This window comes from Ciconia boyciana, chromosome 1 (assembly GCF_034638445.1).
Source record: "Ciconia boyciana chromosome 1, ASM3463844v1, whole genome shotgun sequence".
NCBI lineage: Eukaryota > Metazoa > Chordata > Aves > Ciconiiformes > Ciconiidae > Ciconia > Ciconia boyciana.
The window spans coordinates 61,179,217-61,467,574 of record NC_132934.1 but is presented as its reverse complement, the minus strand read 5'-3'; the positions used below and the strand labels follow the sequence as shown (position 1 = coordinate 61,467,574).

General features: G+C 41.0%; 5 protein-coding genes across 12 annotated transcripts in view; 4 read left to right on the top strand and 1 right to left on the bottom strand.

The window, feature by feature from the left end:
- Window positions 1-2,376, bottom strand: part of CKAP4 (cytoskeleton associated protein 4) — an 8,248-nt gene extending 5,872 nt beyond the window's left edge. Inside the window, exon 1 of the mRNA XM_072870649.1 lies at window positions 1,918-2,376. Coding sequence (XP_072726750.1) covers window positions 1,918-2,274 — 357 coding nt within the window. The 5' untranslated portion in view covers window positions 2,275-2,376. The remainder of the gene's footprint in view (window positions 1-1,917) is intronic.
- An 8,308-nt stretch (window positions 2,377-10,684) lies between these two features.
- Window positions 10,685-28,588, top strand: TCP11L2 (t-complex 11 like 2). Of its 7 annotated transcripts, none has more exons than XM_072870622.1 (11): window positions 10,685-11,017; window positions 13,896-14,026; window positions 16,019-16,188; window positions 17,465-17,597; window positions 18,560-18,680; window positions 19,410-19,630; window positions 20,593-20,729; window positions 21,772-21,959; window positions 23,361-23,542; window positions 24,305-24,477; window positions 25,046-28,585. In XM_072870622.1, exons 3-11 carry the CDS (start codon window positions 16,053-16,055, stop codon window positions 25,288-25,290), a joined length of 1,536 nt encoding a protein of 511 aa, XP_072726723.1. In that variant the 5' UTR covers window positions 10,685-11,017; window positions 13,896-14,026; window positions 16,019-16,052; the 3' UTR covers window positions 25,291-28,585. The 7 variants fall into 7 exon arrangements, with proteins under 7 accessions (XP_072726723.1, XP_072726694.1, XP_072726686.1 ...); XM_072870593.1 differs by having other exon boundaries at window positions 10,686-10,931; window positions 17,462-17,597; window positions 25,046-28,584; XM_072870585.1 differs by having other exon boundaries at window positions 10,686-11,017; window positions 17,462-17,597; window positions 25,046-28,584.
- A 2,699-nt stretch (window positions 28,589-31,287) lies between these two features.
- On the top strand, window positions 31,288-114,102 carry POLR3B (RNA polymerase III subunit B). The gene is made up of 28 exons (XM_072870572.1): window positions 31,288-31,426; window positions 32,788-32,820; window positions 35,252-35,308; window positions 35,393-35,457; window positions 35,981-36,056; window positions 39,295-39,395; window positions 43,031-43,122; window positions 44,343-44,460; window positions 45,487-45,595; window positions 53,738-53,860; window positions 55,413-55,529; window positions 56,020-56,154; window positions 61,768-61,929; window positions 65,266-65,466; window positions 66,546-66,708; window positions 68,688-68,841; window positions 70,888-70,962; window positions 71,737-71,835; window positions 75,440-75,567; window positions 82,556-82,765; window positions 84,632-84,790; window positions 86,229-86,346; window positions 88,068-88,210; window positions 99,208-99,311; window positions 100,200-100,366; window positions 102,668-102,781; window positions 108,483-108,656; window positions 113,540-114,102. The coding sequence occupies exons 1-28, from the start codon at window positions 31,355-31,357 to the stop codon at window positions 113,667-113,669; spliced, it is 3,399 nt and encodes a 1,132-aa protein (XP_072726673.1). The 5' UTR covers window positions 31,288-31,354; the 3' UTR covers window positions 113,670-114,102.
- Window positions 114,103-124,736: 10,634 nt separating this feature from the next.
- Window positions 124,737-223,126, top strand: RFX4 (regulatory factor X4). The gene is made up of 18 exons (XM_072866636.1): window positions 124,737-124,749; window positions 145,095-145,181; window positions 153,435-153,495; window positions 159,004-159,127; window positions 171,212-171,273; window positions 176,243-176,456; window positions 177,292-177,369; window positions 179,192-179,355; window positions 181,756-181,856; window positions 183,674-183,732; window positions 185,319-185,463; window positions 188,795-188,889; window positions 190,403-190,520; window positions 197,384-197,503; window positions 198,831-198,992; window positions 205,803-205,965; window positions 211,986-212,124; window positions 222,854-223,126. The coding sequence occupies exons 1-18, from the start codon at window positions 124,737-124,739 to the stop codon at window positions 223,124-223,126; spliced, it is 2,178 nt and encodes a 725-aa protein (XP_072722737.1).
- A 5,704-nt stretch (window positions 223,127-228,830) lies between these two features.
- RIC8B (RIC8 guanine nucleotide exchange factor B) lies at window positions 228,831-268,174 on the top strand. 2 transcript variants are annotated; one of them, XM_072870552.1, is made up of 10 exons: window positions 228,831-228,983; window positions 232,427-232,474; window positions 244,786-245,394; window positions 248,474-248,568; window positions 253,240-253,393; window positions 253,734-253,829; window positions 256,386-256,530; window positions 256,684-256,828; window positions 259,101-259,220; window positions 267,057-268,174. In XM_072870552.1, the coding sequence occupies exons 1-10, from the start codon at window positions 228,897-228,899 to the stop codon at window positions 267,166-267,168; spliced, it is 1,611 nt and encodes a 536-aa protein (XP_072726653.1). In that variant the 5' UTR covers window positions 228,831-228,896; the 3' UTR covers window positions 267,169-268,174. The 2 variants fall into 2 exon arrangements, with proteins under 2 accessions (XP_072726653.1, XP_072726659.1); XM_072870558.1 differs by lacking the exon at window positions 228,831-228,983 and adding an exon at window positions 236,769-236,825 and having other exon boundaries at window positions 232,448-232,474.
- Window positions 268,175-288,358: the final 20,184 nt, after the last annotated feature.

The window sequence follows — 288,358 nt, the reverse complement described above, 5'->3', positions numbered from 1 at the left end:
CAAACCACAGCAAGTAAAGCTTTCAAGGGTTACATCGAAACTCTGCGTGATCTCTTCCCCTGAATTTTATTCTTGCACTACTGTATGTCTAACATCAGCCATCTGCTATATGCAGGCAAATAGTTTCAGTTCTCTTTGAAACAAACTATTTATAAACTTCTGGTATACACCTCTCTCCTAGAACATGTAACATACACCTAGGATTTTCTGCAACAACACAGAGATGGAGGCAGCAAATTGTACCCATTCCTATGCTTGGGAGGGCTTATATATTACACATACATCTGGGTTCTATACTCATGTATTGTAATCTTATGTCCTGTATGTCCTGCCATTGCAATGTCTTCCTTCATACAAAGAGTCTGTAAAAGTGCCTTAAAAGCCAAGAAAAAACAACAACCCTTGCTAGTTCAAATCACAGCCCAGTTATCAGTGAGTAAAAACCCCAGGATTTAAAATTAGCTTCAGAAATGACACTATAGTTCTGCATTTTACAACCCTTTTCTCCCCTCATACGAGTTTTCCTCCTGCTTGTCAGGGAGAGGAAACACCAAGACTGACCCTACAAACTCCATGTGTGCAGGCCGCCACGCTGCCGGGAGCACCACGGAACAGGCGGAGGATCTCTGCCAGCACCTGTCCCACCGCCCTGTCCCCCCGCCACCGGCCAGGGCCCAAGCTTGCAGGGAATACAGGGAATCTGCACAGCTCACTGTGCGGAAAGCAGTCAAGCTGGGACAAGAATTTCCTTTTCTTTGATCTGACTCAGTTGTAACTTTACATACTGCTTTCCAACCAATTTACCTACTCCCTAGACAGGAGCTTGATTATGTGTTGATGGTATGCCTTCACATATGCCACTTTTTAAAGGTTTTAGGCACCCTAAGACATACCCAGATGGACAGTGCCACTTGTGAAACTCTAGCTTGGGGGCCAATAAGGCCTGAGTGAAAAAAATGAGGAGGGAAATGAGTATTTCTTTCGCTTTGTTTGAGCCACACCCTTTGCCAACAACTTCACAGTGCTTCCGCGGTCCTGGACTGCCACCAACATGGCAAGTCTCACTCCCTCAGACAGAGGCAGGAACGTGGAAGGCAGAGTACGGCAGGAGCGGCGTTTCTGGCACAGCCTCTGCTGTTCGGCGATGCTGGCACAGGTTTTCTTTACTAGAGCGCACAGGGATGTCGAGGCAGGATCCTGCCACGTCCAACCGCGCTGCCGCACCATCTCCCTTGGCGCGCCCACCTGCCCGCTCGACGCGGCGACAAAGAGCAGCCCATCTGCCACGTTCGGTTTTAAATGATTTGCGAGAGTCGAAGATATAAAATTACCGCCAGCAGGCTCTCGAAACGGCAGGTCTGCGCTTCTGCCAACACGTAAGCGTGCTGACTGCATTACATAAAATGGCTTCACGCCCAAGCCCTGGAAGAGCAAGCCGGGCAAAGAGCCGGCTGCGGCCGCCGCTGCGGGCTGTCCCGGGCGCCGCCCGCCCGCCGCGGGGTCCCGCCCCGCCCCGCCCCGGCCGCGCTCTGCGCTGCCTGCCAGGGATTTCTCGCTTTACCGAGGCCACGTTTGCAGGCGCGGGGAAGACCGCGGCGCAGGCTCGATTTGTCCCTCTAATGCTACGAAAGCATCTTTACGGGGGGAGCACGGAGGGGGAGAGGCGGAGGGGGGGGGAATGGGACACACTTGCTTTCCCGGAAGCCGGGCTACCGAGCGCTGCGCGGCTGCTGATTTAAGGACTGAACCCCCCCGGCCTCCCTCCAGCAGGGGCGGCTGCTGCCCCCCGCCCCGCCGAGTAATGCCGAGCGCCCCGACGGTCCCCGCGCCCCAGCCCGCCCCTTCCCGGCGCCGCCACCGCGGAGCGGCCCCGGAGGCACTCCGCCCGCCCCCCGACGGTGCCCGGCGCCGCGCTACCTTCTGCACTACGGCGTCCAGGGTGGCGGCCAGCTCCTGCCGCTGCCGGCCGGAGGCCTCCCTCTCCCGGGCGCTCCGCCCGACCTCCTCCCGCAGCTGCCGCACGTACCAGCCGGCGGGCAGCGCGGCGCCCAGCACCACCGCGGCGCCCAGCAGCAGCGCCCAGCCGCGGCGGGGGCCAGCGCCCGAGCGGCCCCCCCCGCCCCCCGCGGCGGCCCTGCCGCCCCGGCCGTGAGCCGCCGCCGCCGGCTTCTTCGCCGCCGCCTCCTCGGCGCCGCCGGGCTGCGCGCCCCGATCGTTGGCGGCGGCGGCGGGCGGGCTGCCCCCCTTAGGGCCCCGGTGCTTGGCGGCCGACATGGCGGGACGCCGCCGCCGTCGTGCGCGGAGCGGGAGCAGCGGGAGCGGGCGAGGGAGGGAGGGATGGAGGGAGGGCGGGGGCGCCGGCCCGGGCAGCGCCGCGCTCCCCGCCCCGCCCCGGCCCCCGCCCCGGGGAGCCGCCACGCACACGGGGACGGCCCCCGTCCCTCCCGGGGGGAGCCGCCACGCACGCGGGTTCGGCCCCGTCCCGAGGGAGGCAGCGGGACGGGGCAGCGGCGGCCAGGGCGGAGCGGCAGCCCCCGCCCAGCCCCGGGGTGACAGACCCTCTCTCCCCCGAGCGGGGCCGCCTCGGCCACGCCTGCCCGCGGGACCCAGCCCGGGGGTGTCAGAGCGGGGTGCGCCGGGGCTTCCCCCCCTCGCAGTCCCCCGCCCCCAGGCGTCCCCAAGCCCAGCTCCCTGCCGCTGCCGGTTTTTAGTCCTGCATGTAGTTTTGGTGGCAGAGCGCAGAAGGCTCCCGCCTCCTGCAACTTCTGTTTTGCTTGACTGTGATTTCGGCTGATAGGATTGCAGCAAGCTCCGAGAGCAAGGCGTGGAGAAAAAGTTGTGTTCTCCGTACGCAACGCACCCCCCTGTCTCTAGTGCCTCTAGAGCAGAGACTTGGCATCAGGCTGGTCCCTCGGGCACACAACAGCTGCCTTGACTGGCAGGAGTGCTTCTGGACCGACACAAACTCCCCCCCGGTTTCACGGACTCCTTTGTCTGAGCGCACTCGGTAGAGGCTGGGAGCTCAGCACCGAAATTCCCCGCGGAGCTTTTGCACTCCGAGCATGCTCTTTCGCCTCACCACGTCGGCATGAACCCGCTGCGTTCATCTTCCCAACAGAGCATGTCCCGGCACAGGACAGAAAGGCCGAGCAGGCCATCCCCTGCGCCGCTGGCTCCAGCCAGGGCCTGCACAGTCCCGCCATTTCATCGTCTTCGTGCTCTCAATTTTTCTCCTGCTTGTAAGGAGGCAGATTGTATGGAGGTGGGAGCTGATTGATTTGGATATGCCGGCAAGGAAAGGAGAGTGGGGAAGAGGAGAGCAAGGCAGAGCAAAGGGATAAGGCGTTGGTGGAGGAATCAGTCTGCTGTGCATTGAATTAATTAGCGGTCATATCGGGGGGAAAAAATGCATCTGACTGTCATAGAGGATCCTTATGCAAGGGAACTGGGTGGGCTTGACGCTGCAATCTTAGGGCACTGGTAATAGAGGGCTGGGGGTGGGTACTCTACATGGTGGAAGGGGGAGGAGAACGTGCGCTGCACCTGTGTTTGGGTGGGAGGGAGATATCATACGGGAATAACTTTAAAACTTCTTTTGAAAATCCCTCAAATTTTCCAGCATCACAAAGAGCTGTTTAAACCCGTTTCAGAAACTGAGTAGTTGTATCTTGAATTGTTATCATATACCAGCTTGATTGTGGAAACTTGAAAAAGTACAACGTTAAGTCCCCTTCTACTGTCTGCCTACTGCTTTGGGCCAGGCTATAGGACAGATGATAGCGCAGAAACACTTAACTGTTTCAAAAATACACCTTGAATTCATCAGTATTGTACCTCTTTTTATGCCCTTTAGCCCTAACTGAACAGGTTGATGTAGTGAGTGTTGTCTGACATACATCTAACTGCTCTGCCAGGTCACTAAAGAATTTTATCATGTTTTGGGTCTAGACCCTTAATCACAGATGGCTTACAGGGAAGTGGTTTTTGTAACTTTTTATGTAAAGTTGTCCACACATGCACAGTGCAAGGTGAAGGTGTGTCACCGCATCTGATTTTTGTAACTATGGATTACAATTCTGGAAGTGAGTCCTAATTTTTACAAGAAAGGACTGGGGCATATTTTCTTTTAGCCTCGAGGTACAGGCAACCTCAGTTGCAGGCAACAGCGATACAGACTTTTTCATGTACTAGCTGATGGAGTACATTGTACTTGTATTGGCTTGGCCTTCTTCCGTTCTTGAGTCCCTTGTGCTGATGTCCTGTTTACTGCTCCCTTTGAAATTGGAAGCAAGACTTATATTCTCCTGTCCAGGAACTCTGTTTCATGAGTTGCCTGAAGATTCAAAGCAAGATGCATATTGGAAGTTGCTATTTCAGAGTTAGTAGAAGAGAGCTTGCAATCTGGTGGTGTCTGTATGTTGCTGGCAGCTTCCATGAGGCACTTGGACCCAGGATTCTGGACCTAGGACAGTGCTGTAACAAAGTGTCCAATGGGACAGAGTTTGTACTGGAGAATCCTAAAAACAAAAACATGCTAAAAAATCTTCTTCACTGCTTCATCCCCACACTTACCCATGTTTCAGACAGATATAGAATAGCGTAGCATAGCATAGCATAGCATAGCATAGCATAGCATAGAATAGAATAGAATAGAATAGAATAGAATAGAATAGAATAGAATAGAATAATTCCAGTTGGAAGGAACCTGCAAAGCTCCAGTCCAACTGCCGGACCAATGAGGCTACTCAGTTTCTAACACCTCCTTCCTCCTACCCGATAGATATGCTGAGTATCTAGGGTATCAGGATGGACTCTCAAGTGTTTTTGAAAACTGCCTTTCATTTCATCACAAGACGATCAATGAACAAAGTAAGCTGATCCTGTTTTGCCCCTTTCTTTCACAATTATTAAGACCAGAGATGCTTACGTGGTAGACTTATATTACAGCCTCTGTCTCACATTCTCTCAGGGGGTTCATGACTAGGATCATGCAAAGCAATTATGTATTTAGACCTGGGTAGACAACCAGTAGTAATGGTAGTAGTTTCAAAAGGATTTGTTGTTTGTTTTTTTAAGAACAATGCAATGAAAAGTTCTTGGCAGTTGGTTTCTCCCTCAGACATGTTACTCTTCTTCTGTATGTTAATGTGTATCTTTCTATCTAAAGCTAACTTTAAAAAAGCCTGTATTCATGTTTGTATCTGTTAATATTTGCCCGTATTAAAGATCTGTGTGGGATGAAAGAAAATTCTGTTCAAGACACAGAGTCAATGAATGAAAATAATGCTTTAAAGCTCTACTGGGGCTTCTGGGCAAAGATCTTACACATGTAGCTTCAGTGTCTCTAAGACATAAAAAAATGTTAGTAGCAACAAGCTCTTTCTAGTTCTACACCTAGGCTGCTGAACTGCTAGTGCAAATTCAATTTATTTCTTTTTCATGCTTTTATGTTATACTGAAATGCATTGGTTGCCAAGATTTATTCCACGAGTGGAAGTTCATTACATTAATGTGCAAGCCATAACTCCTTGCAAGATAAAAGCTTGAGGTGCTAATGTATCTGTTTCTCTGTTTGCTTACAGCAAGAAATCCAATCAAGTTTTGTCTTGGAAGACATTTTCTTTTGTTGGTCTTTCCTTTGATCCCCAGTACCTTCTTTTTTTTTTTTAATAACTTTCGGGTTAGGTATTCTTCAGAGACAGTGAATCTTAAACCCAAGCAGGATTACAGCCCCTGGCGTCAGCCCGGCAAATCCAGCTCCATTCAATACTTCTGCCAAGGTTTATGATGAACTGAACTGTTTGGTCTGTGCGTGGTGTTCTAGTCAGTAACTACTAGCATGGGTGATAGAAGGAGAATTTACAGTTGATTGTCTCAGGCATTCTGTCAGCACAATTCTGTCAAATGCGCAGACCTGAGGCCAAAAGTCACTAGCTGAAGAGGATGCTGGAGTGACTACAGGTTATGGACACCACAACAGAACTTGGTTAGCTGATTGCCCTGACCCTAACAAGTAGCGGAGAGGTTGCAACGGGGTCAGAAGGTTGTCTTAAATACATCCCAGAGGTGGCTGGAGCTGATACGGGGTGGGGGGAGGAGGGCTTGCACTGAAACGGATAAGGAACCCTCAGAATACTCTGTCCTCCTCAATACCGTGGGAGTAGAAATCTTCAGCAATAAACAATGCACCCTGGGAAGGCCAGAATAGCAGAGTTTCCCCAGTGAACATCTAGCCACAGCCTTAGCTGTCTCACACGTTATGATAAGGGGGATCTCAGATTTCTATTTGGGAAGGGCCTAGAAAGGCCAGGATTTGTAGCAGTACCCTAAGACCCAGGATTTTAGCTCTGAAGCCGTTTATTTCAGAGAGTTTGCCGTAAGAACTGAGCCATATGGATGTTACCAGAGACAATAATCAAGAGGATCATCAATGTTAAGCATCAAGGGATGTAAATCTGTTTCAGGTAGTAAGGCAGTGTAGGTAACTGTCATGCCATTTCTCCTTCTCCAGCTTGGCACTGACAAGGAAAATGTTAGCGATGTACTAGCTAAGGCTTTTTCTCACCAAGGAATCAATACAAACTATTCCTGACCAGGAGTACCACTCTACAAACAGCTTCTCATTGTATTTGACACCGTGGGTCAAACCCTTTATTTCCTGTGTACAGAAAGACAGACCACTAGTGCTGAAGGGAGTGTGCATTAGGAATTTGCTGAGGTGGTAAAGTAGCTAGATACTGCAGACTGGTGCGGTTAGGGAGTTTACTGATGTACCATTTTCTCTCAGAAGTTTCAATATTCTGTTTTGCCTCTGTGTGAATTTGAAGCCCAGTACTTCGGTGGGGAGAAGTAGCAGTCCTGTTTCCCTCTCACAAGACTTATTTCTCCTTGGAATACAGGAAACTCCACAGAAGAGCAAGCTGAGAAAGCATCCTTACACCTGCCTCGTAGACTTTTTGTCTGACCCTTGAGCCTATTATCAAATCTGGGCCTAATGGTCTCAGTCAACCCAGAGTCTTAACATCCATCTGTTAGTGCTAAAGCCAGTCTGCCTGGCTCAGTTATTAGGATTAGGGCAAAATATCTTGTGACTTAAAGTTATGTTCTCAACTTAGTTGTCATGGGCCCTGGTGTAAACAATAACATGCCTTGCCCTTTCCCTCTCCTCCCACTGTAACCATCGGTTGGCCACAAACTGGGACATTTCTGACCTCCAGGGGCAAATGCAGCTGCACGTCTTACCCACTCAGTAGCTGTGTTGCTGTTTGCTGGATAAAGCAGTGCATTAATTGTAGGCTTTATTGTCTTTGCCAGTTTTACTGGTAACAGTAAGGAAAGGGTATGAACTAACTTGCTGCAAAGGCTGAGCACAAACTAGTCCTTCATTTCAATTAACAGTGCTTCTGTTGTGAAAGGCCAAGAATTAAGGCCAACTTGAGACACTAGTCAAAATTTCAAATTTGTACCGAATTTGTACCTTCTCATGGTTTAACCCCAGCTGGCAACTAAGCACCACACAGCCGCTCGCTCACTCCCCCCAGCGGGATGGGGGGAGAGAATTGGAAGGGTAAAAGGGAGAAAACTTGTGGGTTGAGATAAAACCAGTTTAATAATGGAAATAACATAAAATAATAATAAATTGTGATGCAAAGGAAAATAACAAAGAGAGAGACATAAAACCCAAGAAAGACAAGTGATGCAAATGAAAACAACTGCTCACCACCAACTGACCGATGCCCAGCCAGTCCCTGAGCCGTGACCCCCCGCCAACCTCCCCCGTAGTTTTATTGCTGAGCATGACGTCGTATGGTATGGAATAGCCCTTTGGTCAGTTGGGGTCAGCTGTCCCAGCTGTGTCCCCTCCCAACTTCTTGTGCACCCCCAGCCTACTCGCTGGTGAGGTGGGGTGAGGAGCAGAAAAGGCCTTGACTCTGTGTCAGCACTGCTCAGCAGTAACTGAAACATCTCTGTATTATCAACACTGCTTTCAGCACAAATCCAAAACATAGCCTCATACCAGCTACTATGGAAAACAATTACCTCTATCCCAGCCAAAACCAGGACATACCTGCATGTAATACAGAAGACACAAGGACATTGATCTTCTTAATTGAGCAGAACAAATTTAAAGGCTATACAATTATTTTCCTGGCTGACATTGCAGAAGATACAGATGAGAAATGAGTGACATTGCTCTGTGGAGAAAATCTCCACAGTAGGTAATCTACTTCAAGATCCATATAATGGCCTATAGCTTCAATGTCTCTGGATCAGGAAGGAATTGAAACCAAAAAGGAGGTTAAGTGTTGAGTACTGCAGTGTCTAATTTATTCTTGGCTTTTGGACTGGAATCTTGAAGATGTCTTTGGTGCCTCAGCTATATATACGGATGCACATTTCAGATAGATAGATCACAGAATCACAGAATCACAGAATCATATAGGTTGGAAAAGACCTTTAAGATCCATCGAGATAGAGAGATAGAGCAAGCTAGGTACTTAAGAATCGGCTCCAAAACAGGTGGTGTGCTGTGGGAGAAGGGCACTGCTACAGCTGAAAAAAAAGTTGTTTTAAAGCCATCCCTTTCTGGAATTCCACCTCTTACTCCATGATGTATGGTGATACCCCTGAGATACTTTTGCCTGTAAAGTTGATCTTTCATATAAATATTTAGAAGCTAGTTTACTTGGTGAGGCTGGGGCTTCCCTTTCCCTCCCTGTGCAAGCTAGGCCACTGAGCACCACAGGTTTCCACAATTGCTGGTCCACACAGCACACAAAATGGACCCTGAGTCACTGGCCCTGGTGTTTGCTGCAAGCACTCTTCATGCAGTTTTAGATGATATAGCTGGTTAATTAATAAAAAGCATCAGCAGCCATCACAGCAAAGACCAGAACTCAGGTTTCCCCCATCTTTCAGATGGCATTTAAGCCAAAATGCATGTAAAAAATAATAATAAATAATGTCCTTGGAAGTGAAAACAGTCCTGTACAAGGTAGTCCATCTGTATGCCATCACAGACAGTCTTCTCCAAAGCTCTTTTGAGCTTCTCTCAGATTGTCGTTGCCATGTGACATGCACAAACTGGGGCAAAGTAGTGCAAACACAGTTATTTAAAACATCGTCTTCTTTATGGAAGCTATTGGATTAGGCTGTTGGACTTAATCCCATTTAATGTCTCTGATGGCTGGGCTCAGAGCGGCAGGGCTGACAGGTGCTCTGCATCGCTGGGAGCAAGCGCTCCCACTCGAGCAGGGCACTGGGCACTTGCATAGCTGTCCTGGTTTCGGCTGGGATAGAGTTAATGTTCTTTATAGTAGCTGGTACAGTGCTGTGTTTTGGATTTAGTATGAGAATAATGTTGGTAACACACTGATGTTTCAGTTACTGCTGAGCAGTGCTGACACAGAGTCGAGGCCTTGTCTGCTCCTCACCCCACCCCACCAGCGAGTAGGCTGGGGGTGCACAAGAAGTTGGGAGGGGACACGGCTGGGACAGCTGACCCCAACTGACCAAAGGGCCATTCCATACCATACGACGTCATGCTCAGCGATAAAACTAGGGGAAGAGCTGGCCGGGGGTCACTGCTCAGGAACTGGCTGGGCATCGGTCAGCGGGTGGTGAGCAATTGCATTGTGTATCGCTTGTTTTGTATATTCTTTTATCATTATTTTCCCTTTCTTTTCTGTCCTATTAAACTGTCTTTATCCCAACCCATGAGTTTTACCTTTTTTTTTTTCTATTCTCTCCTCCATCCCACTGGGGGGGAGTGAGTGAATGGCTGTGTGGTGTTTAGCTGCCTGTCGGGTTAAACCACAACAGTAGCCAAACTCTGTTCCCTGCTTTGAGCCCTTGCTTTTATAGCAGAGGTTGATAGTTCCTACAGCAGGCTTTAGTCTATGCAAATACAACATCTATCCCATATTGTCACGCATGCTAAAGATTATTTGCAGGACGGGGAGCTCTGTGTCTTCATGATGAGCAAGGCTTGATTTAGTTAGCTCCTGCCTCAGACATGACTGCGAGTGTTTTGCCCTTCATGCTTCCTGGTAGGTGAGGCAATGGTGGCACGTAGCTCCTGTGACAGGAAGAGATGATGACCCTGAGAGGTACTGCTGGCCCAGTGGGTGCATGAAGCTGCCCGGTGGATGAGGTCAATACAGCAATAAGCAAAGCATTTATAATAATAGTGCTGTACTGCTTCATGTTGCGTTCCTCAGTGGGCGCTCAGCAGGCCTCCTAACACCACAGCCATGAGCAAGGCAGATGACTAAACTCGGCACAGTCCTGAGTGGCTCCCCTGAGGCTAAGATGGCGTGGGTGGCAGTGGGGGGGCCAAGATGGCGGGGTGGAGGGGGCGTCTCACCCCTCCCCGTCGAGACACTGAGGAAACCAGCGCAGGAAAACTCGTGGGAGTATATTTAAAGCTTCCTTGGCAGCGCAGTGAACGGAGACAGGCAAATACGCCCTGAGGTGCTGCCTCTTCCCCTGACGAGAAGACCCCCTTTCCCCCTCCCCCTCCCCGCCTCTGTGGGGCCGGCATGTCGGCCCATCCCCTGAAGCGGCTCCGGGGCGGGGCTAACGCCGAGGCCCCGCCCCACGCTGGGGAAGGGGCGGGGTCCGTCCGGATGGACGCGGCTCTTCCGTAAACACCACCCAGCCCTTCCTCCGGCCTTCCCCCCCCAGGAAGGGCCCATTCAGCGCGGGGGAGCCTGCAGAACCGTCTTCCCCTGTCAGCTCATATTTCTCCCCACTTAGTGCTCGGCCTCGGGCAGAATGAGGAGACACGGGCTGTTTCTACGGGGATAGGCGCGGGCTGACCCAAGTCCCTCGGGCTAACTCGCCGTTGGCAGGCAGGAAAAACTTACGCGTCCCCCCCGTCACCGGCAGAGATGGACGCGCCCAAGGAAGACATTAATAGTCCGGGCTGGGTATGTAAGTCTGGGGGGGCTGTTTAAAGCCCTGGCGAGCGCTGCACAGGAGGGCGAGCTGCTGCTGCTGCCGCCGCCGGGCCGCGGTGAGTGACCGGGGCGAGCAGGGGCAGGGCTGCGGCTGAGCCGCGCCGTCTGATGGCGGTACTGTACCGCACGGCACACGCCTGCGTGTCTGGGCACGTACAGGCGATGAGCTACGGGGTGAGTCCGGGTCAGAGCTGGCCCGGGCTGCTGCCCCTCCGTGCGGTGGGGTGGCTGGGAGGTGGCGGACTGGAGCTCCGCTCTGTTGCCCCGACGGGGCTCCCGCTGCAGCAGGTGTTTTTTGCAGCCTCTGCTCTGGGTCTGCAGCGCACCCCTTGCCCCGTGTCTCCTGGTCTGTCTCCGTCCCTTAATGCCCGCTCTCTGCCGGGACGATCCGTCCCGACGGGCGCAGCCGCGGGGGTTCCCCCCTGCAGCCCCCCTCCAGCAGAGCAAGGGCGCCCCGGCTCCCTCCCCGGGGGACGTGAGGCCGGGACACTTGGAGGCGGGCAGCCGGGCTCGCCTTCCCCGCGGCTGGCAGAGGGAGGGTTCCCCCTTCTCTTCTCCTCCTCCCTTCCTCCCCCCGGGCCTGTCCTTGGAAACGCTGTTTGTTTTCGTCGGCGAGTGCCAAACTCCTGCCTCTGGTAACTGTTAAAAACATGGGGCCGGGGGAGGAGACAGACAGCGAAACAGATGGAGGAAGAGGAGGAGCCGCCGGCGGCGGTGCCGCTCCCCCCGCGCCCCGCTGAGGGGAGCTGGCGGGGGGGGGGGGGGCGGGAAGGGGGTCCCCGGCCTCCCCTCAGGGGGCCTGTGGCCTCCCGTCACGGCGCTGGGGGAGCGCGTTGCCGAAATATCTGAGGTGAGGGCAGCTCCCGTGGCTGTCCCACGCGCAGAGCTTGGGGGACACGTACTCATCTCGCTCTTACTGACATATTTTTAAACCTTCATCAAGAGAATCCTATGTGTAAAGGGAAGAGCTGCGGAACTAGAAAGCTAAAGGAGAGAAATGTCGGCTATAAGCTGTGAAAGATGAGGCATGAGGAAGTGCCGTAACTCTTAACAAAGGCTCTTTTCTGCTCCTGTGCCGTGAGTGCTTACAAAGGTGGAGTCAGTGAAAGGGAAACTCGAGCCCAAATGAGATTCAGTCTGTGCCAGCTTGGAGATAGTAAGGATGTAAGCCCAGTAGAATAAACAAAGTTTAGACATTTATAGTGGTAAAACTGGACAGAGCACTTAAAGTGTGCATGGATGGAGGGACTTATTTGAACAAAGCAGGGCTGTGGAAAAACTCTTCTTGTAGATGGTATCTGAAGAAAAAAAAACCCTTCCAAACTGTCTTTTTTTCCCAGGTGCTTCATAAAATAACTTCTAAAGGAAGCCTTCAGGAATAAAAAGCGTGTTTGTGTTCTCTAAAACGAATCTGATCTTGCAGTCTTGATCAGTTCTAAGTGAATGATCGGGTTGGGTGATGCGGTGACCGTATAAGAGCAAGATGCCTTTAGGCATCTACAGTGTTGTATTCATTGCATCTTTACTAAAAAGAATAATCCAAAACTGTCTAAATAGCAGCAGAAACCATGATAATTTAGTTCTTCCTTGTTAAATTAACTGTAAACTTGGGGTTTGTAAATTTAGAAGATATTTTTAGCTTGGTCTTCTGTTTAGAGTTTATCCTTAAAAAAAAAATTGCAAAATAGTACTGATTGAAAGAAAGCAAACAGTGTAATGAAGCCCACTCTGAAGGTATCCAACCTAATATAAAAGTAAACATCAGTTATTTTTAATGCAGAAAGAGTAAAGCAGGTTGTAACCACAGGCTGACTCTTTAATAGAATAGGTAGGATATTAAGCTGTGTATTAAAACAACAGCCTAATATGTAGTACCTAATGAACAACTCAAAAATAAGAAGGTGGTATTGTCTATTCAAGATGGTGAGTTACAAAGAGATTTTGGAAGGCTAAAGGGCTTTCTGAAATATTTTCATTTGGGAATTATATTAATCTAAACTTAAAATTACATATGAACTTGTGCTTTAGTAATTTATGAGAAGGTCTATGCTGTCTACAAAAGCATAAGGAAAAGCAGCTCTTCCAGTGTATGCTGTGAAGAAAGGACTAAGTAACTGAGTTGTTAATTGTTGTAACTAATTAGAAAAGTCTTTTTTTTTTTGTTTGTACTTTCCTTTGATATGCTCAATGAATGTACTTTTCTTTAAGCTTTTTAGCTGTTGGGCAGCATGTTTAAAAACTGTAGATGGCATATCCAGATTCTGCTTGTGTATTCATGTATGTTTACTTTGATGTGCATGCTGCCTTGTTTACCTTTTAAACTTACAATTTAGCAATAATGTTCTGAATCTGCAGAATGCACCCATTCTTCCTTACTATTCCATTTGAGACATCCTACTAGGAAATATATTTACTGTGGCAAAGATTGCAGTGTTTTTTCAGTGTGTTGTTATCTGTTGCGTTGTTGAAACTTACTAATTTAAATTAAGTCTTCTGAAGCACTCTACTGGCAACTCTACTATTCGTATGTGCGCATGTATTGTAGGAACAGATATGGTCTCGGTACCTCAAAATATGTCATGGGCCTCTTTGAAATGCAAGTATTTTGTTGCCGAAAGATCCTTTGCTGGGGCTAGTATGTAAAGACTTAGTGTATATATATAATTTTAATTTCTACCTTAACAACTTGGTGGTCTTGGGAATCAAGATTGGGGTAGAAAATGGCAATGCTGACTTGCCTTCATAGCTGGTTTAGTACTTGCTGTCAGGAGCACCCTGCAAATCTGAATATTTGAATATTTATTAATTTGAATATTTATTAGAATTATCATACTGACAGTTAAGAGGAACTACTTGAATTGATGATGTATAAATTGTGTGAGAATTTTGTTTTTTTAATGGTCACTTAATTTCTTCCATGTTCTTAACACCTAGACTGAGGCAGTAGACGCATCTTGAGGTGCTCATACTAGGCGACTGATTTACAAGACCTTTTGGGCCAGTACACTGTTAACAACGTTAATCAATTCTTTCGATGGACCACATGCAACATTAACCTTTTGGAGGTTAGTTATTTATATATGAAGGGGTTTTATACATGATTAAAGCCTGGAAATAGGGTTCTGATGCTGATGCAGAAACAATAGTGGGAGAGTAATACAAGCTTTGCAGGCTCTGTAGGGTTACTGTATTTAAGTGAGCGGTTCTAGATCAAGAACCTGGAGCGCGTTCTGTAGGTAGGTTACTCATCACAACTAGTTTCTAGTCAGCGTCAGCTTTGAGATCTGTTACACAAATCTTAATCGAAGAAATAGTTTTAGTCTCTTGCGTAACATTAACTAGTCATTAATTTCTAATTGTAACTTAGACAAATATAACTTCCAAGTAAAAAATATCTCAGCCTTTTGGTTTTCTAGATTCTCTTGCAACTCTGTCTTGTTTAGTCGATACTATTTTAAATACCTACTTGTTTTAATTTGCTTGTTAGAAATTGTAAAATTGCTGTTCTAATAAAAGAGTTATGATGTCAAGGATCACAACTAATGCCGTAAGTCTTGAACCCATGACCTCTATATCCTGATCAAAAGTATCTCTTACCGGCTTCTCCAGTAAGGCAATAAACTGTCAGCTGTGTTCTTGCTGATGTGATTAATTCTTTTCACAAAACCCAGCATAAAACATTACAAAAGGCACTCAAATGCATCCTCTTTCCTCTTGGGAGAGGAGGAGGAGGAAACATACACTTAACAAATGTTAATCATCTCAATTAACAGGGGAGTACTCATCAGTTAATACCTCATCAAGTTATAAAGGCCTATTCAGGATGAGCTGGTACCTGAAAAATCAAATGCTCTAAGCTTTAACTAGGTGCCAGCGTAAAGAAATCTTCATTCTTACTCCCTCTTGTGTATCTCTTGACCCCACAGTACGTTGATTCACATAAGTACACACAAAGATCATCCTTTTGCTGCCAAAAGTGGCTTTTTCCAAGTTCAGCAGTTGCAAAGTGCAGTATTCCTTGCCTGCTGAAGTTGATGCAATTTAATCATAAATTAAGTCATATTACTTAAATTTGCTGATGGAAAGCATTGTTGGATATGTCTCTTCATAAAGTGTACTACAGAATTCCTCATGGCCATATGCAAAGATGGACAGCTACTTTTGGTATCTAGGCCAAATTCCTCTGGTAGTAATTACCGCTGACTTCTAGTTTCTCATTTAAATATGATTATGAATATATTTTTCACTTCCTGTCATACAACTATTAATCTATACGCTATGCAACTATTAAACTATTGCACTATGCAGCTGTCCAAGTTCTCTGCAGTTGCAGATTATCTGCCTGGGAGGCAGTTTCTTCATGTAGACAGAAGCACTACGAAGCATGAGACTTCTCAGTGCTATTTGTCATATGTGCTGAACGTAGTGTTAGAGGCTCAGAGCTACCATTTGACTTAAAACAGAAAACCCATCCACCCTCACCCCTAGGAAGGGTCAATCCAATTCTGAGCAAAGACCCACCTAAAGCAGCAGGCCAGACTTTTAGCTACACCCTGTCAGAAATGTAGTATTCTGAATTATTTGCCTGTTCTCCCCCAGTAACTTCTATATTTGCTTCAGAATTGTTACACTCAGTGCAGTCCATTTGTGGAAGGAAGCTAATTGCTAAACATCACTCCTTGGTGAAGTCAGGTGGGGGATGATAACATCATGAGATGCCTTTATGGATGTTGAACTTCCAAAATTCTGACAACAAGCAACTTCAGGGGTTACTGTGGGTAGTCTTCTATTTCTTAAATATAACCAGTTTACAGACTGTCTCTAACATAACCATTAAGGTATAAAACAGCAGAAGGTACAAAACTTTCTTGCAGAACAGGTGTAGCTTATTAATAACTATGATTCTGCATGTCAAGCCAGATGCTTTCTGTAATGCCTTTTTAAGAAAGGCAACTATTGTTCTTCATTCACAATATAATGATCAGTATCTGACTTTTGAGCAACGAACAAAAAAATAGTAAGTGCTGGTTTTATGGGAAGTGTATTTGTCTTTCCAGGTCTTGTTTACTATAGCAGCTAAAGTGAATCAGAATGCCTCTCAATGATGACCAGAACAGTGATTCAGATTCTTCACGCCTCTCTGAAAGCACAGCTTCTTCTAGCGACTCTGAATATTCGAGACAGAGCTTTAACAGTGATTCTTCAAGCAAACCCAGTTCCCCAGCCTGTAAGCCTATTTTAACCTTACCTGCATTGTACGTAGGCAGATAAGGCTAACGTATCTCATTTCTCTTTGCTGTCGTGGGTAGAAGCTGGGATTCTGAATCTCTGTTTAAGAGTATTAAGAGAAAGGAATGGCTTTCTCTGTGCTATGAAGCAGCACATCTCCTTGTGTGTGGAACACCACCAGCAGCTGTATCCGTGGGGGTCTCCCTGTGCACTTCTTCCCTTCGGAAAGTGTAAGAAAAGTGTGCCACCGTGGACATCCTAATCTTGAGCTAATCTTGATGTTGGTAGCAGTCTCTTACTCAACCAGATACAACTTTGTGCAAAGGGTGGGTTTCTTCTGTTTGCTCCATACACTTAAAAATTAAATCTGTAACTTACAGATTTATAGTATTTATAGTATAACATCGTTACATGAAATTAGTCTTGAATTCACATTTTTTTCTTCCATAAATATTAGGATCAAACAGAAAACACACATTTGCACAAGGAAGGTATTTTGAGTAATGATAAATAAAACCTTGGTTAAGATGTGCTTCGTGTTCATGTCTGTAAGCATTCTCAGATCATGCATACTTTCTAGCATCTATGTAAGTGAAGTGTTACATTAAAACAAGCTTGTTAGTGGAGCTGCAATTGGCAGCTGGCTCTTTGTCTTTATTACCAGTCTTCAGAGGCTTAATTCCAAATACTGAATTAAATGACAGAATTTGGGGGTTTAGAAACTTTGGGAACTTACTCTTCCTTTCCAATGTAGAGTTTCTGTTATGTTGTTAATACTTACTTGTAAAAAGGGAGTGTAACTTATGATGCATCTGCTATGGAACATAAGTGGGGGGTTCTTCAGAACATTCCCTACAAGCAATAAAGCTACAATATAGCCATTACGTACTCAAAATTATAATGGACATCTGGTATCTGTTATTGCCTGTGCTTTTGGTCTGGTGGATTTTACGGAACAGTCGATAGGAAATCTGGAATGCAAGATCCTGTTTTAAAGGAAAAAAGATATCTTAGTTAAGATGCAGAAATATGAAATTGCTCTTCAAAATGTTAGGAGGCTTATGTGGTATTACCCACACATACACACCCCTGATAAGCTGGGAGTTTCCTGAGTTAATGTTTTAAGAAGATATAAAGACCTGGTAATCCTAGGTTGTTTCTTCTAGAGTACTAGAGTCCACTTAGCAAGCAGTAAAATTTCTAAATTTTAATATTTTCAATTGCACATACCAACTGTAGATATCTGGCCTGAATTGATCTTGTTTTTCCAGCAGCAAGCCCTCCCAAGATTATTACATTTGATGAACTGATGGCAGCTGCCAGAAATTTGACACACTTGACTCTAGCTCATGAAATTGCTGTAAATGCAAATTTTTGCATAAAAGATGAAGACTTCCCACGGAACAGGTAAGAGCCTGAATTTTGTGAAAAGCAGCACTGGGGTTAGGAAGAGAGGAGAAATGAATGGAGCAGCAAATTAAAAAAACAAACAAACAAAACACCAAACCAAAACGTCTTGGAGGGCTACAGATTTTTATCCTGCACCTCCAGGAGTCACTGTCAAAGCTGTCTTGCTTGGAACAAGTGTTGCAGTCCAGCTGAGTTGATACGCTGTCTTGGAGCATATTTCTCCGTCTTAAGTGTCATATGGAGGGTAAAAGGCTAATGCAATATGAATGCCCATAGTGAAGATGAGCAGCGGTCTGTTCTGTGCAGTTCCAAGCCCTGTGGAAACGATGAAATGGTGGCCTTCTATGCAGTTGTATGTAGTATCTCATTGGTGACATAGTGATAAGAAGATAGAGCTCATCATGAACATAGCTCTAATATTAGCCCCAGAAGAGATGCAGAAATACCTGGAGATCCAGAGGAAGTGAGAAGTAACTTCTCTAATGTAGGTAGCTAAAATGTTCTTGCTTACAGACATGTCTAACTTAAAAATGACCCTGGTCTTTACTTTGAGAAAACTTATGTAAAAAAACAAACAGATTTTTAATTGCACAAGTCCCTTAACTGATAATTGGTTATATGACAGAGAATGGTTTTCAAGAAAGCTTAGTACATAACGTACCAGGTTAGGACAATGAATACAAATTCAATAAGGAAAAAGGAAAGGTAATATCTCTTTACCTACATCTGAATTGCCAGCACTGCTTTAAAAGATACAGGTGTGCTAGGAAAGGCTTGTTAGTCTAGGACATGTTTTGGGAGCTGATGATCCACAGCCCAAGAAAGATACGGTTGCAGGGCACAATAGCTGGTGAGGTGTTGTGTGTTTCCCAACAAGTGATTAGGCTAATCTAAAACACTTTTCCAAGGATGAAAGCTAGTTGGGAGTCTTTTCTGTATCTAATCGACTTATTCCACAGTTTTGCAGGCACAGTGAAACGAATTGTACACAAGGCGTTTTGGGATCATTTGGAATCGGAACTGAATGAAGATCCTCCAGAATATGAACATGCTATCAAGCTCTTTGAGGAAATTAAGGAGGTAACGTTCCTCCCCCGCAGTACTGTTTTGTCAGCTTAGGTCTGAGAGTCTCTCACTTCACTGAAGGGTCTGCTAACTCAGTCAAGCCAACACCTTCAGGTTTTCTTTTAAGATGAAACCATGATTATTCAGAACTGCAATAGGTGTCTATTTATAGTATATTTATATTAACCATGAATATGGCCACACATGCACAGTGGCATGTCCACTCAGCTTTCATTGCATGATGGTTAGTTGCAAGTCAGCTCTTTTCTCAGAGCTTCACATCTCTACCAGCCTCTTTCCAGCAACATACTGTGAGCTTAGGGCATGAATAGGAGTATAAACATGACCGCACCTGCCCAAATAGACTTTATTGTTTATGATCATCACACAAGGGAACAAACAAACCCTTAATCCTGGCACAATACTAATTCTTTCAAAATTTTAAGTTAGTAAATGTTTGTTTTACAGGGCAGCCTCCTAGTTTTTGAAAGAGTCTCATTATTGACATGCTTTCTGGTTTATTGGCTTTGAGCATTTTTGCAGAACTGTACTGTGATCCTTTTAACAGTCCTTTTTTCCTGCTACCTTAGATAATGTCCAGTCTTAATGTGTCCTGTTATAGTCAGTCAGCTAAATGCACTTGACACATTAATATTAAAATCTTACTTTGGTGTGTTTACGAAGTGGTTTGGTTTTTATTGATAAGCTTTTCCTTTTTTTTTTTTTTTTCCCCTCCTACTTTAGATTCTTCTTTCCTTCCTGACTCCTGGAGCAAACAGGATGCAAAATCAAATTTGTGAAGTTCTAGATACAGATCTTATAAGACAGCAGGCAGAACATAATGCTGTTGATATTCATGGGCTAGCTAACTATATCATCAACACTATGGGAAAGTTATGTGCTCCAATAAGAGACAACGATATAAAACAGTTAAAAGCAACTGACAATATCGTAGAATTACTGAGGTTGGTATTTGGGTGGTTTTTTTAGAGGAAAAACCTCTTCTCTGAAAGAGTACTGGGAAATGAGGAGGGGGGTGAAGTCTTAAAAAGAAGTCTTAAATTGTGTCAGTTTGCATAACACCTGTTTTCAAACCATAGGAAAACTTTTTCTATACAGAAGAATTAAAGGGAAGGAGCTATGACACACTGTGACCAGAATATTATGTGTATCTTACTTTTGAATTAAATGGGTAGAATGCCTAGATCAAACACTACCAGCTCTGAATATCTAAGCCACCGAACAACCAAAAAAAGCACTCTTGCAATAATCTGTGTTTTGGAGACTGCTTTTTCAGTCTTGTTCATCCTTACAAAATTTAAGCAGCACACTTGTACTGTTCCTTCTTGAACTGTTTATTGCATGCTTCCTCTAGAAGGACAAACTTTGGATTTAAAATCTCTTTAGTAAAGATCTTATTACTTGAACTTGAGTAACACACTTGCATAATAGGGCAGAAACCAGTTTACTGCTCCTTAGGTACACAGAAGTATTAAGAGTAAATGATGGTTCTTGTTTTACTGTTTTGTTGCAACTTGGATCAGATACTGGGACCAAAGCAACTGGGTCAGAAGGATTGTTTCTATTGGTGCAATTAGAGTGACTAAATAGTTACAGTCTGTTAATTTAGGCTGAAACGTACCAATTGATATAGTTCTTGAAAACCCTTCTCTTTCTGTTACAGGGTTGTAGCATTTAGTGATGCTACATATTTGTGCTGTTCTCTGTAATTTACACCAAGCCTTATGCACAATACTCCTTCAAATATCCTGGAAGATAGGTAACATATCTGTTACACTGAAATACCAATGAAGGAGTTTACTTCTCCCAGAGTTGAAATTAAAGTGCTAATGTAGGTGTACCTCACATGTGTTGGTTAAAATCAATAGACTATTGTAATTGTCAAATTTTAAACTCCTCCTTTCAGACAAATATTCCGTGTTTTGGACCTGATGAAAGTGGATATGGCTAATTACACAATTCAAAACCTGAGGCCATACCTTCAGCGTCATTTGGTGGACTACGAAAGAACAAAATTCCAGGAAATTCTTGAAGAAACACCAAGTAGGTATCATGCTATATTTAATTTAAATCTTTCTTTAAAAAGGGGACTATTTAAAGACATGCTATAAAATCTATCAATTGCAGTTAATTTGGAGGAAAACTTCAGTTTCTTGTCTGGATCTAACTAATGTAAAAATTCTTTGATAAGCAAGCTACCAATGGGCAATTGCTTAACTTGCTATAAAGTATGTTTATCTGTAACCTGGGGTGCTTTCAGACAAATTTGTATTTACTTAAATTGGTTGGTATCTGAAAAACAAACAAACAATGGCTCTTACTGTCTGGAGGCAGAAGCCCTACATACTGAAAGATGAGACTTTTATCTCTTGTACGCAGCAAGTCTGTTGTTAGTCTGAAGTAAACATGTAAAACCAGTTAGTGTTCCTGAAAGTTGGAAGGGACAGGATCAATTTTTTTAAGAAACAAAAGGCAGGCTCTGAGGAAAACTTAGGTGATGCAAAGTCAACTTGATCCACTATTACAGGTTTTGTGTAATATGGCTAAACAGTGTTCAGGAAAATATCTTTTCCAAGAAGAAGAAGAAGTAAACTTACTAACATCTGGGCCAGGGGCTTAAAAAATGGGAACCCTGAGCCACTGATAGGGCCTGCAGTGTTTATATATGCAGCCTGAGAAAGAACTCTTTAAAAGCATTTCATTTGCTGTTACTACTGTTTATTTCCCTTCACCTCTACTTTCCAGTCCTGTGCCCCAACTACTAAGTGGCCTCCCTGAAAAAGGGGAAAAACTGCTTTGGGAACTCAGACTTTGAGGCTTTTTTTACCCAAAAATCTTGGCTGAAGTCTAACAATTTGTTGTGGGTTTGTACAAGCTAGCTAGAATATTAAGGTGAACAATGGAAGATGATCAGTGGAAAAAAGCGAGGGAGAGAATTTATGTGTGTGAAGACTCAGTTGTCCACTATGTTTGCTTAGTCTTCAGAAGTTCAATACTCTTGTTTATGCGTACAACTCTTCTCCTCAAGCTGGTGCTTATTTTGATGAAAGCATGCCGTAAATCTGTGCTGATTTGCAATGCTTAGGTGCCCTGGATCTCACAACAGAATGGATAAAGGAATCAATGGAAGATGAGTTGTCATCTATTTCTGATGAATCTTCATCATCCCCTGGTGCTGATAGTAGTTCTAAACCAATTATTAGTCCTACACTGGTGCTAAACAACGGCTACTTGAAACTGTTACAATGGGATTATCACAAAACAATTCCAGAGGTAAGAAGTGTATTTCAGTGTCTTCAGATTTCTGGCTATATGAAAACATTGGTGTAGTATAATAATCCTGCTATTGAATACAATAGGTGAAGTATTCTTTTGCACTTCTTAAATTACTGAATAGTAAATTTGGAGAGTATATGCTAGTCTAGCTTCTGAAATATGAGATGGGCAAGTCAATAACTAGAAAAGAAGAATGTAAAGGTTGTTTTCCATCTATCCAGTCATAGCTCACCAGCTCCACCCTAAGCGCAGTCTTGGCCATGGTCAAAGACTGGGCCTTGTACTGACAGCACTTGGCTTTCTGTGTCTTTGAGAGAGCTAACTGTAGCATCCTGTTTTCCTAACAGCAGCAGGAATTGGTGGGATTACTCTTTCTTTAGAACAGAATCGGTAAAAACTCAAAGCCCTCTAAAGTAGACATTCACCCTTTCTCAGTGCATATAAACTGTTGCTTCAAGAATCACTGTTCAGTTTTTCCCTCCAACTCCTGATTACTGACCTCTGCAACTTTCCGTAAAGCCAATTTGAAATTGGCCATCAGTCAGGGCTAAAATTAGCATCTGCAGTGAGCGCCTTAGCTATACTTAGGGTGGCCTGGCAGAGAATTTGCTAAATACATGGGGATGCTTTTAGTGTTCTTGGTCAGTGGACAGAAGGGAGACCACCTTATTCTTACCTTCCTTCAAACAGTTTTGAATAAGAGCTACACGTAGGTATCCTCTGGTGGATCTAGCTTGTCATACTATGAAATTACTACCAAACAATTGAATGTTAACACCCCTGTGCTTCTCAGCAGAGGGATTTGGTTAGGATGAACTCTTTCTAGCCTAAAATAAGTCACTCCAGCTACATCTTGCTGTAGGAATTACTTACATTCTTGGTATGATCATCTGGCTTTTTTGCCTGTAGCAGGTTATGTATTGCTTGCAGAACCTGCTCCGGTGGTTGAACTGGTGGCTGTCATGCACAGTTGTTCATCACTGTCCATCAGTTACAGATTATGGCATTTTTCAAAGGACAGCTGAATCCAGAAGACTATTCTGTCTGTAACCTTGATCACTACAATGTCCTCTGGATCCCCTGAGCATTCCACATCATGGGCTGAATTGTTGGTCGCAGATTTCTGTCAGCAGTGATGAGGAATAAGATGCAATGTCCTCAGTTTCCTTTGCACTGAAGGCACTACCTTTCTTCCTGCCACAGACTTACTTCTGGTACTCATACATAATGCCACTTTGTGCAATACTACATGTTCAGGGTATTTCAGCTGCTGTCTCTTCTGACTTTGCATATTTGTGATGAAAAATATTAATGCTTCATGACTACATCCTATATCTGTCCTTTTCCCTGCCTCTCTCCCTCCATATTCCTAAATTAGTATTATTGTTTCAATTCTAGACTCTAATAACAGATGAAGTTCGTCTTCAGGAGTTGAGAGAAAAGCTCAATCAATTAAAAATCATAGCTTGTGTTTGTCTCATAACAAACAATACGGTGGGTGCAGCAATTGTAGATGTGCCTGATTTTGCTGACCAACTGAAAAGGATCTCTGTTCCTCTTCTTGAAGGCATGAACAAGAAGTAAGGCCTTGTTTTTATCACTCTTTGTATTTATTTTTTTTAACAGGAAATACCAGGTGATCTGAAAACCCTTGAAAACAATACAAATGTCATAGCCAGTGCTTGTTAATAATAGATAATTAAAATTTGGTATCTTCCTATATCTATGGTCCCTTTACGGTGTAAGTCTACTGTATGTTAGGTGCATGTTTTCAAAGTTATATTTTAATGAAATCTTAATCTTGATGTTAGTCTACAGAATTTGGAGCCTAGTACTAAAGTTCATTCATATGCTCCTAATACTGGAGAGACTGTGGCAATACACGCACTGAATTGTCTTGCCAGTTGCTTCAAACTTGTAGTAGGTAGTTTAAGCTATTTGGCTGCCTCTTTCTGCTGCCACTTGCACTACAAGCAAGTCTGATGTGATCTGAAAGAGTGTCATAAAATAGTTTTCCACTCTGCTTTTTCTCATGAAATGTTATGCATGTGGCCCAGCAAAACACCTAAGCATAAGGGCAAAATGAACTGGTGTCACTGCTGCACACTTGAAATGATTTTTTTCCTGTTTGAATCACAATGAGGTCCTTATTTTATCGTCCACAGGGAGATTTGTCCTGTATCTGTAGATGTACATAAATCTGCAAAAGCAAAAGATAACTTTTCTAAATTCTCTCATTGCAGAGTTGAAAATAAAAGGGAAAGGAGACAAGTGAGGGGTCACCCTACAACCTATGCTGCAGGAACTGCAAAAGTTAATGCTTTTCTATTTCTTTCTTCCAGAACTTTTGATTTGAAGGAGGCTCTGAATGCTATTGGTGTCCAGATTTGCAGCAAAGTGAACAGGTCTCTAACTGAAAGAGGTCTTCCTGCTCTTAATGAAGAAATGCAGAGTAATTTAATGGGTCAAATTGCTCATATTGTTGAGGAGAATAATCCTGTCAGTTCCTTGATTGGTTAGTAAGATAATACATAATTGTCTTATTGTATGTGTCTGTACACAAACTTACTCCCAGCAAGCTTAATCAGCTGTCTAATTTTTAAAAGCACTTTCTTACTGCAGTAAAATACTGGGTCAATGAGAAGTAAGGAAATGTTGTTTACCTATAGATGGTGTTCTTGGTATGCTGCAGAGCATGGTTAGTCGCAGCTAGAAATAATTTAGAAAGTGTCTGTACAAACAAGCTTAGAGATGCTAGTATTTTGGAGAAGAATTTAGAAAAATGAGTGCTATGCAGTCTCCCTTCTGTCAGTTCTGGGTTTAAAATCTAGTGGTTTTTCTTTTGGGTCTACTTCATATCAGGTAATATAACTTCTTGCAGCAGGTTTATGCTGTGTCCACCTTGCAAGGAGCCAACTTTAAGAAGCTTTCAGTATTGTTTCCCACTGCAGCACAGGCTTGGGAAAGAGTTGTTACCTACACTTGGATTTTTTGCTGTGCTGATGTGCAGGGTGCTTACAAAATGAGTATGGCTTCATCTTGGGTTTACATTTGTTCTGAGCATGCTTTATATTCCATTTCAGACAAACGAATCCAGTTCTTCATGAGAAGCTTCCTTGCTCTTCCGAGTTTTCAGAAGTGTTTGCCTACTATGCCAGGAGGCCTTTCTGTGATTCAGACGGAGATGGAGTTTGTTGGATCTCAGTATGCGAGCATTGTGAACTTCAATAAACAAGTGTATGGACCATTCTATGCAAACATACTTAGAAAACTACTTTTTCCTGAGGCACCAGTGGGGAAAGCAGAAACAGAAACACCTGCCAATTAAAAAAAAAAAGACCTATTTCTGTATCCCTTTTTTTAACTTCCAAGACAGTGATCTGACTTCCCTACTAAGAATAGTCCACTCCAGTGACTATTAATGAGAGAGATCTTGTAAAATTTATGCAGATAGTTTCTGAAATTCACTGGAAAGAAATTGATTTCAAGGACATACATATATTTTAATAGACTAAATTTGTTTAATGCATTGTCACTTGTAATAGCCAGTGAATTATTAGTTTTCAAGGCAAGCATTGATTATGATTTGCGGTGGGAAAGAGCTGGCAAAGTACTTAACTGTTTTGCCACCATTAAAACATAATGTTATTTTTCAACTTAAATATATTTACATATAGCAATGCAATTACAAAATGAAAAAACAATTGTAGATAAAATGTTCTATGCTTACATTGTATTTTTGTAGAGGAACATCTAATAAAACAATTATGTTTCTGAAAAGACTTTGAAGCAAAAAAGTATAGCATTAACTGCTTTTGTAACCAAAACCAGGTTCATACTAGGCTAAGTTCTGGTAGTCCTGCAATTACTGGAACTAGAACTTAGCCTCTGTTACATTAAGGAATGCCAGTATTATAAGCTGTTTGGAGTATAGCAGTTACAGAAGAAGCATTCACCACTTAAAGTAGGAATCATTCAGAACTTCTCAACTCTAATTGAGATTAATGATAAACATCTAAGAAACATGATGTTGGCAGGGGGTGGGTGTGGAGCAAATTTCTGTATATAATGTTTATAAGCATTTTGTTTATCCAGTGGAGGTCATACAGATCTTAAATCTAATCTCTAATATTGTATGTACTGATCTTTGATCTTAATGGGTATTAAGTATTTTTAAGTTAGGTCTTTCTGACCTTTATTCCCAAAAGCACTTGAGAGTGACCTTAGAGAGTACCTTAGCAACTTCCCCTTCTACATTCTGTTGGATGAGGGCATGAGCTTTTCAAAACATATTCTTGGGTCTGAAAGCAAGAACCCAAATAATTAGTCATTCTTGAAAATGTGATTAGATTCACTTTCACTGAGTCTGAGAGAAATACTGCCGCTTTCTTCAAATTCCTTTGGAGTAGGCCCCAATACTTAGTTCCCATTTAAGGCATCAGGAATCTTCCATACAGAAAATGAATAGGCTTGAAACTGAGAAATGTGGAAGTAAACTTCTGTAAGTTTATACAGGCTTTGTTTTGCATAGTTCAGATTACTGGGAATAGATACTGCTGGAATACGTATTATAGACATGTTCTTGTCTATGAAATTGAATCATAATTTACTTGAAAATGATCTTTTAATATATTGCCATATAATAGTCCTTTTAAAATGTCATATATATATATATAAACTCCATGTGGTACAAGTTATATAGCTTGTTTTTAATATTTTATATTAACAATCTATTTTTATGAGGAGACAAAAAATAGCCCATAAAAGCTTAATGTGTCACACAAATTGTGTATGTACATTACTATGTCTATCATAAAGGTCTAAAAAAACTGGGCATTATTAGCACTGTGGCTTTGTAGTCCATTTTTACAGAACTGTGTACTCTTTTTAGTAAGGGAAATGACTTCTAGTCAGTTGTTCCTCAGTGTCCAAGGACTTTGGCCACATGTACATGATAAGAAAAACTTTCTTCAAAATGCCTTTTTAGAAAAGAAATTTCTTTAGTGCACTTCTGCTCTATCCCTTGTAAAAACATCGCACAAAATGAATACATATTTTAAAGGGAACTGTTTCCTGAAGCCTGAAAAACCTGAGAGAAAGGAACTCTTAGAATATAGTAGTTGTGCCACTAGGTAAAACAGGCTTGCTCAGATTAATATGAAATTTTAATATGCAATTCAAAATCATCAAGAGAATAACGCATTTCAAAAGCAATTATAGGGAATTAAATCTTAGTGATTTGCTGCATCTTTAGAAATACCTGAACTATTTTGAGCTTCAGCCAAAAGAGGATTTTATGAGCATTTGAAGATGATTTATAACATCATTATGAACATTTTATAATACTTTATATGCATTCTATTGTAAAAATAAACATCAAACTATAGATCTTCAATGTACTTGGGAAACTGTCATACTAGTTTCTACCAGTAAATACTCAAAAAATTAGGTTCATTGGGTTTTTTTGGTGATTAAGGTGACTTGCAAAGGGCATTTTACAGCATGGCCTATGTTTCAAGTGATTGTTTCATGTATCTTAATTTTTATTTAATGTTTCAAACATGGACATTGCATCTGTTTAATGTCATGTGTTGCATGCTGTTTATGCTACCGTGGCTGAAACGCACTTGCTTCTACTCTGAAGTTGTCCTTGTGAAACAAGATACCATTCTGTAGCAGCTTTCTCTGTTGAAGTACAAATATTTGAGGTTTTGTATGCATTAAATTTTGTTTGTGATACCACTGGTGGTGAAAAGTCATTTATGCAAGCTTTCTTAAATGTAATGGATTGTTAAATGCCGAAGATAAATGACTGCACTAATAATATGTTGTGACTCTCTTCTTTTTTCTGTAACTTCTCAGTTGCAGCTGGAGTGTAGAGTAGTGACTTTAATTCAGCTGCACAAATAACATTCAAAACAGTTGCTTGCTTAAATCTGACTCCTTGGAAGAAGGTTGTATTGGGTTTGTGGGGCTAGCTTTTGGTAGCAGGGGGGCTACAGGAGTGCCTTCCATGAGAAGCTGCTAGCAGCTTCCCCTATGTCCAACATAGCCAATGCCAGCTGGCTCCAAGACAGACCTGCTGCTGGCCAAAGCTGAGCCCATCAGCAACTGTGATAACTGTGATAACATATTTAAGAAGGGGAAAAAACTGCTGCACAACAGCAGCCAGAAGAGAGGAGTGAGAATATATGAGAGGAACAACTCTGCACATACCAGGGGCAGTGAAGAAGGAGGGGGAGGAGGTGCTCCAGGTGCCAGAGTAGAGATTTCCCTGCAGCCTGTGGTGAAGACCACGGTGAGGCAGGCTGTCCTCCTGCAGCCCATGGAGGTCTACAGTGGAGCAGATATCCACCTGCAGCCCGTGTGTTGTCCCAAATCTGGGTTCTTTACCTGGTGTGCAAGAAGCCAAAAAACACACAGAGCCGAGATACTTGTTTGTTTTGTGTCTGCGCAGAGATGGGTGCTACGTGCTAGCTCCACAAATCTAGTACACCCTCCTTGCAAAGTTACAACATTTATATATTTTTAGAAAACAAGGTAATGTTATACATTACATTCTGATTGGTTCATTGTGCTACATACTAATCTTAAAGTTGTACTACTTTTTTATCCAACTACGTGTGGTCGCTAACTGGGGGGGGGGGGGAGCCAAACTTAGATTTCTTCTCCCTAGGGGTATGTATTTTAACACTATAATTGTATTAAGATGGGGATACGTTACTTTTGGGTAGTTTGCTTCAGTGACTGGTGGGTTAGCAGATGCTTCCCTTATCTTAGATTTACAATGTTGTCTCTTCAGGGTTGCTGTATTAACTTTTACTAGCTCCTTATCAGTTCCTTGCATTCTTTCTCAATCCTCCTTTGGTCATTTGTCATCACATGGAGGACCCCATGCTGGAGCAGGTGGATGTACCCAAAGGAGGCTGTGACCCTGTGGAGAGCCTGTGCTGGAGCAGGCTCCTGGCAGGACCCGTGGAGAGAGGAGGCCACGCTGGAGCAGGTTTGCTGGCAGGACTTGTGACCGCGCAGGGGACCCACACTGGAACAGTCTGTTCCTGCAGGACTGCACCCCGTGGAAAGGACCCATGTTGGAGCAGTTTGTGAAGAACTGCAGCCTGTGGGAAGGACTCATGTTGGAGAAGTTTGTGGAGGACTGTCTCCCATGGGAGGGACCCGACACTGGAGCAGGGGAAGAGCATGAGGAGTCCTTCCGCTGGGGAGGCAGGAGTGGCAGAGACAACCTGTGATGAACTGGCTGCAACCCCCATTCCCCGTCTCCCTGTGCCGCTCAAGCAAGAAGGGGTAGAAAAATTGGCAATAAAGTTGAGCCTGGGAAGAAGGGAGGGGTGGGTGTTTTAAGATTTGGGTTTATTTCTCATTACCCTACTCTGATTTGATTGGTAATAAATTAAATTTATTTCCCTGAGTTGAGTCTGTTTTGCTTGTGATGGTAATTGCTGAGTGACCTCCCTGTCCATACCTCGACCCACGAGCCTTTCGTTGTATTTTCTCTCCCCTGTCTATCTGAGGAGGGGAAGGGATAGAGCGGCTTTGGTGGGCACCTGGCATCCAGCCAGGGTCAACCCACCACAAAGGTGATTTGTATACTTGATCATAGCTCCGCTCTTGGGAATGATTAAATAGATAGGAGTCTCCAGACTGGAAGATGTTGGCGGGGGGAGAGCTATGCCAGATCTCCAGAGTGGTGAGTGGCAATAAAGACAGGAGAGTAAGAGTTGTTTGCTGTCTTTTTGGCTGCAAGAACAAGGAGCATTGAAGAAAGGTGGTCAGTTTAAAACAACTGAACGGTTTTATTCACAACAATGTGTAGATAAGCTGTGGAACACCTTGCCCAGAATCCGGCACTATTAAAAGTTTTTTGGTTGCAGGAGAATTGGACAACATGTAGCTGATGGATATTCTTTTTTCCTTCTGTGATTTTTAATTAAAGGTGACCGATGGCTCCATATTCCTCCCCTTTTAGTAGCATTATGCAGAATAACTGCACAATTCAGCCAGTCTTGAAGTGCTAGCTGCACTGCATGTGTCTGGGTGAAATGCACTGAGAAAATGCTGAAAACATGATGTTTCTTGAACTTTTGGTATTTCTAAAATGACTACCACTCAGTCATGCCTGGATTTTGATCTTTTTTAATCCCTGACTTTTTTAAATCCCTCTGTGAACAATTTACAATAGCCCCAAGGCAAAGTTACACTAAAGAATACCTGAAAAACACACAGTACTGAATTTTCAAATCTGTAAAATCAGAAAAATTTGCTTCTAATAAACACCTTTTTTTCTTTTTTTTCCCCCAGTTTGGAGTAAACATATAGCTGAAAGCTTGTGCTGTCTGATAGAGCTTAGGTTTCCTGTAAATGATAATTAAAAAAAATGGGCAAAGAACTTAACCAACTCTAATAGGTGCTTGGTTTAGAAAGGTAAGAAGGAACTCCTAATCCTCTAACTCCTGCTTTTAATTTATGATAGTTTTCTATTGTGGAAGTAACCATGATTTCCGATTACATACTAACCATGGCTAACAGACCAGGTCGCAGGGTAATGGGTCATCAGACTGAAATAGTTGCTTGGTGAGCATGTAGCTAGTTAGATGGAAGGCCGTGCAGGATGTTGTAGGATTGCCATGTATTAAACAAACTCTCCAGGCTGACTGTCTGCTTTAGGCAGGAAACTAAATGGAAGTGGTCTGAAATGTTGCTACTCTCATGTTTAACCTGGGCCTTCACGTCCGAGATGCATGGAGCCCAGACCAAACTCAGTGAACTTTATTCATGCAGAATCTGAGCCAGAACAGATGTGCATAAGTACTGTTTTCACACTCTGCTTTTAAAACATACTTAGCAATTATTACGTGTGAACTGGCAAAAACTTACTGCCACAGGAATTTGCAAAGATCACTAACGTTTCTTGTTTAATCTTAAACTGGGGAAGATGAATAGTCCCCTATTTGGGATTTTGGTGTCTCTATAGCACCGACGCTTGCAAAGAAAAAAAAAAAAGTCAGTTTGTAGGTGATCCAGCTACAGCATTCAACACTAAGATCGGAAAAAGACAATAATAATGCTAAAAGCTTATGCTCCACGTTGCTTTGCATGCTAAAAATTGTAAAAAATCAGTTTGTATCCTCATTGCTCTGTGCCCTCCTCTGTCACCTCCGCTTGCCTGCTCCTGGGCCTTCAGCTGCCGGCGGGGGGTGGCTGGGTGGGTCTGTCTGTCTGTGTCTGTGTGTCTCTGCACTCACCCCCCACCAGGGCTCCAGGGCCCCGGAACCTTCAGGCGCCGCGCCGGTGCGGCGGGAGGACGCGTTTGGCTGCTACACCGCAGGTCCCTCGCCGTCAGCCTCCGCTGTGGCTTCTCTGCCGGGCTGGTGATGGAGGCGCTGGCCACGGAGCTGGGGGCCCTAACTCCGGAGCAAGCGGCGGCTCCTGTGAATACGGTGGAGGTCAGCGGGCGGCAGCGGGGACCGGCCGGCTGTTGGGGAAGGGGCGGCACGCCTCGGGCCCTCCCGGAGGGAGCTGGGCTGGGCTGGGCTGGGCTGGGCTGGGGTGAGGTGAAGTGGAAGGAGACCACCTCTGCGCGCATGCGCAGAGTTCCCTACCTGCCTGCGCCGGTGGGCGCCGGGGGGGTCTACAGCGCATGCGCAGCATCTCGGCGAGGGGGTCTCTGCCCCGGGCTGCCCGCGGGCAGTTCCTCATGAACCCGAGCGCGGCCTGCTGAGGTGCGGTCTCCGTCCCTTGCGTTTGCCCGGCCTGTATCCTGCAAACACGAGCAAAGAGGTTTCTGCCCTCAGCGGCAGTTCCTTTAAAGTTTGCTAATTGCCTCGCGTGGGGAGAGGGAGGAGATGAAGGCCGTGTTTCAGGTCTCTTTGGGTGGACTGGCCTTTTTGTGTAGAAAGAGCACATCAGAAATGGAGCCCAAGAGCCTTGTGCTGTGTTTTGCCATGAATTGCTCTACGTGCTCCTGCACCGTGAGGCGCAACGTTACACCAGAACTACAGCATTGTCATGTACTTCTAAATGCTGAATGTCAAACTAAAATTATGAGGTGCTGATGCTCTGTGAATATTATAGTATACTCTCTTCTGGAAGTGAGTGATGCCGCCTCATTCTGTGCTGTCTGGTCCTACTCACCTTTGCCCGCCACCTGCATCTCATCCCAAATCTTGTGTGGGCTCCCCATGCCATGGGGGGGAAGGTGGGGCTGATGTAAGGTGATGTTCCCTGTGATCATCGAAGAATAGCAATGAGGAAAAGTTTGTAGGAACTTTGATATACTTACATTTGTCAGTACCTTGTTTACATAGTTTTGCTAAATCTTTGTAGGAGTTAGGGTACTGGTAGGTTTTACAAGACTCATGTCTGCAAGTGCTGCTCCCAGGACTGAGATTCTTGCTATAAAGTAAAAGTTTTAGCAAGTCTTCCCTTGCCAGGAATATAATTTACAGTGTTAACAGGACAAAAAAAAAAAGTTAGTTGTTCTTAAATGAGGACATGGTAGTAAGGAATCTTCTAAGAAATATATATTCTCCCATAAGTTGCTTTTCTAAAAGACAATGTCCCATTGCGTCCTGAATAAATATTGCATAGCACATATGGCTTATTAAGATGATCCAAGTAATCTCCCTGTTTTGCTTTTACTCATCTAGGTTGGCTTTGGACAGTCTTTTTTTTCTAAATGGGTCTGATTTTAAATAATATTACTGTTTAATAATAATAATAATTTAAAAAACCCCAAAAAAGCTCAAGCATCTTAGATGTTTGGTCACTCTTTGGAAAGGTATTTCAAACTGTTTTTTGTTTTCAGGAAAAATGGAGACTTCTTCCAGCATTTCTAAAGGTTAGTGTTATGCACTTATTTCATGGCATGAATGCTTGGTCTCCTTTCTAACTGTACATTCCCCTCTTCTAGCTTTTGCTGTTTTCCAGAATACCTGTCCTCACCTTCTGTGTGGATTTTGCAAATTTTTTTTTTTTTAGTTCCATGCAATTACAGATAAACTGGTTACATAGATTGGTTTCTTGATTAATTTACAGATTTAATTTGTGGAGGCATCCTTTCAGAGGTTTGGATATTTGTATGGCTGTTCTCATTGAACAATGTGTATGTGTAATGTGTCCAGATTATTTTACTCTTTACTGGCACTCGGAGACCCTATTCACTCAGAGACCCATTCACCCTATATAAGACTGATGTTAGGTTTGTAGTTGTGTTTGTCACAGGAAGCATAATCACAGATCTGGATTCTGCAAAGGCTTGAATATATATATCTTCCCTCATGAAGTCTGAGCTTGACTGAACTCAAAGACTACGAGTGTCTTAGTTTCAGTGCTACTCATATAATCTGGTATTAGTTGAAGGCACAGTTCTATATAAAATGCCATTGGATATAATAACAGGACTAACAAACAGTTGGAAGCGAAGAAGGAGAAAGGCAGTAATGAAAATTGTATCATAAAGATGGCAGGTAAAGTCTGTGACGTGCATAGGTACCTTCAGGGAATTGCAGCTACCTCTTATCAGTCTTCGGAAACGTTGCCCACTTCAGCAAGGTTCTTTTCAGCCTCACTTTGTTAATTCTTTTCCTTCCCAGTTTCAATACCCACACTTCTCTTTTTGTTGCACCCTTGAGTGTTTGATCCTGGCAGGAAAACAAAGTTCAGAAGTCAGTTAGGGATGGTGTATGTTTTCACTTTGGTTCAGGGCTGTGAAGATGCTTCAGGGCCCCAATGAATCCTGTTTCTGCGTCTCTCCTAGCAACCACATGAACTTCCATTACAAGCTTGAGCTAGTGATATTGTCTGAATTCTTGAGACTGTGAAAAAGGGAGGGCTGCTGATTGTGAGGTGCAGTTTACTGTGTGCTTTGTGCCAAGTGTATCCATCCCACATTATTTCCAGCCAGTAAGCCCTTTACTCTAGGGCTGCTGATGGTGGTCTGGCCTTTCTATTGCATGTTGGTTTGTTTATGCCAGCAGTGATACAGTTACACAAAGCCATGTGCATTGTAGTGTCCATAGTGTTTTCTTTCAATAAAGCTGTTGATATTGCCTCATAAAAAAATGGAAAGAACAAGCAGCCTGATTTCTAGGCACTAATAAATCCATAAGATTTTCTTGCCTGTATCGTGTAATGTGCAATGTTTTTGTAAATTAGGGAAACTCTTATCTAAAGACTTTTGCTCTGGAGTCATTCCTCCTTTGTCTTAATGCATGGAGGCTTCACTGAGCGGCTGGATTTGTCATTCTAAGCTTCCCATTTCTTTCTAATAATTTCAGAATGAACTGTTGCCTATCATGCAAACTATGTAAATGCATCTGTTTTCTGTATGAAGTTTTAAGTCTTGTAACATGTTAGTTGTCATGGGATGTTTCAAAGCTTAAAGCCCTCTGTGAGCATGTAAGCATAAGTGTGTCTATAAGCTAGCACTCTTTCCTTTTCAAGGCTGGATTTTGCACTGTAGTTAGGATAGTTACACCTTTTATTTCTGCAAATGCCAATCTATTAGCAAAATGAATTCTTCTCTTAGTATTCCTTCAAGCCAAAACCTTTTTTTCTTTGATCATTTTACTTAGTATAATCCCCCTTCTTTTGATTGCTCAAAATGCCTTAAACTTAACTCCTTGAAATGTACTGTATCAACTCATTACCTGGGGGAACGGGATACTGTTTATTCTGTGTGATATTACCCCTGGGCATGTTCTCTCTCTTCCTGCCTACAAATCAAACTCAGATTTCTTATGAGTGCCTTGCCCTCCTGTGACTGTTTCCTTGCTTATTGACTTCTCTCATTCACACCCCACTTCTGTTCCGTCTCCCCTGTCTCATTGGCCCTCCCTCTCATTCTTCTTTATGTCAGCTGCTCTTGTTAGGGTGCAGACAACTTCTTTCTCAAGTAGTACACATCGTTAGTTATACTATAAATGATTAAAATAATTTCAAAATAATGGCAAACTGATCAAATATTTTGACTTGCAATGGCTCTTGTTTGTCTATGTTAATTTCTATTATATGAAAGTCTATTGGGTGTTTACTTTGTACAGTTACCGAACTACTTTTCTGACTCAAAGAACAATGGCAGCTCTGTTGTAAACCTGGAAATGTACAGTGTAGAACCAGACCAATCGTCCAGGCACTTCTCAGAAGTTTGTCAACTGAAAGAATTTAGCACTGATCCAAAAGCACTTATAAATGCTTATATCTTAATTTCTGCCTTTTATGATTAATGTTATTGAAGCTAATTTTATTTGCTGCATGCATGTATTTTCCAGGTGAAAGGACTTGTCAAGCAGCACATAGACTCATTCAACTATTTCATCAATGTAGAGGTATGCTTTCTTGGTGGGAAGAGAGCAGCTCTTAGTACTCAGAAAAGGCACATGATTCTATTTTATTTCTTTTTTCCTCTCTAGATAAAGAAAATCATGAAGGCTAATGAAAAAGTTACAAGTGATGCTGACCCAATGTGGTACTTGAAGTAAGCATGAAATGATTTCCATATCAGTAGTAACATGGGTTTCCATATCAGTTGTAGCATGCGTAGTATCTCATGGGTTTGTTATTGGCTATAAAATGTTTATAGGCATCTGTGTAGGTATAAATCAAGAGAGTATTTTCCATGACTTATCTCTTATTTGGAACATTGAAAGATGGGAAGATTTAAAGAATAATCATGTGAAGCAGACTTAATAGCCAGCTGTTAACAATACCTTATGTCACCATTTTTCTGTAATTTAGTGGTCTCGGATGACAGATAGAAGTTTCTTTTTGTCTATTTGCAAAGGTAACTTGGGGTTTATTGCAGGTGCAGTTTAAATTTTAACTAATTAGGACGCAGCTCAAATACAATGAGTTATTGTGAGAAGAATCATTGCTCATTATTAATCAACCTACGTTCATCAGAGTAACTTCATTTTTCAGTATATGTAGGGTTCTGCTTCCTTCATGTCGCCTGAAAAATATTTGGCTCATTCCTCATTTTGGAACTGGTTGTATTACAGATACCTCAATATTTATGTGGGTACTCCAGATGTGGAAGAAAGCTTCAATGTGACACGACCTGTATCACCTCATGAGGTATTAATGTTTGCATCTGTCTTGTTTGTTTGTTTGATCTTGGGAATGTCTTGGGTAGTAGCTGCATATAACTTTACTTTGAGTACGTGCGTGCTACGTTAGGTGATACAATGCATGCCACCATCACTGTAGAAAGAAGCCTCAGATTTAAAAATCGTGTAATAAATTTTTTTAATTTGATTTTTAATTTTTTTTTTTCCTGACGTGTGTGAATAGCTGTATTCAGTGTTCCATGGTAGCTGTATTTGAGTGGGTTTCCATGAAAGTAGTGAAAAGTACTTCTCTTGATTAATCTTGTGGCTCTCCTTATGACAGAGCTGAAGTCCTCACACTACAATGTAGTGTTCTTGGATGTTTTTATGAACTCCTTTTTAATATTAGCCTTGCTACTGTCTGCACCATAGGTCACTTCAGTCTCCCTTTCCCTCCCAGTCTTCTTAGGGAACGTACCTCTGATTTTTTGCTCATAGTTTTTAAGTCTGAGTCAGAGAACAAACATGGAAACTTTGAGCAGAAACAGATAGAAGTTGATAAAATTATAAGAAACTGCAAAAGAACATTAGTCTTATGGGGAGTATATTTAACTTCTTTGCACTGCTGTGAGCATGGAGGTTAACAAATGGATTGTGTACTTCTGGAATAAAGATGCATGTTGGAGAGCAAATGCTGCTGTGACTGAAATCAGAGAGTCTGTTGCTTTTGGCAGGATATAAGGTAGCTTCTATACATATAAGCAAGCCATAAACTAAGATAAGGTTTGGACCTTTTAGGATTGCTTCCAGCTATCTAAAGCCGTTCAGTTCCCTTCAGAGATTGCTCAGGAACAAAGTATTCCTCTTCTGCTGCTGTGCTTTGAGATTTATACCACTGCGACAGAGGTACTGACAACCTCTTTTTGGCCTCAGAACGGGAACTGAGCTTGGAACTTGCACTCATTTACCTCCACACAACCTGTTGTCAACCTAATAAATCAGTTCACATATCAGATGCTTTTTTCCTTGCTATATACACTTGATACTTGAAGTTGGATTGTTTTTTTTTCATGTAGTATATGTGGCACACTTTATCATAAAATACATTCTGTGCTTTGGAGAAATTCTGTAAAAAATAAAAAATAAAAAATAAAAAAAATCTAGTGGTTGCCTCTTGTGCATAGCCACGTTTCTGTCTCCAGTGACCTGACTCAAATCTCATTTAGTTTGATGGAAAGATTTTAAGAAAGGCAAATAACTCAGCCATCAACAGTGCAATTAGATGTAATACAGGACAGCTCATGCATCTCACAAATGTGTAGCTAACGTTAGATCAGTAGATATGAACGTGCACAAAATGCAACGGAAAAGATTTTTTATATATAAATGAAATTGCATGTAAAAAATTGTTCATGGCCAACAACTCATATCCAGGAATCCAGGTATTGGAATGCTTGCTTACTTTATAACTAAAGTGACTGTACATGCAGAAGAGCGCAAAATAAATGCTTCATAGAGCATATTGACCTTGAATTTAGAATAACCTACTCTTGCATCTCAGATATATCCTCCTTGATGCTTAATGCTAGTGCATCATTTCTCTTTTTTTTTTCAGTGTGTTATACACATGTGAAGGCCATAGTTATTTCTTAAATAGGTTGCTGATCAGGTTAAACCAGGGGTGCAATTTAAAAAAAACAAACAAACAAAACAAAAAGATTGGATACTTAGGAGTATGTCATTACATTTCTCTGTTAGAGGCTTATAAAATTCCTTCCCAAAGACACCTAAAATGATCAGATTTTCATAAGGGTCTGAGTATTTTACCTATTTTCAACCAAATTTGGGAGTTTTTGTCCTTGAAGATCAAGTCATGCCTGTCTTACCTCTAGGTGTCTACTGTAAGGAGAAGTTACCTCAAGGAAGGTGATATAAAAATACAAGTGCTGGAATATTGCACTGTGTAATTCTTATTTTATATCTGTGTCTTGTGTGGACAAAGCACACTCAAAGAATCCCAAAGCCTTTTTTTCTCCAAGTAATACCAATGAAGTTGTCTAACTCTCCTTCACATGCAGTTCTTACAGGAGTTTCATGAACTATTGTTATAGATAAATTTAAAGTAATTAGAAAATTGAAATATTTGCAGTTACTTTTAAATTCTATGAAATTGCTGGGAGCACAAGGGGACCTAGTTTCCTACAAGTCACAGCTTGAAAACTGCTGGTGCACATCAGTATTTTATTACTAGAGAAGTGGTTAACTTTTTAATGTGAAGAGAAGGAGCATCCAGTTTGCAATGATTCTTGAAGCATATTTTTCCATACAGTTGCATCTTCAATGCACAGTGCAATCTTAATTGCCTTTTATTAATGTATAATCAATACACTGAAAGACTATAGAACCATAAATGTACAAGTCTGAATACTGATAAACCTATAATCCTGGAGCTCAAAGGTATAGATGCTCAGTGAGGTCACGAATGACCTGCTGTGAGTTGCTCTGTTGTATTCAGCAAATGCAGTAAACCTTGTCGTGCATGAAGATACGCAATACCTTAAGGGCTGGCAACATAGTCATAGAGTGAGGTTGGGAAGAGCAGACCAGAAAGACCGGATTAGAAATTAATGAGCCTTGAGCTATATAATGTCCTAGATATGTATATGCTGCTTCTCTTGCTGTCTGAGGAATTTGCAAACAAATTCTGGGAATCTTTACAGGAAGTGATACTGTAGTGAGCCTTCTGGAAGTCATCTTTAGAAATGGTACCATACAGTGAGATTTGCTCATTCTATTAATAAGGTTGCACAGTGTCTCTCTTACTCTCTTGTGTTTCCCTTCTATCAAACTTCATATAACAGCACAACTCTTCAGCTGTTGAGAGTCTTCATATAGAAATGTGCCTGAGCTGAGCACTGCTCTCAGAGCCTATGGCATAGTATGGTCTTTGTGTCAGCTCTGCTGATGAGGCTTGTTTGTTTAATTAAACAGTTTAGAAGTTATGCTCTGCAGTGCTGTCCTGTGAAGACAGATCCTCTGGCTGCTTTTGAAACATCACAATAATTATATTTGGGGTTTTTTTTGTTTTGTTTTAAACAGGAGGCTCTGTCAAACATAGTCCAGGTACCATGAAGACCTTGGTCAAGCTTTGCTTTGCTTGATTCCTTTGTGCGGACTTACAGGAGACAGGGCAAACACGGGATGTTTTAAGAGAGACATTTCAGCTTCTAAGCCAACATCTAACCACGTGACTGTTCTCCTTTTAGTGCCGCCTGAGAGACATGACTTATTCTGCCCCGATAACAGTGGATATTGAATATACACGAGGTAGCCAGAGGATCATACGCAATGCATTACCCATTGGCAGGTAAGATACCGTATGTCAAGCTTCTGGTATTAGTTTTCATTTGCTGCTGCGTTGGGAAGAGTTTTTACTGCAAAATAAATATCGGCTAACCTTGCTTCTTTGTTAAAAGAAACAGTGAGCAGGCAACTCTTGATGAACAGCTGTACAGGATGTGATTGTTAGGTTCTAAGATTTTGTTTTGCAAAAGCTTCTGGAAATCTGTCTCCTTCCAAAGAAGGACGGATATAAGGATGGATGTTGTCTATGTTTGTATTGATATAAAACCAAAGAAGGAAATATGTGAAAGAATACTGGAGCTGCAAGTCGCTTTATTGCAAAATGAAAATAATCATGTTTGCTTTGTAGCCAAATTACTCAGTCTTTCATACATAATATGTAGAGATATGTCTGTGGAAGGTGGATGGTAAAACCAGTAAAGTGAGCATTAGTCCTGCTGTACAAGGTTAACCTCTCCTTTAAAATTGGTTTTGTAGAGACAAGGTTGAGCTTCGTGCAGAAATGTTGAGGATTTTTTAATGGTTTTGTTTTTCTAAAGGCTGTCAAATGACTTGAAGTTATTAGCATTGTGAAGGACATCTTATTTATTAAAGAAAAAATAATGTGCCTTAGGGAGAAAAACAAGCTCTTAACCATACCAAAAAGGCAAAATACCTGGCAGTTCTAGCATTTATTGAAAGCAAAATTCCATTTTAAAGGCAGTAAAGATGTCTGTCTTTGGTAGACAAGGTTTCTTAAAGACCAACCCTGCTGGCTTTAAAGGTCAGTGCCTTACAGAGATTTACTGTGTGACTGTGCATCTTACCAAAGGTGGAATACTGGCAGGAAAGAGAAGGTAGATACTTAAGGAGCTACACTTTTTGTAGTGAAATTTTAAGCTTTCATATAAAAAAAAAAAAATACTCTAACTCTGTCAATAGAACATGATACACAGTAATGCATTTACAAAACCAAGCTTCTGTAGCTGTAATAACAATTTATTGTTCTAAGTAATTTCTTAAGAAAAGAAAAGTTTTTAAAAGACCGTCTAAATTTGAGTCCTTTGAATTATTTCATGGTGTGTGCTATAGGCAAAGGAAAAAGTTCAAGTAAATGTGCATTTTCACCAAAATATGTTATCAATTTGTATACAGAAGACAGTACTTTAAAGGATAAGTTACAGCTAAAAGAAGCACAACAAAAACTAGTCTAGGCATTTGTCTACATCTCTCTTAAAAAAAAAATAATGGGGTGAAGGAGACTTGTAAAGCATTCGTAATATACTGGAAGAGACTAAATTACAGCACAGCAGTAGTATGTTGCATCTTACGTTAAGGCCTGTTCCTGTAAATTCTTCTCTTTCTCCTATGAAGTAAGGTCACAGCAAAAAAAGTAAATATTCTTTATTAAAAAATAAAGTTATGTCATCTGACTGGTTCTAAGGGCATACATGCAAAAAGTCTTTTTGCTGTTAAAAACCATTAATATCCAGTTATTATTTCCATGGAAAATAATTTTCCTCATCCATCCCTAGTATTATGCTGCTTACCTTTTGCCAGTTGAGTATATACAATGCTCTTGTTTGACATGCGGTTCAGACTGCGACAGGAAAGCTGTATGTTCTTTCCTCTCGAATTTCTGTTGTTTGGCAGAGTCACTGATAACCTGTGTGTGTTAGAAACAAAAAAACCCAGGGCAATATTTTTGTGTCTTTAAAAAGGAAAATTTCCTTTGAATGTTTAATAGCATTCTAAATTAGTGTACCCATTTTCTGTGTCTTTATGCACAGAAATTCAATACCTTTATTTTCCCTTTTTCTTTTTTTTATTTTCTTCCCGTTCTTCCTGATAACTTCAGATATTTAAAAAATTAGGTTCTGTCCTCAAAAGGAGGATGTGTTAGCTGCAAAATATTTTATTGTTTGCAAGTGAAATAACAAATAGATACTTGGTGACATCTGTTTCACTGGAGTTTTCAGTGATGGCATTTACGTGCTCCATTTTGACTTTCCTTATGCCAAATGGTTACTGTTTCTGATATAAATAACCAATGCATTAGGCTTATCGCATGTGTGATACAAGATTATGATTGTCATATGAAGCTTCTTATCTCTAGGCAACACTTTCTCAGTGAAATGACTGAAGCAAGTAGGTTATCTGTATAGAGCACAGTAGTGACAAGATAGCTTTTTATCCTCTTGAAAAATACAGAATTTTCAGTTCATCAGTTTCCTTTTAAGATGTAAAAATATGAAAATGGCCAAGAAATTCAAATAATTGATAAGATTTGAATAAAGAAATATAACTTTGTTAGCAAAAGCTGCCTAATCTTAATTTTTGTTGGAGTAATTTTGAATGAAATATCTCTGAGGTTGCAAATAGTTGCAGAGTAAACTCATGTATAAATTTTGTCAAAATATGTCTTAGCAAAAACCTGGAACATTGACCTTACAAAGGCTATCCACCAAAGAGTGAAATTCTGTAAACTGGATCGAAAGTCCACTTTTTTGTAGAAGAGACTAAAGGGCATGGAGGTCTTTTGGTAGATGTAGTGATAAGCTGTTTTTATTTTGTGCAAAATGCAGCTTTTTCTTCAGAAGTAAAACATGCTGTCTTTCAAAAGTTTTAATGAAAAATCTGAGAGTGAAAAGGTACATTATGAAGCTGACTATAAAAGTACTCTTTTTAATAACAACTGCAAAATCATTGCTAGTTAGTTGTTGAATAAGCCAAATTCCTAGTAAGACTGCAGTGTAAACACACAAAACCAAATGAATGTGAACATTTCCTATCTTCATCACAGGATGATAGAATAATTCAAGTTGGAAGAGACCTCAGGAGGTGTCTAGTACAACCTCCTGCTCAAAATGGGGTCAGCTCTGTGGTCAGACTGGGTTGCTCAGTGCTTTATCATGTCAGGTCCTGAAGGACCTCCATGGATGGAGACTGCCCAGCTTCTCCGTGCAGCTTGTTCCACTGCTTGACTGTCCTCATGGTGAAGAAGTTTAGCCTTATAGCCAGTCTGTGCATCTTAGTTTCGCTTTTTTCCCCTCCCTAAGCATATAATTTGTTTTTATTTTCTTGGCATATTTTTCCACCACTTCATGTTGCTTCACAGAATGCTTGCTGCAGGCTTCTGTGCTAAGACACCAGAGAAATGAGAGCCACTGCTGGGGAAACGTCATGCCTAGGTTATATATTAGAGGCACTGTCTCTCTGCAGCCATAAGGTGTGATTGCTTTGTGGGAAATCAAATCTGAACTAGCTTTTTCTAATTAAAACTGGTAACAGTGGATCTGCAATGGCATGCTCTTCAGTGCAGACTGTACTGTTTTTGGGGACCAGGAGTCTTTGCACTGGTAATTATTGGCCTTGGTGACTGTGCTTGTCATGGATGCCTGTAGTAGCTGCATAAAAATCAAATCAGAAGTCTACAGTTTCTGCCAGTAGATGTCCAATTTCAGGTCTCTCTTTTCAAACTACATGTTCAATGAAATAAGGTGGGATTAAAGGAAAAACCTGTTGTTCATAGCTTGCATGTGTTTTAATTACCATAAACATGTTTTGTCCAGTTTGTTCAGCATGTTTTTTGTTCTGAATTTGACTATTCATATTTTTCTATCTGAACCTCAAGTAAAAGTGTAACTGGTTTTCTTGCAGAATGCCTATAATGCTTCGTAGTTCCAATTGTGTCCTTACTGGGAAAACTCCAGCAGAATTTGCCAAACTTAACGAATGTCCTTTAGATCCAGGTACATTTGCACTCATGTTCTTTTTTCCCATCTGTGCTTTTAGTTTTAAATCTTTTTTGCAAAGAAATACCCCATTGGTATGTTTCCTGCCACTGTGAAGTCGTTGTGGGAAGTTCTCAAGTGTATGCTTGTAACTAAAAGAAATCAGTAGGCTTTTGAAAATAGCAAATGGTTGACAGCATGGACTTTTTGTATTTGCAGATAGAGTTTTCAACCACAAAAACAATACACCAACATTTTGAAAAAGTTGAGAGGTGTATATAGTATTGTGCTATAGAGAAGTGTATATAGTAATGTTATATGGGAACAGAGGTGGAGTTCGTTCATGAAAATGAAGTGGGTCAGGGGAGAGCAGAGTATAATGGTGTCCTCCAGAGTGGGAACTCTCATTTGTTGCCTTTTGTAAAGCAAGAATAAAGTGTTACATGATAATATTTGACACATAGAGAGGAGATGAAGGGTTATAACAAGCAACTTCTTTGGTTTTTATCTGCTGCCTTTGAAGCACACACTGGATCTGCGCTGTGCTTGCTTGTGATGGCAAGATACAGTGACATGACGTGCTGCGCTGGAGGAGCATTAATAGATAGCTACAATTTAAGAGAGGAATCTAACATGGCTCATGTGAAGATTCCTAATATTGTCTTAGACACAGCAGGGGTATTAAAAATACATTTTTAAAAGTAATACAAAAGAAATTCCTCCCTGGAGTGCTGGAGAGAGCAAGTTGGTAATTACAGAAGACTTAACTCTCTTTATTTGGTACCAAGCATCTGAAATGGCCAGTTCTTTTTTGATGTCCTTATGATATACCCTTCTGACAGGCAGTATTTTTATCTAATTTGTAGAACTAACAATTCCATAACATCTTTTAATAAGTATGGTTATCTTACAGGTTTAGGGTTTTTTACAGCTTTGCAGTTTTTGGTCTGCCTGTGAGTTCTTGCTGTCCGAGTACTTCCCAATTAAAGTCTTAGATCCCAAATACTATGTGTAAGCCTAGTAAAACTTCTGTTTAGTCTAGTGGAACATTTTCATAGTTATTATAGATTCCACACAGAGTTTGTTCTTTACTCTTTTAAGGGAGAATTTACTCTCCTGTTTTGCCCTTTGTGTACTTACTGTTTACTTTCTAATAATTTATATTCAAAGACATATTGAAGGAGGTCAGTAAGGTGCAAGGGTATTGACATGCAAAATCTTTCTTTTCTATTGAATAGGTGGCTATTTCATTGTTAAAGGTGTAGAGAAAGTCATTCTTATTCAAGAGCAGTTATCCAAAAACAGAATCATTGTGGAAGCTGATAGAAAAGGCACAGTTGGCGCTTCTGTTACCAGGTATGGTAAATGCCTGCGATTACATAAAGGAGATAAAACCAAAGCTTTAAAAGGTCACTGTTGTAGTTGAAGTAGCTGTGTAGTCTTCTTCCTAGTATAGTTTAATGAGAAAAAGCTGTAGACATCCAATGCCCATCTCTTGGTACTGTCATTTTTCACGCTAAAACATCAATCCCAAAATCAGTTAGTACAGTATTCCCACAAAAATTAGTGGGAGTGCTCATATGCTTCAGGATTCATCCCAGACTAGGAAAAGCACGTTCTAATTTTTAACATAACAAAGTGCACTTCCTAATTGATAGTGTTTGGTCTCATTTTGCAGCAAGTAACATGAAGTTACTGCAGTGGAAATTGGATGTAACCTTTTGTCTGACTCTCTAAATCAAATTGGTGTAAAAGCTTTTAAAGGCATTGAGAAGGAAACAAAAATAAAATATTTTTGTACTACACAAATTACTGAAAATGGCAAGGTAGTCTAAATTTGGCCTTTCCTCCTCGACTGAATTTATTTATATTTTGTTTGCCTTTTGGCTTTGTTTTTAAGCTGCATGCTGGTATAATATGGTGCTTGTCACTGTTCAGCGTGAGGGCTGTTTTTTCTTCTCCAGGGGCACCTCACACATCTCTCCTAGCTCCTTTACTGTTCCACAGTAAGCTTAGATGAGGTTAAACGTACAACACAAAGTACTGTTATCTCATTACTGTTGTTGCCGCAATACTTGTGCACAGTTTGACCTAGCTGGTTACATCCAAGTCGATGACAAAAGCATGCAAAGATGATTTTGAAAAGTACAGACTTCTACTTGCTTAAGTTGAATATTGACCTTCCCCATCACAGGTGATAATACCCTATTACCTTGGAGTTACGGGGTGATGTCTGACTGTTTTAATGTAATTTTTACAAGAGGAGAAAGTGGCATTAATTCAGCTGAAAGATTGCTCAAGCTTGATAAGTTTTGTACAGAAGATTCTGGGAGTGTCAGTGCAAACTTTCTGTTGGACATAACATATTTTTTTTAACTTCAGTTCCACTCATGAGAAGAAGAGCAGAACAAATATGGTTGTGAAACAAGGAAGATTCTACCTGAGGCACAACACTCTGTCCGAAGATATTCCCATTGCTATCATATTTAAGGTAATACAACTGTTGGTTTGGAAAAAAAAGAAAAAAAAAAGCTATGCTGTAGCTCAAGAATGAAGATCGGCAGCAGCTCTCAGAAGTTAATACATACAGAAGGACTTGGCAGGGCTTAGAGAATGCAAGCTTTTTTCCCCTGGGAAATCATCCTTATTCTACAGCAAAAAGGAGAAAAAGCGCTGCATTTTTCTGCAAGGAGAGCATTGCTGTACCAAGACAAATGCCTGCTACCCCCTTACTGCTTTGTAAGGTCCCTCTGCACTGCTGCCTGTGCTCCTGTTGCTACAGAAAGTCAGAAGGATTTTGATTTCTTTTGTTTTGAGCTATATTACAAACTTGTGTTTAAGGGTCTTTGTTTCTGGTTTTGGTCCCCACCGCCCCCACCTCCACCTTCTGGACTGCTGAGTAGCTCAATACCCTTTGTTTCATATCCGGGGCCTCAGTCAGAATACTTCAGAATCCCTGCCTGATTCAGGAACACTCACCAGTATATTCAGTGCAGTGAATGCATGGACAGGCATCATAGCTTTGAAGCAATCTCTGGTGGGACTGATGAAGGGCTGTGAGAGGCATCCACCCCTGATTCTGGACAAGAACTGGGGAGTATTTGCCCAGCCAGCTGAGCTGGTGACAGTTGTGCCTTGTCCGTCATTGCCTGTGAAACTGCCAGAACTGCTTTCTTTCGTCCTCTGCTTCTCTCTTTCATTTTAATTCACTCAAGGGTGCACACAACTGAAGGCGTAACGATGACTACTCCCTAGCTGCGCAACAGGACTGGAAGCAGGCTGGCAGCCCATCTGTGATATTGAGCACATGGGCTACAGCCAGTAAAGGTGGTGGGTGGACATGCATTGTCCATCTGCTGGAGAAGACAGCAGGGCATGGCCAGGCCTTAGACTAGGACCTGTCTTCCCAACAGCTGGTAGCTCCTTCCTGTCCTGTAGGCTTCGCTGCTGCCTGTAGGTTTGCAGCCTGGTGCAGTGCATGTGCTGAAGGAAACTGGGCGGCAGTCTTGGAGGCACTGTTCACAGGGAACGTGGCTTGGGGCACAAAAATGCCTCTGACTGGATCTAGCAACCAATAGAAGTAAATCCTATAGCTCCCTTTTCATCTTCACTGTGATGGTTTACAATACAGAAGGTTTGGGGAGAGGATAATCGCTCGAGGAAAGAAATTGCCAGGAGAGGGCAGCACTTGCTCACAGCATCCAAACAGTTTCTGCCAGTAGTGCTGATTTGTTGGCGATGGCAACTACAGACTTTTCTCTGATTGAGAGCTGTAAGAATCGGTTTTCTTGTAGGAATTGCTTTGGGTTTGGTACTCGAAAATAGTTTAATAATTGGAGTTAGACTCGAGAAACAAATGCCTGTTATCTCTGATTAAGCTAATCTCTTCAAGTAGTTGGGGGAGATCATCTGTTTTTAGTGACCAATGTTAAAGGAGGCTGAGAAATTATTTGTGGACAGAAATGCACATAAAAGTGTCAGGATTGAGGTCACAACTTCTCTGTTGCAGGAAAGTGTTAATGTGGTGCTTAACCAAACAGCTGGATTCCACCTTCACTTACAGACCTTTATTACATTTTGTCACCCCCTGCTGGTGTAGATAAATACCTGCTCACAGAAGAGTAACTGCTCTGGGTTATTAAGTCTGAGGAGGTGGTTGTTGGGGGTTTTTTAAACAGGATTGTACTGACTATTTGATCATCTTCTGACAATGCTTGCTATAATTATTCCCCTGCCTGTATGTATCTTTTATATTCTAGATAAGGTTGCATAATTTTTCATTTATCTATTGAATAAGGGGTAACAGTTGTTAGAAGCTCTTGGCCGTAGTGCTTTTCAAAGATTTATATTGATTTAATCCGGTAGCAAATCAGCTGCACCAACTTGAACTATTCTGAATGTTCCATTCTTGACCAGCACTTAACTGTACTCAGGAGTGGTAATTTTCCTTACCTTTCCTTTAATGACATGTGAACTTCAGGGATCTTCTGTCCACTTTAGATGAGTCTCCAGCTGGAAACTAAAAATCCCAGCTAGTCTTTTCAATGGATTCTTAGGCAGGCACCAGCCTCTGATCTTTCTTTCTCAGGCATTGCTGTAATGTGGTATTTGTTGTATTTAACTACTAGAAGCAAGGTTACAAACGCTATAGCCCTGAAACTGGAAAATCCCTAACTTAGGGATCCCCGTGTAGCCTCAGCTCTCTCTCATGGCAGTATTATACATAGGAGATTTGTTGGAAAAGCAAGGAGAATAATTCTTTCCTGCTGAGACCCAAGCCTTGGGCATGGCGCATGGGTCTTCCTCATTACTAGTAAGTGTTCTGCTTCTTGTAATGTAGAGATGCATGTCTGCAAGGGGCAAAGTTAAGCGGTACAGACAATCTAAGGTCTGAAGTTTTGGTTGCCTTTGCATCCTTAACTTTTACTGTAGCAACTGCTTGTATAATTTCCAATTAAAAAATAAACTGAGAAAACAATGAAAAAAAATCTATTGCTCTGCATTTCCTCCCAGACCAGCATCTAGGCTGTAACCAAGTTCCACAGACCTCTGTGTTTTGACTAAGAAAATGACTAGTAGTTGGTAGAGGGCTGCTATCCAGTGCATGGGCCAGCTAGAGCGGTCAGTTTTGTCAGGGGCTATCTGAAAGTCAGTGGGAGAAGGTTGGGCAATTTTGGATTGTCTGTCTAGTCCCAGTAGCTTTAAATGGCCCAGTGTTCCTGCGAATGACTTAAAATGTAGATCAGGTACAGAAAATCATTGTAATTTTATAGAAAAGAAAACAAGTATTGGAGATCTATGATCTAATGTGGATTTAAAGCTACCACAACTGTAAAGTGGATGTGTACTAATAGCCCTTAGACATCTTTGTCAAAAACAAGGGCTGTGAAGTAGAGAGCATTACAAATACCACCTGCTGACAGAGCTGAGGCCTAAAATTCATAAAGAGCTCCCTTTCACTAGAATCTAAGAGCACTTTGGCATTTCAGGTATGAGTCATGGACACAGCTGCATGCTGGGGCAAGACCTGAACATACAGTATTCCCATCCTTTCTTTTCTTTCATGGTGAGGAAGGAAACCCAGGCACATGGGCTGTGGGAAGGGGTGGAAGTAGTGTGGATCTGAAGGTCCCTTGATCTGGATAGGTGCAGGGACTGGACTGTGTGGGGTCACCCTAAAGGAGGCATCTGCCTTGCAGTTCATCCTTATCCATAGTCTCTTCTAAACTGAAAGCCTGAATGACCTTGTTCTGCTGCTTTGCTTTTCTGCCATCCAGAACTGTAAGGATCTTTGTGATTGGCATATTTGGAGATTTAACAGCTAGTTGTGCTGAACACATGTAAGTTTTGGTTTTGTGAAGTTTAGCATGTTGACCACAGCTAACTGAAATTTGATAGGCTACAAAAGGCATGGTCCTGGCACTGTTCTAGGACAGACTTGAAGTGTCTGCTCTTCAAATGTGGGGGAGTTAGTGCTCTGTTGCTGTGCTAGCCTAAACACTTTTCCCCAACCTTCTTTCTTGAAAGTGACAGAAGCATTTGTGCAGCCCCTATATATGTAAATGCAGTTTTTGCCTTGAAGTAGTGATATAAATTGTACAATTTTGCCCCCAAAGTATGTATTTGTTGAGGTTTTTAAAGGACTGTTAACTGCCTTGTAATGGGAAACAGGCACAACTAATTTGCTTCCTGCTTGCTGTGTAACATTGCTTCATTAGTTAATATACACATGCAACCAGAATGGTATTTAGGATGTCCTGAGTTGACTTGCAACCCCAAGAGACCTTTATTTTAGCTGTGTGTCAGTTGTGCACAGATGATAGGGCTGTGTGACCCCTGCATAGCGGGGTCAGGCTATGAGCTATACCTGGGGGGGCTTGAACAGTTTTAGGTAGCAGTGAGCATTAGAGGAGGTGTGGAATATTTGTATAGTACTTAAGGGTGTTTCTATCCTGAAAAACATCAGGGTTACAGGTGAGGTGGTGCTGCTGCTTTTGCAGGGAGCTCCCTACCTTGCAGGGAGTTAGAGCTGTTTTAAGGTAAGGGCTGTTTTTCTTTTGGGTTTGTGATCTTGATTCGGTAGACTTGAGTGAGTCCTGGGAGCTGAAGTAAATTAAGGTTGCAGGCTGCACCAAAACTGGTTGGGAAAGGAAGAGAATTATAACCTAGGGGGACCGTGCTGGTTTTGGCTGAGATAGAGTTAATTTTCTTCACAGTAGCTAGTATGGGGCTATGGTTTGGATTTGTGCCAAAAACAGTGTTGATAATACAAGGATGTTTCAGTTACTGCTGAGCAGTGCTGACACAGAGTCAAGGCCTTTTCTGCTTCTCACCCCACCCCACCAGCGAGTAGGCTGGGGGTGCACAAGAAGTTGGGAGGGGGCACAGCCGGGACAGCTGACCCCAACTGACCAAAGGGCTATTCCATACCATATGACGTCATGCTCAGTATATAAAGCTGGGGGAAGAAGAAGGAAGGGAGGGACATTCGGAGTGATGGCGTTTGTCTTCCCAAGTAACTGTTACGTGTGATGGAGCCCTGCTTTCCTGGAGATGGCTGAACATCTGCCTGCCCATGGGAAATAGTGAATGAATTCTTTGTTTTGCTTTGCTTGCACACGTGGCTTTTGCTTTCCCTGTTAAACTGTTTTTATCTCAATCCATGAGTTTTCTCACTTTTAGTCTTCTGATTCTCTCCCCCTTACCACTGAGGGGGGAGTGAGCTAGGGGCTATGTGGTGCTTAGTTGCTGGCTGGGGTTAAACCATGACAGGGACTTAAAAGTTTAATTTTATGACCTGAATCGGTAGGTGAAGTATCTTTAGTTTATGTGGGAGCTGTAAGGAGCTGCTCTAGGACCTGCGGCAAAAGATTTGAACAGCAGGTCGAGTTTCATTTTTACAAACCTGTGTTAGTCTTAGAGCTGTTAAGATGCAACTCTAGAGGAACAGCTGAATGGTGGTCTTACTGGATCTGCAGAATTATGGGTTCCCATGGTTGCAGTTTCATAGCTCGTATCTTTTGAATTATGAAAGCTCCAGACCAATTCTGTCTGTGATGTCAACCTTGAACTTCCCTGACATCTTTTTAATCCAGTCATCTGCCTGTCTCCATTCTGTAATTTAGCCTGATGGACTGCAGAACTACATTCTAGTGAAGTGCCATGGAAACGCCTAGACATCATCATTAAGACATGAGCTGGGGGAGGAAGAGTTGGGCTCGCACTCTGTCATGCACACTCTCTCGTGTACATGTGTGTGCACACACATGTGTGGACACACACCCACGTTTTGGGCAGCAGGAACCTCCCCAGTCCAAGGAAGCGGTTGACTTTCTCCCAGTTGAACTCAGGATGATCTGAATATTCTGAATGTTTGCTTTGACTTGTCTGTCTTATGTCCATTGACTGCTAGCCTTCCAACCATGGTCTTCAACAGCCTGCTACTGTCTCTGTCCTCATGCTTTCATTGCTACTGTGAAGTTACTCCTTTGCAATGTCTCCTTCCCTTCCACCCCCTCGTAAAATTCTCTCTTTGTGATATTGCCTTCCAATCAAAAATAAACAAGACATCTTGTCTCTTGCTTTGCTTTTATGTTAATTCCTTTTCCCTCGGCTTTGTCCTGGGATTGTGAGCACTTTAAGGACCCGTTCCCACTTTGCATGTCCTCAGTGCTTCTGTAACACAAGCAACAACCCAGGAGTATTTTGTTACTATGCTAGTGGTGTTACAGGCTAATTCTGGGGTACATTTTTGGTTTTGGTTTTGGTGGGGTTTTTTTGTACAAGTGCAACATCAGGGCCAAATTTACTAAAAAAGAACGTGTTAAGATTACAAATCTGTCAGATACCAGGATGGGCCTATTGCTTGCCCTGTTAGTGTTGCATATAGGTGGATTTGTGTGTGCAGCTCTGCCCATGATTGTTGAGAGTACAGAGGAGAATAAATGGATTTACTTTTAGGCTATTGTATCAGCACATCTTTTTCAGTAATTTGCCTAAGTTTTTAGTCATTACTCATAAATTAATTTCCCCCAATTTGCACTTATCTAACAATACAACATATATGTTTGGTGGCAGATCCCAGCCTTTCCCACACACAAATTCAGAATTCTCAAGTGAGTTTGCTGTTACAAACTTCAACTAGAAAATCTATATGGGCATAATGATATGTCCTATTCTCATCTTGTTGTTGTCAGACTTCTGATCAGAGAATTCATCAAGTTAGAAGAAATCATCATCCCTCTTCAATTTACTGTGGCTTTCTGTTTTTTAATGGACAAAAGAGCATAGTAAAACTACATGTTGACTTTTTTCCCCACTTGTATTGTTCACTTTTTACATGACTCTTACAATCTGGTTGCCGTCCTAAAATTAACCTGGTGGACAGAAATAGGGTGATATCTTTTCAGCTTGCATTTGATGTTCTTTAGATAAATGTATTCCTAGTATACGTGCCTAGAATGGCACAAAGATTCCCTTAATAAAATTTTGTTCTTCTGTAGGCTAAGTGCAATAATGAATATGAATCCAGTTGTGGTTCCTAAACTGTTTTGCTGGTCAGCTATTAAGTCCTAGACACATGGAAAATTACTATTGTGAAGCTTTCATGCTTTTGTAGACTTTCTTATGAGTCTGGCTCTCAGGTCATGAGGGATTTTGTTAACTTCTCTGCTGAGGTTTTTTAACTACTGTGTGACCTTATTTAAAAGGGTGAGGAAGCATAATAATATTTGAAAAACAGAGATCTGAACTACAGTAATATCACATGGGCAAACTCTGGTTCTGAAAAGAGCCTTGAGATCAGAGGGGTGACTACTTAGTGGGAGCAAACTATGGTGAAACACTCTTGTCTGGTGAAGTAACTGTGTCTTGATTTGTCACTAAGTCTGTCCGAGATGGTGGAATTGTGATCTGTGCTTTGCACTAAAACAGGAATGTTCTCACACTGTTAAGTATGTGTGCTGCTTTTGCACTGCCTTTAATTTCTAATAAAACACAAGGTGAAGAGACAACGTTTTAAGTTAAAGGAACTTCAACCAACCACTTCTTTGTTGAAAAAGAAAGAAGAAATGAAAGAAAAAAGAAAAAAAAAAGCTGGATACTTCACAATTAGAGCAACAGTTTTGCAAGGGGATAGCGTTAGCTAGGTGTTAAGCAAAGTGACACCCAATGAAGGCAATAAGAAGGGAAGGTATTTGTGCATTTTTGAGGAAAATGTGACTTTTTGGGACACTGCCAGTTTTTAATGAGAACCAGAATACTAGGGTCTACATAGGCTATTATTTACAATGGTCTTTGTGGCAGGCAGTTTGAAGAATAATATGAATGCAAACGTAACTTCCTCACAAAGTTCTGAGAAACATATTATAACTCAGCCAGAAGAGGTTTAGTGAGATTATTCCATTTCTTGATATGGCAGAGCTCCAGGCAAATGTGTGAAGGGGGGAGCTTTAGCACCATCTGGAATCCACAAAGGCCTTCACTGCTGGCTGCCACCTTGAAACACTTACTGATAGAGAGATTTTTCTAAACCTGTTAAGCGCTTTCTTAGTTTATTAAGCTTTTTCCGCAGTATAAAGTCTAACAAGGTGTCCAAGGATCAGTGAAATAATAGAATGGCTTTCAAGTGGAATTGTGTAGTGAAGTCATCTTCTAAATGCGGAGAGCTGCAAAGGAGGTAAATTGTAAACGTTTCTCAAATAGGACATGCTGTATCACAGTCAACTGAGTTTGTGAAATTGCTTGTGGTAAGAGACCATGTGTAATCTTTTAAGAAATTTCACCTTCCTTTATTTATTATAGATTCTGACTTGGTTTTCATTGTTACATGCGTAGGATTGTTATTACCTGGTGTTTTTTTTTTTTCTTAAGAAAAACCATAGAATTTAACTCTTGTCAGTGAAGGAAAAAAGGCTCTCCAAAAAGTGTGTGTTCCTGCTGCTTATCAAGATTTCCATTTAACGTTCTTCCATAGCTAGAATATGTGCTGCCAGTGCCAGATGGCACAGTTTCTTAGAGAAGAACTAGCTCTTGCTTAGTAGTAATGCAGACAAACAATACCAAATTAGCATAAGCAAATGTCAGTGAGTTAACATAAAGCCTGTGCTATTTCTGTCTTTTCTTCTTTTCCTAGGCCATGGGTGTTGAGAGTGACCAAGAGATTGTACAAATGATTGGCACAGAGGAACATGTGATGGCTGCATTTGCTCCTAGTCTGGAAGAATGCCAAAAAGCTCAGATTTTTACACAGATGCAGGTGTGTCTTTTCACATGGCCAGAGGCCATAAAAATCTGAAGACAGTGGGTATTGACCACTTTGCTGTGTCAGCAGTCGACATACACTTAGTGTTTTGAGGTTTGTTTTTTGGGAGTTATTTTAAGCTGAGAGTTTTTAAGGGGGCAGGACTTGTCAAAAGTGAGGCTTTGCTCATTGCCTAACTGAAAAGAAAACAAACTCGAGAAATGCTTTGTTTCAGAAGGCCAGGGTTATGTTCTAATGTATGTGACAAGTACTCATGTCCATAAGATTAGGGGTTTTTGTTGAGGATGATTCCTGTTTTTTAAAAAGGAATTGCATGCCCCATTTTGCAGAAGCCCCATTGATGTGGACGTGACCATTTCATTGTGAGTAGATGTTCTCCTCCAATTCTGATCTCTTGTATAAAGCCCACAATAATAGCCACCCTCCATCCTGCTAAAGACTCGCCAGAATTCTCTTCAGTTCATGTATACTTTTTTAATTAGCCAGAACACAGGCCATTTTGCTGTCAGCATTTCCATCATGCACATATTAATCTGCTAGAAGAAGCTTTTGAAGATTAGTCTTATTTCTGCTATTTCATTGTAAACTTTATCGGATCTTTCCATGTGTGATGTTGAGTGCTGTAAAGTCTTTGCAGCACTCAAGTCTAGTGCAAACTAAAGTCTAGTTTGCATCTTTTGGGGCTTTTCAGGGTTAGAGGTAGCATGAAGGCCTTCCTAATTCAGAGTCAGAAGAGTAAAATGGTGATGCTGGAGGAACATAGAGAAATTTGAAGCATCCAGGAAAGTAGAAAAAGAGAAATGCAGAAGTTACTCTGTCTGAGAAATGTCAAATGAAATGAAAAGAAAGTGAGCTATTTGCGGAAGCAGGTAACAGATGGAAAGGATAGTCTGTCATGTAGTGGAGAGGGTAATTCTTTGGCACAGGGGGCATGGCTTCATTTCCAGGCAGGAACTTCCTGTATGGACCTGGATAGTTTCTTTGGCTCATCTGACCCGGAATTCTGCAGGTTGATTCCATTTCTTGGACAACTGGTAAGAGAGTAAGAATCCAGTAATCATTGCAAGGTGCTCTTGGAGACAGATGTGGATGCTACACAGTAGCATTTGTGCCTATTAAACAGTGAGTGCCACCTCGCAGATTAATATCTGAATGAAACTTAGCACGTACACAAAAGAACTGGAGGTGAAAAGTCAAATTAAACAAACTAGGTATCTTTGGAATTTATATAATCGTTTTTCCTATATCTCTGCAATCTCCTTTCTTTTAGTATTGTAGTAAGCATGCTCTTTCACCACTTTCCATTCCAAATGTTATCAATGTATGATAAACAACATGTTGTATGTTTAATTATAATCAATTGTGTCAATTTTCAAGAATTTTTTTTTATTAGCATCACTTACGTGTTTGGTATTTTGCACTGTGCTTGGAGTTTGTATCATCTGTGGCTAGTGGGATTGCACTGACTGAGGAATACATACAGATCTCTGTGTGTATGCATATTTGTATAGGTTACAATTCTGATGTTAATTCTCCCCCTTGACAGGCATTGAAGTACATTGGAAACAAAGTACGAAGGCAAAGGATGTGGGGAGGCCCAAAGAAAACAAAGATGGAAGAAGCACGAGAGCTGCTAGCATCAACTATTCTGACCCATGTTCTTGTATGTAATGGTTTTGGTTTTTTTTTTAAACTGGAGTAAATATGTGTGGTTGTTCATGGTGTGAGCTTTGTTGGCAAATGTCCTCGCTTGTTTTGTAGCTGAGATAAAGTAAATCATCCTCAAAATAAAGGCCAAGATTTGGATTGAGTAAAAAGTAATCTTTACGTTTATGAAATGCTGTACCATTGAACTACTTATCATACTATGCATTTTTTCTGCATAGCCAGGCAGTATCAGCTCTTAGTTCAGGACCTTATTCTCATGGCCTATACCTTTATTCTGATTTATTTTCATTTACTATCTGTTTCAATGTCGCTAATGTATATTACTTTTAGCATTTTTTAAGAAGGTAAAGTGCACAAATCCCTTTTGTGACTCCTCAGTCAGCTCAGATTACCCATTGATTTAAGTGGATGTGTTTGTCTGAATAAGAACTGAGGAACTGATACTGAAACATCAGTATGTTTTACTTTTGTTTGTTTGTTTACAGGTGAAGGAATTCAATTTTCGTGCCAAGTGCATATACACAGCAGTGATGGTGCGCAGAGTAATTTTGGCTCAAGGAGAAAATAAAGTAGACGACAGAGACTACTATGGAAATAAACGTTTGGAGTTGGCAGGGCAGGTGAGTTTTTACTTCAGAGCGAAGTGCTCTTTTGGGGTTTGTTACTGTCTGCTTTTAAAAGATGCAGAATGAGGAGCATCCCTGTCTTCTCAACTGAAGTGTTTTTCCTTTAATTTTATTTTTGTTGGCTTTTCTGTGTTGACTCATAGATATGCTTCCCTGATTGAGACTAATATATTATAATAAATTATATCCTCACTTCTGTATTGTGTCTTTATACCAGATAAAAGGACAGAGCAGTGTAAGTACAGCATCAGTTCTAGTTCCATTATAACACTGTTAGTGCCAAGAAGGCAGCAGTAAGATCCATCTTCCAGTGTCCCCCTCTAAGCAACTGGGTGAAGGAATAAACTGGGACCAAGTAGGTGCCTGCATGTCAGGTCCACTCTGTCCCCCTATGGAGAATCCAGCTTGTGTAGCAGCTCACAGAACAGCCGCTCAAGCCTCCTGTAATCTGGAGAAGCCCATGAGATTGCTTATTTGTTGTCAACTGCCTTTAGCCTCTAGAGTAGCATGAATTAACAAAGTAAGTGGTTTAAAGTTAACTTGAGCAACTAATGGAAGTGGATTGCATGGACTTCTCTGCTTGCAGAATTTTGGCACTGGAGGTAGAGCAGTAACAAAGGGCTGTGAAGGAGGGAATGGTTTGAGTTGTCTGACTGGCACTGTTCCTTTGCAGAGAAGGTGGCAGTTCACAGCTGTTGGCCAAACTACATTTTCCTAACGCAGTGGGAATTTGCCTATCAGGTGAAGGAACTGCTTAGTTACCATGGCATGGATTTTTCCTTGCCATGTGTGGTTATTTGATTAACCAATTTAGATTAGGATTGGACTTCTTTGCTGTGCTCTGTATTAACTTAAATTGGAGTTTTGACAGTCAGTATCATCTCTGGTTATTGATCAGGCATCAGAAATTCTAAGAAGTATACATAATGCACCAGGTTGGAGAAACTGTGCATCTCTGCTCCCCACACCATTTGTATTGGGATTTCTGTTGCAGCACAAGTAACAAAGTCCATTCCTTTTTGTTCATATCCAGTAGGAATTCTCACCTTGTTGTACTTTTTAAGATGTGTGCTTGCATATTATCTCATACTCCTATTCTCCTTCCCACCCTGCCCTGTCCTCCATGCACACACGTGAACACACACACAGAGCGCACAATCATTTCAGAGTAAAAACATGTGCTTTGCTTCCTAGTTTCCTGAAGAAACTAAGATGACGCTCTTGAACACGCTCTAAGCACAAATACAAGGAAAAAAACCCTCTTAACCTGTTTGGGAAAAAAAAAATCTTTTCTTCAAATTAATATGATGACTGTTCATCAAACTTCTGTGCTGAAGCAGAATGTATTTCTAAAGTGTAAGGAGTAGTAAGAGGACATTAGTGCAATATTTTAATGGGGCAAATATTTGAAGCTGTAATGGATTTAGTTGGTTTCTGCTATAATGTTGTTGCTGTAGTTCAGCATGACTGTAATCAGTAAAATTAGTTGTTGCTTTGTCATTATATTGTTCTTATTTAACTGGATTGAAGGAGTAGTTTGTTTTTTCCTAATATTTTTAGAGGCAGAAAGTAGAGCAGGTAGAAAGTTTTCTACAAGCTGTAAGAAAAAGGCCTCTGCTCACACAGATGTTAACAACCAAAGTCATTTTAAATTAACTGGGGAGAGGTTTTAAATGTAGAGGATCATCATAACAAAGCCAATGCGTATTTTTTCTACATCAAGGAGAACTATGCAGGGGGTGTTGTAACACTTGATTAAGAGTAGTTCTGGCTCTCTTGTGATATTTTAAAAGCACATTTCAAGCTGAACACTTGAGTTCCTCTCTGCAACATTACTGGTGTAATATTAATTTGATTGGATTACAGACTAAAAAGTGTAGAGATTTTTTTGCCAGTTTTGAAATGTTTGTGTTTAGCTAAAGTTTGCATGGATAAAATGGTTGGTGGTTTGTTTTTTTTTTTTTAATGCCAGCGTGTTCCTGGAATAAAAATCCTGTTGATTTAACATTTGAATAAAGAAAAAAAAAGAAAAGATTCCCATGTGAGGAGAAAAACATAGCGGTCTAAACAATGTAAAGACATAAAAGGCATTGTGTTTATAAAAATGTGTGAAAACAATAGCTGCTAATTTCACACCCCGTGGGACAAGAGAGTACGAAATGTGCTTTAGCTTTAGATAACAGAGTTGTATCCACTAGCCAAGCTGGTTTACAGAGCTTTCTCTTAGTCTTTCTGCCACTAGAGGCTTGGTAGGCCAGGTGCCAGCTGAGGTGTTAGCAAAACCTACTGATTTCAGGCTTAATCTTTTCACCTACCTTTTCTCTTTCCTTAATGTGTTCATTATTTGCTAAGCATTACTCTGTTCTTTGTCCTCATTTTTTTTTTGTTTCTAATGCAGCTTGCTTTGTATGGGTGAGATATGGAACAGCACCAAAATCCGGCACCCTGGAAAGCAAGGGATTTCTACCCTGTGACAAAAGAATACCGCCTTGACTTCAGAGATTGCCTAATCCCAGCTGTTCTGATAATATAATTAAGGCTGCCTAATGTCTTTAATTTTGCAACCAGTTTGTGTGAAAGGGAGAATTTGGCACTCTAAAGGCTTAAACGCTAAATAGCAATCTCAAGGCACCTAATTAGAATTCTCTGACATTAAGCTAATTGGTGAAACTGTATTTCAGCAGCTTAACTTCTTTATTAATTTTTCTTAGGATTTTCAATGAAAATCAATTGATGAGCTGTCAGGTTTTTTTTTTTCTTAAATATAATTTGCTCTTTAGTGCTCCTGTCTGAAGCGGGCTGAAAGGCCCCGGACTAACTATGAAATCCGTTGAATATTATCACTGGCATTCCATCCTTTTTCTTTAATCTCTTGCTCTTGACCTAAATAATGTGGTTATTGTGAGATTCTGCTTTGCCAGGTAGTCAGAGCTCTTACAGACCGAGAGTCTGTGAGTGAAATTAGCAAAGTATAATGCTTTTCAGACTGGCAAATAGTAGCAAGTTGGTGTACTTGAGGTGTAACTTACTTTATTAGTTCAGAGAGGAGGAAGGATGGTGTGGCTTTATAATCCCTATGGCATGTGGAATTAGGAGATTTTTGCAATTTTATGATCAAGAAATCAAATATGAAAACATTCAGAAAACATTTTCTGAGTGAATTTTTTCAAATGTTCTGTTAAATGTTTTGTTAAATGTTTAAGTCCTGCTCAAACTTATTGAGATCAAATGTATACCATGATTGATTTCAAAAGAGTCTAGTTCTTTTTTGACAAGACTGTCAGACATCTTAAAACTGTGCACATTCCTTCATTTTACTTTTCCCTACTTTTGAAATACTTCCCTCATAATCTAGTTTTTGGAGACTCCAGTGGGTTCTCCTTCCTAATACGATGCTTCATAAAAGATGCTTTTATTTCTGATGGAAATCTGATTTAAATGAGCTGTGACATCGCAGGTGAGTTGCAGGTGACTGAATTTCTTTTGACAGTGGTGAGAGGGTATCACCTTGTAAATGTTAACGGTACTACAAGCATCAGGAAGGGAAAGAGGGTCTACAACACCTTCCTCTCATGCCAAGACCAGGTCTAAAAACAACCACTTAACCAGTTTTCAACAAAAACTCTCTGTCCAGAGTGAAAATAGGATTCCATTTTTGTCAAGGGTTAGCATACAGTGTGTGTTATTGCTGGTTTTACAATTTAGTGACTGAACACTAAGAGTTCCTTATGTCTTGTAGAGTAGACTGTCAAAGATAATCCAGTCTTGCTCTCCATGAAGGCCAGTGGGAGCGTTTTATTGCAAATCGGATGTCTGTCTTGAGTTTCCAGGTGTTATTTGTTTGGGTTTTTTTAATTCTTAAATGCATTTGTGATGCCAGTGAAAAGGGTAGCTTATAAGTTAGTTAGCTGCTTTGCAGTGTCATTTGCCAAATGCTTTGGTCAGCCCAACTGGGGCATGTAGGTAGAGGAAAGCAAATGAAAGCTAGTGGCCCATCCTAGTGATAGAGGAATGAGTGGTTTGCTTTCTTGTTTCCAGAAGGTGAGGAAAAGTTGGGACTATATCTGATGGAGACAGTTAAAATTGAGTTTAATTCTGCACATACAGAAATAAAATTGTACCACTGACTCCAGAATGTCTTAGCTTGTGCTGGCTGAATACCTAGCTTGTTCAGCTGTACAATGCTTTGTACACTGGGAACTGCCATTTCTGGCATTGGTAGCTGCTGCATTTTTAGTTCTTCTGACACTTGGAGCTGCTGTAAAATAGAGTCCCAGGACAGGACTGCCAGGCTATAGAATTTACACTGCTTGCTTGCAAAGCTAATCATTGTGAACAGTTAAAATATATCACGTAATGCAGATTTAAGTGTTTTGGGAAGCTATTAGTGTCTGCAAGGAGAGGTTGAGCAAACTGCAGAAGCAAAGCAGATTGGAGAGCAGAAAAAGTCAGATAACAAACTTTGGTAGCCTTTCCTTTTATGGCTATTTTAAGAACTAGAAGTAATTAGTATACATATACAGGAAATAATTGGCTTGAATTGCAGCACTTTTGAAGGGTTGTATTGTGGGGGTTTTTTTCAACTCAGCTGTGTTACATAGCTTCTTTGCTTAAACTGTAGACTTTTCTTTTTTTTTTTTTTTTAAAGGGAGAGATGTGGAAGAACATTGCACTTTCCAGATAGTAGCACTTCTAGAAGAGCATGGCAGGTGTTGAACCAGGTGGACTCTCTGTGGGTGTAATTGGTTTTCCATGGATTGTGATTGGCAGAAAGTAGCAGGATAAAAGTGTATTTGAGTGAGGAAGCTGCCTACGTAACCTGAGATATGTCGTGGCATCTGTCAAGACCAGAGGTTGCTTTTGAGCCCCTAAAAGTTTCTTTTAGTTCTGCTTGTCCAGAAGCAATGGTAACTGTGCACCTTTTGTGCTTTGGTCTGGTCTTGCAGACTCTGCACTGCTTCCAAACTCTGTGCTGCTGAGTTGCTTCCCCTGACGGCCCTTTACAGTCACTTGGGTGTCTGTCTTGTCCGTTTTAAGTAGCTCCTGGGAAGGGGCACTTTAAACAGCCTTTTTCACTTTTAATAATAGAATATCTCAAAGTGACTCTTCACTTACTGCTTTACTGCAGTTATTCCATCCAGTATTAGAATAGAAGCTGCTCTTGCCTCCAAATCTTGTGTGTAATTCAGGGTTGTACATTTAGGGTATTAAATCTTTAAAAGAGTTTGTGACTTTAGGACGGAAGAAGTAGATCAACTGAATTAGTGTAGCAGATCAGGGAAAAAAGTTAGTAAATGGATAGTGTAGAGATGGACGGGTATGCTAAGATATTGTGAAGGAAGGATTAAAGCAAACCAAACAGGGATAAATGCATAGGCTTAGACCACTCTTCTACTTAATTTGCCTTCTGTTATGAGATAATTTATCTAATATTGCAATTTAACAAGGCAAAGAACTTGTGAGAAAAGTATCATTTGAGAAACAGAGAGGCTATTTTTTAACTGACAAGAAGTATAAAGGTAGAAATATTAAATGTGTTCCCCCCCCCGTTTCCCAGACCTGGACAAGTATAATTTTTCTCTTAATCCAATTGTTTTGTATTTCCAGCTTCTTTCTCTTCTATTTGAAGATTTGTTCAAGAAATTTAACTCTGAACTGAAAAAGATTGCTGACCAGGTAATCCCCAAGCAACGTGCAGCTCAGTTTGATGTAGTGAAGCATATGCGTCAAGACCAAATCACCAATGGCATGGTCAATGCCATCTCCACAGTAAGTATTTTTGTTTTCATCCTAGTATGTAAAGTTTTTCCACCGTAGTGAATGATGGAAATGTGTAAATTATGTTTTGATGATGCTACTATCTTTGGTCGTAAAAGCAAATCTATTTAACATTCTTTATAGATTAAAATTGCAAAACTCTGTCATGGGCAGGGCTTTTGAAATTCACTGAAGAATCATTAATCATCAAACCCCTTTTTGTTTCACCATTTATTTCAAAGTGATGTTTTAGTGTTTGTGAAGGAATAGTAGAAACAAACACATTTAAAATAGCTATAATGTTTGTATTTATCCAACTTGATGTCTTCTACGTTCTACTTGACTATGTAGTTCATGTTATTTTTTATTATCTGGATTTAGCTAGGGTCAGGTTACATCGTATGTCCAAAAGGTCGTTGAAAAACAGCAGGAAAACATCATGAACAGAAGACAACTGTGAAGCGGGGGGGAAGGTAGCCAAAAAAAAAAAAGTAAAGCTGAATTTTGAGCTCTTTGAGGGCAGTGCCTTTTTATTCATATGAAGTTGCTAGTATGAGCAAATTTGCAGCATAGAAATTAGTAGTTCTCTGCTAATGATACTGAACTATTTAACAGGGAAAACTGCTACATGCCGAATTATTGCAAAAACTCCCCACAATTAAACCTTTAAATATTTTTCTTGGCTAGATTTTAGCCTGTGTCTGCCTTCTACTAGAACGGATTTTTTCATTCGTGCCAGTGGAAAAGAGCAAAAGTACAATTACTAATTTGTCTAATTTGTACAACTAATTTGTCTAATTTGTACAACTTTGTCTCTTACCTCACACATCTGCAAGAGCAATTTGTGAGATGGTTCCTGAAATCGAGCTACTAGCTTGTAAATTACTTTGAAATCCATGATTTTTTAAGAAATTAGATTAGTCTTAAGTATTTTAGTAGCTGGTAAAAATTGTGCAACTTAATTTTTAATCTTTGGAACTCTTGAGAGGGCTTTTCTGCCTAGCATGAAACTGAGGTTTTTCTTCAGTTCTTGTAAACAAAATTAACTCCACAAATTGCATCCAAAACCAGCAACAGTCTGTTACTTACAAATCCCAGTGTTAAAGCTTATCACTATTTAATTTTATGAGTGCCCCAAATGTAGTTAAATCTCTACAGTGCACGTAACCAAAACAATTGACAGATTTGTTTCTCTAAATGCTAGTGCTTTCTTCTAGCCGGTGCCAGTTTTTCCATTTGGACTGACAGAGATAAATCTGCAAACTATTCAGTACATATTGTAAAGTCTTCCTTCTTCCACTATCTTTGGACTTTTTTTTACTGCCACATAAGCAGTTAAACACCATCTGCTCTTAAGCATTGAAAATAATTTCTCAGGAACAATGCCCAGTGCCTACTATTCAAGAGATTAAGCAAATACCATAAAAATCATTCTTGGAAACGACAATCTCCAATCTCACCAGAATGCTTCAATGATAGTCTCAAAGAGAATGAAATAACTCAGTGGATTCATAATTACACCAGTAGCATGCAAAAGAATTCGTAGCACTACTGCATCAAATGTACAGTGGTGTTCAGTGGTATTTGCTATAGGTCTTCTTTTTACCCTGGAAAATACCAGAAGAGAGGGTGGGTCAGGCAGTAATGCCACAGGCCTAATAGACATTTCAGCATCTGCAGAATCATCTGATGCCACTGAGGGAGCAACTTTCAGTTCATAGGAGTTTTCAGTAGGAGGTTCTCCACTGGGGATGGTCTCACAACAGCCTGGGCCCCATTTTGGTTGTTTGGACAACTTTTGAAGGAGTTATTTCCAAAGCACAAAGAATTTTTCATATTATTTATTCAAGCAGCATTTTTACCTCCCATTTTTTTCCAGTCTTTCAGATTTCACAGTCTTTTCAGTGGTGAAGAAGAAACCACATGCTAGTTTAGACTACAGATGCGATCATTTCTAGCGTGAGGAAAAACTACTCATTTATTGTATCCTTCCACTTATATTCTGATAACTCCCAGTCCCTAAAGAATGAAATGGTCAATGAGTGAACCCTTCCCGGGAAGGTTGAGCAAGTGGACAGCTTTCTTTTTACTGACTGATCGTTGGGCATTATGTCTTCCCACTTTCTGTAACAAGGAAAAAAAGGAAGTTCTGCAGACTATTTGATAGTGTCTCCAGTGGAAGCAAATAGCAAAATCATTTGGATGGGTGGTGGTTTCTTGCTGTTCATTGTGATTGTGCTGTTAATGTATAAATAAAGAAGCCAAGCAAATCACCCTCTAAAAGGATTTCAGGGTAGTACAGCAAGCGAGCTTCAAGTTATTTGTTAGCATTAGTGAGCTGAGTTTATCAAAAAGGCTACAGGAATTAGCAGAAGGCAGTCCTTGGGAAAGCATTACCTTTGAGATCTTCATTGCCTTTGAACTGACCAGTAACATGGTGACTGGGGTAAATAGTAGTAATTGGGACAGAAACTTGCTGTATCCTCTGACTCAGGTGCTGGGAACTGTCTATGGAGTAGATGTCATGAAGTCAAAAATTGTAGCACCAAATTTCAAGATCTTACAGTAGAGATTATTAAATCTGCTTGGCATGGAAACATAATTGTGTCCTGGAACATTCTCTGAACTCCTCTGTTCTCCTAATCAAAACCACAAGTGATACTGCCTGTGACAGTCCTGAAACATGAAACCTCTGACATATGCATGGATCTTGCATTTCATATTTGGTGAAATCCTACCAGAGAAGTTGGATAGACTTAAACCCCCCCCACACTCTTATTCTGTGAGAAGATACATCAGTGAGTCTTTCTCCTCTGGATTCTAAAAACAGAAGGCTTCAAGAAAGTACAGACGACTTTGCTGTCAGAATTCTCCAGCATAAATGCCTGTTTCTCCTACAAAAATAACAAATCACACAAAAGGCAGAACTGAAAGTTTGTGGGATCTAATGTAAAAGTGTATTTCACTCAAAATACCTTGTTTTTAAATACTTGAAAAAATCTATGAAGGGAGAACAGAAAATAATTTAATTTGGCTGAATTTGAGTATTGATTTACCTGTGAGGGACAGATGATGAAGAATCTTTGTGTGATTGAATATATAATAGCAAAAGTATCCTCTTATCTGAAAGAGCAGTTCTTTTGTTTCAACTTTTTTTAATACTTAGTATGTTATAACTAGTCATTTATATGCAGACAGGTAATTAGGAAGTTGTTTTATATAAATGGGCAACATTTGCTGTGCAAAGCTCCTCACATATCATTCTGTCTAGATACTGAAAAAGATGTGTAGTGTCAAGATAGGGATAAACTGCAGTAACTTTTTTTAAATGTTCATTTTATTCTACAGGGAAATTGGTCTCTGAAGAGATTCAAAATGGACCGCCAAGGCGTGACGCAAGTATTGTCCCGCTTGTCTTATATATCTGCTCTGGGGATGATGACTAGAATCTCTTCTCAGTTTGAAAAGACAAGGAAAGTGAGTGGTCCTCGGTCACTGCAGCCATCTCAGTGGGGGATGCTCTGCCCATCTGACACTCCTGAAGGAGAGGTGAGGAACTTCTGTTTTTCTTTCAGTATTTCTTGACCTGAGGAATGGAGACACTGTTTATTTCGAAGCAGGTGATCCTCCATCAGAGGAAGAATTCTGATGAGGAGGTTTCTAGAGAGATAAATTATCCTCAGCCTGACAACACAACTTGTGGGTCTTTTCACACCCCATCTGTTTACATCCTGGTCCTCCTTACTATATTGCCTTTTTTCTCCTGCCTGAGTGGACTGGCTGGAAACTGTTCAGAAATCATTTAGCTGTATGAGAATGACATGAGGCCTGCCATTTTTGCAGCAGAGCTACTTGCTCTCTTTTGATAAGAGCAGAAAGAGAGGAGTCCTAAACTCTTATCCCTCTGTTCTGTAATAAATGTTCTGTTTTGAAGTTGCAGCATCAACCTGCAATTTTTCTAGAAACATATATTATTATAGAAACAGCTTTAGCCTTTAGCTTGAGGAAGAAAAACACCTTTGTATGTTTTACTTTAAAGACATAATCCACCTATTTCAACCAAAGGATTGATGCCGAGAGTCTTTTTTTTTTTTTCTTGTTTGTTTTTTTTTTCCTGAATAGAAAGTACTGAGGGAACTCTGAACTTTCTGGCATAAATATGTAGTCAATATGAGCTAGTCTCATTAAGCAGCTGAAATAAAATTGCACTGTATAAGATACTTGGATATTTTTCATTTTAAAATGTTAAAGTTTGTGTTAGAACATACAGGATATCTGGAAAATTGAAAAATAGACTGATTTTGTATGTGCATTATGCTTCTAAGTAGCTGTTGCTTTGAAGAGAGAAATATAGGGTTATACATGGTTGGATAACTTAAGAACTACAACTTCATCACCTATACTTTTTTTATTAGTTTGTAAATGCTAAAACATTACATTTCAGTATGATATAGAAAATTCTTCCTTTCTTCCCTCCTAATTTTCAGTGTAGTTAATTTGTTTCCTTTCTTTCACTTTATACTTTGACTTTTTTGTTGTTGTTCATAAGTACAGTTTTGGAAGAAAAGATATGTATAGTATTAATACCTTGGAATAAAATGGACAAAAGATATATTTTTTTATTTTAGGCTTGTGGTTTGGTTAAAAACCTTGCCCTCATGACTCACATTACTACGGATATGGAAGATGGCCCAATTATTAAATTAGCCAGTAATCTTGGAGTTGAAGATGTCAACTTGCTCTGCGGTGAAGAACTTTCATATCCAAATGTGTTCCTTGTTTTCCTTAATGGTATGTAACTTTTCAGCAGTCTGACTCTGATCTGTTGCTGATGGAGAGTTAGGCTTCGGAAACCCTCCAACAATTTTTGGAGCACAGTCAACCGCAGATGCCGTTTTCCACGTGTAGATCATTTCATCTGTAAATATTTTGATAGGGTTAGGCAGAGTAGACAGGCCAGATGATGGCACTTAGTTGTCTGAAGTTGTGTCCTCAGAACTTTGACTGCAGGTGTGTGTAGCTGGGAAATTGACGCTTTTTTGAATTTCAGTACTGTTTTTAAGCACACTTGCATAAATAGGCACAAAAATATGTACATTCTGTTACAGATTTGTTTGTTTTTTCAGGCATTCACCAAATGAGGTGCCATTCATAAAGTACTTTTAAAAGAGAATAACACTGCTAAATTTGTATTAACTTAAATTTACAAATTCAGAGCTTCATTCACAGAAAGTATTTAATTTTACTGTAATCTGTATGTATTTTTATATATATTCATGCAAGTGCCTTTAAAAACAGAAAGGAAACATCAATTGTTTGCAACATTTAGCAATGTTATTCTCTTTAAAACTACTTTTTAAAGGGAAATTTGCTTTGTGAATGCTTAGAAAAAATTAGGCCTTGGAAAACAGGCCTCTCGGTTAAAGGGATGGTTTGGTGTATGTGCTTTGCATCTATACGCTTATGTTCCCTTTACAACTGATCTTTTAGTGTTTCTAAATCAACAGGTACTATGATACCAGATTTCAAAATACTGACATTTTTAAAACTATGGCTGTGATTTAAAAATAGCCTTTTGTCAACAGCATCCACTTCCAGGGACTAGTATTTAATGTCTGTCACCATGAATAAGTTCTCCATTTACCTCTGAATTAAACAGCAGTTGTTCTTCAATCCTCTCTTTTCCCAGTAACATAAAAGCAACACTTGACCAAACTGCATTCCTTTGCTCTGCTTTCCTGTAGCAGTATGTTAAAGATAAGATTCAGTGAAACCACGTGCACCCTTTTCTGTCTTGTTTTATGGTCCAAAAGGGAGTGCAGAGCAGAAATACTGGACTCTTCCTTCAGAGGCTCAGTCTGTGGTATGGAACAAGATAGTTAAGTTCCCAAATGTATATGATTTAGTACTAAGTGAGGCAAAACAATTTACTGTTCAATCTACTAGTTTGTGGGTTTAATCTATAAAAAATTTCAGGCTTGTGGATGGCTGACTTGGTTCTAATTTAAACTTGTGACCTAAGAGGGCAGAAAATCTGTTAAGTACAAATCCTTTAAGCTATGAAGACCTTTGTATTGTCTTATAAACTCCCTAAACTATCATGCTTTGTCTCCTTTAAAGTTTTGTTTAAAATGACACCATACTTATTTTTATTTTATATATTAAGATGACTTTGGTCAGGTGACTCTTTAAATGAATTTTACTCTCTTGTTTGTTCATCGTGTATCAGAATACTTAAGTATATGCTAAAGTGTCCTGCTAAGATAGCAATAGCTTGTTGAGCTAAGTTCCTGAAGGAGGAATTCTGGTGCTGTTGTGAGTGATCACGTATATCAAAAATATCAGATCTTTCTAAAATTTCTGACAAGGCAGCAGGACAGTTCCTTGGTCTGTTCTTGGAAACCTTGGATCCATTTCAGTACAGGTGAAATTGCAGGCTTCAGAAGTGTTGTTTGCTTGTACATTAATTGCTGAATGCGCACCTGAGCAGAAACATATTTGAAGAAAGCTGGATGAAGCATACCATTTGGTTTCTGAAGCTATTTGGAGGCAAACAGATGACCTGTGAAATTCTGACACTTTTTTTTATGTTTACTGAGAGAAAAAACGAGCCAATTCTTATTCATGTCAGAAAAGGGAAGTTTTATGACAACTCCTATTATTTGCAAGAATAGGAAGTACTTCTACGCATGCTAGACGTGATCAGAATTCGTAAGTAGAGTTTTGGATATGCAAAGGATGCACCATGAATTTATTCCCTTTCTGAATAGGTAACATCCTCGGTGTCATACGTGATCATCAGAAATTAGTCAAAACGTTTCGGATAATGCGTCGAGCGGGTTATATCAATGAATTCGTTTCCATCTCTACAAATCTTTCTGACAGATGTGTCTACATTTCCTCTGATGGAGGGAGATTGTGCAGGTAAACATCTCATCAGAATTATCTCACTAGTGAACTTACTATAAGCACTGTTTTATCCACTGGTAAATACACTGGGCTAAGACTTCCACGAGTACAGATTTAAGCAAGTTCAGTAGGACTTGAGCATCTCTTTTCTCCTTAAATAGCCCTCATTCAAACCAGACAGATCTGAGAAACATACTATATAGTCAAGCAACTTAAAAAAAAAAAAAAAAAGCCCAAATAAATCTGTTTTATCTGTAAACAAAAGTAAAAACAAAATGTTTCTTCTATCTTCTTTCTAAAAAAAAAAAGGGGGGGGGGAGGGGGGATTAAAATCAACCTGATTGGCAACTCTAGTAATGTCCACCGTCCCTGGAGGGGTGTTTTACTTTCTGTGAAGTGAGAAACAAGCAGCCACTTGCCTGTTATCCCATGGGTGTGATATCACATTTTAGAATGAGAAGCTACTCTTTGTATTCAAGGGCCTTTACTTCTGGTGCAAAACTTCCTCAGGTGTGTATTCCTCTTTGCTATAATACCAAGAATTATGTCTCACAATTTTGATTTATTTCATTGCTTACCCTTAAGTAGGTAGGGAATTCAATAAACCCATAAGGAAGGTCTCTGCCTTGAGATGCTTATGCTCTTTATTAGACGAAAAGAGTACCTGAATGTCACAGAGGAAAGCAAAAAGGAATTGGGTGGTTAAAATGAGAAAGAGTGGAACAGGACAATATTTTGAGGCAGAAAGTCAGGATGATTTATAGTAGAGGCTAGAAACTCCAGTCAGATTATGGCAGCACTGTGCTAGGTTATTTACAAGTAAAACATCTCCAGGCCCAAGCAATTAGCCTAAAGAACAAGGCATAAAAGATGAACAAAGCAGAGATTGGGAGAGGCAGAATGAATTAATAAATACATGCATATTTTAGCATTGACTAGCTGTGCGCATATTTTGTGCGTACTTTAAAGAAGCAGCAGTCACAACTACAGTTGGCATTCCACCTTATTCATTAATTGAATCTCAGAGCATGTTGAATGCAGTCTGAGGCACGCTAGACGCTCCAACATAGTGCATGTACAAACCATCACTTAATCATACCTGGCCAAGAGATCCAGAGTAGGGGCATAGTCAGTGGCAGACAAAGCACTTTTCCAGTCAAGGCTAATATCAGACATTCTGCAGGTTTGGAGATGCAGCAAAACTTCCAATTTGTAAAATAAAGACAAGTGAAATCATGTGGATTTCCAGGAGTTTACAAAGTTTGCTTTGTGGCACCCCCCACCCTGCAATTGTTCAGATACCCCTATTAACCATTTAAAAGTGCTCATTAGTCTCCAAACAGTTATTTAGACTTCAGAGTGGACTCCACAAGTATCTTGTAGCTATTTGCTGCTCTTTATAAGAGCAACTTGTCCAAATAGCAACAGCCCTTGGCGTTTCATTCTTGCATGCCATCCTTTGTGTCAGTGTTTTCTTGTGGTAAGGAAGCCTTCAGAGATCCATGTGCTGTTGAAATTTATGGATTCATCTGAGGTCCCCCATAGTAAATGTCTGTACTTTACATCATGTAAGTAACAGCAAAATACATTCTTGCGTGTGGACACTTGAGCACAAACTGTTCACTTAGTGTTGTATGAAGACCCTGCAATATCCATATAACTTGATGCTGTTCTTAGCTTTGTAGATTGGGAAATCTTAAATCTTTTAAAGCCATCAACAAAATGTGTAGGTACAACTTATAAAATGTTAGTTTAAAGATTTAGAGGGGGGAAAAGAAGGCTTCCTCCTCAAAATTGAAATCTTAATTTTTCTTGTACACTTTTTGGGTACTTCATAGACAATATGTCAGGTCAGGATATCTGTGTATCAAACCAAGGTCTGAATAATTACTGATTGTATTTATGTGGCTATATCAGTTAAAGGTGGATAAATTTTAAAAGTGGTTTATAAAATAGGTTGTGAGTAGGCAGGGTTCTTGCTGTAAGTATAAATTAAGTTACCTGCCTAAGTATTTGCTATGAAAATCTTTTTTTTTTTAATTTTTTTTTATTTAATTGTAGACCCTACATAATTGTCAAGAAGCAAAAACCTGCAGTTACAAACAAGCATATGGAAGAACTGGCTCAGGGATACAGGTACACAATTCAAGTAGACCGTATTCATCTTCACTAAGCAAATACTGTGTGGAAATACTTCAGTCAGGCAGTATTTCACAATCACGGGGTTAGCTATGTAGAGGAAAAGTCTACTCTCGTATATAAATTAATAAAAGGTGTATTGGAGGTTTTCTGTTTGAAGTCAAATTAAGTCTGGTCATCTTATTTTGTTACTGCTATGAAATTTGGTCATTATACAGAATAAATACATCTCACAGCCTCATCTTTCTGCAAGTGGAAAGTCTGAGGCAGTATCATCTTTCTCCTGATTGAAAAATCAAACACGTCAAAGGAATATCAACTTGACCACCCTAAACTAGGCACATTCAGAATTAGTTTTGAAACTCCTTGCAAATTCTTAGTTTGGGTGTTTAAAAAAACACACATACACAAAAGAGTTTAAATTTAGCTTTAACTAAATTTTGCAAAACCATCACAGAAACGTACTAGATTACCCTTATATTTGCCTGCATTTATGGTGATGATGAGTACATACAGGAAGATTTTATTTAGTTATTCAAATAAGTAACATTGGTCAGTCAGACTGTGTGAAGCATAGGGCAAGGGGATTAATTTAAAAAAATACAGTTTTCTTTAAATATGTAAAATGAACAGAACTTTTAATGTAAAAGTATTTCTCTAGTTTAACTTCTACACATTACATTCCTTCAATATATGTATTATGTAGTTTTATTTTTGCAGAAATATAAGAAAAAACAGTACTTCTACTATAATTTTTTAATTTAACTGTAGGAATTTTGAAGACTTCTTGCACGAAGGCCTCGTTGAATATTTGGATGTGAATGAAGAAAATGACTGTAACATTGCACTATATGAACATACAATTAATAAGTAAGTATGCATTCAGACTAAACACTGGTACAGGAAAAACTTTTATAGGGTGACTCTCGGAAATGCAAGCATGTTAATAATAATGTTACTGTTTTCACACATACACACTGCTCCCTTGCTAATGGTTGAAACAACTCCAGAGGAAAGCTTAAGAAAGAAATCTGTTTACGCACATCCTAAATTATCCATGGGATAGTTACAAAAATTGGTTTAGCTTTTGGGTTTTGGGAGATCTGTTCCTGCTTCTAACTGTCAAAAATATGAAATACTTAAAGGTATATCCTTTGTTTCTCTGGGTATGGCATGTTTTTTTTTTTTTCCTAATCGTTGGGCTGCTCATTGTAAGTCATTTTATAGAATAGGAATCCAGAAGGCAAATGGTTCCACATGTTAAATGATGATCTTAGCATGTCATGATTGTCATTTGGAAAAATTTATCTCTTATAGCTGTAGAGGGACCCTAGACAACCAGCTTACACTAAATGTCTGAAGTATTGGAATGAGACCTCCCCTTTGACTTTTGGATGTATAATAGGCCCTGATAAAAATGTCTGTATCATTCTGTGTATTCTTTACCACATACGTTGAACCCATTCCTGGTATGTGATTTTCATTTAGAAAGATTTCCAGATTTGTTGTGTTTTCCACATATATGAAGGACCTGGTGCTTTGGGTTTTTTCCTCTGTCTTGTGACTGTGATTAAAGAGTGACATTAAAGAAAGGATTCTTTTAAATTTTTAAGTCCTCCTATCTCTTTGCTTTTTTAAATATTTCTCTGACAATATCCTGTCAAGTGAAGGCTGCATATAAGATGTTAGAAGTTATCTCCATGACATGTTTGCTTAGTAGATTCATGCAGAAAATGCATTTTCTAAATGTTCTGTCCTGGTCAAGTACTCATGGAAGCCAATAGAAATACATCATTGATTTCAGTGGAGCTGGATGAGACCTTTAGTTATCTTTAACCTTTGCCAGATGAAATGCATTAACTCTGCTAATTAAATTGTGTTGCTCCTGCCCAGGCTTTTTAAGACTTTATCACTTTAAGAAATTACTCTTGCATGCTCTTGGCTGGCTTCTGTATACATGAGCAAAGAAGAGCACACACAATTGCTGTAATCTGTGCCAAAATTGAGTAACTTCCACAAAGCACCAGAGCTGAAGAGTTTAAGTTACAGTACGCCTGACTCAGCTAGGAAGATTAATGGGAGCGTATCACATGAAATCACTGTTTAGCCAAAAATAGGAGAGGACAGTGAACTTCCAGTGGACTAGTGTGAGGAAATGACTCCACCATAACTGCCAAAAAGTTTGGGAGATTCTTGTGTTGTCCATCAACTTGTTTTGAGTTTAGCTTCAATGCTTGTAGCTAATAGTGCCGTAAGTATCTGAGCTTGGACCGTATGAGCACATTGCTCCTTGTGTTTAGTAATGATATTCCCTACATCCTGAATAGTTGATTTGTGTACCCCCTTCCCCCAGCTGATCATCTTGCATTTTAAATGGTGCGACCATGTTGGTACAACTTGTTCTGGTAATACAACTGATACAATCCACTATTGTGAAGTATCCCATTAACATTCCTGCTTTTGTAATGTAGGCTTCTTTTAGCTACAGTATCCTCTCTTTACCTTTCCAATCCAATTAGGGGGTTTTTCTTTGGAGGATTTGACTCTATTTAATGTGTTCGATTTCTTCCTTACCCATTTGTAACTCTGATTTTCAAACTCAGTGAGGTTGCCTTCCTTTCTTGGGCCCATTTCTGCCAGTGGCATTTTGACTTGCAGAAATTGAACTGCTCTGTAAAGTTTGAAGGTTTCTCATTAGCACTGTGAAATACTTCATAAGATACTAGGATCCCTGTATGTTGCATCTTCTTTGGTTGAAATAGGATTGACCTCAATGGAAAAATACTTGTGTTGAATAGCCTATCTGAAAATGTATATGTAGTTCCATGCACTAGTACTTTCTGAAGAAATTTGCTAACTTCACTATCAGTAAGTCTTAAGCCTCTTGTTTTATTGTTTGCGAAGTGTCAGCAGTTCTGTGAAGTTCTACAGAATGGGGGAGCAGTCTGTGCTTTAAGTTTGCTACTGGCTCTTGAGACCATTTTGCAATTGCTTGACTGCAATTAGGATTCTATCATTCGTATTTTCTTAAGACAGGCTTCAATTAACATAGCTGCTTTTTATCAAGTGGAGAAAAATAGTGGCTATCCTCTGGCCAGCAGGTGATTTTTAGGTTGCTCAAGCATATTTGTGATTTATAAAGATTTCTGGGACTGATAGATAATTTCACTAGTCTTGTGCTCAGAGTTTCCAGATTTTTTTCAGTTTTCAGATTTCATTTTTTCCGGTAGTATATACGTTGTTTATCTAAGTTCCTGCTGGTCCTTTTCTTCAGTTTGTCTGTACTTGTGGGTAATTCCTCAGCCTTTTTGAGCTTGTGATGCTTTGCCATCTTTTGAGTGTTGTCATAATGAAGATTTTTTCAGTTATTTCCTTTGCAAGGTCTTAAAGTTTAGTAATCAAATTAATTTGTTTAATTATTTTTAAAAGGTCTTCCAAAAGATTTCCAAGAGAATTCAAACATTAAAGATGGGATTTTCAGAATGCAGTGGGTTTAGGTGTCTGTGAGAAGCCATGTATGCCTAAACCCAGGCTCTGTGTAGTAACTCCAGAACATTGTGAAAGAGATGCTTTGGATAGGTTTAGTTATAATTATCTTTATTTCAAAATTCCCCATTTCCTAGTTACTTATCTTGATTTAAAAAGCAGATCTGCTCCAGCCAAGCTTTATTGTACACTCCATCCTTAGTTATTAGTCACTCCACTTGCATCCCAACGCATGCTATGATTTAATTGTCTTTATTGAGCATGGACTTTCTCCTCTGAAGCTCATGCCAGGTAGAACAAATTTTGTTATCTCTCAGTCTTTACTCCTTGTCCCCGTCTTTTTACTTCTCATCAGTACTGCCGTTTAACAACATAATCACTTCCAAAATGTTTGCAGAGCTTTTCAAACAGTGTTTTATTATGCCATATCACCCATGGCACTGGATCTGGTTTGGACACAGATGTTTTCCCTCTAACTGATATTATATAATGGACCTTGGAAAACTAAAACTACACTTTTTTTTTTTTTTCAATACTGGAATCTGTTGTGCTCTTCCTTCCTCCACCTCCCCAGTGGATTTCTAGATCTCTGAGATTGGTAATTTGATGCAGAGCACTCTCTTTACATGAGAAGACATTCCTTAAGGCATTTTAGGTCTTACTGTATAAACTGATGTTTTATTGTCTGAGCTCCCTCAGGTTGTCATTATCTGGAGGCTTTTCCTCCATGATGGAAATTCATAAACCCTCCTTATTTCTCCTTCATTTATTTTCATGTGGAAACACTTAAAGCCAAAAGAAGGTTGTGTTTGTTTTTTTGTGAAAAATAAAAATCCCATAGTGAATCCATATTTTGAGGTCCTACTGACTTACGTTTTTCTGAACAGAATTGAATTGAAGTATTATGAGATACTACTGAATTAAATAAATTCTAGTTAAGATGTTTGTTCACAGGGCTGCTATAATTTGGTACTCTCTTTCTTTTAAGAGATACAACGCATTTGGAGATTGAGCCTTTCACGCTTCTTGGTGTCTGTGCTGGGCTGATTCCATATCCTCACCACAACCAGTCCCCAAGAAACACTTACCAGTGTGCCATGGGGAAACAAGCAATGGGTAAGACTTTTTTTATTCCTTTTTGGAGTGGTATGTAGTTTTTGAAGCTATGTAGCAAAAGTGACAAAACAGAGAAGTTCTTTCTTTCCTAATTCACATAAAAGCTTTGCTAAGAGGAGGAAAAGAGCACTTATTTAGCTTTGAGGAAGAAAGAATTTACCTCTGAAAGTTGAAAAATTAAAAGGAAAAAAATACCAGTCAGTTTTACTTAATGGAGACCATATCTGCAGGTCTTAATACTTAAAAGAAAAATCGGAGAAACTGGGGCTTTTTTGTTGGGTTTTTTTCATAATCATCATGACTTTCAAGTTTTCAGCATAGCTGCAGGATTGACAGTGTTGTTTGTTTTTTTTTTTCTCTCTTTATGCTGCAATGTGCTGTGGGTTTCCAGACAAAAAGAGTTAAAAAGTGTTCTCACAAAGAGAGACAGAGCATGGAGAGAGGAGAATTTCCCTGAATAGTTGAGTAGGTGCCCTAAAAATAAATAAATAAATAGTTACATTGACATTAGAAAATAAGAGGAATAAAAATGTGAGAGTGCTTAGTTACTTGAACACTTCCTGCAAACATAGTTTAGATTTTGGGCTTTTTCTGGTTTGGATGAAGACGGCAAGTAACGGCCTCTCAGCAAAATGACTGAAACAAAATTAATTTCCTGATCACTTAATAATTATTTTTACAAATGTGATTGCTGGTCATTAAAACCCAGCCATTTTGTAAATTTGCTGTTGCTTGTAATTGACACTAGGTAAGTTCTAATCCTTCCTTTAATACACAGCTAAACTAGCATTAAAGCATCCAAGTCCTGTGGCCCGTGATCAAGCCAGAGTGAGTCCCAAGAAGAACCTGACCAGTAGTACATCAATTCAGACAGCTGTATTCAGAATTGTGCTGTACATGCCAGTTTTATGTCTTGTATTGATGGCTTGCTCGCAAGTTGAGAGCTACAGTAGAACAACTCTGTGTCATGAAAAAACTACCACTTCTGTTAGGTTTACTAAACCATTTGTTTTGTGCAGTGTGTTCGAAACTGAAACACTGCACCTTTTGTGAGACTTCTCCAGCAGAATTAATAGCAAAGTAACTGCCTTGTACTGAACTGTTATGTTCAGTGCACCAAAATAGCAGAAAATAGCAACAGATGCATGTCCTCCCTTTTTAAATTTAAAAAAAAAAAAAAAGGGAAAAAATAAAAGAAGAGGAGCGTTGCAATCTTTTTCCTTACAGTTCTCCCCCATCCCATTATCTTTCCCCACCCCCGAGTCTCTATTTTATGACTATTAGTCTCAGAAGGTTTGGTTAGTTACCACACACAGTTAAGCAGGATCAGTGTGTACAGAAAGCCAATTCAGTATCTGTGGAGTTCTTTTGTAGTTTTCTGTGTGAAGGTTTTTTTCCGGTTTTGTTTTGAGTGTCATTTGCAATTCATTGTCTGTGTTTTCTGAGGTTGGTGTATTCAGCTGCTTTGACCCTAGGTCTTGCACATTTAGCTCCTTGGATACAATCCTCTGACGTTCCTGCTGACGCTAAGAACACAAAAGCCATTGAATATCTTGAGCAATAAAAAAAGCCTTTGTTTCGGTTTGTTATGACAAAACACCTGACTGAAAGAATAAGCAGCTAGATAAAAGTACATTTTAAAAGTTGGCACATGACCTGAGCTATATTTTGCTCTGGCTGAAGTATCTGCAAGCACCTGAAGCTTTTTGTAATAACTGCTTAAAAAAAAGCCACTGTAAGTGGCAATATGTAGAGGCAGAAGAGATTTTTTTATACACTTATTCATCAAATGAGACCTAGAGGATATTCCTGAAACATTACACATACTTTTTTCTGTTTGTATTTATGAAGAGATGTGATGTAGTGCTTCAAACCCCCACCTTTAAGTAACCATCCACCCTTCTTTCTTTCTTTCCCCATCCTGAAATTGCACAGCAGCTCCTGGTCCAACATTGCCATGTGGAAAGTCTCATGTCCAAGTCCACTGTGTCACTCCCTGTCAAAACCTGGGGGCATGGAGGGAGCCCCGGGACTCTGGGAAAGGAGACCCTTGTGCTACTCAACACTGACCCCATCTGACATGTCACAGGGCTGTGCCAGCAGCTTTGGACAGTCTTTGCTCTTTTTTAAGCAACATCAAGCTAGGGAAAGGTGTGAAAGCACAAGTAAATGGAAGGTGGACATCAGAGCTTGCAATGGGGTCTGTAATCCAGTATCCCTGACAGGGGTTAGGTATTAAAATATTAATGTTTCTGCAGTGTAACATTGAATGTCCTGAAAAATACCTCCCTTTCATGGGCAGAATGAGTCATCTTGTTGGAGGACTAGGGCTGCGCTTAGTGAGCAAACTGGATTTCAGTGAAATGAAATTGAAATGAAATCCCTCTGTTTTGGCATAGATAATTTACCATATGTTGCAGGTTGAACTGTAAGACTGAGGGGAAGTTATGATTAGGTGGCAAATACAACAGCAGCTGCAAGGACCTCAGTTGAACATTGACATTTCAGTGCAAAGTTAAGTTGTAGCTTAAAATCTGAGAAGTATTTAAGATTAAAATACAACAGTCTGCACTGTTTGCCTTCCATGTGTTGCTAAAATAATGTTTAAGAGGATCAAAGGCTCCTACAATTATAGAAATAATTTTAAATGGAGCTTTTCATTTCCATTAAGACATAGAAGATCAGTCAGTTTTACACACTGTACCCCTGTGACTGTGAAGCGTTGTATAAAAGCCTAATGTAAGAAATGAAAACATACACATTTTCCTGCCAATAATCCACCATATTGCACATGCACATGCGCATCTGTGAAAGCAGCGGTGTGGGTACACAAAGCAAGCTGTACGCTCTCACAGCCCAACTGTGCACTGCAGTTTCAACCTAAATGTCATAACGCAAGTCTTGAGTAAGGAAAGGAGGGTTTGGATTTTAATTATTACTTTAATCTGTGAAAGAGCAGAAAGTATTTGAAGGGAGGGTAGTAGGTGGGTGACAGCTTTGTTGCAGAGGTTTATGTTGCAGCAACTTCTTTGATACTACAAAAAAACCCCTCTTACTCTATCATGTACATTCTGCTTTGGTTCTGTGAAATAGCAAAGCCCTTTATATACTGCTTTGCTTTGTGCTATAACCAGCTGAATGTGTTAAAATTTAGTTGAGAAGACAAATGTGCCTCAAGGAACCGAGTGCTGGGGGTTGTTGGTTTTTGACAGTTGTGAAAGGCTTGTTGGTGGGCTGAGAGCTAAAATGCTCCCAAATTTTGTATGGCTAGCCTATTGTCAGAGAGTCGAAACAAACGTCAAAGCAAAACCGGCTGTTGCTGGTCATCACAGCTGGACCTGGGTGCTTTGTGGCCAGGGCTCAGTTCTGCCACTGCTCTTTGAGGAGCAGCGTTTGCGCTCTGCGACATGGTCTCTTTTTGCCAGCTCTTCTTTCCGTGGTAGCAGGCACAGAAGTGCTGAGGCAGAAATGAGCCAGACTACTTCCCCAGGTTTACCAATAATCTTTTTAACTGACTTCTTAATCTTTCTACGATAAAAAGAATATTTCAAATGCTGAACATCCAGATCACTTAATATATGTACTGTGAAAATCTCTCTGAGCTGAGTTGGAGCCCCCTCCACAAGGTTCAGTGCAGCATTTAAAAACTGTACTCCTTTCTCTGTTGGTTTGTGCTCATATAAAAGGACAGAATAGTAGAAAATCCATGGTGAAATCAGGGGAAATACAGAAGTACAGCAATTCTTTTCTTGGCCTGTACAATAATAGCCCTTTTGGCTCATATCTTAAGTAGATTGATTTCTATATCCTTGTAAATTTTGATTGTACAGTTTATTGGTAAGTAATACACCAGAGAATTGGATAAATGCTTATTTTAGCTGGCTGATTGTTCTCGTGAGTTCTCAAAACTTTCTGCATCAGAATACCAATATCCCATTTATGCTAAATATCAGTAGATAGCATTTTTATAGTGATTACTTCATACTGAGGAATGATCAAATGATACTCTAAAAGGAAAAAAAACTTGTCAGGAAATGGGAAAAAAAGGAAAGAATGCACACGTGCATTCACAATATAGCAAGCGCTGAGAAAAGCAAGAAAATGATCTTCGTTGTATCCAGGTCAGCCTTGTGTGTTTTGCTTTAAACAGGGCTAATTACCAATGAAAAAAATTGGTTCTTGCTGCTGGGATAATTATAAATGTGGGTCATTGTGAGCAGGGTTTGTTATAGTGAACTTTAATTATACTTTACTTTTGCTTGGCTGTTTGGCTGAAGCAAACAAGGGCTCTGTTCTTTCAGAGAGAAAACAGAAATAAAGCTAGTGACTTCCTTCATTTCAGCGCCCACACAGAGATCTTGTCCCAACACACCGGTGCTCAGAAGATGAAAGCTGCTTCTTGATTTTAAATAAGCAGGTTGTGGTTTAAGGCTGTGGTTTGTCAGACCAGTCTAGAGGAGGCATTATTTGTATAACCATTAAATCGTAGCAATTAGCACAAATATAGCTGATGTACGGCATGCTTTTTGGCTAATTTATTTCACTTGTGCTCTTGAATCATTCTCTAACCAGTTTCTTTCCTGTTAGGATACCCATCATTGATATATATGGATATGTTTTCCATTTGATATGATACAGCATTCAACTCCGGAAGAATTGCCTGAATACAGTTTTGAGATTTTGAGCCTCAATAATAATGTCAGTTGCTCATGGCTCGTGGTCTGATCCAAACAGTAACAATTCCATTAAGCTTATCTGAACCTCTGATAAAAATGCCAACTTTGAAATACGTGAAGCATCTGACAGAGAAAATATTTGCATTACCTGAAACATGTAAAAGTGTCATCTGTAATCCTTGATAAATAGGGGACTTCCACAGATTGTTACTGGGGTATAAAGGACAAGTTTATCTATGATCAGGTGCTCCAGACTTCACCCCATCTTAGCATCCCTAACCAGTGAACCATAGCAGGTACAGCATATAAGCATCACAGAGGAGAAAAAAATTGCAAGCGTTTCAAAAGTGAAAGTTGGTGTGGCTTACTCAGGAGAAGATTTCTCTCAACAACAGGAAAATGTAACTATCCATTAAACTTTTAAGATGAGCTCTACAGCAGACAACCTATCCTGAAAGCACACAGATCATTCATTCTAGGTGCAGAGGGAAAAAATGGTCTAAATCTCTAAGGTTTTAATTTGGAAGCAGATTTTCCTATCTGTATAGTGGGAAAACCATATTTTAAATCAAAGTACAATGAAGAGAACATCTAATACTTAGGCTAAGAGAATATCAGAAGTAAGAGGACCTTCAGATGGTGGGCCTTGCAGGGGATGACTGGGAAGGTCTTCAGTGTTGATGAATCCAGGCCCTACCAGCTTGCTTCTTACTGCAGACAGAAAGTACTGCTCAGGGATGATGAATTTCCTTCTCCAAGAAAAAGACAGAAAAGCAACTGCTCAAAAGCAAGAGACAAGTAAAGCCTGTCAACTCTACCAAATCTTCCTCGCCATTTGAAAATGCTGTGCCTGTGGCTTCAAATCCACTTTCTAGAACCAAGGAAAGTCCAGGCGTGCAAGAGCCGGTTATAACGGTTTATTGTCAGACAGTGTCTGTTGAGCTGTCTCCCCATTCTTGTCCTTGGGAAGGGTAGACCCGTGGTGGTTTAGGGGAGAGAGCTTAGTGCCAAGGACAGGATAGGTCTTTGGAAATGCTTGTGATGCAGCCTGGTTTTAGATAATTGACTTTCTAGACATTTTATTTAAATGCAGGCATTGGAAATTGCAAGTAGATGCATATAAAATGTGAAGCTGGCCTCCCCTAAGAGCAGATTTGTGTTCAGCTGTACTATATTCTGTCTGTGTGAAGTCTTCATTATACGCTGGCTGCTTTGACCTTTCCTTGAAAGCAGCCAGCCTCTGAAATTGCAGGAGAAAATGGAAAAGTTTTGAAAGACTTACCTCCTAAGCACAAGTACTGCAGAATATTTACCACTTAAAACTTTAAAACTTTAAGTTTTCAGACTATAATTTCTTAATTGCTTAGAGACATAGCAGAGTCCTGGTACAGCAAACTCTAACGTACGATTGCCTTAACTTTTGTTCTGCTACACAACGGTTTATGTTTCCCTGCTGGGTGTTAATTATTTTTTCCTCAGATTTCAGAAGACACTTTGGCAGTCTGATGGGACAGGGCCAAAAATTTCAGTCTCAAGCTGGGAGGTCTATACAAAGGATTTAATTCTGAACTGTAAATTTAAAATTAATTTCATGTAAAAAGACAAATATATTGTGAGTGAACTTCTACTGTAGTCTTTCTAGCAATGATGCCTCTAATTTCAGAAAGTAAATCAGTCTTGGCTGCTGCTAACTGTATGCTTTGTTCATGCGTTGTGACATTCTAACACAGGCTGCTGTTGAACTAATTATTGCCCAAAAAGGAAGGAAATACGATGTGGAAGACGCAGAGCTTGATCCACGGTTCCTCTTGAACTCAATGGGAGTCTTGCTATTGATTCTCATGAAATTTTGGATCAGGTCTATGGAACACAAGTTCAGCTCTCCAAAAAAACCCTATGGCTATTAGAACAATAAAAGCAAACTTCATACTTGCAGTTTTATTCAGTGTCATGATTAAAAAAGAAATTGTATTTGCATTCAGTCATATAGGACCTGACTTTGATTTCTTTAGTTGTTGTTCTTTTTGTCTTGATGCTTAGGTTTTCCCTGTTTAAGAAAAAATAAATAATTATTTCTGGAAGCTTAAATTAAGAAGCCATTTACATCTTTATTTAAATATAACAATGTAAAGTTGTTTTGGTTCAGTCTCTTTTTATGATTTTTTTTCCCTTCTTTTCTTGAAGAATTTCTATTATTAGATGAAATTCCTCAGTTTGTGGTTTTAGTTAATTTGCATTTTGGTAATTTTTTAGCCAAAACATTTCTAGGAAGCTCACTAATGTTCACACACTTGTTTTTCTTTTACATACAGGTACTATTGGATACAATCAAAGAAACAGGATAGATACTCTTATGTATCTTCTAGCCTATCCGCAAAAGCCAATGGTAAAAACAAAAACAATTGAACTGATAGATTTTGAGAAACTGCCTGCAGGACAGAATGCCACTGTTGCTGTGATGAGCTACAGTGGTTATGATATTGAAGATGCTCTTGTCTTAAACAAGGCCTCTTTGGACAGAGGTAAGAACCATCAATTCTTTCCCACTTCTCTAGTGTGTGTTCTAATACATGTTTTATTAAGCTTGATGTCTCATGGTGTTATCCTATAATAACTCTTATTGTGGTTTTGAACAGTACATCTCCAATTAAGAAACTGAATTCCAGAACTGCTTTGAATGTTTTGTTTGTTTTCTGCATGAATAGTGATTGTAATTCCATGCTTGCAATAGTGCGCTGAAGTTGCTAACATGTGAATAAACTTCTGAGTATGGATATTATAAGAAAAATGGCTAACTTTTGACCTCAAATAAAAAAGTGTAAATGGTCCCTTTTTGAAAATACTTAGTTTACAAAAAAATGTAAGGTATTAGATAATCTGTTCTGTTGGGCTTGCTTTGTAGATGGTTACCTAAACCTTTGTTCATTGCTAACAGAGGGGTCTCATTATTTTCACCAGTAACAAAAGCAATAGATGAAATTAGACTTCTGAATGTATTTGGGAAAGGAATGGAATGCGTGGCAGTTTGTGTCATTGTGAACTTGATGCTCTGAGGGAGCAATAACACTATTGCCTACTTTATGAGAGAAAATAATAGTATTGTCTAAAGCAAAATAATTTTGTAATTATTCAGAGATAAACTAATGACACGCTTCCTTAAAAAAAAAAATCTATGCAGTGCAGTATGTTTTAAGTAAAAGTACATAAGCACCAAATAGAAGGTAACTAAGTGAAACCTGCGTTTGTGCCGGTCTGGCTTGTCTTGCTCTCTCCACAGTTCTTCAGCCTTTATGTTAATGCTGCTGGGGGTTGGAGGAGAGTTGCCTGAAAACTTAGACTCTCTTCTCTCTCTTTTCTAAATAAATTCCCTTGAGAGAAGACATAGTGCAGTGTGATCAAATTGGTTTTAGTTTCGGGTGGCCAAAATCAGATTCTTCCATGACTTTATTCCCCCACTCACTCCCTTCCTCCTAGTTGCTAGGCAGCAATAATAGTATTCCTAGACATGTATCTTTGGCATTAATGCCTGGCGCATTTAATTTATGCCTCCTTTTCTAAAACAACAACAGGCATGATCTAAAACTGAATGTTTTCTTTTCTGGTAGACTGGTAACATTTACAGGGAGAGCTGTGGTGCTTGTCAGGAGTTACTTGACATAATCTGAAGATACAGATCTACTGTATGTGGCCGCAGCCATCTTTCAAATGAGCTAAAATAACATAGGATTATTAGAAACCCTTGCTCTTGCCTGTCTGTAATTCTAAATGTGATGAAAATGTTTAGTATTGTGGCTATTGCTGTACTTGGAGAGAAATTCCAGAGATGCTACTTGTCTCATCTAAAACCCAAACCAAACCTATTTTATAACAATATATGTAATTCAGAATTCTTTCAGCTGGGGAAAAAGTGACTAATGGGGTGATTATATGAAATACCCAATCAGTACTTTCCTGGTAGGCTAGCTTGTGTCAACCACAAACATGAGTAAAAGTTCAGGTTTCTTAGAACTCCCGAAAGGAAGAGGTGCTGTTCTCGTCCTGTTACAGTCTCTTCTCCTATGTTATGTCTCCCTGTGGACCACCAAAGGTAAGAGAAATGATGCGTGCGCGTGTGTGCAGAAGTATAGAAGGGGATTAGCACAACTTCAGAAATGGACCGTAGTTCAATGTCTAAAAAAAGTAGCATGCATGATCTGATTTTTAAATTGTGAGCTACTAGGTATCCATGTACAATGTTAGGCATATTCAAGACAGTGAATAATCTAACTAATAAAAAAATGTTTATATTCTGTAGCTCAACAGGTGGTTCAGCATTCTTGTTTTATTCTGATAATGTGTTATAAAGAATCTTTGAACTCCTAGGCAGATTACTTTGTGTTACATTTTAGGGTTTGGAAGGTGTCTTGTATATAAGAATGCCAAGTGTACACTGAAGCGTTACACAAACCAGACATTTGATAAAGTTATGGGTCCGATGTTGGATGCAGCTACCCGTAAACCAATCTGGCGCCATGAAATTTTAGATGCTGATGGTATCTGCTCTCCAGGTATGTCAAACTACACGTTAGTCATGGCACGTTCATAATCTGAGGTAGAAATTAATGTTCTGTTAATGTTTCTTGTGCACCTTGTTTTATACTTAGTGTAATGAATTTTTTTTCTTGAAGGTGACAGTATTGTAATCGAAAATTTAAAAATGTTAGTTTCTGAAAGCAGCGTGGTACCAGTCATTGGGGGTATTTTTGTGCATGGGAAAATGGAGCTTTATGTTTGAGTAGAAGAGTTGAGTCTTTAACAGTGTGAATCTATTGAAGCATTAGAACTTGTATTCTTCTTTATATCTCCAAACTGGCAAACTTTTAGTACTGTAGTTTTTTACTGTTTGTCTCTCATATGTTCTGCCGTTGTTGTTTTTTAAGGATAGATTCCTTATTATTTTGATTTCATATGTCAAAACCTCCTAGCATGTCAGTTAATGCAATTGTTTGAGGAAGTAAAACCTTGTGTTTTTAACACTTTAGAAATATGTTTGGAGAGAAGTAAGAAAATAAATATAACTACATTTAATTATGAGAGTAGGTGTATAACTTTCCAGTGGAAATAAATTTGAGAAAGAATCCTCCCATACTGTCATCCTTCAGTTGGGAAACGGCTTAATAGGTCTGCTGAGATGTAATAAGAAAGGTGCTGTAAAAGGCACTAAACTTAATTCTATTATAGCAACACAATTGGGTCACTTTTGCTCTTTAGCACATCACAATGGAGCTTTCAAAGTTAATGAAAAAAAAGGCAAGGATCTTCTGAAGTATTAGGATAGATAGGACTGGGGCGGACTCCAGACTGAGGCTGTTCTCAGCGTGTACATAAAAATCTCTTTGAAATAGTTCATTTGGACAGAAAAGAGACATAGACTGAAGTTCAGTGTAATTTTGTGGAGGAGGTGGGAGGCAGGTACTTGGTGTGCATTAGTATCATTGGGCTACTGATCTGGTTTTCTATGTGAAGGGCAGGATAAGGGAATGGAGGGGAAAATAGCAGATGCATGAGACCAGAAGCAATAGGAAAAAGTAATTGCAAGGAGAGGCTGAAAGTAGTCTTGCACAACTCATTGTGGAAATGATGTGAAGTCCTGAATTTAAGTGTGAATTTCTAAAATTTGTCAGTTACAGTGTTGCTTGTTAATGTTCTCCTTACTTACGGCAGATGACTTCAGATGCTTTTGTGTATTCTTTAGACCTAGGGTGTATTTAATAGCTGTTCTCATAGTGCACCCAGCACACAAGCTATTCTGTTTTGGTTTACAAGAAAAAAGCTAGTTTAATGATTCCCTTACCATGCAATATTTAATAAAATAACATGGCCTACTTCCTGGACATGTTCCTCCCAGTTTGTCTTCCAGCTTACCTTTTTTTAAAGCTTGAAATGTATTTCTAACATAGGTAGCCAGGTATGTTTTCATGGTGCTTTTTTTCTTGTTTTTTGAAGGTGAAAAAGTAGAAAATAAACAAGTCCTTGTGAACAAGTCTATGCCAACTGTGACCCAGACGCCTCTGGAAGGAAGTAGTGTGCCTCAGCAGCCACAGTATAAAGATGTGCCAGTAACGTATGTCGCATCATAACTTTATACTTGGGGAAGGTACATGGAGGAAAGGTATCTGAGAAATATTCAATTCTAGAAAAGTCAAAGGAATAAACTTCCCTCTGCAAATTAGACCTAGTTCTCTACGTCTTGATTTTTCACAGGATTTTTCAGAGCCTAGGTTATTTTCAGAAGTGCCTAGCCAGTTAATCACTAATAAGTTAGATTCTGTCACCTGAAAAGCTGGCATTGCAAAGAGAGGGAGGAACCCTCCTGTATGTATGTATAGAGAGGAATCACTGAGTACGTTCCCAGGAGAAACCGAGAGAGCTAAGACAGTGGTAGAGGGAAGAGGAGTCACTCATGGATGAAGTGATGGAGAAACAGGAGAAAAGCAGGATGAGTGGGAGGACAGAGAATATGTGTGTACTTAGTGAGGGGGCCAATCTACTCCATACTGGCTCCCACAGAAAATGGCCAGTGCTGACTGGTGCTCGGCCTTCGCCTTGCCTGGCAGGAGGCCAGGAGAGGGAGGCCTTCCTATCTCAGAGGTTGACAGTCAGCTCATTCTGGCCACTCCAATTAGACGTCCTTTACCAAGGCACCAGTGAATGGGAAAGGACAGTCAATAAGAGTTTTTCCCATCGTGTCCTTAAAGAACAGGAGAAGGCTTCCAAGGTGTGATATTAAAATTTTGCATTAAATTTAAAAATAAATAGATAAATAATGAAGGGGTTTTCACTGTTTTGTCAGGAATAGCCTTGACAGTTCGATAAATTAGCAGAGAACAAGGCAAGCAATTGGTGCCCAGATCAGAAAGGCAGAATTAGCTTTGCTCCACTTCTGTGTGTTTCATAACCAAGAGAAAGCTCTAGGTTTACTCCTACAAGATACTAATAAAGAAGTGAGGCAACAGTGTAATTATCAAGAGGAAAGAAGTATCCTGCCAGGTAAAGACATGGATCTGAGTTTAGGTGTCATAGTTTGACCGTCTCAGCTACCTGGACAACGAGACAAAATAATCTCCTAAACAAGGTATTAAAATCTGCTCTAGCCTCAATCTGCAATATCTAGAAAAAAGCTGATACCAGAATAATTTCCTTTTGCTTCCTGCTCTGTCATGCCTACCTTTTTTTCTCTTTTGTTTTCCTCTCTTTCCAAAATCTCTGCATCTTAGACTCTTAGAGTTCATCTCTTTCTGTACCTCATACTATGTTCTGCCCTTGGTTCATTTCCATACCTGCACCTGATGCATAGTTTCAGTCAGGATATTATGCCTTAATTTTGTTCTTAAATTCTGATGGTATATTCTTTAAACTCCTTTCTTCAACTGTAACTCTCTATTTGACTTTTGTTTGTTTAACTGAAGATCCAGAAATTTGCAATATAATGGGAAGCTTTTTTCTCTCAAGAAGAGCCCACGTGACAAAAAAATATACCTTGTTCTTTACAAGTTCAGCTTAATTCTGCCTTTGTTTCTATTGTATCTCTTAAGTCTTTTCTTTTCCAGAAACATACCGTACTCTGGAACTTTATTTTTTTATATATATACACACGCACACACACATATACATATATATATACATATATATATATGTATATATAATCTTTGCTCCATTGGCCTCCCATATATAAGTTCCATGAAGACTACAGTTTAGCCAGAAGCTTACCAATACACACATACCTGTTTGTAACTTGTGTTTGGTTCATAGATGTAAAACTCATGTTTTGTCTTCTTGTACTAGCTACAAAGGTGCGACTGATTCTTATATTGAAAAAGTAATGATTTCATCAAATGCAGAGGATGCTTTCTTGATCAAAATGTTGTTGAGGCAAACTAGACGTCCAGAAATTGGAGATAAATTTAGCAGTCGTCATGGGCAGAAAGGTAAGTACACATTTAATAAAAATAAATGCATGTTGGGTATGCCTACTGTACATACGTAATATCGTCATGCCTGTTTCCATTGATTGGTTCACATCTTTTATGAATGCAACAGTAGAAGACAGTATCCCTTTTTTTGGTTAAGTTAACCTAATTTAGCAATGATGTTTCTGGAACTGAGGAGAGAAATTGGCAAACACAACTCTGTGTTGACTTATGAATCTGGAAAATACAGTAGTTGCCCATTTTAAACAAGAACAGGGTTTTGAGTTTTGTTTGGGCTTTTTTTTCCTGGTGTGAATTTGGTTTTAGGTGATAGCTTTGTCAATGGGTTATCACAAGAGAGATTGGAGGAAAGAGTGAAAGGGCCTATTCTGAATGGACAGAAAAGACCAGAGATGGAATGGGATGTCTGCAAGTCATCTGTGCAGACATATTGCTCTAAAGACAAGACTGCAGACAGATAGCTCAGAGCCATGGTGTAAAAGGGAAGCGAATCAGGAGTGCAACTAGGAGTGCACCAGCAGAGACTGGAAAGAAAGGGAAAATGTTTTGAAAAATACCCCTGGGACATGATCTGGGGCACCTCTGGATCTTCAAACTGAGAGTTGAAAATGGCTACCTACTAGGAAGCTGCATGGTGGCATGTAGCTCTCTAGTGTTAATGCTGTAAGCAAGATGAAAATCAGGAGCCTGTTTCCATATCTGTTGAAAAAAGCAGTGGACTCCCTTTGACCTTAATGTCAAAAAAAGGTGGCTCAGAACATCCTCTCTGAATCTCAAAGGGCTGGGAGTTGTGGGAGGCGTGTTAAGAAAGAAGTGACTGAAAACAGTCTGACTGTAACTGACTTAAAAGCATATTTTGATCCCATTGGTCCCAATGTGGAACAGGTTTTGACATGCTTTCATCTGTCTGTACACTTGGAAAGTCTAGATTTTTAGTACTTTCAGCATGACCTTCTGCCTTACTGTATGTGCTGTGCTAAATCTATTGCCCGAATGTTGTAATCTTGTTACATTTTTAGGTCTTTCTTTGGTTTGAGAACATTTCTCGGTCTCTTGTCAGATGTGGTGGGGAGGCAAGGAGTTTGATATTACCAAATCCTTTCCATTGCAGCACATACACGCCTTTCCTGTTACTGGGCAAATGTGATACTGTCTTAATAACTACTGGAATAAAAAAATCCTTACTTCCTTGCTTTGATTTCTGAGGAACTGGAACCAGAGCATTGAGTTTAAAGCACACCAACCTCTTACATCTGGTAACACAAGCATCCGCTAGGTCTGTGTGGAGGGCAGAGGGAGGGAACTGAGGAAATAAAGGAGGACAGTGTTTAGATTTGAAACATTAATACTTAAAACTAGTTGTAGTCAATGAACTTTGCAGTAGTACATCAAATTATGATACTAGCTGAGGGATGTTGCCTTGCAAACAAACTGGCCTTTCGTGAGCAGTGTTTCTTTGTCAGAAGATGCATGGAAGAGAGAGTGCTTTTTGTTAGGAGAAGCACCCTGAAAGCAACCCTTTCAGCAGTTTGTGACACGGTCCCACTCTATTCCCAGCATCATGTTGGGTTTGACCTTGTTGTGCTGATTCACATCCTGTATTCTTGGAGCAGAACCAGAGAACTCTGTAGGCAAATATGCCCTGGAGTTGTCCTGCACAGTACTTATAACAGTACTGCACAGTATTGTACTGCACAGGACAAATATGCTGGTACTTGCACAACATCCATATGTAGATCTGAGCCAGTGAAAAGAGATGAAACTGCAACAAATGTCACCAGTACACAGGCAGTATCCACGTCTAGAGCTCTCTTAAATGAAGGTTAAATAGAATCAGCTCCAGCATATTCAATGCCTGCATGATTGGAAAAGGTATGAAGAGTGGTTGCTTACAGGTGGACCCCAGGCCACAAGTAAGAAGTCACTTTTATAATGCTCCATGCCACTATATACTTCTTTACTCACATGTGTAGCTTGAAGTCAAACTTGAGGTCATTTATGACTTTCTGGGGCTATGGAAGTACATAAGCATCAGTGGCAATGAGGTGGCCAGGTGTAACTGAAGTGAAAGATGTTGTGAGATGCAGGGCTAGCCACAGTAATCCTCGTTTCTGTAGTCTCCAGGTTTAGTGATCAGGACATCTACCTAGCGCAAACCTATCAATCAAAAGAGGTGAAATGGTTACAAAAGGCAGTAATGCCATCTGTTGTCATCAAACATCATAATGTCAGCTGTTACCAGATGTTGACTCAAGTTCTTTGTGTGTGTTTTCTATGGAGTACAGTCAACGCAGGCTTTCTCAGTACATCCAGCTCTCTCCAAGATCACCCTTACTTCCACAGTATCTTTCCATAGACCCGTAAAACTGGTTCTTGAAACTCTGTATTCTAAAGAAATCCTTCCATTGTTTCTGCTGTCATTAAGAAATAGAAACTCTTCTGATAAGCATTGGAACATTTTTCCTGATTGTATTTTCAAGATGGCTTTTGATCTAAAAATAGGAAGTGATTCTCACTGAGTCCCCAAGTGATTTGGAAACCAGTACCTATTGAAGGCTTCAAAAAAGTAAAGAAGCAGCAGTACATTCTTGACTTTCCTTTTAAAATCCAGTCTAATTCTTGCACTACAGCCATATAGGGTAGTTTTGGTAAGTGAGAGGGAAGATCATTAGTTTCAGAGGCAAATAGAAAGAGTTGAGCAGTTGGAATGGTTCAACTGCCCCATTCCTTCTTTCTCTTCAGGAAGATTCTCCTTCAGGAAGATTTTGTATAAAGTCTCTTTCAAATACTTTTTTCATCTCATACACAATGAAGATGTGCAGTACTTTCAAGCCTATAACCACTTTTAGAGCAAAGCCCATTTCTTCATATATTTTGAGCTTCGTCTAATTAGTCCTTTCTCCTTATAAGTGGCATGCAGCATTTTAGCTGCAAGTTATTATATAACAATATCATGCAGTACTGTTATAAGTACTGTGCAGGACAAATTTTCTTACTAGAATTAAAAAAAAAAAAGGCTATAAATTATATTAAAGAAGCTACTCAGTTAATCATGATAAATATTTATGGACATTTGCATGAAAAATTTAAGCAGGTAAGGTTTTTCTCCTGGCTTGGGCTATTGATATGCACCTATTGAAATAGTTAGTTGAACAGGATTTAAATGGAACTGATTTTCATACCTCTCCAAAAATCAAGAAAAAGGGTGCTCCGCAAATCTAAAACCATCAGAGGAGAAAGGTAGAAGTGGAAGAATGACAGAAGGAAACAGAATTGTGCCAGGCAGGCTGTAATATGGCTTTAGGGAGCAGAGGGCCTTCTGTACCACTAAATGCACGTAAGGCATCTCACAGTCCATAGCAAGCTCATTTTAGAGGTCTTGAAGGACAGACTTCTCATGAGTACTTTTGCTACTCATCAAACCCTGATATTCATGGTCAAATGCACAAACAACTAATACACACTGTATTGGAATCTGGTAGTATTTTCTTTAATATTCCAAAAGCCATAGAAAGTTAGTAATATTTTATTTTCTGAAGTAAAATACCTGTTTAAATCCCATGGTAATTAAAAACAACATCCTAAATGCTGTCGGGAACTTTGAGGGCTCCCGTAGTTATGCCTGGCATTGCATCAGGTTAGAATTACTGATCCCCCATGTATCTGTGCTTTGGACCTATAACAATAATAAGCCAAAACCATCAATTGTTCAGAATAGCAAATGTCCCTTTCAGCTTGGTTTTGGAGCTATGAGTGGGAACATTGCAACAGTTGTGTTACAGAGTTCGCAGGCGTGTGCTTGTTACGTGTCCAGTACATCAATCTGTAGTAATCTCTTGTGATTGGGGGAGTGATCATATTCTAAATTATTACATTCTACTAGGATACACATCCTTCCTGGTAGTAGACCTTGCAGTTCACTGGCTTGTAGTACATTATGTGAAAAGGTGTTACAATAAATGGGAGAATGGAGAAATGTGCTTAGTGGAGAAGATACATGGGCTAGATACCAAGAAAAAAAATACTGACAAGAACAGTGGAGTTTACTGTTTTGCAACTTCTGTATACAGTGAAGAAGCAGATATTGACATTAGTCTTCGATTACAGGCAATGATAGAACTGGAGAAAAGGCATGAAAAGGAAAGGGAAAATCTCCTTTGCTAGCTATTTAAAAATATAGCTAGTATCATCCTTCTCTGACATCAAATCAGGGGAGGATCAGTCATAACAGGAATATAGACAACTGTGAAACAGAAGTCATAATACTAACAATTTAACATTTTCCATTGAGAGAATTTTTAATTAGCCCTGAATTTGTTTTCTGATCTTCATCTGAACACAGGTGATTACCACTTCAAGTTTAATTTGTGAATGTTAGCTTTAAGCCCATCATAGGGCCATTTAAACCTATGATGAGCTTAAACTAACAAGTACCTTGATTCAGTGAGAAGGAGAGAAACATGCTTTCTCTCCTTTTTGTATTGTCAATCTTTTCTGTGAAGTATTTTTATTTTCTGGAAGGAATCCATGAAGATGAGATTTGATTTCCTGGAATTGTAGTAGTAGTTTTAAAATAATTAAATATGTGCAAAATAAGAGCTTGCACAAACCACATTTCTCAAGGTTTTTTCATGGGCTTTTTTCTTGTATCCCAAATTGATTTGTATTCCAAAGCTATACTTTGTCACTGGGGCAGAAAGAAGCGGAGTAACAGAACTGGAAAGTGTCCAGGATATGACAGATTAAATCTCTTTAATCTTTCAGATTAAAACAAACCTTTAGCCTTTTGTTACATAAGAGCCTTTCGTTAAATATGTAGGTAGATTTTTGTAGGCCTCTATAATAATACAGATCTATGCCGCTGCCTCTGTATTTGCTACGTTCTTTGTGTCCTCTCACATGTGAACACTGTATTGGCAAGGGTCACCACTTCTGGCCTGTCCACCACACCCTCTTTTCACTCAAGTCTACGTTTTAAGTACACTTCTTCCAAACTGCCTGTAAAAGCTAGCCTTTCCTTCAAGACCTGTCACCAAAGAAGTGTATGAGGAGGAGAAGAAACCCAAATGACGCCATCACATTGTGTTGGGAAACGCACCAGCAAATATTTTGCTCTATCTCAATATTCATCTTCAAACTGGATGTTGCAGTAAGATCTTTGGGAGTGGGACTGTCACTTTAGTCTATAAGCCCTTTTAGCTTCTAATGTTTCACAAAAAACCATATACCTACCAGGGAGGACTTATCTTGAGCTGTAGCACTTTGTTTTAACTATATTGCATCGTATTTTTTCTGGAAGGATAAAGAAACTTTTTTGGTTAATTATTTTGTTTTTTAATCTTGCATTCTTGAAGCAAAGTCACATTTCAAAGCACAGAAGGCTAAAGGATTGTTAAGCTAAAGAAGCTTCATCTGAGTTCTATACAAACTAAATTATTATATTTCCAGATTTCCTCTTGGTTTGCTACAAGTCACAATGAGGAAAAAGTTGGGCTCCTTTGATGTGAAAAAAAGCAATATATCACTTCTCTGAAAGAACATTTCTCAGTCTCTCATGTGAAAAAGGATTAACACCTCCAACAAAGGTCCTGTAGATCACAGAACTAAGCAGCAATACTGAACAGTATTCCTGAGGAGTGGAAAAACTGTATTTAAGCAAGAGATTGTTTGAACTGGCAAACAGAAGCTTTTTAATAGCTGAAGATCTAAGATAAAGGATTAAACCTTTCTGAAGTATCTGCACTTAAACAACTCTAAAGACAAGGAAGCAAGTTTAAATTCATGAAAGATGGTCTTTGTTTTCCTAAATGAACCATGTTCTTTAGTGTCAAAACAAAATCCATTCACAGCATTGTCAACTACATAAACTTCATGACAATACCGCTTATCTCCAAAGTCTGACCTTGCTTAATTTTAAAAATTTTTACTAGTTTGAGCACCTGCCTTCTGCTTGCCTAACTTCATAGTTGAGAACAACTTATCTTTCTCCTTTTAATGGGCACTTGTATAGTACGTATAAGCAGAACATGTAAAGTAAGATGTTAAATAGCTACTTGTGTCATACTCCCCCATGCTACAAGTCAGACTTAGTACTTTATCTCTAATAAAACATCAGTGGGTTTATAGGACTTAAATGGTTGAAGTGGCATTAAAAAGCATAAGCATCCACTGCAGGAATGTGGGATGATTAGTAGTTATTAGGCATCAGGAAAAGTAGGAATTTCTTACCTTATTTTTATCTTCAGAAGTCGAATATGAGAAAATGAGATGTCAGAATGCCATTAAAATTTCTCATACCATTTTTTCTATTTAACAAAACTGCTGCTTAGCTTGCTGTCTTAAGAAGAAAATTACAGCATTTTTTATCTCAAGCAGCAAACAGGTAACCTTCTGACCTTTTCAGTAAATCCTCAACTGAACCTCTGAAATTAGGGTGATTTAGCATTTTATGGCACAGAATAAAAATCTCTAATTCTGTTTCCAAATAGTGTATCCTGAACACACATTTTATTAAGCTCTTGACTCATTCAGCCATGTGTATTTTGTAAAGTTCCTATGGTTATTGTTTTACAATAGCTGCTTCCAGAAGCATTGTAAGGGTTTCAATTAATCAGCTCTTTGTGTGCTTCAGACTATGCAAATTTATCACATCAGACCATTCAGCAGCTCATGGGAAAGCAGTGTACAAACTGTATTGTCTTTTAGCACCTCCTCTCATTTAGAGTGATGTTTTTAATAAGAAAACTAATCAAGTTTACTTATGCATTATTTATCTGTTAATTTTAATTCTGTTCTCTTTACCTCTTATGTCAAATGGGATGTAGAAAGTGATATGATTGATCAGTGAATGATTCAATATTGAACAAAGCTTATGTGATGCAGCACTTTTTTTCTCCTGGTCTTGTTTTATGCTTAGTTAGCCAACACAGTATGTAATTAGAGAGTTTTGAAGCAGATGTACATTTTTGTTTAACGTCACTAATTTTTGCAAATACCCTTGTCACTTGTTCACAGTATAAGGCGCTGTGTTACAGCTACAACTCCTCTTAATTATGTGACGTAGTCTTATTTCTCAGGAGTATTTCAAAATTCTGGCAAATCTGGTAAATCTAAAATAGATGCCTTTCAAGTTAGTTTTAGCTCTTTTACCTCCCGTATCATTAGAATAAGTAAACAAGCACATTTAGTAATGCGCTTCTTTTTATCTTCCTGATAGAAACTGGTATTACTGCTGCTCCTATTCACTTAGTCTCCTTTGCTCTCTAATGTCCCTCCTGCTGGTAGTAATTAGTTTTCTATATTAGGTTGTTTTGACTTATTTGATGATTTTTTTTTTCATTTGGCATGTGTGTGTATAGAAGGCATCTTATCGTAGCTGGTGAAAAACTTTCCCATACTGTTGTGTTTTGTCCCTGCCCCCCCCCGCCCCCCTTTCCCCTCTCTGCTGAACTGCTGTTTTACAAGTCTGTGTATGTTCGCGTTTGTCAGCAAACTCTAAAAGCAACCACATAAAACATATCAATTCTGGAAACCTGAATTTCTCCTGATGAGAAAAAGAAACTCTTAAAAGACAAAGGGGTGAGAGGATCTTTATGCTCTGGCAGGGCCTTGTGGAGGTACTAGGGTGTTGAGATGATGCAGATAGCGTGTGAGGATGGGGGCCATCGTGCATAGTCAGAGGGCTGTCATTTATTGGCTGGCATACAATAGCATCGAAAAACACTGTTATCCTTGCAGTAAACTGCCGTGCTTATTAATCCACTTTTTTTTTTTTTTTTTTTTGAGAGGTATATCTTAAAAGACTTTGTTAGCATTTTCACTAATTTTTCATCTAAGCTGACATTATGAAATTGATATACAAAGTTTTTTTTCTAGAATTCAATTTGTTTTTCAATTTAAAAGAAATGAGATATAACAAGCTGCCGGATGCTTTCTTGCTCAAACATACAACTCTCTTGTTAGGCCACACCTTAAAAAAAAAATTGTTTTTTGTTTTGTCTGGAAAAATAATTGCAGCCTTTTCTGGTGGTTAATGTTTGATTCTGGTCCTCGATGAGAACTCCAGAATGTATAGGTGAGAGCAGATTCAGGCCCATCGCAGTGTAGCATTTAGTCTGAAATTGTATTGCTAAATTTCAGATGTAGCATATAAAAATTGAGAGGGGAAGAGAAATGAATTAAATCAAATTATTTTGTATGTCCTGTGTGAATGCTTGGGAACAATTTTCATGTGATGTCTAAATCAGTGACAATTAGGAAATCTTAATAACCTGTAGTAAGAGCCACAGAGCAAAGTTACCTACTAGTTTGACTGTGTCCTATTTATGAATATTGGGTGGGGAGTAGTTGAGCAGCTCAGTTGTGAAATGCAGTTTATACTTGGACAAGGCAACATTTGGAACTTGAGGCTGTCTTAAATCCAGCCTCTTCTTTTCTCCTGTACTGTTTTATTAACCAGTTGCAAGTGATAATTGCACTTACATGGATTAATTCACTTGATCACTTTTTTGCAGCTGCTCGGCAATGCAGAACTGCTAGGCTTGTCTTTTACTGCCCTGCTGCAAACCCTGGCTCAGCAACTGGGGCTGAAAGAGTAGAAAATTAAGGAGCTTACGGTGCAGACCTGCAAGCATTAGTCTCTGAAGAGTTTCTGAAGGCAAGAGGCTGCAAAATGAAATCAAGTTTACGTTTTTAAATGAATTGCAGTTACTTGCTTTTAGAAGTAGTGTTGTATATAGGAAAGATATCTTTCAGCTTTTTAAACAGGTTTTTATGAGAAAGAATGAACTTTCATAAAACAAAGGGTAGGAAGAAGCTTCTCTCTGTCCTGTTCTCTAAATACAGATGGGCATGCTATAGATCTGTTATAAACTCAGTGGCTTCTTAAAATACAGAAGCTTAGAATTGAGGTTTTATAGCTTTCTCTCTCCCCCCCCCCCCCTTCTGTAAAATAGAAACTTTATAAATGGCCCAGTGAGCTTCACATTGCTGGATTCTGTCTAAATATTTTGTTTTTAACTTCTAAGCTCATTATGCTGTCTTTGTGTTAACTTGTATTAAAATCTGTCAGCTATGACTGGTCTCATAACCACAGTCAGCGGACCAGAATAAGTTAATTATTTACTTGTGTCACTAGTGCTCTTCATCTAATGAAATGCACAGCTGTGTTAGATCTGCAGTTGGGTGTGTAGGTCCCATTGTTATACAAGTCAGCGGAGGGTAGAAGCCGCTATGATGGAGAGCCCTCAGTTCTTTCTGCTGTTCTGCCTTTCTGTGTCGATTTCATGGATCTTTTATCATTCACTTTCACACAAAACAAACAACACAGTGGCTGTCTGCTATGGGAACCAGCTTGGCATATAAAAGGTTTTCAGAGCCTAAAGTAATTTTAAGTTAGCTAAGATTTAATTTTTGGCTTACAGGTGCCATGAAGTCCAGATGCAACCTAAAGCTTTCTTAGAAGTAAATGCGAATAAGGCAAAATGTACATGCCATAATACATATATAATCAAGTATTTATGTATACAATTTTAGGATAAAAAAAGCTGTGCGCACAAGACAGTGGGTTGGTTGGGGTTTTTTTCATTTTCAGCAAATGATTGCTGCTTGTTGGGGAGGGGTAGAAGGATGTTATTGATTTATCATAACAGAACAATGAAAATTAGTTTCAATAGGTTTAAAAACTAAATATAACACCACCACCCCTTGCCCCAGATGCTCCAATCCTTTTTTTTTTTTTTTTTTCCCCTGCTCCCTTCCCCCATACTTGCCATTCTCATTCTGTTAGCTACTGTCCCATACACCTATCCCTGTCTTGCTTGGACAGTGGAAGAGGAGCTCCCTCCTGAGCAGACGCCAATATCCCTCTGTGAACTGGCTGGTTGGGGGATGCCTTTTTAGGGATGTAACCAGCACCCTCAGTCTTCCAGGAGCCCCCTCCGCTCCAGGACTGTTCCCAAAGCGTGCTCTGGCAGTTGCAGCAGGCTGATCTCAAATAGCTTGCAGACTTTTTCAGCTCTAAGAGCTTCTGGAAGAAATTGTCCAACTGAAACAGTAGCTTTGGTTCAAAGGAGTATGGGCTTAAGTAGCTGCATTTTAGCACCTGAATTTGAATGTTAGACCTCTTGGTCATTTATAGCTGCAGTATTTTGATCTGCAGAATTCACTGTAGAAACAGTTGTGAGGGTTGGAAGGAAAATTTTGGGATGTATGATAGACCATTTTAAATGAGTTTTCATGTTTCTGTTTAATCTTTCCTAGTTTTAGAGTTTGGGGGGGTTTGTTTGTTTTACATCCAATACTGATGGAGACTGAAAAAAGCTTCCAAAACTTTTTAAAGGTACAGTTTGTGTTCATGAACTGGCGAAGTATAAGCAGTCTGGGGAGGGGATTGTACTTTGTAATTCGTCAAAAGTAGTCTTTGCTTAGCAAATGAATGCTACCTGAAAAGATCTTTGTGTGGGGTTTTTTTTTTTAAATTTTCCTCTACTCATCTCCTCTCAGTCCCTGTCAAAGTCCTCTCTTGATTTGTTTTTATTCATGGTATTTAGCAAAGATACATATGATAAATAAATTTCAAATCAATAATAATTTTGTATGTCCAAAGAGATACTGTAAGAGGCCCAATTTCTTCATTTTTTTGCAGGAAATTATAGCATCAGCTTTAAAAGCTAGGTCTCCCTTGAGATGTTTCAGTCTGACTGGTCAGAAGTTTCTGGTTGCCTCTGAAAACTGTATCTAAAGCTTTCTTCCCTAATTTGCTAACTCACAAATCACTGGGAGCATTATGTAAGGATATGCTAATTTTGCCAGTCCTGTCACAAGGGCTCTCTTCTAGCCTGCAGGTTGTGAGCAGTGGTCATGGTAATGAATCTGGGTAAAAAGTGATCCATGAGAAAGAGAGGAGGAGGAAAACACTAAAGAAAATCTGGTGATGAGCGTCAGCCCTGCTGGTGGTTTGCTGTTTGTGAATTGAAATGTTTTCTCTTCTGCAGGGGTGTGTGGACTGATTGTTCCTCAGGAGGACATGCCATTTTGCGATACAGGAATCTGCCCAGATATCATAATGAACCCTCATGGCTTCCCATCGCGTATGACGGTTAGTGGTTATGTTACGATTAAAGAGACAGTGTCCCCTGGTAGGGAAAGTGAAGTAGATTAGCCGGAAGAAACAAAAAAAAGTTTGAAACATGGTTTCACTGAGAATATTCTCCAGTCGTCATGCCACGTGCTTGCTCTCCTATAAGTATTCAGCCCTCTGTTTTGCATGCTTTGAAACATCCTACTGTAAAAAGGAGTAGGGATGCAGGCTGTTTGTGCATCATTCTCGTTTTGTTCTGTATCAAGCTAATAGGAAAGCAACTGCACCCTTTCTGTTTGAAAATTTCTTGCTCTCCCTCTTCCTTCCCTGTTGCCTATGCCCACTAAGCTGGCTGGGGCAGACTGTGAGGTGAAGGTTGGAGAGGAGTTTCAATAACAGTTCGAGACCTATGTAACTTCTTACATAACACATGCCTCCCTGGAACTGATGCAAGTCTTGCACCTGTGCTGCAGGGTCACACTAAATACCTCACAGCGTGGCCTTTATATGGGACCTCTACTGATTACTTTGTACAGCCTCTGATCTTTTTTTCTTTGTCAGCTTCTTCCCTTCTGTTCCCCCTGCTGCACCGTAGCGTGTCAGTCTGTGAGGCTGTTTCCTAGAGCAGCAGGCCACACTGGATCCTGCTCATTTTCCAGACGACTGGAAAAAATGGAGCTGCCTGACTCTGGAACTTAAAGATGTTTCCAGACCCTGCGATGAGTCCAGTTTTCCCCCTTCACACAGGAGTACTCCCTGTTCTTGGGCTTCTTCCACTCCTCCCATTGTATGCAATAACCCAGGCTGCCATCTGGGACACTTTGCCTGGCTAACTTATCCTGTGACCAATCCAGCAATGTGCCTGCGCTAGTGAGCAGGCTGTTAACTCTGCTTTTCTTTGCACAGGTAGGAAAGTTAATTGAACTCCTGGCGGGAAAGGCTGGGGTCCTCGATGGCAGATTTCACTATGGAACAGCTTTTGGAGGCAGTAAAGTTAAGGATGTGTGTGAAGATCTTATTCGCCATGGTTATAACTACCTAGGGAAGGACTATGTAACATCTGGTATCACTGGGTAAGAATCTGCTGTATAGATTTAGATGTTTCAGGAGAGTGGGAAAGTCCCATTGAGACACATCTGAAAAATACTCTTACGTCTCAGAGCTCAGAAACTTTCTCTTATTTGCAGACTGCTCTGTGAGATGGAGGGAAGGGGCTGAAGAAAGGTGCACTTCTTTTTCTTTTTTTTTTTCTTACAAGTATTTTGTGGTTCCACATTTTAAGAATTACTAGTATTTGCGTGGCTGTAATGTGAATGGGCCTTGTAGTACATATGAAAATTTCCCAACTTCTACTGCATGACAAAAAAGGTAAAATCAAGGTTTTCTTTCTGAGAGATTGTAAGAAATTTCAAGTTTCTGTTGGCAGTAAATCTTACATATGCTTGGAATCAGATAAGCATTTTCATGTTGACTTTAATAGTACTGTAAAATACGGATTTGGAGGCAGGTGTCTGTTCCTTGGGAATATTTTGTGTGTGCTCTTTTTTCTTTTTTTTTTTCTTCTTCTTCTTTCGATTACACAATGATTCAGTCTGGCATAATACTCTAATCTGCAAACTTCCTGCTGTGTTGATCGGACTGGCTTCTGAGACACAGAGTTCAAAGAACATGAGATAGTTTAGGAACAGGAAAAGGCCATATGGCTTCACATGCCTGCCCTCCAAAATGTATCTTAATCCTACCTTCCTGCTATTTTTATTATCCTCCCAGTCCCCTTCTTCTCAAGGAACAAGGTCTTTAGGTCTCTTTTGTAAGTTGTTTTTTTTTTTAAATACTTTTAATTTCTTTTCCTACCAACTTATTCCATATGTTGTTTCTCTTTTTGTTTCAGACAGATGATTTTGTTTTTCTTACTCCATATTCCATAAATTGTATATCAAGTATCCTGGTGTTTGAAACACTTTCTGTTGATACATCATGGTAACTTTTAACAAATCTGACTAATCTTGTCTCCTAGGGAGAATAAAATCATCTAGTTCTAAAAATCCCCTGTCCGCAAACTTCAGCTTTGTAGTACCCTATTTAGAGACTTTGCTTTAGGGTACTGATATTCTTCCAAGCAAATTTCACATGCTTAATCTATTTGTTATGAAATGTGAAGGCAAATTTCATAACAATGTGGAAGTTTGCAAATTGAAAATGTCTAGTTTTATTATTTTCTTCAATAGGCAGCTTTTGGAATGACACTGCATCATGTCAGTAATGACTCTGAATGGGAGGTGCAATACTGTTGTCTCCTGCTTGTTTTTACATTGCACATACTTTTTTTTTTTTTTTTTTTAAAAGAAATCAGTGGCAGTGCTGAGTTTGTCTGTGTTAAATCTGGTTGTTCTTAGTTCTGAAGGTGGTAGCTGGGAAATGACTGAGTGCTTTCAACTGTTGCTTTCTGATCTTTAGGTGCATATGCTGTTCTTACAGTTGGGGGTGTTTTAAACACAGAAATCTTTAGCCATTACTGCAGCTCATAGAATGGAGTAACACCCTCCGTACAGCTTACAGATGTTCCCAAGCTGATGCTAGTGCCTAAACATGGTTCTCAAGAGCCCAGCTTGTCTGAGCCCCCAGTGCCAGCTAGGGCAACAATTTTTGTCCTATGGATACAGCTGCTGAGCAGTGCTGCAGGGGCAGCTGTGCTGGTGCACAGCCACTCAGGGAGGGCTTTCAACCATCTGGGTATTGGGTTGTCCTTCAAAGTGGTGTGCAGGGAGAGTTAGTGGATGGGAAGATTGTCAAGCCCATAGTGTGCCAGTGCTAAGCTATCCTTGCAAATGCAAATTCCTTAAAGTGCTTCTATAAAAATGATGTTTTGAGCATTTATGCTGCATGTATTTGTTTACATATATGCTTACCTTTGTTTTGTGTGTGAATGATGTAAAGTGAAGGAATGTAAATAGAAATATCTTAAGTCAGTCTTCAGGGTCTGACACATTTACAGTCTTTATCGGTTAGTGATGACACTATTGAAACACTCCTGCAGAGACAGAAGAAGGACTTAACATGTTACAGCTGAAACCAGTACCTGCAGCTACAGCAGCATGTCTGCACGGCATATGGCCAGAGTTCAGGAGCTTGTTCCTTGCTAGGGTGGATACAGCAGTATGTGATGCTGGAAGTGTGCTGCTCTTGTGTCCAAAAGGGTTCCCTGTGGGGTTTTCAGACTGATTGCCCTGAAAGCCTAAACACATTTTTCTAAGGCTCATGATTCCCAAATTGTTTCAGATTCCTCCTATACACGACACTCTTGTGTCTCTTAAGGCAACTATGTGCTAACTGTGAATATTGGTTTTGTTTTGTTTTGTTTTTTATTCCTTCAGGGAACCTTTGGAAGCATATATCTATTTTGGCCCTGTGTATTACCAGAAACTAAAGCACATGGTGTTGGATAAAATGCATGCAAGAGCTCGAGGACCCAGAGCAGTGCTCACCAGGTATTGTTACAGGCTAAGCACAAAATTCTTGTGTACATTCAGAAGTGTGCCCAGCTGACTGACGGATATAAAACGAAGTTTGTTTACCTTTTGATACTTGACACAAAATGCTATTACCTGTTAATACACTTGTTACAGACTAAAAGCTCTCACAGTAGACCGTGGCAGGACGTTGTTCTGAATGTCCAGGTGTGCTCTATGTGGTCCGAAACTGAGTTTGCTTCTCAGATTTCTGTTAGCAGTTGGTAAAAATACCATCTGCTGATTCACAGTGCACACTGTGGCCCTTTCCTGTCAGATTGCTCATATCGTAGGTATCTTAGGAGGATTTTTCTTTTCTTTAATATTTGTACTTTTACAAAATCAGGTATGAGTAGAAGGAAGAAATTTATTTTAATTTTTCAGCATCCTTTGGTATTCAGCAGGCTAATATTGATGTGGCCCATGTCTTCCCCTGTCAAGGCAAACTAAATGCATTTGCCTTAGTATAGGGCAAACAAGCATTAGAATAATGTGTGTCCCTGGTCTACTGCACTTTGCCTTGCAGACTCTTCCATTCAACTCTAAAACTGAATTTAGGGTTGTATGTCCTGGTCTACAGTTATCATTTGATACCATGCAGGAGAACAGCACTTTCTCGCTAATAAATTGCAAAAGTTACAGAGATGCCACCAGTAAATCTCCATTTCTATTTGCCCAGTTAAAGATATGTCCTCAGTTCCTTTGGAGTCATGATCGTTGCACTAAGCCTGAACTTGGCTTGCTCTCCAACAAAAAGGTTGATTACCATGTTGATGTCTTCTGGTGTCAAATTTAGAAGTCAAGCAGATGTGCTGTGAGTAATAGGTAATATAAACCCCTGGAGGTGGGCTTATATTATCTGGACCTTTAGGGAATTTGAAACATCCTGCTTTCACTGATGTTACCTTTTATCCTTAAAGCCAAGCTTTATGGCTGCTTGCACTCATGTTCTAAATTGCTGATATTCCTGGCTCTCAAGAAACAGTTTAGTGGCACAGGCTTTGCTCTGAGGAGGCTTCTAGTGGATCCTTCAGTTCACCTCTCTCCATCACAGTAGGATTATTTGCTAAATCTTGCCAGGAAGTTAGTTGCCAGCTAGTCTTGAATATTCTAGCAAAGATTATTCCAAATGTCCTTTGCCAGTCTTTCTGGACTATCATGTATGCCATTTATACCTCACCTGCTGCATGATGGTACTCTTCTTTTTGACCAGTCCCTTTTGTAGTGTTTTCGAGATGTAAGCACAAAGTCATGTCTATCCTGCCCTTACTCTTCCCTATAACAAGCATGATTCATATTATTTAATTCTTAATTTATTTTTATGCCTCCTGTCATGTGCTGATCCACTTCTCTTGCCTTGCCTGACTGCACGACAAGTTAGCAAGTCTGTCCTCTTAATAGGTGCAGCTTCTACCTGTTGATGTGCTATTAGAGAATGGAGGGGCAGGTCTCTGCTGTACCTGATACAGAAGTATCTTTCTCTTTTGCTTTTCATTTCATATTTCCTGTGCCTTTTGGCTTTCCAACCTCATGTTGTCCCTAGGACAAATTGAAGTTGTCTCACACTTTCCATAGAAGTAAATACCAGTGGTTGAACTGGGAGAGAAATCATAAAAAGTTTTTGTAATTATTGGCTGAACTTTTCCACCAACCACATTAAGAAAAGCAAGTGTAGCACAACCATTATTACCTACCACAGCTGCTTGCCTATATGAACATAAGTGATATTCCCAGATAAGGGCTGTCTGCCCCATTTTCTGTTCTTCAATGTGTTAGTCATAGTACTGGTGCTTCACACAATAATGAAAACTCGCTGCCTTAGCTAACAGTGCACACAGTTGGTTTACTGGAGCTCCTAGCTTACCCAGATCCCTTGGTCTGCTTTTGTATTGTCTCCCCAGCTTCTTAGCTGTTTACAGATATTGAATTTAAATGAAACCTAAATCCCAAGTCAAGGTAATGTTTACATGTAAAGATGAAGGTGGTGTGATTTCCCCCACCCCTTACTTTCTTTGAATTCTTTGTTCCAGTCAGTAGCATCATACTATGTAGCTAGCGCTCTTTATTTGACTTTCAGGAAAGCTAGTGGATGTTCAATTTATGCTGCTTCTTGACTAGTCTTTTAGCAATTTTCTTTTTTTCTCCTCAACTAATTAAACTTTTGTTATTGCCATCGCCTCTGCTGAGAGAGTCTGCCTTGCCAGCTTTCATACTCACTATTGTTTTATTATCCATTGCACTTCCTGGAGAGTAGATTGCCTCTAACATTGTTTTTTGCTTTTAAAAGTAAGCCTGTAACAGCTTCCAACATGGAATTCGGCTGTCGTTGTCTTGAAATACATTTTATTATATACCAAATGTACCTTAACTGACAGAGCAAAGCTATATTTCCATCTGGAATAAGGCAGAAGACTTGTGTTTCTTGAGCATCATTGATTCTAGATATTGTTCTGATTAAAACAAGACTTTGTAGAATTGCAAAGCAGCACTCTTTGTCAGCACAGTCAAAAACCTCCAGGATGTTGCCCTCTGAATTGGTATTTGTTAAATGAAATGCAATACTTAATTTATTTTGCCATAAGTAGTTGACAATTAATTTAAAACATAGTTCTGTATATGGTGTTGCCTAGATACCCAGTCCTGCTAAATCTTTTTAATAGATAAACTGCTTTTAGTTTTCCTTACAAGAGATCAATATAAGCTTTCTGCATGCATAGTTGTTTTGATGGACATTGTCAGAGCTGCCATCTGCGTGTCTTTTGAACTTATCAGATATGCCAGTTCCTATTATACTGCAAGGGAGCAATGTGATGACACTGGTCAGGGCTCCTCTCTGTGCTCGGGCGCTGTGGGAGCATGGTACAGCCTCCTCCTTCAGGCAGTGTTTTTCTAGGTAATACTCCACTTCTTGGAGATCAGTGCTTCAGCCAGCAACTCCATTTTGAGTTAGCCACTGGTTTTCCGTAACAGACACAAGGGAAATCTGCTGAGACCTACAAGGCCTGCTCTTATTCATGGTGGTAGACTTACTTCTTCCCACTGGCCAATGAAACAAGGAACAGGGCCATAAAGCTGAACCCACTGTTCTTCCAGAAAATGCAGAATTAGTGCCAGTAAATTCTTAATGTGCTTAAAAACACTGAAGTTCATTTGTTTTATGCTTTTTTCTAAATGCAGCAGTTAAATAGTATGAAGACCACTTGGCCTTATTTTTTTATTTAAAGAATCACTGTGTTTTATTTAGCATTTAAGAATTTTTAGAATTTTTTTTAAAATATTAAAAATATCTCTTTTTAATGATATTCCCAATCTTATTTTCAAGAGTCTGCTTTGTTTTCACAATGTTATATTTAGAATAAAGAATGGAAGTAGTTGCCCAGGGCAACAGCTGCAGTGTACGTGTGTATAGTAGGAAAGGGGAAGCACAAATGCTTTATAAATACTGTTTAAATGTTTTAAACAACCTCTGGTGTGAGGAATTTTCAAGCTGATGTGAGCCGGAAGAAAAATCTGATAGGGAGCATTAAGATAGACTCTTTTCAAAGTCCCAATCTCAATATTGAAATTTTTAGTACTTCAGAAAACTACTTTTTAGGGAGGGAGGATTTTGTTTGTTTTGTTTTTTTAATGAGGTCATTTTGACAGTGGGAGTGAAACACTTAAGAGCTTAAGACTCAGGTTGGGGGTTTTTGTTTTGGAGGGCTTTTTGTGGTTTTTTTAATGGGATTTCAACTGCCTTAGAAATCTTCATCCTGTATCTGTTGGAAGACCATGGCATATCAACTCTTAGAGCTGGAGTTGAGACCCCATCATTTTTAAAGAGGTTTTATCCTCCCTTAATTTGATTGAGACTTCATTGGGGCTGACATTTATAAAGCTATTTTGTCATTTTATCCTGTGGAACAGCACCTGGTGAAACTTTTGAAAGTAGGCTTGTGCATTAACTAATATTACAGAAGTCAGTTGGTAAAAGCAACTCGGGCACTTCTAGCACCGCAGCAAATGCCTGTATCTTTGGAGGCCCCAACTGCTTTTAAAATCTGCCTCTTGGGACTTCAGAAGAGGAACCGCATTCACCACAGGGTTAGTCCTTTAAAACAGCGTCTGAACAGTGATGGTGCCATCATCCGGGGAGGGGGCCCTAGGGAGTTTAATCAGGATGTAAACAACTTCTATCCATTCTCCCAACAGTGGGAAAAAATAGAATGTTATATGAATGAAAAGGACGATTTGAATTACAAGCAGATTAGTTTTAAGGTTTTAGGGAAACCATTTCCCTCCCCCCCTCCCCCCCCCCAAACAAATACAACTTGCATCTGTAGAAGATAATTTGGTCCAGTATTTAGGTATATTTTTTTTGCACTTGTTACAAAAGGTTATTAGATATTGAAGGCTTTTATAAATCCTTTTCTCTGAGTTGCAATAAGTTGGCAAAAACTTATTTTTAATATATTTACTATGCTTAACACGTTTGGTTGTTTGAAATAATATAAACAAAATATACTGAAAAAGTTGTGGGTCAGATCTGTCATTGGATATTCTAGGTGGATTACACTGCTGCAGGTATCAGAAACAGCACCAAAACATGGGGTTTCACTGAGCAGTGAAGCCTCTTATGATTGCCAGTAATACTTTTTTAATTCCTTCTCCTTTCTGTCATGTTTCAGGGAATTATACTAAGATGGAAATATTTAATAAAATGCATGCAATGTGTTAGTGCTTCAGGAATTTAAGATTGTTTTTGCTTCATAGTTCACTCTAATATTTGCAACCTAAGTACTACAGCATTGTGCTAGTACATGAGAGTAGAACTGATACTATATGAAATTGCAGAATGACAAATGAGATTAAAAGTTCTGACCGTGTCCAACAAAAAAAAATTGTCTTAAACAGTCATAATGTTAAGTAATATATTGTGCCTTGCCTTGTTACCTCAAAATCCTTAGCGTATACTTAACATTGCTTTGTTAAAACTTTCCTCTAGCACCATGAGGACAGGAAGTCTTTCCAGAGAAAAAATGAGAGTTTGATTTGAGTTGAGGAACTAGAAAACCAGGAGCCTATACAATATGAAAATTAGTATATTAACTGTCTGACATGAAAAAAATGAACTAGATAAATGTTACTTAAAAAAAAAAAAAAAGGAAGGTTTCAATAATGAGTTAGTAATATACATACTACTTGTTTGCTGCTTTGTTTTGGTATTCTCTCCCAGATCAAAAATGTTTTTATTTTAAGAATTTAGTCTTAGCTGTAGTTCAGCTGAAACATTAGCTTGATGATTCATTCATTAGCTGCTGAATATTGTTTCATTTAGTTAGCTACAAACTATAATGACTGTCTCATCAAAAAAGAATCCCAAGTCTGTGTCCAGATTGTCTTGGATAGGCTTTGGTCTCGTTTTGTTTTCACTTATGCAGTTATATTCTGTGAGGTAAAGAGTTGTGGCCTGATGCTGCAGTTGCCAATCTCAGAACTACATCATATTGCTAGTGCAAGAGCAAAGATGAATTGCTTCAACTTGAATAACACATTTGCAAGATCAGCATCTCTGGTTTGTAGAACACTGTTGTCCATTGATCCTGTACTGTTCCTACAGTTTGAAGACAGGCTTTCCTAGAGCTGTAGAATGTATGTCCTTGGAATACTTACTACATTTTTTCAAATATTTATTTCAAAGGCAACCCACTGAAGGTCGATCCCGTGATGGTGGTTTACGTCTTGGAGAGATGGAACGGGATTGTTTGATAGGTTATGGAGCCAGCATGCTTTTATTGGAGAGGCTGATGATTTCAAGTGATGCCTTTGAAGTGGATGTTTGTGGACAGTGTGGCTTGCTGGGGTACTCTGGCTGGTAAGTTGTCTAACTGTAATGCTTTTCGTAAATCATGGTGTCCCCTCCTCACTTTGTGCATGTGACATGTTTCATATTCTCAAAAAAACCCTTGACCTCAGGTGCATAAAGCAAAGTGGTACGGGGTAAACATGCCTCTATGTGACAGAACCTTGCCCTTGGTTATAGTGCTTCTCAGTTTTAAAGTGCTCACGGACACCAATTAACAGTCCCATGCATCTTAATCAAAACCAGTATCAACATTGAAAATTGGTATTTGGAAAATTGGTGACAAGGGATGGTTCTTTGTTATGGTCTGATTGAAGTTAGGACTAAAGTGAGTGTGTAGTCAATGGGCCAGGGGTCTCTCCTGTTGTGGGAGCACAGGTATTGTCTTCTACAGCCAGCTGTGCTTGTGGGAAAGGTTACCTTCGCCCTGTCTGCTGCCTTCCTTCACCCCCTTGCAGGGGATTAGCAAATGCCCAATCCTGTATATCATCTATTTTTTGAAAAGCGGAAAATAGCTGTGTCAATGTACTTGACTCTACTGACATCAGAAATGAGGTTACTAGCTAGGCTAGTCACAGATCTTCCTGGTACAATCACATGTTGAACCTCACAAGGCTGAAGAGAGAGTGGGCACAGAAGAATGGGAGAAGAAAGCAACACCTCCTGCTTTCTTTTCTCTAGCTATGGAGTTCATAATCATGTGCATACCGCTTTCTTTGACTGTGCCCCTCCCAAATGCCTTTTGCTTTGTCATCTAGTAAAACAAGATCCTCTTCGAAGCATCAGACAAATGAACCGGTCTCATGTTGGAGCCTGAGAGACAAGCAGCAGTCTGATTGGAAATTCAGCTGGTTTCTGCCCAGCTGCCTTGTCCCTGAGAAATTTATCTCTAGACTAGCTAATGGTCTTGCTGTCTTACTCTGAGTCCTAAGCCAGTACTGAGTTTGTCTCCTGCAAACAAACTGGTTTTCCATGTAAGGGAAGCATAAAACTGGATGTCAAAGCTATGTGGAGCTCACCACGTGTAACACTATGGGCTTTGCTCTAGCCATCTTTTCTCTACAGTAATTTTGAGATGCTACATTTAAAGTTGCCCTGTAGCATGCTGGAAATACACCGCTATTATTCGAAGATAGGGAAACTTCTTTTTATGTTCTTAAAAGGTGAGGGAAATGTTTTGCTTTAGCTTGGTTTTGTTTTTGCTGGGCAGAAAAACAGACTTGTGAGACCAATAGGAATTCATGAGATACAATGTTTCACAAGCTTTGTGAAAACAGGTGACCTGGAATCCCATGACTAAGGGAGGAAAAAGTAAACAGTTCGAGTTCAAGTTATAAGTTACTCTAAAATTTGTGTTGGGGAAAGATGGGGAGTTGGAAGGAGGAGGAGAACGATTCATTTCTAAATACCTCAAAACAACATTGTTGGAAACTTGCTACATCTTGGATATCAATATCAATCTATTGGGAGAGGCAGGAAATTGGACTTTATTCACTTCAATGCTTCAAGAGTGATTTTTCCATGATATAATGAAGTAGGAAAGACAGGTGTGTTCTCAGTTTGTAAATGTGTAAAAGTGGCAGCTACCGTTTCTGTTCTTGGTCAGACCTTTCTTCTGAAGCGTGTGGCTTCTGGCCAGAAACCAAGTATCACGTTTGTCTGCTAATAGCAGCAGCAGTTCTGCTCCGTGTGGAGCAGAAGTTCAGACAGAGGTAGGTAAACACATGTGAAATCCAGAGGAGAGACAAGGCCTACTCTGTGCATCCTATTGTGGTTGGTGATTTTTAGTTGGGCAGTGTCCTACTGGCTTTTGTGCAGTAAGTATTTTTGAGAGTCCTGTTTTTCTTGTGTGTGTACACTGTATGTAACAAGTGAGACCTTTTTCTGATCCAGGTCTCTTAAAACTACTGCAATGCAAATAACAGTTGAAGGAAGTCGTCTGAAAGGAAGGGCATGCCATAAGTCAAACAACCATCCACTTTTAATATGTAAACCACTGCCTTAAAAAACCTCACGTGCAGATGTAGCTCAATTATTTTTTTCATAAGACCTTGGCTTTCAGAGCAGTCCTTGAAGATTTTCAGAGACCACAGGAAGTGAGGGTGCCTTGAAGAAAATTAGGAATTTGAACTTTAGAAATAGAATTACATTTTATTTTTAAGGTGGTGTTAATATATTTCATATTTTGAAGTTTGTAACAAAGTTTAGTAACTCTTTTTAAATAACTCTGAAATAAACCACTCTTTCAGACAGAGCCAGACATTCTTGCAGTCTGATTCTGTGAAAAGCTGTCTGATGTGTGAGAGTAATCAATAAGAGGTAGTTTCTGCTAAATCATATGCTGTGTCTGCCAGTAGCTGAAGCAAGTGGCCCTATAATGAGCAACACAGTACAGACCAAGTCATTAAGAGAAACTTCCAAACGGGCCTTTTCAGTGATTCAGGCATTAATAAGACATTGCTGCAAGAAACCTTTTAGAAACATGTTGTTTGGTGGCTAGCATTAAGGGCACTTGTCTTAAGGAAGATGAGCTCTCCCTCCCAGATGAGGGCTAGCCACTGAGTATGTTGCTCTGCGAGATGGTAACAGCAGATGAGTGTTGGGGCCTCAGCTGGTGCTTTTGCAGGGGAAGTGGACTGTTGTGGCAGTGACAGAATTTGTCTCTGTAAAAAATACAGTAGAAACTTACTGTGACGTACCAGTTTTATGCAAATTTTCCAACTTTGCTGTTGTACAGGTGCTCAGGGGCAGGACTCCACTGAATGCAATGAGCAGAATTTGGTCCTTTTTTGATGATAAGATGAGAAGTTATTCCGATCTATAGAGTCTGAGCATTTTAAAATATACATGAAGAAAAATTTTGTTTCTGGTCCAGATTCAGCCTTGGCACAGTTGCCTTTTCCTGTCCAATTTAGTATCACTTCTAGTACCAAATGGTACTCCCTCAAGTACTTCAGTTTCTGTGATCTCTGTTTGACAGAGCTTTGTGCTTTGTGCTTACTGCACCTTAATCTTTCTGGGTGATCGCCATGCAAGTACAAAGCAGGCCCAGAATGGTATAGCTTTTAGCCTGGGTGTAGTGAGTAGTCTCTGCTCCTCAGTTGCCAGTAGCTGTAGTCAGATGCCAGGCATCTGCTCATAGCAGAAAAGTTGTGCCTCACCAGCCTTCCAGGGCTTGCAGGGCTGCTTCTGTTGAGAGCAATTGCTTCCTATGTTATCATCGGAAAATGGGTTCTGTTTAGGTCACTTCCTCCCACCATAAAAATGGACCTATCCCTATAAATTTGGACTAGGGGAGGAGTTATAAACCTGCAATTGAGGTCCACTCTATTTTAAAGGCATGCTAGCTGTGGCATTTCCCCTATGTAACAGTGTCTACAGGAGAAGCCTGTTCCAGGGAAACACCTAGTTCAGCCTATTACTTTCTTACTGCCTATAGTCAGATTTAGAGCAAGCCAAAGCAATTACTGGGAATAAGTGAAGCTTCATTCCTCATGAGCTGCAGAAATGTAATTAAGGCTTCTGTACCATTGGTTGAAAGCTTTCCTGCTTTTAAAAAAAAAAATAAATACCCCAAGTATGGAGCTTGTGGAGGCCAAGGCAACCACAGTTTTCTTGGAAAATAAGCAGCTCTTCGACATGCTCTTTAAGTATGTCTGTAAAAGAGAAGTAGCAGAGTCTGAAAAAGTAACTGGAAGACTAATGCCACCTCTCATAACCAAGAACCTTATTAACACTTACTAACTTTATTGGACCTGTCCCCATTGACTTCCACGTGCTCTAGGTCAAGTTCACTGGTAACAGAAACAAGTGACTAAGCATTGGGCTTTATTGTAGGTGTTGACTCTCAGCCTCATTCTGTACCACAGAAGGATGTAGGAATTTTGCTAATTCTTCCTTAATTGGATCTTCAGACTATTATGACTTTATGCCAGAAATATACATTTGAAACACAGAAGCAAAAAAAAAGCTTTGTTAGACCATTAGGAAGTGCTGAGTTACTCAAAAGGCCTGGCTTTCTCAACTCTCCAAAATCAGAAGATGGAATATACAGGAGAATAGGAAATAGGGAGGTTGGAAACTGATATTTATAGGAAAGATTTTTAATTTCCTTTGTGTGTACACAGAGTATGAAATGAAATAACTTAAACAGTTGCTACCACCACTGAATTTGAGTCCCGATACTGGAAAGATGGCTGAGTGACCAGCCTATATATTCCTTATATGGTCAAGGTTATATATAAATGACAAAAAATCCCTTTCCCCCAGGATTTTACGATCATTACTTGAGTAAGGAGCACAAAGAATATGTGTTAAAGCAGTTTTACTGGTTTCCTGTCTTGACTAAAGCTTTGGCTGTTCACACAGAGAGATGTAAGACGAGAGATGCCTCTTTTCTGGAATATGAACTGATTTGAGACATTAAAGGGTGAAATTGCGTATAAGGAAAAAACCTAAGTGTCAACCTTCTTTCTTCCTCCCTCTTTTTTGTGACATATGTATAAGACAGAAACTGGACCATTAACCATGTTTTCAGAAATACTTAGCTTTGTTCACCTCCTTTCTCTCATTATGCAATGCTGAATTTGTGTTGGCAGTTATGTGAGTGGTGAAGAAGTAGAAGTCAGTCCTGATAGCTACTGAGCGTTGTGATTCTCCTCCAAGAAAAGTGCAGGTTTAACATTTAGCTCCTATTGACTTCAGCCAGATTATTTAAGGGCTTAAAGTTATGACTTAAGTGCTAAAATGTGTCTCAAGTACTTGGCTCTTTCTAGGACTGAGCCCAGTGTTTAAATGCAGGTAGGCAAGGAAACCAGTAGATATGGCAACTGTTTTTTTTCTGCAGAGCTTCATTCATGCACCAACTCTGACTTTCTTTTTGTTTGTTTCCCTAGGTGCCACTACTGCAAATCATCATGTCATGTGTCTTCTCTGCGCATACCTTATGCCTGTAAACTCTTATTCCAAGAACTGCAGTCAATGAACATCATACCTAGGCTAAAACTAGCTAAGTACAATGAATGAACAAGATGAAAAAGATGGAAAAAAGTACTTTACAGAAATTGAAATCCAGCATATATAACTGGAAGATTTTTTTGGTGAACAGGAGTAGCTCTAAAACCTGAGTGGGTAGAAGGGAGGTGCAAGACAGTGTAAGAAATCTTCCTTACATATCCTACCTGTTTTTAAGTTGACAGGGGAGACTGTCCATAGAATACCCTAGGAGCAGTTCCGAAAGCCTCGATTAGTCTCAGTGAACAGGACATGTGGGAATTGTGGAATAAGGCCATGATCCAGCAAAGTATTTGCATCACTTCAAACAACCCTGTGCTTGGTTTTGAAAAGTGCTTTGCTGGACTAGGGCTTGAGCAGAGCTAAATGCACATCTTATTCATAGAGGTTAAAAATGTTTTCCAGACCAGTGTAATATGAAAGACTAATAAATGTTTTAAATAATGCTGCCTGAATATGTGTTGATGGTTGTGTAAGGATGGTAAAGCCTTCTTATAATGTCTAAACCTTCTTCCTATTCCTAAAGCATTTTGTTAAAGCATTAAAATTTTGTTAAGTAGTGTCAGGCTTAGAGAAATGAAACTCCTTTCTCGAGAACTTGAAATCAGACGTTTTGAGTGGGATTTCAACATGCAGGTGCATTTGCGTGCAAGCAATGGTGTGATTGTACAGTCAGTCTGCTTTCAGCTAAACGTATGCAGTTTCCATGAAGTTCAAGGGAGGTGACTGCATATGCAGCAAGTGCAAGATACAGTTTACAGATATCTATTCAATTCCTACTGAGTGTAGTAGATTTAATAACATGGGCCCAAAGCCTTGAAAAGATGGGCTGCAAACACTAGGTACTGATGTATGCTGTCCTGGGACTTTAGAACTTTTTTAAAAATATGGGCATAGCTAAAACTTTTTTTAGGAACTAAAGAAAACAAAAAAGAAATATGAAGAACAACAAATCCTCCCCTGACAGTGAAGCAGGTTTGAATGACCTGAAAGGATTTAGAAAAGGAACAGCTGAATTTTTTCACGTGCTCTAAGGCCTAGAACTAAAGCAGTGGATGAGCTAAGAGTCACTTAGTACCCTAAACTCACTTGAGCCCTTACTCAGCAAAGCATATGGTTAACTTTTTAAGCAAAGGAGCAGTCCCACTGAAGTCGAGATGAAGTATGTGCATGTTCAGGTGCTTCAGAGAAAGGCAACACTCTAGATCAGTGAGGACACAGAACACTGCCTGTGATCTGGAAGTCCTGAGATGTTCTTTGGCTCCTAGTATGGCTGAATTGAACATGCTGTTCTTGCAGTCACGTTGCTGCTGTTCTCTTAGCTGCTTAAGAAGCACAGATGAGTATCAGCCTGAGTAGGCTTGCCTTTTAAGCTTCCGCCAGAATGCTTAAACTAGTAGTTTTGTGTCTGGGCTTACAAATCAAGTCTGAAGGGATAGATTTTACTTTTTTTTGCAATTGGACTAATGACAACACAGATGTCAATACAACACAATTGGATTGGAAAAGCACTTGAAGCACCTCTACCAGGACCTGAACAGCTCAGGGTTGTTTACAAAGAGTTATAAGAGGGTGACGTACTGCTTCAAACTGGAGGAAGAGGTTAACCAAAAGCCCCAACCAAATTAACAACCTTTGCTTTGCTCCCTGAGACTGACAAACTGAGGCTCGGGTGCACCAGCAGAGGGAGTGAGCCTCAAAGGCTACAGCCTACCTGGGGGGAGGGGGGGGGGGGAAGTTTTGACCTGGATCAAGGAAACTACGCTGAGGATAAGGTGTTCTTGCTAGCTGTCCCTCTCTCAAGTGGTCTCCTAGGTTAGACGGTCCAAGCTACAGGACATTAAAGACTAAGCAATGTGTACATTTACGCCTGTGGAAACGTAAGCAGACGTAGCAGAGCAGTGCGCTCATGAGTTAACCCTATTGAGGGAACAGTTACTGAGGGGTAACCTTGCAGCTAGTTTACCTCAAGCTGATGAAAGCATGGGGATGAAAGGTTTTGTGAGGGTGAAGGAAATCCTCTGCAATAGCTGAAGTTTAGGAAGAAAGGGGCAGCCTTAGCAATGATGGATCCAGTAGAACATAGAAACTAGAAATGTCTGGCTATAAGTGAGGGTCACCCAATATCAACTCTTCTGGTGATACCTACATCAGTTCCATTTACACACTGTTGCCTGTGCATACACCGGAGGCTTATTTGAGTGCAGATTTGAGTTGAAACTCTGATTTTTACTTTTTGCCTCTCTTTAAGAGGCTACGTATGTTCCGTCATAATAGACACCTGCAAGTAATCTCTTGGCAATGGAATAAGCATTACAAAACCAGCAGCAGAAATGGACCAAACAGCTATGGATTCCTGGAATGTGGTTGGTCAAAGCAGCAATTCAAGGAAGGAATCCTACTGCAGCCTGGAAAAATTATGACGCATGGACTGAGGAGGTAAAATACATTCTCAGAACCCCAGAGCTGTCACACTGCTTTCCTCTGGTGAGCCTCATCTTTGCAGCCCTTTGAATTATCTTCCTAGCCAACCTCCCTCCCTTGTTACACAGTGAATGCCTTCACAGAGAGGTCTCATATCAGTTAACGGCTGTACTGCTGTAACTAGAGTTGCCTAAATCAAACCTGCCATGACTCCTTGTCTAATTGCTGAAAGAGATACAATATTCTGAACAACACTTGATGAAATCTTAAGGCTTTAGCACAAGGTGCTGTGGCTAGAAAACTACCATAAAGTTTTCATTCCATTGCAACTTCTTTCTCTCTCGTGTTTAGTGTCCAGGAGAGGCTTTCTAGAAATGCTGTTGAGCATGAAGGTCACTAGCATTAGTCCCAGGTGAAATGCTAAATACAGTCCACTTTCTGAGATAAGCTAGAGGTGTGCGCTGCTGTTGGAAGAGAAGTCTAACTCCTTATAGTATGTTTAAGTTGCCATTTACTTTGCAGATAAAGGATTAAATGCTATTAAAAGGTAGAAGCATTTACAGACCTAGAATTCAGTAATCAAGTCTATTATTTCGCTGCAAAACAAAGGCATTAAGTGAAAGCTACCCCTTCAAACACCATACATGTCCAGCTCTACTGTTCTGTTGTGAGAAACAGAATCAAGCTGGGGATGGGCTGCAGGATGCTATGGGGCAAAGCACAGGTCTTTCAGCCAATTCTGGAACTGTGGGCAAGGTAGATCACTTGTTCAGAGTTCAGAAAAACAGTCTCACTTAGAGTCATTTACATAACCCTTACAAATTTTTTACTTTTTTTTTTTTAAAGGTAAATGTTTCCAAACATAGAAACTAGCAAAACAGACTATAAAGAAAAATGAAACCAGACTGGCCAATTTTGACATTCAAAGAGGATATAATATGAAATATAGGCATACTGAGATGTAATAATTTTAAGATGTGGAAAGTAAAGAGCTGCCGCTAAGCACAATTGGTTTTGTTTGTAATGTCCATATCTCGTTAAGAGTTTTGCTTACAAAGAACCTTCCATGTGCAACAGAGGGCTTTTAATTCTTTGGACTCCCTACTTACTTGTTGCTTAAACAGGGAGGAAAACCAATGAAATAGACCCATAATGATGAGAAATTACTGTATTTCTTTTCTTGGGTTTTCTGATGGTAAGTAGAAAAATATCTGTGGTTTATAGCAAAGTGGGAGTATGTCATAATTAAAAGCCTAAAAAGACTGAAGAATATTTCATTGGTTAGTGATAACAAATGGCAAACCAATGAATAGTGCTGTGCATCTGAAAATGGGTTTGCAAGCCCTGCTCAGAACACACCTGTAAAGCCTGATGGTAAGAATAACTGGCGTCACGCAGCTGTAAAACCAAACTAGAGCAGCTGAAAACGTGTCTGTACTTTCTCTGTCTCGAGGCTCTTGAGGGCTAGGATGGCCCTAGCACGAGGGAGCACAAGCCCTGAAACGACCTACCTGGCTCGCAGCCCTCCCACAGTGACCCACAGGAGCAGCATGGGGAGCACAAGCCCTCCTCAGCCATGTCCCAGCACAAGCGTCTCTGGGCTGTGGCACAGAGCTGGCCCAGCACTGCCGAGAGGCCCCTCCAGCCGGCCTCTCCTCCAGTTGGAGCTGAGGATTGTTTTACAACCTATTGCCGATTCAGCGGGGCCATGGGGCACTTGATGAATTCCCACCTCCGAAGAGGACGTGACTTGCCCAGGGCCACAGAAAGACCGTGCCAGAACTGGGATCAGGACTCCGCAGTCCCCAGGTGCCAGACACGTGCTTGCCTTAAAACTGAGCACTTCATCAAACCGTAAAATCCAGCCAGATGGTGACTCTTTGCTATTATCTGGACCAGTGCTGGGAGGCTTAACGTGTGCAAGGCACGGGGAAGATCTGGATTCCAGTTTCTGTGTCTAAGGCTCAGAAGCCCAGAAAATGGATCCATGTTTTAGACCTAAATGCTGCTAGAAACTTGAACATGTTTGAACTCAAGTTCTGACTTCAGTCCATCCTTCTCATGAAATGTTTCCATCTCGGCCTGGACTTACCAGTTTCAGTGGGGAAGTTCATTTTTTGGGAAGGGGTAGAGAGGCACAGGAGTAAGAACTGGCTACTTCATCAACCTTACTCTGCCCTGTGTACATGGTCCCAGTCAGATTCTCCCCTTCCAGGTAGCAAAGACTGCATGAATCGGCCAGTGGACCTGTTTTGCCTCTTGGCAATCGTTTAAGAACTTACTGTATGGACCCAGGAGGCAAATACACCCTCTCTGCCTTCCATACGTATGAACCTACATCCCAGAACACCAGAACTCTCAGTTAAACTCTCCAAACCCAGGTCAGAGCTAATACAGAGATTTTTTGCAGTTGGAATTTTTAAGAAGTTATTTATATGGCTTCATTCCTGTCTCAAAGTCAGCAGCAAAGATTTCTGTTGGCTACCCTGCGAATGGACTTGAGCCTTTGTTCCATCTTCAGAAAAATCCTTCCAAGCTTGTGAGCAGGCCATTGCTTTTTGTATCTTGCTGCTGGGGGAAAAGAAGAATTACTATGTATTTTTCCTAATTACAGTTACTCCTTTATTTGTGTATTTCCTGAGACAGGTATCTCTGAGGTGGTTCCAATGACCAAGTATTTTTTCCAATAGCTTCATTGTGCATGTCTTTGTCCCCTCCTCCCAGTCAGCATATAAACAGCGTGTTAGTTCCAAATCAAAAGCAATTCCCTGCTGCCAACTGCAGCAGAGCCTTTGTCTTTCATTAGCATGAGTTTTGGGGAGCTACTTGACCTATGCATATGCTTTACCATTCCAGACAGTGTGTGGTAGTTATTGTCCACTCAGACTTAGCAAACAACAATACATTGTAAACTGAAAAATAACTCAAAATCTAAGAAAAGAAATCAGCGTGCTAAACAGTAAAGTTCTAATTTCTTGCTAAAATTATGTTCTAATACTGGAAATGGTTTTCCCTTGAACTCCTAGTGAATTGGAAACTTAACTCTGCATTCAGGCTTCACCCTGCCGGTCAGAGGCAGGCGCTGAAGGTAATTCTCCGTGCTCCAGGCGGATCAAAAGAAACTCATTATCAGTCGGTCACCTAAAAGGATATGACAGCTTCACATCCAGTCGTTCGGCAGCTTAGATGCAGTCTGGAATGGATCTTTTCTGTGTCTGTTGTCTATAATAGCTTTTAGGGCTGGCTCTTCTTCCAACACACAGTACAAATCCTCTGGTAACTAGTACCAGCCACACACAACAAAAGCCAGCTAAATCTGGTGTAAGCTCAGAAATCAATGTCTGCTTGCCCTTTTCTCATGCTCAAGTCAGCAAGAGTCTCCGAGGCTGAGTGTTCTGGGCAGCAGCCCTGGAGGCAGGGGCCCTTCTGGACTCCCATGGACACTGGTACTACCCAAAAGAGTGAATTCCCTTCCTCCACGCAGACTGAAGCTGACCAGTGTCAACAAGGTGTTTTCACTGGTCCCTTTTGGCAACACTGGACTGCACTTCTCCATGAACCTGAGAACTGTAGCTGAGCAAAATTCCTTTCACAAGCATTAATACAAAAAGATCATTTAAGGTTGACCTATGCTCATCTTGAACAAAACTTGGCTTCAGACTTGTCTACGGTTACAGCAAGCCAACTGCAATTCATGTTACTTTTCTTTCAAAGTAGAAAGAAGATACCCCTGCCCAGTGCATGTGCAATCCTTCATTTGCAGGCATCGGCTCTTCTGCTCGTTTTCTCCCAGGTATCTGCATAGGTGCCTGCCCTAGCCACTTTCTCTCCGTGCTCGTGTCAATTAAAGCCTTTTGAAGGAATCGGTGCACGTGTTTACCTAGGCAGCCTTTTGATGTTCTTCTTCCAGTTCCTGCATCTGTCAGCATCACGCTCCCCAAGCACATACACAGAGTTGATTCCATCTGTCAGCTTACTCCATATCCTGTCCTCCACCTATACATATAGCTTCCTCAGGGGTGTTAATATGTGTAAAATAAACATTTCCTGTGCTGATAATAAAGATGAGTAAGTGGGAGAGGAAAGCCAATACAGAAACAAGATCCTTCTCTGTTTCTTCCATGGGATTTGCGCAGTAGATTAAGAATAGCAGAAACAGAGGAATATTGCTGGGAAGGAGGCAAGTAAGAAAATATGGAACCACTCACAGACTGCAGCCACTGCTAAAATAACAAAGTGTCACCGTGTGTTTGGCTGTTGCCAGCAATCTTACAGTCCACACAGAGATACCTCAGATCCAAAACGATCCCCTGAGTCACCGAACTCGGATCCCTGGTATTGCAGACAAGCGTTTCACATGACTCCTTTCACAAGCCATTCACGCTCATTCCTAAAACTAATGCAGGTTCTTGTCCCTGATAGTCTATGGGAAAATTTCTCTAGAACTTCAGCCTAAAGTTGCCTCGGATATTCTAGCTAAATTAATAGATAACAGTTTATACTTTTTTGTTCCTGTGCCGACAGTTTTCTTTTTTTGAAAAAGCTCTTCTTGGTGTTTACCCCCAAAATATTTATGTTGGAATCTAGTACTGATGTTTAGAGTCTAGTACCGGCATAAGGAGCTTTTCATGGCAAGAAAAGTTCATGTGGTCGCAGCCTATTGGCACAATCAACTGCGGAGTGGAAGACAGTCATAGAAACGTGTTTTTGAAAGAGCTCAAATTACCTGGGTGATAAGTCGATATGACCTGTCATACTTCCACTCTGCCTCTGCTTTGCTAAACCATCAAAAGAAACTCATTATCGGTCAGCCACCTAAAAGGATATGACAGCTTCACATCCAGTTGTTCGGCAGCTTAGATGCAGTCTGGAATGTGTCTTCTGTTTCCTTGATGACCCTGCTCTTCTCTCCGTGCACCAGCACAAGTTTGTATTCTTTCTTGAATAAAGGTGTTGTTCCTTTCACAATAACAATAGATTCCCTCTCCACTAAAAATACATCAGCTGATGCAGCGTAGGGTTATACTGTTTATTTTATGGCTTGTAGATATTCTGTGTAGACAAGAACCTGGAGGGAAAGTTCCCAATTGTATACTTTTTGCATCCTTGCTGAGACCTGCCCTTTACTCTGTATCAAATCAAATCCTGCTAAAAAAAAAAGACTAGCAGCTTGCAGTGCTTCCATCTGTAAACTGCCAGCCTGCAGCACAGGAGGAGATGCTCCACACTTTCTGAAGAATAAAGTGCTTTATTAAGTGCCACGTGGGATATCCAGAAGCACGAGATGCTTTTTAAAAAGGTAAGCAAAACCCAAACAAGGAACAATGACTGAGCTATGGAAGTACACCAGGGCGATCTGACACACTGAGGGGAGATAAGGTCAGCAGGAAGACAACAGCATTGACATATTCCACAAGAATGTGGGGACAGGAACTAATCTGGAGAGGCAGGGAATAAGCAGATGGCAACAAGTACCTCTGGTCTAACAGAAGTGCTGCTGCAGATGCATCATCATCACCTATAGAGAACGTACATCTTTGCATCATGTCAAAGAAGAGCCCAAGCCTCTAGATATCCAGGCTGCGCTAAATCCCATCCTTCTCACCCCTCTAGAAAGAACATATCCCTATGTTCATGCATCCTGTGTTTTCATTTTGCTTATCTCTGGGACATCAACAACACAGAAGCAGCTCCCTGAAGCTTTGAACTGGTGAAGACTGAACTTCCACAAGCTCCGAGTGCCTGCAACGCAGACCCGGCAGCTGCCACTGTAGGTCTTCAACACTTCCAGAAGCCAGGCCCCGTCTTGCTGCTGCTCTCCTGCCCGCGGCGTAGCGTGAGTCCACACCTCCCCTTGCAAGGGAGCGTTGGCGAGTGCCCGCGGGCTCGTGTTTGCCCGGGGTTGGGTGCCTCAGCCTCCCCGCGGGGCTGCCGAGGACAGTAACCGCCCACAGGGCCAGGGCCGCGGCTGGAAGCCATTCGGGCACCAGGTAACCTCCCTGCTCACAGACAGCTCCCTGCAGCACGGCCAGCATTTCCTATTTTTTAAAGTTAACGCTGATTTCAAAATCCCTCGGAGATGAGCCCTGCTCAAGGCCAAAAACATCCCTCATGTTTTCGCAGGGCTTCTGCTTCCCCACAGGGCCCGTGCCCACCCTGAAAAGGGCAGGGAGGCCTCAAGGGCCCCTCACCCCACGGGCTTTCCTCAGGGCTTGCACCACTCCACGGTAAAACCTCAGGGGAAAAGGAAAGGAAAAAAACCTTAGGAAGGGGGGGAAATGACCCCGGGTTGGCAGCAGCAATCAAAAATATCCCCCCCACACACACCAAGGCCTCCAGGGGCGTTTGGCGGCAGGGCAGAGCCTGTCCCCCTCACTGGCAGAGCGGGGTGCCCCTGAACGGGCCGCTAACGGTCCCCGCTAACGGTCCCCGCTAACGGCTGGGGGGGTGGCAGGGCGTTCCGCCGCCGGGCAGGTGGCCGGGGGAGGCCCGAGGAGGCGCGGGCGGAGAAGGCCGGGGCGGGGGCGAGCCGATCGCGGGCGGAGGCCGCCGGCAGCAGGAGCCGCGGGCCGCGGCGTCGAGAGGACGGGCGGCGGCGACAGGGCCGGCCGGGCCCGCCCCGTCGGGGCCCCGGCCCGGTGCCGTCTGGAGCAGAGCCAGCCCGGCAGCACACGGGCGGTGGAGGGAAGGGAGACATGGGACTTCCCCAGTGGGAAAGCCACGGCGGTCGGGGAAAAGCACAGCCCTTGCTTTGGGTTGGAGTTGTTTTTTGGTAGGGTGGGGGGTAGAGGGAGAAGTGTCAGCGCCCCGGGCCTTGCTGCCACCTCGCCGGGCACGTCCCCGCGGCGGGCAGAGCGGGCAGGCCGGCTTCCCTGCCGCGACCTCAAGTGCTCTTCAGGCGCCGCCGGCCGCGGACTCGCTTTTTGCACTGTCTCACCCCGGTGTTATTTTTGCCGGCCTCCTCTTCGGGCACACGGGCCTCCCCGCGCCAAAGCTCGGCCTGGGGGGGTTGCACCGGCCGCCCCCGGCTGCCCGCCCGGCCCCGTCCCGCAGGGGCCGAGGTGCGCGGGGCGGGGAGCAGGGCCGGCTCTCCCGCTGCCGGCCGGCCCGCCTGGGGATGCGAAGGCGCTGCGAAGCGCTGGGTTTCCTCTTTAGCAACCTCGCCGCTTGTTTTGCTGTGTGGGGTTGGTGGTTTTGGTTTTTGGTTTTTTTTTTTTTTTTTTTGCCGAAGGGGAAGAGGGAAGGGGGGTAGTCTGGGTGTAGGGAGGGGAGAGGGGGAGAAGAGTGGAAAACGTTGGCTCTGTCCATGGTCAAAGTAATTCAGCTATAATCCCCCTTTCTCTTCCTCTCCTGGAGCTCTATTCATATTCTAATCACAGCTTTTCCTTCCCTAAACCAGCCACTTTTATCAGAGCCCTAGCTTTGCACTTTTACTTCCACTTCCAGCACATACAACCGCATGCAGAATAAGCAACTTTTTCCAGCCTCCGTCCTGCCCCCCTCTCCCCCCGCAACGTGCTAACCCGAAAAGGGATCCTCGCATCCTCGGGCTAAAGCTGGAAGGGAACACGAGTTTGAAAACGCACCCCTTTGGTCCTTAATTTCTCCTGGCAGTCGGGATCTCCCACCCCCCCGCTTTCCCCCCGGTCCCACGGAAAGCTCTCCGGGCCAGCCGCTCTCCGCTGGCGGAGAGGCCGGTGGCGGGGCGGCCCCCAGCCCGCCTTGCCCTCGCCTCCCGGGGCGGCGGGGAGGCGCGTGGGATTCCCTGCGCGGATCTGCAAGGCCAGCACCGCTCGCCGAGACACCGGCAACTTCTCTGTCCCCTCACCCCCCTTCCCTACCCACACACATCGCCCTTTATTTCCCCCCAATAAACTAAGCTTGCAAGATATTTGGGAAGCTGTGCAGCTTCCAACGCCATGTGCCCCCGAAGGATCCCAACCCAGAGCCCACCGGGAGCAGGAGGAGGAGGAGGAGGAGGAGGAGGAGAAGGAGGAGGAGGAGGAGGGGAGCTCGGCGGCGCTGCACGCACACCCGCAGCCCCAAAGAGCACAACCCCAAACCTACTGCCCGTTTGAAGATCTAAGCCAATTTTGATGTCGGGCTGTAATGAGCCAAGGACCTTGGGTGGGGGCTGGGGGAGGGAAGGGAGGAGTGGAAAGGCCGCTGGAACTTTAAATAAGAAAAACGTTTCTAATGCTCTAATAGAAGAGGGAAGTCGAAGTGTTGGGATTGCGTAGATCTAAGGCCCCCCTTTTTGGAGGAAAGCTTTTCTTATTCAAAACAGCATCACAATGGGCTTCACATTGAGCCTTGCCACATCCCCATCTGAGTAGCAGCCATTCATCAGGCTGGCTGGCCTATCAATGACATTTCTCCCATCAGGGCTTCTATAAAATGATGCTTTTTCCCATGAAACATCCGCAAACATTTTGACGGGTCTGGCTTTGCCCTGCTGGATTACGGAGTGTCCCTCTCTCCCGCGCTGCCCCCCCAACTATCTGCCTCTGCCCTCCCTCCCCACCCCCTCGCCGCCACCCTGCTCCCTCTCCCCCGCGCATCTCTGAGATAGGGGCTCTCCACACCCCGGGACCTTGGGGCTCCCGTCCCGTCCATGGGAAGAGCATGCATTGCGGGTTGCTGGAGGAACCCGACATGGACTCCACAGGTAAGTCCCCCCCGCAGGCAGCGGGCTCCTCTCCACGCCAGGAAGGACTTTTCAACTTGACCGTGGCGGCGGGGGCAGCGCGGGCGGCAGCGGGGGGGGCCGCCGCCGTACCGGCCTGGCAGGCAGATGCGCCGGGCGTGCGGGGGAGCGGGGTGCGGGGGGCTCTCGCCCCTGGGCTGGAGCCCTGCGGTTGCCCTTGCGGATGCGGTGGAGCACAGGGTGGTTTTTTCCTTCCTTTCTTTTTTTTTCTTTTCTCCTCCATAGGCTGCCGGCCGGCAAACTTATTTCCTCTCCGCTTCTAGTTTTAGGCGCTCGCTGAGGTTTGAGCGGAGCCTTTCAGAGGGGCGAGGAAACGAGGTTTATTAGGGAAGATGGTTGGTGGGTTGGGGCGAGCCCAGCACCGAGGTCGTCTCGTCGGGCCGGCAGAGCCGGGGCTGGGCTGCTTTGGAGGGGAGGGAGCCTGGGAAGGGCAGGGTGGGTCTCTCCCCCCGCAGCCCCAGACGATGACTCGGACGGTGCGGTAACCGGACGGGAGAAGGGCGGCCGCAGTCCCGCCAGCGAGCGCCGCAAGCGGGGAGAAGCCCCGGCGGGAGGCCGGGCGGACAGGCGCAGCGGAGGGGCCGCTCGCCCCGAGGGCCGCAGCCCGCGCCCCGCCACCCGACGGCCGCCTCTGCCCGGCCCGGCCCGGGGGCGGCGGCGGGGGACGCGGGGCGGCAGGGCGCCGGCGCTGCCCGGGGGCAGGGCCCAGGCCTAGGTCTTCCCACCGCGGCTGTCAGCCGGCAGCCTCCCGAAACGGCGGCCCGCTCTCTCCCGCCGGCCGTGCCCCCGTTCCCCCCGCGCTGCCGAGCCGGGCTTCCAGCGGCCGTAACCGCTACGCGCTGCCCTGAGCGCGGGCCCGGCGCGCCCGCAGGCAGCGGAGGGCCGGCAGCCGCCACGGTCGCCTTTGCCGTTTTCGTTTATTTTATTAGCACCGGAAAACACCCCCTCCTCCCCTCCCTCCCTCCCTCCCTCCCCGCCCAGGCGTTTCCCAGGCGGACAGCTCGCAGGTTAGGTCGGGCGCAGCCCGGGGACGGCTCCCCCGCTCCTGACCTGCCCCGTCCCCTCCTGCAGCCGCTGTGCCGGCTGCGGTCGCCGTGCCCGGCTGTGATGGCCGGCACGGCGCCCGGGGAGCGGAGAGCCGGGCTGCGCCAGCCCCGCCGGAGCCCGCAGCGGGATCGGGTCCCCCCGCGCCTCCCCGACGGCCGCGGCGGGCCGCGTCCCGGCGCTCCCCCGGGGCGCCCGCAGCTCCGTCCCGGCTCCTCCGGGGTCGCCCGGCGCCGTGCCGGTGTGGCCGGTGCGGGTGGGGACGGGGCAAGGGGCGGCGGGGCAGGGCAGCCCCGGCCTCGGACCCCCCTCGCTCCCCGCCGCCCCGAAGCCGCCAAGGGCTTTCCCAGCCCTCGTCCCCAACGCGGCCCGACGGGCGTTTTGTAAAATTGAAATATTGATTAAAACCAGACAAACAAAAAAAAAGCGAAGTGGAGGGGAGGCGGCCCGCCCTGCTCGGCTGCGCCTGCCGCCGTCCTCGGCGCACCGGGCGGGCCCGGCCCCTCGCCCGCCACCGGCGACACCAGCCGGGTTTGGGCCCCTTTTCCTGCCGGGGCCCCGGGACAAAACCCGGGGGGGTGTTCCGGGGAGCAAGTGCTTGGCGGGGAAGGAATCGTTGTGTTCAGGTCAGAGCGTGTGCAGGAGCCACTGGGGTGTAAAAGCAAGTTGCCCTGCTGTCCAGCCGCACTGCCGAGCCGGAGTTCAGGGCACTGCTGGCAACTTCTCGTTGTCGACAGTAACGGGTCTTTAGGGAAAGAAAAAAATCAAGCCCAACCAAAAAAGCCCCGCGTTTTCTATCCCTGCATTCAAAATTGTCCATCCTCGGGCTGAGCCTCCCTACTATTCGTTCCTTAAATTCAGTATGGTTATATATAAATGGCAGCACGATTGATTAAGATAATATTAATCAGAAAACACTTTAGTCTTGCTAAACAGATGGCAAGAAAAGTGGAGCTTTGCAGTTGTCTCATTCAGACACCTTAACCTCCCTTTCAGAGGACTTAATCCAATTAGCTTTTCTCCTGAGTTTCAGTTGTTATGTAAAGATCCTTTTGCATTGTGGAGAAATATGGCTTCATTGAAAAAAATCAGTCATGTTTTAATTTCTCCTTAACAGTTTTTCCCTAAACCAGCGGGATAAAAAAAAATCACCCACGGCTCTAATTTTAAGGCGGGGGAATGGTTTGGTTCCCTCACCTTCCCCCAGCGGTGCCGTGCGCTTCCATCGACTTTCGCTCACGTTCCCTAACCTGGGCAGTCACCCGTGGGGCTGTCACCCAGCCTACACCGATTTCTGGCCCTCTGGGGGCCCAGGAAACCCCCTCTCCGGCCGCTCCCCGCCTAACCCTGGCAGGCGGCCGGCAGGGCACCGGCGGCGGCAGCGGCAGCGCCCGGCCCCGACGGCCCGGCCCGGGCACGGCGCGGCTGCCCCGGCGGCACCGGCGGCGCTGGCGGGGAGCCGCCCTGGGAGCTCTCCCGCTGCCCGGCGGGGCCCGGCCCGCGGCCGGGGAGCGGGGCACCCGCCCGGGGGGTGGCACGGCCCTTCCCGGGCTGTTTGCGGCGTCTTTCCCCGCATCGTTTCGCCGCCGCCGTTAACTCCGTCAGGCGCCCGCCCGCCCCCCGCCGTCGTTTCTGAAGCCCCTAACTCCTCCGAGCCAGGCCGGGAGCCGGCGAGCCGCCGGGCAAGTTCGCAGCCGCCGCCAGGGCTCGCCCGCCCGCCCGCCCCTTCGCTGTGGGGCACAAAGGGGTGGCCCCGGGGGGCCGTGCCTGCCTTTTGGGGCTTGCGGGAGCGCGTCCGCCGCCGCCTGCCCTGCGCTCGGCCCGGCTCTCACCCCACACCCCGCCGGCCCCCCGACACCTCCGTGCCCGCAGCCTGCCGGGGGGCCGGGGCCCGCTGCACCGGGACCCCATCGCCTCCCCCGGCAGAGCCCACCGGGGCCCGAGGGCGGGGTGTGTGCCCGGGGCCGGGCGGGCCAGCACCCGGGGAGCCCCGGAGGGCGGCTGGGGCGGGGGAGGGAGAGTTCGCGGGAGATCCCGAGTATTAATAGCAGGTTTCCACAGCCGCAGCCCCCCCTAGTGACACCGGCACGGTGAGTGCGAGGCGCTGCCTGCGGGGCTCCACGCCCGGGGGCGGGATGGGGCCCCGCGGCCGCGGCGGCCCCGCGGGCTGGCAGCCGGCGCCAGGGGAGCGCCCTCGCCCCGGTGCCCGGCCCCCCCCGCCGCCCCGACGGAGCTCTCCCCCCGCAGGACCCCGCACCGGGCTTTCGGGGTGCCGCCCGGCCAGGGAGCTGCGTGCGGGGACGCGAGGCGGCGTGGATTTCCCGGGGGGCTGCCGGCCTCCCCTTCCCCGCGGCACCCCGGGAAAGCTCCCCGCCGCACCGCTTCAGGGAGCAGGAGCCGCAGGGAAAGGAGGCGCTTTCTTGGAGTGCAACTTTTCTGCACGACTCAATAAATGTCCCTCGTTATTTCAGTGTTGGAGCCAGGCAAAAACTCCGCTGGTTTCAAAGTGCTAGATGGATGAGATCCTTGGGACGCGAAGCTGAGACTTAGGAGCTGATCCAAACCCCATTAAAGGCAGCAGAAAGCCTGTCAGTGCTCTCAAGGACGTTGGGATTAGGCCCTTAACGCAGTTTGTGTGAACCACAAAAAGTGGGTTCTGGCGCCCGAGAGGAACACGTTGTGGTGGTGGCCAGATTTTGGTCTATATCTTACCGATATATGGGTGTTGCGGCAGTAGCGGGTGACCTTTGCTATGAGCTTGCTATTTTAAAAGGAGCTAGTGTATAAGCACCGGTTGAAGAGAATTAATGGCTTTCAGATCCTGGTTCAATTAATGAAATCACCGATATTGATGATAAATACCTGAATGCTAGTTGGCAGAGCAGCCATGACGTTTCAGAACATATGTATAACGCTAAGCGTACGACCCTAGGTCTCCATGTTTTTTGATCCAAATGTGTGTCGATTTTGCTGCTGAAAACTGTTTGCTTTGCTTGTTGCAACACAGTTTACTAACAGATAAAGAGGAACTTGCTGTTGGTTTTTTTTCCTTTCTTTGCTTGAGTACTTTTCATACCCCAGCAAAAATGTGATTTATTTTTGTTCCAATAAGTAAAAAAAGTTCTTTACCATTCCAGGATTTGTGTTTATAAAGGCTCTTACCTGCTGAGCAGTTAAGATGATCCAATGATTCTTTTAAATCCTAAATTTGATATGATATGGACATGCAAAAGAAATACCACTGTTCCTTTATATAATTGAACTGGACTATTTGTCTTACGTCATTTCATATCTCATACGATTTCACACGTGAAAGAAATGGAAAAACAACAACAACAAAATCAACAAAAATGTTTTCTTTCCTGCTGGCTGCGGTGTTCCTGCAGACAATGTTTGTGCAGTAGGGCCCGATCCTTGGCAGCTCCCTCTGCTTCAGCAGCAGCAGGACTTGGATCTAAACGGGAGTCCCGGGACTGGATCAGGTCTTCATTCCTGAGGGGTTTTTTTTAGAAGTTTGTAAAATCTGTGGGGATTTTCTAGAGGTTTGTAAGTTGGTCAAAATTACCCTGAGTTAACAAGTTCATCTTCTAATTCTGACTCAGAGAAAAGAATGATTTTCTGATTTATTTGTCTGCTAATGAATTAATTCTAAAATACTTAGGGAGGGGGAATTGCGGTACTTTGCTCTGCAGTCTGTTATTTACCTGCAATAAGGAAAAGGTCTTTAAAAGGATGGAAAGAAAATAAGAACTAAAACAAGCTTTTGCCTTAGAATAGCCAGACATCTATATGAAACTATTTCATTTATTTAAGTTACGGTTTAGGGTTTACAGTCCTCAAGATTTTATTTGGGTAAAACCCTCATTAAAGAAGGGACTCTGGATTCAAACAGATTAAACTTTTGTCTGTGAGCCTGTAAAGAAACCTGTAGCCTCAGTTGGTCTATTGCAGCTGCACCTTCACTGTAGTAAACATCTATCGAGCAAAAGATCTTCTTGAAATGAGACGAGACCATTTTGTGCTAAGATACGCGTGACGGGAGTTAGAGCTGTCCCGCAGAAAGTCACTGGTACAGTACCCTGCTTCCATCAGGGTCGTTGGCTTGGTTGCTTTTAGAAAATAAGGCTGGTTTTCAGCCACTGGTGCAGTGAGTGCGCAGGCCAGGAAGAAGGTCAGCATAGCTGTAAAATCTGCAGCATCTCCCAATGTAAACACCTTTGCATTTTTTTAGCTTAATTTGCAAGTGGTTTGCAAGTTAGGACAGCCATCAGGAGGAGCCTCCCCTGGGATATTATTTCGGTACATAGGATTTCACCATAGCAAAATAAAGATGAAATTGCGGGATCACTGAAATCCGCGTGGTGATGAAACATTAGTACCTCTTGAGATGAAGACTTTTGAAGAGGTGGCCTTAAACACACCCAGGGCTTGATGGTTCATGACAATGCCTTTAGAGCAGCAGTGGGCTGTCATGTAACTAATACAAATATAAGGTCAGTCCTTTGGGGATACTTGATGTGACATTCCAGTCCAAATAATTAGCTCACAATTCCGTGAGCACTGAGGTTTGTGAATTTTCTGAGTTCACCCACTTGTCTGTTTCCCTGCATCTGTGCTGGATTTTCCATTTGTTTCATTGTGTCTGAAAATGAATACCCCATACGATTCGACCCTGCTGGAGCCCAGCGCCCCGGCGGCCGTGGGGATTTGATTGCTAACATTCTAGTTAGGAAGATGGATAGCATAAAGGATATTTGATGGCTGAGCGATCCTATAGATAACAAGCGTAGGAAGGAAGACTACGTGGTGATGATTATGCCAGTGGAGGCCTGTGTAGGTTTTTTTAATATGTCTGTACGAAAATCATGGTTACACACATCTTTTAGGTCCTGTAGAATTGTACGTATGTGTCGGAGAGTTCCTGTGAGTGTTTAAAACTGTAATCCAATTTGCTGTTAGAGATGGGTCCTCATCCTGCAATGGCTCCACAAGGGAGACACCTGTTGAAGTCCATGTGTGTGCCTTGGAGAGGGCAGGTGCCCAGGGTTAGCTCGTAATGATCCCTCCCAACGCTGGGAATATGTAATAACTTAATTGCAGCTATTTTACATGCATAACTAGCAGTCCTGGCCTGTCTTCCTTCCCATTTATTTTCTCCCAGGAGATTTGCAGCAAGAGCAGTTTATTAGCTATAAAATACTAGCCGGCGTTAGAAATGGTGCTTAAAGTCAGTGGCAGAGTCTTTCTGGCTTGCTGCAAGACCTGCGGTTTCATTCTCTGTATATAATTAAGTGTTGGGTTAAATATTTTTGGCCATTCTTCCCTTTGTGATAAACTTGAAATCAGGAAAAGCGGAGAGGGTTAAATAGAGCCTTGTCTCTCACTGCACCCAGTAAGGAAGAAAAAGCTCATTTGCAGATTAAATTGCCTCAAGACTGAAACGCAGGGCTCAGCGCTGTCTCATTTCCTTCACTTCAGCTACAGTTAAGCACTTTGTTTTCTTTTATTGGTAAATGAACTTAATTTCTCTAAGATGGAATTTGTTACGGGAACCAAGGAGTCGCTTCACAGCTATGAATGATGGCTTCGCAATTAATTAGCAGCTTATCCTGAGCATTTTTGTGCAGGATCCCAAATATTATGGTAATGGGAAACAATACATTTTAGATAGCTGGAACATTCTCTGAATGAGCGATTCCCTGAAACTTACAGCCCTGGGAATTAGAGGCATTAATTTCAGAGCAGCAGGCTGGGGACATACGCTGGGATTTCATGGGTTTTCTAGGCTTGCCGTAGTCTGATGCTGTGGTCATTGCTCTGACAAACTCCCTGCTGGAGCTCTGGGTGCTCATGAATCCCATGGCATAGACTCAAACACTTAGAAACACAAAATCCTCTTTGCTAGGGGTTTTGATTTGCTTGCTGAGATTGTATCTAGAAAAAAGGAGATTTGCCTGGAAGTAAGAAGTACAAGTTTTGAGTGTTAGAAATCATTGCTTTTTTTTTTTTAAGAGTACCGTCACTAGAAATATAACTACTTGTTGTTGCTCACCTTTGCTGCCTTCTCTTTTTAAACTTTTAAATTATTTAAACTGTTTAGAATAACACTGTCAGACTGTCTGGTTTTCTTTAATGCACCCATTTTTACTGGTTTGGCTACTTGGGGCAAGACTTACAGACACTCACATTAAGTCAGGTAGAACTCACCATATGAAAAATGTCTTACATGCAAATGTAAGTTTGCAAATGAGATCCCTAAGTCAACAAAACAGGCATGAGCTTTCTGTTCTTGCATAGATCTGTAAATTCAGATCTAGCTTGTGCTAAACTTGTAAAGCAAGAAAATGCCAGAAATGCAGTGGCAAGGGGAATTTAAAAGCAGTGAAAAAAGCCAAATGTAGGGGTAAATACAGATACTACTAAATGCAATGATAGAAGGGTTAACATACTTGCCCCCCAGAATCCTATTTATTGCTAAACTATTTCAGAAGTGCTAAAACTACCTCAGCTGCAGCTGAGGAAGGGCAGTATGGAGGGGGAGCCCAGTTCATCGGTGGGATCTCAGGAGCGGTCCTCCAGTGTTGGGAGGAACCACCTGTGTCCTGGAGGCCGGTCCCCCATGGTGATGGCAGTGCATACCTGATTTGAAAGGCCCCAAAGAACACCCTTCCCACAACCCATGGCACTTTCCAGCACCCTGTAGCAAGGGTGCAACCTGCTGCAAAAGATCAAAAGCTACTGTGTGTCAGAGGACAAGCAGGAAAGGCTGTGTGTTTTGCTAATGTTCTAGGATCTTGCAGAAACAGGTCATTTGTTGAATAAAATTCATGGATGGTCATAGGAAGTAGACCCTACCCTTCAAAGGAGGGGGGAAAAATCTTCAACAACCTGGTTTGTGTGGTGCCCATCTCATCTGACATGCAGTTTAATCCTGGACATGTGGCCAGGTGTCCTAATTAAGCCAATTAATATTTAATGCTGTTAGCTTTTGCAACATAGCTTGTAGGTACCCTGCTCTTAGCTGTTGCCATCTTCAATGTTTAGAGAAAAGCAAAATTCTTCCCGTCCCTCTACTCCCTACAAAACCTAAGCAACACAGGGAAACAAAAATTCCTGCCTGGTCCTCAAGCTGACAGTCACCTGGCAGACACTGTAAAAAATGTGGTGCGAGCAAATGTGGAAGTGGAGTCCAGCCCCACAAGTGCTACATGTCAGGGCACAGCAGTGGCATGCTGTCTGTGACGAGACGTGCCTGCTCCTGCGATGGCTGTTCCCTAGGTGCATTGGCTCGTGCATTGGATAGAGGGAATGGGCTTCTTTGCAGAGCCTCACTCGCCCCTCGGCACAGCCTTTCAGCTCCAGGTCTCTCTCTGTCAGACCTGGCCAAGCAGCAGGTCAGAGATTTGCTGGCCAACGTGCTTGGCACCCCGGGGTCGGCAGGAGAGGAGCCATGCCTGGTGCTGCGTGTAAAGACAGAAGATCCTGTCAGGAGCAGACACGGCACAAGAGCCAGAGCAGGAATTCTCACGCTGAGCACAACAGGTCTGCAACACGCACCTCATGTCCGTAAAAGGCGGCTGCTGCTTCTGGGCCTCTCGGGGTCAAGGGTAGAATGACTTATATTGTAGTTATCAAGGAAAATTTGGCCTTATGAGAGGCTGTGTGCAAACGGCATATTTGCTAAATGGTGGGTTGTGTTTGCACACCAGCCTGTGGCCCTGCTGGGCCTCTGGGGTGCTCACTGTGTGGCACACACACACTCGGAGGAGGAGCGCTTAAGAGACCTCCGAGGTCCACGGCAGAACAAAGCAGCTGCTGGGTGAGGTTTACTCCGTGCCTTTTGCAGGCTGCGAGCTGGGACACCCAGCAGGGTGCTCTGCTCCTCTGTAAACTGTGCCCTGTTCTTCCTCCCAAGCGGTGGCAATAACAGATCCTGCTGGTCGGATTGACTGGCTAGCACAGGTTTCCCAACGTTGGAGCTCACATTCCTCTCTTAAACGCAGAGTCATGGGGACAATACTGGTGTGAGGGCCCCTCTAATGCAAACATTTTTTTAAAATGCGTTGTGGTAGGGCAGCAAATGGCCTCCATTGTAACGAGGTGGGGGGAACTGGAGAGGACTGCATTTACAGAGCGGTTTGATCACATGGATGGAGCAGTGTGTTCACCTCTCCTCCTTGCTCGGTCATTTCCACTTTGAGCTCTGCAAACAGACCGTCTATTGAGCAGTTAGTGTTCAGTGCTGAATATTCAATACTAGACTCTTGTTTTGGTGAGTCTTAGGCAAAAAAAAGAAGGAGGAAAGAAGACTTCTCTTTTTTCTCATGTTCCCTCCCTGAGTTTGCTTTGCATATTGTTCAGAGGAGACTGGAGGCTTCTCAGAAAAGCCAGGCTCCTGGTTTTAAAAGCACTGGTCCAGTTTCATAGTACTTTCTAAAAGGAGGGAAGAGACAGTGTGGAAGGCACTGAATTCATACAAGGTTTATGAATCTGTAAGTCTAGGCACATCAGGACTGAGTGAAGCCTTTCCGACAAGCACATTTAGGCTGTAAACTTAATAGCATGAAATGCTTGCTCTGTATACACAGATTAGTTCTGAGAGGTACCAGTCTTTGTGGGAGTATGTTATGATGATTTATGAATGTCCTCTCTGCTGGTTTTGGTATGCAGATATTCTCTGGGTGCATGTTGAGAGCTGAAATAAATTTGTTTCTGTCTAGTTAGTGCCATATTTGCTCACAAAAATGGTTGTGAGTAATGTAATGGCTGCATCCATTGACAGTAGTGAGCAACTGCTAGGTTTGGAACAGAGGTGCAAATAGTGAGGAAACAGTGGAATAGTGGAGTGAGTGGAATAGTGAGGAAAAGTGGCCACCATTTGAATAAGTACAGTATCTCTTTCCTTTGATTGACACTCTGCTTTAGTCAAGTGATTGTCTCTTCCTTACTGCTATGATTACATCCTGACACCTGAGGTTTTTTTGCACATATGTGTCTGTCTGTCTTTTTCTCTTGTTCTTTCAGTCCGCCTGACTGGATGCTGTTTCTGATGAGAAATATTTATTGTAGTCCTATTCCTTCAGGAGTTGACCTCTTTTCTTCTGATTTTAAAAAAGTGTCCTCTCTATAGTTACTCTTTCCTCCTATACTTTATTTTTGACCGTGCCCTTTTCTTTGTCGTTCATTCTTTTGTTTCCTTTTCTTTCCCTTCCTTTTTCACCTCCTTTCCAATGACCAGCCTTCTCCCTCTTCTCTCGCCTCCCTGAGCCCCACAGCCAGCGTTTCTTGCATCTCCCACCCATCTCACATCTTTTTGTTTTGTCATCTTTGTGGGCCCGTCTTACTGATGTACTACTGTTTCTGTGCCAAATTGGCTTGTCTGCTGGATTCGTCGGCTCCTGAGGCAGAGGGAAGCATTTCATGGGTACTTGATGCAAATCCTGTTTCTTGTTGAGTCACAGACTTCCTGTTCAGCCAAGTGACTCCAGCCTTGTGCACTGGTGAAGCGGAGCTGAATTGAGGATTTGAGGACTCCATGTCTTCTCATGCACACTGGTGAGCTGAGGGACCATGGTAGCAGCCAGGAATGTTTAACCCAAGAGCTAGTGAGCAGAGACTGCTGTGGGGTAGGAGTAGAAGAGATGTTGTGATAGGTACCCAGAAGTGAAGGCCCTCCTCTTATGAGGTCTCTAGTGTGCCTCACATTATTTCTATAGCGTAAGAAGCTAATGAAATTAGGGGCAAAAAGGGCATCAAGAGATTGCCCTTTATTCTGGGAGAGAATAGGACTGGCAAGAATCAAGGGGCATGTTTGCTTTTTCTTGGAAGGAAACATTGCGGATAAATCGGAGACAATGATAGCATTTACATTGGTTCATGCAGCAGACCCTGAAGGACTGAAGATCTGTAACATGTCATGCTGTAGAAGCGTGAGGCTGTATGCAGAAGCTTTGCTGTAGGCAGAGTTGGTGCTTAGAAAGCACATGATATGTGTGATTACCCTACTGATGAAAAGACCGGCTGCATGTTGCACGCCCATGTAAGTTAAGTGCCCTGGGAGAGCTGAACTGGTCAGCTACTGGTGTCACTAGCTTAAATGATCTTAGGTGAAAGTGAGGAAATGTCACTGCACTGAAATTGGACCAGGTGAGGTTCTCTTCCCTGTTAAATGAGGAATGGCCTTGATGTGGCAAAACCCAAGTGACTGTTTACTGGTCTGGTAAAACTAACTTTTCAAAATAAAATGATAGATAGCATCTGTGTGTGACTGGGAGAGTGAAATGGCTACTCCCAATTAACATGCATACTGCGTTGGAAATGCAATAGCAATATGATCTGTGATTCCAGAGAAGGGAATGGATAGGACTTTGAAGTCCTGTCTGATCCAGGTTGGAGGCTGCCCTAAATGCCAGAATCAATACGCAGAGGAAGCTTGCATTCTAGGGTTCCTGAGTGTGCTTGATCTACATTTGGGATGCAGCTTCTTAATGAGGAATATTGTTGACAGAGTACTTCAGTGAAGGTATCACATTTAGATGAACTTCTGCATAGTACACAGCGTAGCAAGAAAGCAACATCTCATAAATTCCAGTTTTCCTACCCAAGTATTCTAGGCGAGTTAAAAGACAATGAACTATCGTGCTTTTTGTTATATCAGTTTAAACACAGCATGCAAATTTTTTAATATACTTTATCAAATGGGTTAACAGAAAATCAGTACTAGGAGCGAAGACCTGGCTAAACAAAAGGAAAGAGCTCTCACAGATTCAAGAGAGTTATTCTTTGCATTCTTGCGATATAATGGTGAATTTCACAATGCTTCACCAGAATCACGAGTCAAAGAAAAAGGACAAAAACATTCCTGCCAACATCTAGTAAGTGCCCTGGACCAGTGTCCATTAACCCTGAAATAGTTCCAAGGGAACTGTATGCCAAGAAACGAGAACAAAAGAAAGGACTGCAACAAGAGTGCCCGACATTTTGCCCTGTTGGAAATGAAATAAAAAGTTAGATTAGCAAACAAAGCACCAAGGTATCTGGCAGCTTGTCAGAGTAGCAGCTCTACCATCTGCACCAAGGCCATGTGTCACTGTCATCCCTGAGGAGCAGGTCTCTTGGAAGAACAGAAGATGGCTATGCAGGACCAAGGAGGACACTGGCATGATTTCCTGTGGAGCTTGAAGATGTTCCTGACAGCTCACACGCACTGACTGAAGGATATGTGCCTTGCCAGCCGATGGCAGTGAATGAGGCAGCGAGGAGCAAAACCAGGCTCTGCGTGGCAGGTCCACCTTGATGGTCAAAGAGGAGCTGTTTTGTGAACAAGGAGTGTCTGTGATGGAGTAATCGGAGGGAAGAGCGGTTGGACGATGGCCCTGATAAGGTCTCACAAACCTTTCATTTGACAATGGAGGGGAGGGAGATTACATCACCTAAGAAAGCCTAAATCTTAGAAAATCCCCGTGTGTGTGATTAGCTGTCCCTAATAGCTTGTTCTGCTTGATTTCAGCTGATTTCGGTAAGTTTAACGCCCTCCATGGGAGCCAGTGGCTGCCAAGCCCTGTCATGTTACAGGCACACAGTTGTTCGTAACTGTGCAGAGGCCAGGCTAGGAGACCTTGCTCAGGTCTTGGTCGTATAGTAGATTGAGGTTTCAGAGACAAGGTGGTTTTTGTTTGCTTTCTTTCAAACAGTGTGGTTCTGGAAAAGCTTTGAACGTGCTGCCGTAACCAGCCCTCGCAGCACTCCAGCAGCATTACACTTCTCAGGTGGCAGACGTGCCTATAACCAGCAGTGCTGTGCTGCAAGGTGTGTGGGAGATTCAGAACACGAATCCTCTGCTTCTAGGCAGAGCAGGTGTGATGTGCAGCAGGTACTAGAGCAGGCTTTTAATAGTTTGAGGGTCAGACTTCAGGTTTATCTCCTAATCATTACCCCTGACAGAAAGGGATAGTCTCTTTGCCTTGAAGGGACTGTTTTAAACTAGTGATTTGTCTTCTAAGCTGATGTGACTAATTGAACTAAGACATTTAAGTGTTATAAGGCGTAGTTTTCACTTGCACCAGAGAAAATATTAAATGTACTGGCTCATTTTTTGCTTTACTTTCATTCATATGGCAGTTAGAAATTAGGTTTGCAGCACACTAACAGATAGTCAAAGCAGAAAGACTGTTCAGACATCATGAATTTAACAGCTGAAGAGGTTAGAAGTTCTCTGTCCGCAGCAACAGTGCTACACAGACAGCATGAACAGAGGGTTTGTTGGGTGGTGGCATGTCTCGGACCACGTTCAGCAAGACAAGCTCTGCAGAGAAAAGCCTCAATGGATCATGCAGACCTCAGCATTTATTCTGAGACAGACAACAGGAGAAGCTGTCAGGGCAGTGATGGTTTTCCTAAAAAAGAAAAGATCTAGAATATCATCCCATCAATGCCACAGAAAATTTTTGTGATAGATATGATATCTGGTTAGTACCATGGGCTAGCAAACTAGAAATGGGAGGTTCCATGACCTTCAGTCAGCCTCCTGAGCTTTTGAGGTACTTCCTTTACCTGCTAAATCTGCTGTTTGCAACCACTTTCTCTTGGCTAACAGATCAGATGAGCAGCTAGGCAGTATTGCTGGCCAGCTCGGTACTGAGACACTTGGCAGAGATGCTGTGGGAAGAGATGAATAACTCTTCCCTCTGAGAACGATGAACAAATAACTCGGAGGGGTGCTAAGACTCCATATGCATGACAGGAGTTCCTCCTCTGTCACAGGAACTGTAAAATTAAGTCTGTCATCACTTCTGAGTATTCATTTTTCCAACAGGTCCTCTTGTAAATCCACTAAAATTTGGTGGTCCCTTTATATTTACGTTATCTACATTTTATATGCCTTTGCTCACAGTTACTTTGTAATTTTTTCCCCAGTTTCTCAAGGCAAATGTAGAAAAAATTAGAAGAGCAGCCATGAATAAAAATAAGGGGTTGGGCTGTTGCAGTTGTGCCATCCGAGTTGGTACATGGCTCAGGCAGTAGTTTGGGTGCTGAAATCTCTATTTCAGTGACAAGCAAACTTCTGTGGAAGAAATGCTGGTCCCTGTGCAGAGCACTAGGTAAATTGTCATGCTTGTTGGCAAACTGCTTTAAAATTTGGAGTATGGGAGCCAATCTAGAGCTGAAGGTGTACGAGAGGGATTTCTGTGCAACTGCTAGGGCTGTGGTGAAATAAGTGCATGGTGATTGTGCAGACTCTGATATTATGATTACCACAAGCCTTGGCTATGTTTCTAGAACACGAGCTTTCTCATCTCATACAATTTCAGTAAAAAATAGCGATTCTCAATTATGCTGGTGATACGACCACATCCAGATCAGAGGATATGGCATAACTGGGGAAAACCAGTGCAGTTAGTACCACTGTAGGTGGTGAGGTGAGGCAAAATGCAGCTCAGATTAGGTGACAACAGAGTTTCATTCTGCCTGTAAAATCTCTTAATCTCCCTTCAGGACGCACACACATGCCCACAGGGCTGCAGCCAGCGGCTCTGGGTACGCTCACCTCCCAGCTGTGCGGCACAGCTGCTTTTGCCATCCTGCTCGGGTGCTGAGCAGGACACGCTGGCTCTCAAAGGCCAGAAGAGGCTGTGATTACAGGTTGTGCTAGTACTGCAGCAACTCGTAACCCTCCTGGCAGGACAGCAGCTGCAGCAGCCAGCACTGTCTGCCATCAGGCCCACCTCCTCTTCCCCTCCGCAGAGCGGAGCTCAGGTGGCTCTCACACTGCTTTCGCTATGGCTATGCACATGTGGGAGCAATGAATGGTTTCTTTTCTGGGCTGCAAATATGCTAAGCCAATAACCATTATACAAACAAGACGGAGTAATTATCTCATTAAATGTACTGGCAGTATGCAGGCACCTCTGCTGTATTCTCTCACCTCGAATGAGGCTCTGTAGGGAGAAGCCTTTCAAAGGTGTCTTCCAGGAGCAAACCCTGCCTTCTGAAGGAGATAATGTGTCAAAATAATTTGTCAAAGATATATTTAAAAAAAAGTTCATGCTCCTCTTTCCTGGTAGTTCATGAAAGCTCCTGTCCCTGAGCAGCTCTCATGTTTGCCTCTATTTCGGGGAGTCCCAGGTCTGCCTTCCCAGCTCAGTGTTTGAAGCACCATACAAATAAAAATACGCTTGCAGGTGTGAAGAGAAGAGCCGTAGTGGAGACACAGTAAAGCCATACAGGCTTCTGTTCTGGCAGCTCTTAAAAACAAGCTCAGTTTAAACTTCTGTTGTTAAAAGTGTGGTGGACACATTTAATGGAAGAGGAATACTCTCATGCTTGAGGTTCAGTGGATGTGTCAGTCTTAGCAAGATTAGGGCCAAAAAGAGAAGAGGAAATGAGGGCCAGAAGTAGTTCCACAGTTCTTTTTAATCCATCTTTCAGCGCTTCATTGGGAACAATTTATATTTTATGTTTGTGTCATCGTAAGTTATTCTGTCAGAAAATTGACACTTGAAAAATTATTGTAATTTGAATAATCATCTCCTTTCCCTCATGTTGGAATCCTGCAGAAGATACAATGTATTTGTATTTAGTAGTAAACAAAATTATATAACAAAAATTATAAGGCTGAGGGACGTAGCTGTGGGCTTCATTATAATTTACTTTTGATCCTTGCAAAATTAAATTCTTGATATAGTATTTAAAGGTGCATCTTCAAAACACCATGAAATACACCTTAGTTGCATTCTTTGCTAATAAGATTGTAATAGCTTCCGTATCATGTCACAGTACAGTTATCAGCATGTGACTACACTAGATTTTACTATGAGATATTAATTAATTTATTTATTTTGCCTGTAAGTTTTTTGGCTAGTGCAGATCCTTGCTCAAACCACTGTGCTGGCACAACTGAGGGTACAGTGTGCTGGGGCTCAGGGTGGGAAGGAGTCCTAGGGAGCAGGGAGGGGAAATGCCTTAAGACTTGATACACTGAAAATGCAGTGAGTAAAAAATACACCCTGTGTGAGACAGGATGCATTTTCTGTTGCTCTCACAAGCACTTCCCACTAGAAATTTGGGTTTTCTACATGTTGTGTTAATGATTCATCATTGTTATCAGGTCTGATATGCACTTCTGCTTAATCACCACCTGAACTCTCCATTACTCTGTGACTGTTCCCGATGTGAAATCCTGTCTATGAGAAGTTTGTAAGGTCCAAGCGCAATAATTTAGGCTTTAATCATATAAAACCTTCCATATCGTGTGACTCAATGCCTGTCTAGAACAGCAGTGTAGTGTGATTGGTGTCAGCCTTGGGAGCAAGTGATGAAGCCTCAGACTAGGGACACCGAGGGTTAGCCATGGGTGTCTTCCTCTGGCTCAGCAGCCGGACTGCCTGGGACAGACACCAGTGCACCCGGGTTGTACACCCGCGTGTCGTGAGGAGAAGAGCATTCGATGTGTACAGGGCTCTACCCAGTATTAACTCTGAAAGATCTTATAAAAATCAGACTTAGTTTTGACTCTTTATTTTGTTTGCTCTGCCTCTTTTTTTTTTTTTGTTTTATTTTAGGCAGGTGCAATCGTATCTGGGATCTGTGGGCTCCTGAAGGAAGTATTTTCAATTTCAGCAAAACTGTGGTTGTATTTTCTTTTAATGCCTGAAGGTATTCTTATTAATATTGGGAGTTAAAAGCTTTGTAAAAACTTTTTTCTTTATACAAACAGTAAAAAAAATGTACGTATTAATACTTATTTATTTATACTTACATCACTTGGTTTATGAGATAAAACAGCCTTTAAATAGCTAGTTGGTTTTGTCGCATTTTGTCATCTGCCAAATAATTTGACAAATTTGCCATAAACTCCCTGACATTTTTGCTCAAAAGAGTTAGTTTTCTTCATTCTTTGCTGCCAGACAGGTCATGTATCTTTTCAGGCTTGAAGAATTTCTATCAGCTATTTAAATGCAAGGCCACAAAGACAAAGCCAGACTCAGGCTGCAGCGAGCTGAACTGGGGTGATTCAGGACCAAAGGAGTTGCAGCACATAATTAAACTGTAACTGTGCCCTGCTCCAGAGACTTTATATCTTGCAGTGTAAACTGATTGCTTTAGCAATGAAAAAGGAGTATATATGCAGTTATCAGAGACAGTATGTGAACAAGGATGGTGAAAATTGTTATTAAGGAGCACTTAAAAAGTTTTTTTTCCTACTACTTAGGCAGGGAACATGACTAAAGATGGCTGCTGCCAGTTCCCTGCTGCCGAGGGAAGAGGATGCATCCCAGCTTCCCAGCTCTCAGTGCGGGGAGGGAAAGAAAGGGCAGAGCTGGGCATCGGTCTCTCCTTGGTGCTAATGGCAGCAGCCTTTGCTTTTACTCCCTGCAGCTGGGCTCAGAGCCAAGGGAATTATATACAGCCATGGCTGTGCACTGAAAGGAGGAGGAGGAGGTAGGGTAATCTTTCTCAAGGCTTCTTGCACCTCTCTCTGATGTTGTCCTCAGCAGCAAGTTTCTCTTCACCTTGTAGTGATCTGTGAGGATCCAAGCTCCTGTCTCCCAGCTTGCAGTACTAAAACGGGAGAGGAGAGACACAATTAGCTCAGTTTTAGGGCAGTAAAAGAAATCTGGCACGAAGCAGCCATCTCGTTGTGTTGGCCTTTAGACAAGGAGGTGATACACCCCCACCCGGTGCAGCTGAGCAGCATGAGAAGGGAAAGCCTCAAAGTTAGAGTCGCCGCAGGCCTGTGGGTTAGTAACTGAGCAGGAGTTGATCAGACAGCACAGGCCTCGCTGGCAAGTTTTGAGTTGTGGTGCCAGCAACCTTAAAGTGATTTTTATACAAGGCCGTGTTGAATTTAATGGGAGAAGAAATATCCTGAAAATCTATTCACAACGGTTGTGGTTTAGCCCCAGTCGGCAATTAAGTACCATACAACCGCTCGCTCACCCTCCCCCCGGTGCGATGGGGGAGAGAATCGAAAGAGCAAAAGTAAGAAAACTCGAGGGTTGAGATAAGAACAGTTTAATAATTGGAACAACAACAACAACAACAAACTGTAGTGAGAAGGAAAACAACAAGAGAGCGAGAGAGGAACAAAACCCAGGAAAAAACAAGTGATGCAACCGCTCACCACCCGCCAAACGATGCCGAGCCAGTCCCCGAGCAGCGATCGCTGCCCCCCAGCCAAGTCCCCCCAGTTTCTATACTGAGCATGACGCCATATGGTATGGAATAGCCCTTTGGCCAGTCTGGGTCAGCTGTCCTGGCTGTGCCCCCTCCCAGCTTCTTGTGCACCCGGCAGAGCATGGGAAGCTGAAAAGTCCTTGACTAGTATAAGCACTGCTTAGCAACAACTAAAACACCAGTGTGTTATCACATTATTCTCATACTAAATCCAAAACACAGCACTATACCTGCTACTAGGAAGAAAATTAACTCTATCCCAGCCAAAACCAGGACAACAACAAGAGTTATTTTTGCTGATTTTCAGAGAAGTACCTCAAAGGAGCAGGCTATAGGGAAGAGGCAGCGTGGTCGTGAGACTCCGTAGGCACAGGGCAGTTTGATGGTGAATGAGGAAGACTCACATGGGGACATGCTTGTACCGATGAAGGCAGCACCACAGCGTGTTGTTTACTGCAGGCAAATAGGCAGAGGGAAAGGAATGGCCTGGAGCTGCCACAACCTCTCTTACGCTGCCTGAAAACCAGAAGCGCACAAAGCAACGGTACCTGGAGTCTCACGGCAGGGCCTGGAAATCAACTCTGAAGGACTCTCGGCAGACCTTTCTGAAGTCCTACACAGATGCCGTTGCCCTTTTGTTTGTGTAGCAGTGCAGAGTGTGCGTACAGAGGAATATACACGAGTTTCTGCAACTGTCTGGGTTTAAAAAGCATTTTTTCTGCAGGATGTGTTTGGCCATGACTATTCATATATGTGTTTATTGGCGTCTAGTGCTGAAATGCAGTCATACCAACTTTTACCTTCTATAAACCAGATGGGGAGCTTTCCCAAGGTACTGGGCTTCTGCTCTCCCTTCGAGCCTGCTGCCGTGATGGGCTTTCTCTGGCTGGCAGACTGCTGTGCTGTGCTGGTAGCCCGATGTGTCTGGGGGGTGGCTTATGGGAAGGAATCTGCAGCCATTTCCGTGTCTTTGAAGGTGTTTCTGGCAGTTTGCTGACTGGGAAACAGCAAGGCCTGTTTCCCCTTACTTCTTGTGCATCTTTTTGCTCAGTGGAGTTGTTTCCTGTCGTAACTTGTGGGGTTACCTTGCAGCCTTCCCACCTATCCCTTTTTCTTGCTTTGACCACAGGGAGTTCTGTGAGCGTAAGTTTATTTCTGCCCACATGCGTGCCCTTGAAAAATAATTGTATGAGGGAGGTCAGTTTATTGTGGCAATATCCAGGGGCTCCTGGCAAACTCAAGGACTCATATTTCATACTTTGTCCAAAGAAACACAAGGAAGGTGCAACTTCCGCCCTGAAGACCTGTAACAGTAAATTCTGCTGAGCCTGGTGCATCATCTGCAGTCGTCAGGGGAGGTACATTATAGCTTCCAGAAAGAGGAACAACAGAGTCAGATCAATGTAATGCTGTACCTCCTCTTCCTGGAGGGAATAAATTGGAAGTGAGAAAGAGGGAGGACAGGAGTGGTTGAGTACCCATCGTGGAGTGACAAAGGTTCGAGTAGCTCAGAGGCTGCTGACTTGCTACGCTGGACCTGTACAAGCGTGGAAAAGATCTCGGTAGGGCCTGGGACTCCATCAGGGTGAATGAGGTGGTAGGACTGGACTTCAGAGAGCACAGTTGAGTCCTGCTGTAACAAAAATTCACATGAATGATTGATTTTACACACATGAAGAGTTCTTTCAAAACCAGTGGAAATATTTGAGTACATAAGTCTTTGCCAGACTAAGACTTAGAAATGAATGTAACTTCTGTGTTTTAGCTGCCCACGAGACGATTATTTTTTTTAATGTGTCATGTGTTGGGGGGGGAGAGAATATCCTGAGGAGCTTTGTTATGTGCATGGAAGTGTTTGAGCCTCTGTCATTTAAAAACAAACAAAAAATGAAACTAAAAAGCAACAGCTGAGTTTGAAAGCAAGACAGGATTTTCTTGCTAAATAACCTCAGACTGAGCATGTTTTAACAGAAATGATACAGAACACCATCTGTTGAAAACCGGTGCTTTATTTAGTTTTATATGTTGGAAGTTTATTTTTTATGCAAAGGCAAACACAAAAAAAGAGCATCTTTGTTCTTTTGCAGAGAGTTGGATTGAACGATGTCTCAATGAAAGTGAAAACAAACGTTATTCCAGTCACACCTCTCTGGGGAATGTTTCTAACGATGAAAGTAAGTAACTTGTCATTCATTTAAAATGAGTGTGAATGTGTCCCAGTGCTAATTTCCTGCTATATGTTGCTACATCTTGGTGATATTTTTAGTACTCTGTAGTTTGAAAAGTCAACTCACTTGACACATCCAATAGTTTTATTATTTTTTTTTCCTGGAATATTTGCTATTTTTGCATTATTTAAAGGGAAGTAATACTATCTATTAGTTAAAACAACCAGGAGAATTTGTGTGTTACTGAGTAAAGGTTGGATGACCTCTAAAATGTGCTGTTAGTATTAGCTCATGAGTAAAACCATCTGTTTTGCTTTTCACTGGTGAACATCATGCATATTTCATTTTTCCTGAAATACAGGAAAAATCGTGCTGTTTTTCAATACTACTATATCAAATCATACATATAAAAATCTTTATTTTAAGAATTAAACAATAATCAGATTTAAAAAAATTACATTAAATCATGATATTGCTTCCTTTTTAATCATAGAGAGGGAACAATTCTAAATCTAGCTGATTTTAAAATAGCTATATTTTTCTTCTAGTTATGGTAATTTTAGATCTTGATTTTTATCAACAGCAGGTAATTAAAAAGACACCAAAATACCTTAAAATAACCTCATTGTTTATTTTTTAAATTGTCGATTTTTAGTTTACCATTTAGTTTTCCCTGTTTATGCAATTTCTATTCTACTTAATTTGCCTAAAGCAAAATACTCTTCACTTTAGTTTTCCTCTCTGTATTTCATATGTTAGTTCATGTTACAGGATATTAATGCAGACTGAATTCTTTAATTCAGAAAGACTCACATTTTCATAATATTCCAGCACATAAGTTTAGAAAATGTATTTTTAATCACTTCTTAATTGCTGAATGTCCCTTTTACATTTTTTGCATTTTAAGAGAACTAATTGATTTTGGTGTCACAGTAAAAATTACATGCCTTGCAGCACAGTGTTTTAGTGGATCACAGAATTTGCTATATTGAGGCCCTACTCTTGTTTGTCCAGGGTTCTCTTTTGAGGCAATATCTCTTCTGAAGGAGAAAGGAGACATTAGAAACATGGTATTTATTCATGACTCCCAAGCTAAGGACAGTGGGTAAGAATCCTTAAAGACAGGCAATGAAGCTTGGACAGGTTTGGCTTTTTTGGGTTTTAAAGATTAAGGAATTAGAAATTAGTTTCTCTGTAAAAATAAAATTGTAGTGAAAACCAAAAAGCATCTGCTTGTTAATTTGCATTTTACGAGAACCTGTGAGACTTACTAAATTCATTTTACTCTGCTACTGAGAAAGTGATGGGAAGAATCTGTAATGAATGAGACGTGACTTCAGACTCTTAATAGATTCAGAAGTCAGGATTCAACCCTATTGACTTTAGTGAGCTTTTCCTTAGACTCACAGTTCAAGACAGTTTTGTCAAGGTAATTATTTAGCACCACTAGCTATATTAAAAAAATTATAATGTCATAATTATAAGTCTCCTTCTATGTTGTGTTCTAGATCTGTTACCCTAAATAGGTTGTAGCATAACTAACGGTAGTTTGTTATGTGCTTTCAGTTTAAATGCAAGCATGAAAAAACTTCCACATACCTAGGGACAGTAAGAAGTGGACCTGCATGGGTTAGCAAGAGCAGATATTTCAGACAATGGCACTGAGAAGACAGGATGGTTGTTCATTCTGTTTTCTGGTACTGGAATTAAGGTGCAAGCAATGATGATGAAAGGTGGCAAATTTAGAACTCATAAAACAAATATATAAATGAATTTATCCCACAATTTGTGTGCAGAAAACATTGTCACAGTATATAATGGAAACCCAAATGAGAGTGAGAGTTGATTTCATCTAGCTTTCTTCTTAATAGCCAGTTCTTCCAGATGTTTCCTTTGCACTGATACCAGCATTTCTGCAGTGCAGATAAGAGAACTAATCCACCTGAAAGGTCACCCTTGTTTTGGGGGGGGGGAGAGAGGGGGGGACAGTGAAGAGGAAAGAGTGGGAAAGAAAAATAAGCCACTTGCCCAGCAGCAAGAAGACCAATAATCTGTGAAATCCAGAACAAACCAGAAGTTTCACCTCAGAAATCATTGTACGACGTGCTCCTTTCCAGCCCTTGAGTTCTTTCTAACATTTCTCTAACAGTGCCCACACACCAACCAAGAAATTTCCAAACCATCGTGTCACTTTTTGTCCAGCCTCTGTCATACACTTACAAACAGCAGCAGGCAAAATGTTTTGAGAAAACCTATGTAACTCTATTTGAATTCTTCAGAACAGTGGTCAAATTGCTGTTGTCAATGGAGCTCCAGTTTTCATCTGCAGCCAAAAGAAGGCATCATCCATCTTTCTTTTGACTACTTAGTTTTTTGTCTCTAAATATACATTAGGTAGCTGTTGGCTGGACTCTACTCTGGTAAATGTGGCTTTGGTGTTGTGGGGTTTTTTTTTTGGCTTTGCATCCAGTGAAGACTATGAGAATTTGCACTGTGAACTGATAATGTTCTTACTCAGTATCATGCTTGCTCTTGTGACTATTTTTCCCCGGGTGTTTTTAGAGTTCATAGGGTTTTAGGACAAGAGTAATAGTTTTGCTGGTCTCCTTTTCTGTAGTTGAAGTATGCTACAGAACCATACTTCAGGCCACAGGCTGCAGGGGTCCTTTGCAATCTTCTATTCTCATCCAGACACCTCCAGGCCTCTTGAATCTGCATCACATTGTGAAGGGAAGCAGTGACTCACAGCTGTAGATTCCTGTGGTCTCTCCGCTTCTTGGGGCGCTTCTTACGCTCTTGGAACCTTTTATGACCTCTCCCAAAACACCGCTTTTACACTCTAATATAAAAATTCTAGGTAAATTTTATTTCATTTAACAGTTTTTTAAACTTTTTTCCTTCCACCACTTCCACACTCTACATGTTAGTCAAAAGATCCAGAGGAAAAGGGAATGGTACAACCTCATATCTAACAACTAAAAAAAAAACCCACAACATTTTGTGTGTACTTTGCATCGAGCCAGATTCTCCAAATTGAAATAGGGGTCTGGAAGAATACAATTCAAAGATCATGAAAGTTTCAACTTCAGTTCCTTGGGGAAGGAGTCATGACATTACATGATGAAGTGGAAGGGTTGCTTGTCCAAACTTTTTTGCATATTTAGAAACGTGAATGTGTAGACAGTTCATATGAGATAAAAGAAAAGATTCAGACTGCTTTTTGCACTTCAAAAGCAGTGTTCAAAATCCATGTTCAAACTGCTTGAAATGGAAGATTTATCCAATAGTTTCTTTTTTTTGTTCGAACTAAACCACTTATTCTTCCATTAAAAAAAAAAAAAATTAAAAAAGATCTACTTGGTTTCATTGAAATTTTCCTTGGGGAAAATTCTTTTTCAGTCATGCCTACTCAATTAGAACTATGCTCCCATGTTTCTCACAGGGTGTTAAAAAATCCCACTATTTTAAAAGCATGGAATACATGTTAATGAGCCTGAATCTTATTTATGGCTACAAGTAAGAGACAAGGTAGCTTCTTACTATCACTTAATTTTAGCTAAGGACAAATCACTTTTGGGAACAGTCAGAACCTGGACTGCAGGGGCTACAGAGGAAGAGGCTATTCCTCTGAAAGGTGTGGAGCTACCTGAACTGAGGGAAGGATTTTATCCATATAAAGCTACTAATAATACGTTAGCTCCTTAGTGGTTTGGAGACACATGCAGGCAGCACTGGAAAGTACAGGACTCCTCTACTGTCTCCACAGTGGAAAGCAGAGCTTTAACTCCACTTTAGTTGTGACAAACAGACTAACATCAACATTTTAGAAAAAGGTGTACTAATGCAGGATCTTCACTTTGTGGATGTTCCACTTACTGTGTTTAAGGCAGCATGCTTAAAGTGGTGCTGAGTATAGCTCCTATGGGCTCCGTGTCTTGCTCCAAGAAGCAAGAAATCCCTCGAGCTGGACCTAAAACCAGACAGCAGAAGATAGAGGATACTACTGGGCGTTCAGGGAAAGCCACAAACATATGCACAAGGTACAGACAGAACTCTATTCTGGTGGCTTTGAAACAGAATTTTGAAAGGAGAAAGACAGAGCTGTTAGCAAAGAAACTTCCATAGAGTTTGGGAAGAAAAAGTCTCTGATATCTCTGGGAGCCAAGAAATACTATTTTTCTAGTACACAGATTATCCCAGTTTTAAACCTCTGTGAAGGCCTCTTCTGTGCTGAGAGTTTTACTTGCAGCTGTCTAAGCTATTACCTGCTTTCAGCTTGGGATGAGTACCAGGTTTCCTGAAGATACCTTTCCTTGGAACGCTGGTAGCTCTTCTCCTGGCCGTGGAGTGAACACACTAGATCTGCTCCTAGCAAATGGGTTTCTCCCTGAGGTGCTGTGCAGCTGCCATATGTGTGAACACCTGCAGCTGTGCATCAGGAGGAGGTTTTTTTCCTTGTGACTTCAAGTCCTTTTGCATTTGTCACAGAAGAATTGTCAGCTCTGTTCTTTGACAGTGCCTTGAAGCAAGATTTCTTTTCAGTGTGTTTATTTCCTTTCTTTACAAAATAGATTGAGTTTTAAAAGGTATGGACTCATTTTAATCTACAGTGTTGTTCTGATGGGGACTGATAAAATGACAGGCCAAAAAGTAAGCTGTACAAACAGATCTGGGGTCAGACCTGAGACAAGAGTTACGCAGAACATTCCCTGCTCAATAGGGAAGCCATTAAGTGCCCTGTTACCAACTAAAATATAAGGAATAGGGATATTTATTATTTTCTGCTAGTCAATTATCTGATGAGATGATATTGTTAAACTATATGAAATAGAATAAACTGCTTGTATATTTAATACTGAAAGTTTGTATTTCTAGGTCCCCTCCATTCCTATATGATGTGCAATTCTTTCCATCTCTTTAATAAAAAAGTGCAAGTTTTCTGAAAATAAATATTTTAGCCAACACCTGGTGAAAATGAGAAACATTTTGGCTGACAGCTGGTCCATGGGCAAAAAACCAAAAAACAAAAGTTCTGTTGTCTTGTACAGAGACTTGATTTTGGGGGAGACAAGCAGTAACTCTGTGAAAAATACAGTTTTGTTGAAAATCCAATTGTTCAGTGGGTAATATTTTGATGGAAAATGGTGCTTAAATAATTTTTTTTAATAAGTTCAAAGTCCATCATTCTCCTTCTTGGTTTTAAGAGACAGTTAGTGGATGATGCTGAAGAGTCTTGAAGAAGGATCCCCAGGAAGCAGACAGGGAGATTTAAATTGCATTTTATGGTCTTATTGTTAGTTTGTGTTGTTAAAACAGTCCTTACATGGGAGGAGCTGAGTATGGCTGGCTTGTAGTGTGTCTGAGGGCAGGTTAGGTAAAGGACCTGCTTACAGGTGCTCGCTCTTAATGCGAGTGAAAAACAGGTGGGGGAGGGATGGAAGGGATGTAAAGACTCTAACATTGTGTAATTTAGATATTGGCTTGATGTCTGATAGAGTGCCACATATCCAGGGGAAAATTAAGTCTCAGTAGCACAGGTGAAAGCCATCTAATACCAGACCTTTGAATACTAGCCCCCTTATATCAAGAAACATAATCAAAAGTTTTATTCTGGGGAGGGGGGAGTAGTACCGCTTGGTTTCACAGGCAGAGGTTTAGGATTTCTGCACCTTAGACAAGGGGTTATTTAGATCAGTGGCTTTCAGCCTTTCCAATTTGCATCCCCCTAGCAATTTCCAGCGAGGTAGAAACCAACTGGATACTGAACTTAAACCAGTGGATGGTAGGCTTTGACACTGCCATAGAAAATACTGATTAAGAAAACAGATGACTTTCACCTGGGAAGCAATAGCCTTAATTTGAACAAGAAGACAGTGGGGCACAGGAGGAGGACATGCTGCTGATACCTAAAGGCAGTGGCTTTGGTGGTTGTACCTCGCTGTGGCACCTCCCTCCCCGCAACGGCAAAGGCCTGAATCCCTGCGGTCGGTAGAAAGGCACTGCAGTGCCCTGTGTTATGGGTCCCTGTTGGCAAGGCCTGTGCACCCCCATGACTGCCGGCCATAATTTTCATTACTAAAGCAGGGGAAACTCCCCGCCCCAGCCAGCGCTTTACCTCCTGCAACACTTCGCTGAGACGTACTGTTTATAACTAGTTCCCTTTCACTTGTTACCACAGGAATGGCTGGGAGGCCACTGGCTGCTGGGCACCCACGGGGCCTTGGCAGGTTAGGCCAGCTTGCTCGTGGGTGAAGGAAGCTGAAGCAGCCTCTGTGCCCCAAGCCCGGGGAGCTGCCATAACCCCCTCTCAGCCCTGCTGCCTATTTTTTCCCTGGCTGGGACAATGGGGAAGCCACAGCAGGACGCAGGACTGGACCGGGCTCTGGTCAGGCCACCTGCCTCTTGCCCCTCCAGGGCAGCCACAGGGCCTTCCCTGCAGGGACTCACTCGCCCTGCCAGCAGGCGCTCTCCCACCTCCAAGCTGGGGTCCCTCATGCCATCGCCTGGAAAACCGTGAATCCCAACCCAGAAGGCTCTTTCCACCTCAGAGCAGGGCAGACATGGCCGCCCCCTCCTCCTCCCTAGGGAAGGCCGGAGTCAGGCATGCTCTTAGGGTGTCTGTGCTGTCAGCTAAGGGTAAGAAGGGCAAAACAGTCAGTATTGTGAGAGGGGACAGCCCTGACTATTTTATCCACCCAGTGGTTTATATCCGTGCTGCACGGCTCTGCCTCCCACTACGGAGAAGGCGTTTGTCCTGCCGCCAGTGAGGCCAGGGGCTGTTGTTGAGCGTTAGCGGCCTGCGGCAGCCACAGCCGCTCAGCATTCAAGCCCTGTGTGCTGAAGTTTTGTTGCATGCCAACCGTTTGTTTAGGAAAAACAAATGAAAAACACAATTTAAAAGTGATTTGAAATGTGTATGTTGGTCCTATGTGCTGAATAAAAGCAGGCCCCTGAAAGGCAGGGAAGGAGTGTGCGGTCCAATAATTAGAGGCCTATTGTCATGCAGATGCAGAAGAGGGGCTGCTCCCAGTGTCTGCGGGTAACTGTAAATCTGGATTTTCCTGACGTTCAGGGGACCAGCCTCGCAGGCTAAAGGGTGTTCGGTTAACGCAACTTGCCCTATATGTAACGGAAGAAATATTGTGGCGCGAAGGCTGAAGACAGCGTTTTCCAAAGTGGGGTTTTATTTGTGTGCGCCGGTTCTTGGGACTGCACAAAAGACCTCCCAACAGGCTCTGATGTTCAGAGGAGATAGCCTGGCTCCCTTAAGATTCAACATCCTAAAGGCTCGCTTAAATAACTTCTAAAAGTTAGTTGTATGAAGAAATGAAACTTGCAGCATGGTGTACAGGCGCAGTGGTTTACTTCATTGTTTAGCTATCAAAGCTTTCTACGCTTAGCGCTTTCATCAGGGACAAAGTTGCTAAAATATCAGACTGTGTTTGATACAACAGTGTTTCCCAAAGAATACCCTTCTGGAGATGCTGATTGTGCTTCACTCTCGGCTTTCACTTAGGAATGTTTTATATGCTTCACAAATCACAATTTAATAGGAATTATTCTAGACATACTTTTAATTTTTTTCAAAGAACTAATGTAAAGCGGGAAAAATACAGTATTTTAAACGAGTTTTGTTTTCATTCTCTTTTTCTTTGTCCATCTTTTATTCACATTTTTTGGAAAGTCATCAAATCAGAGGGTTACCTTGGAAACAGTTAATGAGGAATACTATCAGAAAAATTATCTGAAAAGGAATAAAGTATATTATAGAATGTTTTTAATTTCAATTTTTCTTGTTCAGAATTAATCCTCGTAAATTTGTAAACATCTAGTATATATCATATTTTAGGATCACAACAGTGGATGAACCCCATTAGATTAAATGCCTCATCTAATATAAAACTTGGGTAAGGCAACTGTTCCCTTAAAGCGGGTTAAAGTGTTTTTATGTTCTGACATCCCGCTAGAGGTCTAAGAGTTGTTTTTTTTAAAATATATAAACTTATCCTTTCTCATGTCAGTATTCCTACGCACCACTTTGCTCCTGCTATCAGTGATATTTGCAAGCTTTTTTGCCTTAAGCAGTATGTACAGATCATAGCTTAGGGAGCATCATTATTTACATTTCCACAATTTATCAAATATTTTGGGAAAGCTTTGACAGTTGAGAACATTTTTGATCAGATAATTCCTTACCAGTTTACAAATGCTTGAGCAATTCCTACTGAAATTACATAGTATTTTTTTGTTTCTTAACAGATGAGGAAAAAGAAAATAATAGAGCATCAAAACCACACTCAACTCCAGCTACACTGCAATGGTAAGATGCCTTTTTAAAAAAAAATGAAGAAAACCTGTTAGTGTTTTTAATTATCCTTTTTCCAGCTGAAGTGAATAGAGGTCTCAGACATCTTATACAGTTCTAAAGATACTTTCACTGTATGTGTTTAATCTGCTCATTCACATCCTGTACAGCATTTCTCAACAAATGTCTTACTCTTACGGGATTTGTTTGAACATAGGAAACCTCTGATACAGTTTAGAAGATCTGCTTGGCATATTTGTTTGCCGCTTTGCCAGCTGGTGATTTGTGGTCTGTTGTCGTCGTTATATTTATTACAAAAAGAAAACTAGTACTGAGATTTTTTTTCAAGACTCAGATTTGTTTCAGCATATAACGAAGCCCACCTTTACTGACTGTTTTACTGAAATGACATCTCTGTAATCTAACAGAAGACAACAAAAGAAGAGAGAGAATTTGAAGTTTGATTCATTTGCCAAAGTCCCCTTGCAAATTTAGTGAGGGGAAAAAAGGAAGGGTAATTAGGAGGAGAGAAGGAGAAGATGGGGAGATGAGAGTTTGTGAGTCAGCCTACTGTGCTATGAAAAATGAACAAGTGCTGTTCACTGCGATTTACAACAGTATTTTTGGCTGCATGTTCTGTAACGTTACATATACTTCTGACAACTCTTTCTATAGGTTATCTCTTAGACTTTTGTTGACTTTCCCCTTAATTTAGGTTTTTAATTCTAGTTTAGCTTTCTTAATATTGGAAGTGATCAAGCGTCTTTCAGGAAGTTCCTTGTATCTGGCAGAACAGAACTCTGTTAGAGAAGCCTTGGAGCATGCTTATCTGAAAACCCATACTCCTTAGCTTGTTTCAAGTCTGTTAAAGAAAGGCCTTTACTTCACCTGTAAGTACTTCTCATAGTTTTCTAGATGATAAGATAGATTATTGGCAAACAATGTGGGGTTTTAGCAAAATGTTAGCAAAATTATTTTTCTGCTTCTGTCAAGTCTCTTGGGAGATCTAACTGAACAAACAGCAAAGAATAATTAATTCAGTGAATTTTACTCTTTTTCTCTGCCTGTGAAATTCTGTGATTCTTTGAAATATGCATAAAGAGGTTTCTAGATTATTTAATCTATATTTGCTCTTTGAAGTTGATCAGTTAAATTATAGATTTAAAAAAAACCCCTAACCTGTGGGTTGATTTAGAATAAGTTGCTGCAAGTATTCAATGTTCTGCCTTGAAGAAACTTGCAGACACTTCCAGTGCAAATACGGAGATGTGCAAATATAAATAAAGGCATTTCCTTCTCAACTACATTGCTTCTTAGTACCTATTTGTTTCACCAAAGTGCTGTTTTTCAGAAGTTCAAGAAAAGTGAATAAAGAAGGGGAGTGGCTACAGACAGAGAGAAACTTGTTAAAATAATAGTGAAATGTCATAGATGTATTTCATTATTTTCTATTATTCACCCAAACGTCAACACAGTTCAAACAGGATAACAAAGAACTATCTAGCTAAAATAAAATGGCAGGCAGGGCTTACCAGTACCAAATTCAGAACAATGTTTATTTTGCAGTAGAGTCAGTTAAGAGTCTTTTCCACAGGAGCAAATAACGTAGTAGCCAAGAAGTCAGAGTTAATTAGAACATGCCAATGATACTGTTCCCAACAGAAAACACGCAAATACTGTAAACAGTCTTTTGCCAAATACTTTCAAGCTTCCTCGGTCATAAAGGTTAGTAAATCCCTAAACTCCTGGGATATTGAGCCCTGCTGGAATGCAGTGTGCACGCTAATGCTCATTCAGCAGTGTTTGCAATAGAATCCTAGAATTTTGATTCTGAAAAGGCTGCTTACATCATCTTCCCTTCCCCCTTGCTAGTGTACTGGCTTACAACCTGTTGTGTTATGTTTCTTACACTTGTATGTAGGTCAGATATTCTACCCTTTGAGTCTTTTGGAGCATCTGCAATTTCCTCCATTCAATTTTCCACCCAAAAATACATGAGGGAACAGAAAGCAAAGAAGCTTTCAAGTTTAATTTCTTTAGCTGGTGTCAAACTGAATTATACGATTGGCTCATTTTATTAATAGACCTGTAGGTAAAAGTTTCTCAGCTTAGTAGCCATACCATAGAACAGTTTTCTGGTGGTTTCCATATGCTTTTCAGCCTATGTACTGCAGCTTTGAACTGGTGTTGCCTGGAGAAACTGTGCTGCTGGGTTTGATACACTAAATAAAATTACAAGCTCAAAAGTTGTTGTCAAAGCGCTAAAGTAGTAAGCTTGCTTTGTGTGATGATGTCGAGTTTTCACCGTTCTGGAAAAACAGACGCATTAGCAGCATCAAGTTATTTGTACTAGCAACCCGTGGATTGGTAAACTATTGTGGTCAGCGCTGTACGAATGCTGCTCTGAGTGCTTCCTGTAGATTTAGCTTTACATGTTTGACAGTTTTGCCTGCTTAGGCCTCAGTTTGCACAGTGAAGAAAGACAAAAGATTAAATTTACCTGAATATGTCCTGGGTAAGCACGTGTCCTATCCTCCTACTGGAATCTCTGGGCCAGATTCAAGTGATGGAAGTGGTGGGGTAAATTATTGACCAGATTTCAGGATAAAGTACCAAACTCGCCTTGTTCTGGCAAATGGAAGCACCGCAATTGTCTGCAGTGTTTGGTGTCTGCCAAGTTAAAGCTGGTTATGTTTTTACTGTTAGATTCTACTATCATTTACAGCTAATGAAGGCAAGAGTGTGTTGGAGAACAGAAACAGAGGAAACGTCAGTAGCAAGGAAAAAGAAGAGGAGGAAAGTAGTAGGGGAAAGTGAAGCAAGACATAAGGGAAATACGTAAATTTCATTACATGGTTCCTATTGCCATGACCTTTATTAGTTATTTCTTGTCCGGCATCTTGCTGAAAAGAGTGAACAACATCAATCCCATGGGGATCTATCCTTAATGCTTATGCCTCTCCAAAGGCAAAGTACATTGAACGCTACAAATGAGGAGGAGGAAGAAGTAGCTGAAGATGCCAGAAGCATGTCTGGATGACTGTCAGCCTGGCTAAATATCCTTTTCCTGGAAACAGGAATGATGTTTTTGTTTTTTTTCGTTGATGACATGAAATGAAGTGAAAGGCCTGGTAAATGTAACATTACTGCCAAATACATCATAACTGGGGAAACCACACCAGCTTGAATTTAACCGTTAAGGCATGAATATATCAATACCTAATATCCTGTGCTTATCCTGTGTTCCTGTATTAATTATTTTCTGTAAAGCTATAGCTTGCTAAACACTTGGCTCTAAAACATTCATGATTATTTCATTGGTGAACTGGTTGACCAAATTGTAAGTGTGAAACTTTATTTTACCTCAGTTTGGTGTGTGTGTGTGCGTGTGTGTGTCACTTCTCCAAACGCGGAATTATTCAAAGCACGGACAGCCTAATTCCATGCAGTTTGGTGGCTTACAGTGTAGGTGCTCCAAATAATAACAGTATTGTGAAGCTAAAGTCAACAAAACTATTCTATTTTTTGCCACATTAATAAAAAGAAGTAAAAAAGAGCAAGGTAAAGCACTGCTAGGTAGTGGGTTCTCCCCAGATTAGTAGTTTCACAGCAATTGTTATAATGCATCAAAATTTATCTGTTCTAGAATCCTGTGTGTGATTAGCAATGGTAACATCACAGTTGTTCTGTTACCTTCGTATCTAAAAACAAGCCTGTAACAACACTACAGACCTGACCCTGCTATAGAATAATCTCATTTAATCTAGAAGTAATAAGTATAAAGAGGGAAACAGTAATAGGGATGGATAGAATTGTCGTTCCTGTGGAAGGATTAGGGGTTTTATTGCTATACTGTAGTGGTACAAAAGGTCTCATTGTGAACTACTGGATTTCACATGGCTTTGTTAGGACATTTAAAATGTTATACATATATTATTTCTGATAATGATTTGTTAGGTAGAAGATTGAGTTCATTATCTTTCTATAATGCTGTAGAATGAAGCTGAATTCAAAATATGATAAAGTTGTTAAATAAAAGACAGGAAAATAAAAGAAGTGGAGCAAGATGGGTTTTTTGATCATTAAAAAAAAAGTTCAGGTATAATGGAGCATTGTTCAGTGTCAGACTAATGACTCTCTGTGAAAGAGAGGAGAAAAAGAGAAAAATTCATCAGATATGAACAGAAATAATTAACCGCTTTTCTTTCTGTCCTGTCTTGGTCACGGAAGCTGACATTCCAATTAGCAGCTATAGTATACAAACGAACTCTCCAGGTTTTGAAAGGAGGTTTTGTTAAAGCGCTATGAATTTGAGGAAGGATGCCGTGATGATATTTCTGTAGAAACTAAGGAAGAATAGATGTTGCCCATACAAACTGATTCCATTCATCTAGCCGGATATCTTATTAAAATAGTTTGCAGTCACAAATGATCACGATAACTGAAATGGAAGGTAGGTAGGTCCTGAAAAAGGCAATGAAGGAGAGAACCTAGATCTTTGGAAGGTGTTCTATGGCTATCAAATGACAGGAGGTTATTTGCTGTAAAATTGGATTTTTTTGAGAAAATATATTAATTTTCTAATATGTTTAAGAGGAAGTTGCACCTACCTTCTCCTAGCCAGCAATGCAGACAAGCACACATATAACTATATGCATGAGAGTGACACCGTGGATGACAAGATTAATTCTGGTTTAAAGTTAAGTGTGTATGTAAATGCCTCTTGAACTTTGTTGGATCAGCAGTCATAAAAATGTAATTTCAAAGGAATGTTTCTTCTAATCTATAGATTTATAATGAACCCAGTTTCAGATTTTAAAGTTGAAGCATATGTCTATTTATATATTTGATGCATAATTTAAAATTTCATGGTTGTATGTTTGCATGTGTAAATTAACAATAAGAGTTTCTACAGGGCAGAGGAGGATGTTATTTCACTATTTTATTCAGCATTGTATTCAGATCATGGACTCTTTTTTCACTTTTTCCATAAGCAATAGCAAGAAAACATTATACAGATATGACTTTGTGCACAGTCTTGAGTATTTGCAAATAACTTGCACATTTGCTTCCTCAAGGTACCAAATTTTGCAGCTGGACAGGAGTGAAAAGAGTCCTGTAAAGAATGAGAGAATGCTTCCCCTCAGTGAATGTTTGTTGTTTCATAGTTGTACATACATTTGTTTACTGCAGGATACTTTTAGGTATAACAGACTACTAGTATATTTTTTTCCTAAAAACAGCACTTTTGGAGCATGGTCAAAACCCAATATCCCTTTGTGCTAATCTCTACTTGCCTAAGAACTCACATCCTATGTTTTTGACAGCAAGCATGAACCAAATGAAGCAAGTAAGCATTATGGAAGTGAATTGGAAGAAGCACTTAGGAACAAAGCAGAGAAAATTTAGCAGACAAGCAGAGGCCAGAATGTTTGGTCTTAAAGATGCAGCTTTGCATACTGCTTACCATACAGGACATCCAACATACTTGCAGTTTTCTCTGTTTGATATTTGCTTTTTAAGGCTGGAGGAGAACTATGAGATTGCAGAAGGTGTTTGCATTCCTCGAAGCGCTCTCTACATGCATTACTTGGACTTCTGTGAGAAAAATGACACGCAACCTGTTAATGCTGCCAGCTTTGGGAAGGTGAGTCTAAACAGCAATATGATGCCTTGAGCTCTCACCTGGTTCAGGTGAGTTTGGATTATTGAAAAGAATGAAATCATCATTTACCAGTAGAGATAGAGGTATATGATTGGAATCTCTTATGTATTCAAGTTATTGGACAAAGGCTAAGATTTTAAGTATTTAGAAGTTTGGAATAATTTCTAATCATGACTCAGCTCCAGAATACACTACATTTTTTTATGACTTTAGGCCCCAGACTAGCTGACAGTGACATGGTATAGAATATTGGCAACTTGGAAGTTGAATACAAGCCAGTGTAAACACATCTGCATTGTGACCTGCACTGCTTTAACAAATATCTGTTTTTTTAAAATAGAAGGGAAAAATATCAATCATTTAATTCTGCAGCCTGTCTATTCCATTCTTGTAAGCATGATATGGAGATCCCTGAATTAACAATATCAGCCCACACTGGTAAATCCACATAGTGGAGTACAATGCCTCCAGATGTGAAAGTCCAGAAAGCATCTAATGGCGTCTGTGTGGCACTGTAGATACAGACTGCCAAGTTATCTTTGCGCTGTGATTCCTTGTGCTTCTGCTTTCCAGTCCAGCTCTAAGAGCCACTGTGGTTATCTCCAGACTCACAGTGGAGACACACTCTTAGCACAGAGGCAGCTGTGCATTGTCCAGATGTGAGCAGTAAGGCTCTTATGCTATACATTACTAGTAGGCGTTAATGGCTGTCTAGGATGTCACATAAAGTTCTTATTTTGGATTTGCTTGGCAGGTGATGTTTTCCTCTCAGTGAAAAATAGGATGATATTTTAATATTTTTATTGTTTTATTGAAAACTGAAATGTTCCTATAGAATGTGTCACAGGCCTTTAAAAATTGTAGGCTGTGAAAAAAACAAAGTGTAGAGTTTGCCACTGTTTTTGAAATGCTTGCAAGCTTGAATCTGAAGCCGATTGTCCTGCAAGCTATTCTCTTCTAGTGTTTGCAACATTTGTTCTATAGAAGTGCTGGGTATTCAAAGAAGGAAAAATGTTCCTAGGGTAAGTGCCTGTGTAAAGAGTAGGTGAAGGAGAAGAATGTATTCAGTGAGGTGTCATTTTCTATAGTACATCTTTAAGTAGGCAGTTTAGCAAGGCAAGTAAAATGTACCATGTTGTAATGTTACTATGTTTGTTGTGCCTTAAAGACCTGCATATCTCGGTTGATTCTGTGTTAGGTTTCTGTTTAAATACACTGCATAAGTGTGAATGAAATTGTTCATTGTACATACTATTGCTACCAAGTGAGAAGTATAGTGGCAACATGTAATTTAGGAATAGTGAGAATAAGAAACAGATTTCATGCAGGCTAACACATTTGGAACATGGGTAAAATTTACACAATGCTACTTTTGCTGCTGCTAAAAATTTCTGTAAGTTGTAAGGTTTAAATATACTGAAATTATTTCATCAGAACATAAATTTACTGGGGACTTCACCAATTTTCAGTATGTGGCAATTTTGTTACACTGTATGTTACTCCATCCTCCTTCTCCCCTGCCCCTCATACACATACACCTGTTCATCAGTAGGAGTACCTTGACCTAGCAGGACAGGTACAGTGTCTTCCATCCAAAAATCATGGCATTCCAATGTGGTTTTCATGTGTTGTGTTCCAAGTGTTTTCCATTTGATTGCAATAAAGTTCTGAAGCAGTGATGCATTAAATTTGTTTTCCCATTTTGTGGAGAGGAAGCCATACAGAATCATCCTAGTACTGTCTCAAACTACCGCTTTGTGTGGCCATTACTTTTGGATCTGGGAACTGTGGCTTCTGCACAGGTGTGTCTGGGAACCTCAGACAATACTGGCACAAACATTGAAGTGAAGCAGGCTCCTGCATCTGCAGAACCTGGAGCAGATCTCAGCGATTCTTTCCAACCTATTATTGCTAAGAAAATGTACTGCACAGTCATGAAGATCTGCAAGGCAGACACCCACTTCATTCAATCAATAGTTTGCAGTCAGCTTCTCCTTAGAAGCAGGTACACGGGTGAAGTTTTAGCCAACAGAGTTGTTATCATGTGACTTAAATACTGTATTGGCAATGTGTGTTGCATAAGCGCCTTCGAGGCAGTGCAGTGAAATAGGTGCTATTTGAGGGCTTCCGCACTTAGCTGCTGAAACAGAGACCCTAGACATGTTTGTCTTCATTGGGAATCATCAAGAGCCCTGCAGCTGTCATCTCCTCCGGAGAAAGGAGTTAGTTGTTCTGTGAAATTGTAGACAGTTCGCCTTTCAATAGACCACATATTGAATTTATGATTCATCTTTGAACTTTAGCTCTGTGGGCAATGTTAAACATTTAGGCTTTTTCTTTAACAGGCTGGTAGTTTTTAGAAAGAGACATGGAGTTCAGCACATTAAAACAATCTGTAATAAGTAACATCCTAATGTATTGTTACATACTCAATTACATCTCAATTAACAGAACAGTGTTGATTTCACTTTTAAAGATACCACTGGGGACATGTGAAACTTGCCTGAAAGTGATCTCTCCAGATTAAGGTTTTGTAGACAACACTTCAGCCCATGTGTACTTCTTAAGCCTGATGTGAGTCAAATACATCCACAACAGAGGATGGAAGGGAGAACAGACAAGTTGTTCATGAACAGCTGAACTAAGGGACCTTGTTTCCTACCATCTCCTATGTTCCCTGAATCCATAGCCTTACCTAAATCTTTGTAGTATCTCCATGTTTCCCTGCAGTACTTTCAATTATTTCCAGGTCCTGGTCACTACATCAAGGTCTTGCTTCTTTCAGTTTTCTCACACATCTGCTGCACCTTCTTTCTACATTATTTTTAGATTCCCTCACGTCTGTCTGTCTGTTTGCCTGTCTCTTTTTCTCTCCTCCCCCATGCCGACAGCTGGGCAAGAAGCAGCACATGGGGTGGCTGGTTCAGAGCAATAGAAGTGTTGACTGGTTGCCTCATACTCATGGCTGTCCAGTCAGGCAGTGCCAAATAGCTCAGCTAAAGGCTGAGCTTTCTTCCCTGTCTTGTCCTCAGTATTAACATCAATATGCTCTCCCCACTACCCAGCCAGTGTTTTCTATTAAACTTCTAGCACATGGACTGGACTTCAGGCATTTGATTAGTGAAACAAAAATTGGTCAGGGGGGTGGAGAAATTAACAGAGACAGTAATATCTCATAGACTGTTTCCTGAGGAAACCAGGCTAATAACAAAAGTAACAAGAAGAGGAAAGAACAGAATTACTGTATAAATAAACATCTTTAAAAAAGCAACCTATACTCTTAAACTACTTAAAGTACATATAAAATAAGGAAGATTCTAATATGGTTGTTAATGTGATATATTCTTATACGACAAAGGGAGCTGTAGCTTTAACATGTTAGCCAAGATTTTAGTGCTTTACTGACCCAATTAATATGTGAAAATTACAGGCAGTTCTGTCTATACTAGCATTTCCCAGTCTGCTAATAGCTACACTACCTAGTCTATCATTACAAAGCTTTTTCTTGCCTGCAAAAGACAGGACCAAGCACTCTCTTACCCATATACTTTAACTAAACACTGACTAGAGAGGGCCCTGTCTTTGCTGGTTACAGCTTGGCATCAGCAAGTGGAGACTCCAGTGTTAAACTTCAACTCTTACTGTAGGCAGCAAAACATTATATTCAACGGGATCATGATTTCACCCAAAAGTGAAGCAGAATAAATAAAACTGTTCCATGCAACCAGTGAGAAGACAGGAAAGTACAGTGAGGAAGGGCAGGCGTGTCACTGAGTTATTAACAATAAAACGTTGCATATGAGAAAAATCTTTTTCACAGTGAACATGTTTAGACTGAATTAGTCTTCAGGCAGGAGTGAAAGCCCTGTTGCTGAGGTCACTTAAAAAAGACGGCAACCTTGTGCCCCTCAGCCCTGTGCTGCAAACGCCTCGGGCTCTGCTCCGGGACCCTGTGGACTCGGAGAGCGGTTTAACATGTTTCCAGCTGGAAGTTCTGCTGCTGCCTGCAGGAAGGGGGTTGGAGCAGGTGTAGGTTTTTTTCTGGGCAACATGTTAACGTAAAATGCCAGGGATAATTAATAGAATGAACTAGGAATTATGGTGGTTGAAAGCTCTGACTCATTATTCTTGCTGAGTTTAGTTGCAACCACTAAATCATTCTGAACTGGGGCCTTCACTGAATCAAGTAAGTTACTTAAAAAGCAGGAATGTTTTGAGCATTTCCAAGCCCCTCAGTAGCTATTGCGTGTGGATGGGTTCCATGAGGCTTGTTGGTTGTCTCCTAGCTGTAGCATGTCACCCAGCTGTTCAGCTGGGTTGGCAGGTCTTTGAGCTTCTCTTTCACTTTTATTTCCTCAGCCAACACTCATTTTTGTTCTTTATTTCTTTTGAGACGCTGTATGAACCTTATTTTCTTTAGCAAGCCTCTTGAAGATGTTATCTTCCTCTTCTGCACCGGTTTCCCCTATCCTCCATGTCCTCAGTGCACTGCTTTAAATTTACTGTGCAGTGCTAAGACACCCCCCGGGCCCTGCCATAGTTCTCGTACAGAATACTTAGTTTCTCGTGGTGAAACCTCTTTTTCATCCTCATGAAGTGTTCTTCCCACAACTCCCGTATGCCCCCTGGAGGTTAAATACTTTCCTCTTTTGTTTTTCTTTTTTTCCTTTTGGTGCTTTCCTGCCATGTCTTTTCACGAGCAATAGTAAATTAATATTTGAAAAAGAAAACGAAGGATGCTGACACTGCAGGGGGGCTCTCCCCCAGCCTGAGGTCCCTTTACATCACTCTGGCAGCATAAAGAGCTTTAACATGGATGCATGCTCACACGAATTTTAGAGCCTCTTTATTGCTCCCTGAGTGGCTTTGCTGTAAGTGAAAATTCGATTCCAATAAACTAATTTCACTAAATAAAGAAGGGTAAAGTCCACAGTAGATTTGTAATATTAGTTAGGAAAGGGATCTTTTACATTTTTGACCAATATTCCCACCCTATTTCCAAAAAATGGGCTGAGGCACAGTTATACCAGCAGAAAAGCGCTTTTTTCCCAATAATTTGCTTTGCTCCAGGGAGGTACAAGCTGTACCAGCCAGAGTCCTCTTTTATTACTATGCACTGTCTCTATGCCCAGAAGTTTTGCCAGCAGGACTGCTCCTCCAAGCATAATTTGCATAAATAGGATTTACAGTTTTGTGCTATCATACTATATATATTTGACGTTTAAAATGGACAGACAAGTAAACCTTATTGAACCCTCTTTGATAATGACGTTGCAATGTGATTGCATTCTGTTTTGTCTTTTTATTGAAATGCACACATCTGGAATTGCCTGCTCTGCATATGGAGATACTTCTCCTGAAGATGTATTTTTTTTCCTATTATCTCAATTTGCTCCTAAGTAGCCTCAATAGCAAAGCCAAATTTACTCTTAGTGCTCTCTTCCGATAGACTAAAACAGCACTTGCTTTATTATGAAAAATTGCTACATATTGAATGGTTTTTTTATTAGACTTTTTTCTAATCAATATAGAAAAGAAAAATAGAACTGGGGAAAAATCAATCTAAAGCTGAGGATGTGCTTTCTGTTATTGCATCAGAGGACCATATCAGTCTGTCAGTGCTATCTGAGCAGTCCCTGCTTTTCCTTCATCCCTTTTTAACAGCTAAGGTTCCTGACTGAAGGACACCTAACACCAGTGTGACTTTTCTTCCTGATGCGGAATCTTCTAGGCCAAGCTCCTCTGAGGAGGCCTTAATAACACAAGTGCCGCAAAAGCAAGTGGTCATATAGGTGTGGGGAATGGGCATCCTACACTGTAGTTGGAAAGCTCTTTGCACCCTTGGCTCTGCTTCACAGATCCCTTGTATTACTGCAAGTTGCTGACTATTGCCTTTTTCTCCTTGAGCTTGGGGAGTAAGAAAACCAGCAAGGACACTTCAGTTTCTTTGGAGTGGCTTTCCCTTTCTCAAAGATTTTCCCTTTAGCAAAGGGATTTTTACTGGCTTTGCCACTTCAAGCATCTGGCTTCTAGTTAGGTCTTCAGCATGAAGTAGAGCGGCCTCTGGGCTGCTTTACCTCATGCCTTGTCAACACGTCCCAGAGGCTGTTCTTACAGCACAGGGTCTGCCAGAGTGCAGGGATGCTGGCGCTCAGCCTTTTCCCACAGATATGCTGGGTGATGGCAGTAAGCGTGCTGGCATCAGTACAGAGCAGGGGGAGTTGTGCAGGGTTTTAGATCTGCTTGGCTTCAGCAAGTCAGTACCGAAAGTGGCTGCAGCTCAGCTAAGCATCTGAGTCAGAGTATTCGATGTTTGCAGCTTTGTTGGGATGCGGTAATCTGTTTGATCATGCCTTAGGCTGAATTCCATCTGGCCAGTGGAGCTGCTGAAGGAGGATATTATTGTACATAGATGAATTTGAGGAGAGGTCTCACAAGCTTCACTGAAGAGTCCAGTTTAGCTGGAGTTCCTCATGGTGTCTAATCTCTGCAGCAGGCAGAATTGGGCACAAGCGTTAAAGAAAGTGCCAGCAGGCTTCTCTGACTTGCTTTGCAGTATCAGTTGAGATGTATGAATGCTAGAGACAAGATCTTATCCTACAGCTAGACCATGCCCTGTTCCACAAAATGATGGAAGTGAGTGGAGAGAAATGGGAAGGTTATTGAATCTAAACAGACAACAGATCTGGAGTCAAGAATACTGGACCCGTACACTACGGTCTTCTCTCCTGGGCCATGCAAGTAAGCAAGCAAGGAGTAGAGAGGGTATAGACACAGTCACACCTCTTCTCCTTTTCTTTGCACAGTTTGGTGGATTTGGGGGACAGGAATGATATTTTGTAATGGACTGATTATGCTCTTTCCTATCAGTGGATGTTTCTTGGGGCAAAGCTTTCCTGACCTTTTCCTCAAGGTAGTGTTGTTGTTGAGCCAGCCCCAAGCCACCTTTGAGCCAAAAGGTACGTGTTAGCACAGGTGTTAATAACAACAGATTGTCTCAGGGCAGGATTTTCAAAAGCACTGAGGCAGATGGGGAAAACCCTGAATGATCCAGCTGGAGCAGTACCAGGCCAAAGATGCATGAGCCTAAAAATCCTACACTTGTCATATAAGACTGAGGATATCAGTGCTGTTTGTGTTTCACAAAGGTGAGAATAAGGAAAGCAAAGCTGTGTGGGAGCATAGTTATATTTGGCGTCACTGGTTTCTTTCCTGCTGCCATGGCAAAGAAGTTTAAGACTGAAACAGTATTTGGTAAATAAACACAGATCTTCTGTACCTGACTTAATAAAAGCAAAGCATGCCCTCTAGACATGGGACTTGAAACTTGAGTTGAAATAAAGAGAGCCAGACCCTGTTATGAAGAATTTTTATCAGAGGTAAGAGAATTTATTCCGCTGTATTTAGAATCTCTCTAGAACCTCCCAGAGCTCCAGAGCCTGGAGCCTGAAATCCATTTCTCATTCTGGCAGAGTACAAATGCTGGGTTGAAATTTAATTTGATTTTATTTCATTACGCTGGGAAGTTCTAGAAGCATGTCTAGAATTATTTCAAATAGAAATGAACAAGAGTCATGAAGAATAACATCCTTCTAGATCAGATGCACTAACAAAATGAACATGCCTTTTGAAAAGTAGCCATTTAAATTACTCCAGGGAAAAGGTTTCTAAAAGTCATCCTCTGCCTATTGCCCCCAGAGCAAAATTTAGTATTTTGACACGGTGTGGGGGGGGGGGAATTACTTCAGAAGTATTCAGACATGTCTGGCTTCTTCCATCCTTATTTGTTAGCATGAAGGCAGATGCATAAGATGCTTTATAAGATGGTTTGGTTTTTTTTTTCCCCTGATTTGTTTTGGCATCTCATATTGTAGAAGAATTTAGATGGAATAATTGGGAAACATAAAGTTCACAGTTTGGTAGTGAATGCAATGAGGCATGATGGGTCACAGTGTAGGGATGAAGGGAGAATAGACAATACATTCCTCATTTTAAAGTTGGGGCTGGCTCTGCTTGTGCTGGAATGTCACAGTGCTGGAGATGTGAGGACAGATGCAGTGGCAGAAATTACAGCTGGCAGTAATCAGGATGAAGGAACACACCTTTGCAGCCATTTGCGAGTAACAGAACAACTTCTGCAGTTAGCCATGTCTAAGGTTAATAGGTTGTGCAGACTGCAATACAGACCTTTACAGAGGAAGTGCCTTTTTCTAATTGTTGCTCATAAAGTTTTCTCTGTTTTGCATGGATGCTGAAGTAACTAATTTAATTTTTATTCCATTATTTTAAGAATGACCAAAAATACAAGTAACTAGATATTTAATTCAAGTTTATTCAGATACTTCTACTAGGTTTAAAATGCTAAAATGGGATAAAAATCCTGTTAGCTCCAAGATCTGTGCAATATATGTTGAATGTTGTACTACCAGCGTTGTAATCTCTGTGTGAGAGAATGATATGAGAAGACTTTTCTTTCCTGCGTTCTCTTTGGCTGCCTCATACGTTCAGAGTGGAAAGGTTACTGCCTGTCAGAAAGAAAAAGGTACCCTTTTGTTCTACCTGCACAGGCATTCTTAAAACCATGTATCAGGATTGTCTGCAAAACGGTTAAACAAATGCTGACGTGGATATACTAGTCCCCTGAAAAGGTGTAAACTATATTTATGTTGTTTTATGATGTAATGACTTCTATCTGGTGCTTATGTATACAGTAGGCAATCACCAAAAGAACTATGGAGTTGCAAAAAGACAAGTCAGTTCTTAATATTCTTTTTTAATCAAGAAAAGCATACAAGATCTTCTATAGGCAGAAGGCAAGATCAAGTCTTGAGCAGGGCACAGAGGAAAGAGATGGAGAACACAACTGAAGTTTACTGAGAAAGAAATTGAAGGACCATTGGTTTCTGAGGCTAATACAGTAGGGACAGAATTTAGTTGCATGTGAAACTCCTGGTCTACATCTGTCTCAAAACCGAAAAGACAAGTAGCATAAAGTAACGCCTAACAGTCAAAACTGCCACATAATTCAGGTGGAATTTTACTTGGAAAATATAAAACCTGTACCCTTTTACTCAGCAGACCTCATAGGGCAGCTGGATTTGTGGTCACTTTGGAGAAGTATGAGATGAAATTTCAATTCCATTGAAGGACAATGGTAAAAGGCCTGTTCACTCCAAAATCCCCTTGGATACCACCCATGAGATCTTTTTACCGCTGCTTCTGTTGAGAAGCTAGTGCTGCTGTGAGAACAGGGGCTGGGCTCCATTCAGAAAGCAGCTCAAACTGCGTGGTCTGGTCTTGATTCATTTGCTTGCGCAACCCCACTGCAGTGATGAAAGGAAAATGATCCAACTTGGTTTTCAGATCTGAACCTGAATTTTCATGTCCAACAATTAGGAACCCCCTTCCCTCCCCATCCAGCTGTAAAATTATCTCATTTTCTCTGTAGGTCTTTAAAAGTTAATAAACATGAAACACAATGATGATGTATTTTATAGGGTGACTTTTCAGGCTGAAAGTATGATTTAAAAATCAACGTTTTGGACCCTCTGCTTTTCCCATTGATTTCAGCACACAGTGAACTCCACTTTGTCCTGCTTGATTTGACTTCCTCTCCCCTTTCGGGAAATCTCACTGCCTTTGGCAATATCATTACATAGGGATTCGCAAAAATGTATCTGAATATAAACATTTATATCAACATCTAGTTCATTTAGTACTTGACTTGTTTTATTCCAAACACAACAACCCATGCTTATGTGTACTAGCACCCAAGCATGAGTATGCCATGTTATACATATTTTACATATGCAGCGTTAGATCAAAAAGTCCTGACATTTTTTTTCAAAGGTTTGCTAGATTATTCCTTTTTTTTTCCTGTACATTATTGGTAAAGCATATTTTAAGTGATGCATACTTTTCAGCTGTATTCTGAAAGGTGCATCTCATTGTTTAAAATGTGCTGGATTTAAAAAAGAAACAAAGAAAGAAAAGCAAAAGGGATCATCTGATCAACTGCTCCATTTTTCTTCTCTTTTCCTGATCACCTCTGCCCTGGTATGTAGAAACTGGCTGATTTATTTAAATCCCAGGAACTCCCACGGCATATGGTTCATAAAGTAGCATTTACAGTGTGCATTGTAACACTTCATCACTACTAGAAAGACTTTGAAAGTAATATGGGTTCAAGTTGTTCCAAAAGAAAAAATAGGGTAAAAGTATCTCTAATATTAAGATTTACCTTTGAGTCTACTGCTGTAAAATCAACTTTTGGAGAGGAATGGTATTTTCTGAATGACAACTGCCACCAAAAAAAAAAAAAAAAAAAGAAAAAAAATTTAAAAAACACTTAACCCAAAAAAAACATCCTCAGAAAGTAGTTCTTCAACACCGCCTTTTTTCCCACAGCCTTGTGGAGCCCCCAACCCTGTCTGCAGAAAATGAAAGAGAGAGGGGTGGGATTAATGTGTAATTAAAGGGAATTTGGAAGGCTGAGATGTTGCGGAATGTTAGATCAGTAGCTGGAACAGCATGTGGTGTTCTTTAGGCAGGCTTCATTGAATCCATACAAAAAAAGACAGAAGGGCTGCTTGCCTGTCTGCTCATTTATCAAACAGCTAGGCTGAACTTTCACAGCTCCACAAAAGTGTTTTACTGTTTGCTGAAGTTTTGCTCCAGAAATTAAAGCTGAACAACCTAGCGACTCTGAGTCTATGCTGCATTTTTGACATCAGCCATGTTGTGCAAAGCTCTCAGAAACCAATGCAGGTCAATTTTTACATGATACAAAGGGAAGCTGGTTGTACATTTGCTAAAAAAAAAAATATTACTAAAGAAATAGTCAAATATGTGACATTGTAATGTCTTTATTTATATAGCACCTTTTGATCCAAATGCGTGTTCCAGAGCTTTCAGTCATCAATCAGGATTAAATATTTATCACAGTGGCAAAATGGCTCATGGAGAAAAAAATCTATATTATTTAATCAATTTCAATTGATGTTTTCTTCTGGTTGAGCAGTTATATTCCATCTTATATGCCTGTTTTCCTTTGATATTATTCGGTGTGACCCCCAAAGAAGAAACGTAGCAATTTATATAATGAAAACACAATTTAAAAGGATTATAGATTAAAAAAGGAAGAAATTCCTTTTGCAAGTGAATCTTCAGGGCTTACTGCAGTCTTTCTTGCATGGCTGTTCTGCCAGAAGAATTTTCCTCCTACTGCAGACCACACTGAGAATCAGGTTCAATCCTGTGAGGTGCTGAGTGCTGCCTTTCCAGCAACCACAGCAGAGCTTTTTCATCCGGACTAGCCTGGTTGACAGAGGCTCTGATTACTGAAGGCACAATCTACATTCATTAATCCATTTCCTTAAATGCATCTGGCACTAAAGAAGTTTTGTTTTACAGTAGCAATGTTCTTTTAATCTCTGCTAACAGACTAGAGTCCAGATTCTTGATACCCTGCTGTTTCTGAGATGCACTTGTTTTCCACAGAGGATAAATTGATTATGAGCTATCTTTACAAATGCAACAGTGAGTCTTTCCTGGTAGAAGTGGTGCCCCTGTCAAATACCAAAATCTTTTCAGGGAATGATCTTTTAGAAAAAGGAAAGTTTAATGGCAGGATTGTGAAGATCTTTAAAGGACTGTGGCCTCCAAAACCCTCAAAAGGGGAGTTTCCTCTATTTGCAGCAAAACCAAGTTTGTTGATCCTGCAAACTGACATAAATAAATAGTAGGCAAATTCTAAGTACAATCCTCTTTAGTTTAGAGGCAGAACTGATCTGAGATTTTTAAGGACATGTATTCTACTCCAGTAACTTCAGAAAGTCTTTACTTAAATTAATGGTAATTAATGGAATTATACTGAATTTTAAAGTCTCTTTCCCCTCTTCAGTAAAGGAAAAAATAAAAAACTTTATTTCTGATTTCTTCTGCCATGTATTTTGCTGACATTGCAGTACAGTTTTTCTGCTTTTCTGTCTTAACAGTCTATATTAAATTAAGTATTATTAAATGTGCTTTTCAATTTTTTCTAATATCAGTTCTGTTTATTTGCAGATAATAAGGCAACAGTTTCCACAGCTAACGACAAGAAGACTTGGAACCAGAGGCCAATCAAAGTAAGCAGTGCATGGTATTATGATCATCTCACACAGGGCCCCATTTGGCTCTGACTTTACTGAATAGAATAGTATAAGATCAGGGTATAATTTGACCAGCTGGGGACTTAAAACCCAACTTTGAATGAGGTTCCATTGTAGTCTTTACATTGCCTTATTGATTCAGCGGTGATCCTGCAAAGGTAGACTAATGGAGGCCTTTTACTAATTTCATCAGCAATATTTTCCGTATTGTTCTTATAAAGTTTTTCATCTCAACTCACTTTACACAATGTAAAGGACATTCACACCCAGGAGTAATGGAGCTACTGTTGGAGGCTGGGAAATGACAGCTGGTTAACATCATGCTTCAGTTTAGAGGACAAGTGGCAGAAAGCTATCTGGAATGTAGGTAGGAACATACATTGGCCTAAACTGAAATTGTCCACAAACCTGGATTTAACCACCATTTTTCTTGTGTAATGAAATCCAACATATCTTTAAGTGATCAAGGAATTAGTTTATCGCCTTACCCAAAAGATGGTACTTCCTGGAAACAGTTCATCCTAATTCCAGAATGAGAAATTGATTCAGAAAGAACAATGCACTTCTTGGAGTATTTGACTTTTTCCAATTGTTGACAAGAAGTGATTCCATCAGTTTATAAAGAGGATACAGTGATGTTTTTATACTTTTTTCTGATTGTGGACTCCATGAAATTTTTCCAGTGGAGCTTTGGGTCTTTTTATGGCAAACATAAGCTCCCTAAAAAAATGTGTATATATATACCTGCTTTTCTTGATTAGCTTTCACAGAATCCTACAGGGTAATCTAAGGGTAGTCTCTGTAGATCACAAGTGGAAAACTTGGGGGAAATGAAAACCTGGGACAGCATGTTTGCAAAATTTTACTGGTAAAGCTTCTCTTTCAAAACAAAGCCTAGAAATACAATATTGCTAAATGCTGAGAAACAAATACGCTATGAGGATTGAACTTACATACTAAAGCTAGAATGGCCCACTCTTTAAAGGAAAAAGGAAATTAAGATGCTAAAAGAAATACTATTAAAATTAATTTTACTGTGCTGTTCTAACAAGTGGTCCATGCCAAGCAGTATCTCTTTGATGGGACCAAATGAACTTTCCTCCATCTTGAGATTCTCCTAACTTTTATAACTAAGCTTTCTTTTTCTAGAGCAGTCATATTTAAGCAGCTAATTGAAGATTTGAAATCTCTTCCCAAATGCAAATTCAGAGCTACCATAACATCAGTCATAACAGAGCTACCAGAAATCTCCCAGGTGCAAATTCTGGGCAAGTCCAACAGCATATTAGGAAAGCATGATAGGTCTGGACTCAGAGAATCAGGATTTAGCACTGAATATAAGTTATTTGGAAGTTCATAAAGACGGAGTGAAAGCATACACAAGTTGCTTTATGGAACCATCCATATGAGAGTACCTGCTGTAAGCCATCAAATCACTCTGCCATTGGCTACAACTTCGTTATTTGTCTTCCTATTTAATGAAAGGAATGAGCACTGCTGTATTTTCAAACTGGAGCTCCTCCCACAGCTCCAGGAGTCTCTCAGAGGGGCAAGATGCTCTTGATCTGCTGACTGAAGGTGTCTTGCATCTCCAAAAGCTATGTCTCTTTACTCTCAATGAGGCTAAAAAATCAATGAGACTTGGTATTTCCTGCATATTTTCCCCCTAACCTGCATGCCTATCAGAGGGGCTTTCAGGTCACATACTCCTCTCATGCCACCTTTGCAATGGTTCTGCTCCCTATCTAACAAATAAGCTGTAAAGCATGCTGTCTGTGCTCTGCAAAATCCTTGGCCCCTGAGAGTCCCTCGTCACCCCTGTGAGGGAGATCATAGTCACTCAAATTTCAAAGCCTCAGTAGGTATGAAATTGAGTTCTTCTGCTCCAAAAGAGGATGCCTACATCTTCGTTAGTGGTTAACATCCCAAGGATTATAGCATACAGAGGAGTTTTCATGTGATCTAATGAAGAGGAGAGGTATAAACACACACACATACTATCTGCACGCTGTACTACTTTACAATAAATACACTCCTTGCTAGACCCAGCACAGCTGTAACTAAGCTCTGGTTTTGTTTTCAGAAACATCTGACTGCCTTCCAATTAAGTGTTATGTAAAGAAATTACTTTAGGCATTAACACTTCACTCCCTTTATCACCAGCTGTGCTGACCGATTGCTGCCAGTATGATTTTCATTCCACTTCCCTGCTACTGCCAAAGGAAATTCAGACATAGAAGTGGTTAAGATTATCTGACTTCATACTGTTCTGCCTTCAGTCTTTTTATAGCACGGGCTGCCTTGTAACATTACAAAGTTCAGAGCTACGATTGTGCTATACTCTTGGTCATAAGTTGTGAGGCTTTCTTTTTTGCAGCTGAGTTTATTGCTGTAAGCATGCAGCTGTTCTCTATTGCACTGAGTTCCACCACAGGTGAGCCATGAGAAGGCAGCTAAACATAAAAGACAATTTCTTTCTGTACTGTAGCTTGAAACTCTTCAATTATGTACACAAGAGGTTAGTTAAACTGATGGAAACTACATGGTATGAAGGGAATTTTACTTCTTTCTTTAAAGGAGTGCTGCAGATACCGATCCATGAGAGGAAAAAGCATTCCATTATTTACCACAAAAATAATTGTGTATTCTGCATGTTATCCTTTACAGATCAAACTTTTAAGCCCTGTTTATTGAATTAAGTTGGGTTTTTTTCTGATAGAAATACAGAAAAGTGCTTAGAAAAGAATCTTGTAAACTGCACCAGTGAGTTTTTGCCATTTGGGATGGTAAAATTACTGAAGGAGGAAGCTATCTGGAAAAATTTCAGAGTTAATTTGTCTATTGCTGTCTACATGATTTTGAAGCTACCTGAAAAACTCTTTTATGTAGTTTACTGCCAAGTGAAGTATACTTAATAATGCACAGTGAAATTCTACTACATTTTCCAGGCTTTCATTCATTTTTTTCTTGAATTTATTTAAGAGGAAGCTTAATATAAGAGACTGACCCCTGTTTAAGTTATACAAACCTCTCAGTCCACCTAGAAGTTTTGCAGTCCTCCCTTTTTTCCCTACTTTCCCTCAACAATTTGTGGTGCTAGCTCCCTGCAGCATTTCCTTTTGGTTTTCTTAGCCCTAGCCATACTGCACAGGACATATGTGAGCTTTATGGCTCTTACATGCGGCACATGCATGACAACTGCTAGACACCAAACTGGGGGCTTGAACTGGAAACTGGAGTTGTTACCATTCAAGCTAAAAAGCCAAACTTCTACAGCTGGTGTTATAACCCCAGTGTTAGCACAAACTTGCCATTAGCTATCTGTAGGAGATTAGGACTGATCTGGAGCCTGGTTTCTGGTGTGGAATATGCATGTTGGCCTAAGCCCTGATGGGCAGATTTGGAGCAGATAGTGTGGCTTTCTAAGGTATTGAAGCTAGGAAATCTCATTCATACCATGCCAGCTTAATGTTTTAATAAATCTCACTTGGATTATTCAATATTGGGTTCAAGATAGCTTTCATTTTTAATGGACAACATGGAATGTCCTCAGTGGGCATGGCAAGGGAGCCACATACTAGAAGTTTGCTATAACTCCCCAGGCCTCCTCTCAGCCCATCTGTGCTGGTAGACAAGATTAGGGCTTCCAGCTCTTTGCCACCACTTTCTGCTGGAGATTGACATGCACTGATCTGTGGGTGAATGACTGTGAGTGAAAAAAGGAAAAAAGTCACTTGAGTTAGTTTAAACTACCATCACTTCGATGCTACTCTTTCACTAATTCAATTGATGACCTTTGTAAAACCAGCTGATTTTGCCTAAAGCAAACGCAGGCCCATTCAAGTGAACAGATCTGCTGTCAGCACTCTGAAATCAGTAACTGCCTGGGGAGTACAACAAACATCCGGAGATGGTAACTTCTCCTGCCACCATAGTGGGATCCAGAAGACAGCGTCTCGTCATAGTCTGATAGGCTTTTGATAGGCTGTAAGGAGAGAACTGGAAGATCATTGAAAATTCCCTCTAGGAAAGTAGGGTGAATCAACAGTATATGAGCAATACAATTTTGTGATGCCTTTTGTAATAATTAAAAATTTAGCTGTTGGGTTGGTGGTGCCTACAGCTGAGAAACTGAAATAAAAGTTAGCAAATTATGGAAGGAATAAGATTACCTTTGCTGCTTTGATGCAAGAGTTACACTGGATATTCAGTGCTCCCATTGACACCTATAATAAAGCTAAGTTGTAGCACAAACTTGTGGCATAAGGCCACCAATCCATTTTTATAGCACAGCCACACTGTGTAACTCCCATTGTGGTCTGTGCAGAGAGAGTTAGTGTTGTGTAGTATCCCACGCTGATCTAAGCCCAGTGCTGATGCTAAGTTATGAAGCAAATAGTTTTGAACTGTACATTTCCTACCATTCATTGCTTTCCAGCACAAGCCTTTTTTACCCCTCTCTTTTCATTGAAGTGTTTTCAATTTTTGAAACATTTCTGATCAACGCATTTGCAGTAAAGACTCATGCTTTTCAGGGATCGAACCAGCCCTCAACAGTCTGAGAATGAGGGAGCCGAAATAACAACAGAAAGGCCAGTCCAGAGGGTCTGTACCTCTGCTTATTGCTAAACTAAAGGAGCAGCTGCACAGCAGATTCTGCCAACAAGTAACTTTAGGATGCGCTTTTTTTTTCCTGCCCTGCAACAGAGTCAGCTTTATTAACTCTGAAGAGAGCTACTTTTACCAGAAGGAATGAAAATTGGAAGCCCAATATATTACCACAATGTTCTGCTACTGAATCAATGCTTGTTAATAATACATAAACTATTGCACAGTCTGTTTTGCTGCAGAAATCATTAGCATTCTCAGTTTCTCTTACCCCCATATCTTTTTCTTTTAGTTTTAAAACAATCTGGTTTATAAAATATACATCTCTATGTATCAGGTACCATTATTATGGAATTGCAGTGAAAGAAAACTCCCAGTATTATGATGTGATGTATTCTAAAAAAGGAGCAGCCTGGGTCAACGAAACAGGAAAAAAAGAAGTAACCAAACAGACAGTGGCGTATTCACCACGATCCAAACTGGGAACATTACTGCCAGAGTTTCCAAATGTCAAAGATCTAAATCTGCCAGCCAGTCTGCCAGAGGAGAAGGTAACACTTTGGAAATCTTTTCTCGGCTTGTCTTTGTTTTTTTTCCCTGCTCTGGATGAAAGCTTTATCTAAAATATAAAGACTTTAAATTAGAGTAAGTTTAATAATGCTTTGATTTTATTTATGGGGGACTTAATTACTTCATACAATAGGAAGAAATATCTTCTCTTAAAATAGGCAGCTGACACTATCAGCTGTACAATATTTCTAAAGCCCATGCACAGTTTTTTGGTGCACAAAACTCACAGCAGGTGAGGTTTGAGGGTAAATATTTTTAAATATGTTACAGCTCTTTAATCTGTGAACACATTTGGTGGCAAACTGAAAAACAGTTCTGATGCTTTCTTGAGCAGAGAGGGACTTAGTGCATTTCTTATCCTTCTAGACTAGAAATTAAGAGAATCCTATCTGCACATATGACAAAAGTGCTCTGGCTGCTCTTGGCTGAACTTGCCAGTTTTCTGATGCTATTCACATGTGTAGTATCAATGTAAAGTGGACAAAAGAATAGGGTTTTATAGTTCTTTATGTCCTAATTAGGGCCACATTCTCGTCTTTGATCTCACTGAGGCTTTTTGCTCCTCTTACATTTGAAGAATCCCCATTGACATAGAAAAATCCATGAATTCAAAGGGAGAATTTACTTTTAAGAAGAAAACTCATCTTAAAGCTAATCTAACTAATCTAACTAGACTCTAACCGATTTCATTATTTTTGCAATTGTGCATAGGTAAGATAAAACTTCATTTTTTGTGCTCTATATTCTGATAGTTTTAAAAGTGGATTTCTTAAAGTATCATGATCTTTTGTGTGTCTCCCTCTGATTCTTTTTCAGGTTTCTACCTTTATTATGATGTATAGAACTCACTGTCAGAGGATACTAGACACTGTTATAAGAGCAAACTTTGATGAGGTATGGTTGGAAACTACAGTTGTAGTTTAATAATAATAAGGTATTAATGGATCTGAGAGCTTATTTTGAATGTGATATTACAAACTTATGGTTTTGTGGTGGCTGATCCTTTTCATGAATAATGAACAATAGCTATACTTGAGTACATAATATGTGGCCAATAGTGTTAAATCTCCCTTACAACACTGTGTGAGTTAGAAGAACGAGAGCAACGGGAATGTTTTTGTCTCTCCATTCTCCAGCAAGATTAAGGTAGCAATATCCCCTTACAAGATGTTGGACAATCCAGTTCTTACAACTCAAAAAGTGTGTCCACCACCACTTTTCTAAGCTTTGTGTTGGGACTGAGGGAATTTTGAAGGAATTCCACTGCGTGTTCAGCACAAACCCAGGAAAGGTGCCACAGCCAAAATGGTGGACTCTGCTGGTCTATTAACAATGGCACAGGGCAGTGGGGGGCCTACAGCCACCCAGACATCCCAGAAAGCTGTAGCTGAAGTCTCCAATTGCTCAGTTGTACTGCAGTGCAGCTAGGAACACACACGCTGCTCAGCAGTTGATACAATCCACTAGAGATGGATAAAGTTTGTACCTGCTGCATATCTGACTGAATCTGAGGGTTTTCTGGCAGTGCATGCAGACAGCTCTATAATCAGAGCTGAAAAATCAAACAATACTGGAATGCAAACAGCTTTATATTACATGTGGAGAAGGCCTCTGGTCCAGGAAAACAAATCTGACTATAGAGATGCTGAGAGCCTGATTCAAATATGACATCCAGGTCCTGGAAAAAATCAAAGGAAACGCGTCTTTTGACTCTGCCTTCTGAACAAGGGCAAGAAATTCCCTGCTTTTCTTCCTCTCACTGTTTATTTCTCACACTCTTCTGGTTTAAAGCTGAGGCTCTTTTAAGTCATTGTACCCAGTCTAGATGTTTCCATGTGAGAGAAACATTTGACGCATATTCGTGAAGTTTTGCTGCATGAGTCTCAATATTTTCTTAAGAGCAGGATGTTATATTTTGTTAGGGAATCTGTCAGGACCAATGGTGGGGAAAGGGCTGAGCAGCAACAATATATAAATGGCAGATATTCTTTATGGCACCTGGTGTGCTTACATATTTCAGTACAGATTGTGTGCAAAAGGTTATCACTTATGAATGCTGGTGTTCTGACTCCCGTAGAACTGATCATATAATTCACTGAATAACACCTTTATTTCCTAAATGAAAATTTTCAGAGGTATATTTTGCTGTGTCTGAAATCTCCTCCCCATTTTCTTTTTTGTCTTTCTCCATTCTTTCTCCTCTTTCCTTCATAGTGGAGGAAAGAAGAAATCCAAAAGTGTAGTGTTTCTTTCCAAAATGAAGACAGAAAATGGTATATTGACCCCTGTAAGCCATGTGCTATCCTCTTCTCCCTCCCTACACCAAGCCCTAGATTGCATTCCTTTGTATACGGAGACAGAGAGCAAAGAGAGAGAAAAAGGCTTGACATGTAGAAGCCAAAGGTTTGCATTCACCAGCCATTGACGGAAGGTAAAAATACGGTGGTTCCCATGGGTCTCTCTACTGTAGTAATACAAAGACACCCTGTCACCAACTCAGAGTGTCTCCTTGCCCTTTGGTTGATTATCCCATTGTGCTCTGTGTTACAGTATAAGCCTGTCTAGTTAAGGAATACGCCTTGCCTGTGTCATACACCATCAGTCCAGCTCTGGGGCTGAAACAAATGCTATATAAGCAAGGTCATTTAAGGAAAATGGTATTTGTGGCCTTTGATTATTTTCACTTAAACATTCCTGCTTCTTCTTGTGATTGCAGGTTCAAAGTTTTCTTCTGCACTTTTGGCAAGGGATGCCTCCTCATATGCTGCCTGTATTGGGTTCTTCAACTGTAGTGAATATAGTGGGAGTTTGTGATTCAATTCTGTACAAAGCAATTTCTGGAGTTTTGATGCCAACGGTACTACAAGCATTACCTGACAGGTCAGTATAGCTAGCGGCACTAACCACTTCTAGCTCAGCTGTCTTTGTTATACATCTTTTCTTCAAGAATGGCACCAGTTCTCAGAAAGCTGCTTGCTGCCACCCATTTCCCGAGTGTCAATTCAAAGGAGTTGAAGAGCTGACATGTTACTGAAGAAATGTTCAGATTTTAACGAGACTTGTATTGTGAAAAACTTGTTATTTTTTGTGTGATAAAGGATACCACCTTCTTCTTGGCTTATTAACATGAAGCTGATAGTCGTGTCCCAGCTTTCAGGTAATGTCAGAAATCTGCAGGCTGCAGAGTGCCACACTGTCTTCTGAAAATTTCAGACACTTTTCTGCTAGTCTGGGATAACAGAGTAACAGTATTCTGAATTATAGTGACAAGAGGAGCTGGCCTGGCTGCTCTGTTTGTAAATACTCACGTGCATATTCAGACACTGCAACCTAAGCATTTGTCTCTGTTTACACTCTTGTTATTCTACTTGCCAGGAGTACAAAACATGAAGATCATACCTGTGAAGTCTTGGACAAGCTGGTTTAATTTAAAGACTATCCTATAAAGAACAGATGCATGCTGATTTTAGGATCACTTTATTAATATTAACACGTATTTGCCTCCTTTGTTTCAAAGCTAAATTCACTTTTCCATTCCATGTGGTAGATCTCAACTGTTCTCTTCCTACCTGGACCTCATCTGAGTCCAAGAAGTCTGGTTTATATAGGTAAAGCAGGACAGAGATCAGCAGTTCACAGCAAAAAGTGTAATCACTGAATGCAGTCAACCTGTTTCCCCCTTTGATTTCCCTAATATGAGCATCAGGAAACTCTCTTTTTCTAAATATATGTGTACACCTTTAGTATTATTTGACTGATGCTTTCCTGAGGTTGAGTAATTTGTTAAGAATATTGCTCTAGGAGTTTATTATTGGTGCTGTATATTTGGCCCTCAGGATTTTAAAGTGGCTCTAATTATGGCAGATGTTTTCAAGATGTTGTTCTGCTCTCCTATGTGCACTGTATGACTGCTAAAGTACAAGTAAAGTATTTTTTCCACAAGAAACCTGTTATAAGCATGGGCTTTCCTTGATAAGACATGTACATTTTTACAGGCTTTGCCCCTCACCCCCCCAAATCTATTTCATTGGAAGGATTAAACAGAACAGCAGTCCTTTTCTCAAGCTGCTTAGTTCTTTCATAGCAAATAAGGAGAGACTTGAGTGTGAATATAGACTTTTGTAATGCATATAAAGGGCCAGATTGTGGCTATTAAGCCATAGCCTGCACTGGAGGGGGTGAAGAAGGGTCTCATTGCAATGGAAGCTCCTGAAGGAAATCTTGCTGACTCAGCCAGAATCCTCTGAGGAACTTCCTGGGAACAAATGTTGGCTGTCCAGAAAAGCCACTTTTTAGTGGGTGCAGCAGTTGTTAGGTGTTAGGTGTTAGTTGTTAGGTGTCTCCTAACAGGAGACACCTCTCCTGTTAGGTGTCTGCATGGAGCAGAGCAGGCCTATGGCCATGTTTATTTTACCAGCTCTGTTCTCAGTGCAGAGTGTTAGGACTACAAACAGAAGAAGCTGCCTGGCTGAAAGAGGGAAAGTTCCTTGCATCTTTCCTCTCTCTCTCATTTGTGTATCTCAAGTATCTCTACGGGCAGTGCAGCTCAGTCTGGCAGAACTAGCTGTTAGGCTCCCCTGCACAACACCCTGCAACTTTTCCTGGAAACTGTAATTTTATACTGAGCAATTCCAAGAAGAAGGGCAGAATGAGCTGCCTACCAAGTTTAGCAGGAAATGATGGAGCCATCAGGAAAGGATAGTAGGGGAGAAGAGAGAAATCTCACTTATCTGGGAAAGTTCCTGTCCTGTGCAGAGCTAAGCAGGCAGGTCCTGCTCTGCCCGCACTTCCCCCACCTGTGTGGGCTTGGCCTGGAAATTCCTCCCTACCATCGTTACCCACTCACTGACTCCAGCCTACAGCAAAGTTGGTTGTTGCTTCACTTGCACATCCCTGTGTACATCTGTATAAATGTGGGCACAGCTGAGCTGAAATCCAAAGCTTGATCTATTGTCTTCTTTAAAGAGTCATGATTTTATGTTTTTATGTTTGTACAGAGTGGGAACGATTTTATTTCAAGCTAAGAATACTGTTTGTAAGTATGAATGCAGTGCAGTACAGAAACTTTCATTCTTTATGAGGTTTTGAGCATGGTGATAGGTTTCCTTTTCCTGCAAATGTTTTCAGAAGTTTTTCTTCATGCCTACAAACCAAAATATGTCAGCAACTCTGCATAATAATGAGTTGTAAATAACTGACCCATAGTCCTCACATGTTCACAGATTTTATAGTATAAAGCACAGAGCAAACGTGTTCTGATGTAGTGATTTCTCTTTTCAGTTTGACGCAGGTGATCCGAAAGTTTGCAAAGCAACTGGATGAGTGGCTGAAAGTAGCTCTCCACGATTTACCAGAAAATCTACGAAATATCAAATTTGAATGTATGTATTACCCAATCTCTCTCCTGTTAACCTGGGATGTATATAGTGTTTATTGATTACAAATTAATTGGAAGTGAGATTAGTGTTCTTTTAGGAATTAAAACCTGTCAGCATTATAGATCTTGCATTCACTTACAATCTCCACTTGTTCATGAGAACCAATTTCCTTTAGTGAAATGAGGCACTGCTCAAAAAGAGAAGAATTGCTTTTCCTTTCTTGTGGATTCTGATAAAAAACTAATTTTGTTGATAGTAAGCAAACATTAGGGATGATATTAGGCAAAGGAAATTATTAAACAAACCTTTAGGCTAGCACAATTTGAATACAGCTTGAGGCCCTTACTCAAAAAAGTGCCAGAGTTAAAAATGAAGGAGATCAAATTACCCTGTCACCACAGGAAAGGGCACTAGTCCTTTTCAGATGTGCTTTGTAGATGCCTGCAGTGCACATCACCTATTGATAAAGCCTGCTTTATTTCACGGCTCTCAATTCTTTGCCTTTCATGAGCACTAAATTCCACACCACAAAGTTAAAGGAAAAAAAAAAACCTAATTTAGGAGAAGGATTAACTATTTTGATCAGCATGGAAAATTAGGTGTGTATTTTACTGAGAACAGTCAGGATGTAAGTTGGAACAACTAATTTTAGGGGGTTTTTTTGCATTGTTTACTAATTTATTTTAAAAGTTACACCAAATCAGAACTGAGAATATGCTTTATCACATCTTTGTCAGTTCAAAAATATCGAGAATCTGCAACATCAAAATCTTTTCTGATCTTATAGGGAGAGAAAGACAGACAATACATTTTGTAGTCATTCTTAGTCTGTACACTTTAACTGCCTCTATGTACAGTACAGAGGGAAAACCTACTTTGTGGCCATATCTAATGCCTGTTTGGATAGATCTGCAAGTCTTTGGTGATTCTAATATAAGGAAAAACTTGAGAGCATCCTAGCTTTTACATGAGCCTTTGTTGCTTCTGCAATTTTTTCCTCCTCATCAGAATTTGTGATAGTGTACACAGCCAATGGAGGTACCAACAGGAGTAACTGCAAGCCTTGGTCAGGTTTGCAGTTCCTGAGTCACAGATTTCAGACAGAAGATGCACAATACAACATTTGAAAATCCAAGTATAGGAAATATCTTAATACAAGGTCCATATTACTTTGAAAGAGCTAAAATAGGAGCAAAGGACTGGCAAGTACCTCCGGGCCCATCTTACCCCATAGCATCTTGATAGTGTAATCTCTTACACTATGATTACACATCATGTAATCTCTTTCAGAAACTTTGATCAAATTCTACCTGAAATTGATTTTAACTCCTACTAGTCCAGTCAGAAGTATCCTCCAAAACTTGTTTGCATTAAGACTTAGCAACCTTTTCTAATTTCCACACATAATGTAGCTATCATTATTTTATGCCCACTTGTTCTTGCACCAACATTTTTCTTTCTATTAAATAGTTCTTTCTGGTCTTCAGTTCCTTTGTGTATCAAGAGAACATTTGCTATGCTGAACAAGCAAAGCTCTTCCATTGTCCTCTACATTTCTCTTGTCATCTCATTATTCACAGCATCTATAAATCATTGCTTGTAATATGCCTCTGTAAAACTGATTGAGCATCCAGATTTAAGGTTGTAGGTCAAGGTTTAAGCTAAGTTAAAATTCGACTATTTGAATTAATTTTATGTAGCCACAATTGTGTATAGGAAACTGGATATATTTTTTTGGTTCTTGTTTTAATTTAGCCTTTTCAGAAATAATTTTCTTTATTTAGCACAGTATGTAAATATGTATCTCTTCTTTCCTGCAGTGTCCAGAAGATTCTCACAAATACTTCGGCGACAGACATCACTAAATCATCTCTGCCAAGTAAATATTTCAGTTAGTTACTCAAGTTTGCTGAATTCCATTTTTACTGACTTTTCAACTAATTTTATGAATTGTCAGGCTGGACTTTACCCAAAGAGGAAGAGATCATGTTAGCAGTTTGTCTCCAATATTTATTATGACCATCTTTACAAAATCAAAAAGTAATCAGCAAAAAATGCTTTTCTAGATAACTGGCAGCCCCCGATGGTTAAATTCAGTAGGGAACTTTTATGAAACAAAATTATTATTTGATTTGAAGAGATGGTACATTTCCATGAAATAAATGAGAGGCATTCCTTTGATTTCAGAGCGATTTGTATCAGGCCTATTGCAAAGCAAGAAAAATTTCTTAATGCCTGACAAAAAATTTGAAGTGTAATTGTATACTATAAATCAAATGCAAATTAGTAAAAACCAAAATGGTTGAACCACTGGAGTTTCAAATAGAAATATTCTTGCATCCATAGCAAGTGAATATAAAAACTACTCTGAAGTGGTTTTTTTTCACCAGCTAGTTTAGATCACAATTGCCTATCAAAAATTCTTGAGGCCAAATTCTGTGTAGTATAAAAAGGAGGAGGATGCATTGAATTCATTGATGTTTCACCCATGTATTGGAGCAGATTGTTTGTTTTCGCTGTCACACTGAACATTCCACTTTTGGAAGGTGTATCCAACACCCCAGCTTAACCCTGTGAGTGGTGAAACCCACAGGAAGAAGCTTTGGGGAAAAAACCCCACTCCTGCAAGGACTTCTTTGTAGATTTCTTCCTCCATTGTTTTAGTGGTGGAGGCAGAGATGCTAGTGCTGCCTTTCCCAAACATTGTGGATCATCACTGAACTTTGGAGATCCATAGAGATTCAGAGGAAATCAAGATACAGAGACCACAATCTTCTGCATCAGACCTGGCATCAAACAGTTTACTTACATGAAGGACTCTTCAAGTGCATAATTTCCTTGGGGAAGCTGATAACCTTAGTGTGGGTTATCATCTCTGCTTAACTTACAGAGATCTGGTGTATGTTATATGACCATGGCCTTGTGTCACTTCCTTTCCTCTCAGCCCATTCTCCCCATTCTCAACAGCAGACCCCTGTCTCAACCAGCCAGGAAGCACATCTGATGTGGAGGCAAATGGGCTTTAACCTTTTCATGTAGCTGAGGGAAGAGTGAGAGTCTTCATAGTTTGGGAGAGGGGAGGGTGCAAACCTGAGTGAGGTTTGTTTGGTTTTGGCTTGATTTTTCTTGTTGCTTTTTGGTTTTGAACTGAAGCTGGTCAAGAAAACCAACAGAGCTGTTAGAGATTGAGGAGTCTAGCAACAGCACCACCAGATTAGGGTTGCTCATCAGAGTTTGTGGTGGATGCAAGCAAAATACTTGCAGTTGATTAAAGTAGGCAAAATGACTTGGGAATTCTCTGTGGTTAGAGGGCCCTGTAACGTCCATAAGACATCAAGCTGGTGGGTGGGAGTCCATGAGGAGAATCAACTTAGTGAGCCTAGCTAAGGAAGCGTAAAAGGGGATAAAGCTTATTTTTTAACCTAATAAACCATGAACTAATGAATAGATTGGATTGGATTACAGGCATCAAGAACGGTGATCCACAGTGCAGACATCACATTTCAAATGCTGGAGGACTGGAGGAATGTGGATCTGAATAGTATTACCAAACAAACCCTCTACACTATGGAGGACTCACGGGAGGAACACAGAAAGCTCATCATACAATGTAAGAGCAGAACCCTCAAATAAAGACAGGTGAACTCGGCTTCCTGCTGGAAACAAAGCTCAGTGAAAGTAACACTGTTTTTGCAGCCATTGGTTTGCTTGGAGGCTTAAGATAAATATAGAGACATTTATCAAAATGTAAGACAAAGCCCTTGTCAAGGTCTTGTTTTGAGGCATAGACCGGGCACTCTTCCATTAATGAGTTTCTTTCTAGTATCCAAAACAGCCAATGGCACAAATCTTACACCCAAATTCAGGAAGATTTTTTTCTATGAACCTGAGCAAACTAAATCTATGAGTTAACCATTGAATCTGATAAAGTCCAGTCTCTCCTGCTGTAGAATTGCAGGAGAGTTGTCTTTTGAATGGCTTTGACAGTAAAGTGACTGTGTATTTGAGTCTCTTGTAAACTTTTATTTATAAAAATTTCCATTTTACACAGTGTTTTCATAAACAAGATAATTTGATGGGGTAAGCTTTTACCCTGAACTTTTATGAGTAAGTAGAGGTTCCATATCAAGCAAGCTCATTGGCTAATTTAGATTCTGCCTAGTATAGTGAAGGGCATGAACTGAAAAGTGACTTTGGAGATGTTGGCAAATTGGGTTTAGAGTCAAAGAACTTTTGCAAATATAAAATTTAACTTGCATTGTGCAGCAAGTGTGTGTGGTTGTAAGCTTAGGTGTAACCCTAAGCACATTGAGTTTGTCCCTCTGAGGCATCAGAGGTGACCAGCTTTGTCTTTAGCATCGTTCATAACCTCAGTTCCCTGTGAACCCACCTGTTGTATTGCCATCTCTCTCCTGAGGAGGACCAGTCATCTTTTATCCAGAACCAGCCTTAATGGGGAGCAACCCAGGCAACCACTTGTGGGATCCCTGCAAGGGTAGGTTTGCTAGTGGGGTAATTCTTTCAGTGAGTGGCTGGGAAGAGGAGGCCTGACACCTTCACATGCACGCTGGACCCTGCAAGCTTGACTTTGGCACTCATCCCACCTTGTTAACACTAGAAGTCTTCCCCCCAGTTTACGGTTGGGCCTTGCATTCTCTGTTAGCTCTGTTTTCCAGTGAGAGGTGCTTGGTACTCTTTTGTCTCCTTCTTAACCCTTGATTCATTTCCAGACATGGCCCTCTTCCCTTTTGAGGAGATAGAAACTTGACATGGCAGCAGGGGAGGTAGCATATAGTGAGACTGGAGTCCAGAAGCTGGGTGCATCCTTCTGTCATCTGTTATGTTTTCAATATCTTTCAATGTTACCAACATCCTCCCACTGTCCAAAAAAGAAAAAGTTCTCAAAGTTATAATCCCTAGTAGCATCAACAGTTTTGGCTCTCATTCAGAAAATCCCTACTGTTTAGGAAAGCTTTTCATTTATGTGCTACTATTTAAATACAAACTTAAGTGTAGTCAAATCAAATTGAATTGTCCTGCATGCTAATGGATTTGAACATGTTTTCCCATATTTTAGGCCCATATAGTCCAATAAGCAATTACCCAGAAATGGTAAGCTAATATGAATGTTCATTATGAGATGGGATTCCACTGAGATGTGCAGATATGTATAGAGATTATTCTAGAACTTAGATTTTTTTTTCCCCCATCTTTGATGTTTATTCTACTTGTCCAAAGATCTTTTCAAAGTTCATGCTCTGAGTATGACTCATATGACATGGATTTAAGGCCTACTTTCACTTTCTTGGTATTAATAACCAAGAAAGTACAATTTCCAGCTACTGTAACCAGAAAAAAAATGTTTATAAGCCTATAAGCAAGCTTAGAGAAAAACAGAGAAAAATCACTGAGTGCAAGAGAAGCTATTTCCTGCTCTGCTATGGTAGCTGTCTCTGACATGGTTTCTTTTATTCCCTCTTTCTCAGATCCTGTTGAGGTATTTTTAACAGTCACTAAAAGCTAAACAGTTACTTTTCCCAAATCGGTCATTGTACACAGTTGTATTGCTCCAGCAGCAAAGCAGGCAACTGATTTGTTTTTCCACTCTTGCTCCCATCTTTGCACAGCGTATGAATTACTTCATCTGTTGTATCGGGCAGTTTTTGTCCAGCCAAATACTCGGGTAAGGAGACAACATTTAGATTTCTCTGTGATCCTGTTCTGAATAAAGAGAGGTTGCCCATTCAATGAAAGAACATAAGGGTGGCCCAAACATTATTATTTCCCTTCTTCCCCAACTAATGTTTCTGACCATCCAGCCTTTGCAAGTCGAAATTAAACAAAGTTAAAGTCAGGTGTGAAGCAAATGCATTCCTGCTCGTCTTGCTGATCCAACCTAGAGAACAGGGAGCTTGTTTTTTGCATTATTCTCAGGTAGCCTCTCTAGCTCGTTTCTCTAGCTATCATCTCTAAGCTTTGCCTCCTCCACCTCCCTCACTATCTTTCCTATGGTGGGAAATTCCTTCCTCCTGTTATTTATAGTTAAGCATAAATGGAAATGCATAGCACATTGAGATCATCCTGTAACACAGCAGGTAGAAAGTATCTTTCTTCTTGACTTACTGGGCCTTTTATTTTAGCTGAAGTTGAAGAACAGTTTCTTAAGGTGTCAAAGTGCATGATTCTTTGTCTTCCAGTCATTGATTCTCATAAATAAACTACAGACTTGCAGTTTTAAGAGCTGCAGTTGAATGACTTGATTGTTTTTACTTTCTGTATTAAAATATTAACATGTGTACTTGGGAGAGGTTAAAAAGTATTCAGGTACCTTTTGGAAACTCTTGATAAATTCAGTATAGCATTTGTGCGTTGGTAGCAATTTGTTTTGAAGAAGCAGAAGTTTATGGAAATTCTTTGTGTGTGTGTCTGGCATTGCAAATAGATGATTTGCAGCAGTTAAATCATGTTTTTGCAAGTAAAGCATTATACAGATGAGAGCCCTATGAACAATACTCATCCACTTGGTGCTTAGAAGATTCTTTATGCATTTCTAAATCAATTTCATGCATGACCTTTTTTCATCACCAGGGTCAAGGCCTAGCTTCGCACTCTTCGTAGAGAACACCATAAACATTTCACTTCCGGGCACACCAGACAACTGAAGCTTAAATCAAAAGATTAATTTTAAACAATACATCCTGATTTGCTCACATTAAAATACCACTTTCAATGACTCCATCACTTTCAGTAGAAACAAGATAAGAGACAAAGCAAACTTAATGAGTCAGCACCAAGAAAGATATATTTGTTATAGCCAAGCAATCTATTATAAAAACCACAGCAAACTTGTGATGTTATTGGCAGCTTTTTGTGATTTGTTTCTCTTTTGTTCGAAAAGGAATCCAAATACTGAGGTGGGCTATTTTTTCTTTGTCTGCCAGTGTATCAGGAGTTTGATCACCTTCTGGAGGAGCAGTCCCCCATTGAGTCATACATTGAGTGGCTGGATTCCATGGTGGACAGATGTGTTGTAAAGGTTGGTAAGCAGCAGTAAGGACCTGAGTCACTGATGTGCATTATGAGCTCTATTCAGGTCAATAGATTTTTAGCAAAAATAGAAAGGAAAAAAAAAAAAAAAAAGCCAGCCATTGGTAATAAGCAGCAGTAAAGCAGCAGTGGGCAAAATCTCACCAGTTTTCACACTCAGTATGAGAACTGCTCACATTCAGGATTCTGCTATTTTCTGCTATTTTCTGCTTTCGTCTATTCTATCCCAAAAGATGATAGTCAAGAATGGAACAGGGTTGGTGTTTCCAATCAAATCAATATTTCAGGGGTATGGAGAGATGAGTTCAGAGTCATCCTAACTGCATAGTGCAAATAAAAAGCTTAATCTAGTCTAGACTTTTGAGATTGTAATGAAAAGGATATTTAGGCTAGCTAATTAATTTATATACATTCAAAAGTAAGGATGAAAGTCTACATTACCATTCAGTCAATGGTCTACATTACAATTCAGTCTACACTACCATTCAGCCAATACCATATTTATGTTGACTTTTGAGCTGATTCAGGATGCCAAGGACTTTTATTTTATTTTAAGTGCATGCAGAAACCTACTAATAAATCTTTTAAAAATATTTTCAAAAATGATCACGCATCGCAATAATTTTACATAGAGTATGAAACTGTGTGACTATTTTAACTTCTGTCACTAACTATACTTTGTATTAGGATGTTCTATTAGAATTTTAACTCTTCATTCCAGTTGTTAGAGCTAAGAAGTAACAAAAATACAAAAAAAAAGCTGTCTCTCTCTGCTGCAGAAGATCCATACAGAAAAGAACAGATACTTCCCCAGATTACTTGAAATGTATTGAATGTTTTGGGGATCTTTTCTTTTAGTCAGTGGAATGCAATTTGAAATTCAGACCATAACTGTTAATTTTCATTAAGAACTTGACATGAATTTTATTAGCTGATTGGATGAACCTAATTCTTTAACTCACAAATGGCTATAGTAAATAAATTTTTGAAGAGGTGATGCCTAAAGTGTGCTTCCTGGAAAGTATTTTTGCTAGTAAAATGACTATGTGAATTCACAAAAACAGAAACATGAAGGAACAAAAAAAATTTGTATTCAATAGTAAACTTTAATTGAAATATTAATATAAATTTTCAGTGTAGATCAAGCATTCTTGATTATAAATTGCTTCTTTGACTAGGAAGCAAGAATGAACATGTAAATAATTAGGTTAAGATGAAGATCAGAGCAATTTTTTGGCAGTCCTTTCATCATTTATAAAGGAAATTCAGTCTTGGTGTTGAATAACACTTTATGATTTTCTCTTTCTGAAGGTTGTATATAGTGACAAGGTGGCTTTCTGTGTAAGGTTGTTTTTTTTAAATTTTAGTGTATTTTTTAATGTGAAGATAATGGTAAGTAGTTCTTCAGTATTAAAAAAGAAGACGGATATGTGCATCATTCACCTGTATTGAGCGGTAGAAATAAAAGTTTCTCTATGTCAGATATATCTGTTTTCTTGCAGGTAGCTGCCAAGAGACAAGGCTCTTTGAAGAAAGTAGCTCAGCAGTTCCTCTTGATGTGGTCCTGTTTTGGCACTCGAGTGATTCGGGACATGACTTTGCACAGTGCACCCAGCTTTGGTACTTTCATTTTGTTGCAATAATAGCATGCCACAGTCAAAAAAATCTCTATCCTGGCTTGTAATGTACAGTTTAAGTGAAAACATAACCAGTTTTCACATGTCCAGGGCTCTACTAAAAAAAGAGACGGGGCTACTGACATTTGGAAATAATGCTCAGACAGATGTCTGTCTTCAAGATCTAGCCAGGGGAGCTGAAAACATTACGACTTCCTTCTGTTTGTTGTTAGCCAGTAGCTGGAGTTATCAGTCACAGGTCAGCTGGAGGAGATGGGTACAGAAGCATTCCCTAATGCACTTCAGTGCAAAGTGAGCTCGGTACCCCAAACCGCTCTGACCACCTCTTATGCTGAGTGCTGAGTGCAAACCGCTCTGACCACCTCTTATGCTGAGTGCTGAGTGATGACTTTGCACTGAAGTGAATGAAAAGCTCTCCAGTGAATCACTTTGCTAGCTCTGCTTTTAAAGCACATCATAGCATTTTAAACTAGTCGTTGCAAAATGAGTGTGTTTCTATACCCTGGACAGATTCTCTTCCATTCTATTAGAATTCAGTCAGGGTGGAAAAATAGACTTTTACTTTTTGAATGAAAAAGCATGTTGCTTTTCTACAGTTTCAAAAGGGGCTTTGTCTTGAATCCTGGGATACAAACAGTTCAGATTAAAATCAGTTAAAAGCAGGAATGATTGAAAATGGACTGCTGTGTCATGAGTGTGAACATTCGCAGTCACTTGGGACCAGATTTTGCATGAGGGATGGTTTTTATAAATGCACATTTGTCAGGATACGATAATAGACGATTAATAATGAATTTATGAAGGCACTGCATTAAACAGCTGCAAGGTTTTCTGCCAGCTGAGCTTTGATGTCCTTTATACTTTTAGAACCATCTAATAGCGTAAATTCAGATACCATCAGACATAGGCACAATATAATCTGTATTTATATTTTAATCTGAAGCTACTTTCATTGGTTTCCCATTGTAAAGAGTTTTCCAAAGAGGTATTACTGAGTCACCATTAGACATCAGGATAATGAGCATCCCCAAGATGATCACGATTTCCATCTGCTAGCTTGTGTTTTCAGCACCAGTATCCTGGTCCCATCTATTTTCCACCTCCTCTAGGACTCATTTTCTCCTTGAGTCACTGCAGCTTTTCTTTTGTTGTGGCCACAAAAGCAGCTGATATTGCTTATCAGCACACTTTCCTCCAGTGTTCAAAAATGCCTTTGCATGAGTGTTGAATAAATGCTAAATTTTTTTTTCTAGCACTTTGTGTTGCTACACTTCTCTCTGCAGACATAATCCAACCTGTGAAACACACCAGTACCCAACAAATGAAAAAACATCCTGTATTAGTACAGTGTTGAGGTTACACTGTTACAAGTCATGAAATGATGACATTAAAGTACCCCTAAGGATACATTATTGCTACTGAGTTGCACATTACAACATTATTTTTATTCCTGTTCAGGATATGTTTGTAACCTAATCAAGCACTCTCTGTTTCAAAGCATCAGTCACCAAAACATCTTTAATCAAACAGAGATTCCCCAAATAGTGATTAGACCACCAGTTGTCTGGAAGGTCTGTGGAATGATCCTCAGCTGTGATTTTTTACTTATTAACAGAAACATTTATGAATGTGCCATGTAGTGAGAAAAAATGAAGATTGAGAATTATTTGTTGGTTTGAGTTTGGGACCTAGTATAATATAATATATCAGATCTACCAAAATAACTTACCTGTTGTCTCTGTTATAAATTTGGGTCTTGAATTTCTCATTTTTGAGAACTTTAACTACTCAGCTAAATTTGTAGGTTTTGTCTTTTTTTGTCTTTTTAGTTCACTGAAACTATTTGTGTATACAAAATGCATGATTCTCCTTCTTACATGGACACACACCTTTGAACACGAATTTGATATGTTTATACATAACTGTAGTTGGGGAAAGAATGTACTGGTCATAGCTGATGTGTTTTTCATGGGTGTGTGGTGTTATAATTAGAACTGGATCAATAACTGCTTTTCAATTTGGTAACCAAAGCAAGAGTTAAAAAAAAAAAAAAATCAGCATGCTCAGTGTGAAGCTGAGATAGTTTGGGATTTTAATCAATTCAGAAATCTTTATTTTTTAAAAAAAGTAAAATCAAAGAGAATTCTTTTGCGTCTGCCATGTTTTGGTGCTTAGACCACACTTGCCTCCCTCAGCAGTCTTGAATCATTGTTAATCACTGCCAGGGCAAGATTTCTAACCAAAAGACTAGAAGGTTTGTCCTGTGGGAGGGTTTTCTCATCTTTTCTGTTGAAACTGTTTCACTTTGTACAAACCACGTAACCGTTTGTTGAACTGCAAAGGTCTGCAGCCTGCTAGCTGTGTTTTCTCTTGGGAGGTGATGGGGCAAGCATTGGTTCAGTCCCTGTTCCAACCCTTATTTATACAGGGTGGAGTTTTCCCTGCTCAGGTGCAACTTCAGTGGAAGCAGGAGGAGATCTGAGCCTTCAGGTTTTCAAAGGGGAGAATGATACCAAAACCATGCTCTCATCCTATCAGGCAGAAGCCTGGGCTATCCCTACCTTGTTTCACCCCAAATGTCCCAAATGTTATTTAGCCACGGACACAAATTTGTAATAATTTGTATTAATGATGCTACTCTTTCACTGCACGCCATTTGACACATTAGCCATGAATTAGAGTTGAGCAAGTTCCAAAAGAATAACCCCTGAATGTAAACAGCTTGGAGCTAGACGGCAGAAACTCTTCTGTGCTTAATTTAACACAGTTCCTTCTAGCTTTTCAGAATAATGCATGCATTTAAGTGAGTTCTATGGAGAGAAACAAAGACTGATTTACTATTCTAAATATTTACATCTATATACCTTTGTTCCTAACTTAGATAAAAAGTTTTGCATTTTTACAGCATTGGACACTGTTTAAGGGGACTGATTTTTAATGATTTTTTCCACTTCAAGCAATATATAGACTCAGATTCTCACAGTGTAATTTCTTTTTAAAAGTAAAACAAAGTGTTAAACGATGGCATCTTTACTATATACGGGACAGTATATTTTTATCTTTAAAATATGTAATACAGAAATCTGATTGGAGGAAGTTCGAATACCTGGCACTGGACTGGCTAGCACAGAGATTTGATTCTGCAAAGCTTTTAAGCATGGTGGCATGGGCAGGTTGAAACAATCCCTGGCAGAAAAAAAAGCTCCTCTCTCTCTCTCTCTCTCTCTCTCTCTCTCTGCCTCCCTCCCTCCTTCCCGTCTATGCATATCAAAGGCACAGTTGGTGGCAGTGTTTGGGTAATGCATCCAGTGTATAAAGTAACTAATTAGTAAGAGAAGCTCCATGATTTTCTCCAGATCTGGAAATCTCACTGTTGTTTTGTTACTTACAGATAATTGTTGTATCTGTTAATAGCTGCTGACACTTACTGTACATTAGCTGGGTAATCATTGCCATGATTTCTGTTAACTCCTGAAAATTAGTGCCAACTGCTATTTATTATTGTAACTACAGTCTCTTGAATGACTTCTTACCTCTTCCTAAAGAAGTGTACGGGTTGCCAGTCACAGTTGGATCCGTTTCAGTACTTAAAGATACACTTGAAAGAACTAAACAGTTCCATGTGAAAAACAGTAGCTTGCAAACACAGAATAAATTATTGTACATGGTGCTGAATAGCTATTCACTGTGTAGCTGAAATGTGTGCCCTGATATTGGTTTCACTCTATAGCTTACATTTCGTTTGACTCATTTAAAAATGTAAAAATATTGCATTCATTCAGTACCAACAACTTGTTTGTCTAGTGTCTTTCACGCAAATTCTGGGCTCAAAAACTCTATACAGAGTTTAAAAATACACAGTGGGAGAAATAATAGGAGAGGAAGAGAGAAATTCAAAAGAGTGACAAAGGCACTGGAGTGTTTTTAAATGCTGCATTCAGTATTGCCAAGCCCAAGTCTTCAAAATAAACCATTAGACCCCCCAAAAACAAAGAAATTTTTTAAAAATAGCAAGTCTTAGGGTTTTGTTGTTTGCTTGCTAGCATTTTAGTGTTTAGGGTTTGCATTTCCAAACATTTTTATGAAACTACAAGCAACTTTCCTTAAAAAAATTTTTTTAAAGCTGAGCAAGGATTTTGATGGGAAACACTAAATACCCTGAGCTTTATATCACCACATGAATTTTGCCAGCATTTAGACCTGTTTTTCTTACCTTGGAAACACTTATCAGTTGTAACTGCACTAAAATAAATAGAAACTTTCCACTGAAAAACTGTAGTTAGAAGAAAAGCAAGCATTTTGTGGAGATTCTTGATAATCTAAGTTTCCACTGGGGAAATCCTAGGTCAGTAACAAAGTGATCAGCCAGGTTTGCTGTCTTTATTGTACTGCTAAATTGAATAAGATTTTATTTAACAAGACTTTGAGCCCAAAAGATTTCTAAAAACAAATTATCTGCAGTAGTTAAGTGAAGATCTCCACTATTTACCCTTGCAAGGCTAGGGAAACTTGTTGCCATTTTGATTTGCGTAGATAAATGAAACAAATGAAAAATTGAATGCTTCAGGTTCACCCAACAGCCAAAGATTTTTTCCCCATAGCAAAGGTGTTGCAGTCACATATGTCCTTTTTCTGTGCTGCCTTGCCCAAAAACACAAAGGTGAATGTTCACCTCCCAGAGTGTGTGCTCAGCTCGTATCAGTGACGACAGAAGCCATGCAGGCGTGGAGTGAGAGAATGAAACACAAAGACCATCTGGGTCACAAAGAAAAAGAATGTGCTCAGAGTTGCTTTGAAAGCTGAATTGCCAGCTAGAATTGTATAAGGATATAGGGTCTTTCAAACCACTTCTTCTACCCTTCAACAGTATGTTTGAGTAGAGAAGTTGGACTAGGGGTAGTTATGCTTTGTTGTGGTAAAAGCTAGTATGCCAAGATAAACCTGACTTTCCTGTGAAGAAACCAATCATTATGAAATCTGATTGAATTTGAAACTTGTTGCATCTTTTTCCTGTGGAAGTGTTTTTCCTCAAAATGTAGTAATGGAATTTCGAAAGGAACACATCTAGATGAGGTTTTTTTTTTTTGTCTGGCAGTAGTTGATCTGTGTTTCCCTCTCAGCTGGTGATCTTTCTCTTGTTTAAGCCAGCTGCTGGACTGGCTATTATTTTAACCTCACTGCATTTGCAGTTGCCAGAGTTATTTAATGACTTATATGAACATGTTTTAAATATTCATGCAAGTCTAAATAAACATAGGAGCTTTTAAAACAAAACAAAACATTGTATGATCAAATCCTGTCTGGAGCTATTACAGGTACTCTGTGTCATGGAGTCTATTGCAGACACTGACCAAACTCTATCTTGATACTTGTCAGTCTTCCCCTGCAGATGAATGTTATTCCTTTTAGGAGGACACTACACAATGTCTCAGCTCTGATGCTTTGCTTCTCTAATTTTCCCCTGAAATGCATCTATCATCTCTTCTTACACATCTATTTTTGTGGCTATGTGTGCTCTAGGGCAAACATTTCTTCACCATCCCTGACATGTATCCTTCTTTATAAATTATGGGAAGCAACTCACTTCCTTCCTGCAAAATGAAACCAGCCGTGCATTTTTAGTAATTTAAAATCTATTATCCATTCCCCGCATCCTCCTGGTAATCTTCTCCATACCAGTTTCAACTTGTACTAATTTTTCTTGAACACGTGTGACTGGAGTTATATGCAATATTCTAAGTGAGGTTTCACCAGTGCCTTGTGCAATAGTTTTAATACTTCTGTTTCTACAGAGGAAGTATATAAATCAGAGGATGATATAAATCTCTAAGGGCAGAACTTCTTACAGCGTGCTATTAAATTTCATTTCCATTACTCTAGTCCATAGCACCACCCAGTCCTTCCTCCTAACAACACCAGCAAGTTCTCCATCTGTACTCAAATCTTACTCGAGGATTTGTGGCAGATAGCTATCCATATAAACTCATTTTACTATTAATTTTCAAAGTGTTTTTTGACTCCATCCCCGCATTTTCTTTTGTCCATACTCTTCCCTTAAGTCCTTTACTCCTTTAGCCCTTAAGTTTTTCACATTGCTGTCATGGCAGTTAAGAGATAGATAGTATCTATGGCATCTTCAGAGGTAAGCACAGAAACAGGCCAAATGTTATGCTGCTGACATGATTCAAACTGGTAACTAGGAAAAGATAATGTAGTAGAAGTATGACAGAGTAAAGCTTTGGCACAAGTCTTTCCATTTAAGACATCCACAATTGCTGCTAATGCCTCTATATTTGGCAGTTAATGTATGTCTCATCCACTCCAGGATGTACTGGGGTATACCATCAGGAGATTTGGAAGGTTGTTTCTACCTTCCTATTGCTTAGTCTCTCATTTCTTTGTCCAATGACACAGGCAATTCACAAAATTCATACCAGGATGTGTTACTAAGGCACCCAATTCAGGATTCTACTTCTGACAGAAACTTATATCTGGTCCTTTAGAGAAAAGGAAACAATTCCACTGTAGTGTAATTGTCTAAATGGTTCAATGCTAATGTAGAGCAAGAAAACTCCATCAAGTCCCAGCTTTCAGCTAGGCAGCCTCCTTGCACCCTAAACCACAATAATTGGTTGTATAAGCCTGTATAAATCCAGGACTGAACAGAGTTTGCTAGTCCCCGGTTTTACTGTGACCTCTCTTACCTTGAGTACAGAGATACTTCAGTGATAGTAGTATATGGAGGCAGTCCTGCTCAGTACTGTTTGTGTTGAATACCATAATAATTGGTTTAATGAGTGTATTGAGACAGTCAATGGCTTTTTTGTTTGTTCACTTTATTACCAGGGTCTTTTCACCTTATTCACTTGATGTTCGATGACTACGTATTGTACCTGCTAGAATCACTCCATTGTCAGGAGAGAGCTAATGAGCTGATGAGGGCAATGAAAGGAGAAGGAAGCACAGGTGAGCTTGTTCTTTTATTGATCTTTTGTTGTTTTTTTTTCCACTGGATTCACTATTTTCTATGTTAGGACATTTCTTTACCCTCATTAACCCAATGAGGCTCATCTAGGAGCAAAGTGTTTTTCAGTTCCATCATGATTTGAAATAAGTCATTTGGGGGGGGTGTGTGCGGTGGAGGGTGTCCCTGGTTAATACATTCTGAAAGAGGTCTGCCTGGTTCATGATGTAATTCTGGGTGTCTGAACCCCATTCCTAAGCACACACTTGGTGTTTCAGTAAGAGATTTTTGTACTGAGCCTTTTGCCTCAATTAGTCTGTCTAAGCCACCGTTGTATTTCAGTGAACCCAGTCTTGATTCTCTCTCTCACCCTGGTTTAACACTAAATAAAATTCACTGATATTAATGGATTTTACCAGTTTAAATAAGAGGGAGAGATGGGATAAATGAGCAAAGACAAAAACCAAAGCTATCATTTCTGGTACGCTTGTGTTCTAAGTGCCTGTACCGAAGCAGATTCTGAGTCCTACTCCACTCACTCTGCACTGACTCACCAGAACAGAAGCGAACAGAGATTGCCTTTAGTGTCTCTGCTCAGGGCAGCTCCTTGTAATGAGGGATCCTCAGTGTTCTACTTTCCTTGCATCTCCCATTAATTTTGGCAAGTTAAACCCCTCTGTCACCTTTGGAAAGTTCCAGTCTTCATTTTAGCTGTGGCTTAATTTGTCACCTTGTAGATTTATGGGAAAAAGAACATTTCAGTGATTAGGGTAATACCTTCTATGTGTTGAAAGACCTGGATTTAATTCATTGCCTGGCCATAGCCTCTTGATTTTTTGACAAAAAAAGTTGCTTATCCTCGTGTACTTTCCACATAGCTTTAGCAGCTAGAACTGTCAAGAGTGTCATCCTCTTTAGTCAATGAAGAGAGAAGGTCATAACCAAAAGCCACTGGAATCCCCTGGAGATTCCTGTTTCTTTCCAATGTCTCTAGAAGGAATAGGAGTGCCTGACTCGGACTGGACTCCTAATTTTACATATTTAACAGTATATTACAGGAATATAAACCTTAAGCTGTCTGTGCATGAGTTTCCTATCTATACAACAGGAAAAATAGCACTGTCCTTTAAGAGGTCTTATGAAGGTACACTAAAGGTTGTAATGCTGAATGTTACAGAAGTACTCTTTCAAAGATTTGTGATTCCTGCTATGCATTTCTTGAAATACAGCCTACAGAACTTAACTGTCTGCATTAATTTTTTTAGTTTCTCAGTGTTCCTTGACTCTACCTTTAACTATGTTTGATGATTTTCTTTTCTCATTCTGCAGCAGAAATACGAGAAGAAATTATTCTGAGTGAACCAGCTCCTCCAACTCCCTCCCCGGTGCCGTTCTCCCCAGCTAAATCTGCCACCTCAGTGGAAGTGCCCTCTGCCCCCTCGCCTGTCAGCAATCAGTCCCCCGAGTATGGTGTCATAGCAACTACAACAGGTAGGTAGGCTTATGGTAGCTGGATCTGCTTGAAGATGGCTTTTGCACTTGGTCACCTGAAATTAAGCCTGAGAACATGATGTTCCAGCTTTCAAGAGATGAGAAGCCTTCCCAAACAGAAATCTGTTTAAAGTATCAGTTATGCCTTCTCACTGTATCCAAACATGATGCGCAATCTAACAGGAAAAAGATCTAATGTTTGGAGTCCAAAGGCCTAACAGGAGATCCCAGACCTCAGCATATCAGAATCTGTTCAGTAGCTGAGGCCTTCAGAAGAGCAGACCTGTCACTTTATTTCTAAATGGTTTTAAAAATCAGTCCAATTTTCCATATTTCTAGCAATGCCCCAAAAGAATTATTTATGAATATAGCACTTCTGAACATCTTCAATGACTTTAAGGGCAATCAGTGTCTCTGAAAAATTTTATATACTTCAAGGAAATGTGCCAGATATTTTAAGGTTTAGTGAGGTTTTCCAAATCCTGAACCACTGGTGGTTCAGGAATTCCTAGTGGGTAAAATGGGAATTGGATATCTTTCAACATATTCAAGATCCAAATATGTTTAAATAGCTGTGCAAGTTTCTCTTGGGAATGTTTTACACATCATTGATAACTTTCATCTTTCAACATTAGAGACTAGGAATTACATGTCTGAAGCCTATTTTCAGTTGCATACTCTATTATGGCAACTCATAAGGTAGTTGTATTCTGGTGGACTCACAGATTAAAAAAATCTGTGCTTAAAGCTATTCAATTTGTGGGCAGGATTGTCAGAAGACAAGAAGCACAAAACTGGCTTCTTGTTTGTTCTGCATAAATGGGCAGCCATCCTCTGTTCTCTAATGTAAAACTCACTCATTACCTTTTGGATGTGGTCAGGACAGTCCTGTCTGTATGATCAAAAGACAGTGTTTTCTTAACTCATGGAAAAAAAAGGCAGAAATGTGAATGACTTTCAGAAGGCGTTCCAGGCAGTGAAATTCCAGCTTTGCTGCTTCTCAGTGAAATGGGTGTATAATCAGAATGTGGAAACGATCACTTTTGTGACGTACTAGAAAAGTTACAAAACCTTCTTGAAAGAATGTCAGAAAGTGATGATTTACCACACTGGAGAATTTGGCAGTGGCTAAAGGACTAATAAATCTTTCTGACAAATGTTTTTAATGTTTTCAAAGGCGCCACAGGGAAGCACAATGCATAGTTGCGGTGGAAAGAGATTTAAGAACAGTTGTCCCTACATTGAAACATAAGGTTTTCTTGCTGTTGGAAACTATGCCATATTTAAGAGGGAAATAGGATGGTGTTACCCCCAGAACAGTTATACAAGAGACACATGGTTCCTAGACATGGCAGGTGAGCACACTGCTTTGGATCAGGCAACGCTGGAGGTGGTGCGTATGTTTGAGTCTGGAAGCGTTGATTTTGCAGGTAACTTGCTCTGTAGATGTTGTGGCCCAATGGGATCATTGTGATGTTATAACCAGAACTTAGTATGATGCAGAACTGTACTCAGAAGTAAAAGACTGAAAAGGAGGGAACTGTGTGCTCTCCAGTGGCATTGACAGGAATGGAGATTTGAGGGACTTCTGTTTAGGCTGCAGAGACTGTAACTCCATGTGACTATCATAACTATTAACTCAAAGTTTATTCCATATTTATATAATAGCCTATTTGTCAGCTATCTGGGCTTCCACCTTCAGCTTACTTGACTTAGGTACTTGACTTAGGCGCAGATCTGGGCAGGCCTGGGAACTGCATGTATCTTACATATCCCTCCTGAATCCCACTAGTAGTGCAAGGCGATGGACTCACACAAACATTACAAATGCAATTGCTTTTTGTTTTCATGTTGTTTATTATTTTATTATAGTGTGTTTTATTCTCTCACTCTCTCTAATTTTTAATGTCCTGGTAAGGCCAAGGACTGCTAGTTTGAAGTCTCAAGCCAGAAACAGGATCATTTGGGAGCAATGGCTGAAGGACCTACTCCCACAGTACAGGCAGTAGAACTTGACATAGTTGTTCCCATAACAGAACTTCTTAGGCAAGAAAGCTATTTCTGATTATTTTAGTTCTCTGTTTTTTCCAGCTTTTCATTTTTAGGTTGTTTTAAAAACTTTTGTTTAGTTGAATTGGATTTTATTCTTACGGTCTGGTGCAGTCTCACTTTTACAAGTGTGAAAATCATTTTTGCCTAGCACAAGCCAAATTTGTCAATGCAAGTAGTGGCCTGGTTAAGATTAAATATAAGTATGTGGCTATTTCCTGGTCTTAATTTGGGCAATTAGTAATACCTCCATTTTCCATGTTCATCATGTAGATGAATTGATCACCTTTTTAGTTTGCTAACCATTACACCATGGAATGCAGTGTTCATTCACATAAAGTAATACAAAATAACAACCATGTTTCAGCCATAGGAAATTGCTATACTTTAAAATAGGAGTGCTGAAGATGTATTACATATAATCAAACTATTCCATATACAGATTTGTGGCATTAATGTATAGAATATTTTGGAATAGGAACCTCTGTTTCAGAGAGATATATTTAAAGTACAGTCTATTGATTTTCTTACGTGTCTTTTATGAGATAGATGTAAAACGCTGCAAATGCTTTGCAGATCTTGAGAACTAGTTCCATTGGTTACCACTAGCTCTCAGTTCCCCAATTTAAGGCATCATTAACTTTCTTGCTTGTGGCATTAGCAATAAAAGTTAACTATTAAACTTGCATTTTAACCTTTTTGCCTTCAGTCAGTGGTCAGTAAAAAACCAGCAAACTAAACTGTTGCAATTACATGATACCAAGCAAAAGAAAGGTAAATCCTATATATAGCATTCTGTGGTAGAACATCTGGCATGTCTCAGCTAACATTTTATTTAAAACTTTTTGTTAAGTTACTAGACATTTAAAAGGATAATTAGTCTCCATCCTTTCTAAATCACAAAGGCCAGATTAATGATTGTTCAAACTGCAACAATATTGTAATAAAAGTGATAGCTATATGGCTGACTATGCTATTCTCTCTTAAAGCCCCTCTTAAAGCTGTGATTACTCATTTGCCAATGCAATGGCTTTTAGACAACCCGAAATGAACTCTGAATTGTAAGTAGTTCCTAATATGTTAGTAAACTAATCTATGCAGTTTACTGTTTAGTTTCAAGAAATGTATGTGTGAAATAATTCTTCAGGTCAGCAATGGTCATTTCAGGTCACTGTTCTTCCAAGTCTAGGCTAGGTATTAAAGTTCTGGGAATCTGGCATAGGAGATACTTGCACAGAGCTACCACCTCTCATATTTGTGTGTGTGAGTACAACAAATTTCTGGTTTTTTCCTAAAGCTTCAGCTCCTGGACTCATGAATATATGAGAACATCAGCTCTTGTTCAACAATCAGAGTTTAATTTGCATATCTGCAGCATGTAAAAGCCAAAGGTTCCAATTTCAAAAGGCAATTCTCCCCTTCCAAATGGAAGGGTTTGTGTTTTTTCTAAAGCTGGTAGTTAAGATAATCTATTTGTTGTGTGGGGGCAGAATGGGGGTCTGACTCCAGATCTCCGATTGCTTGAGGTTGACAGTACTGCTTACTATCAGACATAATACACAGTGCTGTGAGTGTCTTGCTTGTACCTGGGTGGTCATTTACGCCAGCATAAAGCAAATATAAAATGCAGCATCATGAAGCAACTTTTGTGTCTTTCTGCACTGGTGTACATGATGGCACCAATGACAACAGGGCCATTGTTGGACTGATAGCAGTTCCATTTATATTTGGCTCTCCTACAGGTCAGATGGCCTCTTGGTTAGTATCCTCAAAATAAAATTTTTTGTTAAAAGAGAAAAGAAAAAGGAGTGATAATAAATGAACTTCCCTATTTTAATCAAACCCTGCATGTTCAGAACACAAAGCAGAGCAAAATGTTGCTCAATCACTATTGTTTTTGCTTGTTTCAGAAAGCAGTTCAGTTGGGTTCAGTCATATCTAAAAGACACTTCATCTCCTGGAGTTCAGTTCTGAGCCAGCTGAGAAAATTTATCATATAGGGCTGGGACATAGGCGGGTATTAAAAAGCTAACTATGAAAAACTTTCAGACTTATCTCATTCCCCCTTTTCCACCCACCAGAATGTTGGCAGTATCCTGGCTGACCCAATATATACATACACACATCTGCAAATCTGTTGTCGTCTTCTATCCTTCCTCTCTGTCTTTGTGACTGGGTCACTGAAAATAATGGCATCCCTTCCACAAATGCAAAGAGAAGTGAGGCAACTGTAGATTCCCAAGAACGTCCCCCAAAAAATATTTGAACAGCTTTCTGTCACTCTGTAAATTGAGAATAAAACCCAACATACATTTTTTTCTAAACCATAACCTCCAAAAGAAAGTATTTCCTAGAGCAGCTGTGTGAAGTACTATCCTGTAGTACCGGGGACAATTCTTGATTAGGAAAATTAAACAAAGATATTCACAACTCTTCCAGTGCAAGACCTATTCTCTGTATTTGTTTCTGTGTTGTCTGGACAGGCACAAAGCGTGTTGCACCCTAAACATGTATTTTAAAATTGAACTGAGCTAGCTGCCAGTGAGACTTGAATGCCAGGAGTGGCCAAGTCCTCTCATCCAAGGAGTCCGACTTCCCACAGGGAGCATATGAAACAACTTGCTGTCCTGGACTGACTCATTTTCCTCAGACTGAGATAAGATCCCTACTATTTTTCAAAAAAAGAAAAGGAGGCTGTCACAATGGCTGGGGCCAGTCAAATCAACCATATTTGGTAAAATGCAAAGGATCTTTTGGACCTGTTATTACCACTTCTTGTTAGAGCTAGGAAGGTCATGAGATTTTTGGCTAAATGGCCAAATTTTTTCTTGGAAAAAAATAAAGTAAAACTTTTGTATTACGGTGAATTTAAAAAGTAAAAAAAGTGAAAAAAAAGCCAGTAATGTTATCTAAAAATAAGTATTTGGGTTTTTTTCACCATCTTTGTTGTCCTTCTTTTCTTTCTTTTCTCTTTGTTTTTGCCTTTTGAATTTAGGCCTGTTTTGAAACAAAGTTTCAAATTTTCTTTTGGAAAATAACACTAGGAAAATATGTTGACCTTTTGAAATTGAAATGTTTCACCAAAATATTCTGCAGACTAGTTGTTGATATTTTCAAAACAGTTTTTCTCTTGTTTTCAAATGAACCTATTTGGTGACCGCATAAGTAGTTTTGGCCCCTTCCACATAAATCGTATTTTCTAGTGAAGGTAGGCTTCCTTAAACACTTTTCCTCAATTCAGGGAACCATGACTGCTCATAGCCACAGCAGCACTCGTGTGCTAGCTCAAATGTGTATGCCTCCACTTTGATCTCAGGGAACTCAATGGTCCTCTTCAATGGGAGGACATGAAAGACTGAAAATTCAAGAGTCAATGACAGAAAATGCAGGCATGTGAAAACAGGCCTAGCAAAATATCCTTGGTCATAACACATCCAAGGATGTCTCTACTGTAAGAGCACCAAATCACCCTGTTGGAGTATTTCAAGCTGGACTTACTTTGTAAAGCTCAGAATGCCTTCTTTCACACACAGAATAAAGCGTTTCCCATTTCAAAAAATTATTTGTCTCATTTTGCCAAATAAAGTCACACACACCTGAAGAAAATTTTGCACATCTGAGATAGATGGGCTTTTCATTCCCCAAAGCCATGGACTGGACACAGAGGTAATACAATCACTTCCCCCTCCGAATTAGGCCCTTTCATCCTACAGGAAGTCCTAGAATCCACACTGAAAAAAACGAGTCACCTCCTGCAATTCCTTTTAGCTACTGAAAAAGAGTCAAGAGTGCCCAGAGACCCCCAAACTAGTGTTCACATTGGGTTAAATTCAGTGTTCTGGTCCTCATTTGCAGGGTAATCTCAGCCAGTATGGTCATGACCTCCAGCGAGAGCTATGTTATACTGGAACAATGGATCTGTCAGCCTCCTGAGTGAAAGGGGTGTGTGCAAAGGACAAAGGTTTCTCAGCAGCTGGCTCATGAATCTGGAGTTCCTGCCTGGAAGGGATCAGGATGATTAAAAAACTCAGCACCTTCCAAGCAAAATGGAAAACCCACTTCTTTGCTTTGCTCTTCCCACAAATGCTCTACATGAATAAATAAATTAAGTCCAGTCCCTGCCGCCTCGAAAGAAGAAAGAAATGTTATTTGAGGGGAGAAAATGGCTAGGCTATTTCTGTCTATATATTTGTTACAATTTGGAGATCTACCACTGTGTTACCACTACAAAGGCTGGTACCTAGTTGGGTGAAACAGATACAAACTGCAAAAGGGTTCAAGAAATTTATTTGCATAACACCTATCTTTTTCTAATCCTTCATTGTTCTGATTATACTTCCTGCCTCACTCCAGGCTTGATCAGCCTCCGAACTAAACAGGCCAGCAGCCCACTCCATGTGAGAGAGACCTCAGGGTTTGGTGCATCATGCCTGAGAAATATTAGCGCTGGTATTCCTCCATTTCCAAGGCCTCTCCCAGTTTTTCTGAAAGATGATAGCCTCAAATTACAATACCACACTGAAAGTTCACAGTCTGAGCTATTCCAGATAAGTCTCTTACCGTTGGATCTTTGCACATTCCAGCTGATCTATTTGTATTTTTATTTATGTCTCAGACATAACTGTTTTGTTCAGTTTGGTTGATGCTGTTTCTATTATCAGTGCCTATTAGGTTGCTTTCCTGTAACCATCTCAAAGCATAACACCTCTATGAATGACAGCCCGTGTTAGCTGTATTCCGTTAATGTTCGTTTGTCTGCAGGAGCTATGCAATCCTATACGTGGTCACTCACCTACACTGTGACAACAGCTGCTGGGTCACCTGCTGAAAATTCCCAACAGCTGCCCTGCATGAGAAGTCCACATGTACCATCATCATCTGTCACACACCGGATACCTGTTTATCCCCACAGAGAAGAACACGGGTAAGTCACTTCCCAGTGTCTTGGGGGGGTTTTGTGATTTTTGGATGAACTTATGCTTAGGGTTTTTTTGGAAATGCAGTGAAATCTGTTTTTTGATGTAGTAAGTCTGTATTGCAAAGATGCTGGTATTATTATTCTTTGGCTGTTGTTGTATGATTATATTATGTCTCAGTTTTATAATCTCATTTAATTCTATTTAAAAACACAATAGGCCTGGAGAATATTTCATAAAAGAGAAAGCTTCAGTAGATTTCTTCTCTGATTCCTGTTTTCTTGTGCCATGTTCTATCCCAAAGGCTAGATGTGTCCAAAGAACTATCCTACTATACCACGTCTCAAGAAAGGCGATCCTTCTCCTCTGCTCAGCACCACTGAAACCACATCTGGAGCACTGGATCCAATTCTGTGCTCCCTAGTATAAGACAGACACAAGCATACTGGAGTGAGTCCAGAAAAGGGCCACTTACATGATTACAGGAATGGAGCACCTGTCATACAAAGAGAGGCTGAGAGAGCTGGGATTGTTTAGACTCAGGAGGAGAAGGCTCAGGGAGGGTCTTATCAATGTGTATAAATATCTGGTGGGGGATGTAAGGAAGATGCAGACAGATTCTTCTCAGTGGTATCCAGTTACAGGACAAGAGGTAATGGGCACAAATTGAAATACAAGAAATTATGTTTAAACATAAACAAACAAACAACTTGTTTTACTGTAAGTATGACCAAACACCAGAACAGGTTGCCCAGAGAGGCTATGGGGTCTCCAGCCTTGCTGGTATTCAAACCCCATCTAGACATGAACCTGGGCAGCCTGCTCTAGCGGACCCTGCTTTGAGCAGGGAGGTTAGGTTAAACAGTCTCCAGAGGTCTCTTCCAACCTCAATGATTCTATGACTACTGTTAAACCTGCAAATCAAAAATGTCCAAATTTTGGAAAAATAGACACATTTTCACCATAATCTCATCCCGTCTCATCTCCACCACCAAAATTTGCTCAAGGCTCTCAATTAAAATAATTACAGTAGAAATTTATATAACATTATTTGATCTTGGAAAACTTCAGAAACTCAGTCTAAGTCTCTCAGTGCTCTTTTCATCAAGCAACACTTCTTCTGTGCCATCTTCATTTGAGTAAGTGTATAGCTCATAGATATCCATAACTAAAAAGAAACAGTCACCAAATAATCAATGGAGAAGGGCCAGGCACATTAGCAAGATTAGCAAGTGCCCAGATGCTGACATGAAGCAAGACGTTCAAAAGACTTTACTGAGTTCCTCAATCTCATTACATACTTATTACCCTTGCAGAAGTGCTTTCCCAGTGTGGAAGATTGTATACTGTTTGGCAGGGTGACAGTAGATTAATTTGAACCCTGCATCTCCTTCTCTCTTGGATGTGGACAGGTTTGGATTTGTGTGGGAATGTCACTGCTAAGCCCTTCCTGCAGAAATCTGGATATGGAGATATGGAACATCTCTCCTATCCAGCAATATGACTACTTGGTGGAGGTAGAAACAGGGCAGCAGGGAGGAGGTTCAGGAGCTAACAAGATGCAAGAGTTAGAACAGACCATAGTAAGGTAGTGAATATATGTATAAATACATACATGTATGCACACATGAAACGTCATTGTTACTGAAGGAATCTCTTGCCTTTGGTAGGTGATTTGAGGAAACTTTTTTTATCTGGGTGAATTGATGTTTCTGAAAGTCAGCAAAGACTTCTATAATCTGACTTCTTTGCCATTTGGTTTTATGTGTGACACATGGATAGAAACATTTTGGTGATGATTCTAAACACTTCAGTGACATCTACCTTCTTTTCTGGAATTGACTTTGTAAGCTCATAGGGATAGGGCCTCTCTGTGAATCTGTGTTTACATGGCTTCTATCACAATGATTTCCTGATCTCATTTGCCCTCTATATAGTACTATTAAAATTCTTTTGAATCATTACAATTTTTACTTATTTTGTATCTATAGCAAAGTCAGCATACTGGTATTTCAGTTTTTATACGATTTGAGTCTAATGTGACAGGTTATAGAGACATGTTCCTGAAGAAAAGTCTGCAGGGAAATCCAGTGACCTCACTCATGGTCTTCTGAAGCACAAGACTCATTATATAGTTCTTATGAAAGGTACAGTCAAAGATGTAAGACAGAGCTTGTTTAAAAGCACTAAAGAACCATATCTTCAGAGGGAAAAAGAAAAAATAAGAGACCTTGTATGCAAGATTCAAACAGGTGGCTGCCCTGGAAAGAAAGAGAGAGAGAAGACCAAGTCTGCACTAAGATTTCCAGGTTTTTGGAGAAGAGATAAATGGAGCAAGCAGCTGCTGTAGCTCCAAAGACTGAGCCTCACTCCCATGCAAAAGGGCCCAGTAGAGAGCATAAGCAGTATGGAGGCCACGAGCCATTCCCCTGCTGCAGGTGCATTTCCCACCAAATGCAGACTCTTAGCCACCCAGCATACCTGAAAGTTTCCTAACAGCAGTTCTGCTGGGGTTCCTACCAATCTTGCACACTAAAGATGATCCTCTGTGAAATATAAAGGTTCCAAAGCACCTTGAGATAGAAAGAGAATACCTAAAAGATCAGAGCACTATATACTACAATATTCCACAATGTAAAGACATTTAAGAACTGAAGCCTTGGAACAACATAAAGCCCTAGTAGCTCCCAGGAGAGACTTGGATACAGACTGTTACAGACTGAAATATAGACTGTTGGATTGATTTGTACAAATATTTTATTTGTGCTTCTGGCCAGTTATAGAAAATAAAATGTAAGTTTGATGATAAAAACTGCTCCCTGTAAAATAAAAATTTATTAAGGCCAAATGCATGTTACCAGAAATGAAGAAAGGGCTACATGATCTGTTCCCCATTATTAAAACAAGCCTTATAGCAAGCAATACTAGTGTAGATTTGTGAAACTGGAGAAGAGTACAAGGTTCGTAATCTACTCTATCTCACTCCAGTAAATCTTCTTCTAAATCCACCTTAATACTCTCCACACGTGTGGAGTCTCAGGCCTGTAAATGGAAGATCTGTGGTATTAATAGAAGAAAATATCCTTCTATCTAATTGGAATTTCCCTTGTTCCAACTTGTGTCTGTTGCCTCTCGCCCTATCACTGTACCTTTGAGAAAAGTTTGGCTGTAGCTACTCCACGTCCTCCTGTTAGATAGTTGTAGATATCCCTTTGCATCTCTTCTTAAGGCTGGACAAACCCAGTTCTCTTCCTGTAAGTCACGTGCTTCAGTTCCCTATCTGTCTTGATGGCCCTCTGCTAGACTCGCTCCAGTATGTCAATGTCCTTTTTATAGTGGAGAGATGAAAAGAGGACACAATACTCCAGATGTGGTCTCCCAAGTGACAAATAGAGAGGAATAATCAGTTCTTTAGGCCTGCTGTCTACACTTCTGCTAATACAGCCCAGTATGTAGCTGGTCGTCTTTGTTGCAAGGACATGCTTGTGACTCATGTTCAACTTTTAGTCCACCAGAACTTCCAGGCAATTTTCAGCAAAGTTGCTTTCTCTCCAAATGGCCCCAACCTGTACCACTGCAGGAGTTACGCCATCCCAGATGCAGGACTTTTCATTATTCTCTGTACAACCAACTGACCGTTCCTTCTGAATCATAGCTGCTAGACTCTAGAGTAACTGCTAGTTCCCAGCTGGACTTCCCCAAAGACATGCCATCTGTGTATTATCTTCGCTACTCAATAGCTATAGATGTGGTTCAGAAGTCACTGTAAGACATGGTACTTGGCAGAAAACATTTTTGTTGGATTTTTCAGGTACGCTTTCTTCTTAGAGAGATGTAGGGTTCCTCAACCAAGCACTTTCAGATAGGCAGGAGAATACTAGCCTTGAAGGAGCGTGGTCATCTCCTCCTCAGGTCCTCAATGCTCTCTCTCCTGAAGTTCAAGAGAGAAAGAGGAAGCTTCCTGGACCAAAAGTACACAACAGAGATTAGGATAAGAAACTTTATAACTCCATGCTCAAGTGAATTAAAGTGTTATATTTTAGCAAAAAAGTGATGAGTGTTTGAAAGAAGGAGACAAGATCAATAGCTTCCAGACTAGGACATAGCATCCTTAATGACTAGAGAAAGCATGAAATGCAAACACTGCCTTACAGGACTTGGCTTCATTTGGGAGTCCAAGGGGACCCTGGATTACAGGAGGACTAGATAGGCAAGCATCTTCTTCAAGCAGAGAAGGCTGCACCATGAATGTCAGGGTTATGCAGACTCCCAAAAACATCTGTGGCAGATCTTACTTACCAGTCTATTGTGTTGAAGGAATTAAAACACAAGATGTCTGCCCACCACAAACAGTGTGCAACAGCTCCATAACATAGCCATTCCTCTCTCCCCCACTCTCCACAGAGAAACTATCAAAGTTGTATTAGGTGGACACCAGCTTGTCTGAGGTAGATTATGGAAACCACTCATATTTACAGCTAAGAACAAGCGAATATAAGAATGAGAGCTCAGTGTTGAACAATGAAGATGGACATAGAGCCTTATGTCCTGAAAATATTTTTAGAAGAGGTGCTCTGCTTTCATTTTGAATCTGTTGGATTGTCTGGTATAAAACATGACATGGTATCTCTAAAATACCATCATATGATCAAAAGAATAACAGAAGTTTAAGCTATACCCAGTGTAAAAGTTACACTGAACTTTCCAGAAAAAGAATAAGTCTGTACAAATAATTGTCTTCTCTCTCACACAATGAATTGGTTACTTTGTTTATCATGGTTTGTGTTTCATTGTGTTTCATCGAGCAGGTCCAGAGGAGGGCCACAAAGATGACCAGGGGGCTGGAGCACCTTCCCTGTGAGGACAGGCTGAGAGAGTTTGAGTTGTTTAGCCTAGAGAAGAGAAGGCTTTGGGGAGACCTTATAGCAGCCTTCCAGTACTTAAAGGGGGCCTACAGGAAAGATGGGGAAGGACTCTTTATCAGGGATTGTAGTGATAGGACAAGGGGTAACAGTTTTAAACTGAAAGAGGGTAGATTTAGATTAGATATTAGGAAGAAATTCTTTACTGTGAAGATGGCAAGAGACTGGAACAGGTTACCCAGAGAAGCTGTGGATGCCCTGTCCCTGGAAGTGTTCAAGGCCAGGTTGGATGGGGCTTCAAGCAACCTGATCTAGTGGAAGGTGTCCCTGCCCATGGCAGGGGGGTTGGAACTAGATAGTCTTTAAGGTCCCTTCCAACCCAAACCGTTCTATGATTCTATGATTTCAATAGCATTACTTTAAGAACCTTTAAACTTCTGTGCTGAATTAGCATCAAATGTTTGTATGGCTACACAAAGATGGGGAGGTTGCAGAAAGTGTCCATGCATCTTCTGCTAGTGAATGGCCCAAATAATGGTGGCCAACAAACACTGACCCTGCAGTTTCTTATAGCTAAGGAAACTGCTCCCTCCTTTACCCCTGGCTGTCCTTAGACAAGGGGTTGGGATAAAAAAAGAAAATAGGCAGGTTCTCCAACCTCAAATCCCACTCTATTCTTGAGTCAGCTGTGCTAAAGCTGTACGTTTTATGCTTCAGATGCAAATTAATACATCTCTCTCCCTCCCAAAAAAAGGAACATCTGACCCCAGTGAAAGGAGATAGCTGAACTCCACAGTGTAGTTCTTTAAGTAAAATCTTACCATACTTCCTCAGCCTGGATAGCAATTTACTAGGAACATGGCAATAAAATAATAATAAAAGGGAAAGACACTTCCTCCTTAGCAAGTGCACAAATGAGTCTGCAATTTAAAACTAGTCACAGAAACATGCTGAGTCACTCTATTTGTTGTTGTGCTGAACACATAATTTCACTAAGTGGCATCTGCTTCCCAACTGAGCTGGGAAATATCTTTTTTTAAAAGGTTATTTAAAATATCATTCTCCTATTCAAAAAAGTGCAACTGTATGTTCTATAAAAGTTCTAGAATTATTAGTGGGAATACAATTATTATGCATACTAAATAGTGTTTTTAAATGGATTTTAGATACACAGGAAGTTACAACTATGGTAGCTATAGCAACCAGCATCCCCATCCAATGCAGAGTCAGTATCCATCCTTACCACATGATACTGCTATTTCTGGACCACTTCACTACTCAGCTTACCACAGAAGCTCTTCACAGGTAAGTTGAATTTATTACTTGACAATGCTTGCTATAACATTTTAAGTAAAATTGTGCTTGTAAATTTATCAGAATATTAGCTGTCTGAATCAATAAGCTGTCATCACTCTAGTCATTGATGGTCCCTAATTTTTTTCTTTTCTAATCTTACACAGATATCTTTTCATTTTGGTGGAGATTATTTTATCAGAAGTAGCTTTAGATTGTGAATTTAAAGTACTAACTCTAAAATCCAGCAGTCTGGATCACAGAAGGTGTTTCTGTGTTAAGGAGTAGGTAAACCAAAAATGAATATAATTAGTTGTATGTTTCTTAAGTGTTGGGAACAGGAGGAGATTCCTAACAAGAAATAAAAGTGTTTTCGTATAGTTGAAAGAAGATGCAGAGGCCATAGAGAATTCTTCTGGGGCCTCTGCTTTTGAGAATACGTACATTTAGGAATTTGCCAAAATTGTGAGTTCTGCATATAGTTTCAATAACTTCAGGACGCCACTGCAAAGAGGTTCTGTTTAATCTGTATGCTATAACCTCCTAATATAATGCTGAGAAATGATGTCAGTAACTATTTCAGGACTATGTCAGTTCACAAAACCGAGCCAGTACGAACCAGCACAGATTAAGTGTGAAGATGATATCTGGCAACAGTTCAAAAGTAGTGCCACCGTAGGAGGGCTTTAGTACATCATGCAACTGGTGCTTCCCCAGTGTAGGCAGCTGCTCTCTGAGGTCTCTGCTGGAAGATTTGCAAAAGGCAGGTACAGGCAGGAGGAGATGGCATTGGGGTATTCCACCCACATGGCACCTCTTATGCTTTATCTACTGGAAATTTATACAATTATATTAGGGACCACCATGCTTAACTATTGTCACTGGACTGGAACAGTTTCATACCAGATGCAAAGATATGAATTTGATAGTGCTTTGGACTAGAACACACGAAACCTGCATCTCTTTCTGGTCTTTGGCATCAGTCTGCCAGGTGATCTCAGAGTAGTCATTTTTCTTTTTTTTGCTTCATTTTCCCTAGCTGTAAGGTAAGAATAACGGTATTGATCTCCTTAAAGCTTTTTGAGATCTAGTGGGAAGATTGTCCTATGCAAACCCGGTATGCTCATTTGGACTAGCTCAGCAATGGCTCCCTAGCTTATGGAAAGAACAAGTCTACAACTTCTCACCCACTTGTGTAGTACCTGCTCCATGAGACTACATGAGGTGTCAGGATTTGTTTGAGGGTTGTTGCAGCTGCTGTATCTTCAATAGGAACAGTGAGTGAATGTTTAAGTACAGTGTCCTGTGATAGGTTTGTGTTCATTGGTTTTTCAGTACAGGCCTTACCCTGTTATCTCAAGATTTTTTCCAGATTTTTTCCATTCATCACTTTTTGACTTAAAATTGGCTCACCAGATTTCTTTACTCTCTCTTATCCCTTACTGCAGAAAAAGCCATGAGTGCTGGTTCTGAAATGGTCTGTAAGGCCATGAATCTGTGTGTAAAACAGAGAATTAGGCTTTTACTGTGTAGAAAAGTTATCATCTGCACAAAGAGTTTCTTTCTACCCTCTGACAACTGCCTGTCACACTGACATAGACAGCACAACTTAAGCAAGAAATAAATAAGGCAAATCCAGACCAACACATTTTTAGTTTACTCATGTCCTGGGTAACATGTTATATGTAAATAGTAACACACATTAAATCAATGCAAATATTTTGCGTACTGTAGTAGGCTGTCTCTACAAGTGCAGATGTCAGATCATCCTCTCTTGCTAGCCCTTGAACTGTCCTGTAAATACATGAAGAACACCTACACTTTAATGATCACACTTGAGAGCAAAATGATTTCAACTTGTATTTAGCATGTTCTTCCTCATGTTGCTTGTAAACTGAGATGGAATCTCACAGCAGGACACAGATAACAAAACCCTATCAATGAGCTCATTCTGTATTGAAAGGAGCTACAAACCAAAACCTTACTTTCAAAAATAATCTAAAAATCTTGAACAGTTTAATACGGAATTTTCTGACATTCTTTTTAAAGCTAAGTGAGCTTCTGTAAAATGCCTGCATTGATAAGTCCTTTCTTAGCTACTTTTAACCAAAAAAGTTCATAAGATGTCCCTAATAAGATGTTGGGGAACTACTATGATTCTATGATTCTACTCTTTTTCTAGTGGACTTTCTGAGGGGAACATGGTGCAAGGAATTGCAATAGGACATTGCAAAACCAAAATACAGGAAGCCAAATTTGCAATGAATATATAAACAGCTGCCACTATACTGAAACCGGAGGAGATGCAATGTGTATGGCTGTGGTAATATAATCAGTTGAGAAGAGGAGGCATTGACCATAACTCTTCAAAAGAACTCTTTGTTATAATCTACATTCAGTCCAAATATAGAACTCTGGCTCAACTTTAGCTAATATTCTATCATGCTCTTTAGGATAGTGTCTAGGGATTAACTCCTAAATAAAAAAAAATCTGTGTGTGGGGTAAGTTCTCCTCTGCAAACATGGATTCAGAGAGAGACCTTGTCCCAGATAGGGGTCTGAGCCAAAACAGGCAACATGTAATTGAGGTGGGGTTTAGGCTGCAGCTATAAATTACTATTTTGGTCTCGAGGAACACCATGTCCAACCTCTTTCTGTGGAAGAGAACGACATAGTCCAAGTTTTATCAGGTCAGTTATTTTGAGGCTATTTTCCACACCAGAGAAATGTTCCTAAAGAAAAACAGAGAGTTGTGCTTGATTTTTTGTTCATTTGTTTAGAAGAACTTCAAGATGGATCATTTCACAGATACAATTTACAGACCATCAACAAAAGGGGAGCAAAGGGGATGGAGGGAATAACTTTTATTTGGTGAAAGTAGGGAACTGAACAGCTGGCAAAGGGAAAGGGAAGGGAATGAGTGACGGTTTAAATTGTATTTGCCAACGTGTAGCATGTTGATCCCAACCTGACAATACAATGATGGTTGCATTGTATTAATTTTAGGATGTCTACTGTGGTTTTGTAATTGGAATCCTTACAGTGGGGCTGTGCTGGGGAAGAACTCATACAGCTGTGGATCTTGTACTAGGTACAGCTCTTGAAAAGTGTCGGTGGGGGTCCCAAGCCAAGCCTAACTCACCTGACCAGTGGCAAGTCCATGTTAGCGAGAGGCTTCTGGATAATTTGAATCCCCTAGTGTTAGAGGAAACGAGACAGCGGTAGCTGCTAAGGTCAATACTGCTGAAGCACCATGTGTCACAGCTGCATGCTCACTCACACCCTGTCCTGTAACAGACTGGTGAGAGCCCTTGAGGTTATTGTTATCTCCCATCTCTGAGACAGTCTTGGAGCTTACCTTGGCTCACAGAGGAATGTGGTAAGTGTCTTGTGACTTCAGGCTAAATAGAAATTTTGATAAGTAGCTCATAATTTCATAAAGATCAGTGGCTCTCAGATGGACAAGAAGGCAAAAAAAAATGGAGGAGATGGCTTGTAAAAAACTTTATAGGGGAGTAAACATTCTACTGAAGTAATATCTGCAGCTACTAACCCAGCATAAGCCTGAAACTGGCTCCTTCTGGCAGTATAGGCTGACTAATTCCTGGTGATGGCTAAGAGTCTTTTTGTTGACAGGGACAGTCTGTTCAAACCTTGGTCTTAATCTGAGTTGTTTTTTTTCTTCCATCAGCATCTGTGAATAGTTCTCAGAACAGTTGCTTCCTTGTAACTCCAGGCCTGATTGCTCATTTCTTGACTTGGCTTACTGGCCAGGAGCCTGGCACACAAATAAAGATAAATAGTCTACAGATTGATTTGTTACTACCTAATTCTTTAAGCCATAATGCAGAAGTGCATACAATCCTATGATTCTACTCCATCATCATATAGAAGGGGACTGCATAATGTGTGTACGTAAACACATCTATACTGATACTATGTTTCGTCAGTTCTCTGCCTCTGCAGTTTTATGTACCAGATACCAGGGTAGAAAATAGACAACTCTGTCTAAAAGCCTCTGAGTGTTCTTATCAACCTATGTTGAGTTCAGCAGAGAGGTACCCCCTTCAAAGGTAACCCCTTCACAATGTCACTGCCTAATCCACCTCCACAATGTACGTTTGACTGGCTTTTGATCACAGATTTGTCTGCAAGTTTCACCCTGGCTGGACAGGTTTGATCCTCTTTCAGGCTATCCATAAATATTTCAATTCATATCATTCCACCTCTTCCTTAAACACAAAGTAATTCATGCTGCAGTAATTTTTCTTTGTAAATTACAAGGATAACACTTTTAGTAGGAAGAGTAATTAGAGAAATCTGCAGCAGTATATATTTTTATATTTTAATATATCTGGTAACATATAAAGAGGCACATCAAATGAATGTGCATCACTGTACATGCAGTATAAAAAATGGCAAACATACGATATATATGTGTATGTACCCTAATGCATGGCTGTAGTGAATCATATTGTAGGTCCATTTATCCAGGTCCTATCTCCAGCAATGGCCAGAAACAAATGTGTGGAGGAAAAGTCTTAAAAATAGAGTAAGTAGAGGGTGGTCCTTTCTCCAGCATAGCTACACTGTCTTTGGCAAGAGCTGAGCTAGGGACATCCTGAGTAGGAAGCAGCCACTGGACTGTTGTATTTGGTAGCAAACCACTCTCCATTGCCCTGTCTTTCAATTTTTTAGTTCTTTTAGCTTTTTTGTACTTACAGACTTGGGGATGAGTTGCATGAAACATATATTCTCTTGTTAATTTTAAGTCTGTTATCTCATAATTGCATTGGGTGCCCTATGTTTTTTGGGTGATGAGGAATAGGGAATATTCATTCCCTATTTATCTAATCTCGCCATTGAAGACATTATAGAGCTGCATCATTCCTCTCACCTCCTTCCTGTCATCTCTTTCCCAGACTTAAGAGTTATCATCTGTTTAGTTTCTCTTGTGACAGATGCTCTATACACAGGAGTTATCTAAGGACTACACGTGCACTGCAGGGCAGGCATAGTCTGGGGAGCATGCGAACATCCTATTCTCTCAACTGTGCTGAGCAGGGAACCTTCTGGAGCTGCAGCTCCCCTCCAGCCTTTCTGTGCAAACCTGATCTCAGAGTAGGCAGGAGGGACTCAGTGAAGAAACTTCCAGATCAGCCACTTAGATCTGGGAAGCACTCCTAGACCCTGTGCTGCACGCAGCCTTACTTTACCTTTTCTTCCTTTGCACTTCCAAAATGGAGCAACCACCTCCAAAGGGTGTATCTCAGGTGGAGGTACTTAACAGAGACCCATAGAAGTGGCATAGCAGTGTTTCCCTTTTTGTTCCTTGAGATGCAATTCACACCTTAAAGACAAGCTTTTTTTTTTTTTTTTTCCCTCCCTTCTGCTTTTAAGCTATCTCCTGGTGCGCTTAGGAGCATAGCCAGGGTCAGCTTTTCCTGAACTGGGGCTTCGTCCTCAAGAGGCACTAATCAGCTTCTGGGACTGCGATGAGCACATTTGTATCAGCAAGTGCTTGCACTGCTGTTTAGTTGTTGACAGATTGGGTTTATGAAGAGCATAGTTTACTTCCATGATCTGGACAGAACAAACCAGTCTGGAAAATGCTGCAGTAGTACAATCTGCTGTTATGCGGTAGACTGGATGTGCACCTCTCAGAGGCATAGAGTACAGTATTGGGGCCATAGTTAAAGGAGCTTTAAGCAGTGTTTGACTCTCCTAAACTGCTCTGAGGACTGCAGTGGTCTTAAATAACTTCCCAGAAATGCCCTATGAGTTGCAGCACCACTTGGTTTCTCTGTGCAATGCTATATGCCACAATTCTACCCAACCACGTCCTCCCTTCATGCACCTCTACAGCAAGATTTACATGGGGGCAGTACTGGAAGAAAGTAGTAACTGGTTTTTGTTACAGTGGGGGAGCCAAAGAAATCCTCTCCCAGAAAGAGCCGCTGCCCTAGTGTCCATTCACATTGTTCTGGCACATCTACTTCACAAAAAAAAGAAGGGGAAAAGTTCTAGTCTCTCCAGCACATACACAGTATAAGCTCATGACTATACCAATGCAGTAATAATAATATACCCTTCCCAATAACCACTCTGTCATCAAACAGCTAGTAATGACAGAAAGAAAAAAATACTATCCAAATCCCACCCATGCAACAAGAATCATTGTTCCCAACTGTATGGCTTCATAATGGACTTGAGATTGTTAGAATGTAATTGAAGTAATTATGTACTGAATGCAACAGGAAACAGATGTCTTAATGTCTTTTTAAATAATTACAAACAACATTTTCATACGGCTCCAAATGCCACTCCCAAAAGTACCAAAATCACTTAGATTGACTTGAAAGTTTCACCCAACCTATTTGACAGACTAATATTCAATAAGCTTCAATTTGTGGAGAAAAGGATCAAATTAAGGGTTATAAAAATATAATCAATCAATAGTTTCGATGACGTCATTTTTTGAGATTTTAAGCATATTTTTATGAAGTTAATTTATAGACAGTTCTTCACAATTGTTATAATTTCTGGTATGAGTTATTTGCAAGTCCTAAAGTAGTGGCTAACGTACACCATTAACTTACAGGATTCTGTAAAAGTGTGAGCTAATGCAATGTGAAGTCAGAGCCACATTCATAAGGAAAATATTTTGCTGTTTGGACAGAGACACCTTTCACCTCCATGCATAATCAGTCAGTGAGTTGAGGATAAGAATAAAGAGATTATTCTCCATCCTCACACTACAGGAACTCAGTCTTCACTTCATGGGAGGACATATTTAACATTGTATTTTCTAAAATAACACTAAAAGAAATTTAATTAATTTTACATTTTTGGGCAAGGACTTAACAATAATCTGCTCAAAGTCTCCCAGACTTAAAGGGCTTCTTGTCTAGGTCTAACAGCAGCAGTAGCAGCAAGTGTGAGTTAACCCAGAAAATGGTAATTTCCTGTCAAGAGCCCTCCAACAAACGTCGCTTTTATATCTGGCAAAGATCACTAGGCCCCAGTGTTTTGAGTTCAGCATGCTTAAGCACTCTTCATTAAACCGGATGTAGAGTGTGAAAGGTGATTCAGGCAGCATGGGCAGGCATCCGCCCAGATGGCTATACTTTGGACACTCCAACAAGGCTGAATAGATGCTTCATTGGGTGAGTTAATAGTCAGGCAGGGGCCAATGAGTACTTTAAAAATATTGTCTTTCAATAGTCTCTTCACTGTAGGGAAAAAGAAGTCACTGACTCATTTGCGATTAGCTGACCTACCATTACAAAACTTTCCATCTTGCATTCAGTCATAACAGAATTTATTGTAAAATACTAGATATTTAGAGTCCATGTTATTTTCAAGCAATTATTCTTTTTACATTCATGACACATTCATAAACACAGCTGCATCGGGTGTGCTTGATGAAAAGGAAAAGCAGCACACTGTATCCTGTCCCCTCGCACACAGCCATTAGCCCTGTCCTCTTAGTAAGCCTTAACGTGGCCTCTTGACTGCAGATAGGAGGAGAATTATCTTTCCTTTTCAGTGCATCCTGAAGTTCATTCCGGGAGCCAAGGTTTCATTCCCCCAACAGCACAGGTTTAGGTCCAAACTACATAAAAGACATTATGTGGCTTCTCCACGTAATGCCTTGTACAACCAGGAGATCCACCACAATATTCCCAGTTTTGTTCCTCTTGCTCATAGATGAAAGTTTTGCAGTCTACAGATTATCAAGTAGCAAATTATCCTGGCTGAAGCCAGGGCTTTCTCTTGGCATTTGTAAGGGGTATGAAAGCAAGTAATTCCCCTGTTATAAGTCACAACCTCAAAGGAAAATTGCACTGAGTCAGGATGGCAAAGGATTCTGTTATAGTTAACAACAGAGTAGATCAATTATCACCTTGGGAAGAAGACAAGAGATAATCATTGGTGTATTATGGCAAAAGTCTAGATTAATTTTGTGGTAACTATATTCTTTAATATAAGAATCTACAGTGACTTCAGGTATAGATCAATGAGTAATAAAGGCAAAGACCATGATAATTGGTATCAAGTAAAACACTACTGAAGACAAAGAAGAATGTTTCTAGCTTGGCCCACATCTTGCAGCTCCACAGGTGACATACAGAAAACAGAAAGTTAAAATTGTATTGTTTGTGTGGTGTGGTTTTTTTCCCATGATCCATCCTGGTCCTGACTCCTACCATCTCAAAGCATTTTGCACACAGGCATTAGTGGGACATTTGAGATCAGCCAGGAAAAACAACTTATGGATTTGACAACTATGGAAAAGGGACTTTTATTTAACTTGAGCCAACCTAACTAATGGATTACATTATGTAGCAGGAGGAAGAAAAGAGCCATCTTCTGAGGACTGCTCATCTTCTGTCTTAAATATTTATCTCAAGGTTTGATAAATTCTTCTGGTGGCTGTAGACAGAGCACAGGTTACTTACTTTTGTTAAATGCCTGACTTTTTGATAACTAAAGTTAGGTGAGATGAATTCAACTCTGAAGCTATAGTGAATCACAAGACAACTTCTTTCCTCTGTATTCATTATGGTTCATTAATCAGCTTTGTTCATGAAGATGTTCAGGTGAAGGCAGTCAGCAGACACTAGCATGAAAATGACTTTCGTGTATTGCCGGTGCAGACCAGGAAAGCAGCATCCTAAATCTATTATCTAGTCTCACAGACATTAAAAATACGAAAATTGCTCACCTTTTTCTGGAACCTCTTATGTTTACTTAGAATACTTGCAGGTTGGTCGTCTTTTGACAGAGTGCCCTGTCTTTAATTAATTAATTAAAGGAGAGAATCATGATCCTAAATTCAAATTACCTCATTTAAAACTTCAAAGCTTGATTTTCATTGTTGCTGGGCACTGGCAGCTCTTATCTTCAGCAAAAGCTTCTGGAAAGCCAACAAGCCTGAAAACTTGATTCTTCTACAAAGGAATATAAGGCTTTCTGCGGTCAGTGCCTAAGCTCTGCTTAATTTTCCTACTGAAAAGCCTTTCTCTGAGGTGAAGATGGAAATTCAGATGATCTTGTATAGACTCGTTGCCAGTGTTGCCAATACAGCTTATTCTGATAGCTGTATTAGCAGTACCAGTTGATGCGTTGATGTTCCAGTACGGTGCTGCTATTTACCAGCCTGTCTCAGCAGCTGATTGCACAGGTAAATCCATAGTTTCTGTGGCGATGAGAAGTATATGCTAAATAATGCATCGTACAGCTTTGATGTCTTCCCTCTCATCTGCTAACCGGCCTGTCTCCCCAGGACACGGTAGAATATGCTAAATCACTAACTACCGTACGTTGGTCAAAAATAGTCTTCTCTTTCTCTCTAATTAGGAGTGGCCAGTGTGTGGCTTTTGAGCTGCCTGAGGCTTGTGAACTGTTTGAATATGTTTGCCAAGGCAGGGCTGCCTTCCTGGCTGTGGTCTGAAGGGAGTCAGCAGAAACTTCTCATGGAGACATTGCTGTAATTGCCTTGGGGACCCGCTTATGCAACTAATTAACCCCAGTCCCATCCAGCAGTGGAGTCATGTAATGAGACCTTTGGGGAATCACTGCCATTTCCATCCTATGAACAACTATGGCAGCTCTTCTCTCCATGACCCTCCAAAATATGGGGAAGAGGTTTTACAGTCCTCAGCCATATAAAGTTTTCACATGCAGCTTGCAAGGTTTATAAGCATCAGAAGAGGTGATAGTCCTACTTTGATGACAGCTTGCTAGTTAAGGAAATACCACATATCGAACAACCCAAGATTATGACATTTTAAATTATGACACTTTTTGTGGAAAAGGTATAAAGGTGTAAAATACAGAAGCTCTGAAGATACATGGCTGGTCAAGGGAAACAGGGATCCTAACCGTTTCTGTGATACAGATGGATAATAGGAGGGAAAAACAGGGAGCCATTTCTTAGGCACAGCACACAGATGATCTGCTCCTGTAAGACAAGCAATAAGATAAATACATACTAAGCAAGCACTCATAAGCACAGTTTACTTTCTGTTGCTGGGCAGCCTGTGGCTATAGAGGGCAAAAGCTGTTCTGTTTTCCTGCCTATCCTGTCCTCAGCACATCTTCTCCTTAGTGGGAGGCATTTGTCCAACTACTTTGATTTCTAGTTTCCAACTGTCACTGTGAACAGCTGGGGAATAGAGAGGTTCTTCTTCTGCCTGCCTCTTTTCACAAGTTGTCCAATTAGCTGCTTGCTCTGAGGCCAGACCATACTATTTTTCTGCAGAAACTGGCAGGATGGCTTGTGAACATTTAAAAGGGAAGGCACCTTTCCAGTAAAAAACGATGGGTTTGCTCTCCTCCCTTAAAACTCAGTTGAGTGAGCAGGAGTTGGGACATTTTATACTCTGGTTTTTACTGAATAGCAAGTTTCCAAGTAAAAGCAGTGAGAAAAAGATTAGACTAATTCAATTTATTTTTCGGCTCACAGATATACCTGCCAGTACCTAGCTCTTCAATAGATTAATTCAATATTTAAATGCAGTGACTGCTTTGCAAGACTTTCCCTGACACTTTGGTTTGACTGCAGGCACTAGTTATCTGATATTCCACCTTTAGTATGTTACCTAGTTGTTGGAGGGCTGCTAATTCATATGATTTTGGTTTGTTAAACAGGGAATTGTGATACCACAGCCCTTATTTTAAAATTAAGTGTGTGGTAGATAATTCTTTAACTTGTTTTTCTTTTTTTTTATTGTAGTACCCTTTCAACAGCCCAACATCAAGAATGGAGCCATGTTTGATGAGCAGTACTCCAAGGCTGCATCCCACACCAGTGACTCCTCGCTGGCCGGAGGTCCCGGCCGCAAACTCCTGCTACACAAGCCCATCCATGCACTCCACAAGATATGGAAATTCTAGTGACATGTACACCCCCTTGACTACGCGCAGAAATTCTGAATATGAGCACATGCAACACTTTCCTGGCTTTGCCTACATCAATGGGGAAGCCACCACAGGTTGGGCTAAATGAAAATGACTGGTATCACCTAAGCCCATATACTTAAAAGAGTTCTAAAAACTTCATGTTATGTGGGACTTTTCATGGACGTTCTTCAAGGCAGGTGAAGATGGAAAAGATCCTGGGCAGATAAACGTAGTTCATAATGTGGGCAGATTGCAGACCAGTATGACTGAATGTTTCTGTAGCTGAAAAAGATTTTTGTGCTATTCTAGACCACTTTTGGGGCCAATCTGTGCCTTTTTTAATTCTGGCATGTGGGCCAACCCTGTGTGATGTCAGTTTGAGTGAGCCATTTTTGCCCCCCTCTCTTATTGACAAATGTTAATGAGTCTTACAGAAAAAGTACTGGAAGGGGACCTATTTATAATTTGAATTAAAGACAGGAAACTCACCCTCAGCAAAACTCTGTCATCTGTTCTTCTTTTAAGCTCTTAATGCATTCCTTAAAAACCATTCTGCCAAGTCATGACTTGTTCATATCAGTTCCTCTGTCTGGCTCCTTAAAAGATATGTGTTGTTGTAGGTTTCAGTTTACACCTAACTTTGTATATTGATGCACCTTTCTATTGATCCAGTAAGTTTGATCTTTACAAAAGAGAAGAAAAGACATGTAGCATTGAATTATACACTGCCTTAAGTTGACTATTGTTCTTATTATATATGTATTTGTGTTAAGTTTGCACAATCTGGAAAAATCTAATTTCTCTGGTCAGTAATGACAAGGTTAAGAAGGGACTTGGGGACTGGGAATATTTTGGATTCAGAGCCACATATGTTAAATATGATGATATGAAGCAATTATGTAAAGAAAATGACAATGCAAACATGATTATTCATTTAATTACCTATTGACAGGTATGAAACTGTTCTCTCAATTCCTTCACGTGGTGATAATTCTATATACTTCTACAAAAGCAAAATTCAAAGCTGTGCCTTTGAACTTATTCTGTACTGTGTATGTGTGGAAAAATGTATTGTATTTTGGGGAGAATTTTTCTTAGACATTTTCTGTCAGATTTGTAGCTCTTTGTGAGTTTTTGTTAGATTTTATTAACATAGCTTTTTTTCTGTATTATAAAATGCACCAAGCAATTATGGTGGACCTATTACCCTATGGGTAAGAAATAAATAAATGGAAATATGACATCAGGCATTTTAGTAATTGTTTTGTAAATAAAATCTTTGATAGCACCCAGTGTGATGATAACCATGTTTATGCCTAAAATGGACAAAAGTGTTATTTGTACAGTTGTGCAAGTTATATGAGGGATTTTCACACTCAAATAAAGTTCTTGAAATTAAATAGATACCATTTAAATTTACTTAAATACAGAAGCAAACCTTCAAAAAACCCTAAATGTGACAATGTATGTTCTTATCCAACGAAAGACTTGAGAACATAGGTAACTCACAGCAAAATGAGTAGTCCTACACCTGTGCTTTCAGCTGGAAGTGCTCAAGGCTCAAGGCAATTAATAGATTGATGACTTCATATTTTTTAGTTTAAGTCCTGCTGCTGTTGCTGGCCCAAGCCAGTGTACTCACTGAAGCAGGTAAGATGTGCTATCTTCCTTACAGTACCTTGTAACAAAAGTGTTGCCACTGGAATACTGGAAATGGAAAAGTAATTTTTCCTTAGGTGAGCAAATAAATAAAGTGGCAAACTTCTCAGACTTTGTATATTTAACTAGTGGGTAAACTGGTGAGAATTTGGAGTCTAAAGTAACTACAGGAATGAGATGGAAATCTGCAAGGATTGAAGGAGGAGGGGGTTCCAGGACAGGTTTTGCAAGTGTCCAGGCTCTTAAGCATTCAGCCAAGGTCCTGGTGGGATTTTCAGAAACACACCAGGAGCTTATCTCTACCTTTAGGTACCTGATGAAAACCTTGCTTCCTGGGCTAGTGTCACAGACCTTCTGAAATTTTACCCTTGTCAGCTGGTGTTATTACCTAATATACATTTACTCTTCACTTTTATTAAGGACAGGGGAGATCAGGCTTAGGCTAACTCATCTATTTTATTCTTATTCAAGTTACCTTCAGGCAAAATTGTCTACTGATGAAGAAGGTAAGTCATGTGAGGAAGTTTTTTTAGTGACCAGTCTTTAGCAGCTGGAGTTTTGATGTGTTTGAGACCAAAGTCCTACATTGCATTTTGTTATTGAAGATGTTTAAATCAAAGCATTGATTCTGGCCTATTAATTATTAACAATCATAGAAATATCTGCCTCATCAAGACTGTGAGAAATTATTATGGGAAATGTAGTGTCACTAGAATAGAAAAATCCACTTTCTCTTCCCCACCGAATTCCAAATCTCTGCATTGCATCGCATCTGCCAAGAGCCCACCGTGACCCTGTTCGCTCATTTACAAGAACATCGATTAATCTGCATTTACCTGATGGACTATTGGCCATGACCTGCCATGGTTCCTCCAAGGACCAGATGGATTGGTGAGACATTTGTGGGCAGAACTGACCAGTAACTCAAAGCTGGGTCTTTGGAAGGATCAGGAAGGAGGTGAACCCCAGCACCACTCAAGGGAAGCCAGAAGCCCTTCCTACATTTTTGACAATAACTTGTTAAACCTTGTTAAAATAAAGTCTAATCCCCATTGACTGAAAGAGAGGAGAAAACGAGACTGTTTTAGTATACAAACATGCCATATCCTTCAGCACATTTGGGGAACAACTCAGTTACCCTGACTTGAAGAGCCCAGAGAGACTGTTCAGGAAGGAGGTGGATATTGGACACAGTGTCAGCCCCAGAAATAATAAAGACTTTCTGAGCGGAGAACTGCAATACTATGCACGAAGTGATGGAAGAGGGAATTTTGATCAACAGCAGCACCACAAAGCTGCTTATAACAGAGCACCACAGAACATGGTCAGTCAGATAGGGCTTTGAAAGTCTTTTGCAAAAGAACGTCCACAGTCTGTCTGTCTTTCTTTTTTTTTTAAATTCATTTAGAAACTTGTGTTGATGCCACAGGAGTCTGAACATGCACTTCCAACTACCTTTGAAGTGCTTCCTGATGAGGGCTTTGAAATTTAAACTCGACATTCATGGGGAGCAATATATAGATTACTGAACAGAGCTCTACAGAGGTCACCGTCACCATCTGCATCAGAAGCACTGCAAGGGAAAGCAGGCCCCCTCCTTGACCACCACAGGTCAGAACCCACCATATTAATATAAACTGCCACAGCTTTCAGGTCACAGGGGTATATAACAGGCTGTGAAGTGCAGCAGCTCATGAGAGGATGATAACCTCTGGGTAGAATGGCTAGTTAGGGGCAGGAATCACTTAAATCATCCTAGTACAAATTGCCAAACCTCCTGAATCAGAGCCTCCAGCCTGTTAATTAAGCCCTTCCCTTGACCGTGGTAACTGAAACTGCTGTTTCTTGCCTCACCACGTATTTATGTGCATATAAAGTAAATATGTGACTACAGAAATCTTTCTGAAGAAGCTTTTATACCACATGCCAAAATATTCAATCTCATTTTCACTTTCTCTTCCTTTCTCTTCTTCCTTTCTCTTCCTTTCTTTTTCTTTTTCTGTTTTCTTGCTCACTTTCTGTCTTTCTCCTCTCTTTCTTCTTACAACGGATAAACATTTTATTAAAAGCGTGATCTTTTTCATGGGCTAAAACATATAACAAAAGATAGATAGATGTAATATATACAATATAATATATTGTAATATTATATATTATAGCATAACTAACACAACATATATAATATTTTTAAATAAATGTATACACACACAAACATGTATGTATGTATGCATATAAAAATCCATTACAATTCTTCAAGATTTTTCATTACCAGGTAGAAAAAAGACTCAGCGGGGGAAGAGCAGTGAGAACTCCATTCACGAGCATGAATCCTGTTTTTGTCAGGCTACCTCTTGCTGCTAAGGTCACTACCCTTTGACAAAAATGGCCTCTGACCTCCCCAGCCCCACAATTCTGTTGTGACTGACCCTGAAACCCATGAAATTCAGGGGCAGACATTGCTTTGGAAGGTTTAGATAAAGCTGACTAACATGGGAAGGGCTCATGGTATGCACCCATCTGAAAAGGTCTGGCAGCTCTTTGGTAGAGGATGCAATTTATTCTGTCCTCCTCTTTCATTGAAATCCTAATCCTTCATATGCTACCTAAAGTGGAAACTAAAACGTGCTGATGATGAATAACAATGTGCCTTTAAAGGGCAGTAACAGTTTTCTAGTCTTTATTTTTTAGGGTTTTCTAAATTTAAACAAAAAATTTAATTGGCAGTGTACAAGTAAACTGAGTGTTTTGCTAAGCAGTGTAAACCTAAGCAGGCTTATGCTTTATTACAGAGCTGCAAATCAAACAAGCAAAGGATTATTTTTACTGTGTTTCTCTCAAAAGCTGCATTAGTATACTCACGGACCTGACTCAGAAGAAATGGTTATGCACTTTGGGATGGATTTTGTTACTCCTTGCAGGCCAATGACTGTGTTGTTCTGGTTTCGTATCTCAGCTCAACCCATTGTGGCAAGAAAACCCGAACCAGAAAATTCCGATCCTAGTTTGGGTCAAACACACACAGGCATACGCCGACACATCTTAGCACCTCCAGCACTCTTTGGAGCCACCGTCCATCTGCAGACGAAACCTCCCTGCCTCTGTGGTATTTTCCACCACGGAGCCCATCGTTTCTGAGATGAAAAGTTTCCCTTCATGACCACGGAGTACCTCCTGAATTGCTGCTGAATGAATAAATACTTCAAGGAGAGACCATCTGCAGCTCCCTCTGAAGTTTTATTATCGTAGGTTTTTGTTAGCTTCGATATATCATCTTCTGCTATCCGGACAGTGAATTTTGATCATAGGGCACTCTGAGTATGGAAATACTATGTATCTTCTTAGCTGTAGTTTAAACGTAAGGCCCTGCAGAGAACTTCAGAGACACAGCTCACCTTTGCTCCGTCATGGCAGGCTCTCGCCTGGCCGCGCTGCTGCAGCCCACCCTCCCCTCCCACCACCTCCCGTACGAAACAGGGCAGCGGCGTGGCACCCGCACCCCTGCTCTGCACCGCCCCGGTTGCTCACACCCACATCAACGCTCTCCAAAAAGTATATTGACCCCTCTGTGAAAGGATAGCGGGCGGTTTTGGGAAGGCAGCCGTGATGTCCCTCAGGGAGGGAGGTTAGTCTCCAAATGGAAACGGAGACTTTCCATGGATCCCCACCACTCTGGTGGCTGGGACTTGAGAAAAAGGGGTTTGTTTTGCCGCCAGACGTTACGGCAAAGCCAAACGAGGAGGGCATGTGTCGGCGTGTGCTTTGTGCCACCGAGCAGCCCGAGGGCACTCTGCCGGCCGGCGGTGTCCGCTCGGGACTCGAACCCGTGCCCCTCATCCCGCTCCGCCGCCCTTCTCGCCCGGCGTCGCCCTGCTGCCGGCGCGGCCTACAGCACCCATCGTGCCCCGCGGCACCAAAGCCAGCAGATCCCGCCGCGCGCCGCCGTGCCGCATCGCTTGGCATGCTGGGAGGCGTAGTCCTCGCGCCGCATTCCCCTGCCGGCGGGACTGGGCGGGAGGACAGCCAATAGGAGGGCTCGCGGGTGCACGCGACCGCCCCCTCCGGCCACTAGCGCGCGAGCGCTGCCTGCCAGTCCGGGCGGTTTCCAAGGGGAGCGTTGCGTCACGTCACGTCACGTCAGGGGGGCGCGGGGTAGGAGGTCAGGGCGCGGCGGGGCGCGGCTGCTGCCGGCGGAGCGGGGCAGGCGGCGGTCGGCGGGCATGGAGCTGGGCGCGGCGCTGGAGGCCGTGGAGGGGCGCGGTGGCGCCGAGGCCGCGGAGCGGGTCCTGGCGCGGTACAACGAGGAGGTAACGGGCCGTTGGGGAGGGCGGCGTTCCCCCCCTCCCCCCGCGGCGCTAGCCGGCCCCTCCGCCCCCGCTCCCCCCGGCGGTGTCGCCGCCCCGCCCCGCCCTGGGCAGCACCGCCGGCACCGGGCCGCGGGGGTCCCGCCCCCGCTCCCCCGGCCTGCCGGAGCTCCGGCCGCCGCGCCCCGGGCCGGGCTCTGCGGCGGGTCCCCTGCGGTCAGCGCTTCTGCTGCCGTTCCCTCAGCGAGCGGGGCGCCGGGCCGGCCTGCCCCGCATCGCCTGCCCGCGTCCCCTGCGCTTCCCCGTGTGCGCTCCGCCCGCAGGCCGCGCGGGGCACCGCGGCGGTCCCGGGGTGGTGAGCGAGGGCAGTGCCTAGAGGAGAGCAGACTTTCACGGGAGCGCAGAGCCAGCCGTATCGCGGGTCGATCAAGCCCGTTGCCTGTGGCCCCCCGCAGCTTCTCTCTTGCCTCTTCTTTACGTGCCTGACGTGTAGCATAGTGGGTTATGGGTGATCCAGCTGTAAAAAGAGCTATTCCACAGCGTAAGTTTGCCTCAGAAGTCTCATAACCTGCCTGTACCTCTTGGAAGAAGCTGGACAGAATAACGCTGAAGTCTCCCGGATAACAACATTGTGTACCTGCTCCCCTGCCCGAGGTGCTGCCCTTTGTGGGCAGCCCTTTGTCGCCCGGTCTAGCTGGTGTGTGGGAGAGAGGCCTTCGCACCGCTTGGGCACTGACCGTCGCAGTGTGCAGAGGAGCAGCCCTGCAGCGGGAGGGGGCACATGTAAAATGGACTGCCAAACCTTGCTTGATTTTTCTGCATTTCTGGCCAAGCAAAGGGAAAAGGGGAGACAGCTAAAAGAAAGGTTACAACAGGTTGTGCCTTTAATGCTGATGGGTATTAAAGTGTCTACTGCCATTACAGTGTGATATGTGTACGCTAACTCAAGAAGGAAGGGATTTCCTGGTGATGTTGGGAAGTAGAAACTGGAGTGAAGCTAGTTGTTAGGTGGATTTCCACCACCACCACCACCACCACCCCCCCCCCATCTCTGATAGGGACACCTAGATTTCCATAGAGCAGTATAGTTCATTTCTAAACATCACATCTCACCCCATCAGGTGTATGTCCTTCGTGTAGATGCTTCTGTGTGTTTACACTACTACAAGTCCCTAAAGCTGGTACTGAGTCGGAGTTTGGCTTTGGATGTAATTTAAATGCAGATGTGTTGAACTGTCTCCTGAAATTTAGGAATCTGTTACAGGAACAAACACTCAGGTTTTTAGTTAAAGATTCCTAGCTCTGTGACTAAGGGAAAAGCCAAATGGGTGTAGATTGATGTACGGTTATTCTTCAGCCTCCAAGGGATGGCTTGAAGTTTGCTGTCTTACGTGTAACATGTTTTGAGTCTAACGATGGCAATAACCGATATCTTCACTCAAACTTGAGCTTCTAGAAGAAGTTTGAGCAACAGTCTTGACGTAGGCTGTCTTTGTGCATGTGAAATTCAAATGTAGAGATTGATACGGTTGCAGTGTACTTTCTCTGAAGGATGGGTAGGTGTAGAGTTCATTAGACACATCTAACTGTTTTAACTTGCTGACCTCTAAGGTATAGAGGAAGGATTCTGATTGAGGGAACCTTTTATCTCCTGTCTTTACTCTTGAAAGTGACCCTTTGTTAAATGTGTTCAGTCAAAAAGCGTACACAAACATCATTTCTTAATTTTGCTGTACTGGATTTCATGCCTTCTCAGCAGCTTCCCCAGATTAATTATTTAGACTTAAGTTGAATTCTCAAGGACAGAGTGGGAGCTGGTGTGGTTTCTCTTCTGGCATTTCAGATCTTTGAATGAAGTCTTGGATAGCTTAATACTTATTTGGAAGTGGGATGGGAATCTTTTAATACTGTCTCAATATGACATTTCTCTTACTGTGTTTCTTAAGAAGTTTGCCTTAATGTTCCCTACATCTCTCTTTCTGTGCAATGTGTTACTAAGATACGTTGCCTGTGGGCCAGCAAAGACTGGGCACAGTACTCCAGGTTTCAGATCTTTACCCATGCTTCTTCTGGGCTTTAGATTTCCTTAGGTTTTTTTAAAATAACAAATTAAATATGCTTTAATTGAAGAGAAATGATGGATTAAGTGTAGTTCTAAGGTGCAGGTGGCTATAGAATAACTATAATGAGAGAAATTAATAGGTTTGTTCTTGCTCCTCTATGCTGTCCTGTTTGCAATGATTATTCCAAATCTCTGTTCCTCCAGTGCTTAGATTGCTTACTGCCACTACATTTCTTTTGTAAATTTCCTAAAATGTTCATGTGCAAATGCAAAGATTGCCTTCTCTTGGTTAATTGCTCATCAATTAATGTTCACCTGGTTTTGGCTGGCATTTTGCTGCACTTGTGTGGTTCAATAGTGTTATTGGGAGCCCTGTAAGAGAAAGGAAAGGAATTATTTTCCTACCATCCTCAAGGGGCTAACTGATATTGGTAACCCCTGGTGGTAGGGTAGATGTCCAAGGCCTTTCTGTGTAATTGTGAGCTTGTGTCATGGAAGGTAAGAGGCCCACTAATGTGCTATGGAGGGTCACTTCTGTTTTTCAGTCACTTATATGATGTAGCAGGTTGTGTATTAGAAATAAAAGAAATTGAGATTTTTATATTTTTAGAAGCTGTTCATCATGCTTAATCATTTAGCTTGGAAGTTTTAAAATGTCATTAAAATAACTCTCCGGTATTACTGCTATTTTCTTTGAATGGCAGAATAAACTTTGTGTCATATGAGTAATATTTCACTAATAACATACTTCAGGATATAGAACTAGGCTCAATTACTACTTGAAGTGTCTAACAGGAAATAAGTACTCATTGTTAGACCATGTCTATCTATCTATCTAGTGTTTAACTGTACCACAGGAACAAATACCTTGGTAATGTGTTTTGGAAATTGCCATGGTACGGAAACTGGTAATTTTTGTAGAAAGGCTTACTTGATTTGTACTACTTGTTTTCTGGGCAAGATTATACTATGGTTGTTCCAGTTTGGAACACTTTAAAGTGCAGTCAAAAGCTTGTAAACAAGAACTGCTTGCGGAATAGTCTGAGTAATAAGGTATCTGTAAAACACAAGACTATAGCTAATGTTTTTCACCTTGTAAAGTGCCTTGTGTGAGGTTGTTAACTCGCATCAGAAACACAGCCCACAGGTCAAGGCTTGTTCCGCACCAGTAGTGAGGTAATTGTGAAATCGTTAGTTGGAGCCACTCACTGAAGCTCTTGCTGTTGGGTAGAATGGGAAAGGACAGGAGTTGACATGGTTATGGCCTCATTATCTGAAGCTGGTTTTAAGCAGACCCCTAAAGTTTTATAACAGTTTCACAGGTGTTACGTACTTGGCAGCTGATGTTCATGTAACAAATGCAAACTCTTCTCTTTTTTTACAGAATCGGGCCATTTTCAGATTTGATCCAGCAGATGAAGACAAAAGAAAGGTAAGTAAAATAGGCTGTTGAGCTGCATACCTGCTCTGGTTCAAAGTATAACAAAGGAAAAGCAGTCTCTTAACTTAGCTGCCATTGTGAAAGGGTGCAATTACTGATTATGAAGTTCTTTTTTCAATTTTGTTTCTTTAGTGCAAGAGACATGACAACTACCCATTCCCCTTTTTTTCTGAAAAAGAAAAACAAATCTGCCTAACAAAAAGCCCTGTCTTGAATAAAAGTAGTAACAGAAAAGCCTGTAAATAACTTTGTTGGGTAGAGATTTGGGGTGGAGGAATAGAGTAAGGATACTCTTTTCTTCTGGATCTGAGATAAACATTTTGCAATACATTTTTGCATTTTTTTTCTCCTCTTGGCAGGTAGCACTATTGTCTGTATTAGAGAATATTAGGGATTAAGGTGAAGGGATAAGTACAGAAGAAATTTACGGAGCTGTAAGGGAGACAAAGCTACAGAAGCCTGTTAATCCAAAGGTAGCTGTAATCAGCAGAATGTGTACTGTACATGTCATGTTCCAAAGATGGGAAATGTTTGTGTGTTATAGCATGGAGCTGTACAGGTGTGTCAGGGCTTAACAGGTCCCTTGAGATCCATCCACAGCCTCACATTTAAAGCTTGGGCTGCCCTTGATTTTTTTTTTTATTTTTATTTTTATGGCATAATATGTAATGACAAGACCCTTCCTTTCTTTCCTCTAATTAGTTTTTGGGCTGATTTACATATTTATTCAGAAAATGTTCATTAGTGAATGAGGCTGCATGTTTCCTCTATTTCTGAAATGAACTCAAAGCTTGAAATCAGAATTGCAACATCCTGCAAGGATAGCTTGTCTCATATTGGACACACAGCAGTTCATTCTATGATTTTGTGCAAAATCTAAATATTTTCAGTTCTTAAGTCTTTTTCTGGTAGAAATGGATGGTATAAGTCTCTCTGTCCTTTGCATTTACAAAACTGTCAGTTATGTGTACGGTAATCTTAAGTGACAAATGTTTATTACACAGATAACTTAAAGACCTCCTAGCTTGACTTCACTCTTGTGTGCAAGTATGCAGTTCAGCACAGAAGTAATAGTGAAAGTTACATAAAACTTACAGTATATATTGCTGTTGTCTCTCAAATCAAAATAAAATAAAGCCAGGAATGTGGCCTGGAAGCCTTCCCCTGTAGAATTCCTGTAGAATAGGTTTCACAGTCCTGGGAGCTCTCTGAAAACATCTTTCCCTGCTTTGCTTTTTATATCTTACAAAACAGCTGTTACAGACCTCATGAGATTCCGGTCCCTCCTCCCCCCCGCTGGTATATGTAGCTTTCTTGATTGGGATTTAGATACGTGTTAAATGCAGAGTTGTAACAGGATTTTTATGGGAAATACCTTTAATTTATTATAGGATATGGAGATTTGAATCAGTGTTTAAAGCTGTAGTTGAGCAATAGCCAGTATGACAAACACTTAAGTATGTTTGATAGTTTTGTAAGCTGAACGTTTTAGAGGTGTACATACAGTTGAGTAATGTTTTATTCAATATTTTAAGCCTGTTGCTGTAGTTGGTTGTGGCTTCTGTCTTGCTAAGAAGTATTCTGAAAACCCTTGATAGAATTATTACTTAATTGGTTAAGTTCTTGACACATTTTCTGGGTAAATTGTTGTTCTTTCTGTGACATTAACTTAAAGCTGAATGAAGTTCATCAAGGAGTGTTTAGGACAGTAAGTGGACTTAACAATTCTGCTTAACAATTTTTTATTCTAAAAAAACCTTAAATGTTTTTTTAAATTGCATTTCCACAGCATTACTTCCTTACTGGAAAAGACATTAATCATATGTGATCGGAGTCACTTTTATAAAGGCAGCTTTTGTGTGCACATACTTTATAATAAAAAGCTGTGGCGTGATTTTTTTGTTGTTTTTGTTCCTGAATCTGCCCTCATGGTTCTCCGGGAAGTAAATAAGAAAAATACACCTCTGAACAGATGCCACTGAAAAATTCTACAGTTCTAAAGCTTCAAAAAACCTACGTACAATTATTAAATATTTGGCTTTATCTATGGCTTTACTGGAAGCTGACGTTCAGTAATGTGGTGACAGGACTATGTGTGTCCTTTTTAATATTTGCTCAATATCCTTAGGGTCTGTAAAACATTCAGCCTTCTCCTTTTATCCTTCAGTTAAGGTAAAAATAAAAAAGCTTTAAATTGAAAGGTAAGATGGTACCCTGCTTTTGCTAAGAGCAAACTACTGAAATTGTCACCAAAATTAATGGGGGTTGCTCGAAGACTTCATGATGTAGCCTCATGCTAATACAGAAACAAGTTCCATTTTTTTTGTTTAGTAATACCAAAATACACTTGAGTTGACAGTATGTGCAGTTCTGCTGCTATTAGCTTAGAAAGATTGCAGTGCAAGAGAGTTCAGACAAAGGGTCACAATCCATAATGAAGTCATGTAGTAGACTTGAAGTTCAGGTATGGGGACAAATACAGAGGGACTTGAGGATTTTGTCTTTGGTTTCTGGTGCTATTGGAAACTCATCATATAACCTGATGAATGCAATACATACTTCTTACAAGTATCTTGCTGGGTTTGTTCATGCCCAGGAGTAATTTCTTTTAGTTATTCACTCCAGCAAGCCTCATAGACGTTGTTGTCAGTTGTTCATGTCTATGCAAGAGTGCAAGTAAAAGATCAACAGTAGCAATGCAAGTTTTTTCTCTGCCTCACCACACAGCTTCAGCCATGACCTTAGAATTACAGCAAGGTTATGTCTATAGTGTAATTGTATTGTAACATAGGCATAACTGAGCCTTACGCTTTTCTAGGTTGGATACGGTTAGGGAGAGGACTACCCATATACAACAGTGACACGCTGTAAAATATGAAAGACAGAAAGGTCAAAACTATGGATTGACTATAGAAGCTGGGTAAATTGGACAGCAAAAGTTGTTCTGCTGTAATATGGCTCTCAAATCATGATGCTTTAGGCTGTTAACTAACTAAATCAGCAGTGAGTTTGTAATACTGAACTCCAGGAGGAAAGTAGGTTGTGTCCTCTAGAAGGCAGGAAGAGAGGTAATCACAGAATCACAGAATTGTATAGGTTGGAAAAGACCTTTAAGATCATTGAGTCCAACCGTAAACCTAACACTACCAAGACCACCACTATAGCATGTCCCTAAGCAACTCATCCAAACGTCTTTTAAATACCTCCAGGGATGGCGACTCAACCCCTTCCCTGGGCAGCCTGTTCTAATGCTTGACAACCCTTTCAGTGAAGTAAAATTTCCTAATATCCAGTCTAAACCTCCCCTGGCGCAACTTGAGGCCATTTCCTCTCGTCCTATCCCTTCTTACCTGGGAGAAGAGACCGACCCCCACCTCTCTACAACCTCCTTTCAGGCAGCTGTAGAGAGCAATAAGGTCTCCCCTCAGCCTCCTTTTCTCCAGGCTAAACAACCCCAGTTCCCTCAGCCGCTCCTCATAAGACTTGTGCTCTAGACCCTGCACCAGCTTCGTTGCCCTTCTCTGGAAATGCCGTAATGTTATCAAGCTTGTCTATCTGGACATAGCCACAGAACTTTAATACATCACAGGATGATAAAAACCACAAGATTGTAATGTGAGCTATTACTTGTCCTGGCTGTTTGTTTAATGATGTATGTGTCTGTATTGGCCTATATGATGGGTGCTATGGATATAAATCAGTTGGCAGCCTGTGTTGTACTGTTAAGATCTACTCAGATACCAGGCAGATCAAGTTGGTGCCATTCCTTCTTAACTTGTCATATACTAATAAAAAAATATGAATTTCTGAAAGCTGATTTTCAGTTTGTGTGTGTAAACAGTATAGAAATTGCCAACCAGAAGTAAATGTGTTCTGGAATAGCAGCTGAAATTAAGGCAGTGTGGTTGCTTCAGAGGAGCTTAACCAGCTCTTAGAAATCTAAAATCTTTATTTGTCTCAACCAGCCAAGAAGTTCTTGACAGTGTTTCGCTGGAAAAGGTTGAATCTTCAGAACTGCAACACTTCACAGCAGCGTGGCATGGTTGACACAAACAGCTGGTTCTTTAGGTCTATGCTGGAATCAACTCCAGGAAATGAATCTCTGGTAACTTGACTGGGCAGTCACCGTGGAGAGAGGTATCAGGCGTAGTGTCTCCCTCTCGATGTGGCACAGCGAGCACTTCAGCTCAAGCCTCACATGTCCCAGTACAAAAAGGAAAGGTGGTTTTAGAACCACTTTCTCATAATTTAATAGCTTTGTTCTCCATTATTTATACCTTGACAGGTCCAAATCCTGCTTCTGAAGTAGCAACACGTTTGTGCTGTTTACAGACTTAAAATGGTAAGAAAATCACAGCACTGTTTGTGTCCTGGAAACATCTGTCAGTACTGATTCCCTAGTTAGCCATGGCATTCCACAACTGGAAGGAGCTACACCACCATTTGCCTAGGTGATATAACAGAAAAAGTAAATCTGTCCAAGATAGCAAGCAAGACTGACTTTTTAAATTGGATGAAGATGCTGAGTTTGGGGGAGGAAGGGCAAAAAAGGAAGCAGCAGCCAAATGTAAGAATATTACTCATAAGCCATATTCTTACCTGAAATGGTAGGGTCTTCATGGTTGGCATATTTCCTCTTCAACTCCTTATGTTTTGTCTGCTTCACCTCTTGTAGTACTTAATACATCTGGTTTCTACTCTACTGGCGCCAGCTTACTGTGTTGGGTCAGTCCTGTAATATGAATCTTTTAAAGTTTGAGATCAGTTTTCTTGATTTATTGTTCAGGTTCAATTTGAACATAATGGATCTAAAATTCAAGGCCTCCTGTAGTTTTAAGAAAATCACCAAAACAGTCTTTTCCCCCATGTTGCTGAATGTTTTAAGGGTGTTGAAATAGATGATGGTAAATCATATCAAATGCATTGTGGGACTTTCTCTCCTAATTAAATTCATGATATGGGGAGATTCCTTAAGGCTGTGGGCTGTACCATATTTGAACTTTGGAAGGATGGAAGCAGTAAAGTACGTTGATGAAGCAAGATGCTGTCACGCTCTAAATCTCAGAATAACTTCGTTATTAGTGCTGTTGACACTGTGACACTTCTGGGAGGTCTGAAGGTTCCTGCAGCTCACAAAGGCACAGAGCTTTTCTCCTCCCAGTAACTTTGTTGCAAGCTTTTAAAGTCTGTTAGTGCGTGTCCTATAAAAATATTAAGTTCAAGCACTCCTGTGGGCACACTGTGTGGTATCTTAGTATTAATTGTTGTTGTTATTGTTCTGACTTTACTGAAACCCCTTAAGGGAGTACCCATCTGTAAGAGAAGAAAAGTTACTAAGTATCTTTCATTAATACTAAGCATTTGTTCTAATTCCCTCTGGTCCTTCCCACTCCCATCCAGCATTGTTCAGTTTTTACATCTCTTAAGGTTTATGTCAAGCCAGTGAAACCCATCTCTTCTTTTAAACCCTGTCTTTCACCGCTGGGTTACAGAGATTGTAAAGGGTTCTCCCTCACCCTGTTCAGTGGGGAGGGCTGAGAGTGCAGCTATGCAGAATTTCACCTTTCTGTGACTCTGAACCAGGTGTTTATTCCACCGGTTCTGACAACATAGATTACTGTGTGTGCTCCTCACCTTACCTGTGGAGTGCCGTCTAGCCTAAGCTCTCACATGTTCAACCTTGTGACTTGGGCCTCTGCCATGTCAGAGCTGGCAGGCTCCTGCCAAACAGGCCAACCTCCGGCTGTCGATACGGGCTGAACAATGAAGTTTTGAAGTGAAGCAGACTGCATCCTCAAGGAGTACAAGTGTACACCTTCCCTCCCCACCCACATCTGTCCACAAAGACTAGGCAAAAATTGGGCATGGCCTTTTTGTAACCTCCTTTAGAGGAGGTTATTTAATTGTGCCATTATTCAGCACAGTTGATTATAAATGTTATATAAATGTTGTCTTGATTTCCAGACAAAATGAAAGCTTGAACTAACGTTTCAAATACTCTTGGGCTTACTTTCTTACTGTCTTGGATGCTTAACTCTGAAACCTAATAGCAGAATAAAACAATTATTTTATTCTTGTAACGCTGCTCCTGTTAGCAGAAATGATCAGCCAACATTCTTATTCCAAGCAATTCCAAGTTATGCCTCTTTGCTCCTGGAATCTCTTATCTCTGACTTGCCAAAAACATAGTTTCTCTTTGGTTTTCTGCAATGCTGATTTGCATAGTCTACTGAAAATATGAGAAACATGTAAAATGCTTAATTTTGCCTTATATGAAATGGAGAGGGACTTGTGTTTTAAGAGAAGCTTCTGAGTAACTTTGAGAGCCACAGAAACTTACGAGTTGTTGAAAAAGTCATGTGCACTTTATTGTGGTTACTATTAACATTCCTTTCATCTACCTGAAAATTGGGTAGAGTCTGCTATGAATCTTCATGTTTGTAGTAAAGTAGAAGGTAAGTTTGAAGAATAGATAGCAATACAAGATGGGGTAAACAATAGCAGACCTGTATGACCTATTGGGGAAATACAGTTCCTTGTGAACTTTGTGTTTGGCACTACAGTTGATTTCGTTAACCATTCTCACCACTGAACAGCTGCAGAACTAGGTTGAAGTAAATTAAGAATGTACTTCTCTTGAACCCCTAGAGACAACTTAATTAAACTTGAAATTTGAAAATGATGAAAAACATGGGTCAAGACAAAGTGAACTAGAGGGACTTGAGCCAATGCAGGAGAAGGAAAGCATGACCTGGTACCACTTATGATGTTCCTGTTCTCCTAAATAAATGATGTGCTCTGGCACATACTACTTGATGAGGCCAAAGACATGGTGGCTTCTGGTTCACCCATGCTAAAAGAGTTAGGTCTGTTAGGTCTGTGGCTCTTCTTTCCCAGCTATTAGAGAAGAGTAGGGCAGACTCATTTCATTTTTGTGGACAGTTCTTTAAAAAGCTTGATTTTTTGTTTAAGTTAAGCCTAACAAGTGTAGTAAGAATTTCATGTTGCTCCCTGTGTGCTAATATCACTTGCTGTTCCATCAAGATGGATGTATTTATGCCCTGAAATATACAAAGAAGTCTTAAGAACATTGATCTTGAGAAATGAGTGAAGGTGATACAGAACCAAGCACACCTCCTGTGTTCTGCTGTTGTAGAATTTCTGTTCTTGATGGACTTTTCTGGTAATTTTGTTACTAATATGCTCTGTCACTGAGGAAAGTGGCAAATGAGCAACATGTATTTCCAAGTCAATTTGACAACAGGTTGGGTTTTTTCCCTTGCTTTAGTTTAAACATGATTGCTAAGAAGCGTACCTCTCCTGGTACTTACAGCATCTATGTCATAATTCAAAAATAATGGTGCAGAAGAGATAAAGCATGTACTCTGTTTCTGTACTGTTTAGCAGAACTTTTGTTGTTCGCCTTTGAATTGCAGCTTCTCTAGCACTGAATAATCTGTGTCTAAAATAAATTCTTTATTCAATAAAGCAGTGGTGTTTGCTTGGATTTGAATACCTGCAGAATGGAGACTATATTCTCTTGTTCCTGCTCTAATCCGAAGGCCTGTGTAAGTAAAGAGAATGATTTGCCAAAGAGGAAGAAGCAAATAAAGGGAAATTGTCTCCTTTTCTCACCAAGACATTTATTACTCTGGTGTTGAGAAGCTACAGTAAATTCAGCTGACATAATGCAGCTAAAGTTTAGTGGTCTGTGAATTGAAAAGAGTGAATATAGGTCAAGTGTGCTTTCTAAACATCTTCAAACACAAAGAGAGGAGGTGGAAAAGGATGTCATATGCAGGCACCCCAGGATCAAAGAGCAAGATCATGAAGTACCCTGTTTTTCACAAGCACCTAGTATCCCCAGCTGAGGTTGAGCCCAGAAAATATAGGCACCTGCTAATAAGCACTTACAGTGCTTCCCTCTCCTTCCTGCCCACCTCCCCAGTCTAATTAGCCTGTAAACAAAGATGGCGAAGGAAGAAAACACAGGTCTCTTGTATCTCAGGGTATTGCTTTTTCTATAGGACCGTGTTGCTTCTTAGTATCAAGCATTTATGCTATCAGGATAAAGGACCAAAATGGATTAATATTTTACTTGTCAAGACAAGATGATAAATGGGTGTTTCTGGGCTTCGTGTTTTAAGACGCAATAAAATTTGAAAATGTTTTACTGTTACTCACACTACAGCATAGACAAAAGTAACAGTGTGTATTGCTCTGTCTTAACCTTACTATTAGCACAAAAGCTGCGAGTTCTTGAATTTTAGAGAAGGGAATGTATTTTACAATAAAAAGTTCACAAATACTAGAAACTGCCTTGATTCTGTGGAAAAGTATATGAAAAACACTTCTTGCTGTAGGATGACTGGTGAAAGTCAAAATCCCTTCTGAATGGTGAAAGGATAGAACTCAGAAAAAGAAATGTTAAATTCATACAGTAATTTAGGGGATAGCAATAAAACCCTGAAACTAGGACAATCATCATATATTTTGTGAAAGGGGAGGTACCTTGCTGTCTGAATTCTTTCACGTGCTTTCATTTCCAAACAAATAAATAACATCTGTGCCCCTTAGTTTATGCCATGGTAATGGCCTATAGGGCAGTAGAAAAAGCACCACATAAAGAAAATGAAAAGGATAGTAATGCTTTTGTGGTCACATCCTTTCCTGTTTCTCTTCTCTCTGCATCACTTCCCTCACACCATCAAGGAGAAAGCAGAAAATGTGCTGTATGGCATTTGGTTTTAGTTGTCTCCAAGGCAATTTCCTAATAGGATGAATTTTGTTTCCTCACTTAAAAACTTTCCATGGATAACTCTTCAACTATAATCAGATGCCCTATTTTTTCCCAAGCTCCTATTGGCATTTGAGATCAGCCAGCAGTGGTTCACTGTCACGGATTTCAGCAGTGTTGCAAGTGCCCGTATCATAACAGAATGCTGGTTCCTTTAAAATCACTCTTTATGGCTCACCAGGGTCTAACTCCAGAGAACTTTGTCAGCAGTTCCTACGTGTTTTTCACTTATGTGAGTCTTACGTCTCAAAAAAATTGTATTTTGCTGTAATGGCTAGGAAGCTTAGTAACCTGTTCTTAAGTGTGTCATGGCTTAGTCGTTAATGTAGTATGCATAAGACTGTATAATTAATGCTTTTAAAAATAAACTCTAGCCTTTCTTATATTGTGAAGTCTTTTATAGAGCCAAGGCTTCAGGAACATGTAGGAAATGAAGCACCTTACAAGCACACCAATGGTTTGGGTTTTTTTAAGTTGTAAGTAGGTTGCTAAATCTCAAAAAAAAATGCTTGTGTGCTATTTAGTATCTATCTTTAGTACAGCTATTCAGAGTTACGAATCTTCTGCTGCTGTATTTCACTGAGATTTGAAGCCACAAGATGATGGTTTTTATAATCTTTAATTAAATTGCAAGGATAGTCTTCAAATGTATGGAGGGAGGGTTAGGCTTCCACCTCCCATGGCAAGTCAGTGGGAGTTTGGTGCCCTTTGGGATCTCCCCTGCAGTGCTTTTGACATTTTGCAGTGACACTTCCATAGCAGCAGGTGGGTGCAACTTATGGGGAAAAAAAAATCAGTCTGAGTTTGGGAGGATTGGTCTCTGTAGTCAAATGAGTGTTCAGGTTTTATCTGACTGAGATTAAAGACCAGAGTGCCAGGTGCAAGTTGTGTATAGGCTCTGCTGCTAACAAAAATGAGTGGAAACTCCCCTTAATTTCAGTGGGTATTGATCAGATAATTTATGAAGTGATCCTTGGTATTTAAAATCCTAGAAGAAACCTTCAGCACTCTTAATGAAAAATCAGATATGTTTTTCTGCTGTATTTTTTTACTGATAAGGCAGTCTGTCTGGCCCAGTATGTCTTTGAAGTGTTCATTCAGCATCTTGGTTTGGGGAAGGCTGGTAACTTGGCTTCTTCTGTTGTTAATATGGTACTGCTACACAGTTCCTGAAGAGAGGGAGAGTCCAGTTGGTGAACCAGCTGTTGAATTTGGGTAAGTTATTACAGACCACCTTGTAGCAGCTGATGTCAACAAGGGAGACTATAACTGCTAAGTCTAATAGAAATGTGCTTAAACAGGGAACAGAATAAACTGGCCTTCTCCTGGAGTTCTGTGAGCTGTCCATTCCGTTCTGTGTTACTCCTCAAAACCAAACAGACTTCATGACTGTTGCTTCAGCTTGCAAAGCAAAGTTAATTGTATGGAAAACTCTTTTAACAGTAGAAACAAAATTCTTGTAAGAAGTTGAGCTGTGACCAGGTAATTTGACTGTGGATCTAGACTGGTCATTTTTTGTTTCCTAGGCATTTTTTAAAAAACGCTTCAAAGATGCCACCTTCAGAAACAGTTAGTGCAGGTCTAGCATACTATGCTTGAGTCAGGGGGTTGTACAGATCTGTGGGAGCAGCGTTAGGTTCATGTTGAAGAACTCTGAAAACTCTGTACTTGAGTATCTTTTTCCAGGTACTTATCTATGAAATTCCCATAGTAAGTACCTATATGCCTGTACAGGTAGTCAGACATGGATTTTATACTGTTGCAGTGTCTATAATATTCTGATGAAGATTTCTCATGTTGCCTGTGTGATAGTAAGAGGTGGAGCTCACATCTTGTTTTCAAACTCTTACTGGATTAATCTAGTCAGGGCTGTGGAGATGTAGTCAAGGTCTTGGTCGTCTGGGTGGTGCTTTTGGGTGGGCTTCACCCCAGGACAAGCACACTAGAAATCATATTGTGAGTTCCTACTGTCTGACTTTGTTTACAGATTGTCTTTTAACATTGTTGAAGACTTGTGTTGTTTTTTCCCTTATTCTTCTGGAGTGTCTGTTCTAGATTTGCTTTAGACTTAACCTTTTTTTTAATTTTAGTTTGGCTTTAATTGTAAGTGATCACAGTAACAAAACTTGCTTGGATGTCCCAAGTGGAAATTTTGTTTTGAACTTTGGGTCAGGGTGATGGGCTGCTGTGCTCCCTGCCTTTTTGTTGTGGTGGTGGTGAAAAGTGCGATTCCAAAGACCATTCCCCAATAACTATTTTTTACTCTGCTAGTATTCCTGTGCTTTTTTTAATCACTTTCTTATTGACAAATACTGCCTGAGACCACGATATGAATTTCAGGTCCTAAGCAGACTTCTGCACTAGGGCTGTTCAACTCAGTTGCTACTATGGCTTCTTTGGTAATTTATTTGTGTCAATGATCAAGATACAAAGCTTGGGGGGTGAGAAGCAGGGAGGAACTGTGTCCTGTGAGGTATAAGGCAGTTCGTATTGCCGCTTATCTGGGAACTTCTTTGTAATTATACTTCTGGCTCTGGTACCCATGAGTAGTAGTGTTGTCCTGAGCTTAAGGCATAAAAACCCTATGCAGTCCTCCCCCATCAAGCAATCTCTTCTGTCCTGTCTTTTCTCCCTTTTGGTTGATCATCTGATTGTCCGTTTCTGTCTTGCAAAAGGTAATTCTTCTGTAATCCAGATGTTTCTGTTCTGGCCTGCAGAGTCTTGGAGTGTTGTATTTTCTCTTGCTGCATTTATATTATTAATGTTTACCCCTCTAGTCATGTTGGTATAAAGTATCGGTGAAGTATTTCGACTTCAAGAACAATCTGTGTTGTCAAAGCAGAAGTTTTGCTGATTTGGTAAAACTGCTACAGCCTAAGTCTTCTGATAAAACTGCATTATGTTTCTATGTCAGAGGTAACATTTCTAAGAACCTTACTTAAGATGGGAGAAGTCCGTAGGTTAGGTTGAAGCAGCAACACAAATTATAGCTGTTACCAAACATGGAGTACTAATACATGTATGTTGAGCAGCAGTTATTTTGGTTTGGTTTCTTTTCTCCCAGCCTCCTGACTGAAACAACCTCAACTTATAATTTTGCAGGTACTGTAGGTGTTCTTTGTTCTACTTTGTTCTACTTTGATGTATTTTTAAAACTTTTCACTTCTCTCTAGCCTTGTTACTCTGGCTACTCAAGTTTTTAGTCCTGATACTGAGAAAACTTTGTAATTGGCAATGGTGGATAGCATCTGCCATTTTGGCTTAATGCTTTTGCTAATGTTGATGTATTTGGATTGTATCCATGAGGAAAACTGCTTTTGATGATCTTTGGAGGTCTTTTGCAATAGTTTATATTTTGAAGAGCTAATGCAGAATACCTAGTTTCTCAAGTCAAGTCAGCTGAAAACTCAAAAGTTATATGGAAGCTTAGCAAAAGTAGTTTCCTATTGCCACCAATATTTTGATGCTAAAACTGTTCCTTTTTTGTTTGTTTGTGTTTGCATAGAAACTGTGTGAGGGAATTCTAAATATCCTTGAAAAAGACACAAAAACTTCATGTCAGGTTGCCTGCCTGGAGGCCCTCCGGATTCTCTCCAGGGACAAGAAGGTTTTAGTGCCTGTAACCACGAAGAGGAACATGCAGATCCTTATGAGGCTAGCAAAGCTGGACACTGTGGAAGATCCTTTGGAGAGAGTGTCTGAATTTCCTGTTATAGTAGAAGCTTTAAAATGCCTCTGTAACATAATTTTTAATAGTGCTGTTGCACAGAAGCTCAGCTTGGAACTGAATCTTGCAGCTATGCTCTGCAATCTTCTGGAAAAATGCAAGGACCAACAGTTTGTTGATGACATTAAATGCTTTGATTTGCGTCTCCTCTTCCTCTTGTCGCTTCTGCACACAGATATTAGATCGCAGTTGCGTCAGGAACTACAAGGGGTGCAAGTTTTGACTCAGGCTTTGGAAAGTTCCCTGAGTGTGAGATGGACGGAAGAATATAAAGCAGCGGAAGATCGTGACAGGCCTCCTCTATCTTTGCAAGAGACAGATTGTGCCATTGAGGCACTAAAGGCTCTTTTTAATGTAACACTTGACAGTTGGAATGTCCACAGCAAGGTAAGGCTTAGCTGAAGTGTTTTTTAAATTGGTTTTGTTTAGCCTGCAAGAGCCAGAACCAGCAGGTAGATACACAAGACGCAGTTGTTGTCCAAGCCCCAGAGCAAGGATTTTACTACTTTTGCTACTGTAATTTTGATGGAATATGATTGCATTTTTCAAAATAGCAGCTAAGGTAGTCTTGAAATTTTGCATCATAATTTCTCTATATGCAAAATCAGTGTGAGAAAATTTGTCTGAATTCTTATTGTGTCATGTGTTGATGATGTTGGGCTTTCAAGAGGTGTTGAGTCTTTAATGCTCATTGCTTTGAATACCAAAATAACTTTTTTCTTCTTGTTACTACTTAGGCAAAAAATCTAGTCCATACATTTTCTGTGTAATGGGAGAATAGTTTGGATTATATAATACAAGTTAGAATTGTATGTTTTCAAATAAAAAATGAAAAGAAGATTATTTCATAAGAGTCTTAGATTTCCAAAAGAAAATAAATTCTGTTCACTAATAATTAACTGGCTAGGAAAAACTTTTAAATGTAAGTGCAGGTGGCTACATCTCTGGAGACTGGACGATAGCAATAGGGTAATAATGAGAGCTGAGAAGTCTCCCTAGTTTTCTTCTGTTTTTCTGGGCATGATGATAAGCACATCAACTCTAATTTTTAACAAATAACTCTGAAGAAAGAGTGGTACTGTTTTTAATATGTTTATCTCCCATCCTCCCAACACCAGGTTTGGACTTAAACGTGGTCTTTTAACATGAGGTCAAGTATGAGAACCAAACGCAGTTTCATTGTTATGTATTATGAATAAGATTTATCTTGTCTTTTTCATTATAACATCAGATCTATTTTTTTTTCTTAGACAAGTATGCTTCCCATGTGTTGCATCCCTAAATTTATAAACAGAAACGATAAGGATAACTTTTTTTGTCGAATAGCCTAAGTCTGTGCTACAGTAATAGAATTATATAGGGAATCTTTCTTTTTAGTCCACGTCATATTGTCTCTAAAACAGTGTTGTTAACTTTTCACCAGGCATTGTAAATATGCAGCATATAAAGCTAAGTAGAAGTTTACTGACAAATAATTGTTCTCTTCAGTGCATTGGACTAAACAGCAAATAAGACATTAATCATAGCATTAAGGAATGTAAAACTTGAAAAAAGTCTGAAGCTTATTCTTTGCTTTAATGTCTCAAGGATACACTGAATAAGAAGTCCTGAAATTTAAGATGGAGTGAATGGGGGAGAAAATCAGAGAAGTGAATACTTTGAATTTCAAGGAAATATAAAGAAAGTGAGGGACTTTTCTCTTGTTTATGTTCCTGACTTAGACCTTTATTAAAAATATCTTTAACTTTGTCAGAGAGTTCTTTGTATAGGCACGTGAGTGTTTTGGAGGTAGAAACTTGAGTGGAGAAAAATTACCCGAAGTCAAGCATATAATACAGCTATATGAATGTTTACTAGTTGAGAGTTTGAGAAGTATCATCTTTGTGATTAAGTTTTTCTGTGTGGTGGAAATAATGTCAGGTGTTAAGTTGGAAAATGAAGCTATATTACACATTCACCTCTTGAGAAGTAAGCTCTTGAAATCTGGATCTTGAAGTTGGTACGCTCTTACAAAACACTGGGAATCTTGAGAGATGAAAAGCCCAGTTTACCGCAGAAGGGCGGGCAGGAGTGGCACGCAGTTATGGCGTTATATGATGAGGTTTCGTGTGGCCGCTGTCTGTGGAATGAGAGGGGTTTTGTCCCACAAAACTTTTCCTCCCTGAAGAGCCCAAGCATGCAGCTGTCAGGAAAATTTCCTTCAGATTGGAGGAAATCCTAGTGTTAGTAACCTTTTCTTTTTTTTTTCCTCTTTTTTTTTTCTTTTTTTTTTTTTAATTTGGATGAGAGTTTAAGACATTCTGGGGCAGGAGAAGCTTATATTGTGTTTTGAGATAAAGCTTATGTAATAATTCTTTACTAAAAGTTTCTAAAAGCAAGGAACCTTTAAACTGAAGAGCTCTTTAATAGTTGTAAACTGTTAGCCAGATATGTTAGGTGACATTCTGCTTAGCAAGTATCCCTGTGGAAATATTAACGATCTGTAAGAAGAGTAAACAGCATGTTAATTAAGTGGGCTGAAGATGCAGAATTTGAAGAGATTACAAACAGTAGATGGGATGGAAAATAAAAGGAGAGCAGAGAGGTTAGGCATGTGGGTAGAAAACTAAATGAGATCCGTCCTGAGGGGGAGAGAACCATTTGAAACACCAGTATTTAATGGCTGGAGATGGTTCCAAAGTAGCAAAGCCAGGCAAGAGCCACAGGTGGTACAGTTGGCAGATTTGGATGCTGATGTTACAAAAGATGCATTGGGGCACTTCGTGCTAGGTCAAACACACCAGAACATATGATGGATGCCAAGAAGAGCTAATGAAAAAGGACGAGGACAATGATACACACAGTTAAATGATTGCAGTTACTGGTGTACTTTTGTGCGGCTGCCGTCTGGTGGGAGATTGGAAGGGGGAATTGCTCGGAGAGAGCAAAAGTAGGGCAAATAAGGTTGCCGAGAGTAGAGAAGTTATTAACAAAATGGAGAAAAGATATCAAGGGAACAGAAGCAAGTGAATTAGAAGAAGAAACAGCCTGGGTGGGGGAATGAAACTGTTGGCAGCAAAAGGTCTAAATGAGGAGGAGGCAAATTAAATGAAGAACATATGTAATCCAAATGGATGAAGAGGCAGCCGGGTGTAAATACAGGAAGGAAGATAGTAGTGGTACATTAAGAATAGTGGTATGGAATTGAGCAAATGCTTGTAATGGGGTTTTCTGGTAGTGAAGGCTCATTTAACTGGAAAAAAGTCCCCACCGACTTTTACAAGGCCTAGTTAAAAGGCCAGCATATGACAGTTACGTTGCGTTAAGCATTCAGTGAACTCTAAGGTACAGTCCTTTTATTGATAGGGATGGATGTTGTGATCTAATAGGTATTTTCCATCTTTAATTTTTATTATTCTAGTGACCTGAAACCCCCACTTGCAATCTTCAAAATGAAAAAATATCTTCATAATTTATATTTATATAGACTGAATCTCATCAATTTCGTTACATGGCTGCCATCCTTCGACACTGCTTATTAACCACGGGCCCTACTGAAGACAAAACTGAAGAGTTGCACAGGTTGGTAGCATTGCAGAACCAATCTATTTTAAAAGGTTATTGATTTTTTTAAAAATAGGAAAAAAATTACTTTGCCTAAAATCTAAAGTCAAAATCTGAGAAACAATGAAAACTATTTATTTTGAGTAAAATATTATTAATCTTTTTGATGAAAGCTGTTTGCCTGAAATATTGTTTAAGCATGTCCACTATTCCAGAGAGAAAGTGGCTGGGAAGATTGTTATTTTTGATCAATAATAATGAAACTGACCTTTTTGAAATATTTTTTTTTTGTGTGTGTGTAACTGAGGAGGAAAATACATATGGAAGTTCTAGGGGTAGCGCAAATAGAAGTGGAATGCAACTTCTGTTGTTTTGCACAGAAGCTGATGGAAAAAATGCACTTTGAAATTTTTGTATGTAACTTTTGCAATTCTGATGGATTGGGATGGAAGTAACAAGTTGATATTTTATCTCCAATAGTTCTAGACTGCTTTATTAAAAGTACAAATATCAGTTCCCTGGTAATAATCTTTATTTTTTTTCAAAGATGAGTGAATCATCTTGCAGTTTTAGGTGCATTGTTTTTTTTCCCTCAGTCCTGCACCCAACTGTTTGTTATGTATTTGCAGCCAATAATTCAATCAAAATTCAGAGTATTTTTAGTGAGGTGGTGGTTCTCAGTTCAGTGTTACTGTTTTTTTTCCGTGACACGCTTATTTTTATGCAAGTAGGTCAGCTGTTCACAGAGCCTGACAGTACAGTGGTTTCAAACACTATCCCATGTTACCTCTCAGCAATGAAAGTTAGTGTTGCCATTTTCTTCTTCAGAGATGTCTGTATATCTAAGTGTAGGATCTTTTGAAGATCTTCTGAACCATCAGTCTCCAGGAAGAAGGATATAGCTTTTCACACCCAGCAATCTTGAAAGTGTTAAATGAACTTGATTAAAATCTTGGAAAGCTCTTAGACATCAACAGTCTTAGTGGGTGAACACTAAAAATCCTACATCAGAGCCCTTCTCAGTTGGTGCAGACTAGTTTGGAATAATTTAGGATACCGCTGCAGTAGTTGCCATGACTAAAGTTAGTGCTGAGTATGTCCTAAAAGGCAGTCAGTGTTTTCTCTTTGGTGCTGCTTATGGCGGATGTTTTGTGCTCTCATCCTTCTTTAAGTGAGGGACTGGTGGGAATAAGTTCCCCCCTGCTGGGAAAATTGAACCGATTTGGATAAATTCAACAACTACAAGAAGACGGAGATCGGCCTTTAGCATTTAAGCTTGTACATAGTCAGCAAGACTGCCTGATATTCTGGTGAATTATTATACAGCTGATGCCCTTCCCATGAAAACATGTTCTGTTTCCTTGTCCAGGAATCTGACTAGTCTAATCACCCTGTAAAATATATCACCCTGTAAAATTTAATTATCTTGTGCTATTGCGAAAGGGTGCATGTTATGCAGGTCCTTTTGGTTTTAGCTTTTGCAAACACTTGCAGATGAGATCCAAAAAGGGCATTACATATAGAAGTAGGCAGCTGTGGAGAATATGTAGTATTGGTGTGATTTCTGTCCTTGCTTTTTTCAGTCAGAAGGGATATTTTGTGTAGAGATGCTGTCTACATGGACCTTATGGAGACACCAAGTCAAGGCAAGGATTCTCCATAATTCTGAGAGGGGGAAGCAGAAAAGAAATGAGGACGGTTATCACTGCCTTGTGTCACTTCAGTTGTTTCCCCTTCTCCATCAGACTCAGTGTAGCACCGCATCAGTCTTTCTGTTATGCTGGGGAAACAACTTTCTCCCTGTGTTAGCTAACTGTACCTAGTTTGTTTAGCTCAAGTTGATAGAAGAAAGAATGCTAGTATAGTATTGCTGCATGTAGTATTTGATCATGATTTATGTCATACTGGGGTGTTTTTTTTAACATGCTAGAAGAGCACTGCACAGGTTTTCACTTTTGTGATTCAAATATTTCAGCCCGTTTGCAGAACCTGAGTTTTGTCTTTGAATGCTACAGGATGCAATAAAAGCTGAGTAATTTAATATGCTTTTGCACCAAGACGATTCATCACAAGGCAGCTCTGGAATAGAAAAGGTATAGTCAGAATTAATGCCCCTGCAAATCCTCAGAGGGATCAGGGGCCTGGATCAGAGGGCCCCACTTCAGTCCCCTGATGTATTTGGTCAAGCAAAACTTTCATTCCTGATAGGAGCTTCAATCATGAATGAGTAAACTTGTGTTAGCAGTCTATAGCTAACATAGCATAGCTAAAAAAATTAGGCTGTGTTGTCGTTTGGGCTGTTCAGTATGCTGGACTCCGACCATGCAATCTTTATTGCTAGAGATGAGGTGTGAGTCAGAGAGCAGAGTGCAACTTCTCGCTCTGGTTTCCACCTGGAGCCTATCAGTAAGGCAGTTACAAAAATAATGTTGAAAATGGAATAAAATATAAGCAGTGTTGAATGCAGAATAAACTTTATGAAGCATCAGGGAGACATAAGTATATTTCTTAGAATTGCTGATCACTTGCACTTCTCTAAGTTTGTAAATCTGCAGAATGTAAGATGCTTAAATGAAGGGTTTGGGCAGCCTGTTAAAGCACATTGTATGAATGCTTGTGCTCTGAATGTGTAAGTTGAGGATTTATTTTATGTGAGCATCAGGTGTTGGATACATGCCCTGAGCTGTGATGTACTGGTTGTCAGTGTGACTCTAGTTCTAATAAATAAGCAGAAGTTACCTATAAAAATATCTTAACTAATTTAGTACCTGGTATTGTTGTCATTATTGTGGTTCTGTCATGTCATTACTTAACGGTTGAATATGAACAGCTTAAAGCACCACATATTAAGAGTGAGTGCCATTTTTGCCCACTAACTAGGTTTTAATCAAGGCATTCAGCAGCTCTAAATAGGCCTTTGCTTCTGAATTTGCATATCAGGAGGGGGCTGGGAGCATGAGTGGGTGGATGTCATGTCCCAGTGATTAATGATCTCTAGGAAGCTGAAAAGGGGAGAGTAATATACGCAGTATTTCTACCCCCTGGAGTAGGAATGCAAACACTATTGTGCGGATCTGTGCATAGTCACTGACTTCCTGGTAGCTGGAGAATTTCATACACTCCTCTACCACAAATAAAACTGTCAGTGGAGTGACAAAGATCAGAAAGCCAGGCTTCATTTATTGAAAAGAATAGCTCAGACACAGTGATCCAGAAAATTAATTTTGTAGGTGTTTGGGAACTTGGTTGTTTAATAAGAAACTGGTAAAAAGAGAACTTCTGATGAAAGGCATGAAGCCACCAAATATTTGTTGAATTTCAGTCTGTTTTGTTTCTGACTATTCCTGAATTATTGGAGAGGAATAACTTCCATGATATAACAGACATATCTTAAACAGGAATTAGAAACAAAACAAAGAGAACAAGCTTTCCAAAAAGTAGAAGTTGTCTGAATTTCAATTGCTAAAAGAGCAAAAGGGAGATGGCACAACGTGGAACAGCCACCCAGTCTGATCAGACCAAAACCAGCACATTTGTTAGAAATCCTGTTATGTTTGATTGCCATGATTTGCTTTCTCTTTTACTAATTCTTTGTTAGAATTGTATTAATAACATGAAAACTGAGGGCAGCTTCTAAGTAGATATTATTAAAAGTGTTAAATGAAGTTGTTTGAAAAGTTTTCTCTATTCTTGGAACACTCTGACAATCCTTGAAACATCGGTGCGCATAGTTTTGTTGATAGCTTTGAGGTCTGCATATGTAAGCCTAAGTAGTTCTGCAGTATTTCTCAATATATCCATTTATAAGTTTAGTTGGGCATCAGCAAGTAAATAATGACAGAATTCCAATTTTTGCAGCATCTGTGTAATTTAGCCCCATATTCAGGAAGAGTACAAATGCAAGTCTGTGTCATGAGAACAGGATAGATAGCAAACTCAAGGGATGTGTACCATACAAGAGACCCTTGCAAAGTAAGTTCCATCTTACTCCATTAAAGAGGAGGGAGGGACCCTGTGGTCTAATTTAAATCACTTAATGGATATTTGGGAAGCGCTCCTCTTTGTGCTTTGTAGAATGCAAAGACTGCCAGTTACTGAAAGGTAGTGCTTGGTAAATAAACCTGAATCTTTTTTTAATGTGTTAAAAGCATTCTGTATTTCCTATACACTACAAGCTAAGTAAAAGTGAAAATATTTCAGGGGACCTGAGAAATTGCCACCACTGTTATAGGAGAAGGAAATGTTTTCTATGGTGTACTTTGCCACATTAATGATAGTAATATGGATGTGTTGTAAAACGTTTTAAGTTTCAAGGAGGAAAAAACTGACTGCTGCAAATCAATGTGAGAGTTCCCCCTGCTGTCCTGCAAGATCAGCTGCTGTAATACACTGCTGGAAGCTGTGCCTTATCTATGGGATAGGATACTGTGGGGACTGGAAGTAATAATGCACTCCTGCAGTATAGCTTTTGGAGCTTTTGTCTTTCTTTTTCCTTGTTTGTTCCAAGAGCCAGCACTCAGGCGATAATGCATGCCACCTTCTTTAAAACCCGGAGAGTAGAAAATAAAGCATTGCTTGAGTTGCAGGCCCTCTTTTTGGTTGCAGTTGTACAAACAGTTTATGGTGAGTTGTACTCTGTTTTTAATTCTTTCTTCCAAATGAATAATGAATTTTTGAAATCTGTTTCAGCAATGCAATCAACCTCTTAAGCAATGTTCCCGTTTCTTGCTTGGATGTTCTTATTAGTCCATCATCCCAAGAGGAAACAGATATAAAATACAATGGTATGAATATGGGAGCAATTCAAATTTTACTGGATTTCATGGAGAAGAGAATAGACAAGGTATGGGCTGCAAAGATTCTTCACAGAAGGGGCCTCTTTCATTAAAGCAAAAAGTGCACATATGTAAAGTTTCTTACAAAACTTTCAGACAGTATTTAGCACAAATACGGATGTCCTTGCTTCTAGATTGGGAAACACCTCAAAACTGAGAACAAATTCCTGTGAATATCTGAAGCATACTTGCTTGTGTGTGTGTGAGGAAGAACATTTGGGTCTTTGTTTAGATCTATGTAAAGTTCACGTTTTGGCTGTCATATAGGACTTTATTGAAGGATTCATAGGATTTGAAAAGGAAAATTTGCTCTTAAAAATGTTTTATTTGTATTTGGTTTTATTTTAGGGAAGCAGCTATAGAGAGGGTCTGACTCCAGTTCTCAGTTTATTAACTGAATGCTGCCGAACTCATAGGAATATCAGGAAGTTTATCAAAGCTCAGGTAAGTAAAATATTCATCAAAATTTGAATATGAAGCTAATGATAAACTTTCTGAGGTTTGTACATCAGTGCAAGAGACTGATACTTTAAAAGTATGAATGGTTTCATATTAAACTACCCACAGAGTTTTCAGCACTATTTTTTTCTGTTAGGTCTCTGACAGCTGTCAGCTATAGAAATAATTTTTCAGTCATGTAAATCAATAGATATTATGGCCTAAGTTCCACGATACATTTTGTAGAGCTCTTAAATAATAACATTAGGAGTATTGTAAAGCTGTGTTAATGTGGGTCACCATGGACCATGTGACACAGGGGCAAAGAAGTCAGTGAGGTCTGTCCCCTTACATCCAGCATATAAAAAAAATTCAGTGCAGTTAATAAAACTTTGCAAAGCTGTGTGGTAGCCAGTGAGGCTACAGGTGTTTTGATGGGTTCTGCTTGAGTTTTAGTTTGACCTCAGCAGGCAGGAGTCATTGGAATTGAAACTTGTGTACCACTGTGTATCAGCTGTTCTGTCAGTAAAATTCTGTCCCTGAACAGGCACACTTCATCACTTGGTCTCTTAAAAGAGCTGTTGAATACACTACAGCCTGTGGGTAGGCTTTTTACAGGAAAAACCATTTCTATGCCATGGTTAAAGATCTAAAGGATCTCTATGGCTTGGTTGTTGGGTGCCGTGTTTTCTGTTTGTTCTCCTGCTTTTCCTGAAGTCGAGTGGAGAAAAATTAAAAGATGAGCAAGGGAGAGACAGCTGAAACCAGCTGAGAAATGTTATTTTCCTACGCTGCAGTGATTTTCAGGTTGCATCCTAGATGCCACTCCCAGATCAAAGCTGCGCCTGAATTCATAAATGGAATTTATAATGGAAAAGAGCATATTTTGCATATATTTTCTGCCTCTTTCATCTGTACCGGAAAAGTGGTTTTGAGGAATTTAAGAAACTTGTTCTTGGTGTTTATTGTTTTTGTTCACAGCAGTTCTTTCCTAGGATACTCTTCTAATCTGTTAAGTAAAATAAAATAAAAAAAAAGTTAGAAAATGATGTTGTCTGCATGTTTTTACAACATCTCGGCATCTAGATGTCAGGATATAATTGCATGCTGTCTCTTACCACAGGACCACTGCCTCATATAGTGCACAGAATGGATGGATGCTGCTAGCTGCATGACTGAATGTTTGATATTTTGAATTATCCTCATTGTTAAGTGTTGGTTTTAGGTTTTATTTATTGTGCACTATTCAAATTCTGATCTGAAGACAGAATGATTCATTTCCTCATGGACTGTCCTATGGCACTCATCACTGTATTAGTATTAGAGTATTCTAAAACTATTAATTCACTCTTACAACACTCTGTGAAATGGCAGTCATGGTACTATCCCCATTGGGGAAAATAAGCAGAAACAAAGTAAAATGTTTTTGCTAATTGTTTGAATACTTAGTTTGAGAAAGTCGGGGTCTGTTTTTTTCAAAGTAGTCAATACTGTAGCCTTCATTTGTTTAAGTATCAGTTCCCAGTGAGTCCGATTTCAGTAGTAATTGTGCGGTAATTTTGCACAGAACATGACATTTTTACATGAGACACCTAGAAGACAAAGGACTTGGAATTTCTTATGACAATTAGTGACATCTTTGGTTTCATTCCCTAGTAAAACATTGAAGATCCTTAATTCTTACAAGGATTCTTAATTCTTACTGTAAGAATTTCATAATTATGAAATTAAATATTTCATATTACAGCCCAGATTTGTTTGCAGATCATATCATATCCTGTGAATGTGAAAAAATTAATGTAGGTTTTGAGTGTGAATGCATATGCACAAGGAGGCGGAAGTTAGCTTGCAAAACCAGCCATATTTCAGGTACTTCTTGCCGTTCTTGAGGGTTGAAGTTAAGAATATTAATGACATTTAATGAGAAATTTAATGAGAAAATAGTGTGTTTGAGGAAATGTTAAATAGTGTTTTCTCCAAAATATTTTTGAAACTTAGCTTCAGCTTTTAACAGAGCATTTTCTGGGAGAAGTACCTATTTCCTTTATACACGTAAAGCCAATTTTTGAAATTCATGGTAGTAGAACTTGCAATGTGACTTATTTTCCTGCTCTTTCACTATAAGTATATTCATTGTTCTGTATAAATTGCACATCATGTTAATATTGTAAGTTTCCTTAAGCTGGTATTTTTAGTGCTTTTGCCAGATATTTTGAGCAAAATAGAAGAAACAAAGAACACGAGGTTACTGCTGCTTGTTAACCAACTATTTTGGGATGCTCATTTGTGCTCTTAAACTCCTAATAGTTGTCTTTTTTTTAAAGTCTATGTTTGGGACAGAGTACTCCTCTGCCCAGGATGGCAGACCAGAAGGCCTGAGTATGTTAAGAAGCAAGAGTCATTACTAGTGTACATAAGCATAGTTGGGTTGATTTTATTCCTTTTTTTGAAGGAGCAGAGCTTACAGTATTTTCTTGGCCTGTTGACTGTGTGCATTTCTGCAAGGATTGGATAGGTATTGCATGCATTCTGTGCTCTTTTTCCTTTTTTTTATGCTGCTAGGTATTGCCTCCATTAAGAGATGTATCAAATCGTCCAGAAGTTGGCACAACAGTGAGAAACAAGCTTGTGCGCCTTATGACGCATGTTGACCTTGGAGTAAAGCAAATTGCAGCAGAATTTCTTTTTGTTCTTTGTAAAGAGAGAGGTAAAAATTACTTCTTCTTCGCCCTTTTATATGAGGTCTTGCTGTAATTAGTGTATTTGCCTCTTGCTGTAACTCTCGATTCTTTTAACACTATGCTGGTTTTTGTTTTGTAGCTGAACATAACCGAATAATTTTCTGTCTCACTCTTTGCAGTTGACAGCTTGTTAAAATATACAGGCTATGGTAACGCAGCAGGATTGCTGGCAGCAAGGGGCCTGTTAGCAGGAGGAAGAGGAGATCATTGGTACTCAGATGATGAAGATACGGATACAGAAGAATACAAATCTGCAAAGCCAAAGTATAGTATTGTTTTCAATTCTGCGTATCCTGTTGCAATTTAGATGTTTTGACATAATTTTTTTGTTTCACCTTTTCCAGAGAGGCCAGTTTTGAAATTACATGTGCTTATGTTAACTACTGTCTCCTGTTGACGTCATGGTCTAATTATCGAGAAAGCAGCCTCTAATAGTGACCATCATATAGTCGGATGGCTGCAAAAAAAAAAAAAACCACTATGAGAATGATTTAACTTCAGTAAGGGGAACTATGTAAAAATGAAAACTTGTCAAAAAGAAATATGGAACAAAAATGAGAAATGTTTGTGGATGGTCTAGGAGCAGTTTCAAGATGCATATTAGAGATTCAGAGGACATGTGTGTTCTCCATTTAAATGGATACTTAAAAAGCTGGAATTGTTAAACAAGAGTAAAGGAGGCTATCGGAGACGATACTGTAAAAGAGTAACAAAGCAGGCCAAAAAGGTTTTGAAGAGCAGCTTACTGGAGGCATTAAGAATAAAGAGAATCTTCTTCACAGGTTCATCAAAAGCTGTAAGCCTGCAGTATGTATATGGTCATTAGATGGTTGAGATGTAAATAGGCAGAGAAAGGGGGCAAGTCCATAGCAAAAAAGCTAAAGAAATTCTTTGCATCATTGTAACTATGAGGAAGTTTGAGGGAGTTCCCAGGTGGGACCCTTTCTTTACAGACTATGAGTCTGAATAACTGTTTAAAATTCAAGTGTGAAAAGAGATTTTTGAACAAATTGAGCAAGTTTTAGAAAGAAAATAGAGTAACAAACTTAGCAAGGATGGCTTTTGCCCCAGATTTTCCAGGAACTCACATGAAACTGCCAAACTACTAACTATTGTTTATGGGGTATATCTCTGTAATAGAGGAAAAAAAAAGGTGTCAAATGTGGCTTAAGGTTTTAAGCGGGACTTTGTAAAAAAAGGAACAAACCAGTAGGTCTAGTTTCAGTCAGTCAGGTTGCCTGGTACTAACATTTTCCTAAAGAATCAAGTAAGTCACATAGGTAAATATGGAAGGAGCAAAATATCTTCTGTAGAAGTCATACCTCAGGAATCCAATATATTTGTTTGAAGGATTCAGTGATCATATAGAAGCTCTGTCTGTTGATTTTTATTAATTGTAATTGATTTGGTGTTCAAGGTTTCAGTTTGTCATGTTACATCTATGGTTTGATGCCATTTTAAGTAGGTTCTGAAATTGTTGATAGTGGGCATCTGAAGCATGTTGTTTTTCCGCTTTACTCTGTTTTCCTTGAATTACACAGACATGATTAGGTATATGATGGGGGGTTGTAGCTCATTGAAAGATTCTTATTAAGGAACACGAATGAAAGACAGGATTAAATGTAGGAGAAATTACGGGAATTACATTGCTTCTATGCTAAGAAAAGAACTCTAAAACAGGAGGTTCCTTTTTTATTTCTGCACTTCAGGATATTTTTTTTCTTGCTCTTTTGTCTCTACTCTTCTTTCAAAAGCCTAACATTCAGTTATATGCATATGACATCTATTTAGTTATAAAAGCTGACACTGAAATGAAACATTCAAGACAATTGTCAGTTGCTTTATGCATCTGATTTTCTCTATTGCTGTTAAATGTTTGTGATTAAACTGCTTGAAAAGGTAATTTGCCCTGAAAGTATTTGTTAAAACTACTTATCTGCTTTTGTTACTTACCATTTCTGTATCGCCATTCACTTGTTTTAACAGTGCAAATAACTGGCATTGTAAATTCTCAAAGTAACCTAAATTCGATTTGAGCAAAGGTCATCATGGGAAGTGAATAGTAAACTAAATCAACGGTTCTTCATGAATAAGAAGATGTAACTGGAACTGGTCTATATTTTAAAAATTAAGCCTGTAGAGAATTAGTTGCAAACATGTATCTGTCATTCTGTTTCCCATCTATGTCATTATTACTAATGATATTGTCATTATTACCATCATTATTCCCCTGCTTTCAAACTGCTTGTGTAGGGGTTATAACATAACAAGTACTAGTGGAATGTGCATTTCTGAGTAGCTAACAAGAAATTAATACAGTGAATCAATAAGATAATGTCGTGATTCATGGGAAGAGGCTACAAAAAAGGTGTAAATATGAATGTTGGATATTTATAGTAAAATCTTTCATGTGCAGTTCAGACAGTGTTAGTCTTGGTTTCTGTTAGTGTGCTCTTCTTTCCTCCTATCAAGAAGATAGACAATTTACATACATATTTCTATACAAATGCAAACTGTATTGTTTTTGCACTTCCAGCATTAACCTTATCACTGGTCACTTAGAAGAACCAATGCCCAATCCAATGGATGAAATGACAGAAGAACAAAAAGAACATGAAGCTATGAAGCTTGTCAACATGTTTGATAAACTTTCCAGGTATTGCATTATAGCTGCTTTTGAGGGAGGCAGCTCATATCCTGGCTCTTTACTAAGGTCTAGTGCTTCAAAATAGTGCTATAATCAACTTCTTTGCAGGATTAGGACCACTTTAACTGCAGAGAAAAATGTTTAGCACTTCAAAGAAAAGAGAGGAAACCTCTTTTGGAGAGGATTGGACAGAATCAGGAAGATCTGGTGGTGAGGGGACCTGCCTCCTAAATGGATAGGCTGATAATAATGAAAATAATTTCTCTTTTTAAAGTATGGGACACAATGCAAGCCCAAGGCAAGTGTACTCATTTTCCCCAAGTCAATGAGCAGCATCTCATGGTAACTACTTATGTCTGCTGCTTATATGAAGAACAAATACAGTGTGAAAATAGTTGTCACCAGAAGCAATAGATTATATAATACAGCAATTAAAAGGGAGTTTACAATTAAGAATTATTGTGGATTTATTAGAACAAGTGTGAACTGGATTACAAACAAGCCTTTATAATTTGTTTTAAATGACTGAGATAATGCCATAAAAGAAAATGGTACTTAATGTGACATAAAGGTGTACATTATTGATAAAGAAAGTTGATTTTTATTTTATAACTTTCTGCATACAGGTCTGTGCTGTTAGCTGTAGCTTTTTTTCTCTTTGACTCAATATGCCTAGAATTTGCTGGTTTTTCTTCCCCCGTACTTGTAGCCATATTAGAGTGATTGCTTGTAGTTCGTTTTCTGTCTGAGCAAAGTTTTACATTCTTGAGGAACACTTAATGTAATACTAATTTACCATTGAACTGAGCTGTAGGAATTTAGGTGAATATATAAGTGGATCATTCTTCAAACATGGGAAAACTCAGCAGCTAGAAGTGTGTTTGCATTTTGTGAGAGTCTGTAGGTATTCAAATAACAAGATCTATTGAGAGAAATTCAGCAAACCAAGTATTTTTACGTCTCTATGAAAGATTAGGAATACAGCAAAAGATATGGGAGAATCTGGATTTTATATTAGCTGATAAAAGACTGAATTATAAGCAGGAGCGAAAGCAGGGAAGCAGCTCAGAACAACTGATCTGGGACTATCCGTGAAGTAATTGGATACTTTTTCAGATTATTTGCATGGAAAGCAAGTGTAGTATGTTACAACCTTTTTAATAAAGAGAAGAAAATGCAATGCACATGTAATCTTAATTGAACTACCATGTAAAATTGAATGATTGCTACGTAAGCTAGAGAATTAAGATGCTGAGCGTTAGGCATACCACAATAAAATTACTAAATGGTCTAAAACTTCTTTAAAAGGAAGATTGAGACCAGAGATAAGCTAGGGCTGAAGACAAGTCAGTTGCTATCACTATAGCAGTTACACAAAAAGTCCAAATGGCGTTACTGTAGCATAAGAGCCTTTTCAGTTTGGAGGATTGGGGACACCTGCTGCTCTGCCTGCTACAAATGGACAATAACTAAGCAGCTGGTGCCCTGTGTCTCTACTTATCCTCTTGGCCAGTAGCATTACTTTCACCTTGGGCTTTCTGTGTCAGTTACATCCACCTGCAGTTTCTTCTATAGTACTTCAACTGCAAACTCTTCAGGGCCTGGACTCTTTTTGTTGTAAGGTTTTTGTTTGTTTGTTTTTTAGTATAGTGATTACTGTGGGACAGTGTTGTTGATGTGACCCCTTTAGGTGCTGTGATAACATGAATAAAATCACTTGACTGTTCTTCCCACCCTTTTTGTTTTACTGAAAATTGTGGGGGGGAATGCTGGCAGGAAGGAAAAAGAAAGTAAGACTTGATTTTGGGAGGCTGTGGGATGTTTTTAATGAATGTAATTGAGTGCAATTGTGGGTTTTGCAGATGTTAAATAAAATGGGAAGCTGCCAGTCTTGTGTACAAGAAGAAAGAGTTAGTAACATGCTGATAGTAGTGGGAGTCCCTCCAAGTTTTTGGAATTGAACACTTCTGCCTCCAGCTTGAGCCCTTTAGTGCTGGGAGTTTTCAGAGGCTTAAATCTACCAGTGGAATGCACTTTTTTTCCTTGGTTTGCAACCTACAAATTTAAACTGGAGGTTGCTTTGATAGGAGTCTTCAGTTGATTCTGGGTTTTGAATCTTGCTTTGAGGCAGACTGCTGGTGGCAGGTTTCCTACTTCTGCTGGTCTTTGTTGTTGTCACCGTAGGAAGGGACATACACCGTGAACTGAGCAGTTTCAGTTTGGTGCAGTGCTTTGCTTCTAAGAGGGGAGGAAGTTAAACAGGGAACCAACAGCTCCTTCTTGTAATCTTGAACGAGTTTATGTAACTTTATCTGTGTAACTTGAACAAGAGCTTAGAGTGAACTTGTGTGATGTACAGCAAAACTGGTTTGCTTAGTACACTTGTATTGTCCCAGTAATGGAAGCTAAGCTTTAAAGAGCTAGCACGCTTTTACTGGAGAAAGGTATGAAAAAAAAAACCAGTTGAAGGACTGACAGTCTTGCTTCCCTTCCTGACTGATGAGGGTAATCAGGCCAGTCTCTCACTGGGGTGTTCTAGATTTGGCTTTGACTGGCTCTGTATCATTTTTGAAAAGTTACCTGATGACGGATTGAACTCAGAAAACAAATTTGCAGAACAGTACTACTTCATTGAAAAGTTATAGCCTTCATTAATGGCTGCTGTTTACACTGTACGCTTTGTACAGGTTTATTGAAACTATAAATAATAAAGTAGCATTTTCTCCCTTGTTCGATAAGATGCCAGTGGATTTTTGCTCTTCAGGTTTCTCTTTATTTTCAGCATTGGCACTGAAGAATTGAAACTGCTTTGAGGTGATGTAAAACTGATCCATGCTTTTGGTCATTTCAGGTCTTACTTCCAAAGTTTTTCTGTTCTGTTAGGTTGTTGGTGTTTAGGCCTGTTCATGGGGTAATTGACCATCAACAAGGCTAAATTAAAATTGATCACCCAGTTTTGTTTTATCAGAATGTCTGGAGGAAAGCTGAATATTGTTTGTGAACTCATTTCCCCTGCCCCAATATTTTAACATAGGCTTGGGTTCTACAAAAGCTTCTACAGAAATTAATATTTTGCTCATATTTGACTGGATGAGATTACTTTTTAAAATAATTAAATATATATATATAGATAAATTATAAGTGTAAATGAAGATGAAAAATCTTGATTACTGCAGCTTTTGGGAGAGGTAGATGTTACTTAGGTAGTTTGTTAGATGCCTGAACTTGGCCCTGAAGTAACTCCATGGGCTTTGCCTGCAGTAAGGGTCAATACTAATTGTTGATTGATTGAGAATTGTTTGGTGACAGTAAATCAGTGTCCTCTGTATGTGATGCACATCTTTGAACTTTGAAAAACTCCCCAAATCTGCAAAAAGATTTAACTCAACCTTTCATTTTTGCAAAATATCGTTAGCCACTTTTAATCAGTGTTGTATGATATTCTGTCTGTTTGTATCACAGATTATTGGAAATACTCGGTGTTAATTAAAATGTCTGGAAAAAATGCTAACATTTTTTCTATTATAAATGGTAGGTAGAATTGTATATTAATTGACTAATTTAAAATGTCAGGATGCTTTTTCCAAGCCAACCTTGTATTAATAGCAAGAATCCTTTTGCTGATGAAATGGTCTCCAATTATCACAGCTTGGGTTTTGTTGTGCATTGAACAGAAGTCAACAAAACGAGTATGTAAGAGAACCTGTCTAAATAAGCAACCATACTCATTAAAAACACAAAATTAATCATAGGATGAATGAAGAAGGCAATGTTACGTAGACTTTTTTTTTTCCTCCCCTTTCTAATCATAGAACAAAGTAATGTTACATGAAAGCATCGGAACTATTATGTAGTACTCAATTATAAGGAGGTGAATAGGTCCCTAACGTGCCATTTTATCAAAGGAGCAGACTGGTGTTTACATGATGGCTGTTTCATTACAGACACCGTCATTAATTCCATGTGTCAATACTGCCCTATAGCACATAGAGTAGACAAGAAAGAGTTACCCTTCAAAACAAGGGAATGATTTTTGAGTCGTTATCAAGCTAATGGCAAGCAGGAAGCTAGAACTTGTATAGATATATTTGAAGGGACTCTTGGGAGATCTGGAAGTAGAAGAAGAGAATGCATTTTACCAACTGTTTAATTATGGTGTGTTTCTAAGTACACTTGAATAGAATGCTTTGTTTGCATTAGAAAAATGAATGTTGCAAGAAGGTGTATTTGAGTATATGGGAGGTCACATAAGGATGTTCAAATAAGTATAAATATGCACATTTGTGTACTTGTATATATCTTCATGGATACAGAAGTATTCCCGCTGCCACCTACTGGGCTGAAGCAATCTCTTCTGCCCTATAGATGTACCATAAACATCCAGTTTCTGGATAGTGGACTGTCTTCTGAGGCTATACGTGCCAGTTTCTGGTGCTTCCCACCTTGTATCTCACCTTGAACAGTAAGCACATCCTCAGCTAGCCCACGTTGTCAAAGCTCAGTTGAGGTCCCTAAGTAGCCAGTGCTAAATGGGCAAATTGCTGAGGCAGGCAGAGCTGAGACCATTCATACCAGGTAAGGATCAGCTCTGTGGGCTCTTGTATGGTACTGAAGTTAGCTGAGTGATGCCTCTTCCAATCCGACCCAAAATTCTGTTATGTAGCAGATAGTTGTTCCAAACTTCTGAAGCTAGCTTTGTAGGCAGCCCAGATCTTTTCATCTGTCTCCCTCTGTATTCTTCCTCTTTGAAAAACAGGAGTAAGCTTGTATAGTGTTCAGAACTTGCAGTCAAGTCTTCACCGGTGAAAGGATGCCATGTTTTACACTACTTTAGGACTAGATTATGGTTAGGAAAAAAATAGGCTGATCCCTGCTCCTCCTCCTACCTCTTCTTTTGGTGGCCTAGAATATTTCTGTGTTCATACAGTTCAGTTTTACTGCATAGCATTTGTCTGAGGAAGGATGTATGGAATTTGGCCTCTTAATACAGAGAAAGAACAGCAAACTTGTAACAACCATCATTCAACCTGTTCGAGGACTTGCAAAGCAGGGAGCTCACGCAGGAGCAGAAAGGTAATTGATAAACATCCTTGTTATTCTATGAAATGCGAGATCAGCCTAGCTCATGGTTAAAGCCTAGAGAGGAGGAAATGCATTGGGAACGAACCTCAAATGCAATACAGCACAGATCATAATGGTGCACTTTGAAATGAGTACAGCGAGCTGGGAAACAGGCTTCTGAGCATCACGAAAGAAGATACAAATGCACTTCAGTGACTCGGACTTCTACATTACATTGTCATGCAAAACTTCGTGCATTTATCCCCAAAAGACCCCCACAAAAACCACAGACCAAGACTTGTGCATATGGATGTGTCTTGTCTATTGCATCTGGTGTTCAGTGACTCCGCAGATGACTCACCAGGAGAGAAAAAATTTCTATCAAGTTCTGGAGTGTGTGTAGCAGGATGTAAAAGTGAAGCATGAAAGGGAAATTGCAGAGAAAGAGCTATTTCTTTATAATTGACAAATTATGAGATAGGACTTCTTGACAATATTTACAGATATCTTCTAAGTATCCGTATGTGAGGAGAGGGAGGTCTGCACATAAGGGGACCTTCGGACCTTGTTTTCCTGTGTTTCTCTTTCCTTTTTCTTGAACTGTTTCTTCATACTTTACTAGCCATTATAATTTATTTATTACCAATAATAAATTGTAGATGACTAGCAAATGATGTGACTCAGTGACTTCTGGCTGCAATGTTAAGTGTTGCATCCTAAGCGTATTCATTGTGGTTTTTAAAACAAAAATCTAGGATTCTCTCAGCTTAGAGGGGAAGCAAAGGTGATTTCATTCTTTGTGGCTATGTTTTTATTTTTAGGACTTAAAAAATATGAGCAAGGATTTACTCTTCAGGTTATTCTTCTCCAAAAATAAGTGTATTAGATCACTACTGAGGCTTGAACTTGAGTAAGTGGCACTGAAGAATTGTTGCAAGATTGATTATAGATTTCAAAGGACACTTGTTTTGTATTACAGTGTTTAAAGTTTAAAAGTCAAAAAGGCCTTAGATGTATAGGGGCTTTTCCTGTGAAAAAAGTCTTTGCTATTAGACACAACTTGAAAGCACTCCAGCTTCGCCTTTCGGGACCCCTACAGGAGGCAGGGAGGGCTCTGGTCCTGTTTGGACACTAGATTTGCAGTTTTCATTTTTTGAGCCCTTTTGGATCTGGTTTCGAGTATTGTTTTGATCTCTTCCCACACACATCTCCAGCAGATACTTGAAAACTTAAGGGTGCTCTCATTTGGGCAGAATCTGCATGCCATAGATTGCATTGCCTGAACGGAGAGGACTTGCTGTCAGTCCTCAAGTATGGCAAGCTATCTCCAGTCTATTTAAAGATGGATCCTACTGTTACACACACGCACAGGCAGAGTCCGGCCTGTGCTCTTTGAGTATGGTCATTACAAACCTCCTTCCCTGGCCCCCAGCTTCGCACCCAGACCTGGTTAGCCAAACCACAGCAGTTTCTCCAGGTCCAGTTTCTCATGTGTTGAAATGCTGTAGGCAGTGGGATTTCGGAGCTTTTCACTGTCGTATCTGATTGCCACATCTGTGCAAATAGCTGCACTGCTCTTGCTGGTCCCTGCTCTTCCTGAGCAAAAAAGGCTCTTGGAGACTTAATTTAACTGCTGCTTGACTGTACAATATCTAGCATAGGCATGGCATGTAATTCAGATGTTACCTTTCTTGCTGTTCCTATGGTTGTGTTAAGGTTTGATTGCCAGCTGTGTACAAGCAATTTTTGTCCCTTTTTTCAGCCAAGGTAGTAGTGCAGACCAGGCAGAGAGCTGGTGAAATGCCTTTGCTTCCCCCTTGAGAGATGGAGTTTTATTGTCTGTGGCTCAGGAGGGAGGTATATGTGTGTTAAATCGGCAGTTTTACTGGGCTGCCTTTCAAGCGAGGGGTAAATTGACATCAAGCCTCCACTCCTTTATTTAAGGTGACTCTTGAATATTTAGAGGTATTCTCTGTTTTTTTTTTTCCAGCAGAAAATCAAAATGTTATCTTTGCCCTTACAGCTTTTGCCATAATCCACATATAAACGAGGTGATAAAAAGTAAGGATTAAATAAATCTTTGCTAATACTTTTTGATTGGCTTAATCAATAATTAATCATCTCTTAGATGAGGCTGTAGCTTGTGGAGTAGATATAATTGGATTAGGTGCTGAGAGGCCTTTGGAGCTTTGAAGAGATTAAAATGTCTGTCAATCCTATAATTAAACTGCCACAAACAAAAGCAATAGTATTAGAATCAGTCAGCTTTTTTTAAATGAATCAACAAGTACTTACACACCCCTAGTAGTGGTGTAGGCAGAGTCTGTTCTCATTAACTGAGTTATTTCCTTCAACAAGATGAATATGTATCAAATAATTGTTTTAATTGCCTGGGCATGTATTGGCCAGAATGGCAGGTGAAATTTTAGGAAGAAATGGCCGTCAGAGAACTCTTAGAAGAAAAGCTAGTTTGTGTATCTAAAACAGTGGACCTGCTCCTTGTCTTGAGCCTATTAGGCACTGACTTTTCATGGTGTCTTTAATTGGCTAAGTAGGTTTGGCCTACATGAATGAAGTCTTTATCTGTCCTGCTCTTCCCCTCCCACCTATTTTGGAAGGTCTTTTTGTTCCTCTTTCTTCAAAACAGAGGGCTTTAGCAGAAATAACTTCCTTTTAAAGGCTCATTATGTACTAAAGCATATACTGTATGTGACTGTATTATACACATGTGAATTGATATGTGTGCATATGCTAATATATATTCTTTTTTTAAATCTCTTACAGAGATGAGCTTATAAAACCAATGGGAGTGCGGCCGGATGGTACAATGGCTCCTTTGGAAGAAGCAGTCAGCCAGTACCATACCAACAAGCAAGACAGTTCAGATTCAGACTAAAGCATCACCTGCTTCACTCTCAATTCTCCTCTAATCCACACTTTTCCTTAGAGCCACAACATCTTTTATCTAGACATTTTATCCTCACATTAACTAGCATCACTTTAACTGTTCTGTTATTGGGATATTTAAATGAAGGGTCCTGTGGTGTAACGTCTGAATTTTTATTATGTCTGTTTAAAGAACATATCAATTTATTAGTTTATGATCTTCATTAATTTAAAACTAAACGTATTTCAAAGGGATAAAAAGTGAAAGCCCACAGTGTAAAATAAAATACAAACACTTCAATTTTCCAGAATCCTGTTTTCTGAACTCTGTAGGTTTTCCCATTCTTGATATTTTATTTTTTTGTATTGTCTTGCCAGTCTCTCCGTTTATATAATTGTAAAGAAGCGTGTTTGCTTAATGGCATTAGGAGCAGAGGGTGTTTAAACTTAGAAGTCTGACTGACCTCATGAAGCTGCTTTAACTGTCATTCAGCAGTGATTTCAGAGCTACCCTTTTTAAAATGTCATTGGATTTCTTACTGCTACACACTTCTGTGGTTAAGCTGCTGCTTAAGATTTTACCAATGTATCAGTCCCTGACTGCTGCTAAAATTGCCTTTAAATTGGGAACAAGATGATGTATGTTGTATGTCCTCCCTCCCTCCCCTCCCCTGTTAAGACCACACGAATATACCCCCCCCGCCGCCTTTGGTTAAGTAAAAACATCCCTATTCAAAACAGCATTCAAGTATGTACACTTAAATGTTGCCATGAATGGGAGTGGACTAAAGTGAAGTGCATGTGCAAGTGTTTTACTGAATTAGGGCCTACTTTTGGAGATTAACAGGTATGCCTCATTTGAAGGGAAGTCAAACTAATCAACAAAGAAATATTTCCTTTTAGGGAGAACTTAGGAAGCGATGGGATAGAGAATGGGAAGGTGGGAAGGAGAAGAAAGTGTCACTTTCAACTTTGTACTCTTTAAAAAGAAAGATTAAAGTTTTAGGCGTGCTGCACTGCTGTTGTTGCCTCTGCCTGCTTGGTTTCTTTCTCTGTGTGTTTCTCCCAGCATGAATTACATGAATAATATTCCAAGTCCTAGTTTGTAATTCCTTTTTTTTTGCTCAGAAGCATACACATGCCATTCCTTGTGAACCTTTCAGAGGTTGGTGAATGTTCTCCAGTTTGTTTCCTATGACTTGACACTGGTTCCCTGAACTAAGGAAGTTGGTGTTCAAAGACCTTGTAAAGGGAGGACTTGGTATGAAATCACGCTGTGGTTTCCCATGTGAGGAGCTTCCACAGATCTCCTTAGTCTTCCAAAACGATTAAAAAGAAATAATGCACTGCTGTCCTCTCAGCAGTAAATTTGTTTTCCCAAAGGACACTGCCCAGCCACATAGCAATGCCCTTTTTAAAAAAAAAAAGAAAAAAACCCCACAAACAGGGGAACTTAGGGACATTAATTCTATACATTTCTGTAAGCAGGGACCTTTCTGAATGTTAAAATCATCAATGTTTTGGGTTATGACTTGACTTGGGCTACATTGTCTGCTGCATCCACATGGAGCATCACAATTTGCATAGGGGGAAAAGGAATCCAGCTACTGTTTCCACACACCAACAGCTAAAGCAAAACCCATCAATGTCTGGGTAATACTGTAATCATACCTATTATGTGTGAATCCAAAAGGGGGAGGGAGAAGTTGTTCAGGAGCCAAAAACATGCTTAGCTGCATCTAAGCTGGGTCTCAAAAATGTAATTCTGGGTTTAGCATCATCCACTGACTACTCTGAGCCCAGCACAGGCAAGTATTAAGTGCACTGCAGGTGCTAAGAATTTATGAACCCTCCCTGAGGAGCAAAACATGACTAACTCTGTTAATGAGGAATTGAGTCCTGTCTTGCTATCAGCTGAGGCTGTTTCTTGGGGCTGGAGAAGCAGTTGTTTCAGTAATAGGCCTCTATATGGGTTGCTATAGTACAGAGTGATGAGTACAGAGCATGAAAAAGAGCAAAATCTCAATTTGTGGCTTTACAAGTTGTAGAATATGCTCCTACAACTAGCTGGCTAAAGAGATTAATAAAACAATAATGGCTCCAGGGACCTCGTTACAAATGGTATAGCATGAGGCTTTTGTGGTCTGGCTCCTGCCAATTGCAACAGGGCAACAATAGTCGCAATAAACAGTTCTTCTCTTTAGTTTATCTTGGAAAATACATGCTCATAGTAGGTTTTACAGCCATGAGATGCTGCTTCAATTAAAAAGAAAAAAATGAAGACCAAGCATAGCAGGTTCTGCCTGAATCCTCTAGCTCAAGAGTGATTTTCATAATTGGGTTGCCTGTAGTGGGAGTGCAGGTTGATCTAGTTAAATTACTAACTTCCACTAGTGCAGTATCCCAAAGCATCTCTTGTTCCAAGATGATCATTTGTGGAAGGGGTGCTGCAAGATTTTTGGTGTATCTTTGAAATGTAACGTAAGTTCCTCCTTAGCTGCACTGCCTGGAAAATCTTGGGACAAAGTTCCTCCAACACAACAGCGCATCTGCTTCCTTGTGTGCTGTATGACGTTTGCTTTCTCTTTGAAGTAACCATGCATGTGTTAAGATCTCTCTGGGACTGGGAGTCTGGAGAAAAGTAAAGTGAGTATTTGGTGGTTAAAAAAAACCAAAACAACCAACCAAAACAAAATAAAAAAACCACCTCCCTGGAATTCTTTGTTTCCTGTGAAATTAGGATTTGCTCCCGAGTTTTTCAAAGCTGAACCTCTAAAAGTGGAGGCTTGGGCAAGTGAACCTTATTTAAACCAGCAAACTGGTCAGTGAGCCTGACCAGTTTGGGGAATGCTCTCTCCTTCCTCCCCAACAGAGCACAGAAGTGCCGCATCTGCATTTGAACGAGTGTCCAAAGTTCCTGTTCAGACGTCACCATGAGAATCTGCTGCAATCTGCAACATTTTAATACCTGGTAGTCTGAAGCCTGGAGAGCAATGAAAGGTTTGCTGCCTCTGCCAGCAGTAGCTCTTATAGAGTTATTGTATATGTATTTGACTAATACATTACATTCCACATGGTATGAGCTATTCTGTAGTATATGAAATAATGATATTTGATTATATAAAGACATTCTTTCATTTTTCCTCCAAAACATTTGAGTATAGTTGACACAGAAAATCCTGTAATTGGAAAAAGGATCTCTTCTGAGTAAAATGTCAATAGATTTTCTGGTGGTGACTGTAAAGGTGTTAGCCAGCGGGTTTCAGAGACGTGTACCTTTCGTTCCCAAAAAGCCTTACGCAGTCAGTCCCAAATACAGAAACTTGTGTTTCAATCTTTATTTTGGCATCCACAGTCCAAAGTAACACAGTTCTCATTAAAGCTCGTTAATGATTTGGAAGCTCTGCTTTTCTTTGTTTCCCATTAGAGTTATGAAACAAAAGATGATGGGAAATTGCTGAAATTTGTCAGAATGCTTTGTTCTTTTGCAAAACAGCTCAGACGTATTTGTTTAAATGTTCATGAAAACTTCCTGGCAGGTATTCTCCAATGCTAATTAAAACTTTATGTGCCCCAAAAGTGGTTTTCAGGAAAAAGGGACGTTTACAATCCATTGAAAATGTTGTTGTGAGAAAACTACCAGAACTTTAAAGAAACTTGCCAAAGAGGAAAACCACATTAGCTTCGATGTTTTGAATATACAACATTACTGTATATTGCATGTGGCCAAAATAGATTTTTCACCCTATATCTGGACTTTTTCCAAGTACCTGAAAATCTGCAATGGCTTAAAAAAAAGAAAAAAAGAAACAAAAGAGAACAACTGGGCAATAGCATATTTCTCTTACAGTTCTTCAAGCAATAATTTTCCTCTACCTGGGTGAAATACTGGTGTCAAAGGTGACTTTAAGGAAGAGAATATTACAATGAAGCTGTCGTATTAGTTGGTTGCCAAGCATCCTAGTCCGAAAGAGGAAAGTAAACCCCGAAGTATACAAGGTCCCAAATCTCCTGAAGGAGCATTCCACAACATTGTCCTTCACCTTATTACCACAAAACAGCTAATAAAATCCTGTGCTTTAATAAGGCTGGCTGTAGAAAGACTGTTCCACTGTTCAAACAGTTGACTGCCAGACTTTGCTGGTCTTTGATGAGCAGCAAGTTAAACAGCTGCCCAGGTCAGATTCTTTTCTGGCCACGCATGGAAAAATGATGATTTAGAGGTAGTACAAAGATGTAGCTCACTTTCAGACAAAAAAAAAAGAAAGAGAGCACAATTTAATCTGGCACATGAAAATCTTTGTTGCGTTAACATCTTAGTTACTTGGATGGCTCTGGCTCTTATGAAAAGTGATAGGGAACGTTTCCTGGTTTCTTCGTGCAAAAACTTTTGCTCAGCCTGAAGTTGGTTCTCTCCAAAATCCATGTTCTCACTCTGGTGATGCAATATTTAGACCACGAATTTTGGGGGGGAGTGATGTTCTTTTAGCTTTGCCATGTATCCTCCAGCTGGGTGTGCATGGGAATGCGGAAGCGGCTCTAGCGCAGGCAGCTCAGCGCTGGCTAAAGAGGAGGTAGAAGAGCCTGGAAAGTTATGCCGTCACTCCTTCCTGACCGCTGCTGCCGGCCAGCTGCCTGGGGGTGACCTGAGGCCCTGCCTGGCGGAGGTGGGACCTGGGGGGCCACCCTGCCTATCTCCTCCTGCCTGTGGGTAACCAGGGCAGGCACAGGCTGCAGGACGGCCAGGCGGATGGGGGAGATGCAGGTGGCTGCGTGGCATGGAAAATGGTGGTAATTGCCTACTTGCAGTAAAGCCGAGTGTTTTTCAGGGCTCCTCCTCTCACTACCAGCACCGCTGTCTGCAGGTGAGTCCCGTTAATCCTCTGCTTTTACCTGTTACTTGGCCCTGTGGAAGGCTGTGCATTCACTAGGGTTGCAAGAATCAGTAACGCTTTGGCTGTTGCATGTCTGTCCCTCATTTTGGAGGTGCACCATACTTCCATGTCTCGCTTTCCTTCTTGAGAGCGAGCCCCCATTCCTTGCTCTGTACAAGTGAGGATGAGGAAGAGGGGGTTCCACAACAAGGGACCAAACTCATTTGTTGGGAAGGAGGTAGGAGCAGCCATGTCTCCTGTCTACGCAGCACCGGAGCCACTTTCAATTCCACCATTAGAAACCTCTGAAGGCCAGGCTGTTCCACAGGTACTCCCATCTCAGTGGCCTCTGGCCAGGCTTGAGGACAGCAGATGCAGTCTGACAGGTGGGGGGGAAAAAAATCCCCCAAAACCTGACCATCACCACAACCAGTCCAACATCATCATCTGCCAGCACGTGGCTCAGGTCAGCTCCTTGTCCTGGCTGGGAGCTACAGGGTCCAACGGGATCAAGGAAGCTCCTCGAGCGTCCCGGCTTTCTCTAGAGCAGGCATGAGCACAGATTACTGAACTGCTGACATGCTTGGGAATCGATCCCTCTGACGGCATGCCAATCTCTGTGGGGTACCTAGGCAGGCTTTTAGAGGTTGGTGGGGAAGGAATTATTCAGACCACCCATCTTAGCTGGCTAAATTACCCAGGCAGTCTCTTCAAACTCCTTCTCCAGTCACAGATGAGAGAGAGGACAATTCAGAGTAAGGCTAATTTGGGTGCACTGAATGACCCTCTGCAGGAGCTTTGCTTTCCCTCCCTTGACTACAGAGGGAGCCTGGGGAGACCAGCTGGTTACATTTAACTGCTAAATTGGTTGCCAAAAGATGGGTGGTGAGAATTCCTTCCCGCTTCCCCTTTGCCATGGACCGCGCTCTTCCCAGAGCAGGATTCTCGCTCGCTCTCTCCTGCAAATTCAGAGAGCGCTCAGTGCAGTGGGACACGGGCGCCCAGGAACCGCCACAAGAAAAATGCTGCATCGCAACAGTTGATAGGTACTGTATATTGTGCGTAGGATTTCATGGACTTTTACTTAAACAGATCCTTTAAAGCAGCTTTGCTTTTGGGAGACTGTTTAACAACTTGGCCTTGGTATAAGCCAAGTTTTACATATGTTTTGAAATTTAAAAAGCAAAGTGAAACCTCGAGAAAAATTGTAATCAGGGCGGTACAGATAAGAGAGAGAAAAGACTTACAAGTTCTCTCCAAATGTTACAAATGGAGAGGAAGGTGAAGCCATTCAAAATAAACCCTGCTGAGATTGCCCCTTCCTCTTTGCCTGATAAACCCATTACAAATTAAAACAAAAGCAGCCAAGATCCACAGGCTTCGGGGCATCCATAAGCCCCCTTTTACCTTTTAGAGCTCGTAACAGATGCTGACTGTGGGCATTAGTCCTTGTCTAATCAAAAAGACCAATTCCTCATTCTGGAAGCTTAAAATACAGGTTTCTGCCATATAAAAAACAGCAAGTGGGAGAATCCTAACCTGAACCTAAACTACTAGGATTCTAAGGCTTCAGGATTATTTTATCCTCAAGAAGTGATCTTTCCTGGTAAATCAGTGCTGTGGCACATCACACTTCCAAAGGCATTTGAAAAAACAGTGGGTTTGGGTTTTTTTTTTCCTTTTTGAGAAGAGAGTAGTGACTGCCTGGATTCCCTCCTGTTTTCTCAGTCCACAAATGTTCATAACACCCTGTTGGGGAGGAATAATTCCCATCCAAGTTGTAAAACACTTATAAGTAGATGGGAAAAGCATGAACAGAGCTGTACAGAAAACAAAACCGCCAGGAACAAGATCTTATTTTGCATGCTTCTCACTGTTGTATTTTTGCCCCAATTAGCATATTTTAAAGACAAGCCGTTTAAAAAAAAAATTCTGCTATCTGCCTGAACTGTTCTCAAGCTTTGAACTTTTCCATCCTTTCTATTGATTATGGCCAAGTGACCCATATTTAAAAAGCATTTACAATAAAATTATAGCACTTTCTTTTGTGCCGCCGGCTTTCCCAGTGAAAAGCTAAAATGTTTTAAAATTGTCACTTTTTGACAGAGGTAATGGCTGTAATATATTTAGTCTCTTCCCCCTTGTTGTGCTTAAAATGGCTATGCTAATAAAGGGCACAGCTGTCGATACTTTATGGCCTGCTGGGGGGAAGAGGGGGAACGAAGGCAAAAAACAGATTGACTGTGTGTCAACAAATGCAGCTGGGAAAGAAAAAAAGAAGCCCCTTGAAGGCCCCTGCAACTTAAAGTCCAAGATAAATGATGTCCCTATGCTTAAAAAAAAAAAAAATGGAGGTTGGAATTCAATAAAGGGGGACTGAAAAGGAAACTGCTTAAAACTGAAAGCCTTTTCTCTGCCTCTAGACAGCTTACAAGAGAAATGAGCAAAACTGACCACAGAAAGAGGGTGAGCGGCCAAGAAAGAAAACAAAAGCCTATCCTGGAAAATATATTGCGTCAACGAATTATCTGAAGTGCATTATTGCCGGCGGGCGGAGAGCGTACAGTTTAATGGAGATGCGACAACAAACTTTTACATGCCGCTGCCTTTTGGGGAGCGGGCTGCTTTGTGCCCAGGCTGGAGGGGAGGGGAAAGGGGAGCTGTAATTATTCATAACAAACAAATAAGGCTGGGACAAAACGGCCGGCAGGGTGCTGGTGAACATCACTCCTTGGGGAGCCGGGCCGGGCTGCCCCCGTGCCTCCTGCCCGGCACAGCGGTGCCCTGCGGCCTCGCTGCCGGCGCACCCCGCTTTAAGGGGGTTTTCCCCAGGGCCGCTCTGGTACCAGCCTCTCTGGCCTTTGGGAGGCACCGTGGAAAAAAATGATGCTTTTCCCCTTCCTGGGGACAGCAGCCATAGGAGGAAACGTCATTTTGTGTCCTGGCAGCCCTGCAAGGCCTCCCGCCGTTAACCGTGGTGAGCCAAGCCCAGGCGGCCGACACAACATGGCAGACACGGCCCTTCGCGGGCCCACCTGTACAAGCAAGAAACAAGGCTGGCAGAGACCGACCGCTCTACCCAAGCCCTGGGGCGGGGAAAGCCGGTGGGAGCCATGCCCCAGCAGGCCGGGGACGGCAGAGGGAGAAGGGCCGTTGCCATCGGGAAGCCCTGTGGGTAATGGCCGGCCTGTCCTGGCCACCCTGGCAGTGCTGCAGCTGAGTTGACAGTGATGCTCATCCTCTCCAGCAAAGACATACCCCGAGGATGTAAGCAGATGTTTTGATTGTGATGTTTTTGTTATTTGTTAACCAGTGGTTTGTCTTTTTTTATTCACAGCAATGTATGTTAGGATCTAGCCCTATGCTTCAGGTAGAAATGACCCCTCAAACGGCCGTCTGGGAGGTGGAAACCCACCGGGCTGTCCCCACGAGGGGCTGTGGCAGGTCCTGCCCAGCCAGTCGTGGGAGACCTAGGCACACCGTGGAAAGGCTTGGGGCCCTTCCCGAGGCACGGCAAGAGGAGCGAGAGGGTTGTAAGAGGCATAGGGATGGGGAGCTTGAATTACTGCAGTGAGGAAATGGCAATATTGCGTGCAAACCTGGAAGAATCAGGTGGTTTTCATTCCCTAGGTCATGACACAGCTTGTTCACATGGAGGCAAACCCATAATAAAATAACGAGCGACAAGGAGCCATTTGTTCATTGTCATTTCTTGGACAACTATGGAAGATGAGGACAGTTTTTCCCAGCCTAAGGCAAAATGCCTTTGTAAGTATGTCTTGTGTTTCCCGGAGGCACGCCAAGAGTACGGGTAAGGCTGCATCAGTGCCACTGTAGCTCCTGCATCTGCCCGGTGAGAACCAGGGTCCAGACATTCCTGCTACCTGTTTTGGGCCTGGAAAGAGGCTTTCTGGGAAATAAAGATTTGGTAGGAGGTGAGGCCAGGAGAGCTGGTCAGCCTGTGAATAACCTCTGCTTCTGCAGTTGGAGGGTGAGGAGGTGCAGTCTGGGGTGGGATGTCCTGCTCTTAGGAACCGTCTGCTCTTCTTTTCACCTTCCCACTTCTGTCATTCCCCATCCCCACTGATTTTTTTTAAATTTAGCATTCAAAGCCTTTTTTGCCTGGTTGATTGTTCCCATTCAAAAACATCTGGAAAAGGTAGTCAGCTGGAAAAAAAGGGTTATCTATTTTCTTAGTTTCCAAATTTTTTGTGTGCATGTGTTCTTTTTAACCTCTGCAACTTCTCTAAGAAAGGAAGGAAAAATAAGTAAACAAAGACAAGGCAAAATCAGGAAATCAGAAAAAATCCTGAAATGAAATAAAACAGTCACGTCAAATTTTTACTAAAACAGCGGGACATTAAAATGGCACAGAAAGTTCTCATTTCCTTCTGTAATTGTTTGGAAGAGTTTATAAAGGCCATAATTTGTACTAGTCCTGCTAGATTTTGCTCGGTAAAGCCCTTGCACCAGTAGAGTTCAATACCTCCCAGAGTTTCCGTGGCCATGGGATGAGCAGTTTGGCTTTGCTTTTCTTTAGAGAAGAGTGGAGTTTGGTGTGGCTGATGTGCGAGAGGAAGAACTGAAAGGCAGCCCTGCCCAAGGACAGAAGAGGTAAGAGATTCCAACACCCTCACTTTGGTTTCTCTGATGCTGCCCTGTTTTGACTTTGGGAAGCAAACTTCCTTGCCTGTGATGGTGACTCACTGTGTGAGTCCCGCTGCCTCTTTGTAGTTGATAGTTGGAAAAAAATGGAGAAAAACAAGAGAAAAATACCTGAACTCTGACTGTGTGGTACAACCGAGATGTTCACTGATGTGGGTTGATATGATTTTACAGACAAAGGTTCTCCTGAAGCTGGGTTAAAGGTGGAAATGCATGGTCCCTGCTTAAGTAAGAAATAACGTTATGAGAAAAAGTAATGCGAAGGTTGGTGCAGTGCATATAGCGTGACCGCAAGTAGCTCAGCAGTATCTGAGCTATAACTGCTGTTGGAGAACATTGTCCAAAGGAAAATGTCCAACAAGTTCCTGGAAGACCTGTGGCCCTGGGGGACTCAATGTCTATATCCATGATTTGGAAAACAACCTGAAAGTGCTGGAGATAGCACAGAGATGGTGTGTAATGGTCAAAGCCAATGGGTTACACAGAGGCTCCATAATCCCTGCACAGGGAATGCAGGAAAGTGCTGTTAGATAAGGAGTTGATTGCCTCCCTACGATGCTGGTGAGACCGTGACTGTGGCCAGCTTCAGTGCCCATATCCCATGTATCTGCAGAGGCCTGAAAAACCCAGTGAGATGATTTATGATCATGCCACTTAGCACACTCAGGGGAAGGCTAAGGGGAGGCTGTGTGGGAGCCAGAGCAGATGGTTTTTGTAATTTTTGCTTTGCAGACCACCACAATTTTCCAAGGGAGGTGCAAGCCTGGGATAGCAGCTGTTGAGCTCATAGACTTGCTTTGTTTAATTATCATTCACAGAGTGTTTAATGGGGGCCTGGAGACCCTAAGAACCACCAAGAGCCAGAGGTTGAAAACCACCAAATATCTCCGCAGGAAGAAGGTATATAAAATTTGATTTATTTAATGAAGCTGAAAAAACCCCCAAAATAATATTTTATGTGCATAATTGGGCATTGAAGCAACAGACTGTGAGGTCTGGTGGGCTTGCTGTCACCTGAAGCTCTTTGGTTGGTCACCTTGCCTTCGAATCTGATCAGCCAGGCACACTGCTGCCATTGGTGTTTCACGTGCTATTGTGGGGCTGCAGGCCCTCAAAACGTCTGTGCTTTGTACCAGTTACTTGTAATGCAGGTCTTCATGGCAAAGCCTTTTAGATATAGTGTCTCCCATAGTCCTTTTAAACAAAAAATTCCCAGCAAGCAACAGGTCAAATTTAACCTCTTGTTTTTAATATTCTTTTAAATTTCAGGCACCTTTGCATGTTGTCCTCATTGCTGGGTCTATCAGTTTTAATGGTTAATGTCTTAAATATCTTGTGTTTTAGCCAGAGCCTAGTCTTTGGGACTGGTGTTAATTCTCTTATTTTCAACCCACCTGGTGCGTGGGTCCCTCTGCCTCCCTTCCAGGCTCTTGTGGTCTCTGCTGGTCTCCTTCCACCAAGTGTGGGTGATGGGTGGATTTCTCAGAGGTATCAAGTCACCTAAAATTTAACTAAAGGACACAGGGAGAGGAGAGAGAAGGGTTCAAGTGTGCGTTTAGCCTTTATAAAACACCAGAGGATGTTTTATATAATACCTTACTGCACGTAGGGTTTTGGGCCAAGCTGGCACCTTCTTAGGTGCTATCAGCAACTGGGCACAGATCTGTAGGAAATGGGTTTTGCTGGTTCTTGTGTGCATGAGAAGAGGGTCTTTCTCAACAATTTCTTTGATAATTGTTTCATCCTTCTAATAACCTGCTTTCTGATCACACAGTCACTCTGTGTAAGTACACGTGTGTTTCTCTCCTTTCCCTGTGCCCCCTCTGGTAGCTTTTAAACCTGCTGGCCAGTTTAAACCGTATCTGTCAGCACAGTAAAGGTGTCAGAGATACGACACTCTTACATGTTTAATGAAAATCCATGCCCTAGAAGAAAAGAGAGGTGCAAAATGGGCCCTGCCAGCTCAGCCAGCCCCCAGATCCCCATCAGATGCACATCTGCAGGAGGCCAGATGTTAACCCTTCCAACACGCCGCAGTAGTTTTGCCATACTGCCTCATGCTGCCTCCCTGCTCCTTTTCCTCTCCCTCCACCTTCTCTCCCAGAAAGACAGCCCCTGGCTTTACCTTGCCAGCTGATGTTTAGAGGCAAGTTTAGGGATGCTTAGGAGATGTTATGGGGATGTGCCAGAGTTCAGGGCTGCATTTAAGGTAGGTGTCTCCTTGCTTCTCCGCTCCAGGGAGCAGCTCGTCCTACCTGTGAAACCCATCTCGGGAGGCATCGCCCACTCTCCAGGGGTGCCTGTCTCTCCACTGACTCCAGAGCAACCTGCAGCAGATCAGGCACCTATTTTTCAGACAGTTAAATCCTTCAGTTTAATTTTAATACTGCCTTTAATTCAGGCAGTTAAATCCTGAGACCTGCTCTTGGCAGATGTGGTTTTCCAAGGGGACGAGGAGGGCTGTTTTCCCTCCCTGCCGCCCCTGAGCTATCTGGTGAGGTGTGACATGCTACAGCCCAGGAGCCTGGAGTGGCTGTGCTGTCCTTGCCCATGCCGTGAGGGCGGCCATCCCGTATTTCTGACTGGGAAAGGGGCTCCCACATGGCACAGCGACTCGCCGGCTGAGTGACACGCACACCCACGTGCGGGTGCCCATGTGTATTTTTAGCTCTGCTGCCAACACTTCAGAGTGAGTTATGAGATGGCTGGGAGAGATGGATTTGGTCCAGGCTTGCGTCTCTACCACAAAACCAGGCTGTGGTTCAGCGCCAGGCAGGCTCTTCAGCCTTCAGCTTGCCCTTAGGTGGGGATGCAGCAGCTGCTGGAGCAATTTGCGGTGTGAATAACTGCAGAGCAGTCTCCAAATTACGTTCTGCTTGCGGACCCTTGTATGACCCCAAATGAATCTGAGCAGATTTGCAGGGGAGGACGTTGCAGTGCAGGATCCAGGCACTGTGAAAGGATTTAATCGAAACACTTGAGAGAGTCAGAAAGCCAGTTGGATCCTGATAGGAGGGACATTGGTGCAAAGCCCTTGCTGGGTTTCTGACGCTCAGAAACCTTCCTAGCAATCCCCGTGTGATGAGTGCTTTGGTGAGGAACTATATAAAAATACCAAAAGTATAAGTTATGCAAGAAGGTGTTTGGGATCACAAGGGAGACCTTGCAAATCTAGCCATGAGGCATTTGCACGTAAAAAAAAAATTGCAGCTTCTTTCAGCTGCAACCTAAACTTTTTGCTGAGTTAAATCTCCCCAGCCCTGGGCTGATCCCCGCAGCCCCTCCCGGGTTTTCAATGCATCCAACAATGAAAGTGAAATCCAATCCCATCCAATTAGAGGAAAATGAATGGCTCATCTACAATAAATGGGCTCTGAATAACAATAAGCCAACAAGAGAGCAATGAACTGGAGACAGAGTACAATCTTCCTGAATGTTAATCGGCAACTAACTCCACAAGCTTCTTAGAGGTGGAAAGAATTGGAGGAAAATAGATTAGGGAAGCTTTAGAGCACATTGCCTTTTAACTGCTTAGGCCTCACATTTTTACCTAAATACAAGAATGTTTCTAATGCTGCCTTTTGCAGGGTGAAGGGGGGGTCTGGGGGGTGTGATAGAGGTGTTTGTTCTCAAAGTTAAATGTTTTCAGTTTATTTATAATTTGACATGGTAGGTCCTACTGTATATCCTCTAGTATTATTTCATGGGTTTATTTATTTGAAAGTCCCTTTTTAAAATTACAAAGTAAAAGGGCAGAAGCCTTGGAAAATGTTTTCTGTAGATCTGAGGATTTGGGGAATGAGGCTGAATGAATCCAGAAGTCAGCCTGAGACTGAGGAGAAGCTGGAGAGGCGAAAGAGAAAGGATAAAGAAAACTGCAGTTCAGCAGCTGAAGTGCTGTCCGTACCCAGCAGGGTCCCCTGATGCTGCCCACTCTCTGGTCCCATGTAGACACCTTTTCACGCTCTCAAGGCTTAATAATACCAGAAACAGCTGCAGAACAGCCCAGCTGCTGCTTTTCACTGCCCTCAGCCCCACAGGTAATTTTTGTAAAGCCAGGGAAGATGCAGGATTCCTGACCCAGGACTAAGAGAAGTCCCTGCAGCCACACAGGCTCCATACTCAAGGCAACCAGGTCTCACCAAGCTGAGCTGGGTTGCCCACCCTCTCCATTCATCCTATTAATTTCCTAATAACCTTTTTTTTTTCTATCCCCCTGCAGGCAGGCAGAGAGGTTATTCTACTGGGCCAGCACTGCCGTCCCCTCCTGCCTACCTTCATCCACAGGAGCCCAACTCAAAGGCCATGGAGTCCCACTGGCCAGTGTGGGCATCTGATCAGGCCCCATTAGGTGAGGGCAGGTTAACCTCACTGCAACCTGGGCACTCACCTTGGCCATGGTGGAAGAGGGTGAAGAAGCGCATTGGTCCTCCAGGAAGAGAAGTGCTCCTGCGCTGGTGATGTGCAGTCATGGTGCCATGGCAAAAGAGCATGCGGTGAGGTCTGGCAGCTCACAGTGCTCCTTGCCGTGGAGAGCCTGCACCTTCCTGGTTTGCAGTGAAAATGTTGGTTTTGACAATCCTAGTAGCTATAATAACAGGTATAGTATACATATGTATATATATACACACACAAGCTATCCCTGCTTGCTCCTGAAGAAATCTGTCCAGAAATTTCTTGCAGAAATCATGAAAGTAAAGGGCCTTCAGAAAGTGTAGTGATGTGAGGGGAAGGTGCCATTGCTGGCTTCAAAGAAATGCTGGAAATGTGACGCATGGTAATGCATGCTGTGATGCCCAAGTTTGCAAAGAGGCTGAAACAACGTGTTCCCATCCATGCCAAGGGGGCCTAATGCCCCTGAGGGTGTTCTGCGCCCCACTCTCCTCTGCTCCTTCGGTGTCTACCTGTGCACGCCCTTCACAATGGCTCCCCGAGGAGGGGGCCCTAATAGCACCTGGGAGGGCTGCAGGGATGGCACATGTGGCTTTTCTTTTCTCTGTTGGAGCTGAGCACTCAGCTTTCACGTTCAGCTTGTGCTGCCAGGGCTGCTCTTTACCTGCAGGAGGGAGGGCAAGTCCCTGGGCAAACCAGAAGCTCTGGCTGAGGGCAGTGGGGTGCAATGCGGTGGAAGGAGGTAAGGTCAGCTCCCAGCTCCTAAAATAGGTGGTCCTGAGCAAACTGTCTTCTACAGCTCACCTACGTAGCTCCCCAGGTATGCAAAGGCGGGGGCCTTTAGAGAGTTAACCAATCCCCATCAACCTGAGTTCCAAATGCATAGAACAAGCAAGAAAAGGAATGGGGTAACTTTTAAGTCAAATGATACAAAATATCTTTATAATTTATTCTATCTGCATGGGTTATTGATGCAAATATGTTTCCTGTGTTTCATTCCTTATCACAAATGTCTTCCCAGAAGCAGCTCCAAATTCCGTATCTCATGGCCAAAAAAGCTAGCAAACAGGTCCTAGAAAACCAAAGTATGTTCTCTCTCTGTATGGCAAGATGGAAATGAAGAGAGGAGCCATATCCCCCTTTCCCTCTCCTAATCTGCTGTACAAGCAAAGGGTCGCTCATTGTATTCTTTCAGAGGAGCAAGAATTTGATAGGCGTATAGATAAGCTAGTAAGTAATATACATGCAGAGCTAAAGGGGGTTTGGAAGGGAGAATTATTCATTTGTTAAATTAAATAACAATTTGGTCTCGGCAGCATTAAAATAAATTTCCAAAGGCCATTGTTTGTTTGAACAAAGAGAGGAAAGGAGCTGTTAGAAGCAGTTTACACAGTTCAAATATGAGGGGTTGTTAATAAGACCAGCGTTGGTGCTCAGCATGTAGCACAGAAAACACATTTGTTGTAGTGTGCTGGACACGCTCTGGCCAGCACTTGGGAATAGCATCGCACCCTGCCAAAACTTAGCATTGAGAGCAAGAAATGCTGAGGGGAATTTCAAATTCCACAAATATATTTTTTTCTAAAAACTGACTTAGACTGTTGGACCAGGACAAGGTAGTGGCAGTGGCCACTAGAAGCCCCTGGCTTTGACCATTTGGGGGCAAAATACTGTTCATCTCCCTTCCAGCAGCCTTGAAGCACCATCATCCTTCCCTCATCCCCTCAGCAGTAAACATGGAGCATTTGCTGGAGCCTCCCACCTTGTTTGGTTTCTCGGCTTTGGTTGTCACTAACTGCAACTGCAGTTCTTTGGTTAGTCCAGGATTTTCAATGCAAGAGATTTGCTCTGCAAGTCCTGGGAAGAGTTAGGAGTGCTTTGCTCCCCAGATAAGGTCCAGTATCGCATTTAGCCCAGGCCCAAACATCTTAAAAAATATTAAAAATCTTCACACTCTAGCCTTATTACACAAGGACTGCATGGTTTTATGCTCATCGTATGACAAAAAGGGCATGGCATCAACTGTTTAAATTGTTGATTTATAAAACCAGACTCTGGTAACTCGATTTACCCAAAACAGCACCATCTGTTCCTCATGGTTATGCCTGTAGAGACAGTGGTACTGCTTACGTAACAAGTCGCTACTCATCATGGGGGGTCACAGTGAAGGTACGAGGTAGGGTAAGGTGAACAACTTTGATGAAAAAACAATTTTCTGTGAGAGTTTCAGAGTGGGCATTTTCATTTAGAAGAGCAATATCCTGTGAAAACAAATTCCCTTTTCATAGGTGCTCATCACATTTTCATTTTTTGGCAGAAAGAGGAACCATCTCCACTTGCCCCTGTGACCATAACGCCTCCTAAGAACCGTGGTCCAAGGGCTGATGTCCCATTTTCTTTTGGCGCTGGACCACCTCACCCATGAGGACCTGCAGCAGGACCTCCTAGGAGGCTCCTGCCCCTGCTTCACACAGTGGGCAGCTGAGATGCCCAACAGATGGATGACCTTCTCCCAGCCAGGAGAGCTTCTTCACCGGGGACCTCAACAACAGTGTTCACACATCAGCCGTGAGGTAAGGTGGCTGTGGTTTGGAGACTGAGGGCTGCCCTTATCCCTCTCCCTCATCCCAGCTCCCAATCTTCCTCTGCTCTCTGAGCGGCAGCCTGGCCCGCAGCAAGCTGGCTGCAACGTTGGTAGAAAAGCACTTCAAGAACTTGCTTACGGCATAAAGCTAAGCCTTGCTGGGCTACAGGGAGGGCTCGCTGCCAAAATCTTTGCTCATGGCAAATATCTCAGTGACTTGGACAAGGTCTGATCTCCCTGCTCCAGTGGCCATGGTGGGCTCCCCCAGATCCAAAGCATTTTGGCCTGGGGATCTTGCATCTCCCTTCAGGTCACTTACCAAGCTGAGGAGCCCCGTGTCCATATGTGACCCAACCCTGGCTGCCCTCACCACATCCGCATAAAATGCTTGAAAAGTCTCTTTTAAGTGCCTCCATCAGCTGCATCTATTTGGAAACTAAGAGCCAAAAACCTGCGCTTTTAACCTTGTCTGGTCTTAGCCCCTTATTTTTATCTTCTTTACTAGGGACAGATTTGCCCTGTCATGTTTTGTATTCCCAGCCTGCCGAAGAGGCTGATCCCCAGAGTAGAGAGCAAGGCCAGCGCTGCCCTGGCACTCTCACAGGGCTGCTCCCGCCGGAGCCGCCAGAACAAAGCGCCATTTGAGACCGTCTTTGGCGGCCCATGGCTCCCTACAGGGATCTCTTCCATTTCTGAGAAAAATCTGGCAAATTTTTGCTTTTTCCATCCTGATGTTTGTGACTGTTCCCACGTGAGAAGGGGTAAGTTGGGGACTGAATGAATTGGGTCCTGCAGGCTCCCAGAAGAGCACTGAAGACCAGACACCTTTCCCTCGAGAAGTTTTATGGACATTGCATAATTTGTGGGTTGATAATTAATGACTAACTCCTGATCTGTTAATCTACTTTTGCTCTCTTCTCCGTGCGTCTACTGTCTGGGAAATAGAGCTGGGGGAAAGAGCATTATAAATAAGGTAGAAATTGTGCCCAGGTAGTTCTTGAAGGGGAAGGTTGCTCAGATGACTTCTAATTATTGACATGAACATCTTTACTGACTCCAGGAGTATCAGTTGTCTGAAAGGCAGTGCTTACTGAGAAGCGTTTAGTTTATTAAGTAATATTTTGAAAGAAAAGCACCTGTTTTGGAGAATATGTGGCTGGATGGAGACTTGTTCTGGCAGTACTGAACTGCATTGTACATATGGGGACAACAGTGGCCTCAGGAGGATGGGTAATACTGCTCTACCATGAGACCAGTTGTACTTGTCATGGCACCTATGCCCAGGAGAGGGTGGGATTTAACACAGCTTTCTCACTTCAGTTATCCTGCTGAAAAATGTAGGCAGATCCCTGTTTTTTGTGAGTCCCAGAGGCTTTACAAAGGGAGTAGAGAGCTGCAGGCCAGAGCTGCAGGTGGCACTTTGGGTTGAGGTGTCCAACAGTCATTGCAGTATCCAGCTCTTTTTCTAGCTTTGTGCACTCAGCTACATTTATCTTATAAACCCATGTTGTTTAGATTCAGATTTATTCCTGATACCGCTTTTCAAAGCCTCTTGATAAACCTTTCTGCAATCAGCTTGCTTTTATTTGAGTGACTGACTCTATCGTCAGTGGCAGATATTTTGTTCCCTTGGATCTCATAGGGGAGCTCAGCTCTCTGGTCCAGCATCTACATCCACTGTGTCCATCCCCACCCCAAAATTCAGGAACTACCATCATGCTGTAGCACTCCTACAGCACCGCCATCAGCAGGAAGTCCAAACTCAGACCCCCCTTTTCTAAGACGCGGCCCTCTGCTGCATCTTCATTAGCTGTAGCCCTGCAGGAAGGACCGTCCCAGGTCTTCATGTGCGCCTTGGCCCTGCTCAACTTGCCTGAAAAGAGAGATTTTAGAATATCTTTGCCCTGGGACAGCCAGGATTTAGTCTGCAAGCTCCTGCCCACTCTCCACTTTCTGAGGTGTTGCAGGCCTGCCACATCCTTAGAGGCTGCCAGAGTGTAGCACAGTTCATTTGAATTTGAATGAAGTACTGAACTTTTGAGTCCTAAAATTCAAATCAGAGTGCAATGAACACACGCCTGGAGGATGTGAATTTAAAAAAGAGCCACTGAGCTGTTTTTCAGAGCTGCCCATGTTTCCCATGTCTCTGGTTTTATTATCTGGAGAGCAAACACTAAAAAAAAAGCCTCTGCATGGAAACATCTCCCAAAACGTGGACCTCACTGAAAGATTTTCACTGACATTTTTCTGTGAGAGGGAAAAAGTGACTCCTTAGGCAATATATCCTTGTTTCTTTTTCATCAGAATAAAATTTTGGTTAACACAGAGGGGCTACCCTAACTGTCTTAGGTTAAAAAAAGGAAAGAAAAAAGAGAAAAAAGGAAAAAAAGGAAAAAAAATTAACTAAAATACTAAGGTTTAATCCCAACTCAGATTTTGGCAATTTGGGCAGAGTTCTGTTGTTTTGGAAACATGGTCAAAACTGAAAGTTATCTCAAAGTTTGCTATAGGAAAACGGCTGCTGCGTTTAGCGGGTCTACCAAAAAAATCCTCAATAGTTTGTTAGAGAGAGAGAAAAGCAGCCAGCCTGTCCCTGGAGTTATACGGGGCTCCAAATTGTCAAAACTCACCAGGTAATCCTTTTTCAGCAGAGGCTTGCAGAGAAACTATCAAGCCAATCCAAGAATAATAAAAACATTAATTATAGGCTTTCTCTCTCTACAGGACACATGGATTTTAATGCCTCTTGCAGGGATTTATCATACATGGGAATGTGGTATATTTTTTACTGCTCCTTCTTGCTCTTTTACTCATGAAATACTGGAGTTTTCCAAACATGATGCTCCACTCTCAAAGACTAAATCCTTAGCTGGTAGAAAATGGGATAACGCAGCTAATTCCCTCTGCAGCTATCCTGATTTGCACCAGCTGCAGATCAGCCCCGTTATATTACCTAGGTGCAGAGTGGAGCTGCTTTAATTCTTTATTCTTGTTTGATTTCAGTTTCAAAAATAAAACTGTCTTACAAAGTGCATGTTTACAAATGAGTCAAAGCCCATTACACTGAAACTATTTAATTGTAAGCAGGTTAGATCAGCTTTCTTGTGATAAGAGCTTCTGATATTGGTGTCTCTTTCTTGTGCAGGCTTAAAACTTTACTTGCAAAATCTCCTTGTATTCCTTTGAACTCCCTTGGGAGATTAAAAAAAAAAACATACTCCAGTTAACATTCCCTCATTTCATTTTTAAAGGTCATGCTTAGAGCTGGCAGTTGTTATAGGAGCTGTCCTCTGTAAAGAAAAGTCTTAACTAGCCAGGCACAGACTTAACCTCACCATCGAAAAACTAACATTGTCACTAGGATATGGAGAAACCATGGTGAAGAACTAGCAACAGCTAGACCACGGCAGAATGAGCAGTCGGCATCTGCTCGGTGGGCCTTTATCATGCAGTGTTGTATGTACGATTCAAAATGCACAGAACGATTGTTGAAATGATGTAGACAAATTGACTCAAATTAGTTTAGCATGGGCCATGCAAAGTTTAAGCTTGTTGAGCCCAGACACATAGCAACAGCCACTGCCGTACTTTGGAAGACCGTGCGTTCGAAGCGCTAGCAGAAAAGCGGTATTCCAGCCCACATTCGCGGGGTTTGCTTTTGTGCCTGCTTGCTTCTTTTCTTTTAATTTTGCCTGGCTCTAGAAAGTCTTGGCAGAAGCGATCCCTGCTGAAGACTACACTAGCACTGATAATTTTATAGAAGTACTTGTGAGCTTTAATGTCATTTTATACTTCCTTAATCTTTTGACTGTTACTTAATGACAAATAAATCCCCAAAGAACTGGGGGGGGGGAAGATAAAAAGGATTTTGAGATTGTGCTCTCTGCTTTCAGTCAAACTGTCCCAAATCCTGCCAACACAATTCTCCAGTGCCCTATGACACCCCTCCCCAGACCACCAGGAGTGAGTTTCTTATTGTATTTACAGTAATCTAATTACAACAGTTCTTCAATTCACAGCCAGCTTTGGTATACAGACTTTAGCAAGAACTCTCCTCTCAGTGCAGATTGCAAACTTTAATCTTTTAAACTAACACACTCACAGAACCCCCCCAAAAAAGTTCTGAAATGCCTGTGTAAGATGTGTTCCCCCTCCCATGCCCACCAACGCTTCTCTCATCTTTTTGTTAAGTTTTCTTTTGTGCCAATTTACTGCCTAAAGGTAATGCAAGCGTTCCTAAGAGAGAATATTCTCTAAGGTTATAAAATGATGGTAAAAACAGGTTGCCTGCCAGAAAATTTCTTTTAAACAAGGTATTTTTCTAAGTAAGTATAGTTCCCTTAGAATTTTTTTAACATGTCTCTCTATTTCTGTAGTTGAAGAAGCAGCTACATTGAGGAAATAAAGACTGAACATTTTACTTAAAAATGAAATACAGTCTCAGCTTAAAATTGTCATTGCCCAGAATCATTTGATGCAAATCTTAAAGCTGATTAACTTTATTTAGAAGAATCAGATTACAAAAGTAGACAGAGTTTGTCTATGATAAAAATATCAAGAAAATGAAGACAGAAAAGATTGTTTTACATGAAGCAAAATATAAAACAAAAATAGAATCTGCAATGAATTAGCAAATCTGGACATTCTTAGTGTGTCATTGCAGCCATCTAGCTATATACACAAGT

Excerpts from the sequence above, each read along its gene's own strand:
- TCP11L2 (XM_072870612.1), top strand. The coding sequence starts at position 16,053 with ATGCCTCTCAATGATGACCAGAACAGTGATTCAGATTCTTCACGCCTC. Across the intron at positions 16,189-17,461 it reads CAAACCCAGTTCCCCAGCCT|CAGCAAGCCCTCCCAAGATT; the intron begins GTAAGCCTATTT and ends TTGTTTTTCCAG. Across the intron at positions 24,478-25,045 it reads TCCTGTCAGTTCCTTGATTG|ACAAACGAATCCAGTTCTTC; the intron begins GTTAGTAAGATA and ends ATTCCATTTCAG.
- POLR3B (XM_072870572.1), top strand. The coding sequence starts at position 31,355 with ATGGAGGCGCTGGCCACGGAGCTGGGGGCCCTAACTCCGGAGCAAGCG. Across the intron at positions 31,427-32,787 it reads CTCCTGTGAATACGGTGGAG|GAAAAATGGAGACTTCTTCC; the intron begins GTCAGCGGGCGG and ends TTTTGTTTTCAG. Across the intron at positions 65,467-66,545 it reads CTGACACTCCTGAAGGAGAG|GCTTGTGGTTTGGTTAAAAA; the intron begins GTGAGGAACTTC and ends TTTTTATTTTAG.
- RFX4 (XM_072866636.1), top strand. Across the intron at positions 171,274-176,242 it reads GGAACCAGAGGCCAATCAAA|GTACCATTATTATGGAATTG; the intron begins GTAAGCAGTGCA and ends TCTATGTATCAG. Across the intron at positions 181,857-183,673 it reads ACGAAATATCAAATTTGAAT|TGTCCAGAAGATTCTCACAA; the intron begins GTATGTATTACC and ends TCTTTCCTGCAG.
- RIC8B (XM_072870552.1), top strand. The coding sequence starts at position 228,897 with ATGGAGCTGGGCGCGGCGCTGGAGGCCGTGGAGGGGCGCGGTGGCGCC. Across the intron at positions 245,395-248,473 it reads GTTGGAATGTCCACAGCAAG|ACTGAATCTCATCAATTTCG; the intron begins GTAAGGCTTAGC and ends ATATTTATATAG. Across the intron at positions 253,830-256,385 it reads GGAAGTTTATCAAAGCTCAG|GTATTGCCTCCATTAAGAGA; the intron begins GTAAGTAAAATA and ends TTATGCTGCTAG.